Raw genomic sequence first — 288,358 nt, 5'->3', positions numbered from 1 at the left:
AGTGTCACATTTTGAATGTATAAAGGGCAGGTCTCTTTGACTTAGCTTGTGCTTGTAGAACTGATAACAGAAGGATTCAATTTAGCCCATAGGGTTTCACAATCTCACTTAGTGAAACTACGCTTCCTTGAACAAATATAGTGTGGTTATATAAACTATCATCCCACGTAACCAGCACACTGTATGCCCACAAGAAAAGCAGTCAAGATTACAAGACTGACAGTGATAACTACAAGATTTTCTCATGGCCAGAGGTAACAATTTCCTGCACAAACAGAGGTTGCTGCTGCTTCTTCTGTCACCCCACCCCACAGAGAAGCACAGTGCTTTCTGCAGCATGGCGTTATTCTGAGAGGACATGACTGAAAACTACTCTCCTAGAATCTTTCTCAGTTTATTTATGAACATTAGCAAAAACTTCCATATTTTCCCTATTTCAGTCTCAAACAGCACATCTGGTCTATCTCAAATCTAATAAAAACCTGCTGCAAAAATAAGGAAAGTGAGATCACAATTTGAATGTCATGCATTTCTAAAAATGAGAAAGGGCTATAATAACTCTCGTAGATAGACCTAAAAAGACAAGTGGCAGTGCTTTCTCATTTCCATTTTGGTATTGCAATGACAGTTCTAACTTGCTTGTGTGTTACTGAGGATGAATTTAGAATTACCTTTTTCATTCTTCTAATGGAGATTTTCTAAGCTTGGTGATATGAACGTGCAACGTATTTTCACGCATGATTTTACTGCATTATCAGGTCTGCTGTGCAGCACTTACATTTAAACCTTGACTGTCCAGCCTGTTGGCTTGCTTGGGCCGCACTCAGTGAAGAGGAATTATCTTGGTCTGCATATAAAATATGTAATATTTTTATATATATAGGTAATAAAATTTATTTTATTTTTTATATTTTAATAAAACATTTTAAAAAAGAGATAAACAAAACATAGAGCTAGGAGGATAGCTGACCTTGTATTACGGAAGTAATGTATCAACCTGGTTCAATGGAAGTGGTTGCAATTCTTAGTGAATTCACAGGATGTTTGTCAGAGATTTTTGATGAAATTTGTGCTCCATCCTTGAAAACAATTGTTCACAAATGCATGTACTGCCAAAAGTGATGACATGAATAAGGTGTGGTTGTGAAACAAAGGTTATTTTTCTCTAGTAAGATATGTCTATATAAGTCTGGTACAGAGACATAATCAGATTTTTGAGTCAAATATCTGATAGCAACTGTATATATTCCATTTGAAAATGTGCAGACCATTTTTATCAATGGAAATTGGAATCTCAACTAAAGCAAAATATTGATGATTTTTTTCAGCAGTCTTGGAAGTTATTCTCACATCAAAACAGAAAGCAAGGCTCCCTATTTTTCACTGTTCACAGAACAGTGTTTAGCCAGTGTATCAAAATGCATACAATTATTTGCATCACTTGAGTCAGCATAGCAAGCACTGCCCTCTTGGTGCCCTGGTTTCAGCCCAGACAGTGTTAATAACACAAACCAATATTTGGTTATTGCTGAGTAATGGGTGCTCAGTGAGGCAGAGACAGTGCCATGGTGGTATGGGGAAGAGGGTGGCCACAGGTTGGGCTGTGTTGAGTCACATGTGGCCCATGGGCAGCAGGTTGGACACGCCTGGTTTAAGCAAAAAGTTCTGCTAGAAGTCCTTTAAAAGTTGATTCTGTCCTCATAGCAATTTGTTTTGATGGATTTGACATTTACAAAGATCTGAGGTTGTGTCAGAAGGAGCCGTCGACAAGATAAGGAATAAGGTAACCAGAGAGATTCCAGCACCAGATGCAAGAATGTCATCCACTCAGGGGTTTTGATAGTGAAGATGCATAAAATTAAGCTCTATTAGGATGCAAGGTGTAGCCATCGCTGTGCAGCTCCGCAAGTTGGGAAAGGACTGCTTCTTACACTGTGACCTGAATTAAATTTAGATTAAAACTTTCAGCCTTGATGTAGGATGAAACTGTGACCCCCACTGTAACCACCTTGTCTGTATGTTGATGGACTCTCAGACTTTCGAAATAATTGCATTTGCATTGATGTGTGATTATGGAAAAAAAAGTCCTCATTCCACAAGGCTGTTTAATACTACTGAAATGGGAGATGAGATTACTGTAACTGCAGTCATGCACATCCGGGACGGTGGCTACATACTGGCTTTTGCGACTCATATGGCAGTTACAGTTTGACCTATATTAATGATGCAATCAGTCTGTAGCACAAAATTTTCAGGATTTTTCATTATAACACAGTATGAAATCAAACAAATACAATTCACTTTCTCATACAAGTGAAGAAGCAAAGGCCTTTTTTGTTCAGTCTGAATTTTTACTTCTGTCAAAAATCACTGAGCAGTTATCTAACACATGGAGGCCAAATGATGTTACCTCAGAGTGGCATGTTCACATTTTATAACAAGCACTGTACTATCTCACATTTATTATCTGCAACTGACATCCTCTGGAATTAGGCAAAAGACCTGTCTACCCATGATTATATTTGAATATACAGAATAAGATTTGTAGAACAAATCTAATCAAGCATCCAGACGTGGTATATTTTATAATTGCATTTCAAATAAATCAAAACTTTCTTCTACTGTTACAACCATAGAAGATAGATAAACTTCATTTTAAATTGGCAGAAATTGAACATATAGAATCATGGAATATCCCAAATTGGATGACATTTTCACTGTTTTTTAAAGATGAGTTTATCTATCTCATATTTTTATCTTATGCTCTGAAACTTTAGCAGCTACTTCTAACTGGAAAAACATATCCTCACTAATCCATTAGTTTAAAGAGATAATCAAAGGAATGAGGAGATAGCTTTGCTTCCCATATTTGTTACTCACTGAATGTAGAAAAAGCTCCATTTGCAAAATGTAAGACACAAACCTCGGTGTTTTGAAATTCTCTTTGCTTTTAACTGAGGAAAATCTCTTTTTCCTGGAACTTTGAAAAACAGTGGTTTGAACAGCATTGATTTTAGACACGAGGGAATGCTGCATGAGCAGTTGCCATGTTTTATAAGGGTTGAAATCACAAAATCAATTAGGTTGGAAAAGACCTCTAACATCCTTTAATCCAACCACCAGCCCAGTCCCACCATGCCCACTGACCACATCCCTCAGTGTCACATCCACATGGTTCTTGAACAACTCCAGGGACGGTGACTCCACCACCTCCCTGGGCAGCCTGTGCCACTGCTGCACCACTTTTTCTGAGAAGAAATTTTTCCTGTTATCCAACCTGAACCTCCACTGGCCCAGATTAGGGCCATTTCCTCTTGTCCTATCACTAAAGTACCAGAATGAGCATTTCTTTATACTACACAGGATGGTGGCTGCTGCTGTGCTACCAAGCTTCAGAATATTTGAACTACTTTGAACTAAAACTGGCTTTCATCATGCAGCAGTTTTATTCAAATTCAGTTTTCCTTTAATTTGCTGAAAATGTTCAGCATGCATCCATTTAAATTCCTCCAGTATCAGTCCATGAAAAGGATACAGTTTCAGATAGTTAAGCATATGAAATCTTTAAAATTTCATTATTTTCTTCATTTTCTAACTTCTCTTTGTTAACAGAATGCTTTCTGTTAACAGAATGTTTTTTGAACCCTTCAGACTCATTCATACTTTGTTAGGGTCAGTGTTAGCCAAGAGATGTTCTGTTGCCTTCCTTTCTGTACACAGGAAGAATCTCATACTAACATCAAGTTACTAGCTTATTGCAAAGGAAAGGATGCTGAGTTTGAGAGTACAAAATAATATTGCATCTATTGCAGTAGAAAAGTAAACCAAGAGACCAAGAAGTTTTCCATCAACCCAGGGAAAGTAGGCTGATCCACATTTTATTTTATTATTTATTTATTTTGCAAGCAGCTGAAACAAGTGAATTCCACAGCCACAAAAGGCCCTTTGTGCCATGCACCAACTGTACTTGCAGAATGGACCCAGGTAAACTTTTCTGTGAAAAGATGTGATTATTCTTTTTAATGTTTAGTTTAAGATTCTCCTATCCATTGCTCATACTAGTTCCCATAGGAAGTCAGTGAGGTTCAGAAAGCTTTGTAGAAGCCAAAGATCTTCCTTGCATCTCCTGAATAGATATAAATATGATACCATTCTGAAAGGGTGATCAGATTTATTTTTAATTTGGATAGGCAGTATGCATTTTCTTATTCTCAGAAGTAGCTGAACCATCTGGGCTGAGATTTCTCTCCTCCAAACTTCTGTGCTTGAAACAGATATTTGAATGGAGAAGTTTAGCTTTAATAACTGCTTATTAGCAAAATGTAGTTTTATGCATCCTGCCATTGGTGACCAGGGAGAAGAGCCTGACACTTCCCTCTGCTTCCCCACTCAGGGAGCTGTGGAGAGATAATAATTACCGTAGAATCATGGAATCATTTGAATTGGAAGAGACCATTAAAGGTCATCTAGTCCAAATCCCCTGTGATGAACAAGGGCCATGTGTCTTTATCTCTGACAGGCATTACCAACTCTGGAAGAGTAATCTTATGAGCACGTGTCTTGTCTTATACTATCAGTGTTTTCCCTGCCTGTTTGAAGTTTCCTTCATCATGCGACACAGTCCTAGAGCTTGAGCAACCTTCCTTCTATAACATGTGGAGCCAGATAAAAGCCTTTCTCTCTAGTGGTATAAGTTATTTTAAACAAAGCTAAAATAATCCTCTTATACCTTAAATGATTTTAGTAAAACATGATATACGTGAGAACCTGAATAAAATTATGTGGGTTATCTTCATGATACTTTTAATAGAGTTTCCCCTCCAAAGAAATACTTTGTGTTTTATCTTCTGTTCCAGGCAGTAGAGGCACATTAAACAGAGAACATGTTGTTCACTATAATGATGTACTCTGAAAATAGATGTTAGCCTTTGTGCTTATGGAAAGTGTGAATACACTTGGTTTCCTTCAAACGAAGCTCAGTATGATGGAAAACTCTTGGCATCTGTGCTTCCAAATGGTTTAAACTCCAATAGCAACTTTTGGTCATCTTTGCATCATGCTCTCAGACAAATAAAAGACAAATAGAAATACTCTTTAGAAAAAGTTGCCTAAGAGGAAAAAAGTAGAGTTTGCCATTATAAATGATAACACTTACTTTGCACTTGGCTAGTAAGAGGGGTAAGTGTCTGCACCAATCAGATTTCTAGGGCCCTGCTGTGCTCTGTATCTGAGGAGCTGCAACACCCACTCATCCAAGCAGCAGCTGTGAGAGCAGTGGGCAGACCTTCAATCTCCACTGAAGATTATACACAGTGATCATGCTGGTCACCTTAAAGACATTTTTGGTTGCATTTAATTTAAGCCTTTTTTCACAAAAAGGGAAAAAAAAAAAAAGCAGTATGGGCAAAAACTCCCACAAATAACAACCAAAAAATTACAAATGGAACTTCATTGAATGAAAGTGTATTTGTTTTGGAAAACTTGAGAAATTATATCAAAACAGATTTAGTTTCATTTTTACATAAACACACAGCATCGTAGAACTACACAACTTGATATAATTTTTATGAAGGTGTTTTTAGAAGCAGTTAGTAATATGGTACAGTACGAAACATTTTAATAAAAGCAGTACATGGTAGGTGTAATGTTAATTTTTAAAATTTAATTCATTAATTTTAATTAAATTATGGAGGTGGAAGTATGTCATGCTATCTGCAAGAAAAATAGTTTTGGCTTTGTTTCTATCTACAGAGGAATTGAGACCGTGAAAACTTTTCATGAAATGAAAATTCTGCTTTGACTAATTTTAATACCACGAATCCTTTGAGAAAACAAACAAATAAACAAACAAACAAAGGAAGAAAAAATACGTTAATGAATGGATATATGTGGAGGCTTTATATGAAGGCCAACTAAACTCCACTGTATTCTTTTAACAATATTATCCTTATTTGAAAGGAAAAGAAGGTAAGAAAAATGAAGTTTTAAAAATTATTTTATTCAACAAATACGAGCAATCTTGAAAAAGTAGAAGAAATTAGGTACAAATGGCTCAGGAGTTTTGAAGTCCCCAGCTGATACATAGCATGTGACTGGCTTATGATTCTGTAGCCACTGCACCATCTGATGCTTTACTTTTAAGAGTACATTTCTACTATTTGTTACTCTTCTTAAAGAAAAAAAATATTGTTCTTAAAGAAAATATACAGTCCACTTTTGTGTGTGAACACAAAAGACATTTATAATCTGTTCATGTGAAAACAGTTCTATTAGAACATTTTTTAAAAAGCTGTCAGTGAGAAGAATGGTTTCCATTTTATTTTCCTACTTTTCATGACATTTTCTTTAAATGACCCCTAATGTATATTCTAGGACATCCTTATCTCTGAAGCTATTTATTTTGCAGTGATACCTATAGGAAAAATATGGATAATGTTTTTGTTATAGGCACTTGAACGAGTGCATACATCAGGCTTTGAACAAACCCTCTGGCTGTTTTCAAAATGTTATATTCAATGAACTAAGGAAAAACGAGACAAAGATGTAAAAGTCTGTGGTGACAAATCAAGTCATTGTACACATTCCAAGTTATAAATGAGATTATAATAAGGGTTGTAAATTATATGAGATTATTCCAATTTTGAAAGAGAACAGTGCTTTTCCTTATAAAGTTGTTTCCTCTACTAAAGTTAATTTATTTCCTTGAGTATTTGCAGAAGACAGTATAATCACTGCATGCTTTGCATCGCAAGCACTTTTCAACTGACATATTGTTGCAATCAACTCAAAATTTTAATTGCATATTGTAAAGTTTTCTCAAATAATTTTCTTATTAAAAAACTACAGCCATCAAAGGCAAGCAGCAGCCAATGTTCTCAAAGAAATAGCTGCTGTGTTTAATCTGTTAAACATGCTGGGGGACTTTTTCTTGCTGATGTGATCTGCAGTAGGTGGAACACACCAAGCGAAATGATGAAAAATGTACCAGGGATGTGATTTAGGGATTACTTCACAGTCTTGGATTCAAGATGGAGAATATGGATAAGGGAAAAAAATATTCAGAATCAGGTAAACTGGTATTAAGTAGCAATGAGTCTATGGATAAGTTTCAGTACAAGAACGAGAGAACTTGAGCAATACTTCCACTGTTTCTCGTCTCTCTGAAAGTACAATTCATTTGCCCCTACCTTCATTGCTTTAAGGACAACAGGTGGAGTGCTGGTTGTGATACTCACACATCCACAAAAGCAGCCATCAGCAAACTATGAAAGCTTGTGTTGTGCCAAAAGTTCTGTCATCTCTCATGACTGGTTGTGCAGGAGGTTGCACGATCTATTTTTCCATCGGCACTGTGCAGCACAGTCTGCCCAACACTCATATTCCTGTAGTTTCAAAACAAAGAATGGCATTGTCCTTACACATTTTATTTTCATTTTAAAGAAATACAAACGAAATTGTTCCCTGGAAAAAACATACAACGCTTTACTAAATTTTACAGAATTGATTTGTAGAGTGAATTTCCAGTTTCTACTTCAACTCTTTAAAAGTTTTCTTCCAAGCAACTTGAATGCAATGATTTGCTAAGATGCACAACTTGGTTTTGTCTGTGGCTTCACTAACTCCTCCATAAACTTGCAACTTTTCTATATTATTACTTTCTTATTTTCATTTATATTTATTTCAGCAACCCCTGAAATATGGCTGTTGGTAGAAGAAAGCAAGCAGGAGAGATCTCATCCATCTTTGACAGTGACACAGCAAACTGTTAACAGCTGAAACACAACTCAAATACTTATCCAGAAAGAAACAGCTATCTTGAGACCTAATTGAAGAAAGTTTGAAGAATCTGACATAGATTAAATATGAGTTGAGATTCAAAATGACATAGAAGAAACAGAAGGAGGAAGTACAGCATGGCACTTTCATTACAAAGTTTTTTGGAGTCTCAGACAGTATCTTTAGATTTACAAGGAATCTATTTATCCATCAGTCAGGCTCATAACTGTTCCTATTGACCTTCAGTGAGACACTTGAGACAGATCTATTTCAAGAGAAAATAAAGCAGGCATAGGACACTGGGCATTTTGGAATGTAAACTACAGTTAACCCCCAAAATGGATCAAATTGCAGAACAATACATCTGTAACAAGATACATCCAAAATTAATGACTGAAGAGTAAATAGAAATGGAGGTGGTTTGGGGACATTTCATGATAAACATTCATAAAATTTGAAAAATTTAGGTTTTGTTTTTTGCAATGCTGATAAATTATTTTTGTCAGGAAGTATGCGAAAATCATACTATGTATGCTTAACTGCCCACGTCCTCATTTGTTTCAAAGGCTTAAAGCATGGAAAGTTCAAAAACAGGACTATCGTATCAGTTTCTAAACCTGACAATTGCAGTTGTTGGAATTAAACTCCTTTTGAATAGTTCTGCCAAATGAAGACTATCAGTAATGAACTATTTCCCTGAACTCTTGAAGACAAGCTGCTTCAAAGCCAGGAAGGACACTGCTAATTTCATTTAGGACATTCAATTCTCATCCTTTGAAAGAGAGAATCACTACCGCCTCTGATAGGATTTTCCCATTTCTCTACTCCCTGCTAGGAATACCTCTGCTGTTCCCAAAGCAGCTTTTAGAAAGATTCACCTGGAAAATCAATAATAGATTCATCTCTGTCTCTAGAAGCTAGGCTATGTCTGCCTAGGAAGAGACACCATTTTTACTCTACATTTTAGCATATTTCTCCTTTGCACTTAGAATCATAGAATCGTTAAGGCTGGAAAGGGCCACTAAGACCATTTAGTCCAACCACTGACCCATAACCATACCACTAAACTGTGTCCCTAAGTGTCACATCCACTCATTCCTTGAACACCTCCAAGGGTGATGACTCCACCATCTCCCTGGACAGCCTGTGCCACATCCTCACCGCTCTTTCTAAAACTTTTTTCCTAATTTCCAATCAGAACCTCCCATGGTGCAGCTTACGGCTATTACCTCTTGTCCCATCACTAGTTATCTGGGAGATAATTTCTCTCCAAGTATGATGAATGTTTGCATTGTCAGTTAACAAAAGGCCCCAAATCTAATTTTATGGGAAAGAATTTATGCTAATTTCAAAAACAGGCTCTTTTTTTTACTGTCCCAAGACCCAGAGAGACTAAATACTGCATTGGCAAACACAGAAAAATATCTTTGTTCCACTACTGTGTATAACAATAGTTCACTGGGAGCTCTTAGGATATTAGGCCAGATACTTCTCAGAATAAGTTGAGTCAGTATATTTTATCATATAAAACATATAAAACATGTTTTTCAGTTAGAATAGAGGATGAGAGTTGTTCCAGAGACCTTTCTAAACTGAATCACACAAAAGCTCTTCCTAACACCGTGGAGTTTTAGAGTGCATGGATAATTAATAAAGAAGAAATTCACTAGCAATATTTTTTTTGTGCAGGTAATTATAAAGATTGTGATCTTATCTCCTATGAATAACTTACACAAAACTCCTTCAAAAATATTGCACATTTTTTTAAATGCAGTCAAGGACATTCAATGAGGTAAATTAAAAAAATGCCCTTATCATGTCTCTTTTTCAGAAGAATTCTAAAAAACTGTGATAAGAAGAGACATCAGCTGTATATTTTTTTAACTCTTATCATTCTAGACAAAATAAATATATAAGAGATCCACAAAGAAATTCCATAGAATGAATCACTGTATGCAATGTCAAAACTCAAAAAATGTAGGCAAAAATGGTCCTTTATGGTACGTTTTATCACCTCGATTAGAAAGCATTTAATATAATGAGCGCATCTTTATTAGCAATAACTTAACAGGTAATTAAAGTGGTGGTCTTTCTGCCACACTTTGTCTTTTCCACTGGGAGTTTGGGAGTGGAGGTCAGAGTGAGGGCTCACAGTGATCTATTTAAATACAGCAGACTGAACGCTGTAACTGGACCCTATAATTCTACTTCCCCAGGGAGGTGGTAGAATCACCATCCCAGGAAATGTTCAAGAGCTATATGGATGTGACACGAAGGGACATGACTAGTGGGCATGGTGGGGTTGGGTTGACAGTTGTACTCGAAGCCCTTAGCGGTCTTTTCCAACCCTATTCTCTGACTGTGATTCTATAAGCTCTCTCCACAACCCACCTCAAAAATAGTTAAAAAACAGCAAAAAAAACAACCCACAACCTTTGCATAAGTTATTAGTTGAGTTTAAATAACAAAGACAAATCTTTCGGCAGAACAAACAAATTGCCTTGAGCACATGCTGTCTGGGGAGGAAGCTGAGAACACTTCCTGCTGCTGCAGCTTCTCTAAGGAATTGACTCCCTAGTAGCTCACATTTATGAAACTGCCATAAAAGACAAGCTGGGTTAGAATGCATGTTGTACTTGAATTTCAAATAAGTAATTCCTCTTTCTCAGTCTGAGGGGAATATGTTGATTTTAAGATCAACCTTGTTTGAGGAAAGAAGGCTGCCTACTAAGCAGTACAAGAGATCAGCATAAGCATATTAATAATGCAATTATTGTAAGTCAATAAATAAGACAGAAGTAAAAAAGTAAGTAAAATAATTGTAAAGATGAGAACAAGATGAAATTGGTATTTCACAGCGATAACTGCCACAGGCGCTCTTCATATTCATTAAAAATGCTGTCAAAAAACAAAAACAAAACTGCAAAGGCAGTTTAGTTATGGAAAGAGAAAGCCATGTGGTGAGGAAGAACGTTGTGAAAATATCAACCTCAGTCCAACTTTGCTCTCAGGTAGGTGAAAGACCACTGAAAGCTGCTGGAAGGTAGCAGGAAGGCCAGTGACTTCTGCAGATTGCTACTGAACCCTCTCAGCCCTCAGGCAGCCATCACTCAGGGTCAGCTCTTACCACACTAAATATGGTGTCAGGCATACACAGGGCAATGTTTACACACACTAAAATGTTCTGTTGAAATAAAATTCAAAATGCTTAATAATACTTAATTGTTTTCATTCTACTGCCAGCAATTGTAAAGAAAGGAGACTTTATGTTTCAACAGCTTTCAACTCTGCAAGGTGAAGGCTGAGACAGATGGAAGCAGTCCTTTAATTTTACTTTCTGCTTGAAGAAATCTCAGGAGAACTTCTCTTTAAAAAATAAGCAGCTTCAATAAATTATAAATCTTGCTTTCCTGTGTTTTATACTTCATCCTTTTTATTTTTTAATCTCGAAAAAGTAAAATTATGCATCATATTCAACAGATACACATTATATAGCTAAGCTAAGCTATGCAGCAAATCTTGAGAATAAAATTGCCAAAACTGTTAAAAAAGGAGAGATATGAAGTTATCCAGGTTAAAACAGCACTTGAAGTTATAGCAGAGGCTATATCTGCATTACAAATGCAAGTTTGTTCTTCTGACAATAAGATGAAAACTATCCAAAGTTTCTCTTTCCAAGGAAGTACCAGCAAGTTATAGAACCAAAGAACTACAGAATCTTAGAATCACCAAGTTCAGAAAAGACCTGCAAGATCATCCAATCCAACTGCCCACCTATTACTAGTATTTCCCACTAAACCATGTCCCTCAGTACAGTATCTAAACCTTCCTTGAATACCTCCAGAGTCAGTGACTCCACCACCTCCCTGGTCAGCCCATTCCAGTGCCTGATTACTCTGGAGAAGAAGTATTTCCTAATGTCCAACCTGAATCTCCCTTGGCATAACTCAAGGCTATTCCCTCTTGTCCTGTTGCTACTTACATGGGAGAAGAGGCTGACCCCCACCTCACCACGATTTCCCTTCAGATGCAGCCTCACGAGGGCTGAGTACAAAGGAATGATCACCTCCCTGCTCCTGATGACAATGCTATTTCGGATACAAGACAGGATCAGGGAGGGGGCATCTACAAGCTAGCTGGACAACCTGTTCCAATGTCTTACAATCCTCAGAGTAAAGAATTTCTTCCTGATATCTAGTCTAAATCTACCCTCCTCAAGTTTAAATCTATTTCCCCTTGTCTTGTTGCTACATACCCTTATAAAAAGTCCCTCCCTAGCTTTCCTGTAGGCCCCCTTAAGTTACAGGAAGGCTGTTATAAGGCCTCTTTGGCGCCTTCTCCAGGCTGAAGTTCTCCAGCTCTCTTTGCCTGTCCTCCCAGGGGAGGTGCTCCAGCCCTCTGATCATCTTTGTGGCCCTCCTCTGGACCTGCTCCAACAACTCTATGTCCTTCTTGTGTTGGGGGCTCCAGAACTGAAAGCAGTACTCCAGGTGGGGTTTCACAGGAGCAGAGTAGAGGGGTAGAATCACCTCCCTCGACCTGCTCATCATATTTCTCTTAATGCAATCTGAGATATATGTGGCTAGCCTGCACAATTTACAATTAGAGTCAGATGCAAATCCAAAGAAAAAAGCAAAACAGGGAAGACCATTTAGGTAAATTTGTATTTTTTCCTATAGAAAAATACTTATTAGATTTATTGAATTTATCAGAACAACTCAGAGTTAAAAATGAAATTTAATCATAAAGCTTGGTCTTAAATTTTCAACATTTTTGAAACTTTGGAACAAGATTCACACTCTCTTTTGTGGGTAGTCGTTTTATCACCAGCAGAACATTCATCCTGAGATCAAACACACAGAAAACAGACGAAGGCCTTAGAATCATAGAATCATGGAATCATTAAGTTTGGAAAAGACCACAAAGATCATAGTTCAACCATCAGCCCACTCCCCCATGCCCACTGACCATGTCCCTCAGTGCCACATCCACATGACTCCTGAACACCTCCATGGACAGTGACCCCACCGCCTCCCTGGGCAGCCTGGGAGCTCTTTATGAGAAAAAATTCTCATTATGAGAAGAAATTCTTGCATCGATGGAGTCCTCCATGTGAGACCTACCTCCACTTTCTAATTTAAAAAAGCTTCCTCATGGGCACTAAGTCAGAAACAAATTATTTTATTTGCGTATTTCTGATAGGAATCCAGCTGACATAAGCAGTTTTCAATGCTAAGAGTAAGGGTTGTTTCTTCTGCACTTTCACATCAGTAGTACATTTTTGCCACTTCAGCTGTGCCACACACAAGCCAGATTCTTTACAGAATATACATGAAGACTGCTGCTAACATGTTGACATCTATGGGGGAAAAAAAAAAAAAAAGTTAACATGGAGTTTGAGCAGCTTGTTTTGTGTGCTTAAACTGAAAGTGATTGACTAACAGCTTTTGTAATATGTTTTGGAGAAAAAGTTGGTAACATATCATTGAAGCAGAAAGCAAAATTACACTGCAGCTGACTGTTACATGGACTTGAATAAGCACAAATTTTTTTGCTTCAGATGGTGAAATATTGGCTCTTCTGTGGGCTCAGCATAGTATAGCACTGCTAACAGAACTGCACAGGATCTGAAGACAGAACTGTCTCTTCTTACCAGAAAGATTCCTGACTCCCGCACAATAGCACATCACCCAGAATGAACTTTCCCCCAGCCATTCCTGATCTATCTTTGCAAAGAGCTGCTCTGAGAAGGGCAACCCAGGTCACACGCGGCTCTTCAGAGGGATATGGCCCAGTGTAGCCAAAGCGGATAAAGAGAACATCAGTATATGCACTTGAAACCTAGGTGATTGTAGCTGAATGTAATCCAGTATCCATTAGAAAACAATAATTCTTGGGCAGAATGAAAATGAAAATATTTTATATAAACCAAAAATTTTTTATTGGTTAAAATGTCAGATTCCTCGGGATGGCATAGAGACAAAAGGATACATAAAATAGAATTAAAAAAAAAAAAAAAAAGAAAAAAGGCTAAGTACAAATTTTCTGGGAGGAAGTTTTGCCTGGTTTAGAAATGCTCCAACAACTTTAGAAATTTTGTAAAATATCTTTCATATGTTTTATTATAGTTTTAGTACGACTGAATGAAAATCTGAAAAGACAAATATTATAGTATAAATATTGGCAGCAGATAGCAGTTTTTGTAGTTATAACAATGAATCATTATTTCATTTTGCTATTTGGTAGTTACCCTCCAGAAATAAATTCAGCTGGCAAATCATTAAAATGGCTCATATCAAAGATGACTGTGTTAATTTTCAGACATCACATTGCATGAGATGAGGAAAGTAGACTGTAATCTCCTGATATAACAAACTGTCATTACAACTTGCATATGAACTTTCTCATAGATGAATGTTTAATTTATTTTAACTATGTTTTAACTTCTCAATATGGTTCGTACCATCATTTGCTGTAGTCTACTTTCCCCTGGTATTCAGTAGAATGACCACCTAAACTCATCTCTTGATTGGATGAGAAGGAATGGCCTCAATTTGCATCAGGGGAGATTCAGGTTGGACGTTAGGAAAAATTTCTTCTTCAAAAGTGTAGTCAGGCTTTAGAATGGGCTGCCCAGGGAGACAGTTGAGTCATTGACCCTGGAGGTGTTCAAGAAATGTTTATATGTACTAAGGTTTCGTAGGAAATAATGATGGTATGTGGACAGCTGTACCAGATGATCTTGGAGGTCTTTTCCAACCTTGGTGATTCTATGATTCTATCTCTGCTACACAGGAAGCTTAAGATTCCCATGTGCAGATACATATTTTAGGTTGTTCCAAGCATTAAAAAAATTCCCACCCCATTAAAATTTTAATAGTGTGTATATTGACCTCATAAGTGCAGATCTTGGTCAGAATTTTCTTTTAATCTTTTTCTGCCAAGCCAAGCAAGACAGCAAATGGTTTTAAGCAGCTTAACCAGTCACCATATCTTTAAGGGCTTATTTACGTAAAATGAATTGAATGAGTGACAATACATAGCTTTGGATATATAAACGTATTTATCAGAATGTCCTCATTAGTATAAATTACTGGGAAGCTCTTTTAAATATGTCTTGAAAATACTTGCTTTTCCAGCCCATTTTACCTGTTAGAATTTTTGCAGTGAGCAATGATGTGATGTGCAAAGAATGGGATCTTTTGCTGCTGATTATGCTTTTCTCTAGATTCAAAACAAATCCATCATGTGTCAGTATTCAGTTTAATAAATGAAAGCCAACTTGATATCAGAAATTTTGATAATAATATGAAATAAAACTTGTAAATACCAGACTGTATGCCTCAACTTATCAAATTTTGGTTTAGTGAGTCTTATTCCTAAAAGTAAAGCCATAAAAATGCAAAGTTGCTTGATTAATTAATAGGAAAATTACATAGATGATATCTAACTACATGAGTAGCTGACTAAAATTTGTACTCAGAGATTGAATTCTGGGTGCGAGTCTTGGCAATGCAGACATACCTCTGTAGTTGTTGATGTCTCCAATTTCTTTTTGAAAGTTTATTTTCACATGCATTGGTCGTTGGTTTTTTTTTTTGTTTGCTTGTTTTGTTTCATTTTTTTACTATCCAGAGTCTTAAATGCATTAATGTTTTTCTATGATTGTGATTAATGTGATCTGAAACATTTCTATTTCCTGGACTGCAGCATAAACACGTCGTCTGCCCTTACTCATACACAGAGGTCTTCATTCCCAAGATGCTAGCAAGAAGATTAACTACATAAAACCTGACGTTTCAAAGTTTAGATAGGGAACCAAAAACAGACTTTGTGCATCGTATTTAGATTCTTTAAGTGTTCTCTAAAGGCCTTTGCTGTTGCTGTTGTATTCAAGCAACATTTGCTAAGAACCAGGGCTTTGGAGAAAGGAAATGAGTAAAATGGATATTTTTGAAAAAGCCATACTTCAATAATAATGATGAAATTGCTGATGCTCCTTGATAGTGAAAGAGGAACATACGTTATCTTTCTGCAGTGATTGCCTGCAATGCATTTGACCTGGAGGTATTTTCCAGACCTGAATTACTTTAGATAACTGACAAATAAATTAATTTGAATCACTTTCATTTCTTTGTTTCTCGGCATCTTTACAGCAGGTGTATTATGCATCTGAAGAAGGAAACTATTCGGCATTTTAAAAAGAAGACTCATAGCTGCTGCTAATTACTAATTTTCTATCAAGAACAAAGCTTATTGTAAGCTATTATGCGTTTACAGTAAGTAGTATTTGGGCTTATTGCTACATCCCTATTTTATGCAATTAATAAAGTTTGATATGAACAGTCCTGACTTTTAATAACTCATTAAGTGATTCTAGCAATGCAAGAAGCTCAACTTCATTATTTCCCACTGAGATGTATTTCTTTAATACAGAATCTTAAACGGAGAATCTTTCAGCAGGGATGATTAATAGGCTTACTCAGGCAAGCACTGCTCAAATCTGTTTTTCTTATGAATTTTCTACTAAATAACACTAAATCTCTAAGATTAGCCTTATGAAAATGCTTTTGTTCTGGAAGACAAGAATGAGAGAAGGTAACTAATTATTTTCACATGCCAAACGATAGCATCAGCAGCTGAATAAAATGCAAGTTATAAACTATTGGTGCAAATGCTTCTTTGTTTTTCAAATTTTGTTTTATTATTCTTCATTACTGTCAGTGAATGAGATACAGGGGCAGATCCTGACTGTCCCACACATAACCTCAAGCAGACCCATTCAGGAAGGACACAGGCTAATGACTTCATACTTGTTCTCAGAAACAAAAACTGCTGTAAGTATTCTACTTGGTATAAAATCTGTTTAACCTAAGGCAACAAACTGACGTTCAAACTAAACAAATCACTTCCCCTGTGCATCAGACTAACTACTGCTCTATGATTTTTATCCCACCTTCGGGCAAGAGCTGGATGGTAGCTGTGTTGTGGTGCCACTTAGTATAGCACAAGGGGAACCTGTCTGTCAAACCCAGCAAGTCATCTACCAATCAACAGATCAGCAGCCTTAAATTAAATCTGTAATGTAGCCATGCTCTAAGTGAACCCCTGGGTTTCCCTGCAGAAAGCTTTAATTTATTTGATTTCTATAACCTTCACTACTGCCTTTGGTAAGAACTTAGGCAAGAATTACTGTGAATAAATCTCCAGTGCCTAATTTATGCAGGCTTATATCTGTAGCAGGTTTGGGATTGTAGATATAAGGCGAGTAACCTTACCCAAAGGTATTTGGATAAATGACATTGATCTGCCACAGCAATTTTTCTTTGGTCACAATTCTTTAACAAGCTTCCTATTTCAATAAAACTCACTGGAGGGCTCTTCCAACTGTTTAGCTCCTAGTTGTTATTCACTAGACTACATAGATCACATACCAGACTTTAAAATAAATACGGACCTTGTTGTGCAGATATTTTGAGAGTATGATCTGTATTGACCTGTATTTGATCTGTATTGATAATTCTGCTCAAGCTAATGAGTTCATTGTCTAGCACACTGAAATTATTTCTTTTTCTTTTTTTTTTTTTTTTTTTGTGAAAGAGAAACATAACAAGATATCTCAGAGCAAAATAGAGTTCAGCACTATGTTCAGTATGGAAAGAAGGCAATGCCTAGAGCTTCAAAAATACATTTAACTGTAGGAGAAAGCATTCAGTGATTGCCATTGCATTTATGTGAAGAATGTCAGACCTTCTCTATACTAACAAACAGTAGTTAATCAAGCAATGATATTTTATGCTTCAAATATTTTTGCACTGGCCTGAACCTTAGGTTGAATATCAGGTGGAAATTCTTTACAAAAAGAGTGGTGTGGCACTGGAACAGGCTGCCCAGAGAGGTTGTGGATGCCCCATCCGTTTAGGTGTTCAAGGCCAGGTTGGATGGGGACCTGGGCAGCCTGGTCTAGTATTAAATGTGGAGGTTAGCAGCCCTGCCTGTGACAGAGGGGTTGGAGCTTTGTGATCCTTAAGGTCCCATCCAACCTGGGCCATTCTATGATTCTGTGGTATAGAATCACCAACGCAGCATGGCTGAGGTGAGCCATCCGGGCTCATCAAGTCCCACCCCAGCACCAGCAGGGTGCCCAGGCCCATGGCCAGGGGCAGTCTGGAGAACTCTGAGAAGACTCCACAGCCCCTGGGCACCCTGTACCAGTGCTTGGTCATCCACACAGCACAGAACTTCTGCCTGGTGTCTAGGCAGAACCTCCTCTCTTCCAGTTTGTGCTCATTGCCTCTAATCCTGGCACTGGGCACCACTCAAAAGAGACTGATTTCATCTCTACTCTCTCCCTTCAGGTATTTGTAGACTTTGATGAGATTCCCCTAAGCCTCTTTTTCTCCAAGCTGAACAGTCCCAACTCCCTGACTTTCCCCACAGGAGAGGTGCTCCAATTTGCTGATCATCTCACTAGCACTTCTCTGGACTCCTTCCAGTACGTCCACGTCTCTCTCGCACTGGGGTCAGCAGAACAGGATACAGTGCTCCAGCTGCAGCCTCAGTAATTTTGAGCAGAGAGGAAGGATCACCTCTTCTGGCCTGCTAGAGATACTTTACCTAATGTGACCAAGAATTCTGTCAGCCTTCTCAGTGGCAAGGGCACATTGCTTATTATTATTTGTTTGTTATTTATACAGGTGAAACAAAGCCATATAGAGACAGATATTTTCAAGAATATTATCCTAAAAATAGTGATTTCTGAGGAAATTACGTCTCATTACAAAAGGTAATCAGCATGTCCTGAGTTTGATCATAAAGAATGGCAGTATTAGAATCAGTCACTACAAACATACCAGTTTAACCAGCCCTACAAACTATCATCCTTGTCTAGCATAATTTTGATTTTATTTGCAGAATATATGGAAACCGTTACAAACCAAATGGCAACAGTTTGACATTTGATTTTTCTTTCCAAGCACCTTGATAGAAAATACTCCCTTTGACTTCAGTGCTGCAGAATCAAATAAATTTTCTCTTTTTGCTGTACTGAGGATTTACTTATTTAGGTATTATCTCTTGTATAGATCTTAGAAAACATGTTCAAGGCAACTGCTAAATTGAAGGTTGCTCCATTAAATGTAATTATGCTTGCTTTCCATGACACTGGATTTGGGATGCAATTTCTTTCCTTACTGGTGTATTCTAGATAAATTATGATCTGTAGGTTAAATTTAAATGAAATTCATTTTACTGACATTTCATGTCCATGATGGAGGATTGTTTTTACCAGACTGCCTGACTGAAGGCATTTGTACTGCAGCAAATATCTCAACTGACCCTGAAGTTTCCCTGTGTTGAAAGACAGTGAATGCACAATTGCAGTCAATGAGATATCCTATGATCACTCTCGTTTCTTGTCATATTTCTATATTCTGTTTTCTTCTTATTATTCTTACTACCACTTTTTTTTTCTGACAGGCTGTAATGTCAAATGCAGTGCAGACAACTAATGCTCACTTCTGTAAGAACTGAACTCAGCCTTATCTTCATCTGTGATGCGGGCCATAACGCTTTTGCTATTCCAATCATGAAAGGCAACAAGTGCTGTTTTATAAATCTTCCTGAGTGGGCAAGAGCTCCGCTTCCTGAGGTTTGACTGTTGTTAGTGATAGAAGAGTACTGATTGAAGAGATTTTTTTTTTTTTTAATAGCAATACCATGCTATTTATTCTATTTTAGATGGACAAATAAGGAGAAATGAAAATTAAAACATTTTGCATGGTTATTCAGCTTTATACCTATGAATACTATATCAAAATATCTTCCAAGGATTTGATGGTGCTAACACTGAAGCACATGATTAGCTATCCTATCAGTTCTGAAATCAGTGAGATATCCCACTATGTTCCTATCTACAGAAGCTATGTAACTTTCTACACGTCCTGGCATTTGCTGCATGCATTTGCATGCAACTGAATATTCGCATTTCCTTTAAGTGTGTGAAGTAATTAGATACTGTTTGATCACAGACACTTGTCAAAATGGTAGGAATTTAACAATTGGAAGATACTGCCTTTTTAGAACAAATGAAAGCCAGAAGAGTTTTTAGAATTGATCAAAAGAGGGAATTGCTTAGAACGATCAAACAGCTGCATGTTTGAATGATACTGCAATTTCAGATTGGAGCACAGGGTTACTATTCCTGTTATTAATCAGCTCCTTTTCACTTCGTAGGAAATGAAGAGGGAACTATTCTTTTACCTGTTGTTTTGGAGAGGAACAATAACACAACAACACAAGCAGGGAACTGAAACACAGTTCATTTCACCTGTTGCCATTGGGTCTGGAAGAAAAAATAATATTTACTGTTTTCTACAAGGGCCATTTGTCTGTCTGTGAGGTGAGCAGTTTATCTGAGCATCTGAAGAACTCCCTGGGACTTTACTAAAGGCAAGGGAGAAAAACACAGATTCTGATCAGTTTCTCAGCATTGCACAAAAAACAACAAAACAAAACAAAACAACAAAACTGCTACGGAAAGAACGGAGTTTATGTCTCTTGGAATAAGTCTTTCAGCCTTAAGCCTTTTCCCAAGCATAGCAGTTTTCTTCTATGATTTACAAATACAACTCATCAAAGCTGAAAAACCCACCCTGCCCTTTTTGACTTAAGTAGTCAAAAGAAAAAAAGAAAAGAAAAAATAAAGAAAAAAAATCTCACCATACGACATATGAGACAAAGAGAACTCTTATATTTTCCCTTATTTCTTACCAACAGTGCAGGAACTCTAACCATAGAGAAACTTTTGTTCTCTTCTGTTCTCATGAATTTTGTCACATTGTGGAGCAATTTGTTAATCAGAGAGACCGTACCATAGCACAAGGAACATAAGGTTTCACAAACAGAAGCTCTATTTCTGTTCTGGAGTATTGAGGACTTGGTTCAGTGCATTACTGTTCATTCCATACATACCACCACTCAGAGAAACCGCTGGAGGGAAACTATTGCACACAGAATGGAATATTGTACCTTTACTGTGCTGTGTGGACAAGGTATAAACTAACATTCAATCTGATGTTGGGAACTGAAGATGTGGTATTGAATAAAAATCAATTTCTAGCTCTGAGAGAAATTGTCCTGATAAATCACACTTGTATTCCTTGTACCATGCAATCATTATGAATTTTATGAAGTCCATCTACTGAGTGGAAGTCAAAATGTCGACATATACACTCATAAATCACTGAAGCTTTTTCTGGGATATTTTCACTGGCTTAGCTACAACTGCAATTAAAGTAGTACTTCACCTGATGTTAAGTAGGATTATATTCAAATTCCTATAGCAATTATGTTAAATACCAGTTTTATACAATGATCTAACATGCAATTAAAAGATTATGTGATGCTACATTGACTGCTATCCTAAGTGATTGAAACAAACGTATTTTTGTACAAATTCATAGCAACATAGAATGCATCATAGAATGCCTTGGGTTGAAAAGGACCACAATGATCATCGAGTTTCAACCCCCCTGCTGTTTGTAGGGTCACCAACCACCAGACCAGGCTGCTCAGAGCCACATCCAGCCTGGCCTTGAATGCCTCCAGGGATGGGGCATCCACAACCTCCTTGGGCAACCTGTTCCAGTGTGTCACCACCTTCTGGGTGAAAAACTTCCTCCTAATATCTAACCTAAATCTCCTCTGTCTCAGTTTAAAGCCATTTTCCCTTCTCCTATTGCTATCCACCCTCATAAACAGCCATTCCCCCTCCTGTTTCTATGCTCCCTTCAAGTATTGGAAGACCACAATGAGGTCTCTGCAGATCCTTCTCTTCTCCAAGCTAAACAAGCCCAGTTACCTCAACCTTTCCCCACAGGCGAGGTGCTCCAGCCCTCTGATTATCTTAGTGGTCCTCCTCTGGACCCGCTCCAAGAGCTTCACATCCTTCCTGTACTGGGGACCCCAGATCTAGATGCAGTATTCCAGATAAATTCTGTAATACAGTAAGAAGGTGGAAGAATTCTCATTTGTCTTATACATGTATTTGAAGTAGACATCTATAAGCTATAAGACTTTCAATAATGAACTTTCCTGTCATTGTATTTTCATCAGTTCATAAAGCACAAAGTAACTTATTTTAGCCAAGATTTTCAGAAGACAGATTTATTCATTTATTCTAATATGTATTTGGTTTTTCATAATCATGTCATGTTGTTTATTAATTGTCTGTCTATCTACAGTGACCCTTAGATTGTTTTCCTACAGCACTGTTTCCTCACCTGTTACTCCTCATCTACATTGGCTCAGATACCATTCCACCACAAAGTGATATTGGTGTTCAGCTTATTTCAGATCTTTTTGTATTTCAAGCCTATTTTTTAATGTAATGATAACAAAACTGTCTGCAAATTTACCAACTGCACTATTCATTCTGCAATTTAGATAACTTCTGAAATTATTAAAAAGGACATTACTAAAGTAAAACTTTTGGCTGCTATTCCATTCTGTACATTACTTGATTTTGACATTGAACATTTGGTAAACCAGAAAACTGTATCTAGGATGTTTTCAACACCATATGTAATAATTTCATTAATATAGCTATGCTACCTTAGTTTTACTAGTTATGATTCTACTATAAGAGGGGTATTATTAGAATCAAATGAAGAAAGCACTTGTGAGTTTTCAGAATGAAGTCCTTTAATTTGCTCTCTATACTGAATTAAAGATAGCCCTTATGAGTTATTGGTTTTTAAAAGGAAGCTACTGTTTATACAATGCATCATCAATTAAAGAAAAGTCTGTGTGGTTTAAATAAAAGAAGGTGCATCATTTAATATTCATTGCAATCTTGCAGAATTTCACTCAGGACACTGGTCAGACATTCAGATTTCATTACAAAAAAATGGAAACATCAGCTGGTGCAGAAAATTCTTAAGCTTCTTGTACAGGAAAATCATAGAGTAACAGGATGGCTTGTGTTGGAAGGGACTTCAAAGCCTACCCAGCCCAATCCCGTGCCATGGGCAGGGCTGCCCCCACCAGCGCAGCTGCCCAGGGTCCCATCCAACCTGGCTTTGAGTGTGGGATGGGGCACCACAGCTTCTCTGGGCAGCCTGTTTTAGTGCCTCATCACCTTCTGAGTAAAAAATTTCTTTCTAATATCTAGCCTAAATCTCCCCTCTTTTAGTTTAAAGCCATTCCCCTTCATTCTATAACTATCTACCCATATAAAATTCAGTCCCAAAAGAAAGATTCGTTTTCATTTTTTTCTTTTTTCTTTTTTCTTTTTCTTTTTTCTTCTTTTTCTTTCCTTTTTTCTTTTCAAGAAAAAAACAAGCCCATTTTTTTCTCCTCAGTTTTTGTTTTTTTCCCTATACAGATTCACCTGGCTCCCTCTGGTGGTTACCTAAGAAAAACATACCTTAGCTTAAGGCCACGTCTTCCCCAAACCCACAAATTACATACTGTGAATTCATTAGGAATTTTTTCCTTAATAATAATTAAGACAAGATAAATTCATCAGAGTATGAGGCTGTGTGTAGCCTGCCATTCTTTCATCTAGACCATAATCCTTTATTTCCTGGACTAAAACATTCTAAAAATCCACTTTTTTGTTGTTGTTTTGTTTCCTTTATATCAAATCCTTTTGGGATTTGGAAAATGAGAACTAAAAAATACAATTGACCAGTAGGTTAATATCCCTAATATCTTTCTTAATGATCCAAATTGAACAACTAAAGCTATAATTTCAGCCAAGTAACTGTTAATATCTGCAAGTATTCAGGCAAAATTCTCTCGTACACTGGGAGTGCCAGACTTTCTCTCAGCTGCTGGTAAATGCTGTTTACCTGGACAGTGGATGTCTGGGGTACTGCAAACGAGAATGAGAGAATCTGGAGCTGGATTTTACAAAGGTTTTTGAAAATCTTTCCTTGAATGACATCGTGAAAATTCACTTCTAAAGACACAAGAAAAAAAGCAAAACAGCATTTTGATTTTCAGATTACAGTATTATTTAGTTTTCTATTGGCCACGCTTTTCACTGAATCAGAATATGAAAAAATACGTAGAGTTTTCCAGAGGTCAGACACAGATGATGGATCACATACTTTACAAAGTCTACTCTGTCTGCATCACCTTTACAGATGAACAGAAATAAAACTAAAAATTTGGGGACAAGGTCAAGCTCCTGACTCTGTTGCAGAAGACTATACATAACATCTGATTCAGGTAGAACACAAATCTACCTGAAATCTTTCTGATTTAGAGATGATTACAAATACAAAAGCAAGTAAACAAACAACAAAAAGCAACCTATTATTTTTATGATTAAGTCACTGAGTGCAGTAATGACTTAATTTGGCACTGGTTGATACAAGTTGGTCTATATTAATTATATTAATATAATATTATATCACCTGGTGTAGGGAACCTGCTTTGGCAGGGGAGTTGGGCTCAATGATCTCTGGAGGTCCCTTCCAACCCCTACAATTCTGTGATTGTGTGATTGTGTGATTCTGTGATTAAGATGTCCGTATTTTCAAAAATTCAATTAACAGAGAGAAATCTGAATTTAATAATTTCCTTTCAATTAAAATAAAGAAAGAAAGAAAAAAAAAAATAGGAACAAAACCTCAAGCATTTATATTTTTCCTTCAGAATTCTTACAAGGAAATTAGTAATACAGGAGTATTACAGGATCTTTATCCTAAGATAGTAGGATAAATCTCTTTGAGTCATACATTTTTCCATAGTGCTGCAAAGAACTTCTTATGATTGCAGATTTCTTACGCTTAGAAGAGATGACAAATAATGGGACATAGAAGTAATTTTGTGAAGCCATGTCCTTGAAGTATTTTAACTTCCTAAGCATCAGTTTGGATAAGCTCTGCTGAGGATTTCAGCAACAGTAGAGATTTTGTTGTTTATTTTTTCCTGTGTTGAAAAAAGTCAAAAGAGTTAATGCTGTCTCCAGAAATCAGTAGCAAAAGAATATCCTTTCTGTCTCCAAAAGAGCATAATTCATGAATAAAATCATACTTTTGCTATGGAAATAGTTTAACAAGCATCAATGTGTTATCATACGGATTGAAGGAACTATAGCTACACTCTGTATGCAAATTTTGCATATTTTTCTTTTGAATGTCTTCAATACGAATGCACAAAAAAAAAAAAAAAGAAAAAAGAAAAATGAGATAGAAGTCAGTGACAATTGTTCTTGCTGCTTTGTTTCTGTATCCATACATTTCCTTCTCATTGTTTAGATTTTTCATTTAGAAAGGTCTTACCATCAAAACTGAAAATCTTGCATTTTAACTACTACTATTCAATCACTATTATTTAATTGCTACTTAAGTCTAAAATGAATACATAAACAAAGACTTTTGTTAGTTGCTTAGTTGCTTTCATAAATGAATTCTTACAAAATTTATGAATCAGGTACAAAATTGGTATTTCATCTGAGCCAAATTATATTAGTAGCAGATTTCAATCTTAGAAACTAACAGTCAAATCTTGCTGTACATATAAAGGGATTCACAAAGTTACATGGATTATACAGTCTATAGACCCGATAGTGTGATCTATTAAAGCATACCTGGACATGGCTTACCTCATGAGACTGCATTAGAATAATTTTCCTCAGGAATATCTGAGATAAGAGCGACTCAAAAGATTTTCGGATTTTCATGAAATTGCACTACTGCTGTTAATAAAATCCTTTCAAAGCACTGGACTTTCAAAATATTGTAAATAGCTGTCTAACTGTAAATAATGGCTGAGTACTAAAAAAGTTTCTGCAGAGGTGGGTTTCCATCAATGGGGCTTCTAAGTGTAAATAGACAGGTACTTGTCTGAAGTACTGAGATTAGTGATACATAACTTGGATCTCCTTTATCTTATTACTCTGTTCCCTCTGCATGGCAGGAATTCTTCCAGCAGAACTCTCTTTCACAGTGCTCTTCTCAGTGATCTTTGTGAGATGAAGGAAAGGAAGGCCAGAGGGAATGGTTTCAAGCTACGGCAGGGGAGATTCAGGCTGGACATTAGGAAGTATTATTTTTCAGAAAGGGTGGTCAGGCACTGGAATGGACTGCCCAGGGAGGTGGTGGAATCACCGAGCCTGGGGGTGTTCAAGGGAAGGCTGGATGTTGTGTTGAGGGACATGGTTTATTAGGAGCTATTGGGAATAGGTGAACGGTTGGACTGGGTGATCTTTTAGGTCTTTTCCAACCTTGGTGATTCTATGATTCTATGATTCTAAGGCAACCTTTGCAAGATTTACAGAGAACTTCAGCTAAACTATGAGTAATAACATCTCTATCTCAGAACAATGAAAAACAGAATCTGTCTAATAATATGAACAAATTCCCATCCCAGAACAAATTAAAATACCGTACAGCTGTGCCTGAATCAATAAGCATCAACTCGAATAGTTACTATAATCAATAAAGAAGAAAAGTCTGGCTCAAACAAAATCAAGTGTAAGATGCCTCCATCTACTGTAATAAAAAGTCTTGTTAATTGCCTGAAAATAAAAACAGTTTCTCTTCCATCAGAGCAATGATGAGAACTGGAAAAAGGAATTGCAGAAATTTGCCGACAGCAGCCTGACACCTGGCTTCTGTGAGCTAAAGCTAAGATCTAAGGCAACCTTGTGTTTTTCTATGTTTACCTTTTCACAGTGGTCTCTGTATTTCAATGCCTTTTTCTTAAATTCTGAAATAGACGAAGTCACAAATGCAGTGGGGTGATAAGCAGCATAAAATCCTCTGAAAGAAAACAACCTTCTAGATATCCCTAAGACTTCACAACTGAAATTAGTTTTAATTAACTAGAATCATAGAATCACAGAATCGACAAGATTATAAAAGACCTCTAAGATCATCCAGCCCAACCGTCAGCCCACCCCCACCCCACTGACCACGTCCCTCAGTGCCACATCCACACAATTTCTCAACACCTCCAGGGACAGCAATCCCATCACTCCATGGGCAGCCTGTGCCACTGCCTCACTGTTCTTTCAGAGAAGCTTTCCTAATATCCAACCTGAACCTTCTGTGGTAAACTTAAGGCCATTTTCTCTCATTCTACTGCTGTTACCCAGGAGAAGAGGCTGATCCCCACTTCATGACAATCTCCTTTCAGGTCTTCGTAGAGAGCAATACGGTCTCCCCCCACCCTTCTCTTCTCCAGACTGAACAATCACGTTTCTCTCAGCTGCTCCCCATAACACTTGTGCTCCAGACCTTTCACAACTTCACTGCCCTTCTCTGGACACGCTCTAGGACCCCAATGTCTTTCTTGTAGCGAGGAGCCCAAAACTGAACACAGCACTGAAGTGCAGACTCACCAGTGCTGAGTACAGAGGGTTGATCACTTCCCTGCTCCTGCTGCCTGCACTATTTCTGAAACAAGCTAGGATGTCAATGCCATTGGCATTGTCTTATAAAGCATTCAGAATCTGTTTGTGATAGTAATTTTAATGGAGACCATTAAAAAGCCTTAAGGCTCTCTGTTCCTGCCTCACTGTTCATATGATCACAGTCTGCTGTAAAAGAAACAGCGAAGGCTCTAGCAGATTTTGGCTACAAAAAAGCCTGCTCTTCCCTGCTGCACCTTCCATAGCCATAGAAGAATAGTTGCGCCATTTTATGGAAACCATAATGCTCTGCTTATATAGGCATCCATATAACAAGTTTTCAATATCCGAGAACAATCAGAATCACACAGTTTACATATTTGGTGATGCTATGTCTGCATGATGCCTATTATTTTTCTTGCAGACTTGTACTTGCAGCTACCTCCAGGCTCTTCAGCAATGCTAGCAAATTGGATTTTGCTTCTCTTGAGCATAAGCCAGGGGTGATGGCAAGGCCAGGCTGCAGCTGACACCAGAGCTCTTTCTGAGGCTCACCCTCTCTCTCTCAATTAATGTGCTCCTACGTGCCAGTTTTCTCTCTTTGCCCAAAGCACAGATGTGCTGTCCAAGATCCCCTGGGGTCCTGCTCTTTTTACTAGCATCTTTGCCCTGAACTGACCCTGTGCAAAGCAGCCTGCAGCCCTTTGGTTGCTCTAACAGCAGAACACTGCTGCTGCTGCAGCAGCCTTACTTTCCAAGTGATTTCTTTCCACTACTATCTCCTTAAATATAGTTAGCTTCGGTGTTTTCCATACGACTGAAGTATCTTTTCTAACCTGTATTTCCTACATGAGGACATGAAGTTGATTTTGCAGAACTTAGCAGTGTCTATTCTTCCTCTGTTACTTCAAACCTGTCAGGTGTCCATCTTAAGCAGCTGCTTGAAGGGTCCACTGAAATGACTCTTGTATATGCTCTGCCCATGGCCAGGGTGCCTGCTGCACTCCTCCAAGTCTGCAGTACTTGCTCTGTTGTGCTCTGTTACAAGTGCTCATCAAAGTAATTGATCCTCTCTGTTTTAGATGAAGCACAGTTGTGTATTTACACCCAAGCAAGTCACTTTGGCACTTGGGCTTCCTATATTAGGAAGCATCCCATGGAGCAATTGTCACAAATCAAGCAAAATAAAGCAAGGAACCGTCTTCATCAGCTACGAAAAGAGAGCATGTGGCTGGAATATGCTGCTTAGTACTCATCATTTTTACAGAAAAAAAACCAAAAACAAACAAACCACTGGATAAATATTTAATTTTTAAATAGAATATTTAGAATACTTATTTTAAAACTAAAGGGTTTTAGAAATTATCATTTCAAAGTTAATTCCCTGATTTTGAATGTCTATACTCTAAAGGCTCTTTGAGAACAATTTAAGAACTAGAAGAGAGAACCAGGAGAAAACAATTCAGCACAAAGTCTGTGATAGAACAGCAATATCTCAGATGAATAGGGACAGATGTTTGCTACCTTCTAAATGTCAGGAGCAATAAACTTCAGTTTATTACTGACACATCTCCACTACGGAAATTCAAATGTACTGACATCTGTGACCTCAGGGTTACACTGTTCCCAAGAATACATAGAGAAGGCAAGTTAATGCCAGTAAGTACTTGAATTTTCTGTATAACTGGTGAGTCAAAGGTGACTTTTGAATCATGAACTTTTAGCTCAGCTTTTGAATGATATTTAAAGTTCATTTCTGCTGAATTTCTACTCCAGGAACTGTGGTAAACAGAAGTAATGGGGTACGATTGGGGTGATTATTGTTTCTGAGTTTGTTTCAGAATTTGAAAAAAAAAAAAATTAGTCTTGAAAATCAGCCTTTTTACAGCTTTGTGTTTTATAAACAAATCATGGAGCAGAGTACAGTAGAGTGGAATGCAAACAATATCGACACTGCTGTGCAGTTTAGAGGCTTGAAGCCTAACTCCAGCTCAACTCCAGGCAAATTTAAAAAAAAAATAATTATATGGAAGTAAATAGATTTTACTGAAACACATTTTCTGACAAAAGGTTGTATGCTCTATTATTTACATCGTATTCTATGATACACAATATAAAAACAGAAAATTGTGTATCAGTAAGAATAATCAGCTTCCAATTTTTGCACCTCACTTACTCATTGTGTCCTAAAATGGACAAGCTGGAATGTAACTAAAACCCAGCAGGAAATGTGTGTTAACTATTTATTCTTTCTATGCTAACTAAACATTTAGGAGGTGCTAGCTAAATATTCATTCTCAAATATAAATGGACTTTAGTGACATTATTGTGATTATATGTTTTATGTATGTAGTTTTTGTAGTGACGTAGACTATAGCAGTAATGAATGTTTTAAATCCATTAGTTGGATTGTTAAATTGTGAGTTCTCTTTTCTGGCATAAAAATTTACCAATGTAATTCAAATATTTTTATTATCAGAGCCATATGAAAAACCACGTTTCCAAACCAATCACTAAAGTGAGTGAAAGGAAGACATTTTTGTGATGTTTCCTATCAGTATTACCTTCCTGATTATACATTAAGGAGTAAACATGTAAGCCTGGACTTCAAGAGGTACTCAAGTTCCCATCCCCCTTATAGATTCCTTGCATTATTTTTACTACTAATTACTACGAAAAACTGGGGAGCTGACAAAGAATACTGAAGATGCTGTCCACAGGCATAAGAAAATTGCATTTAATTTCCTGTTATCTACCCAAAGCATCAAGCTTTGCTCTTTCTGAAGTTCATAAGCTGGTCTATTTTTTACAAAATGAGATCTTTTTGTGTTCAGGATTAGATTCAATAAAACTAGAATCAAGGAAATGCATAAATGACATGCTTAAGAGATCTCTATTGTAAAGAGATGGAAATTATTTTCCTGTAGTGTGATGTACGTTTTGTACCGATTTTTTCTTCTCCCACTTGCCCAGATAGTTTTTAAATTTGATTATAAAATTATTTGTACTGACTTCATAAGAACTTTCCCTTTAGAACTTTCTGTTGTTTTGGCTGTTTACTCCATCTAGATAATAACGATGGATTGAAATGTCAACACCTGCTTGTTTCCATCAGTTTTAACAGGAATCATGGGTTCTGTCAACACGTGAACTTTACTGATATAAAAGCCTATGGGTCTATCAACTTCTTTCCTATGAAAGAAAAGCTACAACATGGTTGTGCTCTCTGTTGTTTGGCTTGCTGCTTTTTTCTTTTTCCTCATGCTCAGCTGAGGCCTTATAATACTGTGTATGTTTCTATATGTGTTATACAGGCATAAAAGTAAAGCAGAGCTTGAGCTGCAAAACTGACAATAAAACATCTCAGGAAACTAATAGAGCCAACACTCCAGTCCAGCCCACTAATGCAATTTTCAGATTGCTTTCTTTTAAAACTGATTTTGTTTCTGTATCCATTTTCCCTGCTCATTTGTCCAATACCACAATCTGATATACTTTGGTCATCATTCAGACAATATCATTCAAAGGAAAATATTTCCTGAGAAATAGAAGAAAGCCTGAGCAATGAGGACTAATGAAACATTTCAGATGGAGAGTTACAATTAATGCAATATTAGCACTGGCTTCAGCAAGGCTAAGGTTTCACTCCTGATATCCTAGAAAAGGTTGATGTCTGGCAACACGACATGATTAAACCGAGGGAATGGCATGGAGCTGTGTCAGGGAAGGGGAAGCTGGGGCTGCACCAGATGGTGGTGGGCATGGAACAGGCTGCCCAGGGCTGGGCACAGCCCCAAGCTGCTGGAGTTCAAAGAGAGTTTGGACACTGCTCTCAGGCATACGGTTTGAATTTTGTTTGATTCACGTAGAGCCAGAAGATGGACTCCATGACACTTGTAGATGTCTTCCAACTCAGGATATTCTGTGATTCAAAAGCAAAACATCAGCTTCTTCTATCTCAAATAAAGGAAATTATAGCAATAAACATAGATGTCAGTAACCCTAAAGGAATCTGTGTATGCTTCAATCTTTTTATCACATACTTGGAGTATTTCTGATAAGTCCACTGTATCTGGTATATTCTAAAAATGTTTAACACCTGTTCTCAAATCCCTTACAGAAGTACACAGTAGTAGGACCAAGTAGTAACTGAACATGTCAATATAGTGGTAAAGTATGCACACTATAAACAAAACAACAACAAAAAACAGCAACAAAAGAACCCTCAAATCTCTTAGGAATCTTCAGTGGTTTATTTTTAGTTATCTGTAACTTTGAAACTGAGTCATGATGAATACAGGAAGCAGTTCAATCTAAATCCATTGAAATCCATAGAAACTGAATTGTGCTCTCCCATAATGTTACGCTTTGGACATAATGCACCAGATGATAAGTAGGATTAATTCCCATCTAGATCTGCAGAAGTCAATGGCTCTACAGTCAGCTGATGCACAGCTGACAAAAGGTTGTCTTAATACAAGCAGCAAAAGGAAAGGTGAGGAAAAAAAAAAACAACAACCAACACATTAAACTGTGGAACACAGAGAAGCAAACAAAAGCTTTGTCCTAAGGAAACACATCTGAACAACCAGTTCTCTTTGTCCCCACTGCTCCCTGAGTGAAAGGTGCTGCAAATTGGCACTGAGCTCTCAAGTACATAGGACATGGAAAAGAGCTATCTGAAGAAAGACATGGCTCTCCCAGCCCTTACCTCCACATGGGTGGAGGGGATTTGCAACAATTCGCAGTTTCATCCCTTGAGAAGAGAGATGAAGCAATGCTATCATCAGATGTAGTGCACAGATAGAAAACGTTTCAAGAACTCTCCAGCAATCCTGCTTTATTGGCAAGGCACACGTGTGTGAGAGTATTTACGTGAACTCATACACACAGCCTGCGGGAGGCTCTGAGTTCTGTCCAGCTCTGAGAAGAACCACTGTTTCGACGCTCTAATTTTGGTCCTTGGAAGAGCTCCCTGCTGCTGCCCGACTGAGCTCATCGCTGACTAACAGGGCACAGAGCAGAGCAACGGGGAGCTTTGGGAACGCGTTCTTCATGATTGGTACGTGAAAGGTGGTCTTTTATTTGCTTGTATGAAGTAACAGCGCCTGCCACTTTTTGCCCTGCGAGCTACAGCCCATGACGGAACATTTAATAGCGAGGGAGGTGAAAACAGAGAGACTGGGCTCTGAGTAATCCGTCCGAGCTTCCACTGCCCTCCACTTGTCGGAGTTCGATGCAGAGCTCCCACAGCCCTGCCAGCCGCCGCTCCAGCCGGCACAAGCGGCAGAAAGAAGTTCTCCCAGGTGGTTGCCCTGCGAAGCCGATTACCGGTTAAATCGGGAAAAAAAGAAACCCTTCTGCTCCCCTCTTTCCCGACCTGCAGGCGCAACGGGAGCCGGAGTAAGCCTGACAGAGGCGGAGCGGAGCGGAGCGGAGCGCGCAGCTTGCCCGGGGCTGCCGAGCCTCCTCCACACCCGGCTGCTCACGTTGGGTGGCTGCGGTGCCTTCCTCCTCCTCCTCCTCTTTCTCCTCCTCCTCTTCCACCCCTCTAACCATCCACCCTGCCCGGAGCTGGCAGGGGCGGCCACCACCTATCGCGGGGCTTTGCCTCCGCCTTCCACCAGCGGAAACTTTGCTTGGCGTCAACGGGAGAGGATGGAGCCAGGGGAGCCCCTCAACCGGTCCCAGGAGGGGGCAGAGGTGCCCCGCGGGGAGTTCAACGCTTCCGGGCTCCCTGACGCGGAGGGGAAGCCCCTCTTCGGCATCGGCATCGAGAACTTCATCACTCTGATCGTCTTCGGCTTGATCTTCACCCTGGGGGTGCTGGGCAACTCGCTGGTGATTACGGTGCTGGCTCGCAGCAAGCCAGGCAAGCGTCGCAGCACCACCAACATCTTCATCCTCAACCTGAGTATTGCCGACCTGGCCTACCTGCTCTTCTGCATCCCCTTCCAATCCACAGTCTACGTGCTGCCTACCTGGGTGCTGGGTGCCTTCATCTGCAAGTTCATCCATTACTTCTTCACCGTCTCCATGTTGGTGAGCATCTTCACACTCTCGGCCATGTCCGTGGACCGCTATGTGGCCATCGTGCACTCGCGGCGCTCCTCCACCCTGCGCGTCCCCCGCAACGCGCTGCTGGGCGTTGGGCTCATCTGGGCTCTCTCCTTTGCCATGGCCTCACCAGTGGCTCATCACCAGCGCCTCTTCCACCGCAACGGCAGCGACCAGACCTTCTGCTGGGAGCACTGGCCCAATCCACGCCACAAGAAGGTCTACGTGGTCTGCACGTTTGTTTTCGGCTATCTTCTCCCCCTGCTGCTCATCTCTTTCTGCTATGCCAAGGTGGGGCAGGGTGGGTGCTGGGGAAGGGAATGTAAAAAGCGATGGTGACCGTGGTGGTGGGTGGTCTGTGAGCTGGACTTGGACATGTCCAGTACACAGATAGACACGGCATTGTTAGGAACCAGCAGCATTAGGAGGTGAGGGGGCAAGAGTGAGTTTGTAGGGATGGGCTTTATAGTGGAGGGATGGCTGGGGACGTGTGTGTGTGGTGCAGACAGGTCAAGCGTTGCATGGAGTTGATGGGGTGTTGTGTGTTCTTCATACACTTACAGGTCCCCTCTCCTTACAAAGTGTCAGGAAGCCCCAGAGCTCTGCTGCTTCCTTTGTGACCACAACTCTCTCATTTCCTTGCAGTGCAGTATGAGGAGTTTAACTCGAATGAAGTGCAACCAAGCAACAAGTTGTTTAGGCTTCCAACAAAGCAGTGTAGCTCTTTTGAAATGAAGAGTGTTGAAAACAAAACAGCAAAACCCTACAAATTTGTTCTGATCCAATTAACATGTTAGGAGCAAAAGGAATACGGTGTTGCCTGGTCATTGTGAACCTCACCCTGCTCTGCGGAGGGACATTTACTTCAGAATTCAGAAAGATCAGATGCTAGGAAGCAACAAGTGAGAACCTGGGTAGGAAAAAGAAATCAGTACTGTTGTCTGAATGGGTTTACTTAAGGGCTTTCTGCTCAGCCAAACAGTCACGTTTTTCTGCAGATGTTAATTGCAGCCTTTGATGTAGTATCAAGAAGAACCAGAGCACAGGCTGTGACCCACTGAGCTGCACAGAGATCCTTCCAGTCTGTGTCAGCAACCTCCAGTCGCAGGATTTTTCCTTAGGCAGTAATTTGGGTTCAAGAGGATAGGACAGCCCTTGCAGATAGGGACTACTTAGATGTCACGAAGTCATGTCTTTAATTAGCACATTAAATAGGTATAGTTAACATGTTTATACATAATTTTATGCTCAGTTGTATGTATTATGTATATAATGTTAGTTTAATTGTGGAAATTCTGGTTGGAACAGCATCCAACTCTATTAAACTTTGAGTTATGCAAAACTCAAAGGATGATGTTTTTAAACTATTGTTGGTAGTGAAACAAGTCCAGCCTCATAAATGGAGAAAAAAAAAGTTTTTCCATGTAAACTGCATTCCGGTTTCCCTGGGTAAATACACTGGCACCTCTTCTATGTGGTGAATGTAACAGCTGTGAGAGGAAAGAAACTTACTGTAGCCTTGTATTGTTAGAGTTTTAAGAACATAGTGAATATTACAGGTAGAATTTCAGCTGTTATGAATTCTTTCTTATATTTGTAAAAGCCAAATTATTCTCAATTTCAGCTTAATTACTGGCCTTAAATATATAATTTATATATATATATATAAATATATAAATAAATATGACAGAAAACTGAAAGCAAGTCTTGAAAACTTATGACAGATCTGCATAGTATACAATAAAGGGCATTTTTAAGACTGCAAGTGTAATAAATGGAACATGCTATATTGCAAAGCCCTCATATTATAGTAGATACTTCAATGTAAATATGAATATGAGTATTTAAAAAATAACAACCCTGTGTGAAATACATGCCCAGAACAAGTCAATGAAAGCAAATCCACTCCAAGTTACAGCTAAAATCTCATGCTCAAATTGCTGCCAGGCTTGAGCCTCAACCCTGCTTGGGCTGAGGATGGATTTGTTTTGAGCCTGTATGTACAACCCTGCATGCTGCAGAGTTAAGCTGAAGAATGAATTCCAGGAGACATGTATTCCCACTGGTGTCAATAAAGCTGAAAAATGTCATGGCTCATAGAAAGCTATTGGAGATGGTTGAGCCCTGCAGCACAAAGGCTTGTTCCTGCCCTCATTAAGAGCCGTGAGCATATCTCTGACTGCAATTCTGTGACACATGGGTTACAGTGAGGGAGAAATTAAGAACAATAGAAGTTGAAAATCAGAGCTGAAGTTTTGTCACAGCCACTGCTACTCTCCTGAGTCTCCACTGAAGTGGGTCGCAATAGGCTCTTATTGATGTCCCTAAAATGGTGTAATGTACAACAGATATTTTGGCTTCTCAATGCATGCAGGGTTAAAAGAGAACTGCTCTGTAATAGCATCAGAAGTATTACAAAGATAAACACATTAGTTTCTTATGGACTTTGCTGGTTTTCATGAACTGTGGATCAGATAAATAACACAATTTTCTGACGCAGTAAATTGAGATGAAGGAGACACATTTCTCTATTTGAATATATTGTCTTTTCCAGGCTCCTTTAAGTCATTTCTGTTGTTTCCTTTTAAAGCAAATTGCAATTGAACTTTCAGTTCTGAAAGTCTCATTTTTTAGATGCTCTAACAGAGGACTGAGTTCTTTCCCTTTCTCTGTTGCTCTTAAATTGTGTTAGGAGAGATTCATTTTCATGGGGTTCTGTCCCCAGTGGACAGCAATATTGTTACGAACCACAGATAGTGCTGAAATAATGGCATATGCCATAGAACTAGAACTGGAAATCTCAAATAATCTGCTCTTAAGACAGAGCTCATGCTCTGCTGTGTGCTTTGAGCTCTCCATTTCCTCTCTCCCACAGATAACTTAGGGTCAGTTTTAACTAAATATGACATAGGAGTAAAAACATGAGAAGTCGTGATATTTCCTTAGTTTTGTGAAAACAGGAGCCAGTGTAGAAGACAAAGAATCTCAGTCTTCTCTGTTCTTTAAAGAGTCAGAGTGCACCCAGCTGCTGAACACCAGAAATACCACATGGGAAAGAGGTTTTGTGAAGTGCCTGCTCACAGAGGAGGTCATCTTCTTGAGAACTTGCGGTCAAGAAATCACAAATCCTCAGAAAGTCAGCCTTCGTTGGCCCCGGAGAGCCTTCAGAGCTGCTCTTTAAAGGAGCTCACAACTTTAGGCAGAGTGGTCATTATATGGTTGTTAGTTGAGTTACAGCACTGCACAGAGACAATCTGTATTCTTACCTTTTATAGTTTATCATATTTTATTTGCTGCATTTTTTTTTGTTCCTTCAAGTACAGGTATCATAAATTGATACATTTACATACGAATATGTTATTAAGGGGCAAAGTAATACATGCACACTGGGCTTTTACCAGTTGGCACTTGTCCAGGCAGCGGAATGTGACAATGGGTTTTGGGTACCCCTGCTGTTGAGAACCCAATTATGAGGCTTGAACTCTTTCAAACATCTAGGCTGGACACCTAAAATCATTAGCAAACTTTTCCTTTTATAGATGTATAATGTTAAAAGCTATTTTTTAATTTATTCCTTGCCTGAAGAATGTTTCCATTATTATCTATCATTCTGAACATTCTGAATTCAAGAAAGTCATGTATGATTTATAAGGTTGGTTAAAAATAAGCCATACAAAAAAAAAAAAAAAAAAGAGGAGTCTCAACATTACAGCACATTTACATGGTTCTTAGCGACAGATATTGTATCCTAAATTTTACTGAGTAGAGAGGAAAAACTTTATTGGAGAAGACTGAACTTCACTGAAAAGAAAAACAAAAAGTTATGACACATTAGTGACACTATTAAATGAAAGAGGGTGAAAGATCACTGAAAAGAAAAACAAAAGTTATGACACATTAGTGACACTATTAAATGAAAGAGGGTGAAAGATCTGTTGTGATAATAATAGTAGCAGCACTGCTTTTAAAATGGATTGCAGGTAAAGGCACTTGAATTTAAATAAGGTTAATAATACAAAATGTGGTTCAGAATGTAGTGGTCACATTATGGCTTTGTTAAACAAACAGTTCACTTTTATTAGATAATGACCTTGGGCAGGCTTTCCTGCTGTATGGTTTTAAATGGATAAAGTAACAAATAATGAAGGTGTAGTCAGTTGAACAGTTATGTACAGACAGACAGGAAATACGCTTGGAAGCAGTGCAGATTTCAAACTTTTGTTTTATTTGGTAGGCTTATATGAGTAGGTGCAGATAGCTTAAGCTATTTTTCCCCTCCCTTTTTGAAAAATCCATTTTTCAAATTCTTTTGGTTATAGTGTCTCAGTCTGTGCTACAAAGCCATCTGAAGGTACTTTCTGAAACAGCTGCAAGCAAAATGTGATAGTCTATAGGCAAAAGCAAGCTTCCCATCCAAATGCTCTCAGTGATAATTTTGACTGTGCAGACTGGACTAGCCTGGAATTTTTGTACCTGGAAATTTTGTACCCTTACACCCTATGTCACAGAAGCATAACTGCTGTCTTGCACAAACCCATCTCCAGAGCACAGAAAACATGTTCTTTCCTCAAGAGCCATAAATGAACTCTCATCAACAGGTATATGAAAGCCAGAGTTAGCAATTTCATGTGAAAAGCTAATTTTTCCACAGACCTGAACTTGTTTAAAAATGTAACCTTTAATAAATGCAACAGGTTATGACTTTTTTTTATCAAGGCTTATATTTTATTACCTGAGTTAAATATGTATGTAAATGTATTAGTGGATATTGTGAGAGATTTTCTTTAGAATAGCCTGAGACAAAATGAGAGGAATAGGCAGAATTAATATTCATTCAGGTGAAGTGGCTGTTAGAGGAACAATTAATTATTTCTTGGCCCAGAGAAGAGATAATTCAAACAGTGTGGTAAGGAGAGGTGACTTTGATTTGCTTTGTAGTGTTCGTGCATAAACATGGCCCTTAATATCCCTCTGCATCTCTCTGTGTAGGTCTCTGAGTACTGTTCCACAGCTGTTGATCAGTAATTCAATTCTGCCTGCTTCTTGCTGCTGGTTTGCATACCATCTGGTAGAACGCCATGCAGAGCCAGCATGTTTTCACTGCAGAGGCTGCACATCCTTATTCCATAACACATGTACACAATCTGAAAGAGAGAGAGTTGAGAAAGATTAATTGGAAGATTATCATCTAAATCTTCAACTCACACAGAATTTTTAGTAATAGATTTGTCTACTCCATCTCTCTTTGGACTGGAGAAAGTTACAATGCAAAATAGCTGCGTCAAAAGTTTCAGAATGAGAGAGCTGATGTTTATAATTTTAAGAGTAGATTTTTCAGTTCTGAATTTTTGGAAGAGTGCATCTAACTTTAATATTGAAAATCACAGTACAGTACAGGTTCAGGGTGGCAGGAGACAGGATCTGCAAAGGATCTGGTGGAAAAAGCCTATCTACTTAAGTTACACGAATCACAGAAACATAGAAATCCCAAATTGGAAGGGACTCATAAGGATCATTGAGTCCTATTTCTGGCTGCTAACAGTACCACTCAAAAAGAGACCCTATGTCTGAGAGTGTTATCCAAATGCTTCTGGAGCTCCAGCAGCTTTGGGCAGTGACCACTGCTCAGGGAAGTCTGTTCCAGTGAAGAGGGAGGATAAATGAAAAAGAAGCGATGAGAAGTGAACAGCATTTCTCCCATGATCTTCTATTTTCACACCCATGGATTAACCAATTCAGCACTGTTGTACATGGTGAATAAAGGATGTGTGAATCAGAGGGGCATCTCCTTGCATTTCAGAGGTTCTTCTGTATTTTCCATCTGGTCTACTTCATCCTGGAGTAGGAATAATGGCTGACATCCAGCCAAAGCTGGATCTTCTCAGAGAAAACATATTTGTTTTCCTGTCCTGTCTTTCCTGGGTTCAGATTGTCCTGGTGGCAGCCAGGCTGGTATTTCAGATGTTATTATGCTGGTATTTCAGTGTATATTTTTTCCTTCAAAAGAAGATTTTTTAATGCATATTTATTTTAATTCTGGATGATCTTACCTATGTAATAGTTGTCAGTTCACCTTGGAGGTATGTAAAGTGTAACTGTGACATCACAGCCATCTAACTGAAGACTCTACATTCTGACTTTTAAATAATTTTTAATATAAATAGAATATATTATATATATATATATATTATATTATATATATTATATTATGTATTAACTATTAACGAATTATATATAAAATATAAATAGTTTTAATAAATAGATAAACACATTCTTACCATATTATAATTAAACCCTTGAATATACTTAAGTATTTCCATTTTTTAATTTGGTATGATTTATCATGTTAAACGCATTCAGCTGAAGAACATATACCCTGCTTCCCTGTATACCCACAAATCATACTGTATGAATATTTTACATTCAGTTAATAATGACTGGAGATAAAGTAGGGATGTTCCTCTATGCACCCACTGTCCAAACTCTTACGTGAAAATCTGCTCTCACTTGATGAATCATTTTGAGGTATATTAAAAAACTACTTATGAAAGCTACATGACAAGTATCATCAAATTGTTCATAAAGGTCATGTCTCATGGGAGATACATCTTAGTATAAATTCTCTGTAAGAGCCTAAGCATCTTTCAAAGATCAAATAGTGCCAACATCCTGATTATATTAACTAAACATCCATCTGAAGAAAGCAAATTATGCAGGTGACTCAGAAAAGCTCTGACTCAAAACATACACTTCTTATGTTACATGCAGTAAAGGTCATTCTAAATTAACAAGCGTTGACATTTTTATAAAGAATAATGGCTAATTCTAGCTGTAGGGAAGGTTTCAATTTATTGGCTCATTTGATTGTAGTATGTATTTGTTATATAATGCAACTGTATTTTGATAGAAGAATTCAATTGTCATATGTAATTCCTATTTGCTTGTTAACTACAGATATAGATATGTAATTCCTTTGGATTTTATAATATGAATTTCTAAAATGTTTAAATGGATCATTGATGTTTGTAAGCAACTCATGCAGTCCTGGAGATCGTACTCTAACAAAATGGTTTTGAATTTTAGAAAATGGTGAAATACAAGTTGAAAATTGATCTTTTCAGGTTCTTAATCATCTGCACAAAAAGCTGAGAAATATATCAAAGAAGTCAGAAGCATCAAAGAAAAAGGTAGATTGCTTTCATTACCAATTCCTATTTGTTTATATTGTAGTTTTATGGGTAAGATGATTTGCTATTCTGTTGCTTGTTGCCAAAGACGTAATGGAGAAAAATATTTGAAATGGAGTATTTGATGATATATTCAGTGCCTCTGCAGGATAAGAGTCTTCCCTGATCAGGATTTTCTATCACAGTGGTCAAGCCATTACTTGAAATCCCCATATTTTGAACACTGGAGCATGTGAAATTCAGTCATGGAGAGACTACCTCTCTCTAATGTAAATGTTTCTATTCCCTCACTAGAATTTTTTTCACTAAATTGTACATCTCTCTCTCTCTTTCTTTCTCTCTCTCTCTCTCTCTTTTTTTTCTTTTCTAACTAACTGAATATTTTTAGCAGTTTATGAAGGATTCCTAGGTTATATGACAAGACTTCCAAATGAGATTCATTACAATTCCTGATAGTAGTCTAAAAAGAGACTTTTGTGATTTTATGATTTTCCATAAAACATCTTTTCTTCTATGTTTAAGACTTCAGTTATATACTGCCTACAAGTGGAATTGTGAAGGGTCTTTGAAGCATAGTATTAGCTTTGCAATTTAGAGCAATACTTGAAAGATGTGTTTATGCAGATATTTTGTCAGATAATATAATATGGTTCTGATTTTTGAGCAGATTTGACCACAGTAATAATTTGACTAACTTCTCAGTTTACGAATGTGGAGTCAGAAACAAGCCTTAGGCTATAGCTCTTTGTTTGATCTGATTGCTATTACCATATGGGCATGCAGACTGTCTGCAATGTAAATGAGATATACATGGGCACAACGGGGAATAAATAATCTATTACTTATGCATTCTCTATTTAAAAAAAATATATATCTTAGTCAACAGATCTCAATTTCTAAATTAAAAGCATTATGTCTTTGATGCAGTAAAATACTTAACATAAATAATTTGCGCTTAATCTCATCAAGGCCAAAGGTGTTGTTTCAAAAGGCATTCTCTATGTTGCCATCCCTGCTTTTATGTATGTTATTTTCAAACTAGAAATATCTGCATCTCATCTAGGTACAAGCCCTTTATGCAAATAAAAATCATATCTAGTTATGAACTTGCTTTCTTAGTTTCAGGGGAAAGCATTATATGGATGTTCAAGACTATTCAGGTGTCTCAGGGTTTAGTAATGGAAAGGCAAACAAAATGAAGTGGAAAATTTTTTTACTTAGAACTTTCTGATCCCAAGGCCTTACTTAGCTCATGATTTCAAAACAATGCTGTTTTCATTAGTATTTATCTTTCTGGTTACTGTTTCTCTTTTCCTTGCAGTTTTGTTAAGAATAATGCATTTAAGGCCAAGTTCTACAGCTTTATTCAGAGCTTTATAAAATTTTAGTATCACAGAATCACAGAATCATATGGGTAGGAAGGGACCCTTGGGGACTCCACAACCTCTCTGGGCAGCCTGTTCCATGCTTTGTCACTCTCCAAGTAAAGAAGTTTTACCTCATGTTCTTATGGAATTTCCAGAGTTCCAATTTGTGCCCATTGCCCCTTCTCCTATTGCTGGGCACCACTGAAAAGAACCTGGCCCCATCCGCTTGGCTTCTATCCATTAGATTTTTATAAGCATTGATAAGATCCCTCCTTAGTCTTCTCTCCTCCAGGCTGAACAGACCCAGCTCTCTTAGCCCTTCCTCAAATAGGAAATGTTCCAGGCCCCTAATAGTTTTTGCAGCCCTCTGCGAGGCTCTCTCTGGAAGTTCCCACTTTTCTTGAACTGGAGAGCCCAGAACTTGACACAGCAGTCCAGATGTGTCCTCACTAAGGTAGGGTATAAAGGGAGTATCACCTCCCTCTTCTGGCTAGCTATGCTCTTTTTAAAGCACCCAGGATACCATTCTCCTCCTTGGCTACAAGGGCAAACTGCTGGCTCATGGCCAACCTGTTGCCCACCAAGACACTCAAGTCCTTCTCCACAGAGTTTCTTCCCAGCAGTTCAGCCTCTAACCTATACTGATGCAAGAGGTTATTCCTCCCATTTAGGACTCTACACTTGCCCTTGTTGAACCTTACCTGGTTTCCATCCTGTCCAGGTTTCACTGAATGGCAGCACAGCTTTCTGGTGAGTCAGTCACACCTCACAGCTTTGTATTACCAGCAAATTTGATGAGGATGCACTCTTTCTCTTCAACCAGGTCACTCATAAAAATGTTGAACAAGACCAGACCCAGTACTAACCCCTGGAAAACATCACTATCTACAGGCCTCCAATTAGACTCTGTACTGCTGATCACAACCCTCTAAGCTCTGCCTGTCAGCCAGTTCTCAATTCACCTCACCATCTACTTGACTGTCCCACACTTTCTGAGTTTACCTATGAAGATATTACAGGAGGCAGCATCAAACGCCTTGCTGAAGTCAAGGTACACAACGTGCACTGCTATCCCCACACCTATCCAGTCAGTCATGAGTTCTTAGAGGCTACCAGATCGGTCTAGCATGATTTTCACTTGGTGAATCCATGCTGGCTAATCCTTATAACCTTTTTCTCTTCCATTTTCTTGGAGAAGACATCCAGAAGAAGATGTTCCATCATCTTCCTGGGGACAGAGTTGAGGTTGACTGGCCTATAATTTTCTGGGTCCTCCATCAAGTCCCTTTTGAAGACTGCAGTGACATTGGGTTTTCTTCCAGTTCTCAAAAACCTCTCTCATTCTCCATCATCTTTCAAAGATCATAGAGAGCAGCTTGGCAATCACTTCTGCCAGGCCCCTGAGTACTTGTAGGTATATCCCTTCAAAGCCCATGGATATCATTCAGTCAAGTTTGCTTAAACCCACAAAATTGATTCTTAGTAGCAGAATCTTAATTTATAATGTGTGAATTTAAAAAGTGAATTTGAAATAAAAATGTGCCTAAATGCTGTTCTTTATGCTTTTTGGCCAGGAAACATCAATGTGCATTTCAAGTTTTTTTTATTTGTTGATGAAAAACCCTAAGCGTGATACCATTACTTAAAAAAGAGCTGCCCTTTAGTGTTACCTTGGTTGCAAATTATAGTGATGATACTGGAAAGGTAAGCTCTGAAGTGAGTCTTAGGATGAATAATGGGATAAGACAGATGCTGTGAGGACCGTTACGAAAAATTACTTACTTTGCAGATATGAAATACCTTAGTATAATAGTTACAAGAGATACATGGTCAACCTCAGCTTTCAGTTGCATTTATACAGTCTATTGAAAGTCAGTGATTTTCCTGGTGTCGAAAGGACAAACTGAGGTAACACTTCTTTTAAGAATTAACCGTGTGTGCAATAACCAGACAGCACATTTGCAGCTGGAATATTAATGCTCTAAAGGAATCAGAGAATCAATTGTTCTTTATTTATTCTTCCTTGTTAGCACGAGGAAGACAGCTTTCCTGATGAGAGCTGAAAGAGGAAATATTTGTCTCGCTGCTTTAGCATCAACTGAATTAATGTTAATAGGGTTAAATAGAAAAAAAGGCTTGTGAATAAATTTGAACCCTTGAGACTGAAAAATTTATATTTACTAGAAATTTTGGTAGCCAGAAACAACATTTGTCATAAGTTATTTCAGGCTATTGCTGCAGGAATTAAACTTTTCCCTGCAAGTTTCTACAAATTAAGGCACATGAAAATTAACCAAGTTAGTGAATTATTACTGAGCATCAATCAATTCAAGAAAGTATGAACCAGGATCAATAAATCAGCAAAAAGTCTGCACTGCAGCATGTATCACTTCATCAGTTAGTTCTGCCTGTGAGTAAGAGCTAAAATTATCTGAAGAATTATGTTGTAAAGTGTTAATAGAGTAATTATAATGGTCCGTAACATACTATGCATTGGAATTACTACTAGGCTCTCAATGGAAAAGTGGCACTTGCTAGAGAAATGCATTTTGTTCATTGCCTGCAAAGCAGTAATTGCAGTTTTGGAAGAAAGTTAAAACTAAAGAAAACATTGTCAAAAAAACTCCACCGTGCCTGGAAAAATATCAGCAGTAACCGAAAGGTGATTGATCCGGTGACTGATACTCCAACTCTCAGAGGGGATCTAACAAACTTAATGGCCCTTTCTTGTGAGAATACTGAAAGTGGAGTCAGGAGGTAGAATAATGGTTATTTCACTCCTTACATTCAATATATAGTTACCAGAAATCTTGTTCTTCTTCTTTTTTTCCTAGTTGTATCCCAGAATATTGTTGGATGATTCCAATGGACGTTTTATGCTTAAAGAGTAGACTTTAAAAAATACAGCAACTTCTGCTCCTGCCTTTAGACTCTTGAGCAAAGGGTTAATCTCATTGCTCTTATCTCTTTCACTACATGCCTCCATGTACAATAGATCTCCCTTGAAATCTGGTCAGAAATCCTGTGTACTGTATTAAAACATGATTCATTAGATCTGGATGAGATTTCCCAGAGACCTATGTTATTAATTTATTGCATCAATCCTGAGTCCCAGAAGAGGTTAGCACTTTGTTTAGGGAGTGAGGAACATCATTCTTTGCCTTTAAGAAACGAGTAGAAGAGTTTCTCTTCTACTGTGGAAGCTCATGTTCTTCTTGCAATACTACAGAACAAAGTCCACGTAGGTAATGAATTAAAATATTAATAAATATTCAGAAGTGTATTCTATCTGTCTACTTTTTATCATTATTATTATTATTATTATTATTATTATTACAGATAATGATATAATAAGCTTGTTTTTAATACTCATAAGACATCTGTGTTTTCCTTTCCCTGTCTCAGACAGCACAGACTGTGTTGGTGGTGGTAGTGGTTTTTGGCATCTCCTGGCTTCCGCATCATGTGATTCATCTCTGGGCTGAATTTGGAGTTTTCCCACTGACTCAAGCCTCATTTCTCTTCAGGGTAGCTGCACACTGCCTAGCTTACAGCAATTCTTCTGTAAACCCAATTATATATGCATTTCTCTCTGAAAATTTTAGAAAGGCCTACAAACAAGTTTTCAAATGCCAGATAGGTAACGAATCACCTCTGAATGATGCTAAAGAAAATAAGAGTCGGATAGATACACCACCATCTACCAACAGTACACATGTGTGAACTTTAGAAAGTCCTGTTTGCTGGCTCTTCAGCTGTATGAATGAACGAAACTTCTGGAAAACAAAGCACAATGAGCTTTATCACAGCTTTTTCTTGATAAAGCTAATAGGTATTTAAGGTAATGAAGTTGCATTTGTAGCAAACATTCATGAAACTGATATGAAGGAAAACCAGGCTGGTCCTTTGTATTGTACCTTTGCCAAATGAAGCTCCTGACCTTTGAAAGATAATTCAGAAACAAAACAATGGTGATGATTTGTGTGTGTTCCTATTCATTAAGCATCATGTGTATAAGCATTCAAGTGTAATATACAAGAAGTATTCGTTGATATGGATAAAACGCTGAACTTTCTCACATCTTACTCCATAGAAGCAAAGAGATGGCTAAATTTTCTGACTTACAGATAATAAACACTGTGGTGGTACTACAATTTCAGAGAGGAAAAGTTTCATTCTCCGTTCAGGTTGTTTTGACAATGTCTTTTGCCTTTTTAAAGCAAAGATGGGATCTGACTTGGAGTTGAAATAACCCACGTACAATTTGAGACAATTGCTTTAGAGAGGCAACACTGATTTTATCTGTTCAGCTATCTTTTTAATGTAACGTGGTGAATGATGATGTACTTTTTACCGCTTTGTATGCCTGCCTTACTGCACACACAGAACTTTTGTGTACGCTATATAAGGTTTTGTTTATGGCCTGTGTGAAGTTCTATCAAAATGAAAATTTGTCTGAGGAAAGCTTTTCTTTAGCTGCTGCATGTGTGTTATGTGTGTGTGTGTGTTTTGCTAACTTTGCTGAGTCTGAGATGGAAATACAATTTTAAATATACAATATCAATATATATTTTAAAATCTTATGTTCCATAAAGAAAATCCAAGAAACATATAAGTGCTTAAAACAGCAATCCTTTAAAAGTTCTAATGGAGGTTTGATACAGTGTAACTCTAAAATGGTAAATTTTGGAAGGATACATTTATATCAGTACAAAGTGTGTAATACAAATCACAAATAAAAAGTGGGAGGGCCTCAGCACTTTGAGGACATATTATTAGCTGGAGTATCATATGCTTTTAACATTTACGTTCATGACCCATAGAGTCATAGAGCAAATTAAGTTGAAGGAAAATCTTGGGATCCTCTCAAGGCAGGGCTGCCCTCACATCTGTATCGCTTCTTGTCTAGGTATGTTTTGAGATTTCCAAGGACACAATTCAGCAGCTCATCAGTCATAGCTGGGATTTCCCTTGATGTAGCTTGCAACCATTTCCCTTTGTCCTCTCACCAACCCTTGAGAATACTCTTCACTCTAACCAAACATGCATAATTGTAGATGACAAATTAGAGTTTCTCCCTGTCTTCTCCAAGCTGAAAAAATAAGATGCAAAGTCCCTGGTCTTCCACTGGACTTGCTCCAGCTTGGCCATCCCTCTCATGCACTGGGATGTTCCAAACAGGACAGCATGTTTCAAGTGCTTTCCCATGAGTATTGAGTAGAGGGGACAAATCACCTTCCTTTACCCCATCTTTTTCTACAGAATTGCATTCAGCTTGATTTTGGTTGTGCCTTTGTTGAAATTTTTTAATTTGATAACTGTTGTCCATTCTCTGGCTCACCAGGTTCTTCCAAAAGAAAACTTAGCACTCCAAAGTATCTGCTATCCCCCCAGGTTTGACGTCATCTGTGGCTTGCATTCTGCACCCTTGGTTTGGTCTTTGCTGAAGATCATGTAGGCATAGAATGGGTTAGGCTGGAAGAGTCCTTATAGGTCATCTAGTTCCAACCCCTTGATGTGGGCAGGGCCATTCCCCACCAGAGCAAGCCACCCAGAGTCCCATAACACCTGGCCTTGAACACCTCCAAGTATGGGGCATCCACAGGGTTGATCTGGGCAACATGTTCCAATGCCTCACCACTCTCAAACTTTCTTCATAAGAGAGGTGCTCCAGCTCTGTAATCATCTTCACTGGACCCACTCCAAGAGCTCCACATCCTTCCTGTGCTGGGTGCCACAGGCCTGGACTCAGTAATCCAGATGGGGCTTCATAAGGGGAGAGTAGAGGGGAATAATCACCTCCCTTGCCCTGCTGGCCACCCCTCTGTGGGTGCAGCTCTGGATGCAGTTGGCCTTCCAGACTGCAAGAGCACACTGCTAGCTCCTGTCCAGCTTTTCAAAGATGTTAAATACTGTTGGACAGATGCTCTATTGGACGCCTTTTTTTCCACAGACTTACTGATCAGTTATGGAGGGTGAGATCACATGAAAGTGTCTGTTTACATGTCAGTGCTATCTAAGTGGAATCAGTAAAATAATATTGAAGACATGCTGGTGCACACATCACATTTGTGTCCAGTCATTCATATGAAGAAGCAGTTTGAAGTTACTGTCAGGATCACAGAATATACAAGAAAAAAAAAAATGGAAAAGAGTTTATCTATAGTACATCCTTTTCTGGGTTTGATTTGATATTAGAAAAACACTCTAGCACAATGTTACTGTTATACCTAGCTTTTGGGGTTTTTGGTTTTTTTTTTTCAGATTCCAATCACTCAAGTTATTAAGTCACTATCAGACCACACTTGAGTTTGTAACATATTCAGTGATCTTGAAGCTACAAAAATTATGTTTCTCCCTTTTAAAAATTGCTTTCTAAAAATTATTTGAATAAAAAATTACAATGTAAATACAAGTTTATACAAGTAAAAAGTTAACATGGCGAAATTATGATTTCATGAGAAAATTGCATTTTTTCTTAACTGTAAATAATTTTAAACCTAGTGACATGATAGTCAGTAATAGGACATCATCGGTTTGAAATTGTAAGGATAAAGGAGTGGAGAAGGCCTGCAGTAAGAACATGTTTATAATGCCCTGTCTGATTTCTGAGTGTGTCAGTAAAACTTGTGTCTCAGAGATGTGTTAAAATCATTGGCCACTCCAAAATTCAATTTCCTGGCTAAAACATACCCCTTTTAGTCAGTGTCTCTACCATGGCTTTGGTATATCCACTGTAAGCTAGAGGATGTTACATGTAAAAACTGTTAAATAATGTGAACTGTGCCTAACCCTTGAGGAACTGGAGAGTTGTGCAGGGATTTGTGCCAGAAACATGGCTAATTTGGGCAGAAAAACAGGGAACAGGCACTGATTCCCTTGACAACAAAATGCCTGACTACAAGGTCTGAGTTTGCTGACAGGTTATTATTTATTTTGGAAGGCAAAGAAAAAGTTTCATCAGACTTGCTTTTTTAATATGCTTTGTGACACATCTGTAACCAAAAACACTAATTTCAGTGTACACTGAAGCCAAAAAAAAAAAAAAAAAAAAAAAAAAAGATTATTTCTCTGGCTGACGCTGAATTTTCCACTCCAATAATGCCACTGAATTCGACTCTATTGTATTAATAAGGCAATACTGTTTCATACAAAAAAAAAATAGGCAACAGGATGATGTAATTCCTCTCAAATGAAAGCACTGTACATACATGTAGTTAAACAATTACAAAACAAAATGAATGTAGAAGCTCCTTGCATTTTTATTTTTTTTTAATGCTAAGGTGGATAGCAAAATCATATGCTAGAGTAAACAATAAATATGTGACGAGGCTGTTTGAAATCCTATGTAAGAAATGATGATGATTGTATAAGGAGCAAACTTCAATTTTGTAGCCAGGTGTTCCCAACTGCAGCCATAACATCCCGTGAGTATTTAGTATGATGAAATTAATTGTACCAGTGATTATTTACAACTTGTTCTGAAGTCTTTTGCTATATTTAAACCCTGGGAAAAAAATGTATATTACTTAATTATTCACAATATTTTTCACAATAAGGCAGTGTAATGATTTCTTACAATCCTTTAAGCTTTTTATTCACTTTGTACATGTTTTCTTTCTTAAATGCTAATACTATTCTTATCATAATCTATTATATATGCCATGGTTTTATGATTTTTTGTTATCAGTATTCCACATCATAACATCATGCCAAGCACTGGGAGTTCATTAATTAAAATGAATTAAAAATAAAATTAATTAATAACTGGGAGTTATTAATTATATAACTATCTCCAAGAGATAATCACTAAGCTTTGTATATTTATTGTCATGGTGAAATCAGTGTGTCTTTAAACCCCATGTTGCAGGGAAAGTGAGGGGTCTTTACAGAAAACAATGTTGGAAATGCATTATTTTAGACATCTTATCTTCATGGCTGCTTTATAGCATGATGTGTCACATTGTACCTAATGACATTTGTTATACTTTGGGAAAGGAAAATATCTGAGAAAAGATCAGCTTCTACCTTACAAAGCTTGAGCTTTTGTTATTTATTCAGTATACATACAAATGTTGAAGATGAAGAAATTAAAATTGTGTTTGTTTCAGTGTATAATGAATGTAAAGTAACACAGTTGTTCTAAGATATACTGTACTTCGCATGATTTTTCAAATGTTTTTTTCCAACACATTTGTATTCTGTTTCTCTATATAATATGAAATACTAGCTCACTTTCTTCCACAATATTTGTAGTGTATTTGAAAACAAACACTGTCCTCTGGAAATCTCCCAGAAAAAGTAGAGTATGTGATACTCAATAGAGTTTCATGGCTAGATATTGTTATAGATTGAAAATACCCTTAAGAAAATTTAACTGATATAAAATACATTCTCATTTTCAAGTGCCTAAATGCAGGAGATTTGATCTTTCATTTAGGTTGGTAAAAGTCAATTGAAATCAATGGAACTTATTGAAATTTCTTATTCAAGTACAATTTCAATCTCTGCGATTCATGTGTTGCTTAAGAGACAAAATGAGCCAGATCCATGTATTTGAATATGAAAAGAAACAAAATACTTCAATGATCTGAAATCTAAACTTTTTTATTAGATGAATGCCTCTAAGAGGATCCACTTTTGGAAGGAGGCAGTCAAATTGATGTCTATTTGTGTGCAGGTTTTCATTAACATAAAGCAGTGGCCGTTTGAAACAGTAAAATATCTACATGAATATGAAAGCAGAATATGATCAGTTCCACACCTAATGAAATGTATTTTGTAAAAGCAAATTAAATGTTACAGCGTATTTAAAATGATGTGCACTTTAATCTATTGTTCTAATCTATCAATTTTAGGTACACAAATATCTTGTGCAATTCTTGAATGTGTATACATATGTACTTGACGTTAGTACATGCAGGGGAGCACCCTGGCTCGGTATATTTGCTGAACTAAGTCTGAAGTCTCATTTTATAAAGACATTCCTTAAATATAGCATGTTCCCCTTGAAAATGTTCTATTTCCATGTGCCTCTCCACAGTTATTCAGTTCTCCGCTAAACATGTAACTATCTTTACAATTTAGCACAAGAAAACTAGTAGTTTTAATATAGTACAACAAAAAATATCATTTTACTTATGAATGAATAAAATGAGGCAAACTTTAGGAATCAGTTATTACACTGAAAAATGATGATCTTGAAATTGTCAGCTATTTTAACATAACCTCTGACTCTGCAACTGAACTTGCAAAACCCCTGCAATTGTGAGTTCAGAACATAGAAATACCTTAGATTTTGTCACTGGAATCACTGCTGCAGAGTGGCTGTCACACAGAAGTTTCTCAAAGTGCTAAAAACAACAACTATGAAAGGTAGGAAACGTCTGCAATTCAGCATAGAGAGATACGATTAGTAAGTAGCCCAGTTACATCACATACCTCTGTACCAGTAGAATCATAGAATCATTCAGCTTGGAAAAGACCACTGAGACCATCTGGTCCACCATCAGCCCACCCCCAGTGACCATGTCCCTCAGTGCCACATCCACTTGGTTTTTGAGCACCTCCAGGCATGGTGACACCACCACCTGCTTAGCAGCCTGTGCCATTGCCTCACTGCTCTTTATGAGATGAAATACTCCATAATATCCAACCTGAACCTCCCCTGGTGCAATCTGAGGCCATTCCCTCTCGTTCTATTGCTGCTAATTGGGTGAAGAGGTCAATCCCACCTCTTTACAGCCTTCTTTCAGGTTCCATGCCAGTCCCTCTGGCATGTCGCTGTCACGCAGAGCAGAGCTCAGCGCTGCCCCTCCGCTCCCTGTGAGGAGCTGCAGCCATCATGAGGCCTCTCCTCAGCTCCTCTGCTCTGCGCTGAGCCAACAAGGGGACCTCAACTGCTCCTCACACATCTGTTAGAGAAAGAAGTTAAACGATGCTATATGCTGTTCTCATTTTGCTTAATTACTTTTTGCTATAATCACTTCAAATGTAATCACTTTGCATAAGTTTTGCACAGCAAGTTACAGTTCTCATGAGAACCATGATCTGACAATTGCCAGCACATTTTAAGCACCTGGCAATAAGAATGCTTCAGGCCTTCTGTCAAAGCTAAGCTTTCTACCAGCCTGTTGTGAAACGGTGTTGGAAATATTAGCAAGCTAGAAGCTCCCATGATCATGTTTACATTTCATTTCTATTTACATGGAACTTGTGAAAACTAGTGGTTTCATGAACACATATGAAACAGCTCTGATAGAGGGGTCAGCATTTTGGGGAGATTTATTGAAGCTGGCTGGTTACATAAACCTGACCCACTCTATGTCCTGAGTGAATTAAGAGCTTCAATATCTCTCTGGTACTGAATTCTGCTCACTTGCAGGAGCTGTACAGTGCTCTAATCATGGCCCCCCTGTCCCTTGGAAGGAGTTTTCCTTAGTCTGCTGTCAGCAGTTAGACACATACGTATGTGCTACATGCACTTCTTCCACAATGAACCTCTGCTTCCCTACTTATCCTTCTTCCATGCTAGCTTCCTATGGAGTTAAAAGGTGGGAAAACATGCAAAAGTCACTTATGCTATTTCCAAGCCTTCTGGAGACTATTAAAGACCTCAGTGCTACAGGAGAGCATTGTTTTGTCTACGGTAAGTAAACTGTTAACAGTTAGATTAGGGATATTGAGCAAGGAAAATACTTTTCTACTTTCAGCCCTGAAATGTGTAATTCTTCGGTATCACAGCAATCTCAGGGAATGTCTTTTCTCATTCCTCCCCATCTGTTGCCATCTGCCACCTTAGGTGAAATTTGTCTTACTCTGTATATTCAAATAAATGAATCCTGCAGTTCTTTGTCAAGACAAAATGTTCTGCTGTAGATACAAGGATATCCTGATAACATGGCCTGATGCAGAAGTTGAAGATAATACATATTTATTAACATCGGAGGAGGAAAGGAAAGGATAAGAGATGAAGGAAGTGTTGAAGAACATCACTGTTAATAAAAGGAATGTACTTAGAGCTTCAACTTTCAACTTCTACATAGACAATACTTTCTCTGTAGCTTGTATGTAGTTCATCAATATAACAAATGAGAAGAATCTTCTGGAGTTTGATTGTCATTTTTACACAGTTATTTCTCAGTGTTGAATAAGCCTTGCAGAATCATGTTTCTATTTCCTTGTCCCTTGTTGCATGAAAAAGTTGTCCTGATACGTGTTTTCAATTGCTCTTCTGTTCGCATGATGAAGATTTAAATATTCTCTTTAAGTCCTTCAGTGTTCTTGAAATAAAAAGGTTCACTTTACCTCCAGGTCTGCAGATTCTTCAAGGCACTATTTATGTATAAATCACAGGTAAGCATACAGGGAAATAACCCAGCATCACTTGAAATGCTTCTTAGAGGGAAAACGAAGCACAGCAATCGGGTCCAAGTCTGGACTTACAATTTTCATCTAAAGTATACAGCAGATGTTTATTTGTGCAACTTGTTTGGAAATAATGCTTATACTATAATTCCATGCTAGAAAAATGCTAAGGCTAAAAGTAATGCAGAACTGTATCATAAATATGGATAAAAACTATTGTTCAGATTAATGAGAACACAAGGATGGTCATGCAAATCATTCAACACTGTACCTCATGACATACTGGTCACCAAGTGGGAGAAAAATGGATTTGATAGACAGACCACCCACCAGATAGGGAATTGGCTGGATGGCCACACTAAGGGAGTTGCAGTCAATGGCTCTGTCAGTGTACAAGTAGAGACCTGTGATGAATGACATTCCTCAGGGATCGGTGCTGAGACTGGTGTTACATAACATCTTTGTGGGTGACATGGACAGTGGGATCGAGTACACTCTGAGCAAGTTTGCAGATGACATCAACTGAGTGGTGCAGAGGGAAAGCATAACATCCAGAAGGACCTGGACAGGCTGGAGAGGGGGGCCCATGTCAACCCCATAAAATTCAGCAAGGCCACATGCAAGGTCCTGCACCTGGGTCAGGACAATTCCAAGCACAGGTACAGGTTGGGTGGAGAATGGCTTAAGGGCAGTTTTTAGGATTCTGAGCCAGCATTGTGTACTTGCAGCCCTGAAGGCCAAGCATATCCTGGGTTGCATCAAGAGAAGCACGACAGGCAAGTCAAGGGAGGTGATTCTGCCATACTACTCTGCTCTTATGAGACACCACCTGGAGTACTGAGACCTGTTCTGGGGCCCCAACACAAGAAGAACATGGAGTTGTTGGAACAGGTCCAGAGGAGGACTACAAAAATGATCAGGGGGCTGGAGCACCTCCTCTGTGAGGACAGGCTGAGAGAGTTGGGACTTTTCAGCCTAAAGAAGAGAAGGCTCCAAGGAGACCTTATAGCAGACTTCCAGTAATTGAAGGGGCCTACAGGAAAGCTAGGGAGGGACTTTTTATAAGGACATGCAGTGACAGGACAAGGGAAAGTGGTTTTAAACTGGAAGAGGGTAGATTTAGACTAGTTATCAGGAAGAAATTCTTTACTCTGAGGATGGTGAGACACTGGAACATGTTACACAGGGAGGTTGCGGATGCCCCCTCCCTGGAGCCATTTGAGGTTGGTTGGAGCTTTGAGCAACCTGGTCTAGAGGGAGGTGTCCCTGCCTGTAGCAGGAGGGTTGGAACTGGATGATCTTAAACATCCCTTCCAACCCAAACCATTCTACAGTATGATTCTATGTTTAGGAAGTTTTGTAGCCATAGAAATCTCATTAATCTGATTTTATTGTTTTCCTAATTTTACAAAATCCAAAAGCCTTCTATGCCAAATGAGACAGCATACTGTATATACATTAGTTATTCAATAGTTGCCATTAATAAGTAAAGATCAGTGTTTGTTCCTCTTTATATAAAACAGCATTAATGGCTTAGTTCAGTACAAATGCAAGTAAATGGACTTTCCCACTTTTGATCTGAATTTTACAGTATTTATCAGTCCTCAAGTGTGCTATTCAGTGGTCTTTCTACTCTTCATTGTGAAATACAGACTTTCATACAATATTAAATGAAACACTTCCATCAGTATAGGAGAACATATTGATTAAACAGCTGTTTCATATCTGATATAAAGGAAATGATTAAACAGCAGCTATGATGCAAATATTTTATTTTTAATATCTGAATTTAAATTTGAATTGTAATCATTTCTTCTTATATGAAAGATATTTGTAATATTTAATTCTTCCTGGCTGGAAAGATGGAAACTGAATGTAATATATGTTTGATGATACAGATTTCTGAAAAAACATGCATTGATCAAATTAAAATTCACAGAACTGAATGCCTATGCATGTCCTGCTTTTCTAATCTGTAAAAAAAAACCAGCAATACTCTTACTGAAAAATCCTTTTTTAAATTACTTTTATCCTACCAAAAAATAATTGCCTCTAAGAGAGAAAGAAGAGGGAAAAAACTTTCAAGGCTATATTTCTAAAGCTGAGAAATGTATTATATTTCATTCAAAAAGGCAAGAGAATTAAATAACCAAGTGCAAATAAGGGTAAAACTAATCTATTACTGCTGCATGTTTGTGTAGGTGACTAAGTCAAAGTCATCCCTCCTTTTCATTAAAAGAAACAATGAAAACTCTTTCTGACAAATGAACTCTATTCTATTACAGTTATAGTTGTATTGATAACTTCTAATGTACTTCAGCTAAACAGCATAAAAGTTATTCTTAAGTTAATTGTACAGACATTACTGAAGGAAAGTAAAAGATAACATCATGAATATATGACAGTCAAAGGTATTTAAATAAAAAGTGGGATTCCAGGTTTATGGATGTATGGATTTATGAAACAACTAGATGGTGCTTGAGCATTCCATAACATCATTTAGTACCAAGTGAATATAAATGTAGTTACTTTAAAAAAAAAAAACAGGTTAAATGACTGTTAAAAAAATTAATTTGCATGATACCAATGGTAATTCAGTTAAGGAACTAGAAAATAGTCTCTTAGAGTATCAGTCAACATATATTAATTCATATTTTTAGTCCAGATTTACAAACTGGAGAAAATTTATTCTTTCTGTTCCCTGAATTTTACCTAAGCTTTGCTTCAGCTTTTACTTTATGCTTTCTGCTTACATACCTTTTTTTTTGTAGGCCATATTTTTACTTATTAAAAAAAAAACAAAAACAGATCATAGCTGTTCAGAACGAGTTATTTACATCTGGTATGTTTATATGGTGTTTGAAGTGCATGCAGTACTAGTAGTAAATGAGCCACATTTGATTGCACCTATCTCTAGGCTGGTTACTAGCTCTAATCCTATGATACCCCTGAGAAATCAAGAGAAATTTTAGGTTTATCCAATGAAAGTGACCAACCTAAGTTTCACAGAGATACCAAACAGATGTCAGTAGAACATCTCATTCTGTGAGCATTATCATCTCATTAGGAGCTCTGAGAATTCTGTTCCATTAAACTGGGAACAGGCAGACTGGAGGTGTCTATAAAACATTATGCATCTCTATGTGTTTGTTCACTGTGCTTAATCTTCACTCCTTCTAACAAGGTTTTCAGTGAGGTTAATTGTGTTACAAGACTTCACCTCTAAGAGTTCTGTAACTGCAGCTGCAAGACAACCTCAGTGAGATCACTGAAAGCAGATATCTGCTACATTTTGAAAGCTCATTTTGGTATAGTTTTCCTCAGAATTTCTTCCTATCTATTGTTTTGTATCCTAAGTGCTTATTTGTCAAAAAGTGCTTTTATTGATGTTAAAGGTAGCATTTCTATCACTTTCAGTAGCAGAAAATCCCAAGGAAGTGGTAGTGTAACTAATACCAATGAACCAGCTGGATGTTCTAGGCCATGATGTGTCCCCCTGAAAACATCTCCTGCTAGATGTAACTGTGATGCCAGGTTGCTGTTCTCTAAAACCCCATGAGAACTGTCTTCCAGTGGCTGAGCTCTGGCAATGTAGATCATTACTGAAATCTAGGCAATCTCTCCCATCAGGAGGTGGAATGGCAGCCTGAAGCATAACAGCTGTGTTAGTGACTGATCACTCACAGCTGCATGGTGCAGGCCAGTACTTTCTCCTTCCCATCATTTTTGGTATGCTTTAAAAACCTGGGGGTGCTTTGATTTTTTTTTTTTTTTTTTTCCATAGAAATTTAGCCTATAGTACATCTTAAACACTGAATCTAATACACTTTGTTACACTTTTTTTTTTTTTTTTTACTGGAGTAGTAGTCCTGAAACCTAGAAAAGGGTTTCCACAGTCTTTAAGCTATATTTCACAGTTAAAAAATCATATTCTCTCAAACAGTGATATCAAGGATAAAGAAAGATGTGGTTAGGAATAACAGATACAACAGCAAACTATTACTTCATATCCTAGCAACACATTTTGTATGTTACATTGATTGACCAGGTTAAAGGTTTGTATTTATCATCTCAGAAGGTAAGTGGCAGAGTTTGAGATGCCACTAAAAATATGTTTTGGAGGCAAATACTTTGAAGAATGGTAGAGAGAAAACAGAAAATGAGAGAAGAATACAGGTTCAAATTCTGATGTTTAAAGAAGCATGTTTATATTGTGATAAACTGAAAAAAAGAAGTATGTTCCTTTCACAGAGTTGTCTACTAAATATACACTTGTGCAGCATGTCATACTGTTTTAAAAAATGCATATTTTTAACTCGAGATTGGTGAGTTAAAAGGCATAGTCTTGGTGAATGTATGTACGTGCTGAGCAATTTATTATAGTGACTACTTGACCTTCTTATACACAAGAGTACACTGGAATGAATGAGAAACTTTCTCAGTAGCATAGAAGTGATGACAGGTGATAATTTACTTGTCCTGTAGATTTACAGGAGTACAGACTTATAATTTACCAGCACACCTTGTTTCTAGTTATCAAACTCTAGGCAGTACACATATATTTTCTCTGTTCTTTTCCCCTTTTCCCTTTACTCAACATTGTTTCTCCCTGAACCCTGCAAGTAAAGACACTCTGGAAAATCTGTATACCTGAGTTTTTCTAGTTGCTCTTTTCTTTTCCCACCAACTCTCACCCACTTTCCTTTGCTGCATACAAAGAACCTTCACCTCACTTCTGCACAAAGGCAAAAATGGAAAGTGGTAACAAGATTACTAGCAGAGCCTTTATTTGGTACATCTCAGTACATACTTCTTTGCCTGATAATATAATCTGCAGAATTTGACTCTTATTTAGAAGAAATAAGCTTTGGTACTTGATCTGTAAAAACTCAGCCAGTTGTACCATCCAAAAATAGATAAATGTATATTACGGATGTCTGTTATCCCTAACTTGTTAATGTAATGCCAAATTTGGTTTTATGGGCAATAGCTCAAGAATACTATTTTAGAAAGTCACCACGATTGCTCTCTGCCATTCTGGGCATTGGAGTAGAACCAATAATCTGGTAGATGAAAGAGTGCAATGTTATAAGCTTGAATAAAACTCACTACTTATCTTTTTGAATGGATTTTGTCAGCTGAGGAGTAGAGGAGATAGTCACGCGTGATAATCTTAAAGGTATCCAAGAACTGTGCAATGTCTTGTGCTAAAGACATCAGCAACTGACATAAAACATTCACCAGGCTATCTGTGAGCTCATCATTTGAATTAAAAAGTCACATCTTGCTGGGTTGACGGCTGATGGCCCCAGGCTATATAGGAGCCCAGGGGTGAGCAGGAATAGCCAGGGATGGCAGTGTCTCAAGGTCCTTAAATAAATAATTTGCATTTTTACAAATTCATCAACACTTTAATCATAAGATGAATCCCATAATTAACTTGTACTAATGGCACAGAGATGGCTAGGCAACTCCAAAGAAGTGTCATACAAACCCTCTGAAGAAGTGACAGAGCAGATGATTGTCTAGAGAGTTATATATTACACATATTTATTCCATTTTAAATTGTATTAGGAGCTGAGAAATAATTCTGAAGGAGTTGAATACATAAAACAAGAGTGTATTCTCATAACTACAGAGTGTAGCGAACAAATAAAATATACAGTATTTTACAAGGTAATAAATATTCCACGTGTATTGTGTAAATGTGAAGATACTGTAAAAAGATGTCTGTTTTTGGCAAAATGTACCCTGCTATATTACTATCCATTAGATCAGCTTAAGGTTTTTTACTTGTATTTGCTTAATCATCTTTGCAATGCCTTTGTTTGTTTCCTAGCAGAAGCATAGGAAGCAATGAAAGTTAAATAATGTTAATAAGAGAGGATTAGGGATTACTCAACTTTAATCAGTTTGAGTGAGAAATCACAAGTTTATTAATAGAGTTAGACCTCTAGAGAGCCAATGGGTTTTTATGAGTCTAATTTTTTCTACTATGGTGCAGATAGAAAGTGTTTGGAATTCACAATGTTATAGTTTATCTGAGATGATGACTTACATGTAACTTGAGAGCACATTTTTCTGTTGCTCTCTTGTACAACATCAGTTTGTATTTCTATTGCTCTGCATACACATTTTAATTCAAGCATTTTACTTGCAACTGGACTGAGATATTTGTAACATTGCTTATTACTGTAAACATTAAAAGAGATGAAAACAAGCTAGCTGGTGAGGTAATCATGGGCATTTGATGACAAATTCTGATATCAAGCTCAGTCCAAGATCAGAACTTCCCCAGCCTCACAATACAAAGTGGTGATAAAAACTCATTGTCTTGATTTTGTTTCAGAAGGCGTTGGCAGGTTAGCTTAGTAAGTCTTATGCTATATAACATCCTGCAAAAAACCTGATATAAACTGACATAAACTCCATACTGTGTGCTCTAGTATTTCAACACAAATGCTATCGCATGTTCACATCTAACAGGGATCAGATTTGCATTGCTGAGTTATTGAATAGTACCCAGAGGAAAATGTTAACAACTAAGAAGACAGAATAGTGGTAACAGTGATAAGACAGAAATTTTTTCCTCTTAAACCAGAAAAGCTCAGGTTTCAAAAACCTTTGCAAGTTGTATAGGCATTGGCAAATTAAGACAACAAGTTCTAATACAAAGGCTGCCCCAAAAGTAATGTCTGGAGACAGCAACGTGAAGGACAAGCCACATTCCAGATGGCCATACAAAGCTCTCACACTACAAAATGAAGAGCATCTTGATCAGCTCATCCACACAAATTGGTGGATTATGACCGGGGAACTGCATACAGAGCTAGATAACAGCTTTAATGCATTTGAAACAATGGTGGCAACATTGGGATATTGCAAAATTTGTTCCAAATGTGTCTCACAAATGCTCCACAGGAACAGAACACTGACTGCAAGTTTATCAGGATCTTTTGAACCAATGCAAAGATGAAGGTGACAATTTCCTTGATAACATCACTACTGATGATGAAACTTGGTGTCATTGCTATGAGATGGAATCAAAAGGGCAGTTCATGGAGTGGCAGCATGTGAATTCCCCATCAGAGAAAAAGTTCAAGCCCTCAGCACCTAAAGTGCTGTGCACTCTCTCTTGTGATGGGAAAGGGGTGATTCTTCTGGATTTCCTCAAAACTAGGCACACCAGCAACTGAACTCTGACTAAGCTGAAGGCTCAAACTTCCAGAGTCAGGCCAGAGCAGAAGACAGCCTTTCATTTGCAACGTGATTGTGCCAGGCTCCAGGCTCCATACCAGTTTGAAGAAGGTGGAGCACACTCCCTGGCTGACCTGTCCTACCACACCCACTGTGTAGTCTGGATTTGGCTCCTTCTGACTTCCATCTGTTCGGGTCATCATAGCAGCTGTGAAACTGTGGACCACCTCCATGGTGCAGATCAGTATGAGTGCAGAATGTAGGCTCATCACTAGGAAAAATGGATATCTAGTAGTCATGACTGTTGAAAAGCAACATTTTGTAGCTGAGAATTTGCTTTATCAAATAGTGTTATTGTGCTCTTTGCGGCTGTATTTGTAGTTTCCATGGAAATAAATAGCTGCTATTACTTTCAGGGTGACCTACATAAAAACCCTTAAACTTCGTATCTTTTGCACAACAAGCATCTGTACTGAAGCTTTGTCCTCCTTATTGACAAGATGACAATTCACAGAAGCAAATAAATAAATAATCCAAACAACGTGACAGTCAAATCTTCTATAAATTGTTCAGTAAAGTCTGTTATTTTTTTGCATTCAATGTTTGCATGCTTTTCTCCAGCTGCTGCAGAGAGATTACCTTGCCAAACTACACAATAATAAATACAGAACAAATTTTAAAAAGAATAGCAAATTCTAATTAGACAAATCAGGTTCTGAAATTCGTTTACTGAAAATTCTCTGGGTATGTGGTTCATTCCCAAGACAAAGCTTTGATATTTGAAACTATTTACTTTGATAGATCTCCATTTTTTCACCCTTTTCCTTGCCGAGATACCGTTAGAATCAAACTTTCTTAATTATTCTATTTATTCTGTGATACTGGGAGGTTTTTCGAAAGAAATGAACAGCTTTGTTTACTACTAGACTGTTAACACCAATCTGCAGTTCTTAATAGGAAGGAGTGTTCCAGCATTTTAATCGTGACTAAAGTAGTGCATTTGATATTAGATGCAGCACATAGCATAGTTTTGATTGAATGTAATATTTGTTACTGTGCACAGTTAGAAAAGTTAATGATAATTACAAATGGATACATTTTAAGATAGGAGGGGAACTGTCATTTTCTTTTGACAGATCTCCTTTATGACGTCTGTTGTGGATTTTGATCCAGCTTCAGCACAGATTTCTCAAGCAAAGGCCAGAATGGGAGAAGGGCAGAAAGTTTTCATGTTAGATCTGGTGGGTATAGTTACACTTCTCATTGATATGAGGTTATTGCAACTGTATACTGTTCATTTTAATTGGGCTTGCGTCTGCATATTGTTCTGTTGAGGTCAATAATTTTGTCTTTGAGTAAAATCGATCTTCAAGAAAGGGCATCCAGTCCGATTTGAAGAAATTGAATCAAAAGACCAAACTTTGTCTGAAGAAATCAAGATGCACTGGCCAACTCCTCCTTTCCAGTCTGTGTATTTCTAATCTAATAGCATTTGGTGTCTACCTTCTCCTTTTTTTTTTTTTTTTTTCTCCATTCTCTGCCAGTTGAAGGTCTGCTATGAATCCTGGGAACCAGAGGAGGCTTAGGTTAGATATTAGGAGAAAGTTTTTCACACAGAGGATGGTGACACACTGGCACAGGTTGCCCAGTGAGGTTGTGGATGCCCCATCCCTGGAGGCATTCAAGGCCAGGCTGGATGTGACTGTGAGCAGCCTGGTCTGGTGATTGGAGACCCTGTACATAAGAAGAGGTTGAAACTAGATGAATCATTGTGGTCCTTTTCAACCCAGGCCATTCTATGATTCTATGATCCTCACTCCAAAGCTTGTGGATGCTTTTGTCTACAAACAAGCATTCTTGGAATGTCAGATAGAGAATAGGTAAAAGCAACTGCTGCTGTTTGGAAAGTTGTTTTAGCAGTTCTAAAATAGAACTATATCACATTCTACGTCAAATATACATAGTGATAATGAGACAGGCTCACAACTGCTGTAAATCTGCCAATTACCATTGATGCTGAGAGCATCTCTGCAGCTTATACTTGTACATCTTCTCTGGAAATTAATTGTCTGAACAAAGACAGTGAGAAAACAGGAAAGAAAAAAGCCAACACCATAAATAGACTTTACCAGGAAAAGATGCTAAGTAAAGTTAATAGAACGTACATCACAGAATATATCTTGCACTACCTATGGAATTTAAAACTTTTTTGAAAAGATTTTTCTCATACCCATCTCTTTATTTTTTAATTGCAAACGTTGGCAACTGAGGAAGTGTGTGTGATGTGTACACAGAGATGTACCAACCACATACGAGAATAAAAAATTAGCTTTTCAGACAAGAACAGATGGATTAACAGCCACTCCAAAACAATGTAAATGTGCACTTCCTTATGATCACTAACATATGTGCAGAAAAGGATTTTTTTCATAATTTATAAGAGATATATGCATTTTCTTTCTATACTTGCTGTCCAGATTCTACTCTCACTTTGTCAAAACTGTAAAATGAGTTTTGTCATCACCTGAAGCTGGCATAATCTTCATGAGGTTTAGTATATATCTAAATGAATGGTACTTGTGTCACTCCCAGTTTTTACTGGCATTAGACAGGGAGAACACTCGCAGGGAGGAGAGAGACTGACAGCAGAACCTGCTTTATATCAGTGTAAAGTGGCTGTGAAATTACGGGATTTTATTAGATGTCAGAGGTCTTAGAAATGTTCACTAGAAGGGCAATGATTAACAGTACATCTTCCTAGCTCCTGACAGCGTTTTTTTACCTTCTTTGTCTGTGCTAGCTACATGTCTCTCATTTGTCCCAAGGGGTAGTTTTTCTTCTATTCCTAAACCCTAAAAATTCCTGAAAGAAAGAAAAATATCTCATCTCATCCCCATTTAACTTTAGCAATAATCACTCCTGTGCTATCTCACTTCTCTGTCTTCTGTGCTGCAGAAAGAGCAATTTCTATCCATTTCCAATCCAGTTCAATCTGAGCAATTCAGTGTCTTTTCCTAAACTCAGAGCAGGGATTCCTTAGCATTCAGCAACAGCATCTCCAGACTGTTTTTACATGCATTTGTATGTGCAAAATGATGTAAGGACCTCCCATAACCTTTTGTCTTGCTTGGCAGCAAGCTTTCTGTACATCAATGGTTATAGTTCATAGTTTGGTTTGTCTGGTTATTCTGACTGCAATATCTAGCTCCTATATGAGACAAGGAAAAACTGCTGTCATCAAGTGTACTAAAAATGCAACAACTAGTTTGTTGTTTACACTGGTATTTGAAGTCAATCACAGATGATGGAAGATGCTTCATGCAGGGTTTTGGTTTTTTTTTTTTCTGATAATAGAGATATTGCATTTGCCCATTATGTTTTATTCTGTTAGAAAAGGTCTTATTTTCCTTCTTCTTTCTGCCTGCTGTTCATTTAGGCTTTGAATAACAAAGTAACCTAGCTATTGACATAATTGTCTAGTAGAAGTACTAACTTCGGCAAACATGAACAAAACCGCAAAACATTTTTACTGTTGTCTTCAAAGAGCCTAGATTGAAATGTGTTTTGAGTTTATCAGAAAACCAATCTGCACCAGTATTCCCATTGATGTGAGAATGAAAAAAGAAGCTGAGGATGAAGCAGGGCCACCACAAAGATGGGAGGAGGAGAAGTCAGAACTCATAATGCAAACAACAACCATCCAACCCTTAACCATATGCAAGTTGCAAGATACGCAAAAAGACTGCAGCCACATCCAAGTGAGCATATTGTCACCTGGGTGCTCCAGTGTTGGGATAATGAGGCCAGTAGCCTTGACTTAGTGAGCATTGAAGCCAGGCAGTTAGGAACCCTTTCTAGGGAAGATGGCATTGATAAACAAATTGAAAAAGAAACACAAGCTTTTATCCTATGGAGCCTAATTTGACAATATGAAGAAAATTTCTCATCCTGCCTATGGGCCTGTGTCTTGGCTGTAGAGAAACTGTTCTGGGAGTTCTAGCAATTCAAAGACAGTATGTCCTACTTCACATGTATGGACCAGTGTCTGAGCTATTAGAGGTAACTGTTCCTCTGTTCAAGGGAGGAGGTATAGCGGGTACACACCACATGCCACCCTGTGGTTTTACCTGTATGATCATGGATTGTGTGGATTCAATGGACTGGCACATCAGAACCACAGGAGTATAAGCCCTACTGGACACCGACACAGTGTACTCTAAAGCCAGCAAGTTATAAATGGGCAGAACACATCCATATTTCTAGAGTGACAGGGGGATCTCAAGCGCTAACTGTTGGAAGCTGAAGTCAGTCTAGCTGGGAATGAGCAGCAAAAACACTTCATTGTGACGGGCCCAGAGTCTCCATGCATCCTTGGTAATGATTACCTCAGGAGAGAGTACTTTAAGGACACAAAATGGTACTGGTAGATTTTTAGTATAGCTGTCCTGGATATGGAAGACATTGAGTATCTGCCTACCTTGCAGTCTCTCAGAGATCCCCCTGTTGTGGAACTGCTAAGAACAGCAGCATTTGATTGCTATGTAGCAGTGCACTGGAGGAATTATCCCACCAACCGAGATTCTCTAATTTGCATCCTTTAGGAGTGAACTATTATCATCTGAATGAAGTCATGAGACTGCTGAGTGCTGCAGTGCCAGACATGCTAGCCAAGCCGTTAAAGCCTCTCTGGTATGGGAGACAATGGCTGAAATATAAATGTGGGGAGGTCTGGCAAGTTGATCATATCACAGTCCCACAAAGCGACAATACCGAGTACTGTGTTCTTTTGACGGTGGAAGCAATCACCAGCTGGCTGGAAACATGTACTGTGCCACATGCCACCACCAGAAATAGTATCCTGGGCTTGAAAAGGAGTCTTATAACAACACAGTAGCCCAGAAGGAATTGAATCAGGAAATGGGACTCATTTCCAAAACAACTTCATAAACACCTGGGCCAAGGAGCATGGCATCCCCTATCATGCACTACCCTCTGGTAAAGTCAAGTATACAATGGATGTTAAAGACTACATTGATAGCAATGGATGCTGGGACTTTCAAACGCTGGGACACACATTTAGCAAAAGCCTCCTAGATAGTCAACAGTCAGGGATCTACCAATCGAGGTTTCTCTGCCCTACAGAAAGATAAAGTCCCTGTAGCACACATAAAAAACACGCTGGGTGAGACAGTCTTGGTTATCTCTGCCTTGGGCAAAGGCAAGCCCATCTGTGGAATTGCTTTTGCTCAAGGACCTGGGTGCATTTGGTGCATAAGGATAGGGAATTCTGATGTGTACCTCAAGGTGGCTGGATGTTGGGTGAGAATAACCAATAAAAATGCTATTACAGTAAGAATCACCCAGATTAAAGAAAAAACTGGACCTTTTCTTCCAAACCAGAACTGGCTCTACCATGCAACAATTAAGCATCATGCATCATCTATCCTGCTCTGAAGGAGAGATGACATATATGTCATACTTTCATATGTCGTATTTTCAAAATACGTCATTTTTTCATGACATATGGAACTCAAGTCACAGAATAAATTAACTCCATAGACAATTTAGAAGGATGGTATCTGCTTAATTAATCAAGATGTTTGGGAAAGCGCAGGACCTGAGCATGATATAAATGGTATGCAATAAGGGATGGATATTGTCCTGATTTCAGCTGAAAAAATGTTGATAACACATCCATATTTTGATTATTGCTGAGTGATCAGAATACATCTAAAGCTGGCCAGGGCACTTGATAGAGAAGGCTCACTGTCTTCATGGCACCGGGCAGGGATCAGGACAGTTGGCACTAATTAGGCCAAGGGTTATTCCATACCACATGACATCATGCAGAAGGCCATTCAACTGTGGAGGCAGCCGCTGCTCAGGGGTTGTCAGGCACTTTTCAGCAAGTGGTGAGATGCAGTGCTGCTGATGGGCTGCCAGCTTGCGTGTAGCTGCAGTGTTAGCTGGGCTTTGGTTGGCAGGTGGTGAGTAATTGCACTGTGGGTATATATTGGAGATATATAGTTATCATTGAATTTTTTTGGTTGTTCCTGTTTTCCTTTTTTGTCTTAATAAATAGTTTTTCATCTCAACCTGCAAGTTCTGTTTTCTTTCCATTTCACTCCCTTTTCTGACTTGGGGACAGTGACTGAAGGGCTATGTGGTGCTGAGGTGCTGCCATGTTAAACCACAATATCTTACAATAGAAATAAAAGATTTAATTTACACTGGAATGTTTTAAACTGTGTTTTTATAGCCTAATAAAATGTTAAACTGAAACAACACTTATCCTTTAGAGTTTCACAATTAAGTTGAAATAAGTAGAATTTTTAAGTTATGTCTTAACAGTAAGTTACTTTACACTAAAGCTTTAATGAGAGCCTAACTTCTGAAATGGAGTCTGTCTCTGCTTAGAGTGCTGAGACCAAACTGTACTGAACTTATAAAGTATAGAACTAGAAGCCTATGTTTTCAGTTAGAAAAGGAGCTGTGCAGTGTCTTCTTGTCTACTTCTAGCCTGCAATCTTTTCCCTTGTACTGTTTTTCCACAGGCTCTTTCTTTCTCTCTCTTTTTTTTTTTCCTCCCAGTCCTCTCTCACGCTATTTTGCTTGTTTGCATAATCTGAAAGGGTTTTTTTTTATCCACTGCAATTTCATTTCTGAAAAGCTTTTCTGTAGCTGGCCATGTGTTCAGCTAGTTTAATTTTTTTTGCTTCTTTTAAAAATCCTCATTTAATTTCATTATATTATGTTTCAAGCATAATATAAGCATCTTGGGGCATGTTAGATATGAAGTTAATAAATAATAAACATCTAAATAAACATCTATATTGATGCATTTTAAACATAGAGAGTTATGATACATTTTCTTGTTTATCTGTCTACCCAAAGTTATTGAAGATGTGCTAAATGAGATTATTAAGCATTCAGAGATGGTTGAAGTGGCACAGTAGTTGCAAAAGTGGTGCAAGAAGCAAAGGGATCCTCAAAGTAGTTAACAAACACTCAAGGCCAATACATTGTAATGATCAAGATTTACTGTTTTCTGGGTTTCAAAAGCAACTGGGAATAAATAAATTACGTAAATGTATTCAGGAGCACAAATCCTCCAGAGTAAATGTCATTGCAATCGTAAACCACAGACTCTTTAAAATTAACAGGTAGTATAAGACAGCATGTGTCTGACTCCTGGAAGTCGATTACTTTTCAGAGATGGATTTGAAGGAAGGAAGTGAGTCCTTGAATGACGCTCGGGGAAGGAAATGTCGGGAAGGGGAACTGAGAAAAGTCACACGTGAAGTACAAGACATCTTCATTCCGAGATCATGATAGATGTGCTTTTGATGAAGATTGGCTGTGAAAAATACAGATGGCATTGCTATTTTAGTAGTACAAGACAATGAAATGCAATTAACTTGCAAGTAACTGCATTTCTTATCTAAGAGAATAAATTAATCTTGCCTAGTTGCATTCATGATTACATATGTAAAGGCAGTGATTTTAACTGGCTCCTGTGGAATACAATCAAAAATAAATCTGAAACTTAATCTTGCAAATTTGCTGATGCTAAGTCCCTGCTCAAGATGCATTTAGCAGGAGTTAAGTGTGCATGTTGTTGCACACTGACAGAGCTATGTCAATATACAGGCAGAGCATGTATTCACTATACATTGCAAAGTTCTCAGAATGAGTTTCAAATGAGATAGTCCTAGAAAATGGAGTCAGCATAGTCAGATGGGATGCTTATATGGCTTGGCTAAGTCTGAGGGTCCTGCAAGCACTGAGTCTGCACTTCGGCCACAAGAACCCCAGGCAACGCTAACTGCTTGAAGTAGATGGCTGGAAGACTGTATAGAAGAAACAGACCTGAGGGTATTGGTCAACACTCAGCTGAACATGAGCCAGTGGTGTGTCTAGGTAGCCAAGAAAGCCAGTGGCATCCTTGCATGTATCAGAAATAGTGTTGCCTCAAATTGTGCCAGTAGAGATTCAGGTTGGATGTTAGGGAAATACTTCTCCGAGAGAGTGGTCCGAGAAGGTGTTGGAATGAGCAGCCCTGGGGGGCTGAACAGATGAAGTATCCTGATCATGCATTTGGAGCTGTTTCTGCTTCTGTGACTCATGTCCCAGCAGCTAATGTCAGGCTGGAAGATTTGGTGAACCCAAAAGGCCACATTAGGCTAGCATCTTATTTTTGATTGTGGCAGAAGATGAATGTTTGATAAATAATACTGGGCAAGTTATACAGTAATTCCTTCAGATAGGTTCCTATCCTCTCTGTTTTCAACAGGGACTTGAGAGTTGAAGGTGATTTCCATGTATTTGTTACATGCAATTAATTAGCTACTGAATCATCAGTTCAATTTTTAGTCTTCTAGAGATAGCAGACAACCAGGAACAGAAAGAGTAAAACATTAAAGGAAGCAAAAACCTTGACATGTACCACAGTAGAGCAGACTGGTTGATAAAGTTCACAGTCTCATCTGGTGACAGCCCCACTCCAGCAGGGCCACCCAGAGCAGAGTGCCCAGGCCCATGGCCAAGTAGTGGCTGGCGATCTCCGAGGAGACTCCACAGCCTCTGGGCAGCCTGTGACAGCTCTTGGTCATTACTTTCTTCCTTGTTAAATAATACAGAGTATGGCCAGGGCTGGAAAATAAAGCAGGAGGCCTTTGGTTTAGTTTAGCTTAAAGATGCCCTCCCAGCAGCCACTGTTAGTGAGTCCTGAAGTGAAGAGAATTGGTGGGAAGAAGTATTCCTCTTGTTATGTCACAGGTCTGTGGAACAAGAGCCACTTGTAAATGTTGTACTGTGCCAAAGGAAAAGACAATGACCTTTGCTGCAAAACACCTTACAAAATGGGCTGCTTAAGGTCCCTCACATCTTCCCCTGGGTCCCTGCCTTTTCTACACACTACTGAATCATAATAAATGTTGCTTTGTTATGTAAAAATGTCGAGGTGTCAGATTGTTAATCTTTCTAGCCTTGACATTTCCCCCAAGTTCCTTCCTTTCCTGAGTCATTTGCCATTGCCTGCTGCTCCATACTTCCCAAACATCTTTTCTTTGCAGTGTTTTCCATCCACTCCACTGCTACCTAAGTCACAGAGAGGTTTTTAACAGTTTTCTGCGAAAAGACTGGATCAAGCACAGTTCCGGCTGAAATAAGAAAAAGTACGTTTGTTAATTGTTCCGTTTCCATGGCACCAAAGTCTTCAGGCTTTTTATCTCTTGTTTTGACAAGCTGTCTTTGTACTGAAAGACCATTAAGATCATATGCGGGTTTTATGCTGAATGCTTTTGTGCTATCAGCTCCTTTGTGATCTGCAAATGGCAAAAATACAGGCAGCAGGACTGCCAGACATAAGGAGCTGCTAGTCTGTCACTTTCCTTCATGCCACAGAAATGAGATGAGAAACGGGCTGTATGAATGACAGGGAGGTGCAGGGCAGAGACTGATTCTCTGGCAGATTCTCTGAGTTTTTCCCTTGAAGAAGCTGTTTATCTCTGTGACCTGGAGGCAAGTGCATGTTTAATAATGATAATAAAGTGCTGCAGAGTAATCTTTTATGTTATTCGTTAGATTCAATGTTGTGTATGTAGAAACATGCTAGGTGAAAAAGGCACCTCTACTAAATATGAATTATTTTACCTCTCCTGGCAAGGTACATGAAAAAGCTACCGTGTGTTTTGATAGACCAAAGAGTTCTCAGCACTGGCACTGCCCACTTTCTTCCCCCATCTTACTGTCTGTCTGTCTGCATTGTCCTGTGCATCCAAAAATTCTATTTACTACTGAGAAGTGATAGTTTTAAGGGAGTTCTTTGTAATACTTTTGTTTATTCCATTACCAAATGTTATAGAATATACAATGTTGAATCCACTTCACAGCATTACATACTGTGTGATTACTCTAATGGAAACATGCTCAGGCTCAGACAAGAGATTTAGGTGATATCTCTTGCCGCAATAGTGACTTTTTACTTGAATCTTGTGCAAACTAATGCACCTTAGCTCTTTTGAAGAGCCAGTGGCCTTCCTAGGATGCCTTTGTGAAGGATCGTGAGGAAGGTGGAAGTAGAAGAGGAAACTCTTGTGGTTGGTGACAAATCCATCAGTCGTCAGTCTATCAAACTGTACATACATTCATCCTACCCAATACAAAAAGGGGATGGAGTTGTCATTTATAAGTGGCAACAAGACAGACAGAATTAGCTGTCAAGGAGGCAAGACATGATTTTTTTCACTGTAACCGTGAGCAAGTTCTCCTTTTCCCACTCCTCTTGTGCTTACTGCTTCAAGAGGAGCTGAATGGAATCCTGGAGCTTACATCTGACTGATGCAGAAGCACTCAGTAGGCACTGAAGAGATGTGTACTCACGGCTGTGAGTAATATCAAGTGTTGCAAACTGAAGCACAGATCACGTCTCCTCCATTTGGCAGACTGTCAAATGCAGCTCAGTTTCTGTCTTTCACTTTGGGAGCAGTTTCATTGTTTCCCTCACAAACTGCATAGAATGGCATGGGTTGAAAGGAACCTCAAGGATCACTTACTTCCAACCCTGTGCCATGGGCAGGGCTGCCCCCCCCACAGCTCAGCTGCCCAGGGCCCCATCCAACCTGGCTTGAGTGCCTCCAGGGATGGGGCACCACAGCTCCTCTGGGCAGCTGTGCCCAGATTTTGAAAAGGAAAACTCAATTTAATGGAGTACTTTCTTGTCTGAAACGAAACTTTGACACCACTAATGACCAAGGATATTATCGCCTTGGGTATTTTTAGTTGTATTTGTAGATATATTTAGGTATTAATGTATGTATTTCCTCATCTATAAATATATTTCCTCATAAACTAGATAATAAAGCGCTTTAGCAGGGAAAGAAGCTTGTTTGTCTCTATCTCTCTGAGCATTCTGATATCACATTTTATTTCCTAGACTGGTTGTATAAAACCTAAAAATAAAGTTTGGAGTGTTATTTTTTTAATTTGCACTCTGTTTTATTGTTGGTTGGTTGTGTGAGTTTTAATTTTTTCCTGGTCTTGCTGCTGATCTTGGATATGAAGAAGAAAAAGTTAAGAAGGAAAATTGTAAGACAGCTCTCTTTTTCATCTCCATGACCAGTTTGAAGTTTCTAAATCCACCCCAGTGAATTTCAGAACTGCTCTTGTGGTGGTTTCCAGTTTCATTCTTTCTTGGAATTATATTCAAATCTAAATCTGAGTGACTAGGAACTGACCTTAGTTGTAAGCACTGTATATAGAAATGGATTTCACTGAATGCTGATGTGGTTATTTGAGGCAGATATTAATGTACATATTAATGGTGAACAGTTAACATGATGTTTGATATCCTTTATGTATTGCAACAACCTGTTACTGCTCTAGAGTTAAATTATAGTAAAATAGGAGTCAGCCTCTTTTCCAGAGCTAGAATACTTTTTCAGTACTGGATTTTATCTAAAGTTTAGTGCTGCACACACAGTCTCCCTTTTGGATGAGAACTTGGTAAAACTCAGTGATGAAATGATTATATTATGACAGTGGTTACAGAACAATTATGATAAATATGACTGTTTTCCTACCTGGAACAGTGGGAAGAGGCTAGGAAGCTCAGTTACTAAAGTGCTCCTGGGAATGCTTCATGGTTGCCTACTGATGCTATCCCTGAGACACCATGATTCTACCACATCACAACTACAGAATTTTGCTTATGTTGGCACAATTAATTTGCTTTTCCTCCTTTCCTATGTAAAAAACTGTGGATTTCTGGCAAAAGTCTACTGGACTCAAAGTCTTGACGGGAAAAAGAAAATGAGAAGAGAAAAAGTTGTGGAGAGGAAGTTACTTCATTTAATTCTAAGGGGAGTAACCTGGTACGTTTCCATTTCAGCATGCTCATCAAAACCTGTGGAGAATCTTCATTACGTGTTAAACAGCTTCTCACTGCTCTGTAAAACCAGGCTGTATTCCCTGCAGCGCAGGAGGAAAACAGTCCAGTATCAATAATCTGCAGAAGCACTTGTACCAGATACCTCTGTCTTCAGGAAAAATTCCATTTGTCTAGCACTTCTGGTTAGTGTAGCTATGAGTTAATGTATCTTTTTTACCTTTAAAAAAAAGAAATTAATCAAGGCCAATCTCAGTAATATATGTCTAAGTGTTTTATAGGTTTTGACTAGGTAGCTTCTTCTTCATCCTTCCTAGAAATATTATCCATACAATATTCCTAATCTGTGTTTTTGCATCTATATATCTATAGCTACCTATGTACTTGATTTATCTCTGTATTAGTATAGCAGCATTTGATCTATAGGATCAAACACTGGGACATACTTTATGGTAACAATAAAATATACAGATTTTGGGATTCATGCCTTTTTATTAAAACTTTATTCCCTTTTTATTCCTATATATTTAAAAAGTCAGTTTAAGAAGACTTCTGTTGCTCCAGTAGTAATGTAAAACACCACATACATCAAAGACACATGTAGTTATGCAGAATGGATTTCACTCCTTTTTCTTCCAGTCATACAAATAGATGATAAAAACCAGTATGAAGACAGTTCACCACATGCTAATACTAGTGAAAATAGGAACCTTGGAAACTCATGGATCTTGAGACTGTGAAAAAACTACATTTTGAAAGTATAACAAAAAATGCTACTGATATAGTAGGGTATCACTGCATAACTGAAGGTAGAAACTTCAGGTTTGGAGTGCAGAGATATTATTTGCTCTTTGCTGACTTTTAGAGAAACATTTCCCTCCCTATTGAATACAACCCTACTTTGTCAGGTACTCAGCTTTTGTTGAAAAGCCACTGATGATCCCAAAAGATACTGAAGCTATGTTATACAGACATAAACTTCTTTGACTGGGACATTTTCTCTTCCAAGAGTTGTGTGCTCTAAACATGTTTATCTTAGAAGCTAGCTGATTTCAGGTACCCATCTTTGACATTCCCGGGCTTATTTAGAAAAGATTAAGGTTCATCAGTGATGAAGTTTGGAAGTTGTGGCTGCACTAAAGAGCTCCTCTCCATACCTTGCTTTCCCAACCATAGATGTTTTGTGGTTTTTGTTGTTGTTTTGCTTTGGGAGAAGAAAAACATAAGAGAGGTGGTTTTGCTGAAGATAAGTAACTGCGGCTCTCCTGAGTTATTCAGAAGGCAGGCACCTAACATCCAAAGTAATGAATGGTAATGAGTAATGAATTTACTCCTATGAAAAAGTATGACAATATTTTCAGAGTTTTCCTCTTCTCCATTATCATGGCTGTTTCAGTCAATATGTTATTTAGTCAGCCTCTTTATGTGCATGTTCATTAGATTGTGCCCTATTCCTCAGTGCTCCTCAAAGTGTGTGCGCAGCATCTTTCAAACTGTAAGGTTTAATAGGCTTATGAAAGTCCTACTACACACAAATGTCTTGCAGCAGGTACAATGTTTCAACAAGTGGTGCAGTTCAATGTCTAGGCTACAGCATCACACAAGTGATGAAAACACTCAATGAATACCCTGAAGTGTTTTCTGTTACGTGTTCTCTTCCTGGATGAGTAGTAGCATTTATCTAATTCTTCCTCACAGAGTTAAAAATACTATTCAGAACATGAAGAACTTCTTCAGACTCTGTTAATTTGTCATTTGTTTTTTGTCTGAGCTGCTTCACTAGAAAAGATGGAAACTATTTTTATCACTGTGTTTTATCATCTAGGATGCATGATGTTCCCTCTTTTGTACTGTATAGCTGAAATTAGGCCTCAAAAATAAGCTTCCTGAAAAAGGAACAGAGGTAAGATCCTATACACTATATGCTTCACTCAAATCTATGAATTGTCAGACCTCTGTTTAAGCACCATCTCAATCATCTCCTGCTTATTTATTGAAATATTTATCTTCTGAAGAGAATGTTTGATGTGAATAATTAGTAAGTAGAGACTTGTTTTGGTGCGTTCACTCGAAAGGCTTGAATCTGTTATCAGCTGTTTGTATTTATTTATTTATTTATTTATTTATGTATTATATTTTACAATAATACAAAATGCATTTCCAGTTAGTTTGATTTGTTGCACTACTCAGATTACATGGGACCTTAAGATAACTCAATTTTGATGACTAGAAAGCCGTTTCTAAAACTTATCAAGAATAAATGCATATAGATTTTTCAGGCATGAAACTTCAATAGAGTGACCTTTGCAATAGTATTTGAATGACAAAAACACAAAAGCATCATTGGAAACCTGGCATTTGTTTTCAGATATTGGTTTATCTGTTAGTCGATTTTAGTTGTTGTTTGTTTGGTTGTTTGTTTGTTTACTTTCTTTTAGGGTTGTTATTTAAAATTTGTTTTCCTGCTAGACCTTCTTTACAATTTTTAAACTTGTTTGCTTAGGTAAGCAAATGGAATTTCTGACGAAAGCTAGCCCATGAACCTGGTAATAAAGTATGTGACTGCCTGCACAGGCGGGAATACTGAGTTTGTAATTTTTTTATTCTTCACAGCCAAACTGACACGTTTCTGTTAATTTGTTCAGTATCTTATTAATATCATCTCTTGAAGAAAATGGAAGAACATTCCAGCTACTCACACTGTGAAAAGAATGATGTGGACTGTATTTTATGATATTCAGTAACCCAAGAGACCTTGAAGTTTCCCTGTTCACATATGACTACATGGGCTTATCTTCCTAATGGGTTCATTAGAGTGTTCGTCTTAAAATGTACTGAGGAAGGGCTTTTTCTTTTATCCATTCAAGGTTTAGTCCAAACACTGACAATTTGAACTGGGGCAGTTTTCATGCTAGTATTTGTGATTTAGCTTACAGGCTGTTTTTAACAATATTGATTTTTTTAATACACAAAGTTGTACAATTTTAGTTAAATAAATCAATAACTTTGTGGAAAGACTTTTCCCCAGAGCAGCTCAGAACTTTTTTCAGACCTGACTGATGACTCCCAAACCAGACGTGCTAAAGGCATTTCTGGTCTTGAAGTCAGGATGGAGAGCAAAGAATTAGTCTTGGGTAAATGTCTAAACATCCTAGGGGCTCTGCTTGAGAAACTAGCCCTTAATGCATCAAATTAACAGTGATATCTCAACATTTGTTCTGTGGTAGGTGATTGGCAACACTGAAAATATTGGGCAATAACACTATGAAATGTACTGGTATTGTTTCCTGTTAAATACTAGCTGCTGATAAGTTGATCTCATCTACATATATAGACTAGTTGTGTCAGTTATTAGTTATTTCAGAAAGGATTTTTTAATATCTTTTTTTGTGTGTTTTTTTTTCCGATGTTAAAAGAAATAATAGGTATTGCTGGAGCTGGTCAAAGTGTTTTTGCAACACAAAGATGAATTTTAACACTGTTATTAGAGAAGGCCTTAATTACTTGCATATTACACAAGTACTTAAAAACGAAATCATGAATCTTGACTGTGTAAAAGATGTGTGCCTTAACTGGCTTCTGCTTGTGGAATGGAATAACTAATATATTACCTACAATATTTTATATGTGATTGTTACTTTTTTTTCTGAAAAGTCTGGAATACGTACTTAGAAAATGCTATTGGGAAAATGAATAATCAAACTCACTGTGTTCTAACAAGCAGTAAAAATATAAGCAAGTGTGGAAATATGTGAAAAGAGAGTATGTCTTCTCAAAAAAGAAAAAAAATAAAATGCTATTAGCAAATCAGAAATGATAAGCAAGGTCAATCTTGCTTAGTAAAATTCTTGATAATTTTAACAGTCAGTGGATAGTTCATTGTGCATTTTTTTTCCAATCCTAATTATTTAAAATGAATTAGAAAATTGAGAAAATCCCATCAGATTTATTCTTAAATATAACATACTTACAAGTGAATGACAATTTTCTCTTGTAGTATTACAAGTAGTTCAGCACCTCAAAGTCACTGCAGAGCAACAAGCTTTGTTTTGATATGCTACAATCAAGTGAGTATTTAGACATAAAAACATGGTTGGAAAACTTACTTTAGACAGCTGACCTTTAAAGGGAGAAAAATACTGCATCTTCATTTCTTCAACATGTTTTTCCCCTAGATTAAATGCTGTCAACTTGTTAGATCTGTAATCAGCAAATGACTCAGCAAACAGCACTTTTTACTTTGAATTACAAACATCTTTCAGCTCCTGGGTTTCATGGAGATCTCTTTAGTTATCATTTGCTTGACCCCATATTTTGGGAAATATATATATATATATATATTTATATGCTTAATTTCAGTCCAATTTATGAGATCACATGGTGATTCATGTAATGAAGAAGAAACAGATTTCAGATCTTTGCTGAAAATTAATTTTTTATTGTTACTGTGGACAACATTTTCCCTTCCCTATGAAAATGTTTCTTAAGTGCTTTGTCTCACTCAAGAGATGCATGTTATCTAGCATGGGAGCTGTCTCTGCCTCTGTATATACACAGCATAATAATATTGTGGTTTCTTTTTGAAGCCTTTAAGCCTTACATTATTAGTACTACATTAAACTAGTGGTGAACTAGAGAACAGCAGAAGACAAAGATAAACAATATGAACGGCGGGTGCAGACTGCCAGTATTATTCACGCAGAAATAAAATCCCCAAAGAAATTCAAGTTTGGAAAACAGGGTGACAAGTTTCTAGAAAAAAAGCCTTCAGAAGATTAAATGAAATAATGGACTGCAGGAAAAAGCCTTCTCTGCTGGAAATAACAGTATAGAAGGTGGTGCCTTAAGACTGCAAGAAAAGTAAAGCAGTGCCAATATCATGGCCAGGCCACACATATTGTCACAGATTTTGAAAACTGGGATGAATTAAATGTGTGTCTTGATGGCCATCCTAGCTGAGGAGGATAGTATTACTAGTGCCTCTACCTCAAGTACTAGTGGATACCTTAAGTTTTATTTTGCAAGTACATAACTTTTGTAGATATACCTTTTTCTTAAACCTGTAAGGCATTTTTCTAATTAACTACTTAGCTAATCTTATTCTAAATTAAATTGAGTTGGTGGTAGAAATAAGATTCAGTAATGTTCTGATTTTTATGAATAATTTTGCAGGCTGGATTATTGCAACTAATTATAACAAAGATACTGAAAAAAACACATTCTTTTGAGAAAGAACAAAGCTTTCGTGTACGCTTTGCTATAGATCAAAGATGCCCTGTGATTATGTCCTGACATTATAAATATGCAAGTATTTGGAAATTTAACTTTCACAGTATTGAAATGAATTAACAAAATGTTTTATCTGTATTGTACATTGTGAATATGCTGCTGGCCAATATATGTTCCATTCAAAGTAATTTGAATAAAACTTTTTTAAGTATGAAAATGCATTGTAACATTTCACTCTATTACCTGATTGTGCTATCCCCTTTTATCTATTATTCTGTTTTAGTCTTTTGTCTTCACATTAGTTTGCTCTTTGGGCTTTAGCTAAAATTTAATTAAGTATCATTTTGTATTCACTTTTCCATCTTTGTTCCAAATTTTGCTCAGTATGCTTAGTAATAAGCAAAATCTTTCAAATCACTGAAATAGAGTTGTTTTTCAAACATTTTTGAAGCATTTCATCTTTTTATACATCTATTAATTAACATAAGGACTCTGTGTGAAAAAAGAAAATATAGTCCATGGAATATACTTCCGTTACAATTTATTTGAAATTTCTAGTAGGTATTCATGAGACTGGAAGCATCCAAAAGTACTTACTGCAGTTGTACCAAAGATTTCCTCCATCAAAAATTTATTTGTCAATAAAACATCTGTCAATCAAAAAAAAAATTAAAAATTATATCCTTAACACATTTTTTAGGCAGTTTGTACAAAAAGTATATATATATTAAGCTCCCTGAAATTTTCAGGCCATCAAGATTTATCATAGAACCATAGAATGGCCTGGGTTGAGGAAGGCTACAGTGATCATCTAGTTCCAACTCCCCTGCAATGTCCATGGTCACCAACCACCATACCAGGCTGCCCTGAGCCATGTCCAGCCTGGCCTTGAATGTCTCCAGGGATGGGGCATCCACAGCCACCTTGGACAGTCTGTTCCAGTGTGTCACCACCCTCTGTGTGAAAAACCTCCTTGTGATATCTAACTTAAATCTCCCTTGTCTTAGGGAGTATTAGGGACGTCTCATTCTCCCTTGTCCTATCACTATCCAACTGTATGGATCTAATTTAGAGAGATTTTAATTGAATAACTTCATTATATTTTTTATTTGAACTTTCAAATTCTCATGTGACATTTCATTCAAAGCTATCTTCAAAATCCCCTCAGGTGGAAATAAGGCTTTCTTGGTATGATTAATGTCTTCCACAAGCTAAGACTTAGATCTCAAGGATCTATATCATACATCACTGATCAATTCCAAACTTTAATAGGATAGCACTCGACAGTACAAATTCCTTACCATTCTATCCATAGTCTCACAGATACTAGTCCTGGCATATTTCTTTTTAACATCCTGAATATATTTTTCTTGTCCATAATCAACTTCTTTTGTTAAAAAGCTTTAATTGAAGACAAATTCTTTTCAGCTGAAGTCTGTTATTCGCACCAGAGTGTCGATATGACATAGCACCAGTGCAAAATTACTAATTGCCCTCTGAAACCATTCATCACACGGTGACATTTCAGGACGCTGGTGGGGAGTGTATTCAGCTGGGGTTAGGGATTTTGTTGCAAGTATTTTGTCTTTTATTGGTCACTGTGAAAAAATACTGCAAGGTAAAAGAATTCAGACCAAGCCTCTTTTACTTACCAAGAACTGAAAAATGTTACCGTCATTGGCATTATCATTGCTAAATATTAATTGAATCAAGGAGACGATAATATTCAAACATGAAATACTAGAAATACTAGAAAATATTTTCACAATAATAGGTGTAAAGAATGGTTTTATTCAACAGAAATATTATTCACAATAACTGCAATAGCATTTTTTTTTTAGTCTATGTCTTTTCAAAACAATGTAATTAAGCATGTAATAAAAAATCATTTTTTCCACCTAAAAATGTTAATAAAAATATTTTTCCCACCTAAAATGTCAATTAATTGTTTCTGAAAAGCAATTCAGTACCTGATTTAAAATTTTCTTCCCCCAAATTACACAGAAATCTACACTAATTAAAATACCAGTACTCTGCAAATATATCCTACTTTCTGTAAGTTTGGTCTCTCAACACTCCCAAATTTGGAGATATAAGGTCATTTCTAGCATAATTGTAAGAAGCATGTTATGGAAGCAGCATAGTTCCCAGTTAATTAAACTGGGTAGAGTACTTGATTTTACATCAGATTCACTCACACAAACACACGTAGGTCAGAAGAATATTTCTTGTAAATACTCTCTATGAGCTACTGTATGAACTAGCAGTATGTAAAAAAAAAAAAGGACCCCTATGACAAAGTGGGAAACCACGAGAGAAGTTAACCTCTACTTTACCATCGACATTTTTTCTTGCAGGTCTAAAGTAAAAAAAACCACTTCAAAATAAAATAAACCCACCCACTCTAAATACTTTCTTTCCTGCTGGTATGTTTGAGAGCTTTCCCATGAAAAAGCAATATATAACTTAGGATTTTATGAGCTTTCAGTTATTTGGGAACACGACAGAATAAATCAAGTGCTGAGTTTTTTGGCTTAGCTTTCATGAGACTTCACATTAATGTTTCTAAGCCCAGCATTACTGCTGAGAAGCTTTTTGGGCATGCTGAGAATCGTTGCTCTAAAATATCACAGGAATATGTTGTATTCTCAGATGCTGTCGTATCATGGTTGCCCCTCGAGAAGACAAAAACAAGGAAGAACTGCGGCCCCTAAGAGTAGGAGTGGCTTCACACTGACTAACCCTCTCTTAAATCCAGATGTTCTTAGTGATCTCACATTTTTACTTGCGTGCCATGACCTATGGCAGCATTCATCTGCAGCCTTTCCGCTGTGTAGTGAAAGTTCATCTCTGTTGCCCACAGTAGTTAATTCCCATAAAACATGTCAGAAAATCTGGTTACTCAGATCCAGGGTTAAAAGGGTGGCAATGACACTCTTCTAGAAACACCACTGCTAGTCTGCCTTTGTAAAAAGGAATAGCCCTCTGGATTGAGGATATTGAGGCAGGAAGGGGATTTTGGAAAAAAAACAGTGGTATCAGGAACCATTTTATAACCATTTCATTGCACTATTTATAGTTCCTGGGAGTGATGATAGGGTTCAGAACAGAAAATCCATATTATTTTGATTATCCAGGCAGAGTTATGAGTGTTTTTATATCTCACTGTGTAATTTTATTTTGAGCTTCATTTTTCATGCAGAATTCTTCCTTGGTCCTAAACAAGGTATTTATCTGTGAATAAAATAAATTTGCCAGTCTCTTCATGCAGTTGTTTCATCAGCTGATTACTAGCATTCTGAATCAACTAAAATACTGGAAATGCAAACTCTGTGGTGAGTCAGTGAAATCAAGCTAAGAAAAAAAGCAAATAAACAGTTTGATCAAAAAGAAGAAAATACATAATTGCTATTTCAAAATCTTTTCTTGCTCTGTGGCTAATCAGACTTTCCTCACAGGTTCTGTAATGTCTTTTAATAGGAATGGTCAAGCATTCTAAACCACAGTCTCTGGAAATCATTCTTATATCATGCTAAACAGATGGTACAACTGTCCTGTAGCTTTATCTGACTTTAGACATTCAGGATTTCTAGAACTTCCTGTAAAGACAGCAGATGAAGGTTCATTCCATCCTCTCTCTCCCGGGAAAAAAATCATTTTGATTACTCAGTCACAGAGAAAATTTATCAGTCCTTTCATACAACAATACATTATATTTGCACCCATTCAGAGGTAGTGGTAGGGTTTTGTATTTGTTTGATTGTTGTATGTTTTGTTGTTCTGTTTTGTTTTGTTTGCAATGTTTGTTTTGCTTTGTCTTTTAAAATATAAAAAGATGTAAGGACCATGTATTTTCTTGTTGTTGTTGTAGCACAAAGAAGAAACTTTGGAGTTTTTTCAGAATATGAAGCAATCTACTTGCAGCAAGTTGTTTGGTTTTACTGGGTTGTGTTTCTGAAACTTCCATCCATTCCTTAACTATTTCATTTTTAAACAGCTGAAAAGCTTAGACCTTAGACAACTGTATTTTAGTGAAAATGTAGGACTTCATTTTTTAAGATACTGCAGTGAAAAATTACAATAATTAACACCTATGCAATCTTAAGTAATACATTAAGAATTCAATTTCTGAACAGGGTTCAATTATTCTGTTATGCATTCTGCCTGCATTTCAGACACTTAGGTATATAAATGTGCGTAAAATTGGCTTTGCAATTTTGTTGGCAGAAACCTAAGCCCAGGTACGTGTAGGACCTATTTTGTCCCTTTTTGTAATTATGGGCTCTGTCTCATTTTGTCAGTTTATGTAGTGTAGCAGACATTTGCAAGTATTCTCAATTATTTTTAACAAGTACTCATTGTACAGTGCATGAGACTATTACTGTTGGTAAGGTAATATTGATCTAAATGCAGAAAACATTCTGCTTTGATTCAATTTCCATTGATGTGTGTCGGTGTGTTGAGAATAACATAATTAGGAGGAGGATATTCCCATCCTTTGCCAGAAGGTATCCAAGAGCATTATTTTGTGCAACATAGCTATGTCAGTCCCATATCCTTTTTGAGAGCTCCTTTCCTTTATATGAAGCTTACTAACTTGGTTAGCTCAAAGAACTCTGCTGAGAATGTCCTCAGGATTCAAATGCTTTATCAACCGAGATTTGCTACAAGAAATTGCCAGATGCAGAAAAACTGTACCCCAGCGGTCCTGACTTGTAGCTGCTTTATTTTGTAACTACTTGTTGTAACCTTGGTAACCAACCACATGGAAGAAAAATGCTAGAATCACCTGAGTAACCATGGAAACACAAACAGGAGTAATTGGATAATCTGACCTTACCTACAAGACACAGGAGATGCTTTCTGTTTAATACCTGGACATACCACCTTGAAGTTAGTCTTTTGGAACAAGTAATGGTTTACCAGTGTAAAGTGAGAAACAAAACACATATACAAAACACTCAGTGGAAAATAAGATTCTCTGTGTGCTTTTCCTTTCTGATTACATTTAAATTAAAGAAACAAAATTCTGTTGTCTTCTATGTCTATCAGCTAATAGTAGAGCACGTGTGTATTCCTGTACAAAAGCTTATACTGCCAGTACAATGCAGGGAATGGGAGTACATCCCTGAAACATGCCACATACAGCATCATGCAGGTACTGGAGCAAATGTACCCCATAACTATATATCTGGAAGATAAAAGAACTGTGCATTATGGGGATAATCTTTAGTCTGAATGTGTTCTAGATATATCTGCATCGTGGTTGAAAAGGGCAGTGTACTGCTCGGCATGTCATGACAAAATATCCAAACTAGATCAGTTTGTACTGGATGAACATGTGTACATCTTATATACATACGTATTCTGTGATTTCCCGCAGTAAACTTTTCTGCCCCACAGCACTGGTTTTGTTGCTGCCCAAAAAACCGCAGCTTCCTACACAGTGAAAATGGAAAAAGTTTTGAGGTCATATCATGTTTGATTCTCTACTTTGACAGTTAAATAGATATACAAGATGTCACAAAGAAGTCAAAGCATCTCTACTGCACATTATGTAAATTACCCATTTTCTTGATCATCTCTAAGATCTAAGTGCCTCAGAAGCATTCTAGTTTGCCAAGATAAAAAGGATTGATTTTTTATTGATTTGGGAGAATTCTTCATTCTGTTCATTGGTAGGCAGAGAGATTTCCCTTAAGTAGATGGGGTGAGCTGAAGTATCCTTAATGTTTTGTGTTACCAATATTTGGTCAGCCCTATTGAGCAGCTGGAAACGAAATAGAGCTTTTCAGCTGCAAGTAAGACCATTCACAATACTGACATTTAAAAACACAACTTTGTGACTGCATATTCCTTCCTTCCCTCTCACCAAACTCTTTGGTCTTTGCTGCTAGTGACCCACTTCCATTGCTCCACCGAAGCACTGTGCCTGTAGATCAGACTATGAGGTTTAAATCTTTGTTTGAACTGCTAGTGGAGATTTTAGATTTGTTAAGGTTCTCCTACAGTGTGCTCTGACAAAAATACTTTCTCTTTGCTGCGCTATGGGATATTGCGCATCTCTGTAATCCCACAGTTCCTGCATTTTCCTCTGTCTGTACTTGTTGTTTGTCAATCTGGGGGAGTTCTTTGTATAGATGAGGAAAAAGTAGATAGTGATCCTCTCCCTCTGCTCTGCACTGGTGAGGCCATATCTGGAGTTCTGTGTGCAGTTCTGGGCTCCGTAGTTCTAGAAAGACAGAGAACTTCTAGAGAGAGTCCAGTGGAGGGCTGCAAAGATGATTAAGTGCCTGAAGCATTTCCCCCTTCTACAAAGGCTGAGAGAGCTGGGACTGTTCAGCCTGGAGAAGACAGAGAGAGAATGTTATCAATGCTTCGAAATATCTTAACGGTGGGTTCCAGGTGAGTGGGTCCAGGCTGTTTTCAGTGGTGTCCAGTGACAGGGCAAGGGGCAACAGGTACAAAATAGAAATCAGGAAGTTGCATACAAACATACAGAAAAGCTTATTTATTTTGAAGGTGGCAAAGCACTGGTACAGGCTGCCCAGAGAGTCTGTGATGTTTTCCCTAGAGATATTAAGAACGCACCTGGATGCTTTCCTCTGCAACCTCCTGTAGGGAACCTGTTTTAGCAGGGAGTTGGACTAGATGGTCTCCAGAAGTCTCTTCCAGCCCCTACCATTTTGTGATTCTGTGATTCTTCACCTTTAATTCTTATGCTGCATCTTTTGTATGGAACTGGAATCCTTCTGCTGACCCTGGTGGGAGGACATGAGATGGACCAAGAAGAGCATTCTAAGGTTATCACAGTGAACTTGCAATTAAGTTTTAGCTAAAACTTCCTTTGTCTTATGGTGGACAGATCATATGAAGCTGATGTAAGAGTATGGTGCATAAACAACGTAGTATTTGGAAAGCATGAACGTAAGCAGATACTCTGTGGTAAGGGTTTGTGTGTTGCCTTATAATTTGTGGAAAATTTAAGGTGCATCAGCTGTCCTTTCTTGGAGCCTTCTTTAATTTAGATCTATGATAAATTGCACCAAAAGTTGTTTGGTGAAACATTCAACTGCTATTTCTTAGAGGCAGTCTGTGAGATTTTCTAGTTTATTGCTGAAGCACTGAGGAGACCATAAAGTAAACAAAAATACTACAAGAGTGAAAGTTATCTTCCAGTAAGAATGAAAAGTAACAATCTAGACCAATTGCTAAATTTTACCTGCAATTGCCAAAATTCCCTTTAGATTTTTTTTAATACACTGCAGAAACATCTATGGATGTATGAACTTGCTTTACTTTTATAGGTTTTGCATCATTCAAGGCAGATGGAAACACCTTTTAAAGCTGGTGATCACTCTTGACTTTAAGACTTTGTGATTTTGGCAGATTTTGAACTTTTGATCTTTCAGAGCTAAGTTATGCTTTAAAAATATTTTAAAATGGGTCAACAGCTCCTAAGACTCTTGAGTCTTTCATTGTTTTAAATGAAATTTGGAAGATTAACTAACCTCCCTCATTAGCTCCCCCAGTTATCACCTCCCTAGTGCTGTCAGCTGTAAATCTCTGGAGAAAAAAAAATCCAGTGACTTAGTGTTTAGCAGCCAAATTCCCTGGTGAGTTAATTCTTTGTACTTTCATGGACTTTTTCATTGACTTCACAGTGGCACGTCTGAACTGCAACAGACTGTTGCATTTCAAATACTTTATCTGAGAATGATTTTGATTTATTTGTATCCTATGGAGACTCAATCTGGAATAGGATACCGACCAATCCCAGATAGAGAAATAGGAGGCTGTGAATTGTCACATAACATGGGGTAAGTGAATACTGGACATAAATATTCACTGTGCTTGTACCTGTTTGGTGCTTGTGCTTAAAAAAAGGGCCTTCTGCCAAGCTTGAATCTATCTCTGTCTCTAATGGATTGTAAAATACTGGCATTGTAACAATTAAAAACTTACAGTAGCCAAATTAGCACCTGGTTCTCTGAACGATCATACTCTGGCACAGGGAGCAGGAAAAGCCAGCCAACTGGCTAGCAAGGTACATGTGAGTAGAAGAATCACGTTTTGCTGTGTTTGGTTGGTCATAATCATGACTAATCGAGCAGAAAACTCTGAAATGCTGGTGATGGCATCTGTGGCATTAAAAATGAGAGATTTTCACAGATTTGTAGGGGTTGGAAGGGACCTCCAGAGATCATCAAGTCCAAGCCCTCTGTCAAAGCAGGTTCCCTACAGCAGGTTGCACAGGTAGGCATCCAGGCAGGTCTTGAACATCTCCAGAGAAGGAGACTCCACCACCTCCCTGGGCAGCCTGTTCCAGTGCTCTGTCACCTCACTGTAAAGAAGTTCTAGCACACATCTGTGCTGAACTTCCTATGCTGCAGTTTCCAGCAGCATTTCCCCTTGTCCTGTCTCCACTCACCACTGAAAGCAGTCTGGCCTCGCCATTCTGCCCCCCACACCTTAGATATTTATAGACCTGGATCAGGTCCCCTCTCAGTCTTCTTTTCTCAAGGCTGAACAGACCCAGTTCACTCAGCCTTTCCTCATAGGAGAGATGCTCCAGGCCCTTCACCATCTTCGTGGCCCTCCGCTGGACTCTTTCCAAGAGATCCTTGTCTTTTTTGTACTGGGGAGCCCAGAACTGGACACAGTACTCCAGATGAGGTCTTACCAGAGCAGAGTAGAGGGGGAGGATCACCTCCCTCAACCTGCTGGCCACGCTCTTTTTAATGCACCCCAGGATGCCATTGGCCCTCTTGGCCATGAGGGCACACTGCTGGCTCATGGCCAACCTGTCATCCACCAGGACACCCAGGTCCCTTTCCGCAGAGCTCCCCTCCAGCAGCTCACCCCCCAACCTGTACTGATGCATGGAATTATTCCTCCCCAGATGCAAGACTCCACACTTGCTTTTGTTAAACCTCATCTGGTTTTTTTCTGCCCAGCTCTCCAGCCTATCCAGGTCTTGCTGAATGGCAACACAGCCTTCAGGCATGTCAGCCAATCCTCCCAACTTCATATCATCAGCAAACTTGCTGAGGGTGGCCATTATCCCCTCATCAAGGTCATTGATGAAGATGTTGAACAAGACTGGACCCAGCACAGACCCCTGAGGAACACCGCTGGTTACAGGCCTCCAACCAGACTCTGCACCACCAACAACGACCCTCTGTGCTCTGCCAGTCAGCCAGTTCTCAACGCACTCATATTTTAATATGGATGTTACTGAGGTTGGAAGAAGGTTGCTCACTACATCTTTGTTGAAAGTTATTTGTTATTCTGCTATTCCCTTTCATCATTAAAGAAGAAAATATTGATGTATTTGACAAAGACCACTCCTTTTTCCTGCAATTGCCTTTCTATAGATAATTGAAATAAATAACTCAAAAACTGGAAATGTAACGCATTAACTGGTCTAAATGATCAAAATACTATATACAACTTATTTGTTTATATTAAAATCAGGATTATATCACTAGGAATAATTAACTATAAGAAAAAGGAAAATAAGTTTTCTCATTATCAATGCCCTCTCCGTTTTCTGTGTGTTTCCCTCAAGCACTGCTTAAAGGCTTACAGAGAATATACAAAGATAAAGAGAAATACAAAGATTCAGATATGATATGTGAGAAAAGTAACGTAGTCTAAATCAGTAATTTGCACTCATCAAGAGCAAATGCTTGTGACAGGCAAAACAGGAACAGGAAGGACTCTCTTCTGCAACTTCTCTGATGTTTGTAATAAATACAGCAGTAAACTTTTCAGAGATGTCCTTAAAGATAAAAGAAAGCTATTGTAGAGGAAAAACAATGAGAAACTGCTTTGGTTCTGACTGAGACATCTTGATGCATTCCAGCGTTTAAAGCATAGACCAGGTAGTTTTTGCCCATTTTCCCCATCTGTGTCCTCATAGATTCTTCATCTCCTTTAGCATACTTTGTCAAACACACTTTAAAGAAAGAACTGCTGAGGATGAGAAACTAGGAGGATGAGAGTAATAATAACATGAATTAGCAAATATCCCACATCTAACAAAGGGTGAAAGGACCAGAAAATAATTATTTTATGCGTGGAACTGCATATCTGGAGAAGAGGAGATTCAGGGGAGATCTTATCTCTACAGCTAACTGAATGGAGGTTGTAGTGAGGTGGGAGTTAGCCTCTTCTCCCACGTAACTAGCAATACAATGAGAGGGAATGGCCTCAAGTTGCACAAGGGGAGATCCAGGTTGGATGTTAGGAAATATTTTTTCTCCAAAGGAGAATGTCAGGTGCTGGCAAAGGCTGCTCAGGGGAGGTGGTGGAGTCAAGAAACATTTAGGTGTTGTACTGAGGGACATGGTTTAGTGGGAAATACTGGTAACAGGCAGATGGTTGGACTGGATGATCTTAGAGTCTTTTCCAATCTTGGTGATTCTATGATTCTATTATATCACTATTTGGTTTGTTGTTTTGGTTTGGTTTTTTTGGTTTGTTTTTTTTTTTTTCAACTCATTGGGTTACATAATTTTTAGTAGCAGAGCTGGGCAATATTATTCCATTTCTTTGAAACGACAGAATGTAGAATCAGTGCATGCATCTTCCACTTAAAAGCATTTATGTTTGCATTCAGAGCATGAAGATAACAAAAAAATACACTTCTGAAAATTTGGCCCAGCTTTGCTTTTTTATGCTAATTTTTAAAAGTAGTGCCAAAAGAACGATTTTCTGTCTAAAATCCTGTGTGTTTTCCTATTTTTATAGACAAATCTTGAAATCTGCTTGCATCGTTACCTGCAAATTTTAACCTTAGGCCCTCACTTGTCCTCAATCTGAAAAAGTAACAGAATATATTGATTTATTTGACATATTTATTTGATATTTATTTGGCTTTTTTATTTTACATGTACTATACAGTATTGTATGGGGCTGTAGAATCATGGTCTGAACCTCTGAGGCGAGCAATGAGTCAGCCACAGGAGCACAGGTGAAGGCAATCCACCTGTGCTGCTGGAAGGGGTGGAGCCTGGCTCCACCTCTCCTTGACCCATTTAAGAGCTGACTGGCAGTAGAGAAGGATCTCTTCTGGAGATCCACTTCACTGGAGTTTACCATGCAGACCCACGATAGGGTGAGTGTCCTTTTCTGCTCTAGTATAATAATTACATAAGCCTAGCTTTTGAATATACTATATCATCTGTATATTCATTGGTTGTACAAGTATAGTAAATTTGTTTTCTTAAAATCAACCTGAAAGTTACGTTTTGGCACTGCAGTATTTCTTAACTCTACTAACAAGCTATTTTTAAGAAATAAACTTTAAAAAAAAGTACTTCTCAAGAAGAGGAATGAGGCAGTGGCAGAGGTTGCCCAGGAAGATGGTGGAGTCACCATCCCTGGAGGTGTTGAAGCACTGTGTGGAAGTGGCACTGAGGGATGTGGTTGGTGGGTATGGTGGGGTTGGGGCTGACTGTTGGACTAGATGGTCTCAAAGGCTTCTTCCAACCAGAATGATTCCATGGTTCCATCCTATGCAGCATCACTTCTGTAATTCTATAATAGCCAGAGTATATTTATCCCACAAGTGGCAAATCAAACAAGTGTACTTTTTTTTTTCCTCTGGGGTTGAAATGTGAATTAAAAAGAAGTTACTGCTGTATTGTGGATGAAAGAGGCATTCTGCACAAGGCTGAGAAAGTTGTATGAGCGCATAGAATTTGCTTAGCAGGCAGCCAGTAATCTATGTGATAAGATGTCACACTAGATATGTTGTCAATAATCCACCACTGTATCTAAGATCTGAGCAATGTGGAAAATTGTTCCAAATCATTGGGTAACATATTTCTTCCATAGCTATCTCTCATAGCTATCTGAGGTAGCTTCATGCCTCTGGTAGAAAGTTCTCTGAGCTCTTCAGTTAATCCTGAGAATCATGCAGCTGGCTGTGATGTGCTTTTTTCAGCATCCTGACTTGCACAAGGAGGCTGATGGCTCTCATTCCCATCTCTTGATATACTGACTCCACAAAATGTCCTTTCTGAGAATTTATTCTGGGTAATTTTCCAGCAGAGAATTCTTGTTCCTGGAAGGCAGGCAGTTTGTAGGGTTTGGTGATAGCTGTTGTTGTTCATTTTGTTTTGTTTTCCAAAAGTAGTTGAAAAAATTATGTTGAATTAAATATGTCTATTATTTCCATTGCCAAAATTATTCTATCTTTTCTTGCTGGATATGCTGCAAGTCACAGGAAGACAGACAGATGATCAGGAGGCTGAAACTGATAAAGTATTTTGGGATGTTTCAGTATGAGAAGCTCTACACAAATGCATAGTAACAATAATAATATAGACATTTCCAGTCTGCTCAAATTTAAGGACAAATTATCATTAGAGTAAAAAATGAAATTCAGATAAAATCTATTTCTCATGCCAGCGTTAATCAAATAAATGATCTATGGCCAAAATTATGCTCTATCATCCTGTGCAAAATGGATTAAAATAGGGAAACTTAATTTATTGCTGCTTTACCATAAATATTTAATTACTGATTTGGGTACTGATAAACAAAGAAGGCAAATATTTAATTCTGTTTTTGTCACAGGCAGCCCTGTCTCTCCTTATATAGGAGCCCTACAGCTCTTGCTGTCAGCACCTGGAAACTCGCGCATCTATTTGGTTTCCTAAACTGACTTTGTTATGCTGAGTTTATTATTATTCTACATGTGAAACTCAGCATTAGCTTTTTCCTAGCACTTATTATTTTTCAGTTCAGTTACCAGCCTGATGGACTACATGCTTCAGATCTCTGAACGTTTCTTTAGAACTTATTTCCACAAGCAGTACTCTGTGTTATAGCAAAAGCAAGTGGCGTTTTAAACCTAAAACAAAATGGATCTCCTAATACTTTAGTAGTAGCAGTATTTTGCTAATGGTGTCTTTAAACTTTAAAATGAGGTTTTCAAAAAGGGGTCTCACCCTGTTTTTACTTTAATGCTTTTGCAATTTTGGCAGTGCAGCTATAAAATTCATTTGCTCCAAGAAATCTCTTGCTCTTCTACTTTCCAATACTTAGGTAAGATCTACAATTTTTTTATTCAGATGTTTGTTCTGATATCATCTGTCAGAGATTTTCCAAATATAACTTGTACTGGCAAAATGAAGTGAATCTATATGAACTAAAATCTATAGTAAATTTAAATTCTGTACTCTCAGTCAAGAAAAGGAAGAAGGGAGCAAACACATTTTCCAAAAAGAGAACAGTGGGAATAATCAGTTTGTTATTTGTGTTAGGCAAACAATATTTATGGGTAACTTCGCAGAAGAGAAGCTGTTAGCAGGACTGAATATTCTGATTGTAGTTCTGTGGATATTCTAATGAAGTATACATAAAATTCCTAAACATTATACGTAAAAAAAGCTTCTAGAATATATGACGAAAGGTTGGTTCTATGAGAGCAATCATAAACTGTACAAAGGCAAATCCACTTCAAAAACATACGTAAAAGTCAGTCAAGATGTTTGGAAGCCTTTCCTTTAAATGAAACCAACTGCAATTGCTGAAGAAGTGTCTAAGTACTGTGTGTGTCCTATTATGGTTATGCTTCTCTTTACTTTTACATAGAAGTCTGGAAGAAAGGCAAGTGCTTTCTGAATTTTGTGCAGTTTTCCAGAATAAGCGTTGTTTTGAAAGATTGATTGCCCAAATATTAAATCTGGAAGTGAATTTAAAGGTATCCAGAGAAGCCCTAAATTAAAAAATAAAAATCTAACTTTCACAGTAAATAAATTAATTGGTTTAGATTTAAGAAAGGATGTGGAGAGTTTGGAGGTGAAGGAGTGGGTTATAGTCCTCACAGTAACATCAAGTACAGAAAGAAAAGTATGTCAAATCTGCTGTTTTGTCCTGCTGGTGGGAAAGAAAATGTTTCAGTTTACACTTCTTGCTTGCTTTATATGCGATTTTGTTTCTTGGAGTACTGCCCTTCTTCCTTACTGTTCCTTTTCCACCTGACAATGTCCAGAAGTGTTTGGGTCTCGAGTACCCCCTCAGAGCAGATGATCCATTTGATGTTGTTTGGATCCTGAACAGTTTACATAGAGTATAGTTTGTTCCAGCAGTATAGCAATTAATCTCTCTTGCTCTTCTTGTAGAGTGTTCTAACTGGGATATTCTACTCCTTCATGCTTTAAAAAAAATAACTTGAAACTCTCTTGCTAATCACATAAATTGTATTGCGTGCATTATGCAGGATTTTCAGAGGGCATGAATTTCCAGCAATTCACTGCTTTCTGAAGTATTGACCAACATTTTCCTTAGAAAAGGATTATTTTTATGTGAAACTTATATTTTTTTCTGACTATCAAAATATTTGGACACTTCAATAATTATAGTGACTTTTGAAAAGGACAAAATGCTGTTTTGTTTCAAGACTTAGTCTTGATAAAATGCCTGAAATGACAGTGCCAAAACTTGCTGGAGATATTTTCTGAGTGCAGATACCAAAGCTGGTGTCATATCCTTCTGCCATTATGGCAGTGAAAACATATAAGCAACTTGAAATACCATAGGCAACGATAAGTTTACAATTATAGCATTTTTTGTATAAATTCTGGCTTTCTCAAATTCAGGCTTATTTTAGGTTTGTATGGATTTATATACAGAACCCACTTGCCATTTTCTGTCACTCTATCTGTCCCAGCTTTCAACACAATTGGTGTCTTTGGCATGAACTGTAGAAATGCACTCACTTTAAGGATCCTTACATAAACCAGACAGTAGTATAAAGAACATTTTGCTTCAAATTCAATCCATTTTAAAATTCCAATACTGAAATTTTGATGTGTGGCTCTTCTTTCTAAAAGATGTGCATATAGACAAACCCATGGGTTGCCTCAACCCAGAGCAGAGGAGCTGAGGGGAGGCCTGATGGCAGCTGCAGCTCCTCACAAGGAATGGAGTGGCAGTGCTGAGCTCTGCTCTGTGTGACAGAGACAGGGCTGTTAATTTGGTATCTATGTTTTTCCTTCCTAATGATATGACCGAGACTATTTTGGAGGTGCTGTTTGGTCTGGAATCATGAAAAATATTCATTTAGCAAGAAACCGTTGAAGTCATTCTGTTTTTCACATCATCAAATAATTTCTTGCAGATCTGAGTGACAGTTACATATATCAGCCACAGCAGAGGATGACTAATTTTTTATTCATTTCAGTACTAAAATCACAATTGTTTTAACACAAAATGTGGATTAAATTCAAAGTTTTACTTACAGCTTGTCCAGTCACTAGAAGGTTACTCAGTGATGAGTAAACCATTAGATTGATTTCCTTCTTTCCCTTTAGAAGTGGCTGCTGTTGGCAGTGGTATAACACCCATGGAAAGGAGCTGGTCATATTTGCAGCAGAAAGTAACACTTCTCTCACCTGATGGGTGCAGCCTTACCCTACAGGTACCTCAGAGCCCAAAGTATTTGTTTTCACTATGCAGTGTAATGTTTGGTTTTCTAGTACAGGGCATACTAAACTAAATAATAGAAAGAATTCAGTCTTCAGAGTTGTATTTTTCTCCTCTTTTCTCTTTTTTTTTTAATTTCTTTTACGCTTTTACATTAGATTTATTGGCATGTAGCTTTCTGCTCGCAGATTTTAGAGCATATGTTTCTTATATAAATTGTGCTATTTAGTTTGAAAATATTGCATTGTCACACACCAGTAACATTATTTTATAGAAAAAACTAATGTGACGATGAACTGTGGAAGATATTTATGAGGAAGATGCTATGAGCCAATACTTAAACCAAAGTTTTACTTTGAGAGCTGTATTTAGTTAGGGACTGAAGCACAATTTTTCTCAAACTTGTATCTCCTTCGTGAAATACTGAAGTTCTCCACTCCCAACGAAAAAGTTTGCTGTATGAAAACAGAAAATAACCTTTTTCTTGTAGATCTACTGTCTGCAGTTTCTTCCCTGGCAGGTGACCAGAGGTACCTCATGGATTCAGCACTCTTCATTCACACAAATGTAGCAGTAGGACTCTCATTTCCCAGAAATGAAAGAAAATCCAGCCCCGAAAGTATGTGGTTCCAAAGATACCCATCCCACCTGCAGCCTTACTTGTTCTTGAGGAAACCATGATGCTTTCTTAGAATTCTAAATGATGCTCTGTTTCTAAGCATTCTCTTAATTAAGCACTGTCTGCAGCCCTGATCAATGCATTGTTAATGATTTCTAAATCACTTACCTAACAACCCTTTAACGTACGGTCTCTGAAGATGTGAAAGTACTTTCTCCTATTAGTGACTTCAGCCCATTAATCATTATAGTGAATAGTACAGTCAAACATTTAAAAAAAAAAAAAAAAAAAAAAAGCAGTGTCTGTCGACCTTTTATTTTATTTACTTGGATTTTCTACTCCTTCATTAAAAGACAGGCCAGGGTGGTGGGATTAGATAGAAAATTGTTGTTCTTCACTGTTACTAGGGCATAATGTTCTGTCCTCATCCAATCTGTGATGAAATCAGGTTACTTACTTTTTTTCCAAGGCTTACACTAGTTCAGCAATAATTCTGCAAGCTTATAGGCCTTTACTATTATCTTCTGCACACTGTATTTATTTGACTTCTTTTTAGTTTCTCTTCAATTTTTCCATCAGTTTCAAATGCCAGATCTTCATACACTCTGGAAAAATAAAATTATATAATTTTGTAAAACTTTCTAAATAGTTTAATTTAAACTAAGAGTATACATCTATATCTTGCATAGTTCCCTGTGCTTCTTCCATATTGGTTCCACAGTGCCTTTCAAAATTTATTCCTCTGCTCAGCAATGGATATTAATTATTGTCATCTTTTTCATTTTTCATATTTCTCATGTGTCCCTTGCAAGGCAAATTGAATAAACAACAAGAAAATATACTAGTAGCATTCTTTTAATTTTTTTTCATACAATAGCTTCTGTTGTAATGTATTAAAAACTTAAAACCATAAATCCCTTTAGAAGTAAAAAACATTAAGGCTGTGCAAGCTTTTATATTCTTATGTCTGTTTAAATCAGCAGGGTGGTCTGGACTCTAAACTAAACTTGAATGCAAAGGAAAACTTAGGGTGTCAACTACAGAGCTGACAATAGAGAGAATAAAAGCCTGAGAAAAGTCCTGAGGAGAGCTGTGAACAAGTGCTACCCTATCATTTTCAGAACCATAATTATTTCTGAGACCCAGAATGCATACAGAAAAGAGGGTTTCAACATGTACAGATATGATATTTTATTTCAATTGATCATCTTTATGTAGAAACAGAGTTAAAGCATTGAGAATATCATAGCATTTTTTCATTAATATACTATAAGCACTGTGCAATCCAATTGCTTTCCAGTAGAACAGTTTTGTTTAAAACTCTCTGCTAATACTGCTGTAACTACTTCCTACGTCTGCATAGATATTTTGATAGCAGAATTCCATGAAATGAATAAAATGTTTTAGAAAGTCGCTGCTGACACTCTTGCAATCTTTATAATCCCAAATGCTAAACTAAATATGGTAATATATGCAGTGGATTTGTCTTAATTTTGTTAATGCTATTCCCTTTCATTTGCCTTATTATATTTAAAATACCTGTAAGTACAGTTTTTGGGAAGTGCTGTGAGAAGAGACCTTACAAGGGTCCTGAGACATAGATGTCACTGCATATTATTTCCTTGAACTGATAGCAGTAATTGTTAGTCAGTAATTGTGTGTGCTGTTTCTTCACTCTTTGGTCTTCAGACTTGATAGCCATAGCTCCATCCTACTTTGTCACTGTGGAGTAGCTGCTCTGCAGGCAGTGCTCCTGGCATACCCTGCTTTGTGAAGAGAGGTGTAGAGGCAGAAGCAGTGTGGGTGCAATGCAGTGATGTGTGGGGGGCTATTTGTAAACAGGCATGGGACTTGTGCTGCCCTTGTGGTGAGGCACTGGTAGTGTGAACATCCCAGGATTTTGGAAGTACCTGCGTGTAGAGCTGTAATATTGCCAGGGGTTCTAGTACTCATATTTTTCTGGCATAATGTATGACCACTAAAAGGAGCTGCCATAAATCTGCAAACTCTTCAGCACTGTCATTGCTTGTTGCAACATGCAACACATTTATTTTTTTTTTCATTCAAGAGTTATAACCAGTAAAAAAATTGAAGTCTATGATTTACTCAAATTGCTTGTGGACAATCCGAGTCTTAAAGGTGCCAAAAAATACCAGAATGCCATTAAGTATTGCAATGATGGTGACATTTTAGGAAAAGCATGAGTGACATTTTGGAGAGTACTTCAAGGAAGCAGGGATGCAACTTCTTGCATGCGTTATTATCTGTTGTTAATCATACACCACTATTGAAAGAAGGAATATTCATTGCCAGAACAATGAATGATGATAAAAAATGGTAGGAAAAAGGTCAAGGAGGATTGGCCAACTATTACTGATGTGCCTTTGGAAATAAACTTCTCCAAACTAAATTAACGTAATGCAGCATGTAGCAGACATAAGTGTAGCTTTCCAGTTGTAAGTATATTTTGTCAGTGTGGCTTTATATTGCTTTTATCACAGTTACTCAGGATGAGACAATAAACAAAGAGGAGAAAAATATATCAAAGTTGGAAGCTATCTAGAAGTGAATTTTGATGAGTGGAAAATGGAAAAGTGGTTGCATGCCTCACAGACTGAAGGAGAACCAAAACACAAAGGCGGCTTGCAGGCAAGGATTATAAACTAGATGTGGGGAAAAAATAAAGATATTTGACAGTAGTAGGTTTGTTCATCTTGACAATGTTTGCAGTCTGCTTAAATGTCAAATTTGTACTTGTTGTGCAAGAGGGTCTCAGTCACACCAAGTGCATTGTGAGCAGAATCACTTCATGGGACTTAAATGCCACCTTGTTCATTCCTTCTGGGCTGCTGACCAAGAAAGTCAGTGCATTGTATTAATATCAGTAAGCAATATTATAAGAGTCATAGAGCATTTTCCTTTACCTGAATTGTCAGTACTACTAAAAAAAAAAAAAAAAAAAAGGCACAACAAAACTGTGATTGGATTTTCTTTTAGAAGAAGTCCAAGCAATGATCTGGAGTGGTTTGACACCAGACTGAAAATGCCAGAGAGACCTGAGCAGTGCCAGAGGCTGAGCAGTGTCACCTGGACGCATTCATACAATGCAGGGGGAAGTAACACATTTTAAAAATTCAGAAATATTTCAAAATTTAATTCCAAGCTCCTGATCTTTTTTTTTTTTTTTTTTATGGAATTTAATATTCTTTCCCAACTTTGGGGGACGTTTTCTACAAATTTGAATGCTAGAGCCAAAGTTAATATCTTTCACTGTGGTGCTGCAAGGTAAATCAGCAGTAGCTGAACCATGGAAATAGAATGTATTTGCTGAATGTGGCTGCTTTTGTTCCCCTCCTCACATTTGCCACAGATTATAGTCTTTCTTTCTCATTTGAAGTAATTTCCCTTATACATGTGATGGGAGTGCAAAGTGCAAGCTAATTTGGTGTGAGTTTGGCAACCCTGATTAATGATATTTATGTAATGTGATATATTATGGTATGATATATAAATCACAGCTCATTTGCAGTCATCAGCTACAAATTATAAAAGGAAAGTTCAGTGCAACAGTTTGTCACAAAAGAAAACAAAGAAAGGAAGGATAAAGGGAAAAGGAAGGAGAAATGGAAGGGCGAAGGGAAGGGGGAAGAGAAAGGGGCCACCCAAAACACCTCTCATAAGGCTGTGGTTGCTGCTTGCAGCAAAAATGACTACTTATGTCTCAGGCATTACAACTCCTCAACAATAATTAGATGTGAATGTACAGCTAGAATAGTCTGACCTAGCTGCTTAGAGTTTGTACTTAACAGTAGGCTGTTTAACGATGAATGTATAGATTGAACAACAATTTTCCCTGCAAATATTTTAGAATATGGAGGCACGCTGCTCAGTCCTGGTGACTAGCTTGACCTACTCAAATTCTCTGGTACTTTAGATTTCAGGAACCTCTTACGCTTAAATGGATCTGTCCTTTTCCAGATTCACACTCTATCAGTCGCCTCCTTATAGCATCTACACATTATTAAACTTTAGCCCTCTGAAAGCCTCAGAAAGATGCCCAGGAAATTACTTTCACTCTCAGTCATCTGGTGACACTGATATTCTTGTGATATTTTTGTGAAGGGAAAAGCAGAGAAAACTCATAAGGAGCATACTCTTTGGCTTGATTAGATAGTTTTCCTCTCAGTGAGGTTTTTGGCTGCTTTGACATAATTGAATAGCAGTAACATGCTTAAAAGACACTTTTTAACATATTATGTTGAAAATCTGTTCGTGATGTCAAGTCGTGTTGATATCCTGAAAGGAAACATTTGTTTGTCTTGATCTTTCGTAATCTATTAGTGTAATTTTACATATATAAATATATTCAAGACACACAGCAACTGAATATTCTCTTATAGTGAATCCTACTCCAGCCTACTCTGAGAACTGAATGGATACCAGACACAAAGAACATAAAGCATTTCTGTTCAAATAAAATAAAGCCCAGAAAAATACAATTAAAGCCCAAACCCTGTTTGACAACAAACTACCCACAGCTAATTGAGGATGTACTTCGTAATATAATTACCGTGGGTACAGTTCACATCCCTGTAGTCAATTTGCATCAGTTTTATTTGGGGTTTTGGTGGGTGATCATCTTTAGACATGAATTTAGACATTCAGATTTGCTGTGAGCTGACTCACAGTACACCATCTAGTGCCAATTGTACTTTTTTTCCCTGCTTCAATAATCAGCGCTTCCATTTCTCCAAGGTATTGTGTTATGTGATTGAGGCATATGTTAAACAATTGTTTAATTTGTTGGTTTAAGAACCAACCTTTACAGAATTTTTAATTAGAGTGTAACAGCAGAATAGTAAGCAAGTGGGCTGAGATTGCATGAACGAGGTCTTGAAAAGCATCTCACTTTCAGAGTCACAACCATTAATGCTCATGACAAAAGACAAATGTTTGCTGCTTGCTTGCTTGCTCCAGATAGCACATCTCTGCCACCCCAGGAAAAGATAGGTGTGTAACTGAGCAAGTTAATAGGTGGGCAGGGACTAGCCTCTTTACCCTTCTAGGTAGAAGAAGTGACAAGAAGGGAGAAGCAGCAGCCGGTATTTCAGCGTGGGTTACATCAAGTATGTGTCTGGACCCTCAGGTTTGTGTACTGTTGAAATCCCATTCATCTGGGTCCTTGTCTCATGGCTACCCAGACATGCTGGGGGAGAGCTCTGAGGGGGTGGACAATATGCCCACATCTGCACTAAACACATCTTCTGCTGTCGTCAGATGCAAACTAGATTCAGTTAACAGTTCAAGCTGCAACACAAATGCAAACAGAAAGTTCCTGTCTGTAGAGGGCAGCTAGTGGAGTTCAAGGCACGTTAAGCACCTGGTGGCATGGTGTGATGATACATCCTACACCACAACCATGTGAAACCAGTAGGCAAGACCACACTAGGACAGAGTTCTGCTCACAGAAAGCCAAAAACAATGTTGTGAAATCCATTTCTGTGGAAGGTTTTTTACTTAAGATATCGCTTCTATTATTATAATTTGTGTGCACTGGTCATGGGTTTACTTTGTGAAGGATGAAAATACATTGACAGGAAAACAGATGGAGAAGGTATTATATTCTAAGGCTTGAAATGGGGTCTTGCTTCCAGCTTTGACCAACGCAGGTTTATATATATATAGCTGCAAATAGCCTGAACATTGAATTTGTTTGTACCAGTAAAATTGGAACATCATACATATGTCATTTAGTAACCAGGAAAACACATCATCTTCATTTTGTTAATGTGTCTACTTCTAGACATTTACCATGCCTTACTATCAAAGAAAGCCTTTCTGCTTTATTTGAACCAGATTAGAAACTTGCTGTATTATGCTACTGCTTCCACAGAGCTTCTGTCGCAGTCTCAAAAGACAAACACAAGAGATTGTGGCTGAAACATAGCTACATTTAACTTGCAAGCATTTCACAATATCGATACCACCTGAAAGCTTCAGCAGCTCCCTCCAAACTGTGGAGATCACAAACGTTTCCATAGCCAGCTGCTCCTATAAATCTGAAAGAAACATCTCAATTTTTTGTGACGTATCAGGTATTTTTCTCCATGTTAAATTCACTTGTAAACATCACTGACAAGGTTCTCCATCAAGCTCTCTTCCAATCCACTGAAATCATGATTTTTCAATAGACAAGCTGATCCTCAGTTCTAACAAGGAAGAGTGAGCGTAGCCATCTGAATTTTCTCAGATGAGGGCTTATTTCTCAGTGACAGCTTCATTAAGAACTCATGGTGTTCCCTATGGCAGCCTTTCCTGTGCCATTTTCCTCTTACAGGTTGCCCTTATTAGCCTCCCTCAGCATAGCATGTGCGAGGAAATATTAACATCACAGTTAATCAGCTGTGCTTACATACATGCAATTTCTCAAAACATCACACAAAATAATCACAAAAGTTGTATCATTTTCCACAACTAGGTGAGAAAAAACTTCTCAAACACTACTTTATTCCACATTTACCTACCACTGATATTAAAAATATTTTTCCCTGAAGCATCTGTTACTAGCCCCAGGATATTGTACAAGACAGTCCAGTATTTTGATTGGATATGGTATCTTATTTGTCCCTAGCTCTGGTGACAGCAGCCTCAACCTGAAAACAGCCTGAAGTTTTGCGAATCCTCCCACGCTGTAGCACATCCAGCAAGGTGGCCTCAAACACAGCCTGGAGCTCAGGATGAGTGCTGGGGAAAGGCTGAAGCTCAGCCCAGTCCTGCTGCTCTCCAGCTATTTTTCATCAGGGAAATCTGCAAGTGAATATAAATCAGAACACATTGAGGTTTCCCTGATTCCTCTGTGAGATTCTAGGTTGAAGTTATAATACAGACATACAGTAACCTAAAAATCAGATTTGCTCCCTCTCTAGACTGCTGATGTACGAAGTTCAGAGGAAAGGAACAGCAGGTTCCAAATAAACAGGCATAACCCTCATTCAGATTGGTTTATATGCAATTGCTGTGTCATTTACATATATTCCATTGCATTTTCCATGCAATCAACATTAAGTTGAATGAAAGGCCCTTTTCTGAAGATGTAAGTTATCTTCTCATCAGTATGTAGGAAACACTCTAGATTAAATCAGAATATTTCTCAGAATGCTCTTGAAATTGCAGAGGTAAATCCAATCAGTTCTAATTCTGTTACAAAATCATCTGCTCAATTCTAGTAATTGTAGTCCATCTGGAAGTTTCTCTTCTCCAGTAAATATCTGTAAGAAATAGTTCAAAGTTCTGTTGAGTCGAGAGCAAAGGAACATGTAAGCTAATCCAGCCCAACTACAGTATTTCTTATACTTCTTCAAGAGAAATGCATATTTATGCTACTGCTTTATTTAATGGAGAAAACACAACGAAGTGGAAAAAGCCCAGGACCATTAAGCATGCCCCTTCTCTACGTGACCTTCTGTCTGGATAAAGACAGATTGCATCTACATGAGATGAGATAATGGCTCTAAATAGAGATCCTGGAAAAGTAGCTTTCAAGCAGTGTTTTCTGTTAATGACACTCTGGTAGCAGCAGTATTCATACTGCTAACACACCAAAATACTTTGAAAAAAATATTATTATGACTTCTTCAACAAGGAAAAAATAATTTGATGAATATATTTTTTTTCTGTTCATGGGCTTTATGATTTGGGAAGGATACTGGATACATCAGTATAAATGCTAGTACAGTAAAACAGAGATCTTGAGATAGTCAATCCTAACATTAGTACAGTATAATTTAATATTGTATAAAATTTATCACACAATCTGTAATCAACATAGAAATAGATTTTAGATTGCATACAGTCAACAGATTTATCTGTATAAATGCAATCTCGGGACAGCAATATGGATTTTTTTTTCCACAGTTACCAAGAGCTGTTTCAAATGTAGGCAATGTAAATTATTCACAGTGATAGAAAGATGGAGACTTCAGTAAATAATTTGTAAGTGAAGATTTTTTTTTTAATGAATTGGGGAAAAAAAAGAGAGGATGCTCAAGGGTATGTGGCAAGGTTGGGGTCAGCCTCTTCTGCTGCATAACTAACAATAGAGCTAGAGGAAATGTCCTCAAGTTGCTCCAGGAGAGATTCAGGTTGGAATTTAGGGAAAATTTATTCTCAGAAGAGTGGTCAGGCACAGGAATGGACTGCCCAGGGAGTTGGTGGAGTCACTGTCCCTGGAGGTGTTCAAGAAACACTAAAATGTTGTACTAAGAGACATGGTTTAGTGGGGAAATACCAGTGGTAGGTGGACAGTTGGACTGGATGGTCTTGGAGGTCTTTTCCAACTTTGGAGATTCTAAGATTCTATGACCCTTCGGGTGAATTAGGAGCCTCTTGATGTCTTTTATTTGATGAAAAAAAAAAAAAAAAAAAAAGATGGAAAAAACAAGACAAAACAAAACAAAAAAACACACCAAAAAATAAGCATTCCTTTTTCCAAGGCTTCTTCATCCTGTTCAGCCTGACTGCTTACTCACCCTTGTATCCACTGGGAAACCTGTCTCCTGTCTCAGACTCTGCGTGTGTTTGATGCTTGTCCAGATTTCTCTGTTCCTGTCAATTATCTTCTCATGAAATTGCTTCTGTAGATTGGAATAATTTGCCTTTAGCAAGAGTAGCATAAAATAAATAGATTTGCTGTTCTTTGCACCTTGCTGAGAGCTTAAAGTCTACTCCTTAGTCTCAAAACCTCTCTGGGTTATTTTAGCTTTAACATAGGTTGGGTTCTGACCAAATTGTTAACTAAATAATATGTCAGACATCATTCTGGCAAATGCTAATTTGCTGATAACATTGTCAACATGAAAACCTAAGGGTGTGCAAGACAAAGCAGTGACTGCACATCTTTTAAAGCAGGTGGCAGTTCTTGACTCACTCACTGTGAGGCATGGGAACTATAGCAAAGTAACAGTATGAGTCGGTCTTCCAGGTTTCTGCCAAGAGGACAAACCTCTGCTCTTCTGAAGACTTTAATGGCTGGGAGACATTTCAACAGGGTAAGGTAGTTCTCGAATTGCTTTGAGGCAGCTGAGAAATGAAAGACTGGAGTTTTTCCACATGTACCAGAGTCTAGAGAGCTGGAATTTTCAGAAATCACAGAATAGGGATTTGTAGGAATGAAAATACCAGTGGTACTGATGTGGGGAAAGATTTTATCACAGTGAAATCTAGACAACAACAAGCACAATCATATGGAGATTGACAAGCAAGTTTACAAGAGAAGGAATATGGGAATTGAGAGAAAAGTATAAGCTCTGAGTGAAACAATAAAAGAATGCTGTAGTTAGTAGAAATTAACACTGCATAGAAGCTAACAGCAGCTTTAACGATGTAGTCACAGGTGTTGCATCTGATCTTCTGCAAAAACTCAGGACAATTCTTAGAATTTCAGGAACTGTGTTATTTGTGTACTCTGATAATACCTTGATAATACCTTAGATCCAAACTGAAAAGTTCAGGAAGTTGGAATGTTGATCAGGAAAATGGACTTTTTTGAATGCTGCTAGTTTGTGTCAACTGAACAGATCACTATATTTAACTCCAAGTTAAAAAAAAAAAAGTTAATGGTCTGAATATAGAGAAGTATCTATTCCTTTTCTACTGATTAAAACAAAAATCACACATAAGAAATTAATCAAAAAAGGTCCGTATTCCTTCATGTTAATTTGAAATTGTTTTTCCTGACAAAACTCCTAGATTTCTCCCCAGCAAGAATAAATCAATGTCTTTAAAGCCAACGTTACCAAAGGGGAAATAACCCCACATATCTGCTATTGATTGCCCACTCATTTGACAGTTACAAAGCTCCTGCTAAAAAAAGCAAAAAAACATTGTTTCTGTATTTTTAGGTAATGTGTTGTAGTACTCTTGACATATGCATCTGAAAGCTTCTATGCTCAAATTACTTCTGAGATGGAAAGCAAGACAATCATTTTGATGCACATCACATATTCCATTGAGACAACATGCCCAGGGTCAATAGGGCACCACCTAGTACAAACAAGCTCTATTCCCACTGCTAGATTGGTTCCTGCATTTTAGACTTGTTTCACAGAAACATTCACAGCGTTTTCTCAGAAAACTCTTCCATGAAAGATAAAGACGTTATCATTACTGTGTTTTTTTTCTTTTTAAGTGAGAGAATCTCACTTAGATTACCATCTCTTCACTTTATAATTACATAACTTGTGAAACATCAGTTAAACACCTTTTCCCCAGTGAATACATAATCCGTTTCTGTTTACTGAAAGTCCACAAGTGCAATCACCCAAAGCATGATTAAAATCAGGCGTCACCTCAGCTCAGACACAGCTGAACCATCAGCTAGCTAACGTGCTTCAGCACCTCTGGAAAGAAAGCAAGAGCTCTGCATGGCATACAGGAAAGGCTTTCAGCAGGTGACAAAAACATTCTCAGAACTTCGCTGCTTGTTACTTCCCAAGAGAAGATTCATCAAATTGGAATGTATAGGTCATTTCATATAGTCAAAAGCAAGATAGATCCAACATCATCACATAAAAATAATTGTCAAGTCATTATGGTTATCTTGCACAAGCTGTGATAAATGGAAATTGAGCTGATAAGGTTTGTACAGGAGCAGTAAATTGTAATATCTTTTGCTGAAAATTATTTCCTACTCATTATCTTCCAAGCTACTATATCATTCCACAACTAATCCTTGTTTTATCTTTCTGACAAGGACAAAATGTCAAATGTATTCTGCTCACTGTAAGATAGACTTTATATCTTGATGGCAAGGGACACAAATAATCTGCATAAAGTGCTTGGTCAATAACCTCTCGCGTGAGTATTCCTTTATCATAGGCTTTTCAAAGAAAAGTGCTAGCTCACTCAATTCACCAGAACATTTTTCTAGACACTGTCAATTATGTGTTCATTTCAAATGACATTTTATTGGGATATAGAGACACACAATATGGGATATGCATACTCTTTTTCATTTCTGTTTGGGAATGCTAGATTTATTTCCTTTGTGCCACTAGATGAACACCACTATCCACCTTTTTTGACAGTATATCTTTAACTACCAATCTATATCTCTCTGGAAAGTGACATCATTTCAAAATGAATAACCTTTAAATTGGAATGGCAATAGAAAAACCTCTAGGGATTAGATCCTGACTGGGATGCTAAGAGAACGCTAATCCAATTTTGGATTCCTGCTATGATGTTTATCATGTCAACTTCAGAAAAATACAACACATAACTTTCTCATTTGAACTAGGTGTTCAAGTGTTTCACCAGTTTTGGAACAGGTGAAAAGACATCCATGGTTACATAGAATGTCTCTAGAGCAGTAACATTATGCCTGACTAAAAACCTCCATGAAACAAATAATCTCATTCTCCAGCTTTTCTTGAAGAAGGGTCCATATCCATCTATTTATGTCTCCCACCTATTTTCCAGAAGAAAAAAAAAAAAGCCACTCTCTTAGAAACGTGTCTTGGGCATCAAGAATTGATATGGAAAAAGCTGCAGGTTTCATTTTAAAGAAAGTGCAAGTGTAAATGCCTCTGTATGGTTATGTCTGTGGTCTGCAATATTTCTGTCTACTTTGTGTTTACGTTCAGAGCCCAATAAAGTTGAAGTTCCACTTTTGCTAAATAATAATATCATTATTTGGGTGCAAGAGCTACAAAAGAAACAATCAAGATTGTTAGCTCTATATGCATTTGGCATTATTTTCTGTGTTTAAAAAGTCAAAAATGTATAATTACATGCATATTAAGCTATATGATTATTTCCCCATCTGTCCATAATTGGACTACAGATATACAATGAAGTCATTAAATAAAACTGAAAGTCAACCTCCAGATTTTTTTCTCCTAAGCTAGCTGATACTCTAAACTACTCAAGGAAGAAAGCAGAGTAAAGAAATTCTGTCTAGAATGACAAAGACTGTATCATCAGAGTCTCTTGAGGACCAGATTCAGTACAACCAAAATCCTGTAATTATCTCCCTGCCTTGCATTACTAACCACCTTTTAGGAAGGCATAATTGCTGTTGGTAATAACAGGCATGGAGCAAGCACTGCAGCAGAAAAAATTTTTCAATGAAAACTTCCCTGGTCTGCACTCAGGTATACTAAAAAAGAATAGAGAATGTATGGGCTACTTTCAGCCTTGAGGAATTACAGGCTGGCTCTACGTCTATTTCGTTTCTCATTTTTCGTGAAAGCAAAAAATTCACTTTATTGTCATTGGGAACTAGAATTGATGATATCTCACATGTCTCTTAGAACTGCATTGGTGATGTGACATTATCCATTTAAGAGGAGGCAGGAACAAAATAGTGACACAAAGGGACATTTGCTAGCTTCCACTTAGGAAGAGAATCTCTTTTGTACTGCTCCATAAGAGAAAAGTTATAAAGGAGAAAAAAAAATCTACAGTAACTACTATCACTCTTTTTCAAACCTTTCAGCTCTAAGAAATTGTCTCCAGAAAGAACCTCTTTTGTCTACATTGACATTTCTGAAGGCCTGGTTGTGGTTCCTCAGGCAGGAGCTACTTGGATGTTGCTGTAGGAGAGGCAGCAGCAGCTTTCTGCTTCCTTGGGTGCATTCACAGACCACTTACATTTTCAGCCTTTTTCTTTTCACTTTATTCATCCTCCTACTCACCAGCAGAAGCCAGTCAGCCTGCTGTGTATTTGGTCTGCACTTATTGCGTGGCAGGGCTTCATGTATCCAGATGTCACTCTTAACTGCCCACTCAAATGTCAAAAGCAAAGCCAGGATTCCTTTAAACATGAATGTATATGAATATGTAGGGCACACACACACAAAAGAAAAAAAAACAACCAAGCCACCACTTTCTCTTCCTTGTTGCTTAAGGGATCAGACAGGTTAAAAATGTTTTATTGTGTGATTTGTTCTTCTGTGTCACAAACTTGTAAATATTTGTTGACAGTAGAGCATCTACTGGAATCCATTTTATTACAGCTTAACTATTACTATATTATTGATTGGCACTTTTCTTCTTTTTGGAGCTATAGCGTGATTCACCTGCTGTTATACGAATATGTTTCAGGTAGCTGAAAGCAATTCAGACTTCTCTTAATTCAATGTTTTAATTTGTCCTGTCTCCAATTGCATTTGGAACTATTTTATTGACTGAAGTTTAATTCTTTCAAAGTGTTTTCTCCTAATTGATATAAGTTGAAGGCAAGTAATTAAATAAGTAATTCAATTTTTTAAGGATTTCTCATTTTCACTTGTGGCTGTAGACTGAGAACCAATGGTAATAAATCCAAATTTTGAAAACAGAGACAAACAAGACTTCATTTTTAAATTTAGCTGGAATCATCACTGTTCCAATGTTTTGGTTCATTAAAGGAAATACAGTCTGCCTTTACTGGCATTTTCAGTTTTGCTATTTTTAAATAAGATTTATTCAATTAACTCTGAAGTTGTCTGGTGCTTTGAGATTTATTTACTTTTAAATGAGCAAGCTAACCTCATCCTAGGATAACTTTTTGATTCAAGCAAAGCTCTGACAGAGAACTTCAGCCTCATTATCTCTTATACGGATCTCTTTTTTTTTTTTAATTTTATTTTAAAAGAGCTGGCAGATTTTCAGTAACCAGCTGATATCAAATTTCTCTCCTTAAGAAAGTCATCAACTTGCCTCCCAATATTACACAGTCTTTCCTCTTCCTTAGGTAGTAAAAGCAAACTTAATGACTTGATGAGTATGACCAGCAGCATTTAAGAATGATCTTGCTGCCTCACTCCTAACTGGAGTTCTTCAGGTACTGGAAAATAAGTGGGAATAATGCCATTTTCTTATGGTGATCCTAAATTCGTGACTCTAGACCAGTCAAATAAATCCTGTAGACTTTCAAGGTCCAGATTTCCAGAGGTGTTCTAGATATTGAAGTATTACAGTCACACAATAGAACTTTGAGTTGTTTAATAGGCTACTTTCAGTGAGATTTATGCAGAAAATCTTGTTTTCAGTGAGACATGGTATCGTAATTTACTAAGAATTTACAAACTCAACAAGATAGCAAGTTTTGTTTTGAACCAGAAGCCTTTGGGTATTTCATTTTTAACATCCACATGGCCTTTTCTAATGGTTATTCCTTTTCTTCAAAACCTCATTCCACTTTTGAATGCTAATGTGCAGTCAGACTTGAGATTTTATCCTTTAACTTCATTGCACTTGGAAGTAGCAGCTTTGTGCAAGTCTAGTTTCAGAAAAGTGTCCACATTTAAAAAAAAAAAAAAAAAAAAAAAAAAAAGTAGCTTTGCAAAATTCAGTCTTGAATCAACTATCAGTGATGTAACAGACTCATTTCAAAATGCTCGTTACTGAAGAAATGTTATTAACAGTATGAGAACTACAAATGATTTCCATATCTTTAATGTTACTTAATTTGGACATATATTTTTCTTATATTTTCAATAAATTAAAAAGTATCTTTAAAGCTTTAAAATAATTTAAACAATGCAGTAAAGCAAGTCTTTTTATGACTGTTGTGTATGTAACCAGTTAGAAAATAAAAAAATATACTGTGGTCACTTATTCTTGCCTTTTGAATATCATGGCTTTACATTAAGTATTAAATAACAATAACAATTGTTTAATAACAAGTTATATTTAATAGCTAATAGCTATTAATAACAAGATAATTATAGTGCTATTGTTCGATAACTTCTCTGGCAATCTCAGATAATACAGATGAGAAATTGGGAAAATAGTTCATTTTTCCAATGGAAGTTAAGCAATTCTACTATTTGAGAAACTTCTCACCATTTATAAAACATACTTTAGGTAAATGAAATATGCACAAATGGCGATGTAGCTCACTACCATAGAAATCTCTTCTCCTAATTCAACTCAAGATTTATTAGGCCTTACACTGATAACGTATCTTCAAAAATATTCAGTGTACAAATAATTTTTCATACACGTACTTCACTCTTTCCCATACCATAGTATAACAAAAAAGATAATTACAGTCTATAAATCTTCTTGCAAAGATGAATGCCATAAAAAAAAAAAAAAAAAAGCAACTTCAAAACTGCAGCTGCAACTAATCCCATATGTAGATCCCCATCTACTTACAGTAAGAGCCCAGGGGTGCATATCAGCACTTCTGATAGGCAAATTCAAATGTGGGTAAAAGTTTGCTGAGAAGCTGAATTCTGCCAACTGATGGACGCTTTTCTACACTGGCTACCACCATAATCCTCTGAGGATATTCCATTAACCCTACTATTTTGTAACTTTGTTCTAAATCCTGTGAAGCCAAAAACCAAGACAAGGCTACTTCATCATCCACTTTAAAACAGAACTTAAAGCAGCCCACTCAGTATTTGTTCATTATTCATTAATCTTCTACAGCTGTGTGTGCTGATGGTTCGGCTGGGAAATCTTCCTGCTAAGAAAAATCTTGGCAGAATTGTAAAAGACAGTTTAGGAATAATATTGACCTAATGCGGGGTTGCCTTGCCAGAGATTGATAGAGGGTTGCTTCACTGACCATGGAAAGAAGTTTAAGTATCATAGAATCACAGTGGTTGGAAGGGACCTCTGGAGACCATCCGGTACAATCTCCTGCTAAAGCAGGTTCTGTACAGCAGGTTACACAGGAAAGTGTGCTAAGAATTGGTGGCCTGTGCCCATGTTCTGATATTGTGTGAGAACTCATTATCCCACATCCTCAGCCAGGGAAAGATGATGGAACAAGGTTTTTCTCCTGGGCTGAGACTCCAATGATATGAAAGGCTGGCTCTATGTGCTTCTCCAGCTACCAGCCTTTCAGGAGGGTGGAGGGACTTTTAAGTTTTGATCAGATAGCAGTAACAGTACCTCAGGAGTCAAGGGTTAGGAGCATATGAGATCTGTCTTAGGGATATGAGATGGCTCCCAGGTGGGACAGCTTTTCTACTTAAGATACGTGAAAAATATTTGTTGAGCAGCTTGGCTGCATGAAGAAGAGGATGCAAACAAAAAGTGAATGTTTGGAGGATGTCTAGGGAGGCTCCTAGGAAACTGGATGTGTGGGACATTTAGGACTGTGGACAACCTCAACAGTTCACGCAGGTCTTTGGTGTTGCTGCCTAAAAATTAGTTTGTGTGCTCTTGGCTGGGCACTGCTGAGCATACCTCAATGAAGCTGGGGGGTTGGAGTCGATGATCTCTGGAGGTCCTTTCCAATCCCTATGATTCTGTGATTCTGTGATTCTGTGAAGCTGCCCTAGAGACTGGGAGTATTTTTGCAGAGTTTCTCATAAATTCATGATGTCTTCTGTCATCAGATATATCCCAGCTTCTGCTTCTCTTTTGTCTTTGTTGCTCATTCTTGTGCTAACAAAGAAAATATTTTGGTCCCTGCTTAAAGCAATGATAATGATATAAAATATCGTAAGAATAGAAGAATGGCTAAGTTGGCCATAGCTTTAAATACAATTCATGCTCAGCTGGTGCAACTAATTTCCTATCAACTTGATCTAGAGCAATAGGACTACCATTAATTATGCTTATAATTAAAGTTAACATATGATGGACTTTAATAGTAGGATGTTGTCTTCAACATGAAAGTCAAAGAGTATGAATAATCAGCTAAATTTTTAAGGTCAGTGTTGTAATTACATTGCATTAATTTAATTGCTCAAATTTAATCTTTTAGATCTGCTTCTTGTCATGTCTTAGTCTGTGTGACTCATGAACCATGAGCATGTTAGAGCACCAAGAAAACTATGCCATACCCTGTAAGCAGAGGCAAATTAAATTCTGAGGAATCATTTGAAAATAAATTATGCGTGGGTGTGGAATAGTAACTCATTCTTCTGTTACCCTCCTGTGCAGTAGAAATTGCTGAATTTATTCTTATCACATAGAAAGTGGCTTACAGTTACAGAAAAATCAAGATGATTTATTGTGGGTTATATGTAACAGTAAACTTTGTGTTTTATTGTATGCTTTATGGATATTATTTTGGCCACTTTTTTATTTTATTTTCCCTCTGTTTTCTTAGTTAATGTTTCCTAAGTGTTTTTCTCTAATTGGTTTATCTTTTAGCTTGCTAGTGTTACTGTTAAACTGCAAACGTTTTGTTCTGAGAATAGGAAAGATTCAAAATAAATGCGGACAAAAGATAAACTTTCCATATCAATTGTCAATTCCCAGTGAAATAAATGTAAAACTCTTTTGAAAGGAATAATCAGCTATTACTGGAAGCAGCAAAACCCACCCCCTGTCACGTACTGATTCTTCTTCAGTGAGCCAAGAATCAGCAAGCCCATGTGACGCAGAACCTGTGCAAAGAACTTCATTAGACAACTAACAAAGAAGTGGAGCTGGGTAGATCTCAGTAAAGGCTGAACTCATAACAAAGCTACAGCCTCATAAAGCTCACTTCAATTAAGCTGACAGATATCAGGCAGGTTTTAGGTTGTTTGGTCTTGTGAGTAATGAGAGGAGGATTTCTAAATAAGATTCTAGGGGGGAAAGCAATCTAATCTTAATGTCCCCCAAACCCTTTCTGTGTACTAAGTTATGTAATTAAAGCCAGACTGAGCAGGTAGGAAGTAAATGTTTAATGTAATGAGAACAGTAATTAGAAATTTTATTAACAGATAATCTCGTCAACAAAAACATTCCTTTTAGGGAAAAAAAAAAGTATATAATAATACAGTTTTACACTGTCTTTGTCTGTTCTTATGATGAATCTTCCCAGGCAGGAGCAAAGTAAGATATTTTATTCTGATGCATAAGTTCCTGAACAATTACCACTGTTCATGACTTTTCAAGATAGCATAACTTTATTTTTTTGAGGAACATTTTATAACAGGCAATTAATTATAGTAAAAGTTGGCTTGGTCTTCCTTGACAATGGCCTAGATTGAATCTGGGTATACCTCACGGTCTTTCTTGGTGCCTCAGGAGATTTCAGGTCATTATTCTGTTACTTGCTCTGAAGTAACTTAATGTAATACAAGGACAGTCTGGAGATGGTACAAAACACACAAGGCAGTTTCTCTAATTTATAAAAGTTAATCCATTATAGAGACATTCTGATGAATCTCTGAGGGAAATTTGTAGATCTGAAGGCATGCCAGTAAATCATTTGCGTGTCTGACCATTCAGCCCTCCGTACAGACTAATAGGCTCCTCATCTCAGTGGCAGAGCATATGGCTAATATCAGGAGTTCGGTGATCCCATCAAGTGTAATGCATGTCTCATCTGGTCCTTTTAGAGGATGTCACTCTGTATGATACAACTGTTTTCATGCAGAGCAATTATGCCTTTTAGAGGCCCTCAGCACTGGCTTGGCTTTGATTTATTTGTTCACAACATAGCATTTGATTAACTTAGCTGTAATTATGGGAAAATAAATGACCATAAAGTTTGAATTTTGGACTCATAGATGATGTATAGAAGTATCTAACATCATCTGAGATCCACCTTCTGAGCCAGCCTGATCAATCATGTCAAAAGAAGTTTTAAAATGCTTTCAGAAGGGCCATAAGCTTTCATATTACTTAAAAAGGGAAAATTGGTTTTGGCTGTTTTTTTTTGTTTTTGTTTTTTTTAGATAAGAATTGCAGGATGTATTTTCTAAACAGTTACAAAACTTACCCAGAAAATCACATTCAAAGGCATTCTATTTTAAAGCTTGGTGGACTAGTAAATTTCAGATACTAAGGCAATAATTATTTGTAACTTTGAACACGCTTTCTGTTTGAAGGAGACCGACACACTAATTTTCCCTTCAGTACAGGTTCTTATCAGGGATTTGATTTTTTTCATCATGGTTTCTTCAGGCTATTTCCATTAATGTGTGCTTATTCTCTTGCAATATTCCAATCTATTTCTTGTTGCATTGAATGAGCATGAAACTAGACTGATTTTTATAGTTAATAGGCAATATTTATTTCACTTACAACAATTCATCATGCACTTAAATATTTGTAAGTTTAATATGCTGTAATGATAGCATATAATATATATGATATATAATGATACTGTAATCTTTCATAAGTCTTCCCTGAATCTTTCTTTGAGAATGATATTACATGTGACATCCTTTGACAAGCATTAGATAAGATCCCAACTCTTGTACCCTTTGCTTTTCTAAAGTCTCATCTCTGTGTAGCTCAGTGCTGAGATCAGTGTAACTCATACTGGCCTATATAGCCAGTATCACTAGCATAGCTAAACCTGTACTTTTTACAGAGAAAATGACCAGCAAGTGCTCGTATTGATATTATTCATTTATGGCTATAAGTAAAGGATTATCAGATTATCCACATCAAATTAGTAGTGATAAATAATATGAATTTTACTATGAAATACAGAAATAGTTTAGTTATATATCTGTGGGTTGTAGATTTAGCTGTTAAGATTATAGATGGTGGAATAATAGGTCCATTCAAAGAAATTAAAATTTTGTTTCAAAATTCAAGTCATTTCTTTATTAAATAAGATATAATGTCATAACAATTATATGTGTAACAGCACTTTTATATACATAGCTTGACACACCAAAAAATATACCTATAAAGGGCATGGTTAGCAAGAGAGTTCATTAAGGAAGGGGATCTTAATTATATGGATTAGTTAACAAATTAGGGTACAAAGTCTGCAAAGTAGGGTTCTACAAATGAAATTGCATCTTTCTAAGTGTCACGATTTCTTTAATATCTGAGACTAAACACTAGAAGAAAGGTGACACAGTAAGTGATCTGCAGCATTTTGATAATTCAAAGACATGCTGCAATCAGGAAAACTTAGATGACAAAAGCATTTTGGTTTTACCATTGTATATTCCCAAATCCTTTATGCTGAAGTGAGAATTTATCAGGGCACTTTTGTTGCTGCTTTCATTTGAAGATTTCTCAACCTTACCTACCGTTATCAGTTTCTATTGTATCCGACTTGCCAAATAGTAGCTACATAAATGATGACATTGATTAATTACTTACTCTATTCAGGAAATATGTTGCTTCAGGGGATCATTGCTTTTTTGATTTTGTGATTTATGATTTTTTTAAAATTCATTCCTATGCCATACTGAGGTGATTATTAAAAAGTGTTTCTAGAGTGATGCCACAATTGTGCTTATGTTTGCTGTAGGAGGAAATTTAAATATTTATCACTCACAGTTTCTTGAATATGTCTCATGAGAAAATAACAATTTAAACTCAAAGTAGCTGCATGTTGCTGCTATTTTGTTGTGTTCTTTTTTTCCCAGATAGTTTTAGAAATCTAAGTGGCTGTTATTTTTTTATTTATTCATAAAATAACACAGAAACAGTATTTCAGCAACTTGTTGTGTACTTCCCTGCTAACAAAGCTTTGAACTGCTATTTTGATAAATAATGCAGAAACAAACAAACAAACAAAAAATCTATAAGCCCACTTTAATTTTAGTGTTAAACTGCTCTTAAGTAATTATATGTATTTTCATGTCTGCAAGGTTAAATATGTATATTTCACAATAACAGCAAAACTAAACTGGGGCATATACCAATTCTATTAGGACACAAACATCTCCATGCAGGAAACCATTTAAGAATTAGCAGTAGTCCATACATTTTTTTCTCAGGTACAAATAAAATATTTGAAATATTTGTTTTGACAACACTAATGTGAGGAAGGTTTCCAACATTTTCCCACTTCATGAGAGACTCGCTGTCATTAAAGCATTCTTCTGATGCCATTATTTTTCATTACTCTTGCTCAGTGAAGTCACCAAAGGCTATAGATACCTTTTAGTAACTAATACTGTACCCTAATTCCAAGTTCTTAATTGTTTAGCTGAGCTTGCAAGCTCTGTCAGCCCAGATAAGATAAGTGGTGTATCCATTTCCTACAAGAAGAGGAAGAAAAGTTTCCCTTAAACACACTCAGAAGCTGACCATGCTGCAAAACAATTGCTAAGGTGGACTGAAGCTAAATGACTCATCATTAGGAGGAGTGATTTTTGATCAAGCTCTATCCTTAAAACTGATGGAAAATAAATGAGGATGGCAGAAACCATAGTTTGCACTAAGTAGAGGTAATACACAGTTACTGCACAGTAACACCAGTTACTGACAACTTAAAAACAGATGATAGCAAGGCTTCAAATTATTTGAAATTTGCAAAGATTACAAAGGCCAACATTAAGACTCTTGAGGAAGAATTGCAGTCTTTTTAACTATCAGACAGCAATTCAAGAGGCAATTTATGTGGTACTTTGGATTTGAAACTATTAAGCTGTTAAAATAACTACTTGCAATTAAACAGTCATGGATGTACAGCACTTTACAAGGAGGCTTGCTAGCATTTCAGTGTTGTCAGAGTAGAAAAACATTCCCTACAAAGGGTAAAAAGATTTTATCGGGAGATTCGGATGAAATGTTTTTCATTTGCTTGATGACTCATGAGACAATTTTACATTTTAAGTAGAAAAGTTTTTCTTGTTGATTGTGTGTACCTTTTTATTTCAGGGCAAAACTACTTGTTACCCTGTTAAGATTAAATTCCTTTATTTCTTGCCTACCATACATTGAACTGAACTACATTTTCAATTTTCAATTTATAGTAAATATTTTCATCATAAATAAATCAATTAATTAACAAATTAGAGACTATATCATCAAGAAATTCTTTTGATTTAGCTAAAGAGAGAATGATTATGTCCAGCTCCTGTGCTTTCCTCACTTGCAGTTATGTCAGGAAATAATATCTAATAATAAGTAAAATAACAGAAGCAAAAAGAGGGAAACACAAGGCAAGGGAAATTAAAATGGCAAACATTTTCAGGAAAGAAATCCTACTATGTAATTTGGCATCTTAGTAGAATACATGAAAACTGACTAAAAATTGTCTGCAAGAGAATGCTGCTATGAGAAAAAAACTAGATATAACAGTGACAAGTAGACACAGAAGTTAGTTGCACAGTATCCTGAAAACAGCACACAATGGTAATGCATTTAATATTTATCAGATAAACTGAAGTTTTATATCACTGTGCTTTGGTACAGTTTGATTGTCCATACAATTACACTAGCAATAACAACAGATGTTCTAACCCGAAAACACTGATGAAGAAATATATTCCACGTGTGTGTTACTTAATGTATTTCTTGCCTTCAAACCCCACAATTTCAGAGAATATTAAATCTGTAAACATGTTAAGCAGTACAGATTGCATCTCATTACTTGTATGCAAGCTGACATATAAGCCTCCAATTATATTATTTAGTATTTTAACCTAAGAACTTTTGCCATACTCAACATACAGAATAGATCACATTTCATAACTAGTTTGTAAAATAATTTTTTTTCACAGTTTATTCAAGCCTTACTCTTAAGGGTTCTCTCTAGAGTTATTAACTTTTCTGTAGGCATTTTTCTGCCTTCTATCAAATGTCTAGTGTTATCTTATATCGTGGACACTTTATCTCATAGTATCAAAACTGGGACAAATGTTTTGCTAAAGGTAATCGCTACAAAGGGAAGAGAGATACTTCTCCGTATGCACTGAACTGAATGATGAGAAGTGATAGCTTTGAAATACAGAAAAACACTTTAGTTAAGAAATGGAAGGTTTCTATCAAGATAGCTTGAAGTTTCTATCAACCTCAAAAGTTCTGCCTAGCGAGCAAGTGGGCTGCTTGCCATTAGAGGCTTTTAAGAATCATGTTTCAGCACTTTATTTCAGTCAGTCTTGTAATTCTCAAGGTTTCTTATTTCAGAGGTCCCCTCTCAGCTTGATGACCATCACAGAACGTTGAAATGAATTATTAAGGAGTGCTGAGTTTTACAACAGGGCATATTTACAACACAGACATTCTTTCTCAGAGGCATCATGATCTCAACTCATTTAATTAGCTAAACAGAGTACACACAAATTCTTATTCTTTTGGTATGTTAATTAATTCCTATTACAATATTGACTTTATTTAAAATACAAACTGTGCTTCTTCAAGTAACAGGCTGCTGTAATTCTCCCCCAAGAGTCTTGGAGGACTCTGTGACAGTCTTTTTAGGTTTTATGAATGAAGACCTCAATTACACGTTCAGCAGGTCGCACTCACAGAGGAGGTGCACTGCATTGCTGCTGTCTCTTCCATTGTATCCATAGCTGATCATTAGATCTTCCACAACAATCCATCCTGTACTGGTTCACAAAAATTTAAGAAACTGTAGTGCATATATCAAGGCACTGTCGGGAAAATGGCTCCCTGTGGCCAACTGTATTGGGATAGCCTCCTAGATCACACTTATTCCACTGTCCAATCAGGAGCAGGGCTGCAAAAGGCACAACGTGGCACCTTCTTGGGGGTGAGGATGGGCCAAAACTGGGCCTGGACATGGGCCCAGCTGGGTTGGGTCCATGGCTGTTTAGGGCCCATGGCTTGGCAGAGCGAGGCTGTGAGGAGCTGAAGATCACTCTGCTGCAGCCTTGCAGGGGCGGGAGCTGGCCTATTGTATTGGGCCATGGACAGGGTAGAGGCAGCAGGAGATAGAGACCCCAGCTCTCACAAAAAAAGGGGTCAGCTGCCCCTTTTCTGCAGTTGCTAGAATATTACCTCAAACAAATAGCAAATGTTCAGATATAATTCATTTCCCCGTACTGTATTAGCAGTCTGAACGACAGTTGAACTATTGTCTTACAGCTTGAATGGAGCTACATTGATTTACATGCATGATCCTTTGAACTTATTTCTAAGACTAAATAAGAGGCACAATTCATCGGAGAGTATTTGTTCTCTCCTAGAAGTTTCACTTTGCGTTAAACCATGAAGCAACCTGCTTTTATTGTCTGGGATGGCTTTCTTAAAACAGACTTTTTTTTTCCTCTATTTTACTGCTTGCCCTTAGAGAAACATTTGCTTTTGCTAGGGCTTAGGCTATAGAGACATTCCCTTGGGTCTTCTTGATTTTGGCAGAAAAGTTTATTTATTGCTCTCTGTACCTGACCTGTCTTAGAATCATGTTCTGTTTTTATGAAATTCTGAATCTTCTTCACCTGAAATAAATACTCAGAAAACACATAACTCTACAAGCTAGCATAAAAATTGTGTATCTCGATATTGTTATTTCTCTGTATCCCCAAGTTGTGGATTCTAGGATTTTTAATGGAATCATGGAATCATAGCATATTTCAAATAGGAAGGGACCCACAAGGGTCGAGTCCAACTCCTGGCTCCACACAGATCACCAATAATCAGACTCTATGGCTGAGAGCAGTGTCTAAACACTCCTTGAACAGCAGCTTGTGGCCATGCCCACTGCCCTGGGCAGCCTGTTCCATGCCCACTGCCCTGTGGTGCAGAACCCTTACTGCTTCTCACACAAGCTCCGTCATCTCTGCTCAAATTTAAGTCACTGAGTGGGCAAACTAATTGATGAATTTAATAATGGTACACTGGTGTTCAGGGTTATTTAACTGAATCCAGAAAAAAATTACTTTTCATAAACGATGTTTTAAAATGTGGTAGAAAGATGTGAAGTCTGAACTTTAATTATGTTCATTGGGAAATTGAGCTGTCACACACTTAATCAATTTAATTTTATCATTAACTTAAATGGGAATTTTCTAAAAAGTGAAAAATATACAGTGTGTTTCTTACTGGAAACTAAATTTTGCTTTAATTTGTTTAGTGCAACAGCTTAGTTCATATGTGTTATAGAAAGCCATGGTAATACTATCAAATATGGACTATAAAAGAGGCCATAATGGGTCTCATAAAAATTCAGCATCATGACACCACACTGTTAATGGAAAAAAAAAATAAAATGGGCCCAGTGAAGAAAGTTTAAAAACAAAAAAGGAAAAATGCTATTTTTAAAAATAGTAAATTTGTACAATCTTCCAGCCTCCACCTTTATGTGGTCTGGGGAGTCTTCTCTTATAGGAAAAAAAAAAGTGTCCATTTAAGGACATAAACTGAATGGTTCTTAGTTGTGTAAGAAAGACAAAAATGAACAAGCTTTTGCTTTTGAGGAATAGTAAATAGCAAGCAAACAGAAAGATGCTCAGTTTAGTTCTGGATTAAGTTTTGCTTTAATATTGCGTTTGTCTTCAAGTCTGATCTGGATATAATGATTTTGTTCAGATTCATGCTGGTACCATATCCAGGCAGATATTTCTAGATTATGTGCTCAAGTGGTAGTGCTTAACAAAGATTAGCTGAGGCTGTGACATCCTGTTACACTGATTAGGAAAAAAAATCTCATAAAAGTAAAGCTGCTCCCTTGAGATTTCTGCTCTTTCAATGCATACTTGGTTGGGACTAGGTAAAACATGCTTAGAGTTTTGATCTCTACTTCTCCTTCAGACCTATCTAATCATATCTATGTCCAAATATGAAATAGAGAAACAGTTTCCTTTTTGTTATATAGGTAAGCTCTTTTACCTCTATAGCAATTCTTATTGAATAGGTTATATTTTAAAGTCTTTGCTTTAAAACACATTTCTGTGCTTTAATTTACTGTGAAAATTAAAAGAGCATACATATATTCAGAAGTAAGTAATTACTTATTTTTAAAAAGGAAAATAACACTATTTTTACAGCTTTTTTTTTTTCTTACCATAATTGCATGTCAAAAGATCTATTAGGAAAAAATTAATTAGTTTATGAGAAAGATCAGTGCTGATGTGAAACACAATGTTTATCAGCACTCCATATGCCAACAAAGAGGTTATTATTTATTTTTTTTTAATGTAATGGATATTTTTTAATGTAATGGATATTAAAAATGGATTTTTTTTTAATGAAATGGATATTTCCTTCAAACAACATAGGTCATAAAATCACCATTGGGGAAACATGCTTTTTGCTATGTATTTGTATCCAAATCCCATTTAAGTGGTACATCTCCCACCTGAAAATACTTTTAAAAACTCATTCCTTGCTTGATTTAATTCTGCAAAACTTAATAGGATGTTCTAAAATCAGTTTTTCCAAAACTGAGAACTCCAAGATGAAGAATGTGCTGAAATCACCAGTGCAAAGCCTTGTGTACTGCATATTATACAAACAGAAGAAATGTATAATCTGGGAATAGATATGAGCATGCTACATAATTTGCAGGGGCTTTGGGTGAGGGAGGAGAATCAAAATTGTATCTTTATGAGCTGGATGTAGTTGTGAATGCTGCTGCAGGATAGCTCAGGCCACGTGCATAGCTGTGTTGTGTATCACTGTTGTGAAGCAGAACTGCTTATGAGCGCATCTGATTGCATGCCAAATGTCTTCTTTGTGCGTCCAGTGTTATGAAATGCTCAAAAAACATCATTATGCTATCACGTTTAAGAAATTGTTAAGTAACTCAAGGGATTTGAAAGGATGACTTCAGAGCGAAGATCTTGAGATTTCGACATGCTGAAGTAATTGTAACTGACACAATGTTACAAATGTACAAAGATTAATTAAAGAAAAAAAAACCAACATTTTTCTGTGCTTGAAATTAGAAAGAACAGAGGAACTATTTACTCTTACAGATGACAAATAGCTCTGAAGATATGATGCTTACTTGAAAAACTAAGAGGCGATCAGATTTAGAAGATAAAAACAGCAATGCCATCTACGAAAGTGAATGCTAGAGACAGTGTCCAAATGTGAGGCATGGTCTATGTGTGATGCAACAGTATCTGAAACACAATGGCTTTTGCTTTTGTTTTAAAAAGGCCAAGAAGACGCCACTAAACCAGCACTGTGACATTCCTAGAAACTCGCATAACCGCTTTTCCTTCCCCACAGCCGCCAAACTTTAAATAAGTCACGGATTAAACTTTCCTGCATCAATATACTAGCAGCTCCAAGTGCAGATAATCAATACTTGTAAGTTAATTATTTTGCCATTTGGAGGGTCTCTACAATCTTAACTGTATCCACATTTTCCTTTGATAACTTTTCATATTTTAGTTAAGTCTACTTTGTTGCTTTACTACAGACCACATTTAACTTACTCTGTGCAGCATCTAGGCTCTGTCTCATGAGATTCATGCTCTGATTGGAAGCATGCACAAACCAAAAACATAAAACAGAAAAAAATATATTTTAGAAAACATTTCTGCGACGTATTCTGTCAGCACATATATTTCCCTCCTGATTTATCTTGTTACAGATAAACATGCAAACATCCCTATTTCATTGTGACAGAAGCAATGTTCGCAGCACAAAGAGAAATAGATGCTGGTAAATAATGTTCTTATTTTCATTTTTGGAAGATAGATATATATTTAAAACTCTCCACAGCTCCATTAGGGTAGCCTTGACATTGCCAAAAAATGGAAATTTCTGTAGTAAGTCATTCATTCCATAGTTCAATTCTATCAAAATTTCAGAGTACATGAGGCAATATGGCTCATCTCACTTGTTCTGTTTCCTCTTTATCTGATGATTGAACACATAATTTTCCTGGTATATCATCTTACCACCTGAGAATAATAGGTTCCTAGAAAACTAGGTTTGTTTTCAGTATTTCGAATGAAGAAGACTCATAATTTCATAAAAATGAAACATTATTTGCTCAGCGATGTCTTTCCAGCCAGTGTCCAAACGTCTCCTCTCTTCACTGAGCAACTAAGGATTTTCAAATGAAGAAATCTGCAGGATTAGTATACATACTGTCTGAACCATTTGCTTTAAAATAATACAAGTTGGAATTGCTTGTTGGTTTCTCACCACGCACAGCATAATAAAACCCAGTGATTTAAGAAGTGAGTCATGCAGTAGTCATGCAGCTTACCTTCTCAATGAAGCTTTAATAAAGCTGTTTTTTCCCAACTGATATTGCAATTTACCTTCTGATTTTTAGATAAGATTTTTTTATCTGATTGTTATTTCTGTATTTACTGAAAAATACCCAAATACATTATTAATAACAAAAAATATTTGAGCTTTAGAACAGTTTGTTTTATTCTACCACTGCCATGTTTTTCGTGTCTTCGAGTAAAGGAGAATTTTGATTATCTACAGAAATTCTTAATTTTGGTTCTGAAAATGATAGGAGGTTTGAGAATGTCTTTGTGACCTCGTCCATCTCTGCCAAGCTTTCTCTGCTTGAAGATCTCCAGGAGTCAATAACAGCATCTGTTTTACTTTACCTAAGGTCTGTGTTGGCTTCAAATACATACACTTGAAGTCATGGGAAGAAGTCCTGGTTAAGAAGTTTAGCATCAATCAGTGTGAGTTGTGAAGAGCTCAAATTACCCAGTGTCGATCAGATGGCACTCAGGACTGGAAGGACTGTTTCCTCTAGAAATAATCATCTCTATGAGGGTATATCTATCTACAATTTAGTGCCCTCATGGGTTCTTTCCATGCTTTGCACCCTTACTAGGTGTGCTGTGCACCCCATGTCTTAGCAACGCTCAGACAAGAGCTTTCATGATTTCTGATGAGAGTGAATGTTGGTCAGTGTGTTGAGAGATTAGAAGAGAGAGGTGATGCTTTTAGGTTATAAAGAACTCAGTACAAACAAACCCAGATTAATGATGTCCTTCTGCACATATTCTCCAAATTAGGCAGTTAGACTGAAAAATGTCTTACATAGAACTCATTAGCCTGCCCAGTTTGTGTTGTCAAGCGCCTGACACCATGCCTGCTGCTCTGAAGTTGTGTATAGCTGGATGGGGGAGAAGGGCTTGGAGAGGAACACTTTGTTTTAGAAAAGCTTCACCAATGTGTAGATTTATGTGCCTTGTAGCCTAAATTGGTTTCACATTGAGAGAGGAAATGTGATTCATTGAAGTAAACTGAATCATGGTGATAAAACTTTTTTTCTGATTTTTTTTTTTTTTTTTTTTTTTTTTAAAGTATCCACCTTCCTTACACTTATCAAATCAGAGCATTTGAATTTAATAATGCATCTCATTATTGCTAGCACTAAGTTATACAGAATTTCAATAACTTGTTATTTTGATCTCATAGTTTCTGCAGACAACATTGCTACTAAAATTCTCAGCATTTTAAAACTTTTCGTAGTCTAAATATAATTTCTCCAAATTTAAGTGCATTGCTTCCTCTTTTTGCCCCCACACATGAATATTACAGTCTTTTTTTTTTTTCTTTTTTTTTTTTCTTTTTTTTTACTAATAAGCTTTTCACTTAACTGCATAATTCTGGAGTGTCCTTCAGTTTTTCAGCTCTAAATTAACTGTTCTCAGTGGTGTTTCAGACTTCTTTTTGTGGATCCTTCTTACAGATCTGTACTGTTCTTTTTGTTTTTGCTTTGAAATGATTTAACGTTAGTACAAGTGGTTATGTAATTCCAGGAATCTGTTTCAGTATGAGGCTCCTTCTCATCAAAAGCCATTACCCTTAATGGTAAGCTGTGCTTTAGTCTGGAGAGAGAATTTTCACTTTTTGTCTTCATTCTTTAAAAAGAAAATCATTTCATTTAGAAATATAACATCTGTAAATACTGCTAAAGGATAACGAGGCAAAATATTTTATTCTGCACCATATTGTATGATGGTTTTAGAGAAAGAATCATTGTTTTTAAAGCTGTACTACTGCCATCTTGTCTTCAGTATTTACAATTTAGGAGGTATGATTTCCTCTTGGGACTCTTGCAGGTATAAAGATCTGCACCAAATATATATATATATATATATATATGTATATATATATATATATATATATATATATATACACACACACACACATTTATCTCAGTCAGAATGCCAGAAGACATCAAAGAGAGGGAAAATTTGGTTTTCAAATTAGAAATGTTGTGAAAATATCATTCCTACAACTGTTTCAATTCTATCTATTACACTACGTATTTTTCTACTATTCCTGAAAACTGACCAAAGCAAGAAAAGGAAGTATGGTGCCATGAAGTATTTGCCTTGACAACATCCAGTAGTCCTGGGCCTACATCAGAAAATTCATTTTGTACAAAATACACAGATATTTTGGTTGAATAAAGTTCATTTGTTGGTGGATTAAAGTTAGTAAACTTAGTGCAGAAGCAAGGCAGTTCTGGAGGAAAAAAAAAAAAAAACAAAAAAGAAGTTGTTCAAAGAAAAATAAGCTTTTCTTTCTGCAGCAAACTTGTAGTGACATTTTCATCTCTACTTCCAGCAAACTTTCCCATATGAAATCAATTCATGGCAGACAAAAATAAGCAAAGTTCTGTGACAGATTCTGAAAGTTCAATAGTTTTATATTTGAGTTTTCACACAAGCCTGAAAAATAATACCTGCAATATGATTTTAAGAACATCAAAAAGTAAGAAGACAAACATGGATGTATAAAAATATGTTCCTTCAGGTCATTAACTCTAAATGTCTTCTATTCCATTTGTTTGCAAATAGTCATTTCTTGGTTGAAGGACTACCCCAACTTTTTTTGCAGATAGTAATTTTTTGGCTGAGGGATTATCTTTCTTCAGTTTATGTGTATTGTCTTAAATGCATAAAAAACACTTTGATGTTGAAATGAAGATGGCTTTGCTGTCAGTAGGCAATTTATGAAATACCTAGGTGTGGAGAGAATTTATGGTAATTTATGGTAATTTATGAAAATGTATGGACTGCTCAGCAGATGAGGAATTGGCTGTGAAATCATACCCAGAGAGTCGTGGTCAATTGTTTGGATGGAGATTGGTGAAGAGTGGTGTCCCACAGGGGTCATTACTGGGGCTGATGTTCTTTAATATTTTCATCAATGATGATGACTGCAGGATCAAGTACACCTTCAGAAAGCTTGCAGATGACATACCTGAGGGACAGAATACCATCCAGACAGACCTAGACAGGCTCCAGCAGTGGGTCCTCACGAACATCATGAGGTTCAATAAATCCAAGTGCAAGGTCTTGCACCTGGATCATGGCACAATCCCCACTGCCAATGCAAGCTGGGGGATGAAAGGATTGAGGTCAGCCCTACCATGACTGGCAGAGCTAGGGAGGTGATCCTGCTCCTCTACTCTATACTGGTGAGGCCTCACCTGGAGTGCTGAATCCAGATGTGGAGTCCTCACCATAGGAGAGATGTTGGCATGTTGGAGCACATCCAGAGGAGGACCACAAACACGATACAAGGGATGTAACACCTCTCCTGCAAGGACAGGCTGAGAGAGCTGGGGCTGTTCAGCATGGAGAAGATCTGGCTCTGGGGAGAGCTGAGAGCAGCCTTTCAGTATCTAAAGGGGGGCTGTAAGAAGGAAGGGGACAGGCTGTTCAGGAGGGTCTTTTGTGCTATGACAAGAAGAAATGCTTTCAAACTAAAAGAGGAGATATTTAGGTTGGATTTAAGGAAAAATGTTTTCACAATAAGGGGAACAAAGCATTGGTACGTGTTACCCAGAGAGGTAGTGGATGCCCCATTCCTGAAGACACTCAACCTCAAGCTGGACAGGGCTCTGAGCAACCTGATGTAGCTCTAGGGGAACTGGACAAGGCAGTCTTTAAAGGTCCCTTCCAACTCAAAAGATTCAATGGTTCTATAAATGGACAATTCATATCTATTATTTAAGCAAAAAAAAAATGTTAAAAAGAAAATATTTTGCTACTTGCAAAAAAAAAAAAAAAAAAAAAAAAAAAAAAAAAAAAACAAAGTGCCAGACATTTAATCTGACAAGCAAGATTTTGAAGTATACTTTGGCTGTTCTGTGAATCTCTTATTTTGATCATAACAACTTTTTCTTTCTGTGGAACTGATATGCGTTTTATTATTCTGATAAAATCCGTTATGAAGATATCAATGCTAAAAAAAAATGATGGAAATGTCAGAGAAAATATTTTGCATTTTATGCCCATAAAATTTATGTGCTCTTGCTCTTTTCAAAATCGTATCAGAGATTGCTGAGAGTGATGCATCACTGGAATGGCACTAGGAAAAAATAGTCAGTGGAAGCACAAAGGGAAGAAGGCTGAATTCTGCTATTCGTTTTCATGGTAATGAATTCCTATAAGCCTCATCTATGCGCTGAGCAAGTAGTGGGACAATACATGGTTTGAAGTTACATAAGACTTGGTATCCTGAAAGGAAAAGTCTATAAGGACTGTTTAGGGATATCTTCCCACCCAGATGCTATCAAAAAAATGGGAAAAAATAAATTTTAGCCAAGAATATTTTCACATCTGTATGCCATTTCATGAAATGAATGGAACTAAGAGAATGGTGAAACATTTGTATGGTGTTTTTTTTTCTCCAGTAAACACTAAGTCAAACTAATATTTAATAAGTGGAATATTAAGATGCTAAGTTCATATTCAATTATTTTTGAGTCTTAGCTATTAATGGATATTTTACTGTGGATTATCACGAGGGCCAAACATTAACTATGAAAAACTGCAAATTTAATATTAACAAAACTTGGCAGGGAGAATGATGATGTCTTTCACAGCTGTCAAATCTTTGACAGATTTGAGAACGTCAACAGGAAAGATGGTTTTCTACTGATATATTACTATGATTCCAATGTGGATCTCACTGTCTCAATCCTCATCAGCGCAGCTTACAAGGACGTCTCTCTCCTTCTCATGATAGCTTCCTTTTCTGTTTCATATAGCATAGAGACTTCTCCCCTGTCCAGAGAGTGGTAGGCACTATACCATTGGCAATGGGTATCTGGCATCCAAAAGCACAGTTACAGGAAGAATCAGGCTCCTTGAAACAGAGATCTTTAGTATCTGCGAGCAAGAACTTGATACCTAAGGGTTGTAGTAGCTGACTATGTAGAGTTTAAAATAAACCCAGTTTGATGCTGCTTCCAGTGGACTTGAAGAAACTTAGAAATTTTGATCTGCAAAGCATCTCTGCCTACCAGTTCCATTACTTAATCATTTACATTTGTTTCACAGCAATAAACCTTTGGTTAGTACATCACTGTAACCACAAACACTGCCTTACCATAGACACAATGTGCTGCGATTAACAAGAGTCGAGCAACCTCAGTTTAACTTCCCCTCTATTTAGAAAGGAAGAGCACTCCTCTACACCCAATTTAAATCTATAAAGTGTATTAGAGTATACTAGAAGTTCCTTGTTAATTTATAGTACCATCTCCTCTAGTGTGTTGTTCTCCAATATTTTTCTATAGATTTTTCCTTTTTTTCTTTCTTGAAGCTTGAAGTATCTCAGGACATTGGAGGACTTCGCAGTAGCTAAAATGGTTGTGGCAGGATATGCACTGCCTGAGCTGGAGCTAGAAGGTACTTGAGAGTGCTTGGAGGTGCACAGACTGCTAGGATAGTCCTGGAGAGAGCATCATATCCACCACGCTCTGGATCAGTGCTTGTTTCAGTGAACTGTATCTCCGTGCTTCCCTACTTCAAGGGTTTCTGAAGAGAAAGCTGGAAGGAACATTACAAAGCAGAGCTGGAGAGCAAGAAGAATAAGGGAATCTATTCCTTACCTTTGTTCCCTGGCCCTATAGCATGACTTCAGCATACTTAAAACTCTATAGGGAGTTTAGTGATCAAGATAAAACATCACCTACAAGCTTAATTCAGAATAGTATCTGTGTGTCTGTAAGTACATCAACACATGCATGCAGGTATATGAAAAAGACTGGATTAAAAAAAAAAAAAAAAATCAGACCCAAAGCCAAAAGCAAACACTAAAATTTTGGAATAGCATCATGAAGTAAGCCATTTATATAACTTATACATTATTTATTTAAATGAGACATTAGAAAAATAATTGATTTAGTTGTAGGGACTTTCATTTACAAGGAATGCATAACTTCTTTTGTTCAGCATGGTATTTTGGCAATGATACAGAAATGCCTACTGATGATTCTCAATTGCTGTCAGGTCTTTAATATTTCCACACTGCATGCCTATCATTGTGTTTTATTGCTTTTTTTTTTTTTTTTTTTTTCCCCTCCATTACCCTATCCCCAAAAGCTAGCTTACCAAAAAGCTGGCTTACCAAAAAGCTGAGTCATCCATTCCCAATTTTTGTACAACAGATAAAAGAGATCACTGAAGATGAACCTGAGGCTGGTATATGTCAGTAAGCACTGCAATGCAGAGAAAAGGTGGAAGCATGCACTCAAATCTTTCATTTTCTGTGGTTGATTGGAATCAGAGCATTCATAATCCCTTAAGTCTGCAATCTGAGTTAACAAAGTTAGAAACGCATTTTTGTGTCCCAAAATTTACTTTGTAAAATGAAAATATCCCCTACGTGTTTTCTCCTTACATGACATTTCATGAGACGCATGTAGTAAGTCGACTAGGAGGACAAACTTTTTCAAACTTGGTCAGAGAGACTGTAAACTCCTTTTCTCTGAACTCTGCTCTCAAACAATAGGAAAGTAATGAAAATAAAACAAAGAAATTAAAACAAAGAAGTGTTTTCCATTACTTATACTTACAAGAAGTATTTGTACTATGGTAACAAGAGACATAGTTGAAGTCTAGAAACTAAAAAAAAAAATTAAAACACAGAAAATATAGATCCCATAAGATAGTGTACAACCAATAAGTGTACAGAGTTGTAAAATCAACCAGCATACAGAGTTCCAGGCTAAATAAGATTATCACAATATGAAGATAATAAACAGAAAATGCTTACTAATATTGTAGGCCTGCAATATTCTCCATGAGGAGTGATCTCCAGAAGACACCCTTCCCCCTGATAGTCAGCTATTAAATGGGTCTAGGAGAGGTGCAGCCAGGCTCCATCCCTTCCGGCAGCACAGCTGAATTGCCTTCACCTGTGCTCCTGTGGCTGACTCATTGCTTGCCTCAGGTGATCAATCAGAGGTTCAGGCCATGATTCAGCAGTTCCCATACAGATAGGAATAACAATTTTACTAGTCCTGAGGCATTAAAAAGTGTCATTTAATTTTCACTTACTAAGTTAATCAATTGATTGTTCACCTCCTGACTTCCTTTCATCTCACAGGTGCTATAAAGTGGTGTTTCTCAAATAACTAATCGAACAGAATACTTAATCAATTGCCTTGCACAAAATTGCAGTAATATTACCATTTATGATTACATTTGAAATAAAATAATATTTGTAACTGCTTTTGCTTCTATTTACTTGGTCAGTATCAGGAAAAAAAAGAAATACATAATAATCTATGTATTTATATTTCTTTGCTTCAGATGAGTACTGTATAGAGGCATTAAGAATAATCATAGGATGGCCTGGGTTGAAAAGGATCACAATGATCATCTAGTTTCAACCCCCCTGTTATGTTCAGGGTCGCCAACCACCAGACCAGGCTGCCCACAGTCACATGCAGCTTGGCCTTGAATGCCTCCAGGGATGAAGCATCCACAACCTCCTTGGAAACCTGTTCTAGTGTGTCACCACCCTCTGTGTGAAAAACTTCCTCCTAATAGCTAACCTACACCATTCCCCCTCATCCTAGAACTATCCACCCATGTAAACAGTTGTACCTCCCTTTTCTTTCTGTGAGAGCCTGAGGTTTCTTCAACTGTAATTCTTGAAGTCTCTTCTAATTCTTCTAAAGAAATACATTTCAAAAAAGCAAGAGAGTTAATAGACAGGTAACAACTTTTGAAATATAAAAGGCTGTTTCAAAAAGCACATACCCCAACAGGTGAACGATTCTCAGTCATCAGCATAAAGCAATTCGGAAAAAAAATCCTAGTAAGTTTACATTTGCTCCTTATGTGGACCAACTTACTTACAAGTGACAGTGCTTCAAGGCCTCACAAATTTGCCGGTGTATTGCCACAAATGCCAAGGAAAGGATCTTCCCTATGATGAGATTTCATGGAAACAAGATGCTATAAATATGAAAAATAGGCAGTAAAAATAGGAGAATCACAGTAGCAGTCAAATGAAATTGCCATTCATGTCAGGGAACTGGATTCCACTGACTGATCAGGAAAAAAAAACAGGTGTTTATCTTCAGAATTGGTAATGATATCTTTTATTCTGAGCGCGAGGTTTTACTGGAAATGTTTACTTGATTTCACCAGAATACAATAAATGTTCTGAAAACAAGATAGAGCTGTGAGGAGAAATAATATGTTCTATTAAAACAACTGAAAGAACTGGAAAAATCAGAGATCTTCTGAGCATGTGAAATGTTAGTCTAGCTTTCTGCTTGCAAAGAGAGTTTTTGCATCAATCGAAGCAAATCCTATTTGCTCAGAAAAAGATTAAACACCAACTACACAATTTTTATACCTGCTGAAAAACAGATTTTTCTTCCCTTTCTATACTGGTTATGTGCTAGAGTTATCTGTTTCAAACATAACTTGAATATACATATTTCCATACACTAAAAAGCAGTAGCAAGAATGCTCTGGGTGACCAAATAATTCTCCAGGGTATTAATGAAATGGTGGTGAACATCCCAGGTCTTTTTCTTCTCTAAGTTTTCTATGTGAGAACATATCTGGACTGTTCCAGTTCTCTGTCACCCTTACTACAAAGAATTTCTTTCGCCTATTGGTGTGGAACTTCCTTTGTTTCAGTTTATGGCCATTTCCCCTTGTCCTGTCCCACAGACCACTGAAATGTCCCTTTGTCTTCCACGTTTTCCACAGATACATAGGAGTTTTCAACTGTCTATATCCCTTAGCAAAAATAAATCATAGAATCCTTACAGTTGGAAGGGCTCTTGAAACATCATCTACTCAGCTCCCCTACAGTGAACAGGGACTTGCACAGCTAGATCAGGTTGCCCAGGGCCTGATTGCATCATACCTTGAAATTCTCCAGGGACGGGGCATCCACCACCTCTCTGGGCAACCTGTTTCAGTACCTCACCACCCTCACTGCAAAAGATTTTTCCTTATATTCAAACTAAATCTCCCCTCTTTAAGCATGAAAGAATATATACATTCCCTTTTTTTCTATCACCAAAGACCCTACTAAAGGAGCCTGTCCTCTTCCTTCCTGTAGCTTCCCTTTAGATACTGAAAGGCCACTCTCAGGTCTCCCCAGAGCCTTCCCCTCTCCATGCTGAACAACCCAACTCTCTCATTCCATTCTCTTTGGGGTGGTGTTCCATCCCTTGGATCATGTTTGTGTCCTTCCTCTAGATGTGCCCCAACAGATCCATGTCTCTCCTGTTCTGAGGACACCACATCTGGACACAGTGCTCTGGGTGAGACCTCACAGTGCAGAGTAGAAGGGCAGGATCACCTCCCTAACTCTGCTGGTCACACTTCTTTTGATGCAGCCCAGAATAGAGTTAGCTTTCTAGGCTGTGAGGGCACATTTCCAGCTCATGTCTGGCTTCCCATCCACCAGTACCACCAGGTCTTTTTTGTCAGGACTGACCTCAGTCCTTTCATCTCCCAACTTGTATTGGTTGTGAGGTTGTGAGGGTTGCCTTGACAGAGGTGCAAGGTCTTGAATTTGGATTTGTTAAATAGGGCATTATTTTTCACAGATCAATTAAAAAGAATAAAAAATAAAAAATAAAGGAAGTAAACAAACTATTTCTTTATGAATAGAATAAAACAAGTATCAAAAACATTAACAGAGATAAACAGATCAAAGATATGATTAAGTAATTAATTCCTATTGGCTGTTTCCAGAAAGATATCACACAGTTATTAGAAGCCCAGAAAAGAAAACATTCTAAATATTGTTACAGCTCTTTTCTGAGAGAGCAAAGATGTGAGCTGTTAATTGTACTAGTCCACTGCAGAAAAGATTAATGCATTCCCATACCAGAGACCTTTATTTGTGGTGAACTTTTAACAGGATTTATCTCAAAGTGACTTGGAAGGGATTTTGCATCAGTTTAACAAAACAAGTGATAACAAATTGCCTGGACCAAAGTGATCTCATCTGGGAGCACTCAAGGATGAAGCTCTGATAACACAGGTGGCTCACCTCTTTCTTGGAGCTGCTTGAGTACCCACAGGCTGAAGGTAGCCTATCTGCAAAGCACACTACAAAAATAACTTCTACTGTTCATCTAAATAAATACATTCCTAAAAGCCTGGTATATATGTAGGAAAATTTAGAGAAACTGCTGAGAATTAAGTTTTATAAAGATCTGGTAAACATGATTGTTGTGGCTGAACCCAGCAGGTAACTAAGCACCACACTGACATTTGCTTACTTCTGCAATGGTGGGATGGAAAAGAAAACTGGGGGAGAAAAATAGTAAGATTTTTAGTTTGAAATAAAGACAGTTTAATAGGAAAGAAAAAGAAGAAGAAAGAAGTAATGCACAGTGCAATTGATTACCACCCACCAACCAGTGCCCCACCTGTACTTAAGCAACATCTGCCCCTCCAGCCACATCCTCAGGTGTTATTTCTGAGCATAAAGTCGTATGGCATAGGGTATCCCTTTGGCCATTTTGGCTTAGCTGCCCTGGTTCTGTCTCTTCCCAGCTCCTCTCTTGCAAGGCAGCAGGAAAGTCCTTCACTTTGCTGATTGTTTATCTTATTTCAAGTAAGGATTTGGATTTATGATAATTGCAAAAATGAAGATCACCTCAGTGTTTGACAGGAGTGAAAAATGTGGGTCAAATGACAGTCATACTCAGGCAAAGAATAGATAACAAAACAATCAGTATGATGCTATTCCTTGAATCTGTGCTCTAGCCACAGCTTGAAGAATACTGTTCTGGTCCCCTGATTTGAAAGGAGTGTGATAAAATTGCAAAAAGTTGGAAGAAAAGCAACCATAAAGAACTTACTGATGCTCTGAGGCTTCTGCAGGAGCACATTTGAATTGCCAACTCAATGGGGAACTGAGAGGCAGGAGGCTCATCCTTTCTGCGTTATTAATGGGCTGTAGAATCTGAGGAATAAATTAGGAATCTCTCTTTATTTTCATGAAAATACTTGAAATTTTAAAATAACACTACTTGCTTAGTTACTGCTTTCTTACAAAACAGCTGAGTCTAGGTAGCAATAATTTTCATGTATATTATGCAGATTATTTTACACCTCTATAGCAGTGTAAAAGGGATTGAAAAGCAGATGCAAATTACAGTGACATGCATATTAAGGGGCTGTTGGGATAGCATCAACTGCCTTCAGTGTAAATTAAATATTGACTAATAAATGTATAGAGTTACACTAGTCAGTACAGTGTTAAATGGATGAGGAATGTAAACTTTCAGATCCCCTAGTACAAGCCCATCACTTGGTAAGAAGACTTGAAAAAAGGGTTTAAACAATTGACTTAAGTCAAACAGACTTCAGATGCTCCAAATTATTTTTTCTGAAACTTTGCTTTCCTGTCTGATGTAAAAAAGCAACATACTTTACAAAAATATTGGTCAGACACTTGACTTACAAGTTAAATTTATGAGTTAAAACTTTCCATAATTAATTGTGTACCAAAGCAGGTAATAGGAAATGCAGTTTGCTGATCAATGTGCTGTTTCAAGCTATATTAGTCTCTGTGTAGTATAGATGCACTAATCACAGCAAGATGTATAGCAACTGAAGTATAATACATAGGCATCAAATGAACTCCTGTTGCTGTAAATGCTAATCAACTGAAATATATCCATAAGTCTTCTTAATGCTATTACCCATTACATTTCTCAAGAGGAAACCCAGAAGCAGCTCTAGAAGACAAAATTCCCAGAGTCTGCCTATTTTATATAATTATGACCCATTGTATTCAGCCTCTTGTGTTTACAGAAGGATATACTGAGAGTTTTTTGGGCATAATCCAGTAGGCTCATTATTACTGCATCCTCTGTTCTAAATGACTGCTCTGCTACATACATCTGTAAAAGAGTGCTACTACTACACTACATACTATGTATATAGTGTTCATTTATTGTCAAGAATGGGTAAAATCTCACAACCTGTATGTTCTGAGCCATATATATATATATATATTTATTATTATTATTATTTTTCTGGTAGAGAATAAAATACATTAAGCTGTGACACATATAATGAATATTTTTTCACAGAATCACAGGATGGTTTGGGTTGGAAGGGACATCAAAGCCCACCCAGACCCACCCCTTGCCATGGGCAGGGCTGCCCCCCCCCCCCCCCCCAGCTCAGCTGCCAAGGGCCTCATCCAACCTGGCCTTGAGCACTTGCAGGGATGGGGCACCACAGCTTCTGGTGTGCCAGCACCTCACCACCCTCCGAGTAGATAATTTCTTCCCAAAATCTAACCTAAATCCCCCCTTTTTGTTTAAAGCCATTCCCCCATGTTGTATTTGTATCTGCTGATGTATATAGTTGGTCTCCTTCCTGCTTATCAGTACTGCTTCAAGTACTGGAAGTCTGCAACAGGGTCTCTCTGGAGTCTTATGGAAGGCACTGTAGGAATACAGTTTCTAAATGGTTTCCATTGTTTTGTTCTCTGTTGTCTATAATGTCCTGGCCTTTGTTTCCCTAGTCCATGTCTTAACTCCTGCACTGACACCATTGTTAAAGTAAGGTACAGACTACAGTGTGTGGTAGGGTCCTTTATTTTTTTGTGACACTTATCTGTATACTGTCTACTTTTTCTTAATATTCAGTGGAGAGAAGGGCACTTCTTGTGTGTGATTCATCTGGCTTATAATACAATGTGCATATGGTGGTTTAGCTTAATAACCGAGTTGCTAGTGTTTAAATAACCAGCTTCCTAGTAAACATGGTAGGAGGTCATATAAATTCCCCTTGATTTCCATGGCCAAGTAATTATGATCAAATCAAGTACAAGAAGTAATTTTTGAGCAAACTATGTGGTTCTCATACATGACTATAAGAAATAAGGAAGCCCAGTTTCCCACAGATCTCCATCTGACAGTGCACAACCTCTAGCTCCAGCTCTGCTTACAGTTGTGGCCAGAATAATCTTGCTCCACAATATACATCTTCTGGGACTGAAAACTATGATGGCAGTCATCCCTGCAGTTATTTTTTCTGCTTTATCTTGGCTGCCCGTTTCATAGTTCATTGGTAATTTGGGGATATCTCACCCAAAAGGAGAAGAAAAGAAATTGTAGTGCTTGTCTGGAGGAAGGAAAACTACACATATATGCACTCAAATAAATATTTTGCATGATCATACAATCATGCTCCAGGGCCTCAATATATTTCTTGTAGTGAGGGATCCAAAACTGAACACAGCACTGAGGTGCAGCTTCACCAGTGCTGAGTACAGAGGGATATTTCCTCCTTGCTCCTACTGGCTGCACTATTTTCAATACAAGCCAGGATGCCATTTACCTTCTTGGCCACCTGAGCACACTGCTCGCTCATGTTCATCTGACTGTTTACAAACACCCCCAGGTTCTTTTCCTCTGTACAGTCTTCCAGCCACTCTGCCCCAAGCCTGTAGCATTACGTGGGGTTATTGTGGCCAAAGTGCAGGACCCAGCACTTGGCTTTGTTGAAATTCATCCCATCAGCCTCTGCCCAGCAATTCAGCCTGTCCAGATCCTTTGGTAGGGTCTTGTTACTCTTGATCAGATCAACACTTCCTTCCAGCTTTTCATTGGAGTCTATGTTTTGCATTTGGGAAAGAGAACACAGATGATGCATCCCCATTAAACTGCACAGGATGAATATGTACTAACTAAACTGTCACCTAGAACAGGATGATAAATAAAAACAGATTTTAAAACCAGCGGTTCCAGGAAGGCTTCATCCAACAGCTGACAAAGAATCTCCCCAGGCTGACAAAAAACTGACATGATGCCAATAGTCAACAAGATTGAATAAGGTAATACAAGAAATGATTAGTTTATTATCCATGACATTGATCCTGGATTAGAACAGCTCTTAGTGGAGTTACATCCTGAGGAACTTGCAAGGTTACTTGATAAGTTTTATTTATTCAAAGTTAAGTGTAGCAGAATTGTTTCTGTAAGACATTTGACTTAGTGTTGCAAGATATCTCGATCAATTATCATGGGTGATACAAAGTCAGCATGGTACCAATGAATATAGGCCAGATTAAATGACAACTCCCAATAGTAATTATAGATGAGGAATCATTACCAAGTGAGTGCGTTCCTCATGAGAGCCTTTGGGGCTTAGCCTCTTGTGCTTTACAATTTTTCTAGTGTTCTGAAAGGTGATCCAGTATCAGTGAGGAAGTCTGCAGTTAAGCTGAAAAGTTAAGTATTTAATTAGAATAGTTTTGATTTTGAAGAGATCATGTACTCACAACAGCTCACTGTTTCTACATGTGTTGTGCAAAACAGTTGATCAACAGCTGAGATCTGAGCAGTGGGTGGCTCTCTGCAGACCTATAATGATGTCTTATAATCAGATTTCTGGTGGGCTAAGGCAGAACCGTGGGTATTGTGTCTGAAGCTCTGAAAGTTATTTCAGTTCATTTCCCTTCTCTGTGCACTGTAAGTCTAGCTACAAAGAATAATGAATTGTCTTCTGCTTGGTTAACGATCTGAAATGTCTCTCTGCCGACTGATGAGCATTGGAGCCAGCATGAAGGCAGTACAGCAGAGGATAGGGACGGTGGGGGGAGCAGGTACCTTTGATGGCCCAAAACCACAGAAGCTTTTGCAAAACTGTCTGTTTCCAGAACACTCCTCAAAAACAGATCAACAAAATGAAACATGAAACATACAACTTCTTAAGTCAATTTTATTTACTCGTGGGAATAAACACATGCAGAGCTAACCCAGCATTCTCTTGAAGGCTGGATATCAGGAAAAGATTCTTCACCAGAGTGTGGTGGGCATGGAACAGGCTTCCCAAGGCAGTGGACATGGCCCCAGGCTGCTGGAGTTGGAGGAGCATTAGGACAGTGCTCTCAGACACAAGGTTTGAATTCTGGATGATCTTGGGATTGGACTTGATTATTTTTATGGGTCCCTTCCAACTTGAAATATTCTGCTAGCAGTGGGCTGAGACTTTTTGCAGTGAAGCATGGAAGTGCGTGGTCAGAATCCACTTACATGGCAATTCTCAGGGTGGCTGTATTTTACATTGGCTAAGGCTGTGCATATGGCCTAAGATAATTAAGCTGAAGGATCTTGATTATCTCATTTAGGAACTAATCTCACTTGATTTTTAAATTGCTCCATTTTCACACCAGTTCAACTGTGTTGGCTTCATTGGAGATATTCCCTGAGAAAACAGACCACATGAAAATTGTTCTGCTCCTAACTGCTAAGTTAACATGACCTAGCGGTTAGAGCTACATGATACATTTTCTTCTCCATAAAAGACATTTCAGAGGTTCCTGTAGTGCCTGTTCCTGTAATGTCTTTTGCTGTCCTCCATTTACAACAATTCTGGTGGTTTCCTTCTAAAGACTGATGAAAAGATCATGTTAAAATAACACTTTTCCTTTTGAGGACTGATTATTTTAAAGGGGATCATTGCAAAGGCAAAGTGTTCTATAAAAAGGTTGCAGCAGTACATCTGATAGGAAGAGGTTCCTGCAGGAGGCAGGACAGATGGGACTGTGGGGAGCAGGTAGGGAGCAGAAACTTCAGAATTTGACCGTTGGCAAAGGAGACATGACAAAAGAACATTCTCTACGTGCTTTCGCAAGTATAAAGATACTTTGCCCATTACTTCCATGACTTCTCTGCTTAGTAATAGCATAATGACATTCGTGTGTTAATATTTCAGCTATTAAAAAGGATCTGCATCCTTTCCACATCACTCTGCTTCAAAGTAGAATTGTTACACACTTCAAAGCAGAAACACCACCCTGCCATCCCCGATAAAGCACTTGCAAGGTGCTTTCAATATAGTGCTAATTTCAGAATAGATCAGTACTGAGTAAGTCCTCCTGTGTGACTTTCTTTCTGAGAATATGCAATTAATCCATCTCTCAGAGACATTTCAAATTAAGCCCCCTGACTGAGATGTTTTAATTATGCCAATTTGTTAAGTGAAACTTTAATGTATCAGGATGTCAACACTTCTAAGTGATAAATAATAAGACTGCTAAGATCTAACTGGCAAATATTTCTCTGTATTAAAAAGAGTATTTGAAAATGGTAGATGCTTTCACAAGGAGGGTTGAAAACTTTCCTGACTGCTTATAAAGTGTCTAAATATTTACACTTTCTCAGTGAGGAAAACTGAAGATAATTGACACGTGTCTTCTTCAAAGATAAATAAATTTTATTAATAAACTTGAGCTTATCTCAGCAACTAATAAGAGATGACTGCTCTTTTTCTTCTTGACCCTTGGCCTTTGGCATTTCCTTAATAACTCAGCTGTAACAGGGAAAGAAGGGAGAATGTTTAAATTTAATATTCAGTATGTTTAAAAAGCAGAATGTGTCATGATGGGCAATGATTTACCTCAAAGCAATTCTAAGTACTAAAGATGATAAGCTTTTCCTCTTCTCTCCTCTCTGAGAGCAGATGTCACTTCTCCGCGAAGGGTCATGAAGATACTCAGAGGGCTGGGGCTCCTTTTCCATGAAGAAAGATTGAGGGAGCTGCGCTTGTTTCACTTGCAGAAGAGAAGACTCCAGGGAGACTTCACTGCAGCCTTCCAGTACCTGAAGGGAGCTTTCAATCAGGAAAGGGACTGACTGTGAGGCAGATAGTGACAGGACAAGGGGGAATGGCTTTAAACTAAAAGAGGAGAAATTTAGGTTAGATGTCAGGAAGAAACTCTAAGCATGGTGAGCCACTGACAAAGCTGTGCAGAGAAGTTGTGTTGCCCCATCCCTGGAGGTGCTCAAGGCCAGGTTGGATGGGGCCCTGGGCAGCTGAGCTGGTGGGGGGCAGCCCTGCCCATGGCACGAGTCGGGGCTGGGTGGGTGGGCTTTGATGTCCCTTCCAACCCAAACCATTCTGTGATTCTACGATGATCCAGTTTGCCACCTTGAAGACGTTTGTTTTCTGATTTACTTGAACTAAGCACAAAACCCCCTGCAAACATTTTATTGCTGAGATGTAGACAGAGCAAGATGGTAAACATTCAGCAGTGCCTTACGCTGTTTCTTTATCTACTGTGAATAATCCTTTAGTGTTTAATGAGCTAATTTAAAAGAAAGCAACAAGGCAGTGGGGAAACATTTAATTCTCAGAGGAATATTTGCAAAAGTCTGTGGCTGTGAATCCCTACCAGATAAGGTATGTAATTTCTTGGACTGAAAATAAAAGCAAAAGACTGAAAGCCAATCTCTACAGCAAGAACATGATGGCTAAACAAGCAGTAAACTTGCCCCATTGGGGTTACAAATGACTCCTATATCCAGCTCTCTCCTTTGCAGTGACAAAAAAAGAGCTAAAACTTTATAACTTGATTTCAAATAACAATTTCTGATGAATAATATGTCACTATAATAGAAGTAATTAAATAGTATTTCCAAGCTCAAGCCTGTATGAATTGCTTCATTATTAATGAAAAAATGAAAGAGACAACTTATTAACTTTTGCAGAAAGCATTGATCAGTTTTATTATACACAAATTACACAAGGTATGAATCCATAACATTTGTTTACCACTGGAACAGTGAAATTCCTCAGTGATAACTCAGTGTTTTTTTAACGTAATTCATTACCACCATGCCTCCCCCATTATAATTATGCTTAAGGAAGTAAAGAAAAACCCAGCTAACAAAAGCTGTTTGAATTCAAGAAGTAGTCACATGTTATCCCTGAAATGTGGAGCCTGGTCTCTCTTTACCTCTGTGAGCACTGACACAGACTGCAGCTGTGTGTATGCAGAGGGCAGGACTCTCCTGGTTCTATATGCATTGGTTTGGAAAGACATAAATTCAGCAGTTATCTTTCCTGTGGCTATTTACCTTCTTTATTCCTCCATGTGGCATGCAACTGCAAGAGTGGCTGACTGCCACATGTTCCACAACTAGCTGTATGCTGTGATGCTGTAAGGCTTTGCAGGTAAATGTGGAATTGCCTGCTCATTCTGGAAGGTAAGCAGACCAATAATTATGGATGTTACTAACTATACAAGAGATTTTTTTTATTTATTTATTATTTCCTGAAGTTTTGAACTCTGCTAGCAAAAGATATTAATATGGATACACTTGCCAAAATGCACATAAAATAAACACGGTATTACTTTCTCCACCCACCTGTGGTCACACATTCAGTGCTCCACTGGTCCCTGTATCAGGAAATAATAGACCTTGCTTGAGAAATCAACAGACACACCAGAAAACCAAAATCTGTCATGGCTCTGTGATAACTGCATAGTTATGATGTGTTTGTATGAACCAAGAGCAGTTTCTGACTTGACCCAAGAGGTGCCTGCATCCAGCCAAGAGATAGCAGGGCATCTGGCCTTTTGAGCTGCAGCCAAAGACAGCTGGGGTTTGTTTTGTGTTGTTAAATACAAGAGCACCCTATAATGTCATCAAGCAGATATCTGGCTTTGGCTTCAGTATGGTGCTTTCAGAGGAGAGAAAAATTTTTTAAAGGTAGCAAGGCAAATGGCAAATTTGAAATTCCCTTCCGGTCTTTGTTGCTAACAACATTTCCAGACTGCATACAGGAAGAATAACATGTACTATTAGAGCTTTCCTAGTGCTTTCACATTTTGAATGACTTTCTTGCAGGAGTTTGACTAGCAAAGAAAAAACACATAGGCAGGAATAAAAATAAAAAGGTTAGAGAGCAAATTAAGCAGTCCTGGCCTCTAAACATTTTATACAAAACTGTAGAGAGCTACAGCATGTGGCCAAGAGAAAAGAAAGTGCTGCTATGCTAGAGCAGGGACTGGCTGGTGGGAAAGCAGGAAGGAAGGGCACCTGGTAGGCTGCCTTGTTAATGAGAGCTGGGCACTAAAAGGGCTAGCATCAGCTGCCTGTTTTGTTCACATCTGCTGGCATAGGTAAGCAAAATGATGCAGGTAGAGCAAGCCCAGTCCCTTGATATCAGTCACACACTCACCACGCACCAGCAATCAGAATAAATGCTTGTGGAGTCATCCAGAAGTCCCTTGGAGCACACGGCTCATGTAGCACTTCAGTGCCTGCAAAGTGCTCTCCTTGTCTTGAATCCTATACCAACAGCACTGCATGCATCCTGCAAGATTCATTCAGAAGCCTGCCATTTCCGTAAGCAATTCTTTGTAAGAATCATAGAATCATTGAATCATAGAATCACAGAATGGCTTGTGTTGGAAGGGCCCTCAAAGTCCACCCAGCTTCACTCCATGCTGCCCCCCACCAGCTCAGCTCCAGGGATAGGGCAAGGGCAGTTTTCCCCTACACCTTTATGATCTCCTGGAAGAAAGCATCCAGAGGAGTTCAGTGGGTCTGAGAACGGCTATACACAGAGCTTCCCACAGCTCATCCCCTTCCTTCCAGTCAGACTCTGTTGATCCCTCTCTAGAAGGCTAAATGCTTCACAGCAGGAGTGTGTTGGGACCAGCAGCACACTTGTCAGGAGAAGTCTGGGGGAGAATTTACTGGCATTACAGCAGCAGTAACATGGTTTGCCCTCCAAAGATCTATCAAATTATCTCCTTATGAAAGACATTTGTTGTGATGTGTGGTGAGGGCACATCAGCTGAAAGACTGACCCATGGGATCAATTTGCTCTTTATTTTCATTTTAGTTGCATATTTTCTCCACATATTATAGTGATGTTTTGAGTGCAGACTCTTCTAATAACTTCCTTTAATTTCAGTTTTCAGTAGTCTTCTACTACATTTTCCAGGATAATTTGCACTGCAAAATTAGAACAATGTGAGAACAGAATTTTGATTCTCAGCCTATAAAATACTCCTGAGTTATTTTAGGGTAAGCCTAAGGTGATTTCAATGGTTAAATCCAAGGTGGAAAGAATTTGAGGTATAGAAGAGACAAAACGGAAAGAAGAAAAGGTATGAAATTGTATTCAGTGAACTGGAAATCCATAAAAGTGAAGAGGTTGAAATAAACATGAGATTTTAAGTCATTTATAGTCCTTTAAAGATTTTACATCATTAAAAAGCCAGCTGCAGTTGTGAAACATCAGATAGCAGCTCTTTAACTAAGCAAAGACTCGAGGTAGCAGATGAGCTCCCCTGTCCCTTCAAGCTGATCTAAGAACACAGTGGCACTGAATGTGGGGCAGGGGATGCCAGTGCTCCCATGCATACTGCAGCCTGCATTCCAGCACTTGTTCTTCTGTCAGTTAAAGAAGCTGGAGTGGTTGTGCCATGACTGACTGCAAACTGTACATACAGAAAAAGGATTGGTGTTCAGCTGGGTTAATTAGTTGTTCAAACTCATGAGATTATGCCATCATGTGGGAATGTCCATCCATGGCCAGAGCAGGGGGGAGATTGTCCAATTTGGCAGCAACATGGTTTTAGATCTACTTAAATTGGCTGGAACGTGTCTCGTGCTCATACCTGGAATGTATGAGGGGTGGTTTTCATCTGCTAAGGAATATTACAGCATTGTTTCATCTGCTAAGGAATTATTACAGCATTGTACAGAGTAATCTGCAACAGGGAAACATCTTTGCTGGGTCACTGACCATCAGCTCATCCTTCTTTTGAACTGCCGCCTGGGAGTTACCTTTGTCACCAAGCTCAGGGCCTCGCTCATTACACCAGAACAAAGGAAACAACTGGGGAGAGAAAGGCTTTTTGGAGGGGCAGACAACCAACAGACCTTGATTTCCATGTGATTATAGGAACAGACAGTGGTGTAAAACCCAAGCTTCTTGCATAGAAATGAATTGCATTTATTTGTTTATTCATTCAAAACATTGTGAAATATCTGTTCCTTATTCATCCTTGTGACTTTTTTATAACCGAGTGAATCTGGATAACAGAGACATGAGGGCAAATTTCTTGCTAACTCTTAGAGTTTTAAAGACTGGTGCATGCAAATTTAAAATTGATCAACTACACATATGGAATCTAGTTGTCATTTTTCACACTGAAATGGTTATTGCAAAACCAGCATCGGTTACAGGGTTACACTTCTTTGGTCCCAAACATGTTTCTCTATTTATCAAAAATAAATGACAGTATGGAACAAGAAATACCGCACATGGAAAAAGCCCTAATCCAATTTATTTATTTATTTTAATTAAAACAAATGCTTTGTGAAAATGAAGTCATTCTGACTTAATTTGGTACTTGTACTCAGTAGTACTCTTTTATTGAGTCTAGGCCTCCTTTTGCAAGAACTTGAAGCAGATGTTGTGTTTAAGGCCTATGAGAAAAAAATAGTGCAGGAAAGTTCAGGTGTAGAAGAATAATTTCTGCAGAGACAGAAAAGGGAGATACTAATGAACGAGTGCTGCATTCTGTGCTTTTCCATGTAGGATAGCATTTATATTGAATCGCACTGAGTGAAACTTAAAGGAAGTAAGATTGGAACTATCATAATGTGGAGATGTCCAAGTAGAGAGTGTTGAATGTTTAAAGCAAATGGTCATCACAAGATAGATCAGCATTTTTGAACTTGCTTTCACAAGTCCATAGAAAGCACTACAGTTTCAGAGGCCCTAAGGGAAAAGAGGGACCTTCAGAAGATTGTTTCCCACCAGCTACTACTTATTTTCTAATTTTTGTGTGTTGAAAAGAATCAGGCCTTTAGAGAGCATTTTGACTCCATTAAAAAAAAAAATAATAATAAAAAATAATAAAAAAAAAGGATCTGGATGAAAAAAATAAATGGAGATGAATGATGACCCTGTAGCTACTTATAGCCCCAAACAGCACAACTAACGCTTCTGGCATTTACCTCAGATTGAGTTTCTTGGCTCAGGTACGTACCAGGAGCAGCTATGTAAAATGGGCTCATCTATGCTTTGGGCTAGCCCTGGGCTATCCTGCCATTCTAAGTGAGAATCAGTCTCTGGAATTGTATGGCTTGTCTTCATCATTCATCAGCTGGGAAAGATCCAAGTTTGATGTCTGTGACAATTCACCCTTCCCTTCATTTGCTTCCAAAATCATAAACACCAAGCAGCTGGGGCTGAGGTTGCTTCAGCTCATTGACATAATCTACAGAGGGAGGCCCAGGAGAGGCTAACAAGTGCTACTGCACTAAGCAGCAGGGATCTCAGAGGATGAGCAGCAGCAGCCACAAGAGCTAGGTCACATTTCACTGGAGCATCCCAGTGAGCTGAAAGCAGCAGTGAGCCATGGAGATCATTGGATGCTCTCAGTCCCATGTCAGCCAGCAGAAGTGCTTGTACCAGAATCAGTGAGCATAAGACAACTGCAAATCATGAGACTTTTACATCAGATCAATCTTTATTTGCTAATACACCAAAAGGTCAAGTTAGCTCGCTTAGGATATTTCCCTGTGATGTTACCGCATCTTCCAAAGCAAATACACAAATGTGGCACAACCAGCAGCAGTACTGCAGACACTGCTGGCTGTGTATGGCATCCTTCCTATGTAGTGCTGAGCATCATCAGGGGCACTGATCATCTGAGCAGCTCAGTCAGATGGCTGGCAGCCCGCTGCTGCCTCCGTGAGCCAGCTGCTCTCACTGTGACAAGAGATTTCATGCAGTTCATGTGTGCCTTAAAGCTACTGCTCCTTTTCTTTCCCTTACAGAATTGCACTAATTTGCAACAGGAATATCCAATACATAGGAACAAGAATATCCAAAGTGCAAGAATGGGTTTGAAAATTGTCATCATTTTGGCTGCTACTACACTGGTGGTGTGGTTCCAAAGTCATCAGATAAGCAGTCTTCATGTTACTATTTCCCAAGAAATGCTCAACACTGCACACTGAGGGGTAAAATGACAGCCTTTTTCCTTAACAGGTAATTTTGACCTAGGAACTGTAAATTGCTGCTGAGAGTGGCATCTTCCTGAGCATTTTCAAACCTCTCATTGTTTATATTACACATGGTTGTCTAGCACAGCCAATTGGATTGGCTTCTGCTGCCACAGAATCTTACCCTGATTACTTCTACTGTCAAACTCAATCATCATTTTTCCCAGCTCAGCCGTTACTAGTCCTTAGTCCCTATATTCAGCTAGGGAAGCTTGATTAAAATACCTTTGTTATCAAGCATGCATTAGCTAAGGTAATTATCTGTATCACAAGGAGTATGCAGGATTATGATGTGGTGCTTTGCTTATGCCTAAAGTCAGTAATATCCACAACAAGAATCTTAATTTGTTCTGCAGTGAGCTGACTAAATAGGGTCCTCCTATTTTACAATTTTATTTTTCCTTTGATAAATTTATTTATTTGTGATAGCAATGAAAACAATGAGATGAAGAAGAGCATTTGGATTGTCTTGTGTGTTCCTAGACATATTTACTCCTGGATGACAACAACCAATCACTGGCAGTTCTAGACATATGGGTACTTCACAGCAGCCCCTTCTGCAGAATATAAGCATAAATTACATGCCAGACTTTACTACTGTCAAGCCTGCTAGTCAGCTAGCAGGAGATTGACAGAGATGGAAGAAATCAACCACCAGTGAGGATCCTAGATCCTGTTGTGCTGCCATAAAAAACCTTTAAATTCCCCCTGCATTAAATTATATGTTTATACATTGTAACTGATAATTTCCTGTAATTCCTACGGTTATATTCCTGTAACTGGCCAATAAAAACTCAGATGTGTTCTTTACTTGCCTTGGATCTTCATTGTTAGCTACAGTGTTCAGCTACAGTGTCTCTGTTGAGCTTGAAGTGCTCTCAGGTTTGGTATTCTTTTCTCTGGTGCTGCCTCCCACAGGTCAACATTTAGACTTCCCAGAAGATTTTTGCTATAGTAGCAAAGACTCCATTATATTTTGACAAGAGAGGAGTAAACTGAAGTATTTGGTTTTACCTCCCTTCGTTGCTTACAAGCTTGAAGGAAGCAGTGACAGCGACAAGCATTCAAAGCACAGGAACCCCTCAGAGAACATATTTCTGCTTATCTATTATTATTCTGCTCCTCTCTGTCTGCTGAAGCTTGTTACTTCTGTACTGCTAAGTCAAATTAGGGCATGCTCTATCATATTTGAAGTGTCAGTCTATACGATCAATCTAATGGCACACTGGGAAAAACAACTGAAGACATTCAGGGAGTGCACCAGTGCTGCTTTTACATAGTGACTACAGAATTTCTTGTTGTGATTCATTCATTCCCTCCCCTGAATGGCACTCTTTGCATTCACTGCTGCCAAGCAGGGGCTGCCATTTCCTCTCTCATTCAGCCCCAACATTTAAAACAGTGCCCATAGGTACATCCAGCACTGCTATGCAGCAGTGGTCATCTTCTGCTTTTCCAATGGTAAAATTTTTGAATTCCATCTTTCCATGGCAATACCACACTTGCCATCACCTATTCAACTAGCCCTACTTCCAATGGCTTCTGAACAGCAGTAACGTCATCTTGATTTACTTCTCACTTGAAATACATTCTCACATATATTCATTTCTCTATCTTCTGCATAGCAGTACTGTGGTTACACAACAGATTCAAAGTTACCAATTTGACATGACGAAATAATTAATATCTTGAGGCAAACTATGGAGGTCCGTTTTGATGCATTAGTGATGCTTTCATAATAAACTGACTTTCTTACAAGCATTTTTCCAGAATCTCCTGCTTTTTAATGCCATCGTGATGTTTCCTGGCTTCATAGATACTCAAAGGAAATGGAACTACATTATTCAAACCAGAATAATTTGACAGCTAAAATACTGATTGAGACGGCCTAAATTCAACTTTAATAAAAATTGATCTCTTTGAATGAATCATTTGTACTTTGGAAGAATTTTGGCTAAAACACATTCAAAGTCATTGTTTCATAGCAGATACTTGAGGCATGAGTATTGCTTAGCAATGATAAATACCTTTCAGAACAGAGAAAGAAATGAAAATAAGTGTATGTTTTTTAAGTATTTATTGTTAGTGATAAAGGGCAAGCTGCATTTTTTCCTAATACAAAGTGTCCACTTTAACCCCGCAACAAGCAAGTTGCAACTTTTTGCTGGTTTGTTATGAAGTAAGAAGCTGAGGCATAGCTGGATACAACTTGACAGTTCTTGGGCTCTTGCTAATGGACAATAATGGCCACTGAAGTGCAGTAAGAGCTCTCTGAAAGGTCTGTCTCACACAGCTGACCCTGAAAAGTGCTCAAGGGCTGAGAAATCATACTATAAAAATACCCCTATAAAAACAGCTGCCTACTGGCTGTTCAGAGGTGTGAGCTATTTGATCAACCCAGATACGGCTAATGCCTTTTTAGTATGCCTTGCCTATTTTTTTTTTATTCTCATGCTTTATTTTCAATGCTTCATCTAATAATCTGTTATTACACCTACAGAGAGCACAGCATCATGTTTGGTCTCCAGGGAGCACGTAGGCCTTCCAGCATTCCTGAAGTATCTGAGTATACCCTGCTTGTAGACTTGAGGATGATGAATAGAACTGTAGGAATATGTTCAATGCTTGGCTGCACTCAGATCAATACAGGATGCAGCTCATTGCAAGGTTAATAGACAGCCAGGCATTCAACAGTGCCACGAGGGAAAGGACTTAGAGACTTCATTGCTTCTTATGTAGTGGGTTTGATATCTGTTTTCTAAGTGGGACTCCACTTTGCTGTGCTCCCCTATCAGAATGACTGGAGCAACCTCCTACAAAGAGGAACCCCTCGCCCTGCTCCTGCTCCACTACCCTTTTTCTTTTAGAAATTGACAGTCCATTAATGCCATTGCTACAGATTATCTTATTGGCAGAATTGCTTCAAAATTCTGCCTTTCTTTCGATGCAAATTCTAACTATGCTTCAGAGCCCTTTACACCTTTACTTATAGGGGAATTATAGCAGTGGCAGTTTTTTTTAACTCTATGGTTATGACTTCACACTAAGAGGTTTTTACCACACTTATAGCCTGTCTTTGTGGAAAACAGCCACCTGCTCTTAGCAGAACAGCCATTCCTCTATCCTGATAAAACACTGTTTTTAATCCATTAAATCTCCAATTCATTTACCAGTGTACAATTAATTTTTATGGAAAAATTATTTTTCCATTAAATTTTAATTCTTATTAATTTTTTATTAATTTAAATGGAAATTAATTTTTATGTAAAGAAACAAAATACAGCTTTTATCGGGGAAAAAAGAGCACTTCCAATGTCAGGATCACAGTGTCATTAGATGTTAACTTTGAATTTGCACCTTAAATATCTTTGTATAAGGACTCTCGTTGTTGAAAGAGATTCACTTCCTGCTCTGCATATATTTCAAATCTAATATAAGTACCCAGAAGTGAAATGCTGTTATTGTACTGTTAACAGGAATCACATAATTTTATATTTATATATATATATCATCCATACATATTCTATATTGATATGTAGATTCTTACCTCAATATCTTAACTCTTCTATCTTTTATTAGAAACCAGGGAGCTAATCCTCTGAAATCTTAGAACTTAATTCTACATCCACTGTTATGAGCAGCTTTGAAAACAACAACAATTATCATATACTGCATTATATATTCATTATTGAGTTATTTTAACATCTGTGTTGTCTGCATTTTAGTAACTGATAGGTGACAACTTTAGAAAGCAGAGGAACCAGAGCATCTGTGTGTTAATATATAAACCTGTTCCCATGCCTATCTGAATGCACCAGAGTAATCAGTCCCTAAGCAGCAGGAAGGCTGAAGCACTGTTAGTCAATAGGCTGCTGGTTGTTGTTGTTTTGGCATGATTAAACATGTTATTCAGGATGGAAGATGAATTACTATAGCAGCAGGAAGTTAATGTCCACTTGTATTGTGGAGCCTTTTAAATATCTAGAAAATAAATTCAAAATACTTGTACATATTAACCCTCATCTATTCTAAACAATTTTCTTTTAGAACTAATGCTAGGAATAACAATTCACCCTCCATATCTTTCCAATTTTGAACTAAAAAGATGATAAGGGAACATATCAAAGGCTCTGCAAGAGTCCAGGTAGTTGACATCAGTTTCCCTTCCTTTGTCTACTGATGCCATCACCAGTAGTCATTGTAATCACTGGAAAGTGTCTTCAGAATAATGAGTGCCATCCATCAGATTGTTTTAATCTTCTGAATTCACAGAGGTGTAGAGATAGAAGAGTGAGGTTTCTATACACATTTACACGTGTGTATACCCATTTGCCTGTACATACACCACCAGAAGCAATTTGTTTTATTGTAATGGAACATCTAATTCACATAGATATAGCACAGCAAAACAGCACAACTATCTATTCAAACAACAAACAGTAACGAAAGAGGAGAGGTCAAGGTCAGACTGAACTGAAGATACAGTTCCAGGAGACCAGAAGGGAAGGTTTGTTGAATGGGCTCCATATGGCAGAACTCTGAAAGGAGCAGGAAGCCAAGGAAAACTAATGAGCTATGGAGCAACACTGAGAAATACAGCAGGCACCTGTTTGAATGTGGTTTGAGTTGTTCCTGTTCTGCATGAATGATTACTGTGGAACTAGTACAAGACTTTGAGATTCATACAAGCAGACACTTGCAAATGGGAAAATATTTTAGTGAGTTCTCAGATGAGCATTAGAACTTGAGAAGAAGTCTGAATTTTGTATAGAAGAGGAAACAGATTTTGAACTATCTTTCTTGGAGAATGCCATTGTCAGTCTATCATTCATGACCCAAGATTTGTATTTACCTTGTGGCTTGAAAAGACTTTGTATAATTCCAGAAATGCTGAAGAGAACAATAACTTCACTACTACTAGAATAAAATATAGATATATATAACACTAAATAGAATTTATTCCTAGCTCTTGTAAGTTTTATTAACCTGAGATGAACTAAGGAGAGATGAGAACAAGGTCGTATTTGTTTTCTTTCTACTCTCACCATAGTATTTCTGTTTATTTTGTAAAAATCTATCAGCTGTTCCTATCTCTTAATGTATTGTAATGTATCATAATAAAGCACAAGCAAATGAACACATCATATTTCATCTTTAGAATCCAAAAAATTCAATACAATTTAGATAACTATTTTTCCAACAAATCATTTTCCAGGAAATTCTCTCATATTTGCTGTTAGCAGTGCATGCTAAACTTGCTTGTGCCATGTGCATGCAAAAATACTATATTGGCTTTCCAATGTTCTCGGGCACTACAGGATTGCAATGTTGAGCTTACACTGCCCTCTGCTGTTCACCTGGATTCAAAACCTTTTCCTACTACTACGGCTTTAGGTTAGTATCACATTGGTATGGAAGAATTGCTATAAGGATACAGGAAAAACATTTATTTATAAATAAATTATTATAGTTTGGAAAAAAAAAATAGCTGCCATGAGGCCAGGTCGGATCGGCCCCTGGGCAGTCTGATTTAGAACTTGATCTAGCAGATGGCAATCCTGCCTGTGGCAGAGAGATTGGAACTTGATGATCCTTGAGGTCCTTTCCAACACATTCTGTGAAAAGGCAATTCGGATCTTCTACGAGCAGGTGGGGAGGACACAAGTTGCTTTTCTTGGCTGCAACAGAAGAAACAAACATTTTCAGACTGGAGATAGCATGATATGTTGAAAATCTTTTTCTTCTGACCTGTATGTTTAAAATGAACCAAAGAAATCACTTTCTACAAGCCTTTCCTAACAGAGTAATTGAATGCACATGCAGATCACGTGCTGAGTAAATGCACAAGGGCATCAAGCTCTGATTTATGGCTTTCTGAAAGAGTTCCTGAGACCTTCTGAAAGCTTGTCTAAAATTTCTCCTCTTAAGTAAAAATTGGATGTGATAAAAGATGTGCTATATCACCAATGGTCATTTACCATCACTACACAAATGTAGTTATTTGTAGGCCTGGGGAAAAAAAAAGATGAATCTCTGTCAGAATCAGGATCTAGCTTCAAGGACCACGTAATCTCTGCTTTCTCTTACTTTTTGGCTTTCTCTGACCCTGCGCGCACACACACACACACACACACACAACACAACTAATTATTGAAATAGCTGAAATCATGCCCAATTCTAGCAGGAAACTTTTACAGTGCTTATTGTCCAAGCTACATCAGATGTTTTAATCTTTTTGCAATGAGGAGTCCTCAGTCCTTTTCTCTCTTACCATAGCACTTAAGACTTGACCAATATCATTGTTACAAGCTCACATTCCTCAGTAAGTTTAAAACTCTGGTGCAAGGCTATTACCTTTAAAAATGTATGTGACAACTTGGAGTGTCTGGTTCTTTCTACCTGCTGAATAGGTTAATATCTGCATCTGCAGACATCCCAATAATTTTATTTTGACAAGGACAGCATAAAGGAAAACATATGACATATCAAGAACTGCTGCTATAGATGCTGTACCTTCTGATATTTGTTTGAAAACTTTCCCACCAAGGAAATAGCTTTGAAAATAGAAGTAAATTCTAACCACAGTGGATTGCATCAGGTTATTTATTCTGCACCGTCATAAAGACAAGGGATTTCTAGATTAATTTACAAAATAATCACTGCAGTCATTGCAAGAATAAGGAGGGACTCAGAAATGGAAGAATGAACTCTTTTCCAGGGGAAAAAAAAGAAAAAAAAAAGAAAATGAGGAAAATATTATTGTGCAAGAAAGATTCACATTCTACAGAGAAGAGGAAGAAAGACAAAGGCAGACACATTGATGTTAATGTACCCACAAAAGTAGCTACATTTCCTGCTATGTCACTCACCCCAGTCACTTAGAGCTTTTACAAAATTAGATTTATAACCACAGATCTATTGATTGAAATTAAATATTCCATAGTAGTTGAAGCAGAAATTGCGTGTTCAGCTGGACCATTAAAAGGCATTGACACAAATAGAGTTCTGGAGACCCTTACTTGCCTTTATTTTATGTGACCCCTTTCTGAATCTCCATATCATTTTCCCCCATGTCATAAATGGAGTCAAATGCACTTCATCTTTGCTATTTTAGGGCCATTTTCTTTCTTTTCATAGTTGGGCACATGGAATACAAACACACATTTCATTACATTTCTTTTTCCAAATTCCAATTCCATATTTTGTCACTCATGATGCATTAAATATCTGTTACCAATTTTCCTTTCTCCTATAAAGACACTGAGGTAACTGAATAAGAGAACGTAACAAGAAGATATTACAAATGGGAAACGTTGGCTTTCTTCCTCATAGCATTAAGCTACAAAGCCAAAATCTACTCTGCTTAGCATCAATAAATCCATAACAAATCTAAAATCACACTTTCTGCATCCTTTTCCCCTGGCTAGTGAAAGCAGATTTTAGCCTGCTGTTTTTAAAACACACAGGGAACTTTTCCATTTTCTTGAATAAGACCAGAGTTTTATCCACTTGCAGTTTTATTTCCATCATAATACTTAGACTTCATTTCTGATATCAAATTCACTTGATTTACTCCTTAATTAATCCAGTCCTTAATTTAATATGCATTTTATTCTATATCTTCCTTGTTGAAGAAAATACAAACATTATAATGAAACACCAAATGAAAAACGTTTAATTAAACCCATAACAAATTATTGAATATTTATTTATAGAATATTGAACCTGTTTTTACCAAAGCAGTTACTTGTAGGCCTTTGGCTTTGGTATCGAATTCACACTAATGTAATCACAGAATCACAGAATCACCCGGGTTGGAAGGGACCTCAAGGATCATGTAGTTCCAATCCCCCTGCCCAGCAGGGCCACCAAACGTACACATTCAGATCAGGAATGTAATGCCTATAATGCCTGAGGTCTATCACACTGAGGGCAACATTTCAAACTGAGTTAAACAATAGCATTACAGTTTCTAAGATAAAATATCACATAATCATATGACCTAATAACTTTCAATGATTTGCAAAGAACAATGTGGAAAAAAAATTCTAAACTTATATTCACTCTCATAATAAAATTCTGCTCCATACATTAACTTATTAACATGTACAGAACACCAAACCATCCCTTACCTCTTCTGTTAACAGTTCAAGTTCTGAAAATCAGGTTAGAACTGTTCTTATTTTAATGCATGCTGCCTCCAGAGTTTTCAAGAGAAAATGTCACTTTAATAAAGTGCAGAATACTTGAGAAAGATGATATTAGATATAATTTAAGACTATAGGTATAATGATATGGCCATTATCCAATTTCTCTAAGTGATTTTTACATCAAAAATCAAACAAAAAAGAGACCAGAGAAGAGTGCATGCATAAAAATGCTTAAAGTAGAAAGATAGCAGGTGCCTTTCCAGCATAACAAAAGTCAACAGTATTCTAAACCCAAGCAATGATACATGAATTAGCCTAGGCTAGCCTGAAACATTGCATCTGAAAAAAAGTAGTTTGAAAAAAGTTGCTTTAAAACTTAAACCAATTCCTGAAACATTGGCCTCTTAATTTTCAAGAAAATTTCTCTGTCAAGGAACTTCTACCCACCAGCAGCAACAACTGTGCACAGGATATCATTTAAATAGTCATGCCGGTATAAAACCCACAGATTCATTTCTTATTTCACCACTTCTAAATGAGAATTCAACTTCAATTCATGCAGAGAGGCTCAACAAACATAATTTCTTTTCCCTTGCATGAACAACCTCTATACACACAATCTTTTGAAGACAACTACATTGAATTTCAGGTAAGGTTGATGAGTCAGGAAAGAGAACGTTAAGGAAAACAACCATCCTTACTGGAGCTTTCTGTAAGGAATAATAAATTATAGTTTATTAGAGGTGGAGCTTAAGCCCAATCTCCTCCTTTCAGACCATCAGGTAAGGCTGAGTGCCTCACCTAGTCCTCCAGAACTGAAGACACCTGAGCTTGGAGCTGATCTCTACCCAAAGTACCTGTCATCACCTGATGTTTGTAGAATGGGTTCTTGCCATGAGGCATAAAATGAACTAGAGATCTCACCTGAGTTGAGTGTAGTATCAGCCCAATGGGCCTTGGTCACAGGATTTAGAGAGGGCTAGAAATGTTGAGTTTTGATGAGTTTGAGATTAATTTGGTGGAAATCACATGGAGGGAAGACTGAATTTGCAGCATGTAGGTAGCTCAGCCTCAGCTCAGGAGATGGTGGGAGGAGAACCTGGCAGTCCCTGATACAGACTCATACACTCTGACTCACTGATTTTTTTCTTTGAACCTCAGACTCGTCATAGTATTTTGCTGTGGGCTGGCATAAAGGAAGTGAAGGTGTGCATCAGGCTTTCAGTCCGATTTGAGAGTTGGGGACAATTGTTGAGTCTAATTGATCCAAAGGTATCGTGAAGTTATATGTGATGTGGGATCTAGTTAAAGAGTATTTATGATAACCTCTGAATTTATTTAATTTTCTTTAAATATACTTTTGTTGAAGCAAACATTAGCAACTCTTTCAGTGTAATATCTTTATCTGCAATAAATAAATTTTGACAGCTGTGGCTATGGCTAGTTTGTGGCAACTCAGCTACACTTAATGTGTTGTTAGGTACAACACTAGAAATTCTTAAGCTTCAGAGACCATAGGACTAATAGTGGGATTTAACACTCTTTTTGAGCTGGAGAATATTCCTGGAATTGTACCTGCCATTCCTACAGCTGTTTGGTTGTCATGACAACTTCACCAGTTTGATGTCTGTCTCTCCTGAATTTATTCAAACAAAAGTCTATTAACCTATATGTAAAAGCTTTTTTAAACCAAGTTAATGTACTTTGTACACTTATGCCTAAACATACGTATCTGTTATCCAACTAGAGGTGGTGGTCACTCTTCTCAGAAGAGCTTGCACTCTTGGTACAGAGGAGGCAAGAAAGATATACTCTAGAGTATATCTTAAGAACTGCACCCTAAATATGTCTCAGATGGTGATATGTCTCACCCAGTGATCAGTTCTACTTGCTTGGAGTCGGGTTAGTATTTCACTATCTCCATAAAGTATTACCACGTTCCAGCTGTTGCAATGTATCAAAGAGCAATATAGAAACACAGAATCTTTACTGACTTAGTCGTAATTCTTTAGGCTTTAGGCTTTCAGCTTGAAGGTTGTACAGACTGTAAAGTTAAATGGTTTTATTTATAAAGAACACAACAGTTCACATATTTACATTTCCAATTGGTTTTTCCTTATCTATGGGTAGTTCTTTGTGTTGGCAGAAGTGAATTATTTTCAACTCCAGTTTTTTTCCTAGGTTGATGTTGCTTACCAGCTGAGTAACAGAGACCAGATCTTCACTAGTGAAAATATTATCATTCTTGAAACAATAATCTAGGATCTCTTCCTTCATGTATCCCTGCAATCTTGTAGAGAGAATGCATTGTAGAGAGGGTATTCTCCCTGTTCTGCAATGCTTACATCTTCTGAGGAAGAAGTAGAGAATACATTAACATTACTTGTGGCTGTACTTGTGCAGAAAATGCTGTGTGCACCCCATAGGTGATCAGTCAACACACCGAGGAGCTCTGTGACTCGATTTACTTCTGCCTGAATCTGTGATAGAAGGTAATTCTTGTTCCAGTCCATGTGGAACTGATGTCTGTATTGGTACTTTCATTTAACACAAGAGACTATTCATCTGTTGCACTTGTATAAACCTTTTGTACCTAGAACTTGCTCTACTTTGCATATTTCAAATGAAGTCTCTCTAAAGGCTTACTTGGGATCAGTACAGTGGAAGCTATTAGCTTTACTTTGTTGAAATACTCAAATTCAGAGAAAGTGCTGGAAGATTTGTTTCAACAATTGTAAATGTGGGTAAGATCATTTTGATAAGATCAAAATGAGAGTTTGATGCTTAGTAGAAAGCAATGGTCATAGAAGAGCAGGTGAAAGAATGTGTCTAAGGACTCATGTTACACGTAGAGAATTCCGTGTTGTACAATTTGCAAGCTAGAAGACAGAACAGAGCTGATGACAAGCAAAACGGAATGCTGATAGCCTTGATGGATACAAAGTTCCACAGATATCTCACTTCCATCATTTTCTTGTTTTGATAATCGCTGCCCCGTAACTGATCCAAAATGAAGCACATGTTGAACATAGAAACTTGTAAGCAGCCTCATTGAATCAAAGGCATGATGTCAGGTATAAAACACTTAACATCCTTTTCAGGTCTTCAATTGGATCTGTTCTCACTTCACCCTATCTGTGGCTTGTTGCCATAAAGTAGTTAATTTCCATCATCCAGTGACAGCTTCATCAGCTACTTGTCTTTCCATAAAAATTTACAGGAAAAGCATATCTTCCTTCTAATAGGCTCTTTCACTTAAAAGAAAATTTACAACCTATGTAGATAATGCAGGCCAAGTGGGAGAAGTGGAGCTGAAAAGATTTATAAAGAGTCACATAGGCAGGTCAGGATTAGAATGAGATGAAAATTCGGTTTGAGGTCCTGTGCCCTGAACTGTGTGCATTTCCTTTACAGCTGCATCTCACTGCGATAGACTTGTTTGACATTTTATGATGTATTCTTTTGGGTCCATCCTGTTTGTTATTTTGTCAAATTCCAGGCATCAGTTGACTGTTCATACTTCTGTTTTTGCTTTTAGCATCTATTGTACAACTAGTACAATCTCATGAACTGGAAACATCATTCACGTACATTCTCATGATGAAATCACTCAGTTATAATGCCACTTACACATACATACCCCATTTCAACCAAATCCATTGTTGTGCCAAATCCAGTCCCACACTCCGCTTTCCTTGAACCACAGAGGCAATGCTAAGGATATATAAAGCCAAAAGTAGAAAGAAGAAAAAAAAAAGAAGAAAAAAAAAGGTAGGGCTGCATCAAAGTTATTAAATATCCTTTCCTATGTCCCAGCTGCCGTTTGATAGATTGCTTTGTTTGAAGCCCCAGATAACTGCCCCTTTGTCCTCACCTTCAAACATTGTTTCCTGTTTTAATTAAGTAGCTAATTATGAAGAACAAATTATTTGCCTGGAAGAGCATGGATGATGAGTATCGGCCTTACTTCATTTTCTTGAGCAGAGTGAAAGCAAAAATAAAAATGAAGTGGCTTGAGAGAAATATTTGTCAGTAGCAATTTAGCATGTGCAGGGAAAATTGCTCTCAGAAAAGGAAAATTGAGATCATTTTGAAGGACGTGTACTGAGGAGTTTCAGAAACACTTCTGTGTACCTTCCTTAATAAGAGTTCTTCTAGTGCAAACATCCATGTACCAAGTCTGCAAATGCCCAGTTTAGAGCAGCTATTTGGAAAAACCTTCAGTCACTTTAGATTTGTGTCTGATCTAATTCACTCTGATTTCTATACCTGATATATTCCTATATAATTTTCCTTTCATTATTATGAGTATATATTTCATAGCCGAGTACAAAAAGGAAGCATTCCCTTGGCAGATTCTTGTTTATGAAAAACAAACACAAACAAACAAACAAACAAAAAAAAAAAAAAAAAAAAAAAAAAACCACTGTAATTTTTAATTCCCATATGCAAGAAATGTAAAAAATCCACACATTCTTATAACCAGAAGATAAGTGTAAATTCAGCTGTTATTAGCTTTTTCTGTTTGTTCACAGCTTTATGAAGGCTAACTTTACAAGGTCATAGAATGCATCCAAGACAAGATGAGAAAGCATGTTTTGTATTTTTGAAGTTGGGTTTCTTCACCTGTAGATTAAACACGATTTGTTAAAAGTGAATGGGGAAAAGATCTTCCCTTACATTCTGTAGTGTTACTGTGAATATGTTTTGTCAATTATCACTGATGTCATCTCATTTAAGGGAAAGACTGCAGTACTAGGAAGAAAGAAGACTGATATTCAGTGTTTCTTACTTTTAGTATAGCTTTTAGATTCAGAGTTCTCAAAGGAACCCAAGGAGAAGTTATATTGGAAAGGAAGAAGCTGAATATGTTAAATTAGTTGTTTCTTATTCACTCCAAGTCTTCTAAATCAAGCTGATACAAAGAAATGTAAGACATATACATGCTATGCTGTCCAAATCTGGAGTTCTAGTTTCAGTCACAAAAATGAATTTAGATTGCTTTGTTCAGTGCCAGCTAGTTCAAGCTGTCAAAATTGCTAGTCATATAACCACTATAATAATTTACCTAGAAATGCTAACGTGACAAAATAGCAGAAATTGATTTTTGGCTGTTTTATACCCTTTGTTTGGCACCCATTATACAAAATTTTCCTGCTCCTAGCTAGCCTGGAACCTTCTCCAAGTAATCAAAAGTATTCTGCTCTAAAAGATTTGGTTTCAAGAAAGAAAACACAGCAAGAATCCATTTTTTGTACACTAATAATGGCAAACATTGCTATTTGACTTCTTTCTCATAGGCTGTCAGCGAGGACTGGCATTCAGGTACACAAGTTCCCCACTTCCAAATTTTGCTTCACTTTTTTAAGTTCCATTCAACTGCTACAGGTAATTTTCAAAGCATGGTAGAAGGCTTGTGTCCAGAGTATTTCCAAGACCGGCTCAAGTGAAGTCAAGGAACAGGTTTTTAGAAAAAGATCTTTGGTGTTGCCTTGGAATTGCTGTAGGAATAAAAAACTGATGGTTCCTTATGAAGTCCCGGGCTTTGCTGAGATCTGTCATCTTTCTGGCCTACTACCCTGTTTTTCCAAGACATCAGATTGTCATGAGATTGTACTTGATAGCATTCAATCTGTCCCACTCAGTACTGAAAAAATATTAGCAGTGCAAATAATTTATTTTTATGTGTCCATAGTTCTCTTAGTTTTCTGTTATGCCTTGGTGGAAGAACTGGAGAAACATAACATAAGTTGCTTAATTTGAGCAAATAGCACTAAGAAACCACCTTGGTCAGCTGAGAAGTTTAGCTTGCCCATGGGCATTTCAAAAGGCCAGTGTGAGCACTCAGCTTCACATACCCTGGTAGTACAAGCAGAACTGTTTAACCAAATAGCCACATTTCCAAAACATAGCACTGCACTGTTGTAGGCAAACTTGAGGAATTTGATTTGATATATACTAAGGTATTTAGCTATATACGTTGCTGTAAATATCTGTAATTCCTTCCCAAGCATGGGTAACAAACATTCTGCTTTTAGTTATGATTGTGCCACTGAATGATATTCCTCAAGAATGATGTGGTGCCCTCCTACCTGCTGTGCCTGAGAACTTCTCATTTTCAGCACACACCTCTCCCTGCCCTTGTCCTGTGCTCCTGTTACTGTGCAGGTCTTCACCTTCAAACCCTGCACTCCTGCTCTTGAGGGGGAACTATCAGTCCTCATGCTACCACATTGACCAGGCTTCTGTATTTTGGGCTGTGCTGCAATTTTTGATAAGAGTAAGACTTACCTATTCATTAGAACACACTGGGGTTTCTACATGTTACAGGGTGGTTAAAGACAGCTGTAACTGAGAATTATTTCCTTATTATAGCACTAGATTGAAGGGTAGCTGTTAACTCTTAATTCCCATGGGATTTCAAAGTGACCTCTGCTGTATCTGCTCAGAATCTGTATACTTTAGATAAAAATGAAATTACATAAGGGTCTAAATATTAAATGCACTTATCTACAGCCTAGTTTGTCAGTGTTTCTGTCAGTCTGGGAAGCTTAAAGTAGAGACAGTACTCCAGAGGTAGTCTCAAATGCCTGACAGAGGGGAAGAACAACTCCAGAGAAGTGACAGCCAGGTCTGGCAGCATGACAGCAAGCAGCAAGGGCTATGCTCTTGCTGACACAGCCCAGGATGCAGCTGGCTTTCCCTTTGCAAGGGCACACTTGGCTGATGTTCAACTTTCTGTCAGCCAGGACCTCATCTGTGAATTTGTTTTCCAGCCAGCTGCCCCCAGAGTGCTCTGAAGCTTAGAATTAGTCTACCCCATATGCAGAATCTTGTGACAGTTATTGAAATTTCCCATGAGATCTCTCTATATACAGCCTTTCTGTCTTGCCAATTGCTGCCTGCAGTTGGGCGTCTGTGAACATGCCAGGGTTGCCCTGCATCCTGTTGTCCAGATCCTTAACAAAGGTGTGAGAGTGTTAGCCCCTGAGGGATGTCATGGGGACTGGTTGCTGATTGGACTTCACACCACCAGCTGCAGTCCTTGGAGCCTGTCTGGATATTGGAGTAGCTGAGGTGAGAAAACATCACCTATCACTAGTATCACCTATCACTATCACCTATTCACTACTATCCTCTACTCACCACAGCCAGCCACATCTTCACAGGAGATCATCAAGTTGATCAGACCCTTCCTATCTTTACTGTATGTAATCTGAAAGTTTCCCATTTCATTCTCTTCTCATGCTTGAGCATGACTTCCAGGAGGATTTTCTCTATAATCTTCCTGAGGGCCAAAACTTTCGTTAAGGCTTAATGCCTTAAAGCCTGATTCCTTCAGTTTCCATTCTGGTGGCTCCAAGATCCAGTTAAATCAGCCTTCTGGTCCTAAATCTTTTAAGATTAGAAATTACTTCAAAATTGGTGATTACTGCAGTTATTTACAGGTTGTCACAGGCAGGGAGCACAAACTCATCTTCCAGCAGACAACTCTTGCCCATTTTTAACAGTTAAAGGGTCTGAAGCTTTTATACTTGAGAAACTGGGTGAATATCAGGCTCCTCATCATTTTGAAGAAGTCTCTAATGCTTTGTATCTTCGTCATCATAGTTCATTACTGTTGTAGATGTTCAAGGGGATTTAGGCCTTTCATTAGTTTTTCCAAAGGTAATGAAGATGTATTCAGCTCCTGGCAGCTGAAGTACTAGAGAAGAATTTGGAATTATCCAGAACACATTTTTTTTCTTTTTTTCCCCTAGAAATAATGTCAAGAGAGATTATTGTTTTTTAGATTGTTCTTCACTCATCTTTGAAGTAGTCTCAAGTCATTGTGACAGGAAATCAACTGAGTTCAGAGAACAGAAGAAGTGAAGGAAAAGCAGTTAAGGAAGAACTTGCTCAGATTTCACTATGGTAATTTCACAAATGATGCTTTGCAATTCTTCTATGGTCCTGAAAATAGCTCTAATGGGGTCTACAGTTTCCATAGTGAGCAGGGGAAAAATTTATTAATCTCAGTAAAGTGGGTTAAAATGCCTCATATGTTAGAAAAAAATGAAACTATAGACTCAGTGATCCTCAGTGAAAAACAGCATTCTGAAATACTTAAGGTGGTATTAAAATAATGTATTACTCTAAATCAAGTAAGAGTTTCAGAATTCTGAGCAGAACCAAATCTTTTTTCTGTAAGTTCTGTTGAGAGTCTCACATAAAGAAAGGACATCATACCAGTAAAATACATGCAGGCAGGTATAGTTAACATTCTGACACAACAGATATGGTATTTTGAAATTGAGAATACATCAGCTACTTGGAAACCTCTGCAGTAAGCCAGACCATAAGTGTAATGGCCAATTGCTGTTGGAAAGAATTCATCTGTGTCCTTGTGCTCTCTCATATAGGACTGGTGATCATGGTAAACCTCAAGCCATTCCAGCTCTCTCCAAATTACAGTGCTGCTGCCTACACTGATACACAGATAACACCTTTTTGGTCGTCACCTGGCTTTTAAGTTCTAAAGATTCATACCTTCAATCTCCTCTGCATTTCTGGTGTGACAAGCTTGTTTCAAAAATAGAAACTGATGTTTTTATTGTGTTAATAATTCCACTTTGAAATGAAAAAACAATCAACAAGACTTGGACAGACTGGAGAGTTGGGAAGGGAGGAGCCTGGTGAGGTTTAACAAGAACAGATGTAGAGTCATACACCTGGGGAGGAATAACCACATGAATTAGTACAGATTAGGGGCTGACCTGCTGGAGAGGAGCTCTGGAGAGGAGGATCAGGGGGTCCTGGTGGGTAACAGGTTGGACAAGAAGACCAATGGTATCCTGAAGTGCATTGAAAAGAGCGTGGCCAACAAGTTGAGGGAAGTGATCCTCCCCCTCTACTCTGCCCGGGTGAGGACACATCTGGAGTACTGTGCCTCGTTCTGGGCTCCCCCGTTCCAGAAAGACAGGGAACTTCTGGAGAGAGTCCAGTGGAGGGCTGCAAAGATGATTGTCTGGAGCGTCTTCCGTATGAGGAAAGACTGAGTAACCTGGGACTATTCAGCCTGAGGAGAAGAAAACCGAGGAGGGATCTGATTAATGTTTGTAAATATCTAAAGGGAATTGAGAGGCAAATGAATGTGGCCAGGCTCTTCTCAGTGGTGCCTGGTGTTAGGACAAGGACTAATGGCCTAAAACTTGAACGTAAGAATTTCCACACAAACATGTGAAAGAACTTCTTTATGGTAGGAGTGACAGAGCACTGGAACAGGTTTTCTAGAGAGGTTGTGGAGCTTCCTTCTATGGAGATATTGAAGACTCCTGTGGATCCCTGCCTGTGCAAGCTGTTGTAGGAAACCTGCTTTAGCGTGGAGATTGAACTTGATCCTGCAATTCTGTGATTCTGACATCTAAGAAAAAGCCAAAAATAAGATTTCTCATGAGACTAGGAACATAAACACGAAAACAGAAAGGCTTTCCTATGTACCATAGTTGACATGACAGCAGACACAAATAACATTTGCTCCAATGGTTAAGTCTCTAGGTTGCAATTAAACTGACTTCAGCCACCACTGTCCTAAAAACTTAGCTCAAGCTTCAGCCCACTGTACAAATTTCTGCTCTCCAATCTGAGACAGATTTTAATATCTTTCTAGTGCTGTGTAATAAATATTTTTGTCTTCATTTAAAGCTATTGATATGGTGTTTTAATACAAACACTTGTAGTTTCAATTTAGTTTCATTTGAAACATTTTTTTAAGAGTGGAAGCTTAGAAAAAAAAAATGAGGAAAAAAAAACCTGCAAGAAATCACAGGCAGTACTGAAAGAAAACTGCTTCGATAAATCCCTGAAAAACTGTGGGACTACTGCCATCTTCAGGGACATGAAACAAAGGCATGTCAGTACTACAGTATGAAATACTACCACTTAAAAACCAAAAAAGGTTTTTGTTTTTAGATACATCATAAGCAAAATATTTTGAGGACTTATTTGACTCCTTAAACTAGATTACCACTATTTTACAAGCACAGTAAAGTTACACTGCTATAATACAAGCTGTGAGGAAGATGGTTACAAATACTTGTTGCATTCTACTGCTGAGAAGTTTCTCAGAGTAAATGCAGTGGACTTGTGCAAGGTTTTCTTTGTAATAATCTGTAATGATTTGTAATTAAGGCTTACTGAAGCACTACTGTGCATTATGCAAACATATAAATCAGTAAATACATATGTGTATAACTCTAGGAGTAAGAATGCGTTCCATGTTCTTGTTTATCCTGTAGAGCATTGTGAACAGAAAAGTTTGTTGTATGAATTCAGTACTCACTATGTAAGCTGTGACTGTTTTTGTTGCGGCTGACAACAAGAACATGAGCACAGTTCATCACTAAGAGGCAAGTCAAAAGAAAATGGCCAGGCTTCCCGAGGACAGATTACCTTCTAGGACCATAGAAAATAAAGTTAAATCTCTTCATGCTTCCCACGCAGCATCTCTCTCCTTTTTAAAACAAACAGCAGCTCCTATCAACCTTAAGGTCTGCTTGAGTCACCACTAAATTATGCTGTTTAATGTGTATTAATATGCAATAACTGGTATTGAAGGAACATGACACTTCTGCCTACTGTCTGAAATATAAGCCTTTGGTATGCATAAACCTGGGATGTTTTTATTTGTTTTAACAGTTCCTCCCTACTCTCTCTACACTGGTTGCATGTCTCCTAGCCAGAAATTATGATTGCCTTCTGGGCTTTTTCTGCAGGACAATGCAAGCAAACAAAGACAAAATATTATCTGTTAAAAACTCCACCTGCTGGCTGTATGTGCCGAAAGAAAAACTGAAGCCATTGAAGCACAGTACAGCAAGATATATGAGATCTCATGTGGCTTTTAGGACAGGGCTAGCAAGCACATGTTGTGCAAGTTGTATAATAGCTGGCTCCCTGCCCTGGACTTCTCTTTGCTGTTAATACCAGCCATCAATCTTGTTCCTCCTAAGGCTGACTGTCCCTGCAAGAAACTGCTTTACATCTGCTCACTTGCTGCCTCTCACTTGTAAAATCTATTTTATACTCTTGGCTCAGCTAGGGACATGTGCTTGTTGGGTCAACAGAAAAAAAAACACGTCTCAAAGAAGTCCTTGAGGAAGGACAAGAGGGAATGGCCACAAGTTGTGCCAAGGGATGGTCAGGTTGGATATTAGGAAGAATCCCTTCTCATAAAGAGCGGTGAGGCAGCGGCACAGGCTGCCCAGGGAGGTGGGGGGGTCACCATCCCTAGAGGTGTTCAGGAGCCGTCTGGATGTGGCACTGGGGGACGTGGTCAGTGGGCATGATGGAGATGAGCTGATGGTTGGCCCAGATGCTTTTAGTGGTCTTTTCCAACCTGAATGATTCAATGATTCTAAGTCTGTCATGCTTAGGTTAGGTAGTGGAGAAAAGATATTTTAGTGGCTGAGGGTCATCTGGGGTGAGTTTATGCTAACTGGCCACTGAAGAATACTCTGTGAGTGTATTGCAGTCTACAATAACCATATTTTTTTTTTCTAAAGCTGGAAGAAAATCTATGGAACGTTTAACAGTTTGTAAGATTCTATCATCTTAAAATGTTTGTTTCTTCACTTTATCATACCAACCAGGATGAGATACAACCTGGCAGTTCGAACCAAGATATTTTATTCAATATGTGATTTACATCTACAATATATAAGGTTTTGGTTTTTTGCTGTATTATGGGATTATGTCATACTTGATGAGAAAAAGTTTTACTGCTAAGACTGTCCACAGGAAAATAAAGCTTGTACTCTGCATTTCTTCTTTTGGCATCTCATTTGGTAGAATTTTTATTTAACATTTAAATAGCTGCATTTGTATTACTTTCTGTATTTCTAACTATGTTGAACTGGGTTGGCTTGGCATGATACTTTTGACCCCCCCCAAAAAAATAATAATAATAAATTGTCAATTCATTTTTACGTTAAGCACTAATTTTACTGGAAGTGAACAATATTTTGCAGAACAGAGCTTCCATTACCCTATGGAGATGGTCTGTCTTCAATCAGTGTTATCTAAGTAATGGTGTGTTGCTAGGAAACATGAAAAACAATGCAGGCTGTCCCAGTACCTTCTCTCATATTTATCACACAAAAACATCATTTCTCACTGTGCTTCTGTTTCCGAGTGGAAGACACAGAGTCTATAGGATTGTTTAGATATGATTTTGCCATAGATATATTTGTAGGACTACAGTGCATAACATAAGTATATATAAAAAAATTATGACAGTTCCTGTTGAGTTCTCTATATTTTAAAAATATTGAGATGTACTTTCTAGACATCCTGCCTTCCTCTGGCCTGTGCAAGTGCATCTGTTTGTATGATATCTCCAACAAAACTGTCTGCGTGTGACAAATACCCAGCACACATACCCTGACTTCATGTATATTTATTTAGATACTTATTTAGCCTAAACTTCTGCTTAAAAGAGCATCATTCTGATGTCAATTTTGAGCATGAGCAACAGTGGGCTCCTGCAAACTTTGGGAAGATGAAACAGCCTTACTGCCCAGAACTGAAAATTGGATTTCCTATTTATTATTTCTTAAGAAGATGGTTTCTGTCGTCGCTCAGTCGAGTTACAGAGCTCTCACAGTTTCTTGTAGCATCAGTGTAGTTCTCAGAATCGTCTTCTTTATTGTGTTCAACATACATCTTATATACCATTCACTTACAAGCCAGGAATTCCTCTCCCTCTAACCAGATGATTGGTCTAGCTTCTCCCAAAACACAGTGATAAAGGATGAAGGGTTTCTTAAGTGTGATAAGATTAACAATGCATACAAACAGAACCTCCTGTTTACCCTTAGATGCAAACAGATACCATTTGCTCTCTGTCTTACACTCCAGACTCCCAAGGTTTCACACTGATAGGGTCTATCAAGGAGTCAAAGATAAACTCTTTGCTAACTTGCTCACGGTTACATCTTCCCCCACAGGTTTCTGCTTTAATTTACAAAATTTTAAACTATCAATTCTCTAGCATCTCTCTCAAATTGAGAATGGCTAAGTAAGGAGAAAAGAGAATAATCTGCATAAGTCAGACAGAGCAATGTTCTAAACATGCAGCAGGGGAAAAAGTGCCTGAACAATATTTCTGAGGGATAAATCACTTGCACAACTCCTTTGCCTATGTTTAAGCCTATGTGCATTTGTATGTGGCCAAAAACTGGGTCCATATGGATGACCTCCCAGACACCTCTCTGCTGTTCAATGACTTCCAGCATCCTTTCAGTTTTGTACAGAGGAAATCCACCACTTTCCACTTGCCAACAAGGACCATAAAATGTTATGGCATGTACTTAATTTCCACAGTTGCAGAACTCTTACCATTACAAATGTCTAAATACTGATGTTACATTTTGGAGAGTTCAGGGATAGTTTATTCATACTAGCACTAGAAAATGTAAATTGGGTCTTGTGCCAGAAGAGCATTTGGAGTATAGGGGAACTCATCTTGAGTGTAAGACACATATAAGCCCTCAATATTGCTCAGAATAGCAGCTGAGTTAGAAGAGCCCTGTGGAATATCCATTTGTAGCGTCCAAGATGATTCCATTAACCTCCACTTTCTTCCTTAATTAGTCTAACTAGCATATGTCTGGCTTAAAGGCTGGGAGATGTATCAAAGTTTGTGTATGACGGTGGTTTCTCCAGTTTTGCTATTGTCATAATCCAAATGAAAAGATATTAATGAGAATTTTATAGTGATTACCAAGAGAAGTCTGTGCAATTCTTACTACCAGCAAACTTACTCATGTACTGCATAAAAAAATAATTGAAAGCCACTGCTTTTCTCAAAATCAAACTGACACATCAAATTTAATGTAACTGCATAGAGAAGCAAAAGTATATGTCATCCTATTAATAAATATTAAATGTGTAATGTGTGTAAATAAAAATATTCTATGTTTTCATTCAGCTAGGTGTTTAAACCTAATTCTTAGTAAAAGTGGTTGTCTTGTTTTATTGGATTCACAGGTAAAGCTCCGTCCTTGACACATACAATGGAGTTTTTTTTTTATAGAATCACAGAATGGTTTGGGTTGGAAGGATCCTCAAAGCCCACCCAGCTCCACCCCCTGCCATGTGCAGGGCTGCCCCCCACCAGCTCAGCTGCCCAGGGCCCCATCCAACCTGGCCTTGAGCCCCTCCAGGGATGGGGCACCACAGCTTCTCTGGGCAGCTCTGCCAGCGCCTCACTGCTCTCTGAGCAAAGAATTTCTTCCTGGCATCCAACATAAATGATAGCAAATTACTCTGAGTATATAGATATTACATTACATAGCTTAGTATGCTAATTTTGAAATAGTTAGAAAGGCCTGTTCAATGCTTGATTCAGAGAAATAATCCTCCTCTAGCAATATCCAATATTTCCTCATTTTAAATATGTATACTCATATTACTCTTTTTGTACCACATCTTTCTTCTCATTAATGAAGTTTGACAATTTTTGTCAGGACAGAAAGAGAATTCATTATATTCAGTAATAGAAAACACATTTCTCATTTTTCTAGCAGTGAGCAGCTGCAATGAAACTGCCTATACCACTGTATCACCATTCTCTGCCTTTGTGATTCTTAAGGTCACCCTCAAGGGTCTTCAATCTCATGTTCACAGCTTGGCACCTGGTAATTTTCACAATCAGGAAATATAAAGAAGCTATATATTTTTACTCTAATAAGGAATTTTTTTCATTATTTATAAAGAAATAAATCTGTCAGGTTGAAATATTGAAGTCAGATGGTTCACTGTAATATATGCAGCAGTGTCAGTGACAACTTTGTTTAGCAAACTTCGGAATGAAAATTTCTGCATGACAAAGAAACCACCTTTCTCCTTGAAAGAAAGTGTTCACATGTATGGGAAGTGGAACTTATATTTTGATAGCAAATTAATTTTAAGAATAATTAATGGTAAAAGAACGGAAGGTGCTCAGCATTATTTTTTAATAGGTTACTCACTATTCTTGCTGTTACCAATTTCAGAGGACTGTATTAGCTAAAATGAAGCAAGAAGTCACTTCCTCTATACGCAGAATGCCCAGAATTAGTAACTGAGGAAGAGCTAAAATAGCAATAATATAGAATTCAGTCAATTTCCTTAAGAATTTCTTCAAAAACTTGCTTTGTTCTCTGTAGAGAGATGAGAGGGACTTCTTTGTTATGCAGCTTCATTTCCACCAAATAAATATTTCTTAATTTTTTTAAAATAGAGTACAAATATTCTCATTTTAGTTAAAATTTTGCTATCAGTGGAAATAGAGAGTATTCTGAATGTGAAGACATAACTAAAAGCCATAAAACTATTAGATAAATGGTATGCTGAGAAGCAATCTACTTTTTATTTATTTATTTTACTACTCTAACCCTCCAAAGTTTTCATTTTCCATATGTGGTCATTAAAAAATGAATTTGTTCCATCATTGTGGTAAATGTACGCAATGTAAACTGGTTCATAAAGTTAATGGCTAACTACCATGTTGTCATAACAGGTATGATCTGTGCTGTCTCATACCATCTAACCAGTTCAGACCCATCAGGACTTGCTTTCCCTCAGATCTTCTTACCAGTGCTGGGTCAACACATTCAGAGTCATTCACAGCTGTTGCAGGAAAGGGCAGAGGGTGTGAGATGCACTCTGTAATAGTGCTGCAGCAGAGGGAGCAGCAGTATTAAAAAGGAGTTTGCAATAATTAAGATTACTGTACTAATGAGGGAGACGGTGAGACAAAAAGAAATGCTTTGAGGACTGCTTTGCTCTTCCCATGTCAGACCTTCTGATGAATGACCAATCTTGCTGGGCAGCCCATACCATTGCCTCACCATTCCTTCTGAGACTGAATGTTTTCTAATATCCAAGCTGAACCTCCTCTGGCTCAAATTGAGGCCATTTCCTCTTGTCCTATCACTGTTATCTGGGAGAAGAGGTTAATTCCCATCTCACAACCACCTTCTTTCAGGTCTTTGGAAAGGGCAATAACGTCTCCTCTGAGTCTCCTCCAGGCTGAACAATCCCAACTCCCTCAGCCATTCCCCATGAGACTTGTCCTCCAGACCTTTCACAACTTTGCTGCCCCTCTCTGAACACACTCCAGGGCTGTGCTTCTTGTAGTGAGGGGCCCCAAACTGAATGAAGTACTCAAGGTGTAACCTCACCAGTGTTGAGTACAGCTAATGACCTCCCTGCTCCTGCTGGCTGCACTATTTCTGGTTCAAGCCAGGATCCCGTTGGCCTTCTTGGTTACCTGGACACACTGCTGGCTCATGTTCATCTGAGTGTTGACCAACACTCCCAGATCCTACTCTTCTGCACAGCCTTCTAGCCACTCCGCCCCAAGTCTGTATCACTGTCTGGGTTTGTTGTGACCAAAGTAGAGGACTTAGCACTTTGTCTTCTATCAAAACCCTAAGACTACTACATAGCAAACCGAGTAGCACCCTCACTACTGTAATTCTGTAGTTCTGTAACTTGGTAGCAAACTGGCTGCACAAACAGCTAAATATGTAAGTACAGACCACATCACTAGATGTCCTCCTTCAACAATTCTTCTCTTTCTCAGTTAGCAAACTGGCACCATGCTCTGCAAAATGCCCTGAAATCAAGCACAGCACTGCAAGACCACCAGTTCAAATTCAAATAGGCACAAAGAGTATTAGGCTGAATAACACTCTCAAGGCAGGTCAGAGATCTGCAGTTATGAAATAGGTTTTACAACACACAGATTTGCCCTAACTTCCCAGATTGTGCTGCCTGGATATAGACATATTCATATCAAATATGAATTCCCATCATCAGAACTGGATACATGTTCATAATCAGCTAATTATGCATGCTCCTGGTGCACCACTTTAATGCTCAAAACTGCTTTTTAAATGCTGATTTCATACAATAAATTGTAGGTTGGACAGCATATATGGAAATCTCTGCTACCAAACTCATGAACCTACTACAGAGTAGATTTAAACCATGAGAATAGCTCTTCATTATGGTGCAGTGGTAGATCTGTCAGGCACCACAGATTTTAGTTTTGCAGCACACTCTTTAGTTTTATTATTATTTCAATGCATTCAATCACTTAGCACATCCTTCACTTACAGATACATAGATTCACATACTAAAGTAACAAACAAGTTCACATTGCATAAATCATTATTAGTTATAATTAGGGAAAGATATAAAACAAAAGGAACAGAGTTATGTCACCAGGTTATCAGGTTGCCTTCCATGTTGGAGTATTTTAGAATCTTTTGCCTTGCTCATACTCCATCCACTTCACCTTTCAGCTACTGAGTGATTAATCAGAGAGCAGCTGTGGTCTTAAGTGCAATCACCATTATCCTTACTTTTTTTCATAACTGTCAGATTCTTAGATATTACTTCATGCTCATAACACTCAGCAATAGTTAAAACAAGAACTTGGTTTTCATCTGCTTACTCTTCATGTTTTAGAACAAAATCTATCAGAACAAAATTATTTTTAGCACCAAAGTCTTCCAACTGTGCTTCACACATTTCAAACCAAACATAGAACGTGATGGGAATGTACGGAGAAGTATATACTAAATTTTAGTGAAGATCAAAGAGCACTGATTTTGTTTCTCACTAGCTGTAGGTTCAAATTATTTTTTATGAAAGAATATTTAAAATAAGGAGTAAAATGCTGCTGGTACCTGCTGTCACTCTATCATTTTCATAGGAACAATGTGTATCTCAGAAGGCATATGAAAAATGTATTGGTAATTAATCACGTTGCCCCTTCAATGACAGCTGTCCCATTCTCTATGTGATATAGAGAGGTTGGAGGCATCTGCTGGAATCCTTTGAGGCAAAGGCTGGTGACTCTGGATGTGCCTCTGGGAGCATCACTGTTGCTGATGTTCATTGTCAGAGCTGTGTTTTCCTCTACCTGGAGCTGCAGCAGAGTGGATGCAGAAGAACAGAAAAATTGTAAAGGGCTTTCTGAAAGACCCTTTTCTGTTCCATCACACAGCAGCCTTCTTGGCTTGGTTCTCCATGCAACTATGCTCTGTCCGTGGGGCTCCCTGCCCATTAGTCACGGAACTGGGCTGAAGCAGCCTGTAAGTGACTGATTTTTTTTGTTCAGGCATATTTATTGTCTTAAAATGAAGTTATTTCTATAATTCATTTGGGTCAGAGTCTCTATCTCCCTCTCACGATGCAAAATTGAAAACCGCTTTAGGTGGTATGCATGTTCATTTTGTTGGTTCTGCCATCTCATCCATCAGCTCGAAAATCAGTCAGTTAATTTTCTTGCCTTCTGCCTTCTGCCTGTTGCTGCTTAGAAGAATCACAAAGCACTTTTTTTCCAAAACATCAGGTCTGCAGTGTGATAGCTCTGAATAACGTATTTGCTGAAAATTGGAGCTGAGTAGTATTGAAAAATGTAAAAAAAATATATATGGCTGTTTGATTTATTTTGCTATTTTTTATCCTGTTGAGAAATGACAGTGCATTTATAAAGTCAAGCTATGTTTACTGGTCAAGGAAATGGAGTAGTTTGACCGTGAAATCCTTTACATGAAACCCTGCCCTGAGTGCAATTTTTTCTTTCATATATGCTTTGTATTTTGGATCACATTTCTTATTTAATTTTAGAATGCTCTAAGAACATGTTGTCTACACATTTGTTATTTGAGCTGACATCGCATCTTGAAGCTGGACAGAAAAAATGTGGATAATTAGCTAGTTTATGGGGGTGAAAAAAAGATCTTTGAGAAAAAGGATAACTGTTGAAAATTCCATTTGAATTCAGAGTTTTTCAGTTCAAATGGAAAATAATGTTTTGGGTTTTTTTTAATTTATAAATATAACTTTTTAAAATTACTTTACATACCCTTGTTGCTTTTCATATCGTGTTTAAAAACATACATTCACTGACAGTTTCTAAACTTCCACTTGAATATCTAGGAATTTATCTAAATAGACTCTCCCCTCCCTTTTTTTCTTAATATCTAACTTGGTCTACTACACAGGCAGTACTAGTTAATGCTAGGTCCAGGGACTTTCTAGGAATCTCAGTGTTTCATAGTTCCTAGACTTTGCTAGTCTGATATTCATGCTTTTATTTAGGAAAGAATTCATTCTGAATTCAGAAGAGTTCTTTCTAAAATTAAAGGATGCTTAATAATCACCAGCACATTAAAAATGCACTGGAAGTGTTCAAGAACTGTGTGGATGTGGCACTGAGGGACGTGGTTTAGCGGGCAATATTGGTGGTAGGTGGATGGTTGGACTAGACGATCTTAGAGATCTTTTCCAGCCCCACTGATTCTGTGATTCTGTAACAGCATCCAAAACAACAGCAGTCATTTAACCAACATGGTGGATGTATGGGAACTGCTGAGTCACGGCCTGAACCTCTGATTGATCACCTGAGGCAAGCAATGAGTCAGCCCTGGGAGCACAGGTGAAGGCAATTCACCTGTGCTGCTGGAAGGTGAGGAGCCAGGCTCCACCTCTCCTAGACCCATTTAAAAGCTGACTGCCAGGGGGGAAGAATCTCTAGAAGAGAAGAAGATTTCCAGAAGAAACTCCTTTGGAGTTTCTTAAGACTGGGATAAGGGTAAGCACTCTGTTTATCCTTTTTCTTGGTGTAATAGCCTGCCTAGCCAAACTCTCTGGTTTATTTCATAATTATGACATCTGTGTATTCATTGATTATACAGTGGGGATGGGATGGTGATTGGACTAGGTGATCTTAGTGGTCTTTTCTAACCTTAAAGATTCTGTGTTTTTAAATGTGAGAGTGACTAGAAGAGCTGAAGTGAAGAGTGTGTGCTCTTTGCTTCTCCAGGCAAATACTCTCGTCTCAGATAAGTGTGAGGGGATTTGTTTGTTTACAACTCCATTTCAGAAGAATAATATCTGTTCTTAAGTAAAATTTGCATGTGGAAACCATACAGCAAAGCTCATTTAACAAGTGGAAGACTTGGGAAATAATGAGACAATATATTGAAATTACACTGATGGAGTGGGTATCCAGAATGTATTCTACATTTCAGTATACATTCTAACATGTTGATGTTTGGGTGATTCTGATGAGTAAACAAAACTTTTTCTTACTTAACTTTAAAGTCAGCATTTTTGCTTCCTTTAAGCTGCAGGGTACTGATGCAACAGTACTGGAATAGCTGAGAGTACCAGCCCTTCTAGGGACATTCATATTTCATCATGCAAGTTTTACCATTAATGATTTCACTGTACTGAAATAGTCATGAGAGTCATCTGACTGAGTCCCAAGTTTAGAATCCTCTGTATGCTAGCTACTCAATGATGAGGATATTTTGTCTGGGGAGCAATAAGCAGATCATAAATACCAATGCTGGAAGTGATGTTACTACGTGCATACACCAGAAGCATATTCAACTGAAAAAGTACTCAACTGAACAATCATATCAACAATTGATGCTCATATGGTCAAAATGGTCTGTTCTAGTAGAGCCTTATGACTTTTTTGCCTGGGAAATTATGCACAGTGGAGGGTATACTTTGATCGTAACTGTTTGCTATATAGTTTGCTATCTATGTTTGCTGGAAAACAGCTGTTGTATGGACAGGCTAAAGTCTGCCCTTGATTTTTTTTCCTTATGTGACGCTATGTATGTGAGTCCTACTTTAAATGAAGTGGTTTTTTTTAGTAAAGTGATGTTAAGGAAAAGAAAAATATGAACTTAAGACTAATTTTTCTTAGGTAGAAAATATTTGATATTTATACAATTTAAATATTAGTGGGTGCTAGGTAAGTGGGCAAGAATATTTAAATATTTTCCCCGTGTTTTCACAGGGATGTATTTGCAGAATCAAAACACTGCAACATAACAAATGCATCTAATATAGATTTTTCTGATTTCATAAATGCAAAAATCTCATTTTTGGTTTCCCAAAAATCAGGGTGTCAGTAACACCCTATCTTGAAGACCCTGGGAAGAACTTATTTTGCAATCATTGCTATCACACAACAAGTCATCATTAAATTGCACTCGCAGAATGGTTTGGGCTGAAGGAGTTGTTAAAGACCATCTAGTTCAATCTGCCTTGCTATCAGCAGAGACCCCTCCCACCAGCTCAGCTGCTCAGGGCCCCATCCAACCTGGCCTTGAGCACCTCCAGAGGAGCACCGCAGCTTCTCTGCGCAGCCGTGCCATTGCTTCACTGTTTTCTGTGGAAAGAGTTTCCTCCTAACATCTAATTTTTTTTCTCCTTTACTTCAATACCATTTCTCCTCATTCTATCGTTCCTTGATATAGAGTCCCCCTCCAACTTTCCTTTGTGACCCCTTTTAGATACTTTCTATTAGTGCTCTGTCACTGGTAAAAATGCAGTCCTGTCTTCGTTCTGTTCACTGGAAGCTGTCTTTCAAGCAGAAGTAGTTTAATACAGCACCTTTGGCACCTGACATTGTGTGATCAGAAGCCATTTCACAAAGTATACTGCACAGAGTGTTTCATAAATGGCATGAACCCTGAGCATTTTTCACTTCAGAAGGCAGTAATTCAGAATGTAATTGGTGTGGTATTCACCCTTCAAGAAGGACCGTTTGAGATAATAGGACAGAGATGAATGAAGGAACTCAGTGACACCAAGTTCACGAGTGTCTTGTTAGTATACCTTTTCCAAGTATCAGTGTCCTGCAACTTAGACACTATATGCATTCTCCTTCCATGGCGGCATTTTTCTATCTTTTTCCACTCTATTTTCTTACATTGTCATCTGAGCACATTGTAGTGATGCCCTAAGTAATGTGACTTCATCACATGCTATGTCTGTGCAGTTAGAGGATGAGAAAGGATGAGAACATAACAATCAATGAAACCTGGTTTTGATCCAAATCTCAGTGAATTGAATGGTGCCAATATGTGCAGCATGAAGATGTGGGTGATATGAAAAGAAATAAAGACCATATATTCAATTACATCTCATTGAAAAGAGATTCTGTGGAGCAATTCTTCATTGTACTCTGCTGAATTTTATTTGATGTACTTTAATTTAGTTTTATGTAATGGATATTGGAACCTAGAACCATAAGGCAGACTGAAGTAGTATCTATGAAGTTTTTTTTCTAGATGGAGTTCATGTCTTGTACAGGTCAGAAGCTCACTTCTTCCCCATTTTTCAGCAGGTAGAAAAAGTAATGATCACTGTTGAATTGTCTCCATTTACACAGCATTTTACCCTAAAATTATTTAATGTTTAGCAGTGGTGTCCAGCAGCTACCCTGACCTTGGCTGTTTGTTATATGCTGTTTGTAGGCTGAGGTGCTAAGGGAAACCATCTGAGAATAGTAATAAAAGATCATCTAGAAGCATTACATGTGCCATCTATGCCTTTTTGAGATGTATTTTGATATTTATCCTTTTTCTCTACAATACTAATTTGTGTAGTAATATTATGAGCCATTCTATGTATCAAAAATGAATATGGACAGCAGGACTAAAGCATCAACTTATTTTTATTTTCTAAAGCAGTACAGCAGCTCTTGGTTCACGGTTGTTAACTTCTGTGCAATTCTTCTCACGGTTTCATCTGTGATTTGAAGTCTTATTTCTTTTTTTGCTTTCTTTCTATCCTCAAACATGCTTCAACATCTAAGCATCAGAATAAGCTATGGGATATGGCTGCTTTGCATGACAGACACCAGTGATCATCATCATCTTCATTTTTTTGTCTCCTTTCTCCATTATTTGCATTGGTTTCAATTGAGCATTTGGTACAATATGAAGAAGGATGGAAGGATAGGGGTTCTGCTGGGTGAAAGAGTAAGTTTGCTCATTTGGGCTGTTTTGCAAGCTTTTGAGAGTTCTCATTGAAACATGAGGAAAGTATTGGTGCAGTATTTGTAAGTGTTGGTTACAGCAGTGGCGAAGAGTACAGAAGATTTTAGAGGACTGGTGCAAGATGTTTTGTTTCAGGTGAACTATCACCAACAAGCAGGTCCTTTTTTCTTCTGCCTAGAAAAGGGATGATTTTCATTTAGATAACTGTACTATGTGGGGGAAAAAATAAAAGAAAATAAAAAAGAAAATCTGTAAGTTTGTGAAAGCCAGAAGGTAGCTACACTCATAGTGCTGGAGTACTTGTTCACATAATGGCAAAAACCAAGTAGAGGTACACAGTGAACAAGATCTGAAAAATAATTTTGAACATGTCCATGGTATTGCTGTTCTGAAATTGGATCTCTGAATGCTATAGATGTTGTTCACCTTCTCAGTGTGACTTGTCCTGGCCTTTGGAAATTGAGTATTTTAATACTGGTAAATCAGCTATCTATATACCTACTTATCTATTATTATTTCTCATACTGAAAGACTTCAACAAGCCTTTGTTGCATATCACATTTTAAGTTCTCTTTTAGCCTTCAAAGTTATACTGATTAATTTGGTATATGTGATAGAATAATTATTTCTTGGCAGTAAATTGCAATGCATACTCACAGTTACATGGAATTTATCTTGCATGAAATCACTTCTATGAAGACAGTAATAGTTGACATGTCCTTAAAGCGTGTCAGCAGTTAATCCACAAAATGATCAGTGGAGAGAATGTCCCTTTTCCCTCTGGCCCTGGTTTATTGATATGTTCCCATTAATTATGTTTAATTTTCTGCTGGCAGTGCTCTCAATGTAAGCCGGAGTTAGCATATCTTCACAGATTTATTAATGGGTATGTTCACTTATATTGTGCAGCAGAAATATTTTATAATGCTCTAATCTGGACAAAAAGGCAATGCCTTCCCAATTAAAACATTATGAGGAGTAATTTTCCCCTATTACTAACCTGATAGGTCAAGTCACACAGTGGGAGGTATCTATCATTCTGAAATTTTATCCAATCTCTTTCTTTGGAAGCTGCTCCTCTCCATGTCTGTTTGCAGACAACTTCCTCTGCAGTTCTGACTGTATGTAGCTTCATTTTGTTCCTGTCCCAGAGGCTGCTTTGTGTGGAGCCTGACAGGCTCCCACCTCTTATATGAAAGTGTGTCTCCAGGGAGTCCTTCTGACAGTTTTAAGGCTGCCTTCACAGTATGGTGTATTTAAAAAAAAAAAAAAAAAAAAAACCTCAGAAAATTTAGTTATATTTTAAAAATTTCTGCATAAATATCTTAAATTTTGCAGCTTCCTTGCGGAGCCAGATGCTCCTGTTGAGACCAACTGCATACTAGGCTACTCTACTACAAGCATGGATGGCAGGCCAAGAAAAATGATTTTTTTTTCCCCATGAATTTTACACTCATAAAGCAGTGTTTTAAGTATAGGCAGCTCTGTACCCTTTCATTGAAGGAGAGATGTCGACAACCTGAAGGAGGGGACCATCGAGTGGTCTGAGGGCTGGAGCGTATAACTTGCAAAGAAAGGTTGGCAGAGCTGAATCTTTTCAGGATGAAGGAAAGAAGGCCAATGGGGGACATAAATGATGCCTACTCAGCCTCCTGTGTGCTTGTAGAGATTTTTCTCAGAGATGCACACTGATGGGACTAGGGACACCAGCTGTTGGAAATCCACCTGGATTTAAAATAAAATTTCTTTGTGTTGAGAGAGGTTATAAACTGGAACAATTTGCCTGGGAAGACTGGGAACTCCTTCAGAAGAGTAGGAGAGAGCTCTAAGCAGCCTGATCCAGCTGTGAAAGGAGCCCTGCTCCTGTGGATGATGATGACCTAGCTTTGCTCAGAAAAAGACTGGAGCAGGTATGTAAAGACAAGGCAATGGCCAGAATACAGAATTAATCTAAACAAAAAGCTCTAAACATCCTGCCTTTGATGTTAATATGATACTACTTTATTCTTGACTCCTTCATTCATGACCCAGTGCTTGGTTAAATCATTGATTTTAAGATGGTTTTGTGTCAGTACTGTAGCAAGAGGTAAATTGTTGATGTCTGGGTAGTTCTCTGATAAAAATGATTGATTTTCTTTTCACGATTGAAATAGTCCAGATGAAAAACAATGTGGTGAGATACACCTACCACGCTGTAAGTAGAACAGAAGTTCTTTATTTGGTGTTCAGCAGCTGCAAACTGACTTATTTCCCTTCTGTTAAATGGAAGTTGAGATGTAAAAATAGACATTGGTGTTTATTGGAAGCTTAAATCTGCTGATGTTTTATAGATCTGGAAAGTTTTGATTGCTGTGCATTAAAACAACTGTCACATTGTTGCATAAATTAATCAGAATGATGCACTCTGCCACAAGGCCTGCTTAAGATATTTATTTTGAAAAAGCATTACCAAGGTTAGTACTAAAGTAGTAACAGCCAAGGTTTTGAGCTGCTACAATTACAAGCATTCTTCTTAGAATCTTCTAAACTTGGCCAGATTATATTACCAGTGTCTTAGCAACCAGGAACCATCAGACAGGTTCTGAAAGAACGGAAAATCAGTACTTAAATATCCCGTGCATGCCAGGAAAACTAGAAGAATATGGCAATCCTTTGAGACTTTTTAACATTAAAGGTTGTGATCTTGAGTGAAGGATTTGTTATAGGTTACAGTGAGGAACTCTGCTCATTGCAGCAAGTGGCAATGGTGCACCAGACTTATCCACTCTTAGTGAAATTCAGCACTGGTTGGCTGTTCTTGGAGATTTGTTTAAAGCAATGCTTTGAGGGTGGATGTCGTGGCTACTTTTGCTTGCAGTACTGGATTAAGTTACAGAATTTGATCACTGCTGTTTCCTCTGCTTTCAATGGCAAGTATCCTTTCCCCTCTGAAAGGGCTCTCTGAAGGAAAATAGAGTACATGCCTTAAGCAAAGATACTTAAAGATTGAAGGCCTTCTGCTAGAAAATCTTCTACAATATATATATAAAGATAGATGGCCATTATAAACCACCAAGTGCATTTACTTGATGGAAACATTTATTAAACACCTACAGGAAAAAAAAATCCCCACTTTACAACTTTTATTTAAACCTACAAAAAAAGAGTAAGAAAAAAAAATAAAGATGAGAATACACCTAAGAGTGCAGCATTAGCTTTCTTATGCAAGCAGTGTTATCATGGGAGAACAGCTTTGATGAAAACTTCATGAGTTGCAATATTTAAAAATAGGCAGTTAAAGTAATTCTGTAAATTATCAGGAATAATTTGTGTAATCTGTTGTCCAGCATAACAATGAAGAAAAATCTTTGAGAATAAGAATGTTTCTCATCTTTTTTGCCAAAAATGTCTGCACCCACAGAAGTGTAATTTTCCGCCAGTCACTCATGGATGGGTAAAAATAAATGTACTATCACACACAGAAAAGGTACGTATCTCAAAATGTACTGGTATCACAGTGATTCTGAACAAAAATCTTGTGGATTAAAATGTATTTAGAAGAGACATTGCTATAAAAATCTGCCAGCATATACAAATGTTTCAAGAGAAGATGGGATTGAAGTGTGAGAGATGGGGGGGGGAAAAAAAATGGAAAGAATGAAATCCTCTACAGTTTAGGGGAGCAATTAAAGGCTGTGCAGGGGAAATACAATAAAATGGGTGTAAAATTCCTTGCAGTGGGGATCAGAGCCTGGCCCAGGTACAAACAGCAACTTAATGAATGATATACAAATTCTTTAGTCAGGCTTCAAGAGCACCCACAAAAGGTACGTACATGCATCATCTGCTTAACAGGAAAGAAAGTCTTGGTACAGTACTTTCTTAACATTTCTGAATGAATTTTCTGAATGAAGTTCTGCGTTTTTGTGCTACAAGCAGCAATGCAAGATGGCAGTGCAACATTCACACACACTTTTCATCTTCCTCGGCGCTTGGCTGATTGGAGCATCCAGGCAGATGCATTAGGCTAAGCCACTTCATATCACAAGATACAACTCAGGCTCTGCTCGCTGCTGGATCGCTCACTTCTGCTGGTTTAACATGGGTCTGAGGGGCCCTTTGTTGACATCCTGCATCTCTCCAGTCATGCTGCCCCCAGTACTTTATCCGTACTGGTTTTGCCCTTCAGTGTTATTCACAGCAGGTTACAGAAGGACAGAGAAAACTCCCTCCAATCATGTTAGTGATAGAGATAACCCATCTTGCAGTCTGAAGTCAATCAGTACACAAACAACTCCTCAAAAATGCCTGGAGTGATGTGGAGCCTGAGAAATGGGGAGGAAAGGTATTCGTTATCCTTCTTTGTGAATTAGTAATTAAGGATATATGTTAATCAGTAATGAATTTAAGTTAATTTCTGGAAGTCAAGCCTGTTTTGCCCATAAGAGCAGTTGGTGTTGGTAAGTGACTTCCCTGCGTATTCCCTCGAACCATGAGCTTTCCTATTTGTTTGCTATTGGGGCCAGCTGGGGCTATCCTGCCACACATTCCCAGGGAAACACGAGGCATTTTTCAGCTTTTGGCTTAAGGCCAAACATTAGTTTGTGCACTCCTGCAAGTAAGAACACAGTGCACTAGTTCAGTGTGTATCAGTGCACTTTGCACCACCGACACGGGCTGTCTGTGCTGCCTCTCCATGTCTGTGCATTGAACTTCGCACTTGAAATTTAGAAGCAAGAATTTCTTTTTGATGACACCATTTGGTACTTTGTACAGCTATAAAATGATAGCTTTCACAAGGCTGAGTAAGAAAGCATGCTTATCTTTTCCAAAGTCAACTAAATCCTGTGCTGCTTTTGTAAGAGTATTCAGTTTCTACAAGCTCGCCAGAATGATAACACAGGAGATCTTACCAGTGCTTATAAACATTGACAGGGAGGGAGTCATGGTGGATGGGGCCAGGCTGTTTCCAGCAGTGCCCAGTAACTGACCAAAGGGCAATGGGAACAAACTGGAGCATAGGGCATTCCATATGAACATGGAATGGAAACGAACATGGAAAAACTTGCTAACTTTGAGGGAAATACTCAAGACCCATCTGGACTCTTTCCTGTGCAACCTGTTGTAGGGAACCTGCTGTAGCAGAGGGTTGGACTACATGATCTTCAGGGGTCCTTTCCAACCTCTATGATTCCGTGATACTGTGATCCCCACATGGCACTTTTCCTCTTGCATTGGCTGTTGAACAGCCAGAAACTGCTTTCTGCAGCCAGCCAGCTATTGATCCACCTCCCTCCCATCAGAGATGCACTTAATGGGAATTCCACAAGCAAATAAAACTCGCATTTCATCTTCATTTTCATCTGAAATATGAGCTGATCCCTTGTACTCTAGATAGCCTCTTATTACTCTTTCCATCATTGATACTTATGAGTTGAACATAAAATGACTTTCAACTGTTTAACTGAGGCAGCAGTTGTCACTGTGACTGTAATTACTGCTGCACTGAGGCCATGAGTCAACAAAAAGTATCCTTAAAATGCAACTGTGCCACAGCTGGAGAAATGTGCCTGTTTGTGTTCATAGGGACATGGGGAGAAAAAGTGTCCCAAGTGTCCAGTGAATTGCAGTGAAGCTGTACACAAAGGCTTTTCTCCTTCTCCTGCCTTAGTATCCTAGAAGTAATTTTTACGATAATCTCTTTTGTGCTTTTAAATATTTTTCTTCACTGAATTATTAGCAGCTAAACAGATAGAAGAAAGTGCTGTCATACACAGAAAGGGAAATTTATTTGTAATTGATCCTGTGGGGAAATATTATTGTATGTAGTTATTGACTCATAAACTACAGTATATCTCATCTCAACAATAGCTGATGTCTCCATTTCTCTGCTGTAGATCTTGTAACGAAAATCATAAATAACATGTGCTAATGAGATATGAATTGGTGATGTTGGAAAATCCATCATTCTGCATGATGTTTAACAGTGGATTACCAGCCAGTAATTCCTCTGAGATTAAATAAAATAGGCTGTTTCAGCAGGCTAGCTCAAGGAGATGGCAATAAATCTACTCAATTACTGTACTCCCAATCCATTTTTCACTGCTAAGGATATTATTATTTCATTTAGACTTGTTTGTGCATCATAGGCCATTTTATTTCAGTCAGCCAGGGAAACTGCGGTATTTTTCTCACTGAGCTGTGGAGACTTGGGCTTTGATAAAGTACGGTATAAGAAGCACAACAGGACTCAAGCTTCTATCAGAACAAAAACACATTGCTAAATGCACATTTTAGAAAGTACAGTTTTGTTTTCAAACTAGATGATCTGAAAAGATTCACTAATTGCCTGAGATGGTCAATTGGAACAGAATTATCAGATCCTCGGTAATGATTTGTCCTTTACCTTGATCCTGTAGTATACTGAGAGTTAGATCATTATTTGGCCTGGTGATTTAGATTGCAAATAGCTGTAATTCAAATAATAAAATAGTATCATAGAATAATCATAGAATAGTTTGAATTGCAAAACATCCTTAAAGATCATTTAATCCAACTCCCCTACAACAAACAGGGACATCTACAGCTACACCAGGTTGTTCAGAGCCCCATCTCTTTTTTTGCCTCTTTCTTGCCTAGGGAAAGATACACAGAAACTTTATTAGTGAAAGTCTACCATAGAAAGTTGTTTTCCTTGCTAGGCAGACCTTAAAGTCCTGATAATCCTCCCATCCTCACAATAAAGCCTGGAACTTTGCATTCATTGCCCATGCTCACCCCAGAGTGCTTAATGTCTTCAGATATACATGGCTTTGTGTAATGGTTCCCAGAAGACCATTCCTTAGTGTTCCCAGCAGGCTTCCAAAGGGCCGTAAGAGGGATCCTACCTCCTCCATGCCACCATGATGCAAGAAGTTCATATGAAGTTCACACATGAGCTGAGAGTGATCTGAGCCCAAGCTCAATGTTTTGGGGTCAGTGTTGCTTTTAGTGGGGAACTTCTATCCTAACCAGCTGCATAGGTACTGGAAAAGGAGCCTGCAGCCAACATCTCTCTTGCAGGTGCTCCTGGGTGAGCACCTGGATCTAGACATCCTCTTTTTACCTCCCTATTGGTTTCTACACGCCAATTTTCATAAAAATATGGGGCTGGAGACCCCGTGCTGTTTGACTGAAAAAGCCCCACATCCTCCATCTGAGGAGCCCCCAGTGCCTCCATGTGAAGCCACCAAAAAAGTACCTATAGCTTATTCAGCAAAGCTATTCAATAAAATCTTAGGCATTTCTGTCTCTGATTTTGTGCTATCCTACTGCTCCATTCACAGCTTTCTGCTGAGTGTCTGTGGTGCATCTGCAGGTAGAACATGCAGAAGTGGTTTACACATTTCTTTGATTTTTACAATTGCAGTACAAAATAATTGGAAATAATACACTTTCTACTACTCAACACCAAAGTCCACGTTCCACAGAAAAGAAGTATTTTGTTTGTTTGTCTTGGCAAAAATCCAAGCCCAGTTTCCTTTTCTAGTGAAATAAAACAGCGAGCTATGAATTTCAAACTTTAATTGTGAGGACCCCATGCTAATTTGCAACAGCAGCTTGTCAAAGTCCCACATCTTCTGCTCTGCTGCTCTGTTGCATTGCTGGGGCCTGCCTCATCTCAAACAAATTGCCAGCAGCACTCAGGAAAATGGTATTTTGCAAGTACTACACAATGATGAAAAATGTTTTTCTGAAGATGTAAAAATGCCATCTCTATAGCATACAGCTGTTCTTTTACTTGCTTATTTTACTTCCCTTCTTATTTCTATCTTTCCCATATTTTTAAACAATAGAATTTTTTTTTTATTTTAACAATAGGAAGCATGTCAACTCACTGCTCCACAGCCAGAGGTGTTTTGATGGGGTGCTTCTGATCTGCACCCCATCAGTGCCAAATGTTCCCACTGAGCAGCTGAGCGCTGGTGGTGGGGAAGCCCCGACTCACATCCTTTTCCTTAGTCAAAGCTGTAGCTTTACTGTATCTGTTTATGTCAGTAGGTTGATTTATTGTCACATGTACACGGAATTTTACTGTGAGTTGCAGAAACTGTGCATTTTTTGTACTGTAGAATCATTTGTCAAGAGAACAGATGAGCAGAGATGCTGTCCAAATGTGCTCTCACCTCGATCATAAAGCTTCTGTCTGACCTTTCCTCAATTTACTTGCATGATCGCACACTGGGAGTCCCTACAATTTCCAGTATCCATTTAAGCTTCCTGTTTTCTTCACTGTTACCAAAGTGGCAGCATTAAACTGATGGCTTTGCAGTCTCTGGGATTCTTCTCTTTGAGCTGATGTTCCACAACATGTCTTCTCTCCAATAAGTAAATAGATGTTATTTATGAGTCTTCATTAGTTAATCTTTCTTATACTTTTAGTGAACACAAAACATGGGAAATGTACCCTAATGAATTTAAATGAAGTCACTGTCACCCAGTGTACAGATGCCATAGTATTACATTGCTGAAACAGGAGAAGAAATCAAGTTGTAAGTTGAAGCCCCAGAAATCCATTTTATTATGCTGTTTCTACCCCATTAAATACTTATGTTCAGTTATCTCACAGGTTTTAGTTGACATATTCAGCAGATATTTTACCTTTTACATCACTGATTAAATTAAGAGGCAAATTAATGTAAGGGCTCTTGCTGCTCTTGATTGTCAGTAATTTGGGTACTTACTAAGTGGTTCAAAGTGTATTCAATTATTAAAGATGTAGTGCTTCACATTCAATAGTCAGTGAAACATGCAGCATTTACGTCATCATAATTTTTTAAGTATGACTGCTTTTAATGTAGTTCAAGAAGAAGACTTTTAAAGGCAGTAAAGCATAATTTCCTCATTCTGAAAGAATGATTAACCATTAATTACACTAAATATGGACTTCCTCTTGCCTACCATTATAATTAGAAAAATGAAATAGCTCTTACAGTGTTATGTCTCTGCTTGTTCCAATAAAAATGCCCTGTGCCCACTCACTATTTCAGAGGTTAAGGACAGCTGATCAAAGCAGAGGACACATAGTCAATACTAGAGATGAAGCTGGAAGCTAAGCACTGAGTTAAGTCACACAATGCTCTCAACCTTTATTTTCCTTCTTTCTTTTTCAAATTAAAAACCTAGAACAACTGCTGCCTTTTCAGACTCTCCAAAACAATGCAGAGGATGCATCCACATAAGCAAAAAATAGCCATCATACCATGCAACCTTGTTTAGTAAGGCTGCCTCCTGTGAAAAACGCGTGTACCTCAGGTGTCTCTATCCTTGTCATGAGAAGCTGGTTAAATATCTGCACTATTTTAGGATAAGAACCCACAAACCAACCTTTCACTGATCTATACTGGGCCAAGTTCTGGTTTTTTGTGCTACAAGCAGCACTGCAAGATGGCAGTGCAACATTCGCACACACTTTTCATCTTCCTCGGCGCTTGGCTGATTGGAGCATCCAGGCAGATGCATTAGGCTAAGCCACTTTGTATCACAAGATACAATTCAGGCTCTGCTCGCTGCTGGATCGCTCACTTCTGCTGGTTTAACATGGGTCTGAGGGGCCCTTTGTTGACATCCTGCATCTCTCCAGTCATGCTGCCCCCAGTACTTTATCCGTACTGGTTTTGCCCTTCAGTGTTATTCACAGCAAGTTACAGAAGGACAGAGAAAACTCCCTCCAATCATGTTAGTGATAGAGATAACCCATCTTGCAGTCTGAAGTCAATCAGTACACAAACAACTCCTCAAAAATGCCTGGAGTGATGTGGAGCCTGAGAAATGGGGAGGAAAGGTATTCGTTATCCTTCTTTGTGAATTAGTAATTACGGATATATGTTAATCAGTAATGAATTTAAGTTAATTTCTGGAAGTCAAGCCTGTTTTGCCCATAAGAGCAGTTGGTGTTGGTAAGTGACTTCCCTGCGTATTCCCTCGAACCATGAGCTTTCCTATTTGTTTGCTATTGGGGCCAGCTGGGGCTAATCTGCCACACATTCCCAGGGAAACACGAGGCATTTTTCAGCTTTTGGCTTAAGGCCAAACATTAGTTTGTGCACTCCTGCAAGTAAGAACACAGTGCACTAGTTCAGTGTGTATGTTCAGTGCACTTTGCACCACCGACACGGGCTGTCTGTGCTACCTCTCCACGTCTGTGCACTGAACTTCGCACTTGAAATTTAGAAGCAAGAATTTCTTTTTGATGACACCATTTGGTACTTTGTACAGCTATAAAATGATAGCTTTCACAAGGCTGAGTAAGAAAGCACGCTTATCTTTTCCAAAGTCAACTAAATCCTGAGCTGCTTTTGTAAGAGTATTCAGTTTCTACAAGCTCACCAGAATGATAAAATCTGAAGCCTGGAACTCCTACCCTGTTTTATATTAATATAAAGCTACTTTGTATTTATTAATATAATTAAAGCAGCTTTATATTAACAAATATAAAGCAGGGTATTTAACATCCCAAGCATAAACTTCCATGTATAATATATGTACTATAGCCTTTTCACACCATATGGAAGGCACATCGTTCTCAAATCTGTTCAGTATTGGCTTAATTCTTAGACAGAAACTATTTGATTGTGATAACCTAGCCATTGTTTCCACAGTTTCCTTATTGTCCTGCCTGAGGGGGCCTATATTTTCAATACGAACTTCAGAAACTGACACAGTACACCTCACAAAAGACACTGCTGTAAAAGATGATGAAAATATTTACAAAACAAAGCAGTCATCAGAAGAATATTTTAAAAAAGCAGCAGCATTTATTATGAACTTATAACACAGGACAAAAGAAAAGCACCTTTAAAATAACCTAGTATATTTACGGATTTTATTCATTCTTACCTCCTGTTTTAGAACTGAAATTTGCTTTTGTTAAAAATATATATTTAAAGTCATGATTCAACAGCAGATTCAACATACAGTGAGGAAAAAGGGGCCTTGCAATTGACTGAAGACATTCCAGCAGGAGCCCAAAGCAGAGGATTTGCTATGGTTGGAACTGTCAACTGTCAACTTAAACTGGGAGTGTAAACTTTCTTAGAACCCTTAAAACCAAACACCACAAGCCCTGTTCATTATAATATCACATCAAAGCGACACAGAAGACCCCAGTGATCACTTGGGAACCTGCCACAGTCCAGTTTTTCTAACCCAATCAAGTCCATATTTTGTGGAATAATATGTCCCCCCTCTGCTGCAGGCCGAAAGTAAAGGCGATCAAAGCGCAGCTTGCATTTACTCTCTAGGCGCAGGTTGGTATTGGAGCTTGTGTCCCACGTGTAGCGGCAGTGCTGGGGTTTGCCCAGGAACTCCCAGATATCCATGATGTTTTCAGGTAAGCCGCCTACTTTAGCCACCTGAAGGGAGAGAACAGAACTGAGCTGTCAAAATGTCGCTTCCTTTGCCCACAACACGAGTCGTGAAGAACAAAGCTACTGGAGGAATTTCTAACTTGGGTTATTTCTCAGTAGACTCTACTGCGGGACCAATTTTTGTCATACTTTTCTAAATCCAAAGTGTACAGTCACAGAATCACAGAATTGCTGAGGCTGGAGAAGACCTTCAAGGCCATAAGTCTGACCACAACCTAACCATGCTACCCTAACTCTAACAACCCTCAGCAAAATCACGTCCCTGAGCACCGCAATTAAATGGTTCTTAAACACATCCAGGGATGGTGACTCAATCACCTCCACAGGGAGCCTATTTCAGTGCTGAAAAACCCTTCCAGTATAGGAGTTTCTTCTGATAGAAAAATTCCCCTTGTCCTGTCACCTGTCACCAGCGAGATCAACCCCGCTGTTGCTGTAAGCACCTTTCAGTTATTAGAAGACAGCGATAAGGCTCCCCTCAGCCGCCTTTTCCCCAGACTGAACAGCCCCAGTTCCTTCAGCCTCTCCTCATAGGGCACATTCTCCAAGCCTTTCACCAGCCTTGTTGACTTTCTATGGACGTGCTCCAGCACCTCAATGTCCTTTCTGTACTGAGGTGCCCAAAACTGAACACAGTACTCGAGGTGAGGCCTCACCAGTGGCGAGTGCAGGGGCAGGATGACTTCCCTAGTCCTGCTCACCACACCATTCCTGATACAAGCCAGCGTGCCATTAGCCTTCAATGCTACAAAGCAGAGAGTTCAATTACCAAATCAGGCATGAGGAGCAAGGCCATGTTTTCTGAAATAATGTCATTCCTGCTCATAGCAGGAATTTCACTAGTAGGGAAAAAGGAATTTTTACTAATGCAGAAATTTCACTTTTAACATGAGCAGCCAAAAATGATGAATGTCTCCATGGTGGGGTTGGACTTTAAACTCCCAAGATCTATTTCTCCAGAGCACCTTCTTCTTTCGTTCATTTTTTTAAGCTTTAAGTCCCAAGAATCAGAGAGCTGAATTAAAAAAAAGATCAAGTCCTCAAAATCAGAAGATACTTTGAAAGCTGAAACATCTCAGAAACGCATTTTGAGAATTATGCATTTTGTGTTATGGGGAAAAAAAAAACATTCCTTTTGTGTAAATAACAGCATCTCAGCTGTAACAAAGCCTCAGTATAGCAATGCCACCTAAAAAAGGTGAGGTATGACTAAGAAGTTGCAGATTTCTGGTGTGCAGTTTGTTTCTCATGAAGATAATAGAGAAGTATGACAATATTTTACCAGAATACCTTCCCAAAATAATCAGGTTGCTTATTTCTATTTACCTCGCTGTCTCTGAGGTTTGTATCCCCCCCAAATATAACCGTGGTGGACTCAGACTCCTCCTGCATTTTCTTTAACACTATTTGCAGTTGCTTCATACGCTCCTTTGAGTGATCTCTAGTGCTCTCCAGGTGAGAAGTCATTAGGCAAAGTTCATGACCAGATATGTTCACCTGTACATGAAACAAAACAAGTATGCTACTTTCCACACTGTGATACAAAGATCATAGACAAAAAATAATCAGAAAATAAATTAATGAATGACAGAACTCTGGTTAATATTTGTTATAAATTGGAGAAGTGCCTTAGAGGAGGATAACAGGCTTCTAATTTGTTTTCAGACGTTATCAGTTGTGAAAACAAAGTACAGCCAGCAATGTAAGAGACCTAATTTTATTTGTGCCAAATGCAATTTGATTCATATGTTTAAAGAAACGTTTATGCTCTGTGTAAGACTGCCACTGAATAAGGCCAGCCCAACCTTTCTGTGATTCTATTGTTCTGAAGACAGACACAAAGCTGTAGTACTGACAGACTGACTCACATGCACAACCAAAAGGTTCCTCATCATGGAAGTGGTTGGAAAACGTATTATCTCCTGCTTTAGTACTTTCACTCTGGGTTTCTTCAACAGCATGGCAGTGAAATAGCCATCTACATTACCTGGAGAGGAACAGGCAAATAAAAGGTCATGGACATCTGCCACAGGATAAAGTTAAAGCTCTTCCACAGATCTCATTATTATCATCTGGGAGAAAAATTCTAGCTTGCAAGATGTACAAAATGATTACTCAGAAGTTTCTTAACAGTGGTGTGAATTTGTTTTTAATACAAATGTTTAAGCAACTACCCATCTGTGGTGCTTTTTGGGATAATTTTGCTATAGTTTTTCAAAACGAGGGAAAAAAAAATATAAGTATATAAAAGACCATCGGTCAAGCAAACCTTTCACAGGAGTAATTTGCATCCAACTATATGGTGGTAGTAAAATACAGCAAGTAATTTAAATGTTTCCTTCGTCATCTTAGTCTTTTCAGTTGCTACAGGAGGTCAAAGCTTTTGGCAAGGAAGACAGAACAAAAATGTACTTGTTTTTTCCAGTTTCTGTCTTAAGAAATTGAGGTTTACTTCGTACCTGGAATAATGGTGTAACCGCCTGCTCTCCTCTGCAGAATACACAGATACGGTGGGATAACCTCCTGTAAAAACACGACATCTGGGCTGTATCTGAAATCAGCAAAACAAGTTTTGAAGTTAGCTGCTTCAAAAGGTAACATTATTACACTCTGATGTCAAACAGAACAGGGTCAGAGATTTCAGGTGCATTTTTTCCTTATCTTCCTAGATATCTTAAGATCCTCACTAATGATATATAGTAGCACATAGACGTAACACTGATGCTGAAGCAGAAAACAATGACTATTATGGGCGCAGTACCAACATGGCAATAAAATGCCCTACTTCCTTTAGACTTGAAAACATTTGCATAATTTTCAATTATTACATATGCAAGGAAATTTAACATCAACAGCTGAAAAGCAGCTTTGGATCATACTATGCCACAGATAAGATTTCTAGGAAATTCTACCCTCCATCTCATTCCTTTACAACAGATCCGTCTCAGCTAATCTGCCATTCGTCAATGCCAAGCTCCTTAGAGCTATGCCACCAGTAACAGCACATGTGGGGTAGGACTCCTGAAAGTCTCTTTTATAGCTGCCCTTTTTTGTTACACTGCTGAATAGACCTTCTGACAGACAGAGGACAAATTTCATAGAATCACAGAATGGTTTGGGTTGGAAGAGACCTCAAAGCCCACCCACCCCACCCTGTGCCCTGGGCAGGGCTGCCCCCCACCAGCTCAGCTGCCCAGGGCCCCATCCAGCCTGGCCTTGAGCCCCTCCAGGATGGGGCACCACAGCTTCTCCGGGCAGCTGTGCCAGCATCTCACCGCTCTCTAAGAATTTCTTCTTAACATCTAACTTAATCTCATTCTCTTTCAGTTTAAAGCCATTCCCCCTTGTCCAATCACTATTAGACTGTGTAAAAAGTCACCTTCTTGCTTATAAGTTCACTTCTACAGGGAAAAAAAAAAAAAACTCAACACATTATTAAAAATCAAGAAAAAAATCAATTTAGTTAAGAGTTTCTGCTGGGCTCAGAAGAACCAATTAACATTTGTTTAAATGTTAATTATTTTTAATTTACAATTTAATTTACACTGATAAATTACCATATTAAGACACACCAATTTATGTAATTATCAAATTAATCATAAGAGTATTAACAGGAAGCTTCAAATGGTACAACTATAAAAGTCAATCACAGATACTACTGCTTTCATATTAGCTTGCACATTATCATCCTTTATAGATAAATAACAGTACTGGCAAGGGATCCATTTTTCAAATAACAAATCAAACAAAGAATGCTGGTGGTCCTCCAAATGCTCCAGAATGAAGTTATTCATACCAGCAGACTGAAGCAAACAAGCTTCTTGCATTTTCACCCTCTTCTCCTGTACAGGATGGAAGTGTGAAGCATGCTCCTGACACAGGCATAAAACTTGATGTAAGCAATACTGTTCGTTACCAAAAGATTTTTAGTCACTGCAAAGTCTTTAACTTGAAATGCTGCACAAGCTCACACCTCCTCCAATCAGTCTTAAGATTTGTACGACGACTTCATTACTGCATCTAATTTGAAGATAATTTGGACATGAAGATTTTTTCATTATCTAAAATGAGAAGCTCACTTTAAGGTGGGTACATAACAATACAAAGACAAAGCCATGCTTACAGTGCCAGGTAAGAACAGACACCTCTAGCTCGCTCCTGCAGATTTCCCAGGTCCAGCCCATCAATGTTCCAGGTTATCAGTGAGAAGCTACTGTCATCATCTTGTTGCTTGGAGCCTGCACTGCTGCTGCTGGTATTACTTGCAGTTTCATCTGCTGTGAGGTCAATACTAAAGAGACATTGTTTGTCATCATGCATAATATTATTCTTACTGCATTTGCCTCTCTTATCTTCTAAAATACGTTTTACACCCATCACAATTTACAGACAACCATATAAAACTTTCCCAACAAGTAAATTAATGTGAAGTGATCTCTTATTGTAATTCAGAAGATCAGTAACTTTAATCACATGGAGCCTTTTCTTCCTCTTCCTTATAGATACAAAATAACATCTTCCATTCCAAATTAAAATTAACTGGATGGCAACCAACTCTATCCAATGCACCTGAGGAATTCATTTCTTTCACCGTGCCAGGGGCAGACTGTGCATGTAAAATCTGCAAACATTCTCCATCATACTAGAAACAAAGACTGCAGTCAAGCCCTTGTTTTTATGAGCCCATCCTCATAATGCAGCTGAGGTTTCTGAGCTCCCCTTGGGCAAGGGCAAACTCAAAAAAACCATGCAACAAGATAGTCATTTTCTTGGGGAATATTCACCCCAAATTGCACTTCAGAAAAGCACCATCAAAGTACAAGTGCCCAATCCAGTCACTGCCAGGGGTCTAAGTCTCTCAAGAGGACTCTACCAATGAAGCATGGCCCAAAGAAAATTCCTTTAGTAAAGTGAGAATGTAAAACAAATGATGTTCAATAGTATACCTAAGTCTGTTTCAGCTGCTGGGATACTGCAGTTTGATAATATCTATTCCCTGCTATTGTGCAGTCTAGAGAAGAGGAGGCTTGGGGCAGACCTTATCACTCTCTACCATGACCTGAAAGGAAGTTGTGGCAATGTGGGGGTCAGCCTCTTCTGCCAGGTAACAGTGATAGGATGAGAGTGATGGTCTCAAGTTGTGCCAGGGGAGGTTCAGGTAGGATATTAGGAAAATTTTCTTCTCTGAAATAGAGGTGAGGCAGTGGCACAGGCTGCCCAGGGAGGTGGTGAGGTCACCAACTCTTGAGGTGTTCAAAAACCGTGTGAATGTAGCTCTATGAAACATGATTAGTGGGCATGGTGGGGGTGGGATGATCTTAGAGATCTTTTCCAACCCAAAGCTTTTACGCTTCCTAGAACACCGTACTGTTTTCTTATGTCGTACTGAACTAATAGTACAAGATTACACTGCCACACAAGTCCCAGCCAACCGTGAGATGGGCAACCACAGAGCTGAGCAGCAGCTTGCTAAAGCATGCTGGGAAGCCAAACACTGTGCAGCAAAACATTAGCACATGGTTGCACTCTTCTCTCACCAGGAAGCCCACAGAGCCCTACCTGTACACCATGCTCAAAGCAGAAACCACAGTGCAAAGACAACAGGGGAGAAAAAAGAAAGTTTTCCACTCAGAGGGTGGTGACACACTGGAACAGGTTGCCCAAGGAGGTTGTGGATGCCCCATCCCTGGAGGCATTCAAGGATATGGCTCTGGGCAGCCTGGTCTGATGGTTGGCGACTCTGCACATAGCAGGGGGTTGAAACTAGATGATCACTGTGGCCCTTTTCAATCCAGGCCATTCTATAATCCTGTGAAAAGGTGTCTCCAGTTTGATGCAGTCATATTCTGACTCCATCTGTGGAATGATGCTTGGTAAGATTCTTTTTTTCATACAATTACATGAAAAAAGATATATGTTCTATAGAGCCATAGAATCACACACCCACTGACCACATCCCCCAGTGCCACATCCACACAGTTCTGAACACCCCCAGGGATGCTGGCCTTATCACCTCCCTAGGCAGCCTGTGCCACTGCCTCACTGCTCTTTTGGAGAAGAAATTCCCCCTAATATCCCACCTGAATGTCTCCGGGCACAGCTTGAGGCCTTTCCCTCTCATCCTATCACTGTCACCTGTGAGAAGAGGCCGACGTCACCTGGCTTTCGGGTCGAGCTGTTACCAAACACAGCTTGTTTTCAGCTATAAAGACCAGAGGGGCTCCTCCCCCTGTTCCCCGCCAAGGGCACTCACCAGCTGCCGGGCCCCGCCGAGCCCTCTCCTGCCGCCGCCTGCTCGTTCATCGGCGCCTCGAAGTAAGCGTCCAGCGCCCTCTGAAACACAGAGGCAGAGTGCAGAGGAATGGCGGCCTCTCCCTTCGCCCCCCGCCGCCGGCCCTACCTCCAGGTGCCAGCCGCTGCTCGCCAAGAAGCCGCTCGCCACTGCCTCGTCGCTGCTGGTGACGGCGGCGAACTCGGAGCATAGCACTTTCCTCCGCTTGGCGAGCCGCAGCTCCTCATCCTCCTCCCCACGCCCCGCCCGCGGGAAGCGTGGCTCGGCCCGCGCCTCCAGCTCCATGGCTCTGCGGGCGGGGCGGAAGCGGGGCTGAGCCGTTCCGGGCCGCGCCGCGTCATAAGGTGCCGTGACCGGACGCCGTGATCGGGCGCCGTGATCGGACGCAGTGACCGGGATGGGCAGCGTGCGCGCCACGGTGGAGAGCATGCGAGATGGCTTGAAGAACTTAGTGAAGACGCAGGACTTCGACAGGGTGCTTGGCAAGGTAGGGCGGGCTGACGAGTCCCTGCTCCCCTATTTCCCTGCTTGGCAAGGTAGGGCGGTGGGAAATAGGAATAGTGTGCGTAACGCTTCCTTCGTAATGCCGATGGCCAAGGTCGCTTTTAGGGTTATGAAGCGTTGAAATGTTGTTACTGCTCTCTGCTTAAAAATAAAAACGAGTGCCCATCATAACAGATACCTTGATGTTATGCTGAAAAAGCAAACGTGTCACGGGTCTGCGAGCTGCCAGCAAGGCTCAGTGTTAAGATGTGGTGGTCTGGTGCTGCTCTGCAGTCACAGAATTATAGAAGTGATATTACAGTAAGGTGATGCTACAGTACAATTAAAACATGGTTAAAATGGTGTTACTATGTCTATTACATATGGTAGTGCAGCTGATGTGTTCTCCCACAAAGCAGTTTCAGGGCCTTCATTACGTTTTGCAGAGCCAGGGTTCTGGTTCTGGTGTTATGTTGTCTGTGTGTGCGTGGAACCCTGCTGTGCAGAGATGAAGTGAATGCCTCTGAGCAAACAGCCCTACCAGAACCTTTGTTTTTTGAGTTGGAGGAGCAAAACTGAGAGCAGAAGCAGTATTTCCCTTGTCAGCTCCATCACTTGATGCTTAAAGAAAGTAACTGTTCTCAAAGGGGAAGGTCTAGACTGGATGTGAGGAAAAAGTTGTTTACAATAAGAGTGATGAGGCACTGGAGCAAGTTGCCCAAAAGGGCTGTAGATGCCCTGTCTCTGGAGACACTCAAGGTCAGGCTGGATGAGGCTCTGAGTAACTTCATCTAGCTGTAGGTGTCCCTGTTCATTGCATTTGAAGTTGGACTGAGTACTCAGTTACCACTTATCTTGCTATCATATCAGGGAGTTTAACTGGAATTGTGCGCTTATTGTGCTCATTATAACTAAGTGGTGGTGAAACTGGAGACATTTCAATCTTAAGAATAAAGAGAATAAGTCAGTCCAGTTGAAATTGTATGGAAACACTGAAATTAAAAAAAAAAAAGACAAAAAAAAAAAAAAAACAACAAAAAAAAAAAAAAACAAAAAAAACCACACCCACAATTCTTTGAGATAACAAATCAGAAAAAAATAGTAGGAATTACTGTTAATATTATGTCCATATTTCACTTGTGGCAGTCTAAATGTTCTTCAAAGTATTTGCTAAAGCATAAGTGTATATATATAGTACTTACCCCAGGTCTGCATCTGTCTTCAGAATTTGAATGTAGTGCTACTAAATGCAGAGACTAGAGTAAAATAATTTAAGCAATTGAAATGCAATAACATCTTGGTCTCAAAAATCCAGCTGCTTTTGTTGATTACATGGGGAAGTGTAGTTCCACAAATGCTCTGTGATTTTTTGTGTAACACCTTTCTATGTAACACCTATAGAAGTGGTACATAAATTATGGTGCTGTAGTACATTATGATTCAGCGTTGGATAATTGTGCCCAGGAATGCAAATTTCAGTTCATGTGGGCCGATGGGATTAGCTCAAAGTTTATGGAAACATCTAATGTGACAGTTAAATTACTATGTTTTATGTCTTTCCATCTGTTTCATGAGTCCAAAATACTCCTTTCAGCTTGATTCAGGGCAGCACCTGGAGTTGGTACTCTGTCAGTAAGCTCTTTATTCCATTTTTGGTTATACAGGTGAAACTTCTTTCTGCAAGTCCAGGAAAAGTTGTGTGTGAATTGAAAGTGGAGGAGGAACATACCAACAAACATGGCACGTTACATGGAGGTTTGACAGCCACGCTTGTGGATGTGATATCAACAGTTGCACTGATATACACAGAAAGAGGAGTGCCTGGGGTCAGTGTGGACATGAACATCACGTAGGTATCTTCCACTGTGCCTAGCAGAACTTACTAACTTTTCTGCCCTGACAAGGTATTGACTCTGTTATACTTCCCTTATGTGTTGTCTGTCTGCTTTAAAAAGGTGTCTGAAGTCTTGTTTTTAATAAACTAAGCTGTGGGTGGAGGGAAGCATATCTGAGGATATTGCCAGTTGGCTGCAAAATTTGAGTCAGTTTTTATGTATTGTGCATTGTTACCCATTCATTCGTAGAATGTTAAAGGGGTGCTACATGGTAAATTTTAGTGTTACACAATTGGCTTATTTCTTTGCTTGGGCAGATTTGTTAGTGTCCTCAAATAGCAAAATCTAGGCCAAAGAGCTTTCAATAAACCCTTTTTCAGCGTTAGTCCAAGATTAAATAAGGAAATATTTTAGCTCTGTGTTACACTCAGAGGATAAACTAAAAATTGAGTCAGAATTTCTCACTGACAGAAGATTCCTTTACTCTAGAGTGTTTGATTGAGAATAGTTCTTCCTGTAATGCAATTTTTAAATAGTACCTTCAAAAAAAAAAAAAAAAGTCTGAAACCTTTGATTGTGCTGTTACAGCTTGTCAGCTTTGCTTCATTACTTCCACCGAAGAGATTATGACTACTAAAGTAGTCCTACTTGAAATAACTAGTACTGAGCACTACAAATCTTGGAGAAATAACTCACAAAAAAAAAAAAAAGTAGGGAAGTATGTAGGGAGTGATCTGTATCTTTACCAGATGCTTTCCTTTCTCCCAGTGCCTTCTGATTTCCCACTGGTAATGTGGGACTGGAGCTTTCCACTGACACTGTGATGACCAGGGAATTTCTGGAAATAAAAACTTGAAATGCACATAAGATTAATTGCCTTGCAGCAGTGTAGTGAGAGACCAACATTTTAATTATTTATACCATCCTCATGGTGTAAATGCCTGCTCAATTTTAAAAAGCTAAAATCTCAATATTCTCTGGAGATGATCCAAAATAATCAAGTAGCATAGAGTTTAGGAAATATGAGGGTCAAAAAAACCTTTAAGTATTGCAGTGGAGTACTGCTTGCAATGACAGTTGATATTGGATATCAAATATATCTATAGTCCATTTTGTTTTCCTTTAGAGGAAGGATCTTTTTTAAAAGCTATCATGAAAAAGCTATTTCAGTAATGCAATGAACAGGGAGAAACAGAAGGCTTATTTATTTAACTCACAAGAGGATCAGCAGCCTCTGGGAGGCTGAGACCCTGCCCCCCTGAAAACTAATGTTGCTTGTGCAACAGCAGTATGAGACATGATCAACATGGTGTTGTGCATAAAAATGGTCTGGTTGATGAAGTTCTGCATCCAGCACTTACACAGTCTCCTATGCAAACATATGAGTAGCATTCCCTTACCTCAGGTCAGGGCTGGATCACATTCCTCCTGATTCTTTCCCAGCTTTCTGTGGTAAAACTTCTTAATTCCTGGACAGTGTGTTTTCAGAACACACCCACACACTTATGTAAATAAAACAAAAAGTCACGTAATTAATGGAAATGGAGTTAAACCAGGGAAGTCTTGAAAGCCTCCCAAATTTCTGTGGCTTTTCTCTGTCCAGGCTCTGAGAAGCAGTTAACCTGTGATTACGTTCTACACAGAAATGACTGAAATCCTGGATATGTTACTTGCAGAGATATTCTGCAGAAACCAGCCAGACTGGTTTAGAAAGGCCACAAGGAGCCTGTGGTGGCTAGAATAGGACTTGGAGGTGAGCTTGTATCAGATTTTCAGTACCTAATTCTTCCTGGTCCAAAAAGGACTTCTTGTGAGAACCATGTGAGGGGTTTCTTTCTATCCTCCATTTCTTCAGAGAATGTTGTACCAAACTACCACTGCAGTACTCTGGAGGAGTTCAAGGACTTGAAGCAGCAGGGATTTTCAAGCAGGCAGTTATAAGTATATGTGACTATTACTTGGTTTTGCTTAATTCCATTTATGATAATCTAAAATGAAGAAATAGCCTTGGATTTGTGCTTTGCACAGACCCTTACTTGTTTGTTTTGTTCTTTGTTTAAGATATACCTCAGCTGCTAAAATTGGAGAAGAAGTACTGATTACGGCTCAGATTTTGAAGCAAGGAAGAAATCTTGCATTTGCCAGTGTGGATCTAACAAATAAGGCAACAGGAAAGTTAATTGCACAAGGCAGACATACAAAGTATATGGGACAGTAATGCAACAGATTTCAAAAACAACAACATTGGGTTAAGAATCCCATCTAGAACAGTCTTTTCACACAATGACAATCTCCACACTTTTGATTGTATAACATGAATTGCTCTCTGTTCTGTGATAAATGAACCAATTTATTACCATCAAAATGGTTAAAAGCCTAAAATTATCGGGATGAAAAACAACACAATAACATAAGAAAGCATCTGTTTGGACTTTGAGGGTCAGTGTAACAAAGAAAAAGGTTTTGGAACAGCAGTATGGTTTACTAGCATGACAGTGTTAAAGGATCTGGTATTTGTTTTTGCTGTGATGTAGCCACGTGAGTAAGCAGTCCACCCTCCAGGCTTATGACTATTGCATTCACACACTACACTGTATGCTTACTAACTGTTCTGTAGGAGGATGGTGAAGGGTTCTTGTAAGCAACTAGTTTCATGTTATGGAAAGTGTGAAGCAAGATAATACAAAGCGTAATTCACTGCTACTGTAACACATTCAAATCTTTTCAATAAAGCTTTCTGAAACTACCTTTTTAAAGGCTTTTATCTCTTTGTTTTAAATAAAAGCTTGTTAGGACAGAGTGGCTGAGAGTGGGTGCAGTGGAACAGGCATACACCAGTTCACCAAAGAAATTTATTTTCTCATTGATTCTCTTTGTGAATGTTCAGCTTCAGTATGAGAGCTTTCCAACTCTTAACTAAAATTATGTCTATATTTGTTTCAAAAAATCAACAGATGAGACTCAGAAGTGTGTGAAAGGGATTTCTAAAAGTCTTGTGTCAGGCTCAAAATTGAAGGCTGTGACACATGTTGAATGTGACAGAGAATACTGTTTCATCAGCTAAGACTCATCTCCTCTTGCACTGCTGTTGACAGGTTTAACAGCTTTCCTTAAACAGCCTTGCAGAGGATCACCTGTCATCTACCACACTGCAAGAAAAAATAGCAGTGGCAAATGCACAGTGCAAGTTTTTATAAGCCATGCCCTTAGTTTTGCTCCAGTGGAAGATGTGAAATTAGCATACAGTGATAAAGTGCAAGCTCAGTCTTCGGTGATTTCAGCTTTGTGACTGAATATACATTCCATGCATTTCAAACTTTTTTGTGCATTCTCAGTGAATATATGGTATCACCTGTTCATGCAGACCAATTACCATCTGTTTTGATTATTATCAGAAGCAAGAGAGAGGGTTAAGAATGACAGAGGCAGTGAAGTTGAGTGCTAAAAGATTCAGACACACTTCAGTTAGCTGCATGCCTGAGCAACTCTGCAGTTGTGTAATTATCCCAGTGCAATTTAACACCTTTCCTCCATCAAAACTGGTTGCCTCAGTTAAATGGTCTCATTCTATCACGTAGTATTCATCATATCTACATAATCGCAATTGAAAAGTGTCTAGGCAAATTAGGAATAGCAAACTTCAACAAGTAAACAGTATCCTTGTGTTCCTATTCAAGCCTAGCAAGGACAGTTGCAAGCTGAGGGAAATCTTGAAATTACAAGTGAATTCTTTTCTCCCTTGTAACAAAACAGTCTGTCATAAGGTACACAGTATTTCAGTGCTGCCTAATTAATAAGAGGGACATCACTAACACACTGACCAGTTGTTTTAGAAGCAGTTCATTAAAATCATTTATTTAAGACATCCTTGTCTGTTAGCCCTCCATCAGCAACAGCGCTGATAATTTATTTCACAAAATAACAGAGTTTAAGGCCTTTGAAGGAATTGTTACCATTAAGATTGCTTACTTTGGGATAAGGCGTCAAACTTCGATTCTAAAGTGTTCTTTTGCTGCTTCTGCTCTAAACCTGCCTGTTAGAAAATCTGCATCTTATTCTAGCTAAGTCTGAAAGCAAAGAATGAGAAATAATTAGCATAATAATGATGAATAGCACGTGATTCCAGCTGGCATCAGAACAAGCAGATCTCCTGTGGGGTTGACCTGGTTCTATCACTGCAGATTTAGGCATCATCCCCTTACAAGCAAATAAAGTGACAAGCATCACAAGACGGTCTCATCGTATTTGTATAAGAAATCACATATCCAGTAACTGACACTGGTAACCATTGTACCTTACAGATGACACTGTCCATCCCGTACTGTGGAGTTCATTGGTGGTTTTTGTTCTCCAACACATCAAACACCTACACAATTTCCTACATGTCTAAAGATCTGTCCTTTCACAGGATCAAATTTTAAATAGTGGAATGACACATGGAACAGTTCATCTTTACCTTTGAAAGCAACTGCAGCTTCCTACTGTATGCAATATATTGGCCAGCTAACTGTTTCATGTTGGTTTCACATTATTACTGGCTGTTGCATCAATACATTCAGACTGACACCTGAATATTTGTGCCATGGTGGAACTCTGCATAACAGATCCCTTGGAAAAATAAGGAATCAACATAGAATCATTCCTCCCAGTATTTAAAACCAAGAGCCCAGATGCTAAGCAGAACAAAAACCAATTGCAGCCAAGGTGCTGTGAGGAGGGTTTTGTCATTAAGGATTCCAACTCTCGGTTAGAGGCAACTAGTCAGTGGTAAACTGAATAGAAGGGAGAATAAGGAAGTTAAACCTGTTTCAGCAGTACCCATCAGGACTCACTGCTGGTTTTTCAGTTGAAGCCACCTGCCACAAGGGGCTGAACACCTTCACCCAGGCTTCTCTTACCAATTTGAGTTAGTTGGTTTACAACTCTCAAACTGGCAAGCCACTTAAAGGAAACACGGGAAGGGGACGGAATTAGAATTAGGCTGTTAAGTAACTGTTCTGAACAGCAGCTAAATTCTGTTCTGCTGCATTGACTGGCTCTCAGCCACTGCCAGGAGATGTGTAAGAACTTCTGCTTGCATTTTACCATTAGCCATTTCACAACTCTGTTCTGTCTGCAGAAATCATCTGATCAGTAGAAACAGAAACCCCCAAACCTCTCTGTTACCTCACTCTCCATGTGTATGGAGAAGGAGGGGCTCTGATTCCTGTTTCATTCCTTAAGAGTTCAGGGACAACATGCTGAGTTACTGCCTTCATGATCTTGTAGTGCATTCACTGAATGACTGCCATTACTAAATCCCATGGGCCCAAGTAGCCACAGCTGTGGGACACTGCACTACATGCAGTTCTCATTTAATGACAGCAAGTTACCTGGAAGCTCTTACCAAAAGGAAAGCACTGGCTATCCTGAAAACTCCCCACTGCTGCTTGCTGAAACACTACTACCTGGGCTGTATCACTGCAGAAGGAGGCTGTATTTTTAACACTCTTCTCCTTAAAACAAACAGTAATTGCTCACATAGTTTTTCAGTAGCCCAGAAAAGCAGCTTGTAGAGCAGATGCCATAGGCTCAGCATGGCTTTAGCATACAGCAATTGTGCTCAAATTACAAGCCCTTCCCATATGTAAATACTCTTCAAGCAGAAAAACTAGGTCATAGATATCGTCAGCCCTAAAAAGCATTTCAGTCAGTCATGCAAAAATTACACTTGCCTATCACTTGCTCTGCAGGTTAACTGAAGCAAGCTGATTTCTCTATCCCCATGCATTATCTGTGAGGGACATTCTGTTTCACATATGCTGCAAGGAAAAAAAAAACAAACAAACAAAAAACACAAAGTAGACCCCCCCCCGAGGTGTAGATGGAACTGTAGCTTTCATAGTATTCTATTTGCCTCAAAACTTTAGCAGACAAGCTTTCTCATCTTTGTAAAATTTGATTATAGCTGTCTCTTATTACTTAATTCCAGAAAGCTTTCCCATAATCTGTAAGCTTATGCAGTTTCTGTACTTTCTGCTTTCCCTAACTGCAAAGCTGAAAACAGAAGCAGCTCTTCTAGTCTAATGCTAGAGAATAAGTAAATTTATGCCATGTCTGTGCTTACACACATGAAACGGGCAGTCTACAAATTCCTGACTTCAGTAACTTTCATACTACTGACACAGGAGCTTTAAAACAATCACAGGCAGGAACTTTAAAACAATGTTAAATTAAAAACAATGTTAAATTAATCTCCTAGCAGGGCATTCGAATAATCTCAGAGAATCTTTTGAGAAGCAAAAAACCCCAAAACAACTAAAAAGACCACTTTTCATGCAACCCTCAGAGTCAGACTTAATATGAAACAGATTTCATTAACTACACGTAACTTACTGACTCAGCAAATGACAAGCACAAGAAAACACTGTTCTCCTGGCAGCAAAACAGGAATAGGCAAGGAAACCTGTAGAGTCTACAAAAGGGGAGTGCTTACAATATGCAGTTCAGTTTGGTTTCTAAGCTGCAAGAGCACAAACTGAACACAAGCCCTCACAGCCTGGAAAGGCAACCATATTTTGGGATCACGATGCATCAAAAGCAACACGGTCAGAAAGGAGAGGAAGGTGATCCTGCCCCTCTACTCTGTTCTGGGAAGACCTCACCTGGAGCACTGCATCCAGATGTGAGTCCTCAGTACAGGAGAGACATGGAGGTGCCTTCATGTATTCACACACATCCCCACAGAAAAAAGTAATTAGGCTCACACAAACTACGCTTTGTAAGCACGAATACTGTGAGATAAACCTACATTCTGAAGAACCCTATCAAGTCATTATGACAGAGGGCCTGAAACCATAAGCAAGGTATTGATTTCATTGATTCCAAAGGTGCTTTTCTTTTGCTACAGAAGCTAACAGAATAATGCTGACATTAGAAGACCCATTAAGAGTACAGTAACATCAAGCTCGATCTTTTTCCTCTGAAGTCATCCTACAGGCAGAGGAAGTTGCCTTCTAAAGATGCCCAATGATATGAACTCCTATACAATGAGATTTCCATCCTCTTGAGTCCGTTGTTTCCCTTTATCTTGACTACTTACAGAAGGCAGAAGTGCATCAACTCCATCTGACAGCACAGCAAAAAATATATTTGTTAGCTGTGTGGAACACATCACTTACCAGAATCAGTATTACACATCCACATTCTTCTCCCACAAAAGCATAATTGCATTTAACTCTGGGATCATCATTACAAAGATGAAACAACCAGTGCATCTTCTGCAACCCATACAAGACTCTCAAAGCAACTAAACTGAATTCATTTCTCTATCTATGACAGAAGATTATAAATTAAGGATCATGCCAGGGTTGACACTGTACAAACTGTACACATTCAACTAGGCCAGCATTGAAAGTTTTTGTTGCTGTTGTTTTTTGAAGTTGTTTTAGTGACTTCTTGCATCAGGAACTTGAAGATGTTTGCTTCACTAGTCAAGGTAACTACACTCTTACAGGCATGAAGATGGCATAATTAGTTGGGAAACTAAGCACTACCTGCAGATACGTTGGTTGGCATTTTATACAGCAGAAATTGCAGTATGATTTCTTTGTGAGGCAGCTTTCAGGCAGTGTTTTTCTGGACTGTTCCAGTTTAACCTGTAGGATATTACGACCAAAGAACTAAAAATACCCATGTAGCATGCCAGTGATTCTGTGATTTCCAACAGCTGCTTTTCCATAGTCAACATTTTCCCTGTTTGCTAAAAAGAAAACCTTTACCACTATGTTGTGTTAATCGTATCATCATTTTACAGTTTGTATTTTTTTTTTTTTTAGTGCTTGCAAAGGTGACACTGTCAAAAGGTAAGACACTGGTAAAGCTCACAGGATTTCCATGAATTAACACAGTTGTCTTTCACCTAATTTATTTAAGTTCCAATTTTTTTTTTCCAATTTCAAACAAAAGCTAAATACAAGTTTTAAACAGGTAAGCACTAGCTTTATCCAAAGGGAGCAGGCTTATACAGTTTTACTCCAGTAAAGTACTCAACCCTTAATCAAAACCTTCTTTGTCATCGAAACTATACAGTAGTCTTTCTTTTATCATTGCACAATCTTAATGTTCTGTCAGAACCAACTTTTGACACTCCAAACACTATCTTACATTGTTTTATAACGTCTATTCCAAAAGAAAAAACCTCAACAGGTTTTCCATAAGAAATGTTTTAGAAACCAGTATTTCCTGCACAGTTCACCAGCAAGTCTACAAGTCTCAACTCTCAAGAAAAAATAATCCTCTACCAACATTGTTTCTGCAGCTATTATTTTATTTTACTTTTAGCTGCTTTAGCGACTTCAGACTCCAGGTCTGCCTCATCTGTATAAATGCATCCAACTCAAAAGAATACTTTCATACAGTTATACAGCAACTTGGGGAAAGAGATCCAAAATGAAAGTGCCAGTAAACTCATACATGGCCCAGCAAAAGAAAAAAAAAAAAAGGCAAGAGATGCCTACACATTAAATGAGATGCTTTTTTTCCTTGCTTTAAAAGAAGAGAAAAATCTTTCCCACGTTTACCTCCTATTGTAATAGCCACTTTTCTGTTCATTAACATGAATCTGATAGTGCTCTTTGATACAATCATTAACAGCTAAGCTGTAAGGCTTTTAAACCCTTTACATTCACTTCTCACCCTCCAAACACTGATGGTTAACACAGATGTTAGGGGACATGACCAGCACAAATGGGAACACCACCACAAATGATCACCTTGTGCTTTCAGATACATTTCAGTGTACAGTCCCTTCGTTTCACATTTTAGTAAGATGCTGATGCAGTGCAGAAGTATGCAAAGCATCCTCTCTTTCACAAGGTCCATGCAGAAAACAACTAAAAAAATTTTAAAGTTCTGAGATACAAATGACAAAAAAAAAATCCAGGATGATCAAGTTTCACAATGCATAGTGTTCTGAACATGAGTCCGTTTTCTTCTAAATCCTGAAAGAATAAAGTGGTGAGGAAAGTGAAAATTCACTGCTGCATTCTGTGATCTTCCCCATTTTGCTGGCCAGTACCTTACTCTGGCATGTAAGGACGGAGGTGATCCTCTATGGTACCAACCGTCCAGTGAGTGAGCTGCTCCTGTGGCAGGTACAGGCAGATGCTGCATAACTTGAAGATCGTAGCTTTGTTTTTTGGAGTCTACAGGCAAAGAAAACGCAAAGAAAGGCAATTAAACATGCAAGTCAACTCAGGACTAACAGGCAGACACTCAGTGCATTTAATAGCACATTTGTGGCAGAACACAGCATTTAAAAGCCACTGTCTTTCACGCAATCTAAACAAAAAACTCTGAATACCTAAAAATCTTCTCATTATTTTGTTCATTTTCCCCTCCAACCATTTTGGTAACATCACACAAACTCAGCCAATACTTTAATATCTCCAAAATACTTCAGTCTATTTCAGAACTTTATGTTTTTGTTTTAAAAACTACGGAACGGCGCAGCCAGATCTCTGCCCCGTAAATAGCTCGTGCATGCGCAAATGCTATTTATAGCATGCTTCCTCTAAGAGCTGAAACGCAAGCACGAACGCACCATCAGTTTTTCCACATGGATATTTTGCAATACAAGTCACTAACATTCCTGAGAAGAAAAAGCATTTGATGAGTAAGACACTCCTAAAACACACTTTGGGTAGCACGGAAAATAAGGGACAGAGTAAGTTTACCTGCAAGTGCTGTCTGTCAATGAAGAGAAACACTGACTGGGTAGGGTTGTTGACAACAATTCCAGTCTTGTCCTTTCGGCTCAGAACATGCAGAAACTGTTTTTCATAGTCACCATGATGAAACTCAAACTTGGCCTGCATTGTGTGAGGAAGGGAAATATTTACCCAGCTAAAAATGCAAGTATTATCAATTAATTTCACTCAATCTGGGGCTTTACAACCCACTGCTGTTTCTTTCCTTTTCTCATCTGAGAAAAAAAAAAAAAATCAGGAACCTCAGCAACCAGCACACACTTTAGTCTTGGCACAGAAGTTAAACTGCCTGGACTCATTCCAATGGCATTTATAATTCAAACCAAGGTGCAACTCTAACTGCCTACATAAGAAAAAAAATCAGCTTATTCTAGCAGAACATCTGTACATCAGCTGTACAGCACATTTCTGTCAATAACTTACTACTGCAACTGAAGTTACTTTGAAGTGTTGGAAATTTGTTTGTTTCAAGGCAAAACTACAATGCAATCATCCCACCTATTTCAGATCTGCTGCCATTTACAAAATACAGCAACTCAGGGGTACTCACAGAACCTTAATGACATGTAGATAAAGATTACACTGTAGTGAGAAGAGCCATGTTGAATTAGTTACTAGAAACACTAAGACTATGAATCTGTCTATATACGCCAGTTGGAAAGGTTCTTCGTGCTAAGATCACACTTCACGAAGCAGATCTCAGAAGACTGTTGTATAAATAAATCCAACTGGAACGCTTTGTAACATGCACAGAAGTCACAGACCTTATCACGGTTAAGCAAAGATAGTATTAAGCCTTCTCATCTTCCTCCTGCCTAGTCCCTTCTTCCCTACCCCAGATACATAACTTAAGGTAAAAACAATACCTGAACAGGCCTAAAGGGTTCATCAGATCCCTTCCACCGAGAAAACAGGAGACAGACTATCTTCTCAATGTCATTACGAGGCCAAAGAATGAAGTCCATCTCCTGGGTACAGCCGATCACATCCTGCAAATGATAGAGTCCTGTACTTAAGAGTCTCTCCATTAGTAGGAGATACTGATAAGCAGCTTGTCTATACAGGCTTATAATTAAAAGGTGATTCTTATTATCTTGTTTGTGTGGGTTTTCTTCCCTCATTAGTTTGACTCAAAACAACTATAATCCTCCTCACCCTCCAGTGACTTTTAAGTATCCAGTTAATATAAGTTCCAGCTTCAGGAAAACTATCATTCCTAGGAAAGGTTATTTGCTTTCCAGTATTCACCTAACAAAACCGTTTAGTTCTATGTATATAGTTGTGTCAGTATGTACCTATTAACAAAGGCCAGCAAAAAACTACCAAGGCATATTTCAGTGAGACACGTTAAAATAAAGCACAAGCACTGCAGATTTAAGAGTTTCAGAAAGCATGTGCTAAGTTCTATGATGGTTAAGCACTGCAATAGGCTCCCCAGGGAGGTGGTTGAGTCACCATCCCTGGATTGCTTAAAAACTGTTTGGATGTTGTGCTCAGGGACATGATGTAGCAGAGGATTAGAGTTAGGGTAGTACGGTTGGGTTGCAGTTGGACTTGATGATCTTGGAGGTCTTTTCCAACCTGAGCAATTCTAAAATTTTAAGTTACCCTTCAAACTAGACCCTACAAAAGCAACCCTTCAGAACTCTCAGGCAGCAGCAGAGGAGAAAATAGGGAAGCAGGATTAGCATCAAGATTCACAAGTAGTAGTACAAGAATTCAAAACTCAAAGTGAAACTCAGCAAGCATAAAGTATAACCCTACCCTGCGCATAGACTGGTAGCGGGGTGCATGAAGCTGTACTACATCCTTCTGCAGAAGCTCTAAGGAACTTTCCAAAGAATAGCTGGAATCCCGCACACCTCTCAGAATATTTTCTTCATAATTATTGGTCATGACTGGTATCACTTCAGACACTTCAAAAAGCGCTGACTTTTTCTTCTGCAAAAGAAAATACACATTGCATTAAGGTTACACTCTAGGTACTTGTAATTAATTTATTTCAGACTTCATAATTTTCTACTAGTATTCATGTACAAGGCCTCAGCTAGGACCTAGACACAAATCAGAGCAGAATCTGAAAATGTAGACATCTTTTGGATCAAATATCAAGAGTCTACCTAGATGCTGTTAGAACTGAACTTCCATCATGCAGAATGCGTGACGTCAGGCTGACCAAGAGTCTTCCACAAGCTTTTATTTGCCAGCCAAATAAGTCTGGTGAAGTCTTTCCACCTCGATGTTTGTTAACAGTGGGAGATTGGCTTGTTAGAACCCCACCAACTAAGAAAATCCAGTTATCACTGACTAAACTTGTATTTCTTTAGAAATAGTGGTATCTTCTACTATTGGGAGAAAAAACAGAAGGAAAAAAGAATGAACTGTCCTGTAAATACAAGCAAGTTCACTCAGCAGTCTCATTGCAAGAGACAATACCCAGAACTATGTCATACTATAGAAAGCTGGGTTTGAACAAGAATTGCTGAACAAACTGGACACAACAATTTTATGGAATTTTTTAAATGAAGTCCAGAGAACAGTCTTCATTAGAGAGAGTAGTAACTTCTACCAAATGTAAAGAACGATACATTTAGTTAAACGCTTTTAGAGCTCATGTACACGCGTTTCCTTATTTTGTCTAATTAGGTGCAATTAGCTTCCATCTTCACTCAGTCAACTTGTTCAGTATGTTACTCCAAGCATCTACTTTTCCTCTCCTTCTGTGGACAGAAAAATCTTACAATTCTGGCTCTAAGTTGACATTAGAACACCAATGGGTTTCCCATTTTGGCTCACATTTACAGCCTCCAACAGCCTTCTACAAGACAGCTGAGTGAACAGACTTCCTCTTTTTCCCCCTACTTTCAGAAAAGGGGAGGCAGCTTCACATACGCCAACGTCCTCGGGCCATTGCAACACTGCCTTTAACAGCCGCTCCCTTCAGCTGCCAAGTTCTCCCTCCTGCTTTAACCAGATAAGTGCAGTAGCTTTGTCAATTGCACCAATCAGGTCTCGTTTCTTAAGTGAACCATTTCACAGCAAACAATTATACAACTCAGACCATAATAAAGTACAGCATAACCTGTTCTTCCCCAATGCAAAAGCTACCAACTTATTTAATAATGCATTAGCACCCCCAGGACTACAGAACTACAAACAAGAAGGAAAGCCAAACTGACAATAAATAAGAGCAAGGCAAATATCAATGAGCAATAAAAAGACATAAAACATTCACAGGAACAAACTACTGATAAAAGACTTGGCTCAGCATAGTTATCTTGCACTGCAACAGAGAAGCAGATAAACAAGAACCAAGTTACCTTGTCCTTGAACACAAAGGCAATGTACATCTTGAAGTCAAACTGGTCAGCTAAAGATTCTTTTTTCTTTCTAAGCTGAGCACGAAGTCTGTTCAGAGCTTGTTTCTTCCGGGAGTTTGGGTCCCCCATTTTGTTATATAGGTGGTACTAAAGCCTTTGGAAACTGTCGCTAAACTATGGGGACTTTTTCATAAGACTCAAGTACAACAGAAACAAGTCATTTTATTCCTGCTAATATGACTGAATAGATAAAAACACAAGTGCAACCCAAAACCGCACCTCAGGCAGTATTTTATGGGAATGTCATATTGGAAGGGTCAAGAAACAAAATAAGCAGTTGCCCAGCCATGGCTGGACAAGAGGTTTGACCATAAACCAAGAAAAAAAACTAAGAATTTTTAACAACAACAACAAAAAAATTTAACAGTTTGGCTGCAGGAATAAGTGGGCGAGAATGAAAAAACAAATCTTATCACAATTTATGTGTACAATAAAAAGCAACTGGCACAAACCCAATCCATGGGGGGGTTATTTTTGCTCTGCTTACAAAAAAATGAAGCTGGTATTACAAACTGTGTTTCACCCCAGCCAGATTCATGACTCTACTGATTATTATTCTCAGATTCCCACTATTGCTGTGCTGCTTTTTACCCTTCGCAACGATTACACTTGGTGGACGGCAGAGAAAAGGGTGCAAAGGAGGAGTGCGCATCCTGGGAGGTATGACATTTCTCTGCCAACAAGAACAAAATCAACTACAGACAACACAGTGCTGGTTTGAAGGGAAGCAAAGAGAAAAAACAGCAGAGTCATTTCTAACTTCATCCTGCTCATCATCGGGCACGTCACTGCCCTGAGGCTTCTGCTGCCAAAGGGAAGAGAGAGCATGACAGCCACCGATGAGAAGCGGGCAGGGGTTGAGACAGTATTATCTCACCTAGAGACTAACACCCAAACGGACACCCCAAACCCTGACTCCTTCCCAGCAGGCGAGCCCTACATCCCCCAGTGCCCCACAGGCTCCCTGGGCTGCAGATCCCGGGGGATCCTTCTCTCTCTGCTGCTGCTGTGCCAGCAGAGCACTCGGCTAGCCGAGGCTGTGCATGACCAATGCTTCCTGCTTCTCCTTGAGCCTCCCTATGCAAGGCGGCAGAGGCTGTAGCGGGCGGCCCGTGCCAGGGACCTGGCACACCCACAGTAGCGCGACGCTTCCTCCTCTCACTTCATGGTCACGACTTGGAAAACATGGAGAGTTTTGCTTCCGCTTTCTTTGCCAAGCAGATTTCAGTGGCAATTTTTTTTTTTTGGCGAGGTTTTTTTTTTTTTTTAATCACAAGCCTAGGTTGTGATTTTAAACCTCCCAAACACCCTTCCCCCCAAAAAAGCAAATCCCCAATTATCAGGTTATTTTCCTTCTCTCTCCGGACATTTTGCCCCCTGAGGTGTTTGATTAGATTAGCAGGGATTTAAAGGTTGGAGGTTAGCAAATTCGTCGGACCAGGTTAAAGACAGGGGAAAAAAATTCCCCCCTCCTCTCCTTACAAAGAAAAAAAAAAAACAAACAGAAAAATAAAGGAACTCCTCCCCCAATTTCCCCCTAACTGAAGCAAGAGGCTGAGAGACTCGGACAAGAGACCAGGGCCGTGGCTCGCTCGCTACCCGCAGCCGGCGGGCGCAGGAAGGGCAGAGGAGGCGGCGCTGCTAGCAGCACGGAGAGGAGCCATGTCAAGATAAAGCCACCAAGCCGCCGAGCCCCCCCATCCCCGCCGCAGTGGACACGGTGACCGGGCCGCCCGCTCTGCCGCTGCTCAGCCCCAGCCTGGTCCCCATAGTCTAGCTCAGCGCCCCGGTGCCGGGGAGTGGGGAAATGGTGGCGGAGAGAGGAAGAGGAGAAGGAGGAAGAGGCGACGGCGGCAGCAACGGAAGGAGGAGGAGACGGCGGCGGGTCGCTGCGCTAGCGGCTCCCAAGGAGGGCGGCGGGCATAGAGGCGCCGGGAACGGCGGCGGAGGACGGCGACAGCCCGAAGGAGGACGAGGGCTCTCTTCGCCCAGGCGACCCTGGGACGTCCTCGGAGGCGACGACAGGAGCGAGCGGGAGCGCCGCGGTCTGCGCCTGGCTGTCGGCACGGGAGCGAAGAAGCAGAGCAGCCGCGCGGCAGGAGCGAGCGCTCAAAATGGCAGCGCCTGAGTCACACAGGTGCCGCCCTGCCCGCACTGCGCAGGCGTGCTCGGCAGGCGCGTACCAAGCGCTCAGGCCCGCGGGGGAAAAGGATCCGGGTGCGGGTCGGAAGGCTTCGCGGCAGCCTCGTTAGGCGAGGGCACTCGCTTCTGGAAGAAATAAAGAGGAGAGAACAAATGCGGCAGGGCTCCTCCGAGCCGTAAGCACGCCGAGAAGGCGGCTCTTGCCTGCTCCTTTGTCCCCCCGGCGCCCCGTATCGCTGCCCTCGCGCCCCACGTGCCCCTGAGGGACGAGGACCCGGATGGAGTTGGAGAACGCTGCACTCGGGCCGGGGGGAGAACCGACCCCCCCTTACAGCGCTCCCCCTCGGTGGAAGCTGCCGGAGAGAGGTGGGCTCGACGAGGCGTGTGGTGATGTCCGTATCGAGGTGGCCGCTTTTGTTTCATCTCGCTCACCGAGTGTTTGGTTCAGCTCAGAATGTGTGCACAAAGTACACTGCACGTGTGAAAATAAGTTGACCGCGAGGCGCCAGATGGTGCCCACCTCCAACGTGGCTCTGCAGCAGCGAATGCGTGTGGCTGAAGTGCACCCTGAGGAAGGCTGCTCGCTTTTTATTGCCATTAAGGAGACCGAGCCTAATCCTTGAATAAAAGTAGGCATTTCTATCTCCACGCTAGAAGGAAAGGTGTATGCCGCCCATCTCTTGGCTTCTCTGCCACAGAAGAGGCAAAGGCACACAGTTCATGTTCCTAGTTGGTAGCGCCCATAGGTGTGGGCATAAGGGTCACATTCTATACTGTGCCCTGGCTCCTGACTGTCCATCCCTCTTTTCCACTCAGGGATATGGGGTAGAAAAGCCAAGCCTCCACCCCCCAGCACTGCCCAGAAGTAGACTGCTTCTGACAGGCTTCAGGCTTGCCTTGTGCTGAACCAGGGCTGGCAGTGACCCACTATTTCACACCTGTACCACCGCTGCAGCCAAAAAGTATGGGGTGAAGGCACCCCTTCCACATTCCCTCTGGCAGTGTCCGTGACTCATCAGAACAGAAATGGTGTTAGGAAAGATTACAAGCAGAAGGCGAGTGCAGGCACTGGCTGTCTGGGCTGATTGTGTTTCAGAGCTCACAGAGCATGGCGGTGGGCTCTCTATGATAAACTCCAGTAAATGTCAGTCTTTTATTTCCCCTGCTGTGACTTGGCTGTGCTGGTCTCTTTTGTTCTATCTGCTTCCTGTTGGTTATTTCCCTTTGGCTCAGCAATCCTTCACACACTTTTCCTCTGACTCCTTCCTCCTGTCTGTCTCTGGCAGGGAGCTGTCATGCCTCAGCCCTTAGCTCTCGTCCTTACCCACCACAAGCCAAGTCCTCTGAGTCAGACCTCCATCTTGCCTTCCCTGTTGCAGGCGTGACCCAGGACACTCCCCTGTTGTTCTGAACAGAGCAGAAGCAGGCCATTTTTCATCCACTTGCAGCCTGCTGTTCACTCCTCTTGGCAATGCCTGTAGAAAATAACCCTGTGAGTGGAGGTAGAAGCATGGCCTCTAACCAGCAGCACTATACATGAGCTCTAGATTGCTGGGACTGTTTCAAAATGCCTACCTTTTTCAGCCCAGCCTTAGTGAGAGCTGTGTTTAGATTCCCCCGTGCTCAACTGAAGCAGTTTGTTTTGCTGCGCCACCCCATGCTGCGTTTTGCCCTGTGCTGCGTCCACTGCTATTCTGAGCTCTGAATCACGCTTGGCCTGTAACCCTCATTCTGACACACAACAGGCCTGGTGCAGCAGCACGGCTCCGAGGGATTGCTCTCTGAGGAACTGGCACCTTGCCCGCCTGCAGAGGAGAAAGCAAGGAGCTTTCTTCCAGCCCAGTGATTCCAGCTGCCCTCTCCATTGCCATGCTTAGCAAAGGATATTTTTCTCCTTAATCACAGGCTAGTAAAGATATCCTGACGATCTTTACACAAACCAGTAGACGAACCAGCTCAAGTGTGTTTATTTTATGGGTGAATATACACACAGAAATATCTGCCCTAATAAAGCCATGAGTAATAGCTGTCTTGTCCTACTTTTACATCACTGTGCTTCTTTTTCTCTATTGCGTGTGCAACGGTGAAGCTCATAAAGTAGAAAAAATGTAGCAGGGAAAAAAACATATCGTAAAGTAGAGAAAAACACCATTCATACAGTAGGAAAAAAAAAAGTAGAAAAATCATACATCAACACCTTAGTTAAAATAATGCATGCTATTGGTTCAGTAACATTTCTACTGAATGGACGAGGGAGTTAAGACCTAGTGAAACAAACAGTTAAATGTTATTGATCTGTAATTTTCTTGACCAGCTAATTGTGTATTGTTATGCTTCTTTATAGTTGTACAACATTGTTTATTGTTTTTAGTTTGCTTGTTTTCAAAATCAGTATGATTTCAGATTCTAGCTCCCATTTGCAGAATTAAATGCCCCATAAACATGTGGGCAAGATTGTCCTCTAATGCCTATGCTTTTGATTTCCAACTTAATAATTAGTTCTAGTTTTTTAAAAAGGTTGGACATAGATAGGAAGAGATGAGATGGAGTCTGATCTCTTTATGTTTATACCTACTATTTGCATTGTACTGGCTGCATATGTTAGAAATAGTATCAGCCCCGAGGCTGCTTGCTTCAAAAACAGAACTATGATTAATTCAGTGCCAAATGTTTATGCATCAGGCAGAAATAAATTAGTATTCCTTTATAATTCAAACAAGACAAATTAGTGGCAATTAAAACTCTTTCATATACTTAAGAGTGCACTCTAACTCTCTCTTTTCTGCCTTTACAGCAAACGTTAGTTTCTAAGACATAACAGGAATGCTTTTTCATAGGGAAATGGCAGTGTTTCATGTGGAAAGCATTCCCTAAGCATGCTGTGGACAACTGTATATCCACCTCATAGCTATTGCTACAGCATTGAGGCTTCATTCATCTCTTCCCTGTGTCCCGCCTCTGGTCGTAAAATGGATCGTACATCCTTGGGTAAGGGAGATATTGATCCTTAACTTTGGCAGAATTATACCTACTACGTTGCTAGGTTTGTTCCATCTGAATAATTACATGTGTGTATATATAATGTAGGTGGTTATGTGTGTTTTTCATTTTGTGCTTGTCCAGTTTGTGATTTTTTTACTTGCTTAGGAGTGCTGAGTATGTGCAGTTGTGATGTCAGAAATAACTATAGCTTGCCAGTGCATTAGCTGAGAAGATAGCATCCCCAAGTATTGGCATACAAACAATGAATTACCTCTGTGAGAATGGTGGTCATTTCTGAGGTTAGCAGCTTCGGTATTATTGTAGGAAGTACATGTCTAATCTCTAAAACTTTAGCATTTCTTTTGAGAATGTCTGAAATGCAGATTAAAAGAAAGAGTCCCTGCCTTCAATTTGTACATAAACCCATGAATCAAAATCCAATGGAGAAAATGCTTTGATATTGAAAGTCAATTGACTCCTTGTTGCTTTGCTGTGTTACCTTTAACTTAGGTTCTCAGTGCTGTGCAAGTGCATTTGTCTTTATTAGGCTGGTGAATGTAGTCCTGTTCCAAATGAGTTTTTGTGTTTGCTCAGCAGATGCTTGCAAGAATAAGAATAATATTTGAAACACATTTTAATTATTGAGTCTATAAACAGTATTATAAATACTGGCAATCAACAGAACTAGAATTAGCTTTAGATGAATCAACTCCTAGCCTTTCTAGAGGATGATTCATTTTTAAATCTTAAAGCATTAGACAAATGATACATTTTTAAAGGTGAACATACCACTGAGGTTAGGACCTAACTATCTTTTAAGGGATGTCTTAGTGACTCACGCAGTAGTTAACTAAACAAAAATTCAGAAGAGGCACAGATTTTTCTTTTAATCTTAATCACTGAAGCACTATTAATCACTATTCGCAGGACAGTCTTCTCTTTTACTAGACAAAAAGAAATTACAGATTCTTTGGGCTGATTTAATATAGAGCAGTAGCCACCATAAAAAACCTGTTTGGATCATGCTGTGTATATAAACCCCTTTTTTGGGACAGAGTTTTACTAGAATACGGCTTTCCATGATTATCAAGCCAGGAAAAAGAAGACAGATCGCGAACTTGTAGGTGATGCACAAAGTTCTTACGTATAGGCAAGGCAATGCCACAGGAACAGTGCAGCGATGGAGGGTCAAAGCAAGGCCACGCTGCCACCTGCTGTCGCATAGGAGATGGTAGCCGGTTGATTTCCACGGCACACCGGGCACTCGTCAAGCAGGGGGTCGGAGCCGCGTGGAAACAGGGCAGGAGGCACTCAGCACAGGCAGGATGCCCACGGTGACCTTCTGTGCCTCCTGCGGGCTTCCGAGGAATCCCCAGAACCTGCCACAGGTCCATGTCTCTCAGAAGACGGCAACCGAGCAAGGCGTGGACTAACAGCAGTGATTAATTTGCTGCAGCCCAGGCTTTCCCTGTATTCTTTTCCCTGCTTTTCCTTGTATCCCTTCAGTAAAATAAATGGCCCTTTTATTGGACAGAAGGGTGAAGAGAACAGCAGTAGGGGATCCTGAGAGCCATAATTCCTGTTTATTTACCCGAAGATCCCAAACCCAGCCTCAGGTCTTCCTCTGCAGGACTCTTTTGTGAGAGCTGCACCCAGAGCAGGGCTAAGATGAGACATTCACACGCTCCCTAGGCACAGCACTGTACTCAAGTCTCTTGAGCATCTCCACAGTGATTCTCTGCATCTAAAACAACCACAGTATTTCCTATTTGCAAATAGTAACAAGTAGGAAAGCATTTATGATATGTATGTAATAAAGTAATTTAGAAAATATAAAATAGCCATGCAATTTACTTGTGGATAATGTAGCAGATTAAAAAAAAAAGAAGAAGAAAAAGCAACCTAAAGCTTGCTTATTTTCTGTGAATTACAAGAAAGGCCTTGATGAAAGGCATAGCATAACTATCAAATAAAATACCATTTTCATAGTATCATAGAATCATAGAATGGCCTGGGTTGAAAAGGGCCACAATGATCATCGAGTTTCAACCCCCCTGCTATGTGCAGGGTCACTAACCACTAGACCAGAGTGCCCAGAGCCACATCCAGCCTGGCCTTGAATGCCTCCAGGGTTTTTGCTAGTGCTGGATTCAGCTAGCTAAGTCCAAACCCTGCAGTGAGCTCTGCTGTGTAATGCTTAGGAAGTTTCTGCACAGTCTGTGCTGTGAAAACGATAACGTTTATCAAAGCTCTAAAAAGTACACATTCTCTGCTGCCATAAATAATCTAACAAAATGGCTGAGCTATATGGGAAACCTTGGCATGTTTGCTCAGGCCCTTGAAATGTAAATAGTCATAAGAACTCATCACACCAAGTTTTATTTTTTTATGAAACTTAATTTGAAATGCAGCATGTTGCCCTCTATCTGAAGAATTGTATATTCTGCTGCTATTGGATATGACAGGTTTTTGCATTAAAAACCCTCTTATTAAACGTAACCTTCAGTCACAGAAATGAGAATTACTACCAAAAAAAGTAAACGGACACCTTTTTGTCTGTTTTTTAGTTAGTTAGTTTATTTGTTTTTAATATTCAATATAATTATGCTGGTTCCCACAGTTAATCAATGAATAAGTTAGTAATAAGCTTCTGACACAGTGAAGGGATTCTTTAGAAACTTTTCAAAGCAAAGGAACTCAACGGAAGGAGAACTCTTGAAACACAATGGTTTATTATGGGACATGTTCTTCAGCTGGATAAATTGAAGGAGTGGCACCTTTGTAATAAAACTCCAGAATACATGCCTCCAGCAAGGAACAGATTAAAAGAAAAGCAAACAGAACTGTCACATCAGAGCCATCACCCATTGCCTCGGCCCTTTCCAGTTATCGACATTTCCAAAAGCAATGATTCCACTTCAGAACTGTTTTTCTGAAAGCGTTTTATAAACAAAAATTGAATTTTGAAAAGACAGTCTTTAAATAGGTTTCACTTGAAAATACTAGCATTTTGTATCACAATAGCACATATCATATCATAGGCAGAAAATGCCTTTCCTTTTCTGTAAATTCATGCTTTTCTGTAAAGTTATGCCTGAATATAATTTAAACATTACATATAAAGCATTTCCCATGGTATATATTTCAAATATACAGTGTTTACATTCTAAGATAACAATATTTTATAGCGTATTTGTGTTTTACATTTCTATCTGTATGTATGCTTTACCCATATCCAGATCTTTCTGAAACAAAATTTAACACAGGAAAGACTTCTTAATCAGAGCTTAGTATAACAGCTAGTGCTTTGGAACATGGAAATTTCATATTTTAATTTAGAAACAAGAAGAATTAATTTAAAAGCACAAGCACTTTTTGCTAGTGTAACAAAGTAATTTAGTATAGTAATTATAGTAATTTAGACAGGCGTTTCTAAATGTCATTTTTATTTTCTTCATAGAAGTCAAAGCTTGCTGAGGCGACAGTCTATGGATGATGCCACATTATTCATATAACAGGAATAAGGCTGACCAAAAAACTGCAGAAGGGCAATATGGAACCGAGTAACAGCGGAATATGGCAGTCAGTGAAGTCCAGTGTAAATGAATATCAATGAATACACACAGGGGAAAAAAAATGTCTTAATTGTACATGGTGAATAGCAAGTTTTGAAGTGATTGTAATTCAAGAAAAAAGATCTCAGAGTTACAACAGACATTTATGCATAACAGCTTTTGTGTTTGCCGAGTAGAGCTGGAGCGGGTGGACAAAAGCAGCCTAGAGAAGGTTGGGAAGGACTGGCTGTTATCTTTTCCAGTTCAAGGGCTGCGGACATCAAGCGAAGCAATGGGAATCAGGTTCCAAGTTTAAAAATGTGGAAGGTGAAGGTTCTTCAGACAACGGCTATTGGAGCTCTGGAACTACTTGCCAAAGGATGTGGTGAACAATAACCTCTGAATGGGTCAATGGGAGACTGAGCAAGTTTATGCAAGAGAGATCAGCTTTATTTCCTTATACTTGTTTAAACACTGTTTAATTCATCATTCTCTGTAGTCTGTCTTTACTTTGCCAGACTGTAACTTGCCTCGAGACATTCTAAGTGCCATGCAGTTTATTTCCAAGCAGATGACTGACGGGTGGGACGCTAAATTGCCATTGCTCTCTGTAATTGTGCTTCAAAATACTGCCTGGAAAAGACACTGAAAGCTGTCCAAGGCTAGCTATGAGATGGCCAGCAGTGCGTGCACTGCTCTCCACGGTGTAAGACTGCAGTGCAGAGGGGCGCACCCCACCTCCCACCCCTGACGCGAAACCTTCCCGCCCATCCCCTCGCACCGCCGGAGGCGTGACTCCCATAGGCGGGTTGCGGCCGGCGTGGCCTGCGATTGGCTCGGAGCGCGGCGAGCAGGTCACGTGACGGGGGAGGGACCAGCATCGGCCGAGCTGCTTATAGCCGCCGGACGGGAGGGAAGGGGGCAGTTCGTTGGGTGCTACGTGCGTGTTACTGCGGTGTGCTGTGGGCGAGCGGCCGGCGGTAAGCGGGGGCTCTGTGCTACTGGAGAAGAGCGGGGCTGGAAGGCTCTGCGTTTGGATCTTGGCGGGCTCCGGGCGCGCCTCTCCATTGGCTGCGCGGCGCAGGGGCGGGGCTCCGTCTCCCGCCATTTTGGGCGTGCGTTACTTCAGGTAGGGAGATAGGGTGCTTCTGAGGGGTGTCCGGGCTGCTACGGGAAGGCTGTGGGAAGGCTTCGCAGCTGCCGAGCTCGTGGTGACCTCTGGCATCTTGCTGGTGTAGGGCTAAAACGCGTGGAGCTCTGAGCTGAAGGAGCTTCCTAACCGCGTGACTTTGGCTGAGTTCTTAGTGCTGCTGTAAGAGCTTGCGAAGTGGGATCGTAATACTCTGGCTTTAGCCGTAGCCAGGTATTCTAATTTTTTTTTATTATTATTTTCTATTCTGCAGTGATCTGATGAATTCCAAAATGAAACAAAGCCTGAACGTGGAGAACCCATCTGGATCTCTGCAGGTATGAGCTTTGAGGTGCTGCTGCTAGAATGCAGGAGCATGTAAAGAACAGAAAGTGCAAGGTGCAAGTTGGTGAGTGCTGTGTTGTGAATAACCTTGGTGTGTTTGAAGGTGTGCACTGTGATGTCTTGGAAATGGGCTGTTAGAGACACAAACCACATATATCCACTTGAGGTATGCAATGTGCTCCCACCTGACTTAATGCTCTTGTCTTGGGAATGCTGTATTCTGCTTGAGTAGATGTGTTTGAGTGCTCTTCAGTTCACAACAAGTGTGTATTAGCTTAAGTCTGAGGTAGCTTGCTGTCTTAAAGCTGCTGCTGGCCTGCTGCAGTTCAGTTACTGTGTTTAGGGCTGTGTGTAGGGCTCTACAGAGTGGGTTCTGTTGTGGGGGTGAGCTTACAGGTGAAGCCATCTTGGTTTGAGCATACTGTAATTGTTGTATGTCTGTAGGTTTTTTTCTAGAACCACTTTAATAAGTCTTAATTGCCTTGAGATGATAGCAGAGCTTACTTTTATTTCCTAGCTAGCTGTTTAGAAGTTACCTGAGATTATACTGAACTTACTTTTTTTTTTAATTAAATGTAGACCTTGACTGGAACTGGAAAATATGACATAATGTAGTCTAATAGCACTCAAGAGAGATTGATTACAATAAGAATTTATTAGTGAAAATGATCTTCGATAAGTCTGCTTTTTTTTTTTTTGTACTTTCAAATACTTAATTGTGATGTGTTAAGTCAAGTATTAGTCAATAGTTCCCTGGCAGAGCATACTAAATGCTGGTCCTCAATAGCAGCAAGCAGTGTCTGACACAGTGTGATTCCTGTTCCCACAGTGGTTAGTGTTTGTCCTGCAGTTCAACAGCAGGGTAATTGGTGGCAGAAACTACCGTGGGAAAGGTGAGCTCCTGTCATACGAAGCATGGTGTGGATCGGTGACTTTCTCACGCTGGCGTGGCATTGTATTCTGGTTATTTTTGCTTGGTTTTCTGCCATTGTTTGCTGTCCCATGGTGGCCATGTAACCAACCCAATCAGAGAGCATTAGTGTAGGAAATAGATATTTACGTACAAGAAGAAAAGTAACAAATATATTGTTTATACAAAACAGTAGCCTGTCTGGAACCAAGCAAAGAAGTTGTGGCTTCACTCTGGTTAACTGAAGCAACACCATGTGTATAAATGAATACCGTTTATGTGTTCATAGACAGTAAAACCACCAATAAAACATTGTAGCATGGTAAATAAACTTGCTATTGCAGCCTTTGTTTCTGTTCCACCAGAGTGTAATACTGCTGTTGTCAAACATGGCTTTGGGAGCTTTCATTGTAGCATGTTATACTGCTTTTCAACTGGCCTTGGAATGTAGTCATGCATTTCTGCCCAGTGGCCTGTTTAAGCTCAGTTGAGAAGACTGAGGGTAGAGATTGAGCTTGGCTTGATAAGATTACCTCTGTTGTAGAAGACTATATTCCCTTCTTTGCATAATCTTCAAAGTAGGCTAAAATATCATCTCTTTTTGAAGAGGTGAACAGTCCATTATGCTAATGGCAACATGGCAAACTGGAGTTTCAGTTTATGTAGGTGTAAGTGTGGCAACCCTTTGAAGCAGTGTTTCCTTTCTTTAGAAGTACTTCACAGACACTGCATGCAGTGCTGCCCCAAGACGGACTCTTAAGATGATTCAGCCTTCTGCGAAAGGTTGCCTGGTTGGAAGGTGTAATGAGGTAAGAGAATCACTTGTAGCTGTGTAATTATTTCTGCTTGTACTGAAGCTTCAACTGAAAAACATGTAATCTACTAATTAGTGACATAATCTAAGCTTACTGTTTTAGTAACAGTACTTAAAATTAATAATTTTGGAGTATTTCAGGAGAACATTTGGGAATGTTCTTATAGAAAACATCCATTATAGTCAAATTTTATGTAAGCTTGAAATATGTGAAGAAATTGGAGGTGGTAGTCTTACTTGCAGTCCTGGATAAGCTTGCACTTGCTAACTTGTATTAAGAAAACAATAAAAACATACATTTAAATGCTGCTCTGAAACTAAACCTGCTTTTGTTTTATGCAGAAGAAATCTTCAGTCAAGAGGAAACTCTGGAATAACAGGCTTACCTCTTCAGCTTGTAAAGCTGAGGAATCTGTGGACAGAGAGCAAGAAAATGAGAATACAGATGATGTCATTCAAGCTGTAGATCTCATAAAAAGTATGTGGTAATTCTAAGAATAATTTCTTGCTCTTTAAATACTGTCTTTCTACTTGATATGACTTGAAGCATGGTTATTTTGTTAGGTGTTTTTATGTAGTGTTTGGGGGAGCTGATGATACTTTCCCACTGTAGTATGCTAAATGCAGTATAGTTGTCTGCTATTAAGAGTGGCTCCCAATACTGATTACTATGAACTCTGTGCAATTTTAAGTCTGGTAGTTCTCTACTTCAGCTTATCTATGGGCTTTCAACTGACTAAGCTGAAATGAAGGTCTGTTTTGCTGTAGGGTGCTGATGCTGAAGCTCCTGAGTTTCTCAGGACTAATTATAAAATACTGTGGGTTTTGTGGGTGTCAGTGTTCAGTGTGGACAGTGACTTAAGAGTAAGACTCGTGTCTTCCACATGCTGTAATATTTGGGACATCTTCTAGGAGACTCAGCCTATATAGCCACTAATAAATGTGGGATCTTTTTCTCTGAACTTGTGTTTCTCAATGTAAATGTGCTACTAAGTGTGTGGGGAAAACACTACACAGTTTCTATTCTTGCAGTATCTGGAGTGCTTGTATGTGAGTTAGGTACCTTAAGGTGATCTCCTGAGTTCAGTCCTAGCTTGGACTTACTGTAGCTTCTTACTTTAGAAAGTCCTTCATCTCAATATTGGAAAGAAGTGGCTGAAGAAAGGAGGAAGGCTCTGTATGAAGTGCTTCAAGAAAATGAAAAGGTAGCTGGTGAAAGTTAACTAACTTTTGTACCACCACCAGCTATTGTTCCTCTGTTTTAACAACACTGTTTTGTTCAATTCAGTTGCACAAAGAGATCGAACAAAAAGATGGTGAAATCGCCCGCCTAAAGGAGGAAAATGAGGAGCTCATGTCACTGGCTGAACACGTGCATTATTTGACCAGCATGATCGAGGTACTTAAAAGCAACATTGTGGGATGAAATATGAGAGATCTGTGAGGCTGTTATTAGCAAAGCATGACTTCATTTGTGTGCTCATAGAAATGTAGATTATTGTTTGAGCTGCTTTCCACAGGCTAGCTCTGATAAGAGGCATAAGAGCCCTTTTTGGGGAATGAGTTTTTCTCCAGCTTACACTTGGTTAAGGAGCTGCAGCAGTATCAGAAGTACTTGGGAGATATGTTCTCCAAAATGAAGATTCAACCTGTTGTTTCCCAAGAACAGTCTGTGCATGTTAGAGATAGTGACATGCAAAGGAAGAATTAACTTGCACTTTATTGGGATGAGTTAACTTTTTTGCCACTTTGTGGCCTAAGGGAAGCCTAATGTACAAAGCCTGTCTGCAAGGCTTACAAACTTTTAAACTGTAAAATGGCTTGTTTAATTAAAAGTGGTACTATGATGCTAATATTGCTGAACTCAATAAAAATTGAAAAGTATGCTTGATCAGCAGAAGGTCTCAACAAAGAGCTGGGAACCAGAGCTTACTTACAGCCTTACTCTTTTAAGGGAGAGTGCATCTCTATGCCTCAAGGAAGATAAGTCACCTGCAAGAGCTAAGGCTGATTCTACTGGCTGCTGAATAGTTCTTGAAAACAACATGTTTTGTGCTTTAAATTGCAGACCTACAGTAGATTTAATTTCTGGAAGTAGCTGCTGTTCTTTCTCTCTGAGAGTTCCTTGGAGACTGGTAGCCTTGCTGCTGAGTCTGTGAAAGCAGGAATAGCTTGCCTATAGCAGCCCTGGAACTATAACAAATAAGCAGCCATGAAACCTGGATGTAGATATGATCATGTAGTTGGTTAGTGTCTGGACTGAGCTCTCTTGTGACATAAGAAGCTGGGTGCCTGGCAGTCTACTTCAGTTATCTGATTGGACTGGACCAGTTGATCAAGTTTACTTCATGAATTTCACAGTAATCTTCAAGTTTCAGTTAGTGTGATTATTTAGATCAGTCTTAAGACTCCATTGATTTACTCCACCTGATATTTCTGTTATTCAGGGAGTGTTGCTTGTTACTGACAGACTCCCATGCAGAAATAATAAGCTTGAAGTAATGCTAAAGCATTAATTGTATGTAAAACATTTTCAAATACATCTTCTGAGGAATGAGGTATATGAACCATGTCATGCACTGTTTTAGTGATTACTAAACTCACTTCAGGCTGTCTTACTGGTTATTAAATTCATACAATCCCCTGTGGTTTTTCTAGAGGCTAACAGGGCAAGAATCTGATAATCTTGAGACACTGGACAGTCTGGCTTTAGATGAATCCAAGCAAGAAAATGAAGAACTTAACCTTGGTGGTGATGCAGACAGCACTTCTTCAGAAGGGCCATCACAAGCATTGTGTGACTTAAGGAAGAGTGTCTTGCTTCAAGTGAAGGAAATTAACAACTGTGACCTTAAGTAGGCTTATGTATGTGGATTCTTTTAATTGCAGACTTCCCCTTGAAAGGACATACTACATCTTCTCAGGGTATAGAAACTCTTGTGGGAGCATGAGGGTGGCTTTTAACTGAAATTATGTAGCAGGGATTATCTCTATACTGCTTGTAAAACTTATTACAGGCTGCAGTTAGTTACTTGTTTAAAATGCAAATACTGTGTATTTCAAACTGTTGTTTAAGTATCAAATGGTCTGACATAATGCATGAGAACTGAGAAATAAATTTTTGCCTTACCAAAGCAGTGTCTTGTCTGAGTTGAGGAATGGCTAATTTTAAGCTCCACAAGTTGATTGTGGCTACTGTAGATGGAAGTTCTCAGTGTTTTTAGGACTACCTGGGCACTTCTGAACTCCCTTGGTTTATTTTTATTTTATCTAGAATTCTGGAGAGCAGAATGGCTTGAGGGGAAGGGAAAAGCAAAAGCTGGAAAAAAACTTGAGTGCTGTTGGTGAGATGTAAGATTTTTTTTTTCTGAATGGATAATAAGACTTCAAATTGATTCTGAGGTTTAGTTAAACCCTTGCTTTGTCACTCTTAAATTATTGCTGCTGTCTTTTAAAGGAGCCTTTTCCAAGGCGTATAGGTGAAAGCTTAAATAGAAAATGGTAGGGTTTTTTGAAATTTAAATTTGTCAGCTTATAGAATAGCTCAGTTGGAAGGGACCTGTGGAGATCAAGTCCAGATCTTGAGAGCTTTAGGAGCTAACCAGAAGTGTAAAGCTCATCACTGAGGGCAAAATTGTCAAAATGCTTCTTGAGCTGCTGACAGCTATGGTGTTTACCACCTCACTAAGAAGCCTGTTGCAGTGTTCCACCAACCTCACAGTAAAGAATGCTTTATTAATGTCCAGTCTGAAACTCACCTGCATGTTTTGTGCTGTTGTTCTGTTATTGGTAATAAAGGAGCAGAGCCTGCTGCCTCTTGAGGAGAGCAAACAGATGGAGACCACTCAGACTTGTGTACTCTGCCTCTCCTAGCAAGATGTAGCTTTCAGCCCTGTTACAAGCTTTGCCTTCTTTTGTGTGCTTTCAAAGGCCTTAGTGTATTTTATATTGTGGGGGGCAGAACTGCATCAGTGCAAGTATAGCAAGAGGATTGCCTCTGTTCACTGCTGGGCTATGCTTTAATACCCCCCGAATGTGGTTTGCCCTTGGCTGCCAGGACATGCTGCTGGCACATGCTGAGCCTGCTGTCACCACCTCCAGTCACTTTCTGCTGAGCTGCTCATCTCCTACTCTGTACCTGTGCCAGGCATTACTTTTCCAAACACAGAACCCAGCAATTACCTTTAAACATCGTGCTATTGCTATTACCCACTTCTCCATGGTAACTAGATCCCTCTGAAGCCTCCCCTGGATGCTCTTGCTTGCTCTTCAGCAGCTGTTCTGAGAACTTGATAAAGATGAAGTAGCCATGCTTCAGAGCTGTTCCAAATGGAAACTTGCTGTCTGTTTTCAGAGTACTGTTCTTGGTATTTACCAAGGGATGAGGCAGTATGTTTGCCAGTACAGTGTTTACAAATGTTTCTCTTGTAAATACTTCAAGTCTTTAAGTGTTTACAAGAACAAAAGGTACACTTGAAAAACTTTTGAGGACCTTATCTGATAGCCATATACAGGAATTAAGTATTTCCAGCTCCAAGTGCTGAGGTACAAGGGAGAGTAGTGCAAGCTTTCTAGTCTTGGGTGGGATTTTGGTAGTTGTTTGGCAAGGGTCTTCCTTGGACAGGCTCTAAAAGAAGGTGGTGGCAATTGCAATGCCCTGTGAAGAGCTTAATGCAAAATGCAATGCTGCATGACTTTCAGCTGGCTGAAATAATCGGGGATTTTAGTTAGTGGGTTTCTATCAGACCTTCCCAAAGCAGGTGTTTCAGGGCATGCACAAATGCCTTCAGAGCTATCAGATTGGTATTTTTAGATTTCTTCTGTATACTATTGTTTCCACATGGGTGCCAGTTAACACCTGTTTCACAACACATTTAAATGGGTATATTGGAATCATTACAGGATTTCTGGCTTCCATTTAGTCCTGAATCTGGTAAGCAAAGCAAGGCACCGTGTTTTCCTGGGAATGTAATAAACAAAAGATTACACCCTTCAGTTGTGCTCAGAGGACTAAACAGAATTCTTTCCATCGCAGGTGTTTCCTTTAACTTGTGATAATGCAATGCTCTACTGAGCAAAACTAAAACAAACAAACCTAACAGCTTGGATAACGGCTAACTTTTGCAGAATAATTTTCTTCTTGGGGGAGGTGGGTAATATGGTCAAGTGACCTTATTGCCTGGATTCTAAAGTAGTGAAGGTTTTTCATGCCAAAGTAGTTAAGCAGTAGAAGCTGAGGAGACAGTTTTAACTTTTCATAGCAGACCTTTTATGCAGTGGAATTGAATTTATTTGTAGTTTCTTCTTAGGTAGTGTTATTTTCAACATTTGGAGTAGTTTACGTTTCCTCCTTCCTTATAGAAGGCTATAAAGTTTCATACATAATTCCTTGGCAAGTTAGACCAAGCGAGTGGAGGCAGCTGTTGGAACTCTTTTCATGTTTTGGTGTTTTCTAATTGATACAACACAAGCTTGAATGCTTGATAAAACAATTGTCAGAATGCTCTAAACCCAGAATTCGCATGCACCATCTGCATCTTGCATTTGTCTCATCTTCATTAAAACAGCCAAGAAGAATGTTTATTAGATCTAAATTGTGTGCTGTTTTTTTATTAAGTTCAAGTAACAAAGGAAAGATGCTTTTGAGTACTTGGATCTTTCTTTGAGTTGAGAAGGACTTTGTGCTAAGTAAATCTTTCATGTCATTCATGTATTCTTTATACCCTGCAGCATTTGGCCAGCCTGTGATTAGAACACCTCTTACTTTCAAAAATACACAGGTCAGTTAGTAATTACAGCATGCTTGCACTGGACAACTCCAATGCATACTGTGGCAATTATCAGAGAAACTAGTTTTGTTATTGAAAAAAAAACATACTGTGAGAAGACCAGCTGTGAGAGATGAACTGTGGCTTGGAAGCTGAATCTTTGTGTTCTTTGTTGCAGATGTATTGGACCTTGATCAAGTAATATCTCCTTGTTATATCAGAAATATTAACTATAGAAACATTATCAGGAGCCTTGTGCTGCTGCATTCATCGCTGTTTAAAAATGTCCTAAAACAGTTGTTTCATTTTTTTTTTGTCCTGAATTCATTTTTTTAAACATACATGCATTGAAGTTGTCTTATCAAAGTACGAGAACTTTCTATGTGTGGAAAAACTTGTCAAATGTGTGGAAGTTACATGTAGGTTATATGTATCTGTTACAGACATCTGACGTTTTATTTCTGTTCAAATACGTAAGGAAACTTTCGCTTACCACAGAAGCACAGCTCTGCAGCTGAAAAGCATCACTAATGACAAAGGTATTTCATATCCAGCTAAATTACAGAGAACACTGTCATGCAAAACAAAATTATCAGTTCTGGGACCTAAGTAGAGAAGGTGATTTTTCCAAGAAGTCATAAATGCCTTTGTGCAGCTACCTAACCAGCATGCTGCCTCTTTTTCATTGTTCAGCCTGTGGTCACAGTTTGATCTTTTGCTGATGGACCTTAAAGTTTCACAGATGTGGGATGCATTTACTGGGTCCTGGCACTTTTCCACAAAGAAATATGCACGCCTTGAGGACAGAATGTCAGGTATGTAAGACTGAAGTGTTGTGAGTCTGGACATGTTTCAGGAAGGAACAGCTGTGCCTGGACTAGCAGAGACAAGTAATCATTGGTTTGGAGGGGGCTCATGTTAGGAAGAATGTTTTAGCTGGAAGACAAGCTCAGCAAAAATAACCATCTCAGTGCAGAAGTTCATTGTATTGAAGACAATGCACGGAGAAGTGAATTAGACCATAATAACTCCTTGGCTGGACAACTAAAATCACTTGATGTTTGGCACTGTATTGCTTGCCTGAGTGACCACAGCACTGACATGTGCTGCAGCTTACTTTGCAGCCTGCACACAAATAAGAAAAAAAGATCAGTTTAGTTTTTTTCAAAGGAAGTACACTGTGTATTCATTTACTTTTCCTTAAGGGCCGTCTGAGGTTGTTTTTAGAACTGAATTTGAGATTTTGAGCAGGTTTGAAAATCTACCAAGCCCTCATGTTATTAGTGCTCTGTTCCTGCTGAGACTGAATTGCATTGTTACCAGCTCTTTCTTCAGAAATCATTATTGTGTATTGTTAACTTATGTTTCCATTCACGTAATAACAGGGTAGTTGAGAAATGATAAGGATGAGGAAATGATAAGAAAACTATTTTCTGCTGCTTTGTAGATCTGCCAACTGACCATGATGAAATGTGATTGGTCATGTTCGAGGCCAAACCCTGGGGACAGCGATACCTCTGGGGCACCTAAACCAGCTGAAGAGGAGCACTGTGGGTTCTATCATCAGGTAGGATTGCAAATTGAGGTCCATATATAGGATACACAGTCCAGCAATCCTACAGACTTCTAGTTTTGAATGTTTCATGTAATAATCAGTATATAACAGACTGCAGCATGGAGCAAAGCTACATTAGGTGGCTTTTTGGAGGCATGCTGATTCCAGGAGGAATCTTACGGATGGCAACGAGAAGCTTTGGGCAGGCAGATTGCTTCTGCTGCTGTAGCTGGAGGCTGTAGGTAACTGTTATCTACTGGGCAGAACCCAGCAATGCTGACAGCATGGTGAAAACCATGGTAGTTCACAAAAAGTGTGAGGGGTAAAAAATAAGAACAAGCCACTGACACAAACACCAGGCAAATTTGATTCCTGAGAGCACTTAACCTGACGTGCTCCTTAGACTCCACTGCTGCTGAGCAGGAACTGTTTTCTTCACATGCTTTTCTGGACCTAGTTTTAATGGGTTTTTAGAAGGCTCAAGGTGTTTGCTTTTTCAAGAACTTGTAACACTGAGGGCAGAAACTGCTGAGATTCCTGTTTGGTTACTTAAACTGAATGTAGGTTTTTTTTCCTGTATGTTGTCACAAATCATGTTAAGACAAGACTTTTTCTTTTAGAAAAAAAGTAAATAAAAGAAAGCTAGTGCTTAAACTTACCTTTAGCCTTTATACATCTATATGCCAGGTTCAAGCTTGTCAGTCTCAGGTACCACAATAAAAAACAAACTCTGTGTCTCAGTGTTTGCACTCAGATATCTGTGAATTTCCTCACTGAGTCTGAGGGCGCAATTTTCTCATACCCATTTGGTGTGAGCTGTATATATGGGGCTTTTAATGATTAGAATGCTATAGTGGATGAGCTTTACAGTAACAAACCCACTTAAACTACAGTGAGACAGAAGCAAGTATGCACCATCAACTCCATTTAGTGTAATACCTGTACGTGTGAGCAACCCCATGTTCTCTGTAGCTTTGGCTTTTTGATCTTCAGGCACTTCTGCATACCTCAGATCAGTTCAGAATGCAATACCTACATAGCTTTTCCCCCCCAAAAACTGCATTCTGCTCTGTGATGCACAAACTGTAGCCAAGCAAGGTTTGATAGGATCTGATGACAGATAGAAAAATATAAGAATATTCCTGGTTTCTTTTTAAACACTGTGTGCTTCTTGCTGATGCTCTGAGACAGGAGGAAGGGTGCCCACACAGAGACACTTGAAGCAAACAGAGGAGGAGTGCTAAGAGGATGCACTCTTCACCTTGCTTCAAAAATACTATTTTAGTTTAGAACTTTTTCAATGTGCTTTTGTTCACCTTACAGAAATACAACTAAGAGCAGTCACTTTCACTATTGTTTCATCCCTCTATTTTTCCAAACTTTCTGATTTGTGTGTCTATTTCTGTTACTAAAACAGCTTGCTGCGTACCTTCCCTTGGCCAACAGAAAAAAGGAACTTGCAGCAGTTGTGTATACAAAAACATGAGCTAGTATTGTATCATTTCTGTGCTGAGTTCTGCCTATAGTAGTGGGGGGTGATTTCCATGGTAGTTTGAAAGTTACGTGAGCCTAACTATGGAGAGGATACTGGTAGAAAGAAAGATTATACATATGGACTGATGTGCTTAGTACTTAAAAAATAATCTTTATTATAACTTAAATGTGATAGGAAATAAATGTCACAAAACTAAAGGGGGGGGGAAAAAAAAAGCAGAGGTCAGTACAAAAGAACACCTTGAAAGAACTCAGCTGCTGGGACAGGTGTGGTACAAAAACCAGAACATGGTTATTTCACCTTCTGTATAAAGAGTCTATGTCCCTCAGTAAACAAGTAAGCATTTTGAACTGTACAAAATGTACCTTTTTAATTAAAGGGAGAATATATATATATTTATAAATATACAGATATGTACATTGTTGTAACATTCACCATTAAAAAAAAAAAAAACAACAAAAACCAGAATAACTTCTGCCTGCCAATGTGTTTGGCGCTAAAGGCTTCCTTTTGATGTGAATTGGTTGCAATCTTTTCTATGTAGTCTATGCAAATTTGGATACTATAATTGACATCTAAATATCATTTCATGCATAATAAACACAGTACAGAAACACTCTTCTGCTAAATTCTGTTCACCTCCTCTGTTATCTTCAGGCTCATAATCAACAGCTTGAAGCACCGTCTTCTCGCAGTGGGGGAGCGAATGCATTCACTTCACACTGTTTATTACTGCCTCCAAGGTCTGCTTTAGTTTGTTTCAGTTCTTTATTGAAATCATTCTATAGAAGCTATCCTCCACTAATTACAGTGTGTGAAATCCAATCCTGCTTGCAACCTGCAGGACAGAATGGCTTTGGGGACTCATGCAATTAGCTGTATTCATCACTACTTCTTAGAATAAATAAATGTGCTTTACCTTTTCATTTAGTTTTTCAAAACCTACATGGTTATTTGATCCTCATGAATCTCTGGATTAATGATGGTTCATTGCTGGAGGGTGAGAGAAAGGAAATAAAAGACTAGTAGAGGCATTCAGAATGAGTCACTAAAGTGACACCTCCTTGGGCTTGCATCATGCTGCTTCTGGAGGTAAAATTTGAAGAAACTCGCTCCGTATTTCATTACTGAGGCAGCACATGGAGTTCTGGGCTGCTGGAGTGGTTCTGGGAACACTGTGAGGCAGCAGGCGCTTTGTTCGGCATTGGAGAGAAAGCTGCTTTGTGGTTCTGCTCAAGTGGCCTCCTACTCATCCATGTCACATATACACATCATGTGTCTCAAGTTTTCATGACCACTTCAAGGAAGTAAACGCAATTAATGCTCAGTAAAATATACAAAGATGCCAGATTCTTAAAACTCAGAGAAGTTTGCCAAGGCTGAGTAACTGCAATTGCATTATTTATTACAAACCAGTCAAGAAAATATTGTTCCTCAGCCTCATCTGGCTGTTCCATCATAAGCTGCAGAGGAGCCAATAGGAACTCTTTAGCTGTGTTTAGATTTTGCTTTTCCTTAAAAAGTTGGTCAATTGCTACATTTTGGGACGTTCCTTCAAAGTCTTCATTCTACTTCCCACACTTAATGGCAGCTCCATCTTTCTTTCACGTCTGTTACGCTCAGGTTCTTTTCCTAAAAAGCTGTGGCAGATTCAGTTCCACGGCGACTTCCAACTCTGACGAATTCCCGAGGGAATTTGTCCAGCTGTTCGTAGGCCAGTCTCCCATCTTCACCTGAACACAACATGTCAAAGCATCATAGCAACCTATATCACTGCCATACAACACTTGAACTATTGGATTCTCTGCTATTAGAAGGTAACCGGTAACTTTTTCCCTCTTAACGTTTCTTACGTTGTTGAAGGCAACTTCAGAAATTACTTGGAAAATTAAGTATGTTGGTACAAGTAACTTAAGGATTACTTGGAAAAAAATGTTCAAACTATTTCTTAATTTGCCCTTGCAGGTTGCTTTTATTTAGAGCAAAACAGAAGCAGCTCTGGCTTGTATGGCTAGGTGACAGAATCTGTACAACTATCTTACTTAAATGACCTGCAGTGCTGCATGTCTCAGCTGCAGCTGTAATATGAAGCAGATGATGTTTATCTGTAATTTAGGTGCTTTCACCCACTTGTTGCTTTCTGGCACTTTTAAGAAGTGAGTCTAACCACATCTTGAGCTCACCATTAGCAATCAAAAAAAGGTCTCTGGTACATCATCTAGAAGAATGGTACAATCTTCCAGAGTTTGTATAAGTGACATAGGGTTAAATGTTTCAGAATCTGAGTAACAACGTTGGCAGCAGAGTAAGTTCCTGCTAAATTGGTAAATGAAGTGTGTGTGTTTGATGAATTTGCATAAGTAAAATTAGAAATGGACATATACCCATGAGCAAAACATTCTGTCTACCCTATGGAGTTGAGGACAGGCCAGAAAAATACAGCTTTGGTTTTTTTCAGTAAATGGAGTAGTGCCACTGAAGTACTGGGGTCCTGAAACTGTGCAGCCACAGTTCCAGTCACGCTGATACACAGCTAGATAACAGGTTAATGAGCAGGGTGGCTGCTGTCCCAGGAAAAATGAAGGTCTCTGCAAGGTGTCTGAGGTTCTGTGTGAAGGAGCTGTTGCAGGTTAGGATCTGTCCAAATAAGCATATGGAGATCATTCAGCTCAAATGAAAGCTTGGTAGTGCTAATGGCACTTGCAAGTGTGATTTGTTTCAGTAAGCTGTTTAGGCAGCTAGGAAGTGCAGGGTACAGAGGATGCCCAGAACAGGGTGTGATATGTTGCAGAAGAGGAGCTGGTCCTGCCTCCTCAAGGAGGAGAGGTTACACTCCCTAGGACAAGCAGAACACAAATGCTGTTTTCTACATAACTTCAATAAAAGGTGTTGTACTGAACGCCTACACTTGTTTTTCAAACATAAAGTCATTATGAAGTAGATCCCTTTTGTCAGCTTTTCCTTTGCTGTTTTTCCATTTCTGCTCCCCCCCTAGACTCAGTTCAATTTCTCTTTTTGGTCCATTTTCATGATCTTCAGAATGAATTATTTCTAAGAACATATACTTTTAACCTGTTTGTGTGTAATTCAATTGTTTTATGTGTATTTCTGTTCAAAAGGAAAACAAAATGCTGCTGTAAAGCAGGCAACTCACCAAGTGAGAGCAAGGTTTCAGAGGCTACTTTTCTAATCTCTTCATTGTCAGACTGGCAGAGCATGACCAGCATTTTAATACTTTCAGTAGCCTGGAAAATAGAAAAAAGAATCATATGAACACTGCCTATTATGGTTTAATTTCAGAACATCATATAGGAGTATTTACCACCCTCTGTGTTTCCTTTCACTATGCACTTGGAAATACCATCTTCTGTCCTTGGTCTCGTCTTAAAAGTGTTCACAAGCCAAACTGCATGACAACATGCACACCCCTCTGCCCTGTCTCACTTCATGCAGGATGAGAAGGGCTCCTGCTCCACGAGCTTTGGCCAGGAGGTTGTGCAGGGGAGGCTGCTGGAGCGCACAGCACTAACATGAGAAGCCCCATATCTCATGCTTCATGCAGGAGAAACCATCACTCTGCTGTAGGTCTATTGCATGGAATATACTTTTTTTTTGCTGTGTCCACTGCCAGCTGAGTTAGCAAGCAACTGTTTTTCCTTTCTCTTATGGGAAGTAGTACAGAAGTGGTACCAGAGGCGAGCTGATAATGTAGCATGGCCTAAACTTCCTCTTACAGTCTCTCTGTGCAGTGTCACAAATTTGCTACGTGTCTCTTCTACTACTGCAATCTACATGCATTATAGAAAAGGATTATTTTCTTCCTCTCCTTCAAAACAAAGCTTTGAAACTGTTTCCAAACAAGGAATCTGTAAAATGATACGCAGCAATGCAAAACAAAAGCTGCTGTTGCAATTTCTATTTTATCATTCTCACCTCTCAGGTGTCCTTTCTTTAAAGTAATGCCAAGAACCACGACTAAACTCCTTGTCTCTTACCTTGAGGTATCTCAGGGCCAGGCAGGCTGCTTTCTGCAGCTGGAGGTTGGGCTGGGTTAGCGCTTCACAGTAATAAATCAAGGCCTGGAGAAAGATAAAGAGAAGTAGCCTTGAAAACGTCTTTGGCTGTGTAGAGCAGCAGGCTGGAGAGTGGAGTCTGCCACAAATGGCTGGAAGTCAACCCCTAATTTCTTCTCATTCCTTTTCTCCCATCTCTTTAATTTCTGTGCTTAATCTGGCTTTACTTCCTATCTTCAGCATCTGTGCTAGATTCACATCTTAGGTGGCAGACCTCAGTTGCCAGCTTCCTTTAGGGAAAAAAAATGCAGTCTACATCTTTGTGTGCTGATGATGCTGGGGACTTGCCTTCAAGCTGGGTTTAAGGTAGGCTGGCACAAAAGCCAAGGTGTGGAAGATAGCTGGAGAGTCCAGTACTTCCTAAATACATATGTGGTCTGGTTTAGCACCTGTTTAGTACAATGACATGTAGAAGCAGACTAGCATAATGATAGAAATAAACCTACATATTTGCAGAAAAAATAGGTGGAAAATCCCTCTGGTTCAGTTTAAATCAGGCTCAGAATAATTATTTTATAAATGTAGACATTTGAGACACACAGACAGAAATAAAACTTTGTGATTATACAGGTCCCTTATGCAGTAGGTGATTTTCTGTCACTTACCTTCTCCCTGAAGTGCTTGTTTTCTGCAGTAGCTGTCAGAAGTGATGCCACAGACTCACTGACTTCATTTTTATTTTCATTGAGAAGTAAAGCCAAAGCTCTCAAAACTTCTTGCTGTGGTGGGAGGTTGTTGGAGTTTATTTTGGACACATTTTGATGCAGTTTTCCATCTTTCACAGACTGCAACATCTGAACCACAGAGGCTAGAAGTGTAGGAGGAAGGCTTGTGTTACTTTTTTTTATCGTGTGTTTCAGATTTCTCATTTCCCCACAACAATCCTCACTACATACAGAGGACAGATGAAAAATCCCCATCTAAATATTGCAGCATTGTGGTGTATCTTCACAGGGAACTGGGCTCTAGGTTGGGTTTGTTTCTCAGACATTCTTCTTAAGGAGGTGTATGGGAACTGTTGAGTCACAGCCTGAACCACTGATTGATCACCTGAGGCAAGCACTGAGTCAGCTGTGGGAGCACAGGTGAAGGCAATTGAGCTGTGTGACTGGAAGGGATGGAGCCTGGCTGCACCTCTCTTAGGCCTCATTTAAGGTCTGACTGGCCCTGGGGAAGGATCTTTTTCTGGAGCTCACTTCTCTGTGTAGTTTTTTCTGTAAGCCTAGATCTTTGGATAAAGGTGAGTATTTTTTTTCCTGTTTTCATTGGAATAATCATTCCAGCTGTAACAGGAGGATATGAGTAGATGGACTAAATGGGATGCTGTTGTGTTGCTTAACTCATCGTAACAAGGGAAAGCCAATATCCTAGCCAGTGTATTGACTTCCAGTACAGTTTTATGGAAGTTTTTCCTAGGCAGGTTGATGTCTCCCATCAAAAGCCAGGGCTTATGTGTTTCAGAAGTGACCTGAAATTTCCTTTTCCTTCCAGGCTTTTGATTTTTTGATTTTGTGAAAACTTGACTTGCCAGGAATTGCAGTCTAGCACGCTTTGTGGAACATCTGCTTCTCTCTTTAAGTCTTGGAGGCAGAGCCTACCAGTGACCTAGGTGCTGTGATCCCTTGGCTCCTGAGAAGATCTCAGCATTCCATAGAATCACGGAATTCATGAGATGTCTGCATAAAGGAGGATGAAAGACTGGAACTCCACCAAAGCTGTGGGCATGGAAAACGTGCCAGGCCTTGGGCCTGGCTCAGCACTATCAGCTATTTCCTAAAAAGTAACTTAGCGTTGTTTGTTTTTTTTTTTCCTATTCATTTGTGGAAATAGAAATGACTGATAGTGAATCTGCATCAGCACCTCCCCTTTGATATGTGCAACTCTGGGATGCAGTCACATCTAGTATCCAAGGCATTTCTTTGCCTCTCTCCCATTCTCCTGTAAAATCAGAAGGACACCCATGCATTCATTATTAGCTACTATATTTTGTATACTCTACCTTCTTTAGCAAGCTGCAGCAAATAGCTTCCAAGGTCATTAACACTGTGGCTGGCAAAATAGTTGTAATACTGAAAGACAGTAATGATTTCTGAGGACATGGTAGAGTAGAGGACGGGCTCTGTCCGGTCCAGAATCTGAGACACCAGGATTCGGAAAACTGCAGGGACAAAAGGATGTGTTATGAGAACAGAAGCTGCTGGCATTTCTGCCCAGGTGTGTGGCATGCAGAAAGTGAGCCTGGGAATATCCTGGAGGGCAGCAGAATGGAACAGGAAGGAAAACCCCATCCTGGGTGGGCATCTGCAGTCTGAGCAAGCCATCCTATTCCTGCTCAGGGAGAGCTAGTCAATGGAGCTGGAGTTTGACAAGTGGTACATCCAACCCCAAAAAGAAACCTATGTCCAGATAGACACACTTGAATTTGTACACATTTCATGCCAGTGAACTGTAATGGGACATGGACATTATATCAACACGTTATGGTTGGACTAGGTGATCTTTGTGGTCTTTTCCAATCTTACTGGTTGTATAAAATTGAGAGGATTCCCACTGCACTGTGTCGCTTTCAAATCTGTATTTGGGAATGCACTTTCTGATTACCTCATGAGTCTTTAAACAATGATTTCTTTTCACTTATTTTCTCCTATTCCAATCTGATTATTTCAGGCTAAAATTGTTCCAAGAATTTGTTGTATTAGTTTTCAAATAACATCTTGGAGCCATGCCCAAACAGACCTCCAGGGGTTGGAAAACAAAGCAATGAAAGCTGAGTAAAGCCCAGTGCAAAACTGTTCTCCCTTTTGATGACAAATAACTTCTTTGCAGTAGCAGGAGGTACCTGTTTCTGCAAGCCCTGGACATTCCTCGTTCACAGTGGCAGCAAAATTGATATCCAGCTGCTTCATCATCTTGTCTGCAGATGTGTGATAGACTCCTGAAGGACCAGTACACTTCATCCAGAAAGCCAGCAGTGACAGCTTCTTGTGGAACTCGGGGATTGCTGAAGGAGAAGACAAAATGAATGATGAAGCAAAGCTGTGCTCAGTGCACTCTCTTTCTAAAGGGAAATGTGATATGTGTGGAGAACATCCACTCCATGTCACTGATGGAAAGTAGGTCACCCTGTGTCACTGCCTTCACAGAGGTGGTCGCATGCTGACCCCAAGTTTGTGATGTGTTATTTCTGTTTCCCGAAGGAAGATGTGAGGAAAATCTGCTTCTGATCCAGTTCTGGACACTGTCTCATCTCTTTTAAATACCACGAATTACTAGGGGAAATAAATGGTCTGCATGAGACTGGTCCCTATCCAAGCACTGCTCTGTAGCCTTGGGTAAGTTGCTCCATTTGGGACACACTGTTTGAGGAGTTGTCTTAGGACTCCTGTAGCATAAGGCAGATCTTGAATTTCCTCGGGGAAAAAGGTGGAGGACAAATTTGGCTGCCAAAGTGGCAGCATCCCCACCCTGTTGCTGCAGCTACCCCTGCTCACCTTCTGCATGTCAAGCAGGATAAGGATCAGTACAACCCCTTCTCACCTGCTTATTTCTGAATAGGAGTACATAAGACAGAATAAGGCAAGGCTGGAGAAGGCCTAGGCAACATGATCTAGCTGTGATGTCCTTGTCTATTGCAGGGGAACTGGACTAGACAGCCCTCAGAGATCCCTTCTAACTCTAAGGATTCTATGAATAAGGTCCCTGACCAGCTTCAGTGGCTGCTACATCTGTTTGTGAGTTGTCTCCTGCTATGGTGCACTCCCTGCAGTTAATTACAGTGGTTATTTCAGCAAGCCTCCTGCCCAAACCAGCCCTTTTCAGAAGGAAGACCCCCTAATGTTTCTCTTACCATCAGTAAGGGAGGTGATGCTTCCCAAGTTCTCGGTGCTGATCTCTGCAATATTCTCCATCACAAGAGTCTGCCTGGACAGCTTATCAAGGAGGTCTCTTGTCACAAATGGTGTTTTACCAGAGAAGACAATTTGCTAATGGAGACAAGGTGGAAAGGAAGAAAAGGAGTCATTTTGAAGCTTCAAAACAAAACTTAAACCTCTGAAACACCTGGCACCTGAAGAAATGCAATGGCAAATTCTTTGCCTGGAATTATCAAATATTTCTTGTTGCACTGCTCTGTTTTGGCTCTTATCCCCTGCCCAGCTGCCTCTGTTTGGTGCTTTCCCATGGCCAATACTCCCTGCTGCTGACATCTGTATTTCCTTCAGCAGTCCAACATCATTCATATCAAACCTGGACAGTGTTCAAGCCCGCCTCCCTCAGCTGCATATTTACTGTGCACTCTTGTAGATGAGCCCAAAACTCCCTTTTTCTCATACTTGTGAGTCAGCAGTGTCCAGCTTAGTGCTAAGGGTACTGGGATTAGAGTTGTTCTGCATTGCTACAGTGGGCTTCTGGTCATATGTGAGGTTGAAGGTCTTCTCCCAGATGCTGGGACTGTTGTGGTGGGGGTGAAGAATATGGGGAGGGGAGGCTCCTACTGCCACCACAGCCATCCCAGCACTCGCTGGCCTTGTTAAACCATTTATCCCCATGAAAATGTAAAAACATAATGCAGAAATGAACTGTGCTCAGTACCTGGATGAGCTGTGTGCAGTACTGCAAGTGCTTAACTATGGTTATATCGAGGCTGTCGCTTCCTGTGGTCAGGGGCAGAGGGCTGCCAGCAACACTGGTGCCTACCCCTGTGTCCTCAGTCAGGGCTTCGCTGAGGTGGCCCCTGGCTTCAGGGTGCTCAGTCCTGTAACTGCAGAGGGAGGAGGAGGTTAGTGTGGGGCTGTGGCTGCCTGGGCAGACAGACACACACTCACTCAGAGATGGGCAACGAGCACGGAGCAGAGCTGAAAGCAGCGCCCTGGGACCACACAGCCCTTAGAAAGCCAGAAACATGGTGATGAAGACATCATGTCACGTGTGAGCAGAGGTACCTGAGGCACAGTAGGGACAGGCCTTGAACAACGTGGTGTCTGCACCAGCAAGTGTCTATAACCTTGCTGTCACATAGAGGCACAAACACTGGGGGTAAACACCCATCTCTCAACAAATTATCTCCCATATTAGTCCAGAAGAAATAGTTTGTATTGTCTCAAGTACTGAGCTGCTGAGAGCAGGTCTAGGCTATCAGCATCTTTCTGGTGCTAAATTCAATGGTCTCTGCAGAAGGGAAACCACTGCTGGAATATGGGACATGATATTTTCATAGGCTGCTTTAGGCACACTGTGTACAGCTTAGTTTGCCAGTAGTTTCTGTAAGAACGTAAAGCTGTTCTTGCTGTGTTTTAAATCATTATTTCCAACTTTATCTTGTAGAAGTGGTTCTCCCTATGTTTCAATACAAAGCCCGAGGTCATGCCCCAGACTGTAAGTGTGCTTGGCTGCAGGGCTGGGAGCGTCAGTGCCTGCAGTCCTTACACTGAGTCGCATGCAGCTAAAAGTGGAAGCAGGAATCCACATTGTCTGGGATGAGCCCAGGGGGGAACATGAAATTTTTAACTTCAAGATTTTAGTTAGGTTCCAAGTTAGCTCATAACTAACTTCAATTTCTTCTGCTCAACTTAAAATTATGATGAAGTGCCAGCTTAAAGCCAAATCTTTAAATCAATGACCTAAGCTCAGAATACCAGAACAGCAAGCAACACAATTTTCTGAGTTTTTCTTCCCACCCTATCTCAGCCTGGGAAGAGGCAACACAGAAATGATGGGAACTGAATGGTTGTTGCTCGTTTGCACTCAGAATTGTTTTGAACAGGCCATGATAAGGTGTGAGAAGCAGAGCTTCCCTGTTGAAAAGCATGTGGGCTGAGGGAGATGCGCTCTGCTTTTTCTTTTTTCCTGCTCTAGTGCCACACGTAGGCAGTGGTAAGGAAGCAGATGTGCTTTTAGGATCTAATGATCAAAACACAGCATCTTATGGTCACACAACAATGGCAAACCACAACACAAAACACCACAGCTTTTTTTTTTCTTTTCTCTTTTTTTTTTCCCCTCAAAAAGACCAGAAGTGATGAAAGAAGGGCAGGTAACACGCAGGGCCATGGACAGAGTACCAGTCATCACTCTTACATTCCAAAGGAAACCTACACCATGCTGCTTAAATCTGGCCCTGTGTTATTGTTATTGACAAGCTTAATCCACTGCAAAGACTCATTCGGCTAGAGAGAAAAGACAAAGGGAGGGGGGAAAAACCACAGAGGAATTAGTCATTACATCCAAGGAAAGCCAGGTCCAAACCTATGTCAAGGAAGAGGCTCTGCCAGTATTGATGACAGCTTAATTTAATTTACTCATCTCTTTTTGGGGGGCAGATTGCACATATTTGAAAAGATTATCCTGGAAGCTAAAGATTTGGTACGCAGCAGCCACCGGAAACCCTCTGACCCTATAAACTCCTCCAGGATTTGTCAGTCTTCCTTGAATAACGTATGCACCGGGATCCTTTGTTAGCGACAAAGAGCTGGGGGATCAGTTTGGCTTAAGCACAGCTGGCAGTTGCTACAAACTTACCTATTCTTCTCAACCTCAGTATCTGAAAATACTGAGTCTGCACCTCCTCCACCATTACAAACCTCCTCACCACCACCATCCTCATCATCAAAGTCAGAGGTGTTCAGGAAATCAAAGCTTTCTAAAGCACTTTCAACTGTTAGACTTAAACTGGAGGACCTGCTTCGGCTTACTGCTGGCTTGCACTGCAAAAGCAGAACGAACCAATGAAAACCCCAGATATTAGCTACTACCGAAAGAAAAACATAGAGGATAAAGCTTAAAATTTCCAAATTCTTCATTTTATTTATCATACTTCATTTTATTGGGTATTTCATTTCAAACCTTCATATTCATAGCATACACAATCAAAGCTTGGAAACTAGAAAATCCCTTTCTCCTCCCCTCCTACCTCCTCTTTCGCCCAAAGAGAAGACCTGCAAAGGCAAAAATCAGCATGTTTTATAGAAAGAACAGGTACATCTCAAGTCCAAGTGACACAGCTTTCAACATCCTCCAAAAGGAGAGATGGTAATTAGAACACTGGAATTTGAAAAAGAAAGGCACATTGCATAATGGCTGTTACAGGTACAAAAGCAGATTTATATATAAATACATATACAATGGCACTACTGAATGTATTCCAGATATAACTCCAATGAAGCTAAGCCATATTGGTCCCACATCTGCAGATGTATACATGTGATGGAAGAGAGAGGACTTCTGTGGCCTTTGAAGCCACACTGCTTATGAAGGAAAATGCACTGATTTCCTAGGTGACAGAAAAAGGTAGCATTCTAACCTGCAAACCAACAGTGCCTAGAGAGGGAGGAAGTCATCCTATGTCACTGCTGGGATGAAATACCACCAAGGCCTTGCTGGTGCTGCAGGAAGTACCAAAGCCCTGGTTACATGTGGTGGTTCATCTAGGTGTGCCCACAGACTTGATGCCAAGGTTACTTTGCCAGAGCAAACAATGATCAGCAGATGGAGTTGTGTGAGGACTTCTGCACCTCATGCACTGCGTGACCACTGACGCAGGTACAAAGCTGCATCTTCCAGTCCCAAGTAGGAACCAGGACTCTGTTTCAACTAGTAAAAGAAAACAAGCTGGCCTCTGAGTCTGGACTTGGCTCTTCTAGAACTGTCAAGGTTTGGAGTTTTGCTTCTAGTTTGTTTGCACAAATTGTATGTTAGCATTTACGATGCTTGTCATCTTGAACTGACAGCACAGTCTTTCACTATTCAAACACAGTCCACAGCATCTCCACAGGGCTGTCATACTTGTGTGGCACAGATGGCTTTAGCTGCTAGTTCTCTCGAGGCTGGTAGTGCAGCTTCTTCAGGCAAGAGCAACAGCAACATGTGGGCTTCATGTTTCTCTGACCATCTGACATGGCCAAGAAAGCTTTCTTCAGACACAGCTGGATTCCAGCTCAGCCTTCTAAGCCCAGCACAGTCACTAGGGATGCTGTGCACCCACCTGCAAGCTGGTTAATAGCCACATGCAGATGGAAAGCAGGTCTGGGAGAAGCAGCCATCCCCAGTGTGCAGGGCTCCTGTCTGCACATCAGTCCTCTCTCCCACCATGCCTGTCCCTTTATGGCTTCCAATAAAAGGAAAGTGAATGAGCAGTCTCCATTGTCCCTGTGTTGCTTGGACACTCAACTTCATGGCGGAGCAGCCAAGAAGTTGAAAATCAACAGCAATGGTAGCTTTGCCTGCTTCAAATACTGAGGAAATAGTACGAAAATCAGGGGCTGCAGACTGTCAAAAAAAAAAACACCACTTAGCTTGGGGAAATACCGTGCAGCTGCAAACACCAATGGAAACAAAGATGTTAACAAAGCTGTGGGCTTTTTTTTTTGTAAAAAAGATGAATGCTTCCCTCCTTCCTCCTCAGCCTTGTACTTAAAGGATGAGATTTAAATGACTATCAGACCAACTTGCACATGAATATGAAGCATTTGAAATGATTATTTCCCATGTGATACTATTTGCTCAGTAACACGTCATGAGTTATTATTCACAGGGAGATATGAGTCACAGTGATCAGCAGTCAACATACTAACAACACACATACAAAATTCATTACTTCTTTCCAACCTCCAATGTGTTTGGTTCATCCTGGTGTAAAGACAGGATTTCTTCTTTTAAAAATGCATGGGGGAAAAACAGAAAAGGCTTGGGGAAAAAAGCAAGGAAGGAATGGCAACCTTCAGTAGGATCTGCGCTTCAAAAATCACCTTGGCAGTTCAGAAAATTCAGCTGCCATGCCTACATGGCCTGATCCTCAGCTGGTGTAGCTTTGCAGAGCCAAAGTACAACCACCAAGGATGCGACTTGTGAATTTTAAAGGCAGAAGATTGGCTATGGTCTGATCTCCAGTATGGCACAACTAACAGGCTCTCAAGTGGTTTCTGCAGAGAAAGGCATAATGTAATTGCCCCTCTGCCATTGTACCTTTTTCTCTTTCCCCCAAGTTTTGAGTAGATTAAAGGATCCATTGCTCAAGCATACAAGGCTACCACCAGCACACTGCAGACACATGCTTAAAAATAAAACACTGTGAAAGGGTGCTCCAACGGGAGCAAATCTGTTTAGTGATCTCTGATTTGATGTTTGCGTGGAAGAGGAAGAGATTCTACTCGCTCAGATCTCCTTTAGTGTAGTACTTTCCAAAAATGTACTCACTTTTAGGATGTCATCCAGATGCATCACTTCCTGGTCCAGGTCCTGAAACTCTTTGTACTGCTCTTTATGAGGCTCAAGAGCTAAGAGAAGCCCTTGCAAGGCTTCTTCAATGCTTCCATCGAGATAGGACTTGTAGCCTTCTGATTCCCCACTGATGGACCCCTCACACGGCAGCCTCTCTGGGGTCCCAGGCACCTCAGCAGACGTCAGCCTTTTCACCAGCTGCTTGGTGATGTTGCCCTCATAGGTGTCCAGCTCCACCGGCTTTAGTTCAGAACCTTCATCTGTGTCCTGCAGGAGAGACACCGGGACGCTCGCCTCTATAAAGACACGATCGCTCCTGGCATCGGAGGGCTTTTGGCAAGCTTCAGAATGTGCCCTGGGGGTGGCCTTGATCCCAGTCACTGCTGCCTCTCCGGAGGATGGCAGGTCCTTGGGCTCAGGGACAGAGTCTCCGCAGGAGTCACTGCTGCTGCAGTCTGGGCTCGAGCTCTCAGACGACTTGTGAGCTCGGTGCTGAGTAGCAGTGCTGGTGATATCGGGGCTGGAGCTCATGTGAGCAGAGGAGGGCTCTGCTGGGTTGGCAGGGGGCACGTGGTCTTCATAAGGCAGGTCGCCAAAAGTGAAGGAAAGAGGCCGCTTCTCTGTGGTTGCTGTTCCATTTTCAAAGACATCATCCGGCAAGTTTGACTGAAAAGAGAATTGAGGAAGAGAGAAAATGTCTTTCATGTCTCATTGGAAAGAAAAAAAAATGATCTATGTGTCTGGGAAAGACAAATACAAGGAATAAGATTCGAGAAGCAGTCAAGACTTGAGAAATGGGAAAACTGAAGTCCAACTTGTGCTTTCATCCGGCACAGTTCCTGACTCCAGAAGGATTCTGCTGGTAACTCTTGGTTCAACATCTCTTTGGGGTAAGTCAAGAGCTCTGGTAAGCATGTCCCACAGCAGCAACCAAGCACTGTTTGTCTAAGCAAATTGACTCTGACAGCACTTCCATGGCACTACCCCACTTCTTGTGGGAAGTCCTCCTGATGGGCTACACTCAAGCTATCTTGGCTACATTTTCATGTTCTTACAGATTTCTGTTGTATTTATTTCCTGACTTAGCAATCCCTAAACTGTAAAACAGTCTGCTCCAAAAGTTTCTCCAGTCACATCATTTTAATGGGGATATGACCATGCTATTCCTTTCCTGTAGAAAGTACACAACCACATGCAGATACCTCTGCCTATTGCTGAACGTGAGCTACACAAGAATCATGTTCAACACGAACTTAATCCAAAAGGAAACAGAAGGATTTGTGTGGTGGTGTACTGAGCAGAATACGGATCACTTAGGAAACAAAAACAGCATATATCGATCCAAAAATGATATCACATGTTCCCCCCAGAGTGATTATCAGCACACATATACATTCACCTCTGGCTCACCTATGGGGACACTCACTGCAGGTTGTCTACCTGACCCCACTGCCTATCTGAAGCACAAATTTTGCCTTAATCTCATGTTAAACTCACTTACTGCTCATTGGAGAGAGTTAGAACATTTCTACTGACTTCTTCCCTGCTATCAGGTTTGAAGCATCTCAGAGCTGTAGTACACATCCTTCTATTATTTTACACAATTTTTAGAATGGAAAGAAAGGCAAAAAGCAGTAAGGAGGGGAAGTACAAGAACCTGCCTGGAGGCAGAATGTAATAAATTAAAGCCTGAAATTTCACACTGATGGGCTCTGAAGCAAATTTTAGCCTCCATTACATGGCAAACTCATGCAAAAGCACAGCACAGATGAATGACAACTAGTATTTTGCTGACAATTTGCTGGAAGGAACTATAGGCACTCCCATGTTGGCAAGGTACTCACAGTTAAAATGTTTGAAATTTTCATCATTTTTCCAGCAGCTTTTTTCCCTAGACATAACGACACTCTTATTTCTTCTTTCACCTCGCATGAGTGCGCTTTCAACCTCTCCTTTACTGCTGAAAGTCAAGTCACTCAGCAAATGTATAACATGAATCAGCATGGCACGCCATTTTCAATAACTCCATTTTTAAGAATACCATACTGGCTTGTGCTCCTGCTCTGCACTCCTCTCTGCACTCAGAACATTACCCCTGTAGAAACCAAGAGGAACTCTGCTTTAGCGCAAGCAGCGTGGGTTCACACTCACGCTCTCCCCTCTCAGCAGTCAGCAAAATAAGCAAGTTGCACCAGAAAGCAGCACACGAGGCATGCATGGGAATGGAGATGCCACATGGGGACTGATAAACTCCTTCAGCACACAAATACCAGGACTCACATATAGCTCTAGCCCCGCTTTGGGGCTTAGCCTGAGCGATGGCAGATCACTAAAAGAGCGACTGCGCCGAAGCTTGTCAAAGAAAGTGTCTTGCAGAGCATCTAAGATTGCCAACCTTGGCCTGTCTTGCAGGGGATGCAGCCATTTCTTCAACAGTTAAAAGCAAACATGGTAAGGAGGGCAGGTTAACTCAATGCTTAGCAGCAGAGTATTTAAATTACAGGCACGGGACATAGCACCTGTAAAATTCACATCTATACAGTTGGCCTATCCAGCTTAATATGCAGTCCTTATAAAGCATTCAGAATTTGTTTCACACAAAATCTAAGAGCACCTTACAAATCTCTTTTTTACCAGGGGACGCATTAAAAATACTATTGCGGCAATGCCTGTTTAACCACTGCTAGAGGAAGAACAGAGATTTTATAGAGATTACTCAAGTAACACAGCAGTCAGGGGAGAACAGTTACATGGTAGTTGGCCATATAGCATGCCAGGACCACCGTCACCTTCTTTGAGGATTAGCAGCTAGAAATGCATTTGCTTTATAAGCATCTGTGAGGGTAACCTGCTGACACCAGGGAAAAAAGCCTAGATGTAGAAAGCAATGAAGCCTTTGCAGTGTTTGAACTGTGCTAGGGTTTCTCATTACATAAACATGAAGCCAAGGAGGGCTTACAAAGAACGAGTGATCCTTGAAGGTTGGTGTCTCTGGAGTGCCTTGGCTGTACATGGACATTCTCCTTTGGAGAGCGGAGGCCTTGCTCACATTTCCCGTGGTGGGGGTCAGGTCCTCCACATCAAAGGGGCTGCAAGCACACAGATGGGGAAAATAAAATAAAATAAAATAATAATAATTAAAAAAACATTGTTAGGCTGATGGAGAAGGAATTTCAGGTCCACAGAAAGGATTTTTTGAAAAGGGTGTTTATTAGCACATCAAATCTCAGAGCTGGAATTTTTTTTTTTTAACTGGAGTGTTTTAAAATGTTAATTAAGTAGCAGGCTCAGATGTACAGTTTTCATTTCTAAAAGCATTTTATTCTCAGAAACCTTTTATGCAGTACTGCCTGCTTCTCACAAGAAGGGTATTCTTGAAGCTGAATTGACAGGTAGAACATGTAATAACAAGGTAGGTGCTCAGTAGAGTTAACAGTAGCTAATAGAGCTGTTGTATTATAAAGGAAATCAGTTGCTGTCATTGCTAGCTTCATATTTATTGGATTACAAGAAACAGCATACATGACTGTAGAAGTGAAAAACATTAATGCTGCTTAAGAAATGACAGTTATCTATTTCATTAAAACACACTGAGAATTGGCTCTGAATCCAAACATTATCAGCTTACCCATGCTTACCACTGCAGATAGACAGTGCTAGGAAACTTCCCACTGCCTTCACACCACATACAAAACCCACAAAGTCTAACTTTTAAACCATATTTTTTCCCATAAAGAGAGGAGACTACATTGATAGATCTCTTCTGTGTGATTTTTATCTATTTTTCTTTAAAACAGCCACTTGACCTTGAGACCATCCAACCAGTTCTACTTACTACCAGGTGATTTCAAGGTTCAGCTTGATTGTGCCAAGGTCATTAATGTCTACTGCAACCACCTGAGGCCGAGCTGCAAACAGGTCTTTTGTTTCACAGGTTACACTTCCTACAAGGATGTGAGTAGCAAGTCCCTTCACTTCTGTCACCTATGAGGGAAAAAAACAGGACATCCATGATCATGCAAGGTACTGTAATCCTTAATTACAAGAAACGGTTTTGGTTTTTTTCTGGTCTGGGTCTCTTGCTAGAAGGCTTTTAAAATATGATTATATTTGTTGCGTCTTCATAACTTACAGAAAAACTACAGAAAAATGAAAATTTATTTTCTCTTTTTCATAAATGTATAATTGCACACAATCATGTTTACAAAACACAGGAATATCTTGTACGTTTACTTTATGGTTTTTGTTGAAGAGAAGAGAAGAGAACCAGCAGGCTGGGTCAGACCAAGGACTGTCTTGTGTTGTATCTTCTTCAGCAGTGACTGTATGTGGAGTCTGAGGGAATAGCAGTAGCAGGCATAGTGTATCTGTGTTATTTCATCTAATATTCTCTCTGCAATAGGCAGCTTTCATATTAGGGTATTTCCTAATAAAGTTTGCCTATCTAGTAACCCCTAAGGGGACTCATGTCTCTGTATTCGTTTCCTGTAACTCTGAACCTATGTAATCATTCCATCTATAATGGTGTTTGGTAAAGACTTGTACAAATCTAGTAGGAAAAAAATCTCACATAAAACCATTCAAGTTTTTATAGTAAGAGTAGAGTACAGCACTATTCAAGCTTACGTGTACATTTATCTCTTTTATTGAAAATTCAGAGAGATAGTTATACATGCAGATCCTGTACAGAGGACAGGATCTGGAATCAGGCATGAAGAGAGATGTTAAACTTCGGGAACTGCTGTGTAGGAACTGCAAAAGAATCAGGTGCACAAGTTTGTTTAGTGCAGCTGGGTGGTAGGACTGAGCTCTGGGGCTGTTCCAACTTACACCTGACTGTTCCCTGCGTGTGTTTGAACTGGAGACTTCTGTATTTCTCCAGATCAACAGATGCTGCTCTCTTATCTGAGCAGCATTAACTAACTCATCTAACTCATCAGTAGTGGATTTTTTTGGGGTTTTCAGTTTGCTTTTGTTGTTGTTTTGCTGAATACTGTTAGCAAATAGGTTTCTATAGATTTATGTTGCTTTAGTGCAGATAACTAAGAGTTGCTGGAGAGTGATGTGAGGCAAGGGTTACGTTAGTAAAGGTGCCTATATAGGGAGCATTAAGGCAACCTCTCCCACAGGGCTACCAAACTGATTAGCCTTGTCGCATCTAGGACTGCATAGTACTATGGCACTTCTTTTAGTCAAGTGTGCTTGAAATACTAATTATGACTCATTTCAAAGAAGTTTCATGATCTACTTCTGTATTTTTGCTGATAGTGCACATAAAGGCAGTCTCTTGGCTCTTGTCTTGCTTGCAGGCAGAAAAGTTAGTATGCATACCTTTATGGAGATCAGCCCAACAATGAGAGGGAGGAAGACCATTTCTTCTCCATCCCAGCTTTGCTTGCCATTCACTTCTATTTTGCCTTTCAATTTCCATCGCTGGCGACCATAACGCATGAAAATCTGAAAAAGAAAACTCCTCTTATTATCTTGAGCAATATGCTCTCTTAATGCTCAAATATTGGAAAGGGAAGGTCACCTTTTGCAGTTCCCTAACTCCTCCAGCTTGATGGGTAGGCTAAGCGGGGTTTGGCTGTCCCCTATTGAGAGGCCTTTGCAGTTGCAGGGCTTTTGCTGATGATGAAAACAGAGTGACAATGGTGCAACACCTCAAACTGAGGTGGTATGCTGGTATGGCTGCTATGGAACTTCAGAGCTGGCTGGGTAAAATCAGCACCAATGTTGGGCCAGCAGAGGCTTGCAGGCATGAAAGTGGTGGGAGAAACTGATGATAGCCAGAGTGGGGAATCAATAACCAAGACAGCTGCAAGCTGCAGATTGTAGGGGGAATCCATAATCAAACCACTGCAAATTCCCTGCTGGACAGAGCTGGAGACTTTTAGTTTAACCTATTTCTAATGAACCTGCTTTTGATGTTCTCTAGGTCACTGCAGTGACCTTATTTTCATTAACAAAAAAAAAAAAAAGTCTTGTAGTTCACGGAATAGCTATCACCCAGTGCTCCAAATGTAATTTTCAGGTCTTGTGACAGATGCCCTAACACAGGAAGATAGAGACCTGCAATGATTTTCAGAAAGCTTACAGGAAAACTAGCAGCTGTTTCTTGGCATGTAGATGTCACTAAGTTTTGTTCAATGCGGAGTAAAATGCAGCAGGAGTCTGCCTCCCTTTTAATTCTTCTTCTGCTGAACCAGAAGCCAAGTGCTACATACCTCATACTGATCCCCAGGGCAGAGTCGAGCAAAGCCAGCCAGACCTGGGGAGAGAGACAGAAAGTGAGGGTCAGTGCAGATAAACAGCCCGCTGGGTCTACCCAGTGGCCACCAGCTGTGACAAAAGAGGGCAGCAGCCCTGTCAGCCCACCCTCTATGGGGATGGCTGTTTTTTTCCTTTGGTACAGAAATTCATCATGTAGTGGTTTTGTGCATACCAAAGACTCGCACTTCCCAGCTTTTTTCCCTCTGAGCATACTTCTCCCTTTTGTGTAATAACTATAAAACAGAGGAAGTAGCTTCCTGACATCATCTGGTTTCAGAAGCTGGGCTTCATGCTCTGGCTATCACAAGGCATAGGCGAGCTGCTGATTACCAGCAGTGCTTGCTGGTTAACCCAAATCAGCCCCAACTTCCTAGTGGAAACACAGGGAGGCAGAAGGGCTCCTTCTGCATCCATGGTGTAACCACTGCTGTACTACCCCAGTGTCTTTGAGTACTAACTACATCAAGAACCACAAGTGACCTCTGTAATATGAGATTTATCCCATCTTTCCCCAGAGGGGTGATATATATGCCACAAGAGCTTTGCTGCACTGTCTGCTTGAGAGCTTTTCTTAAAAGGATGTCATGATGCTATTTCTGCATAGGCACCATACATATGAAATGGAAAGTTTCCTGGGGTTCGTGACCATTCTGCAGTCCCAGGGAAGCCACCACCCCCCTCCTGGCCTTGTAACTTGCCCTTCTGCAGGACAGGGAAAACTGGCTGCTTTCTGGTCACCCAACCCTCTACGCAGGGAACTTCTTCTTCCTCACTGATCTCTTTATTAGGTAGCTACTGCATTTGTTTTGTTAAGAAAAAATAAATGCTTCATTTCCTTCAGCTGCTCAGCACCCCAGGAATACACCATGTTTTTTTTTTTGTCCTCTCATACCAGCTGCTGCTGGCACTTCCATAGAGAGAAAGAGGTTATTAGCATCAGCACAGCTAAGCTGTGCCCTAATGCTGGCTTCTACTACCAGGCTGCAGGTGGACTTTGGGACCAACTAGATCCCTCTTGTGCAGTCATGACCTGTCCCAGTAATCTGCTGATCTTTCATTTCTTTCATCAGAAAATAGTTTTCTTCACTCATCCTATTGCTTAGCTGAATAAAGATGCCCTTGTTCAGAGCTCATATTACCAATTCTTGTCTAATTTATTTACTGTTTATAAATAATTCAAACTTTCTAGCACTCCACTGCTGCTCCCCTCTCCCTAGGCACGCTTTTACAAAGGAATTTGATCTCTGCTGGGACGCATCTTTGAAAGCATCTGAGGAACATAAAAGGCCCCTTCTTTGCTCACTGGATGGGGGGGGGGATGTGGCTGGGGCCTCTGTGTGCATGCTGTCTGGAGCTGAGGTCTATGCCCAGTGACAGGCCCTGCCAGGCACCAGCTTAGGCAGGAACTGAGGTCTAGGAATGAGGTCTTAAGGCTGCTGTTCAGGTCTCTGCAGCCTGATGATGGGCAGACTGAACAGTGCACAGCTGCTGAGCTCAAATCACTGTCACAGGGCACGTAGGTTTTGGTGACGAGTGGCTCTTGGGGCCTCAGTGTATAGCAGGAACCAATGGCTCTCGTCATAGAATCATTAAGGTTGGAAAAGACCACTAAGATCACCTAGTCCAACTGTCTACCCATCTCCACTAACCACGTCCATCAGTGCCACACCCACACAGTTCTTAAACACCTCCCTGGGCAGACAGTTCTAGTGCCTTACCATTCTTTCAGAGAAGAAATTTTCCCTAATGTCCAACCTGAACCTCCCCTGATGCACCTTGAAGAGGTCAGTGCAATTAGTGGCAGGACAGGGCTGCTAGGTGGCTATGTAAGGTATCAGAACACAAACGTATTTTGCATTCAGGGCCCTGAAGCCTTCTGCAGCATGCATAGCTCTGCTCAAGTGCAGGAATGCGGGCAGGTGGATTTCAGTGCTGGACTAGTGTTGCTCTAAGAATGACCTGAGTGTTTTGCTGTCTGCTTCAAAGAGGGGCAAGGGCACTTCCCTGTGCATCATAACAAGGCACTTGGCTTACCCACCCAGACTTCCTACAGTCCCATATTGGGTATTCCTGTTTAATTTCAGCTGATTAATCCTGAGCTACCGCTCATTCTAGCGAGCTTATTATCTTTATTTTGAGAAATGATTAGGTTTTAAAAAAAAACAATGTATTGTACTATCAATAGGTGTACAGAAGCTAGGCTAAGTAGGATTATCATGGTGGAAGGATAAATGAAAAATGTTCACAATAAGCTCCACAAAAAGCAATCTCTAAAAGAGATCCTTCCTCAGTGGCAGTCTTTGGGTTAACCAGACACAACTTAAATGGGGTCCAGGAGAGGTGGAGCCAGGCTCTACCCTCTTCTGGTAGCACAGGTGAATTGCGTTCACCTGTGCTCCTGTGCCTGACTCATTGCTCACCTCAGGTGGTCAATCAGAAGTTCAAGCTGTGATCAACATTTCCCATACGTGTATCAATCATAAAAGCACAGCATAGGCCTCCTGCTTCCTGATGGTGCTGTGTGGGTTGGCTCACTTTTCACATAAGCAACAGAGTGCACTAAAATAACTGTCACTGGTGTGGCTAGGAACAGGTAAGCGTTGGGGAGGAGGAATACTTTGATTTTTAACACTGGATTCTAAAATTAGTAGCACAGTTGGCTGTGCTGTGGTGTAATGAAAGGGTGCTTGCTATGTGATCACTAGGCTTTTGCGCTGGAGTTGCTCTAGCTATGCTAATAGCAAAAGTTGGATTGTCCTACTGGATTCCCATTCCTGGAGAAAATGGCCTAGACAGGAGTCATGGTGTCCTAATTAGAAAATACTTAGTAATATGGTATTTCTCTTTGCTAATTTCTCATTTGGCGTCTTCATGGTACAAGAATGTTTAGATATAGCTGTTATCTGTGGTTTGCTCTCTGCTTCATTGTAACCCACAGGCCTTTGTACAGGACTTGGGCATAAAGAGAGAAGGGGCCAGGCCTTTTCAGCCCAGTTGTTTGTGATGCCCTGATGCCTTCTGCGACACGTCACCTTGTGTTGAACTGTGCATTGCACTGCATTTGCAGCAACTATGGAAATATCCTGAGGAGCGCAGCTTGCTGCAATTTCCTTTCTGTGCTGTGTGGCCTCAGGTTTACTATTTTGAAGGTCAGCTCCATGGATGTTCATGTAGCTCCTGAAGGGTTGTGGGGATAGAGGCAAAAGGTGCAGTAGCCTTCAAACTGAATTGCTTTGGCTGTTGGGAGGAGCATTTGGGTGAGCCTACCTATCACATCTCCCTTGAAAACATGAATCATTTTATTGGAAGAATCTCTCTGCTAACTCTGCCCCCAGCTCTGTGATCCTTTCCAAGGGTAGATGTGCAAGTCAGAGTTTGAAGGCTCAGCAATTAGTGTAGTGGAGGGGAAAGCAAGCTTCTAAGTACATATAAAACCAAAGCATCTCAGTGCCCTCAGTACCAGGCACAGACTGACTTCTGCTGTTCAGTGAAAGGAAAGGTGAAAAAGTAATTACCTTTCATCTTGATACTAAACTCCCCCAGCAGGTTTTCCAGCTCTGCTTCAATGGTACACATGTTCTGTTAAGGAAGACAGAATAGCGAGGTCAGAAAAACCCTCCTTTTTTTCCTTTGGAAATAAACACTTCCATTATGCAAAGGAAAGGTATTTTTCATTAAAATCAATATGCAAGAGCTACTCCTGTTTTTAGCAAAATCTGGCCCTAAAAACGGCAGCTGAGCTATGCTTGCTCACATCGAAGCTGAATGTAACCCTGAGATCTAATCCTGGCATTAGCAGTGGGCAGCTGTGGCCCTTAAAGGATAGCATGGCTACTGTCCCTGTCTTCTCCAGCCAGGATGCGGGCCAGCAGCAGCTCCATGCCAGAGTAGCTCCCAGCATGTTTTTAATCTCCCAAGAAACATGGACGACATTAAAAATAAAGACTGTGTGAGATGGGTACTTGACCCTCCCCAGAAGAGCTAGGCAGGATGCCACAGCTTGTGCGTTGTGATGTTTGCAGCACTATCAGACTTTCCATAATTAAACAGCTGGTTTAATAAGATAGATAGTAATCACAGCAATTGAAACTGGATGCAGAGCACAAGATGTCTGCTTGTTCTAGCTACCCTGCCACCCTAATGTCTGCAGGATGTGAAGGAGCATGTATGGTTGTGACATAGGTAGGCTCAGGCCAGATTTACTTCTTTAAATGCAGTGATTCCTGGAGTATAGCCCTGGTCTTTTGGAACATAACCATTATTATTTCAAAGAACTCTTTGGGTTTATGTCACCCGTCTTTGTAAGATAGCAGGCATTCACGAGAAAACAACAATTTTCCTTCAGTGGTTTTACATCTAACCCTTTTATCTGAATGTGATTATCACTGAAATGAGCAGCCAAGTTTTCATGGCCTTTAAACAGTGAAAATGAAAGGCCAAATGGATGAAGACATACCTCTGTGTATTCTTTGTAACTCCTGTTGATTTCGGTTAAACTCTCTCGAGCTGCTTTGCTGGCAGGGGACATTGCAAAGGCCTGTTTCATCTTGCTGGCACCATCACAGAGACGTCTCTGAATACAGTAGGCCTCGTAAAGCTCATCCACCTAGAGCAAACAACGGGAACGGTGAGGAAGGGAGGAAAAAAAAAGATGAACTGAGAACTCAATGAAGTAAAACAATTGTGTTACAAGGAAACTAAGCCAAACAAGCGATTAAACCCTCAGATGGAGAGTGAGTGGATGAATGAAGCTGTCATACTGTCACAGCTGACCAAAAAAAAAGCACAAGATAGAAGTATCTTCTACTGCATAAATCTCGTTACTGTGATAACAGATGCTTTGCAACAACTCATCTGCTTACCCTGTGTGCCCTTAAGTTTTGCTGCTGCCTTTCCCTCCAGTCTGGGACATGTGCAATTGCAGGAAGAATGCAGCAAGCTTCTAAAATAAATATACCGGTGTCATAAGTGCTCTTTCAAAGATGTGGGCAATGTCCACACTGCCAGATGGGAGTGGGCATGCTAATTGGCACATTTCTTAGGGACAACAGTGTCCTCAGTATTGCTAACACCAGCCATGCATTAAGACTGTTGCAGTATTGCACTGACAGGTAATAGTGGGAGAAGGGGGGTGATTTTAAAGCCTCAACAACTAGGAGTTATAGCCCAAATAAGAGAAAGTTTAGAAACAGCTAATGTCAAATTCAGTTTTGAACTTCAGCTCCATAGATGCTTGCTTAATTTCCTTGTGATCTTCTTAGAGTCCTTGGCATGGCCGAGGTACCAGACATTCAGTAAGCAGTCTGGAGGTTTTGTAATACTTGGTGATGTACAATGTAAAGTCTCACCTGGATCAAGCCTGCAGTGGATTTACACGTGTCTCATGCTTTGGTTTCCCTTTTCTCTCTAATCCCTGCACTGAATGTATATGGTTTACACCATCCAAGCTGTCCAGTGGAAGTCTACAATGGTATAGTTTAATTTATGGTTGAGAAAACAGGTTTTCTAATCTGACATTATCGAGGGAGGAGAGGAAAAGAGAAAGATGCATCTCTTCCTGCTTCTTATGTCCCTGTGAGGATGGAATGATATCTGTTCTTTATCTAGAATAACTGTTTTCCTTTGTTCTCTGACATTAAGTGTCTGCCCTACCCATGCTGGTGCTTTCTCATGGATTTTCGCAGAATTTCTTTCTGTGGAAGCTTCCAGCACCTTGGCTTTGTTAGTCTATGATCATTTTGCTGTGCTAGAAATGATTCAGGATTCAGGTGAAATGATTCACCTGATTCAGGTGTGCTGCAGTTGTCTTTTTTTTTTTTTTTTTTTTTTTTTCAAGCCTGCTTAATCTTTAGCAAAAGGTGTCACTGATTATTTATTTGGAGTGGGGCTGCTCATCCTGACTTGTTCAAAACACGACATTGACTTGTACAAGGCAGACTTATTTTCCTGATAGCAGAAGCCCTTACTGTTGGTTCTCCAACCAACATGGGAACTACTCTGCAAGTGAAATGGTGCAGCAAAGGGTAATGGAAGCCATAGGCAGCATCTTGACATTTCAGAGTTACAGGAAAAACTTTCTTGGTGATGTACCCACCACTTTACCACTTCTAAGTCAGCACTGTTCCCTGTGCTAAAGACAGATCCTACAAATGGCCATTTCTTGGAGTTGACTCCTGCCATCAGGGTGGAGCACTGACTTTGTGCTGCTATCTCCAGTGTGAACATGCTCATCTGCCCCTATAAATGAGTGTGGTCTGCTGCTGCACACTGTTCTCACCCTTTGCTTCCTATGCAGCGGGTGCCCTTGTTCAGCACAGGGTCAAAAGAGCCCTCCGGCATCTGAAACAAAAATGTGCTGTCACCTGAACAAGCCCACTAGTTTTAATGCAATGCAACTCTACATCTCCTGCCTCTGTTGCTGTGGGTTACAGGAAGAAAACTAATGTGCTCAGGTGACCAGTGTTACCCTCTTGCATTTCGTGCCTTTCATTCCTATTACAAGCATAGAAACCATTAGCTCTAAAAGGACTGGAGTGGGAAGGTCTTGAATGGAAATGTTCTCCAAGCAGTAATTTTGTCATTCATGTTGCCAGCAAGAAAGAAAGCGGCTGGGGGAACAAAATTTCAGCCTATTGCCTGTTGACTTTTTTCAGCTCTCAGAGTAAGAGAACACAAAATTAAAAGGTTTGATGGACTATCATAATTGGAGCACTTCAAGCTGTATGAATGCTTTTCAAATGGCTCTCAAAACGCATTTCCTCCGTCAAAAATAATTCCTTCTTTTGTCAGGCTCAGAAAAGTAACTAATAACTAGCAGATATGTTTATAACCAAGAGAACGCATGGTGTGGGCCTCATCCAACTCTAAACTGTATAGGTATAAATCACAAAGTGTACCTCTACTGTGTACAAGACACACATTCTCACCAATGCAATCAAGAGGATGTGAGCCCACCAAACCATGCAACAGAAGCTGCACAAGACGACCGAGACCAGCAAAAATACTGAATCTGGGAGAGGCTTTGTCAAATCCACCTCCCTGGAAGGTGGAGGGAGGGGGCAGTAGTAGGCCCAGGGGTTGTTTTTTCTAATGTAGGACATGCTTGGGGTGCTTGTTACCTTGCTAATGTGGAACTCCAGCCTCCTCATGTATCGTTCAACTGCTTTGATTTGCTGGGGGAAACAGAAAGCAGAGAGTGAGGCACATGTGAACACATCTGCAAGATATTTCCACTCTAGCTTGTGTCTTCAGATCCCCAGGAGTCTGAGGAACTCCTCCTTATGCATGCAAGGCATTGCTGACCATGAATCTGGCCTCAACTGTCCCACCTTACTGTGACTAAGCCGCTGCTGAAAATGGAGCTCACTGATATCTGCACATAATATGCTTTCAGGTACAAAACCATGTTTTCTGATGGAGTCTGCAACAATTTTCTTTGATGCGAGTTCCCTAGTTTATTTGAAATTAGTAAGTTGAGCACTTTTGGCTTAAAAACCTCTGTATTTTCACTACTTTGAAAGCCTATATTAAAACTGGTAAGATTTTGCATTTCAAAACCTATTCTCCTGAATGAACTGTTTTTGAAAGCAAAATCAAGCTTGGCATTTTAACTGAGAAAAGCCAAATAGTTCAGGAAAAGCTTTTGAGGGCTTTTATTTTGTTTCAGCCAAAATTTGCCATACAGAAGGAATACTTTTAATTCTTCAGCTTGTTCTCCCCCCCAGCAGTGCCCAGAGCAGGAGTAAGCAGTGATCACACAGGCTGGAATTACCCCAAGGGCAGCTATCAGCAAGCCCACCTCTGTACAGTTCGCTTCTCTGGGGATTTTGTCCTGCTCTTTTGAATGTTCATGCCATGAAGCGCTGGCTGGCTCTCAGAGGAGCATAACATAAGAGGAAAGGCAGCTGCTTGAGCCCTTGGCTTGTCCCTCTGGAGTTGGCCTGTAGACACCCAGCATGTGCCCTTGCCAGCCTCCCACCCCTGCTGGCGGTTACAGGGCAAAGTTGTACAAGCAACTGATTCAATGGCTTGCAGGTAACTTCTGCATCAAAGACATTAGTCTGGCTGCTAGAGCAGGCTGAGAGTTTCCCGCTCTGCACATCGCACAAATACCAATGCTACCTTCCAAGTGTTAAAAAGGGTAACATACCTTATCTAAATCGTACAGGACTCCCTGCAACAGAGAAGATGAAACTGTGATTTATTTTGAAACACAACAGTGCCAGAGCACTGTGAGACAATAATATTTATCAGTGAATAGAAATCGAAACCAAGACGAGAGCTGGAAGGGACGAAGATCATGCGTTCACATGCCTGGTTTCCCACTCCCAGCCCATGCCTGTTCCAGTACCTCTGGATGGGTACTGTGCTTCTCTGAACAATCACAAGTATGACACGTACCAGGCGTGAGTTTCTTCTCATGTCTTTTAACTGAGCAGTCAGCTTGTCCAGCTCTGTCTGGTGCACTTCCAGATACTCGCTGTAAACACAAACCAGAGAAGGGAGGCATGAGCTCTGCAGCGTGTCACAGAGCTGCTTCCTAAGCACTATACAAGGAAATCTCTGCAACAAACGGCCTTCCTCAAAAAGTTGATCTGTATTGATCTGTTCTAAAAACAGTTTCCCTGCTGCCTTTTTGAGAATAATTAGAAGCCATTTGTTTATGCAGCCCAGTGTTTTCCTGATGTTAAACAACCACCTTCACGTAAGCTATCTTCTGCTTAGTTTACAGGCTGGTGCTTTCAAATTGCTGCTATCGTGTCTGGTTGGTAAAAGCCCTTATCGTCAGAAGCGTTATCTTAAGGACTATACGTGCTTCTGATATGACTCCAGGAAACCTGGAGGGGAAAAAAGAAAAATCTACTGTTGAAATCCCTGTCCTTGGGACTTTTTCAAGCAAACAGAATTGGAATTCTGGACTGATTTTTCCTACACGTTTCCAATCTTAAGTTTACTCCAACAGGTACATTCTTCTATCATTAAGGATCTTTGCTTCTGTGAAATGTTTTTCTATGTGCTAAAATGTCCCAGAAGGCTTCGGTCAACAAGCACAATAACAGCTCTTACTCCAGGCCATTCTTCAAGGCCCTGTAGACCTCTTCCATTCTTTTGGGCTGGGGCTCCTTGGGGGTGGTGCTGTTCTTGTGGCCCAAATTATGCATTTTCTTCACCTTTGCTTGGGGCTTCTTGAGCGCAGAGGAATTTTCAATAAAAGAATTACACCTGCAAAGTGAACATAAAAGAGGAGAAAATCCCTATAAATCATAACAATCTCAAAGAAGCGTAACTTAAAGAGATCTTCCTGATCTTATCTGTGCTAGAGAAATGATTCTGCTTACATGCCTGCTGCTTAAATGGCTGTGTTTGTTTACAGGTTGAGAAGTCTGAGCATTCTGGGATGTGTGCCATCAGCTTTTGATGTGCCAGTTGCCTCTCCCAGATATGAAGTCCCAGGCTCATCAGGCATTTCTCTGTCTTATCCCGTGCCTGTCCTGCCTCCTGCTGCTTAGACTCAGCCATGAAAGGGCTAAGAGCATAGGGCTGCCTAGATAATTTCAGGTGTAAAGTCTGGAGGTTCCTAAGACTGGGGACTGGTCACGTGTGTGTCTGGAGTCCTGATGGCGACTGCAGCTCCTCACAGGGAGCAGAGGGGCAGCGCTGAGCTCTGCTCTGTGTGACAGCGGCAGGGAACGGCATGGAGCTGCGTCAGGAGAGGGCAGCTGGGGGTCAGGGAAAGGGGCTGCACCACAGGGCGGTGGGCATGGAACGGGCTGCCAGAGTTCAAGACAACATTCTCAGACATAGGATTTGAATTTTGGGTGGTCCTGTGTGGAGGAGGAGTTGAACTCAGTGTTCCCTGTGGGTCCTTTCCAACTCGAGCTATTGTATGATTCTCTATCATACTGCTGGTGGACCACAAATGGAGGACAGCTGTGCTGCTTGTAGGTGGCTCTTTGGCTCCCCTCCTGCAGGTCAGCATCTAACCCTACTGCTGGCAACTGGGAGGTGACCTCCTCACCATGTGGCTCCTCCCTGACTGTTAACTGTTGATCTGGAGCTTGGTGGGGTTCACGCAAGTTGAAACTAATTGGAAAGCAGCTCTGGAGGCATCTGGCTGACCCAGTAAAGTGTGTGGCTCAAAGCCTGAGGTCCTGTCTAGCCAAAAGGACCACGCAGGGAAAGGCTCTGCACCAGGATCTGCTTCCAGCAGGACGCTGAAGCAGCTCTGCAAAAACAAACAAAAAAAGTGGGGCTGCTTTGACTTCACAGCAGCAATGAGAAAACTGACTTTTAGGTAGCAGCAGCGTGAAGCTGGGGGCGGTGGAAAGCTTATCATAGTTCTGTGCATTTTACTTGTGAAAAGATTGCTGCATAAGTTAGGAAATTAAAATCATTCTCTGAAATGTTCTCACAACTCTGAGAAATGTGAGGAAGCCTTGCGTTAAGGGTGGAGGGGAAGCACTTGGTAGTTAAGATGCAGGCTAACAGCTTAATGACATGGCCAATATATAAGGAGATTTTAGCCTAGAAAACTTATTCCTGCAAGCTGGGGAGAAGGAAGTTCTCCATCACCTCTTTGCTGCCTTCTAAGCCCCCAGTCCCTTTAGCACCTGACTGTGAAAGCCACTTAAAGAACATGGTACTTGCCTGGAGCGTCTCTCTTGCAGACCGCTGAAGCCAGCAAAGGACTGGCTCCTGATAATCCCATTAGGACCTCCTGGAGAGAATGAATGTGATCCTATTGACATGATTTCCGGAAGCCGGGAGGATATTCCTGAAAAACAACAGAAAGAAGGTCAGGGATGGGGTGGGCAGGAGGTGTGCTGTGAAGCAGGGGCATCAGAAAGGAGAAAAGGCAACCCAACCCTAGGAGGGGCTGTGAGCCAGGGCATGAATACAACCCCCAAATCCGGTCTGCTGAGGTCTGTTGCTTGGTTTGCAGAATAAATTACAAGAGTGGACTATGAAAACCATGCTGCGGCTGCAATGAGGATCTGGGTGTGGGGCTGGAAACCAGCTGCTGTGATGTGCTAATCTCAGCAGTGGCCCCAATTCATGCCATGCCTGGCATGCTTCTCCCCTCAGTTCCAGTGTCAACATCTGCCACACCAGAAGTGCTACCTTGTGAGTGCCACGCTACACTGAGGTGGTCAGTGAACTAAGAAGAAGGACCCTGTTGCACCCCTGTCTCACAGGACCCGTCCATTCACCACTGCCTTCCTTCCGGGGGTGCTAACACCACTGCTTTGGGAAACACATGGAGAAGCTAAGCCAGCTTAAAATCACCTGACAAAAAAAATGAACAAAAATATTATTTTCCCATTTATTTTAAAAGCAGAACCTGGCACACCTCATACCCTCAGTTCATTTCACCCTGCATCTGCTCCACAGCTGTGGATGAGTCTGGGGCTGAGACAGGGCTGCAGCAGGACTCCAGGCATTCGGGCTGGAGCTGCCTGCAGGCAACAGAGTTGATGCTTTGCGACACTGCAGCCTATGGGACTCAGTGGGTAAATTTAAAGCAGCCTCTCATCCCCACAAGTGACTAGTCCATAGCTGAGTGCCCGAAAGGGAGCCACGTGTGAGGACTACAGGTTTGCAGCCTGAGCCTTCACAACCAAACGTATTTATTGCAGATAAGGAGCAGAGTTACGCAGTGCCTCCATGGCAAACACTCACTGGAAAAAGCAAATATGTGGGGAAACATCGTGCACAGTCCAGTTCTGTTTGATTTGTAATGCTAGGCTGGACAAATACTCCCTGAGGTGGCATTCACCACTGTAGAGAGCTGCTACTTTTCTCTGGAGAGGATTGTATTGCTCAAGAAGAGCTGCTTTGTCAGGAATATTTCTATAAGAGCTCTGCCAAAAATATTTCTTCCAGCCTCAGAATTGTCAGCGCTATTAGCGATGTGAAATTTTCTCCGTTACGCAACCCAAACAGCATCAGTCTCCTGATTCTGGAAGTGAGAACTGATCAGTACCCTGTAACTGGGCAACCCTCACAGATGCAGCCTTGGCTTTGTGATAGGTGTGCTTAAGCCAAATTTTCTCCACTGCTGTGACCAGCAGGTAGCTGTGATCCACCTGGAAAGGTTTCTGTCTCCATGCAGCCTCATGTCTGGGCAAGAACAATCACTGAGGTCTCTCTCAAGCCAGCTATGCCAACCAAAGCCTTCCTGAACAATCCCCAGGCACATCTAGGGAATTAGCATGGGCCAGAAGCTATTCCAGCTACTCTAGCATGCAGCTTGGATGTGGCCAGACCCCATTTTTGGGAGACTTTTATAGCTGGAGACTATTCCAATCCATCTGGCCTTGTGCCTGGAGCACAGGAGCAGGAGTGACGGGTTTATGGCAGAGCTCCACAGGAGCATCTGCAGATGTGAGCCCTGGCTGCCAGTTGTCCAGCTCCCAGCCACCACTTCCCATCCCTGCTGTCTCCCAGCAGCAGTGCTGGTACCTGCTAGGATCAACTTTGGGATACGGAATTGTCTTCAGCAGGCCAGTGCCATAACCTGGAAGCAAAACCTTGCACGCTGTTCATCTAGCAGTGTGTTTGTTGTATTCATTATGTTCACTATGCAGTTATGATCATGCTGTGAAAACCCTTCTGAGAACCCGACCAAACCCCTCTAAGAAGAGCAGCAAGCTTTGAGGGTGTCCAGCAGGATGGATAGAACAGCGTGGCCAGCATCTGGTGACATCACAGAATCACAGAATGGCCAGGGTTGGAAGGGACCTCAAGCATTATGAATCTCCAACCCCCCTGCCACATTCATGGACATCAACCTCCCCATTCAATACTAGGCCAGGCTGCCCAGGGCTCCATCCAATCTGGCCTTGAATTCCTCCAGGGACATGTGAGGGTGGAAGCTAAATCCCGCTGACAAAAAACGTCAGCTCACAAACCCTCAGGAAACAAGAGGAACAAGAGCAAACCTGATGCTGGGTGCTAGTCATGGCTACGTTGGCCATAAAAACATAGTTCTTTTGTTTTGGAGAAGCTTAAAAATGCAACAATCTTGAAAAAGAAATGTACTGATTTATTTATTTTACTTATTTTGCTGAAGTTCTCAGGGGCTTTGCAGTGCTTTAGTAGTGAGGGCTTTGCTCACAGTACCAAAAGGAAATGTGGATGAAGTGCAATTGAAATGCAAACTGGAGACCTGCCTGGAACTACTTCTGCTTTGCTATTGCATAGAATGGTCAGAACTCAGAGCCCACACTGGCTCGTGCTCAATATATATATGTTCATCGGGTTAGAGTTTGCCTCTATCATACAAACACAATCTGCTGTTAAAATTTAACATTACATTGCCAACACCTCAAACGTTATTTAACATTACATTGCCAACACCTCAAACGTTTCCAGCTGACCGCACACAGCTGCACTGACCCCCTCTGGAAGCAGCAGCCCCTTAGCCCAGATTTGCACAGGCACCACGTTCACAGTCATGGATTATTTATGACACTGACATCTAGCAAATACCCTTTGGCTGATGAGTATTTGCCATGCTGTGGGAAAACGCTTTGCTGAGGAGCAGTTATATTCCTGCTTACTATTAAACCATTCACAAGCTTACCACAGAGTTGAATAATACAGCTGTACTCTGATTGTATACATGCATGTAATCACTGGGGTAATTTCATTAAGTCTCAGTCCACAAGGACTCACCCAGATCTGTTATAGAACTGACCACCGTCCCTACAGAAGCAGGGGGATTCTGGTGATGCTCCAATGTAGTGACCAAGTTTCTAATAGTTACCTGATACAAAGCTACCATCTTCTAGTTATAATATGCATTCTTCTCTCAATATTAAAGCATGGTGTGCTTTTGGGAGCTGTTGGAGAGAGTCCAGAAGAGGGACACAAAGATAATCAGAGGGCTGGAGCACCTCCCCTGCGAAGACAGGCTGAGAGAGAGGAGCTTGTTCAGCCTGGAGAAAAGAAGGCTGCAGGGTGACCTCATTGCAGCCTTTCAATACCTAAAGGGAGCCTAATAACAGGAGGGGAGTCAACTCTTTGAAGGATAGACAACAGCAGAACAAGCGGAAATGGTTTCAAGTTGAAGGAGGGAAGTTTTAGGTTGGATGTTCGGGGAGAAGTTCTTTACAGAGAGAGTAGTGAGGTGCTGGAACAGGCTGCCCAGAGAGGTTGTGGATGCCCCGTCCCTGAAGGTGTTCAAGGCCAGGTTGGATGGGGCCCTGGGCAGCCTGGTCTAGTATTAAATGGGGAGCTCCCATTGGTGGCCCTGCATGTGGCAGGGGGTTGGAGCCTGATGATCCTTGAGGTCCCTTCATACCCAAGCCATTCTATGATTTTATGAGAATGTGCATCTGAAATGGTAATAAAAGCTTTGGAGATTCAAGACTCTGCCCCAGCGGTGGATCGAACCAGCAGAAATTGAAATCTTTTTTCATTATTTTAAAATCTCTACAGCTGATGAACCGCCAACGTTTCACTTAAAAAAAAAAATCATCAGTCCGCTTCCTGCTAAGATAAACATGTACTGTGTGTGTGTGAGCATAATTAATACAATTAGTATTGCCCATGCTAAGTGTGTGGCAGCTGAGTGATGAGTCTAGCAGCAATGCTGAGGGATAAGGTGAAATTGTATCAGTATTTTTTCCTGCCTGACTCAGTGACAGTGTGCAGTGGGGAATGGCAGATAATTGATGGTGCCTCTGTCCCCGGAGAAATAAAGTCCCATTGCTCTCATCTCTCCTAACAGCTGAAACAGCTGAGCCTGAGCTAATGAGAGAAGTGACTGCTGAGCCCATCACTTCCACAGGGCTGCCCTCTTTCAGTCACCCTCTGAATGGACTTGCACCTCCCGTAATGCCAACATATATTATAAATAGTGCAGGTTTCAAGCTAAGAGATGGGAAATTCAGTTGGAAACATGTTTGCTAAATCAAGACTGACCTTTTTGTTTGCTTTCCCCCTCTAACTGACCTAGAGACCACCAATAAATACATGTTGGCGGTGCGCCCACGGTTGATCCCACTCTCTCATAGCATCTGCAGTTATGGCTCCAGGTCCTGGGTTTGCTGTAGAATGTTAGGGAGCTGAAGCTGAGGGTTTGCAGCACAGCGGCTTTGGGGATGCTTTTGGATTAAATATAATCCTTGATTAAAAGGGAAGGTTGGGGGTAGATTCAAGGGCCGATCTGATCCTTGATAATCCTTTGTTCCTATCTTATTTTTTTATGTGGCATGCGTCTCAAGGCCCTGTCTGGATCTGCAAAGATGTAATCCCCATAGTGAGATGTTTTGTCTGATGTTCCTTGTGCTGATCTGCGGTCTGAAGACTGTGCTTTAAGATTTAGTGATGATTGCTTGGGCTAAGGTGAGAGGGTCCACTAAACCGCTCTGAGCAGATTGTGGCAGCAGCCAAAGGGCTCAGCTGTGCATGCGAGGAACCCCTCTTAACCAAAAACCTGGCACCTGGATATGTCTAACAAATGAACTGGGAACTTACTGAATAATGAAAGAATATATTCATCTCTCATCTGTGTCAAGGATTATAGTGTGCTTATCAGAGTAGCTTGTTAACTTCAAAAGGTAAAATGCTTTATTGCAACAAAACCTCATTTAGCAATGTACACCTCCAAAAGAGTAAGTACAACAAGGGAAGAAACTGGCTATTCCCTACAAGTCATGGCTCCTGCACAGCAAGCCAATTCTTTCTGCTTTGCATGAACAAACCTGAAGAGCACAATTCAGTTCCGCACTCTGTCTCAGTCCAATTCCAAGCTCATTCAGTGCACATTCATAGAATCACAAAATCAGTAAGATTGGAAAAGACCACTAAAACCATCTAGTCCAACCAGCCCACCCCCACCATCCCCACTGACCACCCTCAGTGCCACATCCACAAATCCCTTGAACACCGTCAGGGGTGGTGACTCTACCACCTCCCTTGTGCAGCCTGTGCCACTGCCTCACCACTCTATCTGAGAAGGAATTTTTCTTAATACCCAACCTGAACCTTCTGTGAAGGCAGCTAGTGCTGCTTGCATTTGTGGTCTACAATCTAGTCTTCATTAATATCAATTTCCCAATTTCTTCCTTCTGATTAATTGAATTACCTTGGCAATATGAGGCCAGCATGGCCAGTAGCCCAAACTACCACCTGGAATTTACTGTTTCCATGTTTCCCAGACTCCTAGCAGGCAAAGAGGTATGTATCTTGGATGACAATTCAAACATTCTTGTGGATGAATTTTTAATATAAAAGGTTGACAATAATATATGGGTAAGAGCCCTCAAAAGCATTATAAAAACTTCCACAAGGAAATTAACTCTCTTACAGTAGTGTTAACGTTTTTAGGACAAAAACTCCTACGCATTAGCACATAAGCTCCTAATTTCTAAATGTGTCAGGATCGTTTCTGTGGGATGGAATCTCCTGGAAACATCAGAAGATGACTGGATTACATATAGTACAACTTTGATGGCATTTTTATGCTCCCAGTGACTGAGCTGCTACTTCTAGTGCAGGGCAGGGTTTGCTAGAGCAGTACAGACATCTGAGCTCCATCTGAACAACTATTCTGGGTTGCCAGAACAAAATCGTGCATTTGTTCCATCAAAGTCCAAGTCGGAGGTACTCCTAAATAGGAGCATATGGCTACACTGAGAAGCACACTTCCCAAGCCTACATCAGCCAGTGAAAGGCCAGCAGATCTGTGAGCTTCAAATGTTAATTTTAGCACAGAAAAAGAAGTACGTGGGCTTATCGGCATGGCTGCAGAGAACAGTATTGCACACAGAGGAGCTACAAGCTGGCTCCCTCTCCTTCTGAAGGGAGATGTGGGAGTGCCTGGGTTGTGCTGGGGCAGGCAGTAAGCAGCCTCGTTGGCTCCAGTGCAAGGAGCAAAATTCGGTCAGCCCCTTGCAGCCCCAAGACTCTGAGATGGAAGCAGCACCGCCTGAGGTGCATCTCCTCACCAGTGGGATCTCCTCAAAGGTGTGGGCCCGCTGCTGGCTGACAGCTCTGCTCTTGCAGGGATACTTTCTTTTGTTAGTTGTATTTTTGTATCTTCAGTTTGGGTGGATTCAGTTTTTACGGTGCACAAGGAAGAGCCTGTGTGTCCTTTCTGGCCCTGCCCAAGTCATAGCTGAGAGCTCTGCTTGATTGCAGAAAACGCTGGGAGTGAGCACAAGGTGCCATTACCTATTTCTAATAAATGAGTGTCAGCTTTGGGTACTTTGGTGACAAATTTTAGCTTTGGTGTCAGATAATATCCTCCCAAGGCTTGATACTAATAGCAAGACTTATACTTTACTGTTCCATTTATGGAAGAACATTTTTTCTGTTGCATGTAAGGATGTTTTCAGCTGAAATGCTGCAGTATTTGCTAGCTCATCACAAGACGGCCTGAGCAGAAACCCAAGTTGTCTACCATCTGGAGTGGCTCATGCTGTTTGTTCTGCTCTTGCTACCTGACTGGATGAAGCACTTAAGCCAAAAAGCAGTAACAACAGTAATAAGAAGAAAGCTACGCATTCAGGTCACCAGCAGAACGGTGATAGCATCTGTGCCTGTGTATACATGGGAGTTGGTGGTTGACGCTCCAATTGTAACATAATTCCAACAAATTCAGCTTGTATCAATCTGTTACAGCAGTACAGTGCCAAATTCAACGTGGGGACGTCTAACTTGTTTTTTTTATTTTCAGTAAAACCTCTCTTTTCTGTCACTCCCATTGCTTTGCTAGTGGCTGCAGCAAAGCAGCACACTGCTGCCTTGCAGCAATGCTGTGGTTGCTCTCGGCAGAGCTGCCAGCACATGGAGCCCTTTCCTCTGCTTCAGTCCCCCTCAGAGAAACACCTCCAGCATCTTCCTCAATTTTGGTTTAGCACATGCCAAAAACATAAGGCGAGGGAAACGCCAAGGAGTTATTTTGCTGTAATAAACCCAAGGAAAATAAATTTGAGACTAAATGGCTCCCACACATGACAGATGGGTTCGCGGTGGCTGACCTCATTTTTTCAGTTCCAACATTTGTTTCGTGCTGGCAGCTGGAGCAACTGTGAGCGTGAAATACACCCAGGGCCGTCCTTAATGCCGTTCTCTTACAGCTCTCTGAATACAGAGCAACCACATCCAGGAGGTATTAGCGTGGCTCAGCAGAAGCGGCGCTGCGACAGCGCCGGAGTGCGGCCGAGGGATCAGGGCCTGCCTGTCTAATTAGATTTCATGTTCGTTCATTTAAAACTAACCCTGGGATGCAGAATTATCTTTGATTAGAAGTCAACTCCAATTCTACTCATCATCGATTGTTCTTCGTGTCAATTAAAGAATTAATTAAAAGCAAAGCCCCCTGCCATTCAAGTGTAAGAAAATAACATAACGAAAAGCATTTCTGAAAATCAGCTGAGGATGATCTCCCTGCGCTTGAAAGCCAGCTTTCACTGCTTCTGCAGCAGTAGCTCAGTGCAAGCAGCTCATGCCTTGCTGAATCACACCGACATTTAGCAGTGCTGTGGGGAGTAATGCAGTAGACTTTGTGCTGCGCTGTTATCTCTCCCTGTAGCAGGAGATGTACTAAAAGATGTGGTCTTGTGAGAAGTAATAAAACTAGCAGGATGCAGAATGGGCTGTGGGATTACTGCTGGTAGCAGTCAGGCTGCTTCTCTACCTCTACAACCATAACCAGGCAACTACTGTAAGGTTGCCTGTATCAACGTGTTGGGTAGGATTGCAATTTCTCAGCGGGGATCACAAAAGGTGATGAAGCACTTTTGCCAGCACTAACAGTAGGAGCTGGGGAGTCAGCAGCCCTCGGTGGCTCAGTGAGTGGTGCTGTCCCTTACTGACCAGACGTCACCCTTGGATGAGCCCAGCAGTGTAATCTGAAAGCAGCTGGGTGAGCCAGCCCTGATGTAATGATGTGTGACTCTGGTGGGAGTCATTTGGCAAAAATCCACGGTGAGCACTGTCCTAAAGCTGTACGTCAGGTATAAGCAGGAGAGTGACCTGATTTCATAGTCTGTGTAAGCAGTGAACATAAAAATCTTCCCCTTGTCGGGAGAGAAAAGCAGTGGCATAGCAGCGTTTAATGCAAAACTACTCTGAAGAATGCTGCTTTCTCCTCTCACTTTGCAACACTATTTCTGTTTACAACCTTCATTTCTTTACTTTTACAAGAAAGTAAAGGCACCAAGCTCTCTGTAAGATGGTGTGGGTAAGTGGTGGGCTGCTCTAAGGGTCGTTGGGTTTGCTCCAGCCAAGGCAAACCAACCACTGCCATATTCAGTATCCCCTCCATGTTCACTCTTAACACAAGCGGGCGTGAGATAAATTAAACAAGTGAGGCAGGCTTTTCATCCTTGAAAGTAAAACATCTCTGTTGTCAAAACCCTTTCAGCTGCTAATGAGATGCAAACACTTTGCTGCTCCTCTTTAAATACTTGGGATTAGGGAGACTTAAAATGCCTTCGATGTTTACAAGATAGTCCTGTTTCCAAGAGGATCTTAATGCACACTGCTCATTAATATATTGTTGAAGATACACTGCTGTGCAATTTAGGACAGAACACTGTCCTTATAGCCAGACATTTTTGTCCCAGGTGTGAGCACCGAAGCAATCTATTTATTTAATCTTTTCAACACTTCACAAGTGTGTCTGTTCCCAAAGCATTGCCATAGAAGTCCTGTTACTTCATTTATACTTGGCCACGGTGTACGGCCGAAGTTCCTCTGCGGAACATCAAACAACGGAACAGTGTCCGTGCACAGCCTAGCGAGGCCGTGTGCTCTGATGGAACTGCCATTCCTTGGCTTCAGCTCATCTGCACTCACAACTTGAATCTCACATTAGACAAGAGCTGATGTAGATGACCTCGATTATTTTTTTTAATTTAAAGTTAAGGCAGAGGTTGGTATTTTTCTGATGACAATCTTTTCAAGTCTTCTGTGAAGAAAGGCTTGAGAGAGTTGGGCTTGTTCAGCCTGGAGAAGGCTCTAGGGGAACTTCACTGCAGCCTTATGGTATTTAAAAAAGAGCTTTTAAACAGGAGGTAGAGGGGCTTTTTACATCATCTGACAGCAACAGGACAAGGGAGAACGACTAAAAACTGAAAGAAAAGAGACTCAGAATCGATATGAGGATGAAATAGTGCCTGTTGTCAGGGAAGCCTGTTCCAGTGCCTATTGCTATTAATGCAGGAGAACAACTCCAAGCTGATATAGTTTACTGCTACAGGCATGTCCAATGCAAACCTGATGAGACTCTTGAGTATACAGTAAGTAGAGCTAGTTGAGTTCAATTGGTAAATTTCAACTGGAGTGAATATTAAAAAAAGAAATCTCGAGTTTCAAACGCCATACACTGCAGCCTTACTACTAGTTGCCGTTTAAGTCTTTGTAGATACAGAGACATGAAAGATAAATGGAGGCTGGATTAAAGAGATCTGACAGCATTTATACTGCTGAACTACAAGGCAATTATCTGGTGGAACTTTTCATTGCATAAAAGAGGGCTGTGTGCACCTCGGGACAGGCCTACTTTTCCATGTTCTGCTGTTTAAAGAAGAAACCCACTGGGGCCATTGCAAGCCAACGAAAATTTCCCAGGCATGGCACCACACTCTGTCCTCCACTGCCCTTCTGCTCTTTTCTTATTTTGTTCTCTGTTGAGGTTTCTGCATTTTCCAATTCACATAACAGCAACAATGGGCATGTGCTGCCATTCTGGGTACAAGAAAACAAGGACACAAAGGCTCCATCCTTAAAAAGAACATCGGACAGCTTCTGCTTGCAGTGTAGGGCATGGAAGCCAAACACACTGCAAGCCCTTCCAACCTGGTTGTGCCTGCAGCAAGGCTCTTTGATCTCACTGCTCTCTGAATGCAAAGAAAGCAAAATCTTGGCTTTGCAAGCAGGCTTTTAAGCTGATTACTCTCCAGCCATGGCATCAGCTGGTCTTACCATTTTTAATATGGCCTCGGTTTGGTTCTGTGTAGCACAAATGATTTAATGAGTGTTTCCAGCTCTTGGGTTCATTAATCTAAACGTCTGATAAACCAAGCAGTCCCCTCTGCTCACTTTGGCAGATGTCTATTCTGATTAAAAAGATGCGTTTATCTAAATAGATGTGGCCTGTGAGCGTTACGCTGAATTCAGGAAAATGCCTCATGCTTCAAAGAGCACCTCACAGCCAATTGCTCCCCAGCCCACAATCAGCCCTGTGCAAAAACCCAACTCCTTCTCTGAACCAACAAAATGGCATTTTGTGGATGTACTGATCAAGACAAGGAAAGGGCATTCATTCATGCAGGACTTGACATATCATACACTTGACTGAGCAGCAGTATTTTTTCAGCAGCTCCATCACCCACAAGCATGCCTGTACATCTGGGATGGCTTCTATTACCAAAACCCAATGATGCTTCCAGTGATGGGCAGAGAATGTGCCCCTGCACCAAGGGAGATGTCCTGGCCAAAAACCACTTGCTGGGACGTCAATGCACAAACGTGCAATAGATGCCCCTATAATTACAGTTTTAAGCCCAAACATGTTTAACTTAGAGACAAACAGAGGAGATTAAGTTACTTAATTAAGGAAAAAGTCTTTTCCCTACTGCCATACAACCAGAAAATGCCCATCTGTGAATGCAAAGCTACATCTCCCTTCCCACCTGCCTGCCCCAGGTTGTACCAAGGGCCTGAGCCCCATGCACTCCCATGCACCAGCTCCACAAACCACGTCTGCCCTCTGTTCTGCTTCAGTCTTCCAGTAGGTATAAAGGGAAATCCAACTGAAGGGAGAGGTACTGGGAGACAGAGCAAGAAGTGAGGGCTGCTCAGAGGTATCTCAGGGGGAGAGAAAGGCAGCAGCAGTACTTAGCCTTGCCCCATCCATCCAAGTGCAACCTCCCACAGGGATTTGCAAGTGCTTATTTGCCTATCTGCTTCCAGCACTGTAAATAGGTTCAGTGATACAACAAGAGGTAATGACCTCAAGTTGTGCTATGGGAGGTTCAGGTTGGGTATAAGGAAAAATTTCTTCTCATAAAGAGTGGTGAGGCAGTGGCACAGACTGCCCAGGGAGGTGGGGGAGTCACTGTCTCTGGACGTGTCCAAGGAATGTGTGGATGTGGCACTGAGGGCCATGGTCACTGGGCATGGTGGGGGTGGGTTGGTGGCTGGAATAGATGATCTTAGTGGTTCTTTCCAACCTGAATGGTTCTGTGATTCTATTCCTTTGGTCAGCTTGAACAAGAGTGGTTAAATATGAATAGGTAGGATTGGTCCAGACTGACCTTCTGTGGGCATGAAGGCAAGCTGCAAGAATACATGACAGAGAAGCTAAACCCAGCACCTCAGGGACAGCTACGTAGGTTTTCTCTGCTGCAACTCCTCAAGCCTCTCTGGGGTTGATGGATGGCTTGAAGTTTTCCCATCAGTGCTATTTTTAGGACAAAACCAAGTCTGACCAATCTCTGGGTGTTGCAGCTAAGTGGTTGTGTCGTGTGTTTTGTTGAATTAAAGACTAAAAGCGCTTTGGAGAAGTGATTATCTGAAATCAATCGGTGGCTGGAGGCCCACCAGCAGCTGTCTGACCCAGGAGGCTCTGGTGGCTGCAGTACATGGGGTGCTTGGGGCCGGCAGAGCCAGCGTTTAGCAGCAAGGCTGAGGCTTTAAAAGGGCTGAGAGATGGCATGTGTTATTGTGGCTGCTCCGTGGGTTGTGCTGCTTCCAGGGAACTGTCAGCTTCAATTTGTGCCTCCCATTGAGGAGAAGAAAGATGCTCCCGTACTTCGGGGCTAATCTGTCATTTCTTTTGTACTTGGCAGGGGTAAGAATGAGAGGATCCCCTTGTAACATGAAAACAGAGCAGTAAAAGACAAATTTAAAGAAAAAAAAAAGGCAGACAGTTCTTGCGTCACATTTAGAGGACTTGCTGCTTACAGAGGCCACCGCGTGCAGAGCCTGGATACAAAGAGAGAGGCGAGGTTGGTGCTTGCAGCTGCCAAAAAGCAACTGTGGTTTGCCAAGGGACCGGCCCTGCTCTGGGGCAGCACGTCCCGGGCCGGGCACAGCTGCAGTAAAACCAGAGCAGTGCAGGGCACTGTGGGGAGCACACAAGTGGGGACCTGTATGCTCAGCCCTCCCCGAGGCACAGCTGTACAGGGAGGAGCTGGTGCATCCCCTTGCTTTTTATCGTTTCCAAAATCTGTCCATGGGCTGCCTGTCCCTGCTGCACGTAGCACAGGGACAGAGGCAGAGCAATCAGCCCTTTTTTGGAAACAGCAAACACTGCCTCTCGCCTTCTCTGCTGTTTCTTCACAGCGGGTAGGTGGGGGCACTGCCTGCGAGTCACCTTGCTTCTGGCTGGGCTATAGAAGAACAGAGAAAAAGGCAGCTCTGGGGGTTCGTGAATGCACTGCAGTGGGGTTCAGGGCACGCTTTGTGCAGCAATCACCTTGAGTGTTTGCTCTGTAGTAAAATAGAATAGAGTTGATAAAATAAAATAGAGTTCATAAAATATCATAGAATCACAGAATAACTCAAGTTGGAAAGGACCCACAAGGATCACTGAGTCCAACTCCTGGCTCTATACAGGACCATCTGAAAGCCAAACCTTGTGTCTGATAGTGCTGTCCAAATGCTCCTTGAACTCCAGCCCTCGGGGCCGTGCCCACAGCCCTGTGCAGCCCGTTCCATGCCCACCGCCCTGTGGTGCAGCCCCTTTCCCTGACCCCCAGCTGCCCTCCCCTGACGCAGCTCCATGCCGTTCCCTGTCGCTGTCACACAGAGCAGAGCTCAGTGATTTCATACAGTTGAATGAAATGGCCACGCGCCTTGAGAGCAGAGATAGGCAGAGCACCTTTCTCATACAGGGATGCCAGGCACCCCTCGTGCACAAACCACAGACTTCTCCCATTACATTGCTCATTCTGTTACAGAGAAGCCCTAAGCCATAACTGCATTGTTATTCCAGAGAACAGGAAAGAGATATGGAAAAGCAAACTGTTCTGTTCCTTAAGCAGGAACCTGGAAATGCATTCTACCTGTTGCTCCTCAAAAGGAAAACCAAAACAAGCAAACAAACAAAACTTCCTCATCCTACCAAGGAAGTGCTGCTTGGATGCTGAAATTTAAAGCAAGGTTATGGATGCTGAGATTTTCAGAGTCCACCCTGCGCAAGTGCTTGCTGTACTAATGGGAAGCACAAGCACCATCTTAAATTACTGTCCAAGTGATTTAGTCAGTGACTGAGAAAATGTTGTATTTATGGAAGAAAAGGTGGATGTGGTGCTTTGGGACTCACGCTGCCCCATATATACCCACCTGTGCCTACTGAGGCGTGGAAGCTGTGTGGGGTTATCTGTGCCACTGTGGCTATAGCAGACATCATCCCCCAACCTGGCTATGGCAACCTGGACCACATTACATCTTTTCCTGCTGTGTGACAAGCAAATGAAAGGGAATACCCCAGAGGAGCAGGGAAGGCAGCATGGGAATCTCACCCCTTACTCCAAACCCCATTGGGGTTATGCTCCAACCTTTTGTTTATTCAGAAGAGAGCAATGCTGGTGAAACCTAATTAGCTGCTGGGGAATACGAAGGTAATGCTGCTGCTGGGGAGCGCTCCTGCCTGGGGCTCTGACTGTGTGATTGCACCAGAGCACAGTCACGAAGGTGAGCATGGCAGTGGGCACGGAGATGGGGCTGGGAACACATCGGACTCCTGACTGAGGGGATGGATGAAAAGGCGTGCAGGAGGAATGGTCACACACGCACACAGACGCACGCACACCGTTTCCAGAAAGCTTTGCAGAACTTTGAATGAGGGGCAGCAGGGTGCCCGGCTGCTCAGCAGTGGGAAGGTCGGCCCCAGGATGAAGGCGACCTTTTGTAACAGGGGCAGACCCGGGAGCAGTGCCAGGCTGTGATGTGTTTGCATCAGCCCTTGGGAATGAGCCAGGGACCAAAAGGAGAACTTAAGAGGGTCTGAGCTCTCCTCAGCCGTAATACCATGGAAGCTCACTGGAAATAGAAAGACAGCACCCGAGGAAACGCCGAGACTCTATTTTAGGACGGAACCAAGAGCACTTCGTGAAAACACAACGGCAGCCATCAGCGCGGTTCTCCCTACCCTCTATGAGCACCCCGAGAATTTCACGTTATTCCCACGGCGAAACCCGCACACTCCCGCTCCCCTCCTCAAACGCCCAGCCCGCGCCCCCTCCGGCCTCGCAGCCCCGGGCTCGGCTCGGCCGCTCCGGAGGCGAAGCTCGGCGGATCCCGGCTCTCGACCCCCGATACCTGCAGCTGTCGCCGGCTCACAGCGCGCCCCGGGACATGGTTTGCCCGCTGCTTCCGCAGCCCCGGGCTCCTCGGACACAGCGGCTCTCCATCCTCGGAAAAATTCACAATAATAATTTAAAGAATTTTCTTGTTGCTGTTTTTAAAGAGGAGGGGTGCTGGCTGCCTCCGTTCACGCTGCCCGCTGCTGTGGCAGCCAGCGCAGCCGCCGCCGGCTTTTCCCCGCCGAGCTACGGGAGGAGGAGGAAGAGAAGGAGGAGGCGCGGCGCTGCCCGCCCCCGCCGCGGTGAGGGCGGTGCGGGGCCCCGGCGCGTTCCTGATGCCGCTCCCGCAGCGGTGCACCTCTGTCTGAGAGGTCTGCGCGGCCCCCGGGGCCAGCTTCGTACTTCTGACTTGCCCCATGCCATTTTTCTCCTGTTCTCTTAGCAAGAGGAGAGGGACGAGGAGTGGTCTCGTGTGGAGCCCTCTTGCCGTCCCGTCTGCTGCTGGCAGTAATGTACACAGGTCCAGAACTGAAATGTTGCGAGGGCAGGAGGTACAGAGGGAAGAACACGCCAATGAACAGGACTGAGAATTTTTCCTTTTGGCCCTCTGTGCTGCATTTCAGGGAAAGACAAAAATATAGGAATGCTGCATTGTCACAGAGATTGTAGGGTATTTCAATCATGGGATCATAGAACCATGGAATCATTCAGGATGGAAAAGACCACTGAGATGATCTAGTCCACCACCAGCCCACCCCCACCATGCCCACTGACCACATCTCTCAGTGCCACATCCACACGGTTCTTGAACACCTCCAGGGATGGTGACCCTACCACCTTCCTGGGCAGCCTGTGCCTCTGCCTCACTACACTTTCAGAGAAGTAATTTTTCCTAATATCCAATCATACTATTTCCATTTCAGTCTTCCATCCAAAATACATACTCCACGTTGCTATAAATGCATCTCCTCAGAGATAAGGTTCTGAACTGCTGGCCTTAGGACTTCATCCTTTCTCTTCCACAGCTCTTTTTGTACAGGGTTTTACTTCAGCCATCACCCAACAGCAGCACCCAACACCTATGCCCTACTGCCATAGGATTTGCTGTCCCTCCTCCAACAGTTCAAGCTGCTGCAGAGCCCTTCACCAAGCTCTTCCTATTTCTCTGAAATAGGTACTGATCCAACACCTTCTTTCACTGACTTTAAGCAAAATTCAAACCTGCGCCTCATGTGGATGCACCTTAACACCTCATTAATATGTTTACTTGGTTTTTGTATTGAATGCAAATGGAAGAGGAAGAGGGAGAGGAAGAGGGACAAGGGGACCCTGGCAAGGTTGTGGGGTGGGTAAATTGGCACAGTTTGGGTGGAGCTCAAGAAGACCCTACTGGTACTCTCATTTATGCCTGGATCCTTTCCCACTTGGGTCATGTTCACCCTTCCAAATGCCAGTGTTGTCCGTGGAGCACACAGGATGACACTATGTGGAGAAGTTTGTGAAATGCTACTAAGAGTTTGGGTTCCACAAAGCATTGTACTCAGGGAAAAAAAAAAGCATCACCAAATAAAAGAAAATCCCAGCTGCCAATTCCAGCTGACCTACAATCTTCAGTAATTTCCATCAGTACTAATAAACATGTGGTATTTATATCGTATGCTGAAAACATACAGCACCCTGAAGCCTTCAGAAGTAGAAACAACAGAAAATGATTCCAGACTCTCTAAAAGCACGGGTGTTGGGGAGAAGTACAGAGGCTGCCACTGGCACCGTGGTGCTGTTGTAGGGTCTAGGGCATGTTTTTAGGGTCATGCCTGCAGGTCTGTGCCCAGACTATCTCCATGTGCTCCACATGGATGTGAATGAGGAGGGCATGGAGGAGAAGTCGCTTTCTGGAAAAAAGCAGCTGCGTGTTTCGAGCTGTGGAATGTCAGGGGAAGAGGAGAGGGAATATTTGTGGCAATGCTGAAAGCTATAAATGTCTCATCATGCATACTTAATATGCTTTTGAGTCCATTTCAGCCTTTTAGGGGGTGGCAGCTCTCGCTGTGGAAGTCTAGTTAATTTGTTATAGGTTTTCAGTGCTGTCAGCTAATTGCAGCATCTGACTTCAACCTTGTGCCTCCCACAGTAGTTCCTGGCAATTACCCCGTGTGCTCCATGTTGCAAATTCCCTCTGGCCTCATCAGTCTTCTCTTTCAGAAGATTTTTTGAACCTAAGGTTGCAGATGTAAATGCCTCCTTCATGTGCAGCCTCCTCTTTCAAGGAAATGTTCTCCGTCCTATGCAAATACGTGTGCTGAGGGATGTGGGATCTGTTTCTCTATGTTTCTCAATACTGTTTTGCATAGCAAACGTGGAAGTCTAATTCCCTCCTGTCACTTCTAGCCCTACATGTGTTCCCACTTCCCTGCTCTCAGGGCTGCTGCTTGCCAAAGGGAAGGCTGAGCAGGTTTGAGAATGCTCTAGATAAAATCTTTGCTCCACACAGTCCTTCTGAGCACGCATTCATCATGACAGACATGCTTTTGAAAGGATCAGGTCAGTCATTCCACGTGTGTCTTGTTTTGCTAATTCAGTGGAAAATGCCAGAAAGCTCTGCTTCCCTCCATCATTAGGCCAGACCCGAAGCTGCCATTGTATTGTGGCCTTGGTCATGCCGCTACCCCCATAAATTATTCACGGGATTGCACTGTAATCTGCTGTTATGTTAAAAATAGGTCAACGCAAATGTCCTCAGTGCAATTTGCAAGTGACAACAGCAAAAACCGATTCTGGCTTTGTCTCTGCAAGAGAGAGTGACCTCTGCAAAACAGCAATTGCCAGTTGTGCTGCACTTACATATCCCTGCTGGGCTTCCGTGCACCTTTACAAGCAGCACTTTCAGCAATGGCAGCCCCACGCTGTACTTGAGAGATCTAAGCCTGAGTTCTTCAATTACCTGTTGGGCTTCACAGGAGCACTCTGCTTTCTATTAGCCTTCGCTCTCAGGCCAGAGAGCAAATCATGCTTACCAAGGGAGAGATTAGGGCGTACCTAAATGCTATGCTACTCCCAGACACCTGGAAGGCTTCTTGCAAGGGCCGAGCAGGATTTTCTGGCTGATAGATATCATAGAATCACTCAAAGGCTTGGGTAGAAAGGGCCCTCAAAGCCCACCCACCCCACCCCGTGCCAAGGGCAGGGCTGCCCCCCACCAGCTCAGCTGCCCACAGCCCCATCCAACCTGGCCTTGAGCCCCTCCAGGGATGGGGCACCACAGCTTCTGTGGGCAGCTGTGCCAGCGCCTCACCGCTCTCTGAGTAATTAATTTCTTCCTGACATCTCACTTAAATCTCCCGTTTGAGTTGAAAACCATTGCCCCCTGTCCTGTCACTACACTCCCCAACAAGGAATCCTTTCTTTTCTCTTCTGTAGTCCCTGTTAGGTGCTGACTCCCCAGAACAGCCGAGCAAAGCAGTCGCCTTCAGGCCCACTGCCACCGTCCTCTACAGAAACTTGGAAAGATGGAGGCTTGTAGGGAATCTCTCCACCCATCAAATTCTCTGACGGAGGACCCTGTGAGGATCACAGTGAGAGTGTGGGGTATCCTTGTACCTTCCCTGTTGTACCACAGGGACACATGTCTGTCATGCAGATAGACATCCCAGTCCTGGCTGACTTCAGACTCCTGGAATCTTGCGACTGGGGTTGGCAGACAGCTCAGTGGCGGTGCTCAGCACAGTGTGCAGACAACAATTTGCATGGGTGTCTCTCATCAGCACATTTGTGTAAGCAAGAGGCTAAGGAAGTGGCCACTAGACGGTGGCCTGGGGCCCTGGATGTCTGAGGTAGATTAGGCCTGCCCCAGCCTTCATGGAAGACTATTTGTATGTTTTTTCCAACTGTAACTCCTTGCTGTGTTTCTGTGGAAGTCTCCTCCCATTTGTATGGGAGGGAGAGCCTGGGTGCATTTCCACCTCATGGACAGACAACCACATGAGATTCCTGCAGCAGGTGGCTTGCCCAGGAAGGCTCCCCTGGGAACACAGGTAGCAAACCTGGGACCTCAGTCCAAAAAGGAAGCGAGTGATCAAGTTTGAGAGCAGAAAGCAGGACAGGTGCTTCCACTTGGAAAGGCCTTTATTGGAGAGCTAAAAGCCAAAGACCTGATGCTGATTAGAAGCAACCTGGGCAGGGCAGGCCATGTACAAATTCACCTTTTTTCTCAGCTAAACATGCGGCTCCTCAAGTTGGTTACTCCATTCCCATATTTCTACCTTCTCTGTCAGATGGAGCTGCTTGGTACATCTGACCTGTGCTCACTGCTCTTCTGCACCACTTGTTGCTCACCTTCTGCAGTCTGTTGATACTCACTTGTTTTTCTGCTCACACCCTCTAACCACTGTGCAACCATTTCCCCCCTTGTACTTCCCGTCACTGTGTGGCTGCTCCACCCTCAGTTTCCCCATTTTACTTTCTTCTTCACATCCCTTTTGCAGCTCTCACAGCACTTTACGGGAAATAAAAAGGTCACTTCAGCTGATGTTCTGCAGTGATTCAGGAAAAGATTCAATCTCCCAGGACCTCTGGTCAGATGCTCAGCACAGCTAGGTCTTTGGGAATGACTGATGCATATGTAAGGCAGTGGATGTGCCTTGTGGCAGTGGAAATCTTGACAAGCCTAAACCTTATCTGCCCTCACATACCTGCCCTAGGGAAGCAGGAGAAAGGAGCCACTGACCATACTATTTTTCCCCTCAGAACTGTCTCTCTTCATAGTCAAGCCAGTGGGCAGCAGCCCCTCTCCCAGGCAGGTTTCGGTGGCCATGGCAAGGAGCAGAGGGGTTGGATGGAGCAGCACATTCCAGTTCCTCAGCCTGCTTAGCAACCAGGGCTGGCTGAGTTGTTCTTGTGCACATTGAGTGTGTGGATGGCATGTCTATTGCTGCAGTTCTATCCTAAGCTTTGTCCCTTGTTGTTTTCAAAATGTATCCCTAGTTTGCTAATTTAAGTTGCATGGAGATCTGCTGGGAATTCATTTTGCTTTCCTGAATAGCTGAAAGTCAGAAAAGCAATGCAATGATCAAAGCCACTGTAGTGATTAGAGAACGAAAGGTATGATGGTGTCAGGCAGCTTTTTAGGAGCGTGGCTGTCAGACAGCCTCCTCTGCACTGAGCTGAGCCCTTGCTGCTGGATGACCTCGAAACCTGGCTCCCACTTTGTCCAGAGGGCTGAGGAGAGTGGGGAGCTCCTGAGGGGAATGAAGTGTGGGCCCACAGGTCAGGTGCCTCCTCGGGACAGGAGCAGGAGTGCCTTATCAGATTTGTCTCCAGGATTCATCCCTGTGGACAGAAGCCTTCCTGTTGGGATCATCTCGAATCTTTAACCCCTCTCTTGGCTCCTTCCTGCTTCTTGGTTCCTGAGTGCTGCCTGCCCCAATCCTCACTGTGTATTTCTACAGCAGGCTGGACTCCTGCTATGTTTGGGTGTCTCTTTGGGATGGATGATAATGTCCACTTCCAAAACCTGCTGGTTTCAGCAGGACTACAGTTGAAATGTGGGCCAACCACATCCAGACTGCCTGGAACTGTCTGGGCCAGCCCTATCCATGCTCACCTTATGTTACCAAGAGGGCACCAGACCCGGAAGGTCACGATGGACAGTTGTTGCATGGGGTGAGGCACTGTGGTGTTGGAAGAGACCTTTGGAGATCATCAAGTCCGACTCCATGCTAAAACAGGTTCCTAATATGATGGTTTCATTCCAGAAACCTGAGAGGAGTCCCCTGGTGCAGAGGTTCTGGGCAGTTTCCATCCTCAGCATAAAAGCAGAGTTGCCTGCAGATCTCTTCCAGCCAGACATCAGCACATTGACCAGGTCCCCAGCGCGAGATACATCCAAGATACCCCACAGCCCCCTCTTCCTCATTGCCGCATATTTCTGTGGCTTAAATATAGCCTATATAAAACAAGTGCAGCGCATATGAAATGCCATTCGGGGGAGCGCGCTGAACATGCTGCCTGAGTAACATAAGGAGCCCAGAGAGCATCTGCCAAATATTTGGGCTGAGATGCCGAAGAAGAGAGGCGTCCTCAGTGCTGACTAGGCCCTCAGGCTGGTGCTGTGAGCATCTCTAAGGGGTATCTCTTGGGGAGGAGGCAGGCTGCCCATGAACCAGCCAGCCCTGCAGCTGCAGGAGCTGCCTTCCCAGGGGTGTGACATGGCAATGCAATGGGGTTACATGACACCAGGGAAACAAGGCCAGTTTTTGAACATCCGACCCTGGTAGTATATTCAGCGCAGTGCTTTTTGAAGCTATTAATGACAACAGCTTGGCACCGATCAGTGGCTGATGTTGCTGATTAAGCTAACTCTTCTTTGGCTTGTGGCCGGCAGCAGGAATAGAAAGGGCAGGAAGCTCCCTAGAGCGGCAGGAGAGGGAAAGCAGCTCAGGACCTTCCCAGCTGCCTGCTTTTCTGTGGGAAAATTGAAAAAAAATTGATGGCCATCCAGCTCCAGAACTGTGCTCAGTCATGCTGGAGGTTCGGCTTCTTCAGCTTCATTTGCAGTGGGATTCCAGAGATGCGATCTAGCACCAAATCCATGTCCACTCATAAAATCTTTCATGCAGGTTGCTCCTGGGAAGGAAATCTGTCAGATGCGTGTGAATGCCACATGTCATGGCTTGATCACCAGAGCTGACATAACAAAAGCTCTGCTAAGTGTTCTGTTTATAAATAAGGCAGCTCCTCCAGATGCCACCACAGAAGTCAGCAGTTCCCTAGAGGAACAGGCTGTGCTCTGCACATCATCTCCATTAGGAAACTGCAGTGACCTCTGGTTTGCTGATTTATGAGGCAGTAAAAGATCTCATCTGCTTTGTGCTACCTTTGTTAGCTCCATGGCATCACCTGGGTCCTCTCTTATTTTTTTCCTTTTTCTTTCCAAGTAAGAAAATTTAGGTTTGCTCCCTGGAGGCTGTGTGTCAAGCCACACACACATGATGAAACAGGAGGTGTTGCAAGCATTTGTGTGCAATGCCACTTGCACCTTGGGCAGGCATAAGCATTTAGGGAAGTTGAGGGCTTTGCTTCCCAGGGCGGTCATTTCACTGAAAGTCCCACCTCAAGGAGAGGCTTCAGTATTTGGAGCTGGGTTATTTTTAGTGTCTCCTTCTCTGTAAGGTAGGTTGCTATTTATTAGAGGAAAGCTCCCTCTCAATTTTTGCCTGTCCATCTTTTTTACTTTTTGAGCTCCAGGCATAATTTTCAAGTTCCAGCTCTGAATTTTCCAATTCTGGGCTCCTTGCACTTAAATCAGAGTGAGCCAGCATTATCCCCCACACCTGTAAGTAAAACAGCACAGGCCTTGCACTCAGCATTTCCTGGCAAAGCTGCTCCACCTGTTGCCCAGCCATCAGGTGCAGGGGACTTACAGTGGCTGTGCACACAGCGTCTGCTCTTTTGCACCCTTAGCAGAAGGTCTGTTGCTGCAGCTGTACCTCCCACCCATCAGAAGGGCTGTTTTTGAAGTAACAGTCACAAAAAGACTCCCATTCAAACCATTTTACTGTTCTTAAGTGGTAGGTCCAAGGTTTGGCAATGCTGCTCCGAATTCTGTGGAGCATGACAGCACCCCTCGCCACACTGTGACAATAAGGCTGCAGTAACAGAGGGGTTGCTAAGAGGAAGAGGGAGGTGATTGTCCCCCTCTACTCTGCCCTTGTGAGGCTCCATCTGGAGTACTGTGTTCAGACCTGGGACCCCCAACACAAGAAAGACATGGAATTGTTGGAGTAGGTCCAAAGGAGGGCCACAAAGATGCTCAGAGGGCTGGAGCACCTCTCCTATGAAGACAGGCTGAGGGAGTTGGGCTTGTTCAGTCTGGAGGAGGCTCAAGGAAGTCTTAATTGTGAACTTCCAATGCTTAAAGGAATCTTATAAACAAAAGAGAAATCAACGTTTTACATGGGTAGACAGTGATAGGCCAAGGGAGAACAGCTTAAAACTGAAAAAAGGGAGATTTAGTCAGGGAAATTTTTCACTGAGAGAGCGGTGAGGCGCTGGCACAGCTGCCCACAGAAGCTGTGGTGCCCCATCCTGGAGGGGCTCAAGGCCAGGTTGGATGGGGCTGTGGGCAGTTGAGCTGGTGGGGGGCAGCCCTGCCCTCGGCATGGGGTGGGGTGGGTGGGCTCTGGGGTCCCTTCCAACCCAAACCATTCTGTGACTCATTGTTTCTATGATAAAGTCCTATCCTCAGGAAACCATCCCACTACCAGCATTGCAGTGCTCCAGCAACATTGGTAAGTGCTTGGCTTCTCCATCCTATCCCCTTAACTCATGTCATCATGCTGTTTTCTCTGTTATTCTCTCTCATTTTCACTCACAGCCTTTACCCTCATGCTTCCTGATGGGCTGTGTTGTGGTGTTACGCCCTCAGCACACCAGCCCCAGACCTTTGTTTTCAGCACAGAGAGGCGGAAGCATTCCGCATGCAGCGAGCTGTGCCTTGCATCACTAAGCGGGGAAGCTGTTTATTCTGTCAGCCCACCCCAGCCAGGCCACATTCATTTTGTGGCTTTAAGAAAGGGGCTGGATGACAAAAAAAAAGTTGTGTTTTACAGGATTCTGTAAGAGGGCTATCCAAAAACAGGAACCAAAAAAGTGGGAAGGAGGGCACTTGAGCTTCAGGCTTTGGTGAGATGCTGGTTTGGAGAGCCTAGAAAGTCGCCTGAGCACCAACACCTGCAGTCTCTGACTGGCTAGTTGCTTCCTTTTCTGTGAGAACTGGTTAAATGCCATTTGTTTATTATTTGACCTGTTTTTTTCCCTCACTGCTGTTATTATTAGTGATCTAGAAATATTGCAGACAAACAGAAGCCAAACAATCTGCCTTCAAGACGTGGAGAAAGGGAAAAAAAAGATCAAAGATTTTCAATTAAAATACAGGGAGACAACAAAGGACAATATGCCCCTGATTCCAGTTATTTTTAAATTCCAGGCCTGATCATCTCTGCGGCAACACCCCATTAAAAATAGGACTCCAGCTGCTCCAGGACAGCTGTGGGATTTCCGGGGTGGTGATGGGCATCCCACACAGCCCTTTGCTCCGGATCAGCTTGGACCTACCCACACAGCCCACAGACCCAACCCTGAACAGCAGCTGTGCAGTGCAGGGGATCCAAGCAGTCTGCATAGAAAAGGGCAAGAACAGCTGCTCCATGCTGTGCAGCCACCTTGCAACTCTGCCCTCATCTGGCCTGAACAGGTCTGTCCGTGTTCTTGGAGAAATGTTCTTAAAGCCAAGTTTATAGGCCAAATACCTCTTATTAAAATCCATCTATCTGGTTCAAGTAAACACTGTTGCCTTGGTGATGAGGAATTGGGACTTTTCCTTCCTCTGCACTGCAGTGAGTGTGCCACATGCCTGTTCCATTGTGGGCATGGGAGATAAGCTAGAAGGGCTGGTGGGAGCTGCAGGACAACCATCCATTGTCCCCCAGTAGTCATGCTGGGGATGCAAGACTGCTTGTCTTTGCTAAAGGCTTCCCATGTGCTGGATGCTCAGCATGTTGGGAGGTAGACATCTCAGACACAGTTTGGGGTGAAAATATAAGAAAAATTATATCTCTGAGGTACACACCTGCTGGAACATGGCACCGCTGTGCACTTGGGAACAACTTTAGTGGATGCAGCTTGTTCAAAATAGCAGCAGTTTTATGTTCTCCATGGGCTGTGAAGTAGCTGGCTCTCACTGAAGAGGCATGGAAAGGAGTGTGGCCCCATAGACAGTGGGCAAGCTGTGGCACCAGTCTTGTGTGGCTTTAGATATGGTGCCTGAGAGGTACTTCCAAGGCAAGTGTAATGTCTTGCTTTGTTTTAGGGGAGAGACAGGTTGCTTAACCTGAACTATTACTAAATGAAGAACATATCTCAACTTCAGGGAACTCTGAGTTAATCATAGAATAATAGAATGCTTAGTTTTAGAAGGGACCTTTAAGACCGCCCTGATATACGCAGGGACACTTCCCTATAGATCGGGTTGCACAAGGTCCCATCCAGTCTGACCTCCAATACTTCCAGGGAGGGGAATTCACAGTCCTCTGTCAGTGATGGAGTGATAGCCTGGCAGTATGTCCTGACCTCCTTGAGGAATAGCTGACGTAGGAGTAATATAAGCAAAATTAAAAGAGATGGAATACAACCAGCAGCACTAATTAGGGTTTTATTGAAAAGAATTGTTTTGGTACTAGACTTGGACTTCTGTGTGAAATAGTACTTGGTACTGCATGAGAGTTTGACTAAGAAACTTGAAATGATGTAGGTCAGTTTGGGGTGTGCTGGATGGATTCAAAGCAAGTCTGAGAGATAGACGTAAACCAGCTGAGAAGTCATCAAGGATGCCTGCACAGATTGGTTTTATCCTTGTGGGATTTAACTCTCTTAATGCCCAAGATCTGACTGTGACCATATCCTGCAGGCTCTATGTCTGAGGAAGTAGTAAATAACCGTGACCAAAGATTACTGGGAGAGTGAGCTGATTCATCTGGGTTTAGGATGGGCATATCTGCAGGTGAAGGATGTGGGCCATGATTATGGAATAGCGTTGATGATATTCTCAAATTTTGATGCTGAATGTGTTGAAGATTGTAGAGGAAAATCTTACGAGGAGTATATCCTCATGTGATGCTGGGGCCTGAAAGGATTCAACCAGTCCTCGTATATATTAACTGATCCTTGAAGCAATCCTGATAGATTGCATACACAAGTATGAGCAGCAAATCATCTAACTTCTGGATTTATCCCTGGTGTAACAGGGACAATCTGCTCCATGCTCATGTCTACAACTTCAAGATATTGGTCCCAGAAAGATCCATGAAAATGCCCAAAAGCCTTAAAACTCACACCTTATACAGAAAGAGCCATTGACAATGGTCTGTTTGACAACGGTAAGAGTGGTGCGGTTACAATCTGTGAGCAGTTGTATGAGGCACACACCTACAGCATGAGTGAGTTGTTTGCTGTCCTGGGCAACAAACTCCAAAACCAAGACAAATTAGCACCAAAAGTAAAATGCAGCTTTTTTAAACTAACTAATCTCTGGGATAACTTAGACAGTAATCAATCTCTTGGATAACTTTAGAAGTTGCATGGCAGCTCTGCCATCACCTATTTCTGTATCATGCTGGATGTTAAAAAAAGAAAAAAGGAAAAGAGAACAAAACAAGCCCACACCCTCAGAGCTCTGGTTTGAAAGTTCCAGCTCAGCAGCTGCCAAATGACTCCAGCTGGCCCAAAAACCCACAGCCAGGTTTTAGCTGGTACGTGCTCTCTACAGTTTGGGGTTTCAGGTGTCGTAGTGGTGCTGGCTCTGCCTGACATTCCCTGTGAGGTACCAGGGAGGGTGCACCCAGCCCCCAGCCACCAGATTTAGCAAGCCTCTGACAGAAATAGATTTCTTGTGTAGTTACACAGCAGCAGAGTTTTAATTTCCAGTCTCAGCCTAAGCAAGCATGAGAGCACAGGTGTTGGCTCAGCACCTTGCAGGATTAACACCGTTAGAGAAGTTCATTTGCTGAGCTGGGCTCTTCCAAACCTTATCAGGGAGGTCGGACATCTTAATCTTATAAGAAAAGCAGGTCTGCCCCAATATGGGTGGACTTACATGGTCTTGGGAGCTCAGCAGGAGCACCGCAAAGCACAGCAGCACCAGCAGATCCACCAGAGGTTTTGTCAAGCACAGGTCTGCTTCTGTATACAGGCTATCTTTGCCATTGCCCGTTTTTTTCCCCCACACCCTGTAATTGAAACTGCTGTTGCACCTCTCTTTGCCAATCCTAACCAGCCAAAAATACATTTACCTGCTAACCTGCTCAGGAGAACAAAGAGAAGGATGAAGGCAAGGGTGAATGCTGTGCCCTATTAACATGGGGCTTCCAGTTGTAAGTCTGGGAGCCAGCATCCTGCTGTGAGCTGCATGCGGATGGAGTGGAAGATGTGGGCACCAGCCCCTAAGCCAAAGAGTGATTCAGGTTGGAAGAGACCTCTTGCTCCCAGCAAGGTCACACAGAGGTTCTAAGAATGTCCCTGCCCTAGAAAAGGCAGCCTCCTCTAGCTAATGCTCTTGCTAGCTGTGCTGGATGGCTCTGCCAGAATCAACATAGCTGGGAGGCTCGAAAGGACTTCTCAAGAACTGTATCTTTCCTGATACAAATATCAAATTCATTCTTCTCTTCCCCTCCTACCCTGCTGGTTAAGAACATCAGCAACAGACTTCAGAAACAGCAGCAACACCCACCTAAATCCCGTCACAAAAACCCGCATGGAATAGGAACAGGTTGCTGATCATTGCAGGAGGCAGTCTCCCCTGTACGAGGGTGAGCTGTGGGCACGCAGTTCCCAGCACAGGCTGATCTGTCCCGGGGGTGCCAGCTCCTCCCCGGGCCGTTGGGATTTTTGCCCAAATGCAAATGCTCCGACCTCTCCTTTCTGCAAATCCTTTGCCCCTCTGAGCCAGAACTATGACACAGGGCAAGGAGCCGTGTCATATATACGTGAGAAATGTATCTGAGCACAGACAGTACATCACTGAAGTTGCTTTCTTTTCTGGGCTGATGCCTTTCAGTGAGGCTCGGATAACTTGATTTGGCACCATTCACTGCTAAGTTTTCCATACCAACCGCAGCTGAGCTTTGTTTAAATGAGGTTTGCCGAAGCAGTGCTGCAAGTGAGTTTAAAGGGTCACAGTCCCTGGAGCTGGTCCAGGCAGCTCTTTGTGCCTCCAGCTCCCTTGGAAACTGCTTAGGGCTGGGAGATTTGCATGAGCCATATCCCCCAGCCTTGCTCAAGTGCAAATGGGAGCAAGGCACAAATTACAACCTGTGGGCCCTCCAATTGTTGGGATGAGAAAGTACAGTACCAACTCTACCTTGGGCTGCAGAATCTGGAGAGGAGGAGGCTAATTTTGCAGAGACTATTTAGGTAGCCTATTGCCTTCAGCCCCTGTAGGCAGCCCCTAATGCTTTAAGGGCAGCTGCACGTGTGGCAATGAATGGCAAATGTGCAGCTTTGCAGCTGTTGAAGAAAACACGCTTGGTGTGTCCACCCAGCTTTCTTCTTCTGCAATAAGCTTCTTGCTGAGGAAGCAAGCTGCTGAGCAGTGCTTTATTGTGTCTGGGGTTGCTTTTGTTCCCTATTCTCTCAGGGAAAAGAAAGCCTGATTACCCTGACACTTTGGATTCAGCAGAGAACTTCAGATTTATCCGAGAAATACCACCCAAGCTAGGACTGCCTTTAGTCTGTGCAGGAGAATGATTAGTTGAATAAAAGATGACTTTACCTTCCTCAAAGGCATCATCTTCTTCCCCAGATGCAACCGGGTCTTCTTGGGTGTGCTGCATCGTGGCGAGGGTGCAGCTCAGGGCAGCAGCCAGAACTGAATGCTCACACCAGTTCCTACACTAAGAGAGACTATTTCCTCTCACTGGTTTCCTAAACATCGTGCTTGCAACAGCTTCCGCTTCTGCCTTTGTGAAAGCAGACTCATTCATACAAATAGTGAGAACTATTGGTGATAGGTGGACGGTTGGGCTGGATGATCTTTTAGGTCTTTTCCAGCCTTGGTGATTCTATCATTCTATTTCTATGAAATAATGATCCATAATCTTACTGTTGGCCTTGGGAGCAGCTTTGAGTTGTGCAGAGGAGGGGAGAGGAGGGAATAGAAGGGGAGAGGAGAGATCAGCAGAACCATAGACATCTAGAACAAAACTTTCTGTCAATAACAGGCATGTTATTTGTAGACCTCTGTCACTACTAATTCTGCATCTCACCATCCCTTTCACTGGCTGTTTTCTGAACTTTATGAAGCAAGTTGACTCCCTCCTGCCAGGTCCCTCAGTTTGTAAGAAGGCCATACCCAGGAACTTAGGCTTGCATAAAAACACACTTGGTGTATACAGTCAGGTGATGCTGGAACCTTGGGTACTCCCAATGCTTCATGAGGCCACTCACATGGAATTCATGTGCATATGTGTACATGCAGGTGTGGGGGCTGAAAGTGGTAGCCTGACCCATCTCTGCTGTCAGCATGATGGCAGCAGATTTGCTCTGAGCTCTGATCACTTGGTCCAGTATTCGCATGTGCCACCACACCCTTGAAAGTACGACTCCCAGCACAGCGGTGGTCACTGTAGCTTCCAGCAGATGAGTCACAACCAGAGATGAGTTCATCTCTAATTAGTATTTTGGGTTTTTTTATCCTCTTGAAAGCTTTGCCACTGGGTTTCTGCAGGGCTGAAAGACAGCTGACCTCCTGGGCGGCACACAGCTTAAACAGGCCCGGGTGGAGAAGATGAGATAGAAGACAGAAGAAGCCCCATTAGGGAACCTAAACCTAACCCCAGCCCAGGCCTCAGAGCCACGTGCATCTGTCCCAAAGCAAATCCTGTGGCGGTACTTCTGATGATACAGGAAGGCCTAAATCCCCTTCCCAGCTTGAGTACTGTTCCCTGGAAGGTGCCTCCTCCTGTCCCCTGCTTTCATGATGCCCACTTGTTCAGGCTTCCTTCTGCCTCCTTTCCCAGGAGAGAAGCTGTTTTCCCAGCTGGGTATGGAAGAAGCTGA

At 40.1% G+C, this 288,358-nt stretch overlaps 6 protein-coding genes and 3 long non-coding RNA genes across 17 annotated transcripts; 6 read left to right on the top strand and 3 right to left on the bottom strand.

The window, feature by feature from the left end:
• Positions 1–31,795: 31,795 nt before the first annotated feature.
• GALR1 (galanin receptor 1) lies at positions 31,796–48,985 on the top strand. Its single transcript, XM_052704636.1, has 3 exons — positions 31,796–33,490; positions 40,321–40,386; positions 45,159–48,985. Exons 1-3 carry the CDS (start codon positions 32,801–32,803, stop codon positions 45,474–45,476), a joined length of 1,074 nt encoding a protein of 357 aa, XP_052560596.1. The 5' UTR covers positions 31,796–32,800; the 3' UTR covers positions 45,477–48,985.
• Positions 48,986–73,875: 24,890 nt separating this feature from the next.
• Positions 73,876–287,210, bottom strand: RIPOR2 (RHO family interacting cell polarization regulator 2). 5 transcript variants are annotated; one of them, XM_052704635.1, is made up of 23 exons: positions 287,073–287,209; positions 259,131–259,257; positions 257,550–257,705; positions 256,884–256,962; positions 256,633–256,656; positions 255,602–255,655; positions 252,940–253,089; positions 251,999–252,062; positions 248,438–248,481; positions 247,542–247,667; positions 246,046–246,194; positions 245,170–245,299; positions 244,491–244,637; positions 242,187–242,876; positions 239,514–239,698; positions 237,588–237,756; positions 236,845–236,980; positions 235,837–235,998; positions 234,997–235,155; positions 233,603–233,805; positions 232,920–233,003; positions 232,079–232,169; positions 229,052–230,657 (listed from the first exon to the last, which is right to left on the bottom strand). In XM_052704635.1, the coding sequence occupies exons 1-23, from the start codon at positions 287,131–287,133 to the stop codon at positions 230,557–230,559; spliced, it is 3,291 nt and encodes a 1,096-aa protein (XP_052560595.1). In that variant the 5' UTR covers positions 287,134–287,209; the 3' UTR covers positions 229,052–230,556. The 5 variants fall into 5 exon arrangements, 4 of the variants coding, with proteins under 4 accessions (XP_052560595.1, XP_052560592.1, XP_052560593.1 ...); XM_052704632.1 differs by lacking the exon at positions 244,491–244,637; XM_052704633.1 differs by lacking the exons at positions 239,514–239,698; positions 244,491–244,637 and adding an exon at positions 239,091–239,161.
• Positions 88,516–100,716, top strand: LOC128091472 (uncharacterized). The gene is made up of 3 exons (XR_008211426.1): positions 88,516–88,555; positions 98,560–98,639; positions 100,125–100,716. It is a non-coding gene; the product is annotated as an uncharacterized LOC128091472 (long non-coding RNA).
• Positions 171,664–177,517, top strand: LOC128091470 (uncharacterized). The gene is made up of 2 exons (XR_008211424.1): positions 171,664–171,893; positions 176,443–177,517. It is a non-coding gene; the product is annotated as an uncharacterized LOC128091470 (long non-coding RNA).
• TDP2 (tyrosyl-DNA phosphodiesterase 2) lies at positions 185,858–193,212 on the bottom strand. Its single transcript, XM_052704637.1, has 7 exons — positions 192,892–193,212; positions 192,745–192,824; positions 190,615–190,782; positions 188,951–189,042; positions 188,360–188,478; positions 187,818–187,988; positions 185,858–186,476 (listed from the first exon to the last, which is right to left on the bottom strand). The coding sequence occupies exons 1-7, from the start codon at positions 193,210–193,212 to the stop codon at positions 186,195–186,197; spliced, it is 1,233 nt and encodes a 410-aa protein (XP_052560597.1). The 3' UTR covers positions 185,858–186,194.
• On the top strand, positions 193,147–197,847 carry ACOT13 (acyl-CoA thioesterase 13). The gene is made up of 3 exons (XM_052704644.1): positions 193,147–193,270; positions 194,931–195,115; positions 197,163–197,847. Exons 1-3 carry the CDS (start codon positions 193,181–193,183, stop codon positions 197,317–197,319), a joined length of 432 nt encoding a protein of 143 aa, XP_052560604.1. The 5' UTR covers positions 193,147–193,180; the 3' UTR covers positions 197,320–197,847.
• CUNH6orf62 (chromosome unknown C6orf62 homolog) lies at positions 202,991–210,346 on the bottom strand. 2 transcript variants are annotated; one of them, XM_052704639.1, is made up of 6 exons: positions 208,171–210,346; positions 206,615–206,791; positions 205,717–205,839; positions 204,818–204,952; positions 204,160–204,286; positions 202,991–204,082 (listed from the first exon to the last, which is right to left on the bottom strand). In XM_052704639.1, exons 1-5 carry the CDS (start codon positions 208,297–208,299, stop codon positions 204,161–204,163), a joined length of 690 nt encoding a protein of 229 aa, XP_052560599.1. In that variant the 5' UTR covers positions 208,300–210,346; the 3' UTR covers positions 202,991–204,082; position 204,160. The 2 variants fall into 2 exon arrangements, with proteins under 2 accessions (XP_052560599.1, XP_052560598.1); XM_052704638.1 differs by having other exon boundaries at positions 202,991–204,286.
• On the top strand, positions 217,827–223,240 carry GMNN (geminin DNA replication inhibitor). 4 transcript variants are annotated; one of them, XM_052704640.1, is made up of 7 exons: positions 217,827–218,037; positions 218,312–218,375; positions 220,003–220,101; positions 220,449–220,584; positions 221,229–221,311; positions 221,395–221,505; positions 222,765–223,240. In XM_052704640.1, exons 2-7 carry the CDS (start codon positions 218,319–218,321, stop codon positions 222,963–222,965), a joined length of 687 nt encoding a protein of 228 aa, XP_052560600.1. In that variant the 5' UTR covers positions 217,827–218,037; positions 218,312–218,318; the 3' UTR covers positions 222,966–223,240. The 4 variants fall into 4 exon arrangements, with proteins under 4 accessions (XP_052560600.1, XP_052560602.1, XP_052560601.1 ...); XM_052704642.1 differs by having other exon boundaries at positions 217,864–217,888; XM_052704641.1 differs by lacking the exon at positions 217,827–218,037 and adding an exon at positions 218,050–218,220.
• On the top strand, positions 246,126–259,867 carry LOC128091471 (uncharacterized). The gene is made up of 2 exons (XR_008211425.1): positions 246,126–246,233; positions 259,426–259,867. It is a non-coding gene; the product is annotated as an uncharacterized LOC128091471 (long non-coding RNA).
• Positions 287,211–288,358: the final 1,148 nt, after the last annotated feature.

Source organism: Tympanuchus pallidicinctus, unplaced genomic scaffold (genome assembly GCF_026119805.1).
Source record: "Tympanuchus pallidicinctus isolate F22 unplaced genomic scaffold, pur_lepc_1.0 scaffold5, whole genome shotgun sequence".
Taxonomy (NCBI): Eukaryota; Metazoa; Chordata; class Aves; order Galliformes; family Phasianidae; genus Tympanuchus; species Tympanuchus pallidicinctus.
The sequence above is the reverse complement of the archived record's forward strand: the minus strand, read 5'-3'. Positions and strand labels throughout refer to the sequence as shown.

Coding starts and splice junctions, on each gene's coding strand:
- ACOT13 (XM_052704644.1), top strand. CDS start 193,181: ATGGGCAGCGTGCGCGCCACGGTGGAGAGCATGCGAGATGGCTTGAAG. Junction 193,271..194,930: donor TCGACAGGGTGCTTGGCAAG/GTAGGGCGGGCT, acceptor TTGGTTATACAG/GTGAAACTTCTTTCTGCAAG. Junction 195,116..197,162: donor AGTGTGGACATGAACATCAC/GTAGGTATCTTC, acceptor TCTTTGTTTAAG/ATATACCTCAGCTGCTAAAA.
- CUNH6orf62 (XM_052704638.1), bottom strand. CDS start 208,299: ATGGGGGACCCAAACTCCCGGAAGAAACAAGCTCTGAACAGACTTCGT. Junction 205,840..206,614: donor GCTACCAGTCTATGCGCAGG/GTAGGGTTATAC, acceptor TATCATTTGCAG/GATGTGATCGGCTGTACCCA. Junction 204,953..205,716: donor AACCCTTTAGGCCTGTTCAG/GTATTGTTTTTA, acceptor CACACAATGCAG/GCCAAGTTTGAGTTTCATCA.
- GMNN (XM_052704640.1), top strand. CDS start 218,319: ATGAATTCCAAAATGAAACAAAGCCTGAACGTGGAGAACCCATCTGGA. Junction 218,376..220,002: donor ACCCATCTGGATCTCTGCAG/GTATGAGCTTTG, acceptor TCCTTTCTTTAG/AAGTACTTCACAGACACTGC. Junction 220,585..221,228: donor AGCTGTAGATCTCATAAAAA/GTATGTGGTAAT, acceptor TTCTTACTTTAG/AAAGTCCTTCATCTCAATAT.
- RIPOR2 (XM_052704635.1), bottom strand. CDS start 287,133: ATGCAGCACACCCAAGAAGACCCGGTTGCATCTGGGGAAGAAGATGAT. Junction 242,877..244,490: donor AAGCGGGGCTAGAGCTATAT/GTGAGTCCTGGT, acceptor TTCTCTTTTCAG/TCAAACTTGCCGGATGATGT. Junction 237,757..239,513: donor ACTGAGGTTGAGAAGAATAG/GTAAGTTTGTAG, acceptor CTCCCTCTGCAG/TTACAGGACTGAGCACCCTG.
- TDP2 (XM_052704637.1), bottom strand. CDS start 193,212: ATGCTCTCCACCGTGGCGCGCACGCTGCCCATCCCGGTCACTGCGTCC. Junction 192,825..192,891: donor GCAGCGGCTGGCACCTGGAG/GTAGGGCCGGCG, acceptor TCTGTGTTTCAG/AGGGCGCTGGACGCTTACTT. Junction 189,043..190,614: donor GTCTGTTCTTACCTGGCACT/GTAAGCATGGCT, acceptor TGCTGATTTCAG/ATACAGCCCAGATGTCGTGT.
- GALR1 (XM_052704636.1), top strand. CDS start 32,801: ATGGAGCCAGGGGAGCCCCTCAACCGGTCCCAGGAGGGGGCAGAGGTG. Junction 33,491..40,320: donor TCTCTTTCTGCTATGCCAAG/GTGGGGCAGGGT, acceptor TGATCTTTTCAG/GTTCTTAATCATCTGCACAA. Junction 40,387..45,158: donor CAGAAGCATCAAAGAAAAAG/GTAGATTGCTTT, acceptor TCCCTGTCTCAG/ACAGCACAGACTGTGTTGGT.